The following is a 285,203-nucleotide window of genomic DNA, read 5'->3' as shown; positions in this document are numbered from 1 at the left end:
GGTGCAAGTCCATGTTGACCAGTAATACCTAGATGAAATAGGGCTAGTTTTCATCCCTACTGTGTTAGCTAATATTTCAGTTTATGGGAAATGAACCATGTTTGCTTAACAACAGCCACAGCCAAAATACTTCTAGCAAAGACTTCCTCCCCTCACTTTCCTAATATTTAAATGCTCAACTGTACTTCTTAATAAGGCAGAGAATCCTAGAAATTTTAACTTGGGGACATGCAAATTCATCATTATCATGAATATGTTCCAGAGCTTTTAGCAATCTAGTTTTAAATACGTACTGCCAGAAAATTGTCACACCACCACATTAGACATTTACCTATTCAAGCTTATTTATTTCTGAAAGAGAAAGCTTATTATCCTTTTATTAATAATTACATGATACCCTAATGATGTATGTCACACATTATATGTCTCTATTTAAAAGTTCTGAATGGCCAACAAACCAAAGCTGTTGCCTTCAAGATTAGACATCACCACCTGTTCATTTCAGGTGTCTGTGTGTTTTTTGACCACATCTAAATCAGCCACGAAGCCTCTAATAGGAATGAATTTGGGGTATACTAAGTTAAATAGAGTTTGGGGCATTTTGACTGCAGTTTGCTGTCCTCGTTACCTTGGAGACTGCTCACTCCCTGGCAGAAAACTCTGTGTGTCTCACTTGATGCCGGTGGGAAGTACTGAAAGAATGCAGACAATCTCTTCTAAGCGAAACAACCAACCAGCCACAGCTCCTCAGCATTTTCTTTGCATTTGATGTGACGCCTTACTGGATGGCTCACCATGTACAGCCATTTCTGGAGTACAAATGACTGCTGCTCAGCTGAAAATGTTAACCTGTTCCAGCACTTAACGGTACAAGGTCTCAAGAAAAACACACATATTTTCCATCAAGTTTTCCGCTTCATGACATGACATGAATAAAAGGGAAAATCAAAATAATAGAGAGTTTAATGTCTACATTGTTATCTCTTATTAAACATCAAAGTCAGACATAGGAACCAAAGACTCCTTTGGTTTTCTCGCTGACCCTTGCCTCTCTTAAAGAAATTAATGATCCTTTTTTCTTTTTCCCTTTGTTGCCTGTGTGCTAATCAGGTCTCCAAGTTCTCACTGCCACCTTGCCCACAGATGCTAGCTGGTTTTTTCTCTCTGACGGTCAAATTGTTCAGTATATTTAGGTTTTACTAAGAGCAACAATTTCTAGCCTGTATTTGTCTTGGATTTTGCTGTGACTTGTGGTAAAGTCTCAGCTGATTTTTTTTTTTCTAATAAGACAAGATTTACAGGGGAATGCAATATTTTTATTAAATCAAGCAGTATATCTGATAACTTCAGGTCTTCGAAGAAGGGTTTGCACACCTGAAAGTTTCTCATGGCTAAATCAGGGCTATTCATTCACCTCAGCCCTCTCGGAAACATTGCTTTTCTTGTATTACAACAAGCAGAATCTTCACCAAGCAAATCCTTCAGTCAATCTCCCATTTTACAAGGTTAGGTTTAGTTACTTTTAAACAACACAACATCTCATATTTTAATTCACTTATTTATAATTAAGATTTACTTAAGGATGGGAAGAAGACCAGGGCCAGAACGATGTTTAGAATTAATCAGCATATTTAGGTTTTACTACTTTATTGAATCAGTTCCTTAGTACTTAACTGTTTTTAGAATTATTTTACTTATTTTAGGATTATTTTACAAGAGTTACAGTATAATTTGCAAAAAGCATTTGGCACAAATTCTGGTTAGAAAATTACTTTAAATTGCAAGTAATGTGCTGTTTGCCCTAAAGCTTTATACAGTTCCTCTTAACACTGAGTTAGTTTCCTCACGAATGTCTTTTTGAAACTGCCACAAATCTGATGGATGAGGAATGAGGGCAGTCCTTCCAGGATTATGACATTGATTCCTTTGGCTGAATTTGAAAACATGAAAGAGGTTTTTTTCTTACACATTTTATTTTATAGCACTGCACCAGGCAGTTGCTTTTCTTTTCCTCTTAAGTTATTTTAGGTAGCTGTAAGACAGAAGTCCTTGATTTTTTTTAACTTCTGTTTCACTGGAATGCTAGCAAGCCCCAGCATATATATTCCTGGAGCGAGCTATTACTGCAGTTGTAATATGCTTTAATAAAAGCATAAGCTTTTTTTTTTTTTTTTTTTGGTCAGTGTAAATTTTACTATGGCCTGGAGCAGGAAAAGAGGGTATGTAGTATTTTTGCACTCTGACAGGTTTGATATGTAGGTAGTGGAAATACGTTAAAAGGAAGCAGACGTCCTTTGAAGTTTAGACAAAGGTCTCTGTAAGAAAACCTAGACATAATATGATTGCAAATGTAATTGTAGTAAGCTGTCTAGAAAGACTTCATTTCAGTCAATCAGTCCATTTTATTTGGGGTTTCAGTTTATCAAGTAGCTGCAATGCCTGTTTCAGTAGGATTCTCCTAACAAGGCATCCTGATGCCCAAAGGGTCTTTTCTTGTAAAAGGTGCTGTTTGCTCTTGTTCAGCTTTCTGCCTTAAAAGAGTTGGAATCATTTTTTAATTATAAGATTACACAATCTGATTTTTTGAAATAAGCATTTTGGGGAAGAAAATATTAATGGTAGGGAAAACATCATACAGAATTGCTGAATTGCTTTCTTTTTTTATTTTTTTTGTAAACCACTTTGAGGCACATGGCACTTGCTTTTAACATGCAGATGTGCAATGAATATGAAAAAATAGATCCTGAAGCATGTTCTGTCTTCACTTAGATGAGTATGAATATCAACAATTTCATTGATGTAAACTGAATTAATATCGCTGAGTGCAGAGTGATGTAAAATGTACATAACAAAGTGTATAAAATCTCTCTGCTTGTTTTTTCCCTCGTGACCTCCAGAACTGTTGTTTTTTGCTCCCTCAGTATCTCACTCTTAAAAACCTGGGCCCTGTGCGACAAAGCCATACCTTTAATCACTGAGCAAAACCGGCTGTTTTCTGGCAATACAGCTAACCCCCCGAGGGAAGGAGCAGATGGGAAATGCTGAAAAAAGTAACGCCACGAAGGGTTGGTAGAAGAAGTGGTGAAGGTCAGGGAATAGGCGGGAAGAAAGGATGGGAAGGTGGGAAGATGGAGAATCTTGTCCTGAGTACTGCGGTCTTTTGGTGCTCCACTGGTACAGAATGCTTTCCCCATCTGCTTTTTAGGCAGACGCTTCAAATGAGTGCTGAAACGGCAGTATACGCTTCGCACGTTTGTACAGTGGCAATTAGAGAGTTTTGGTGGGTTTAGTGCTTCTGAAAGTGGCTACTGCCCCAACAACCTTGCAACCAAAGTTTTCTTTCCGCAAGAATGTGAAGCGCAAAGATCTATGGAGTTGGTTTCCTTTCATCACACGGCTGGTGTCTCAGTGCTCACGGGAGGGCTCGGAAAGATCGGAGACAGTCCCTTCTCAGTCACTGCTCATTTTTTTATTTTTCTGCAAATATTGTCAGAAAATACCTGAATTTGTGGTAGCTTCTGTGAAAGCCTTAGAACCTATTTCTGCATTGGAACCAAACAGGCATCAGGCATCAAACTGTAAAGACTCTGGTCGTGCCTGACCTGACCCAGACATTAACTAGAAGTTTACCAGGGAGGCTAAAGTTTTTTATATCACAATACCCATTGATTATTTCATAATTCTGGAAATAAATCACATTGAGTGCAACAGTGGAGAACAAGATTTAATTTTTACTTTTCCTAGATTTAAATATTTTAAACACCTTAATTGTAGTTTGAAAAGTTGAGAGAGTCCACTTTCTTTGGGCTGTTCCTACTTGGCTTTGAATTACAGCTTATTCTGAGAATCTAAAAGGCATCGATTTATCAAGGCCACATCCTCTTAATTTATAATCCAGCTGCTGTGAGCTGCTAACTAGCTTTTAAGTCAGGAAACTCAGGACTGTCAGTGCCAATTACAGTTAAACAACTTATGATGCTTCTGTGTAATTTTCTTTGTATTTTTCCTGAGGCTTTAAGGCTATAGTGCTGTGCTTGGAGACACAATAAAGTCTGAAGCCATGTAACCTGTGTTTTTGTGTGTTTCTTTCATTTAGATATATACATATTTTTATATATAATTGTATATTATACACACATAGAATCCCATTACTTATCTTTGGAGTTTCTTACAGTATTAATTAAGTACAGCTAACAAGATTATTTTAAAATGCTTGTCTGTATCTCGCTACTGTTTATCCTACAAAGCTTAGTGACACAACCAAAACTGCCATGAAAAACTAAAACAAGAACCACTACATTGTGGGCAACTATAAACAAAATCGGGGTTAGGCAGTTTAACTGTTCCATCCTGATTTCTTGTTAGATGCTACGACAGTGAAACAGGAGTTCAAAAATCAACGTTTCTAAACCTACTGAGCAGTTATGTGAACTTAGAAAACATCTGATTTACTCATTTCTTAAATGCGAGTTTCATAGTTAACTGTTCCCAGTTTGCTGGAGATCTGCACAATGCAGTTTCCTGCATGTACCAGAGCCACTAGGTGGGAGTATGTTATCTTGAAAGGAGGTTTGTCAGCCCTGGCTGTTTTTATTGTGGAGAAATACTCCCTTTTCCCAGCGTCCAGGAGATGCTGCAACACTATCCACACCATGTCGAGTTGGTGATCAAATTGGGATATTTTCCATGCTCGTGTCCACAATGGATGCTGGGGAGACACTGCCCTGCCTGCCTCGTTGCTCCTTCAGCACAGGAGGACTCAAGCAGGAGCAGAGACAAAGGCTTACTGGGAGTTACACCCCCAAAAAGCAGGTCTGGTATCCAGACAAGGACCACAAGCACTCTACATAAGCTAGTTATGTAGAAATTCCCAAGGCTAGAAAAGATTCAGAAGATCACCGTACTAAGATACAAGCTAATAATTAAAAAAAAAAAAAGCCTTATTAAAATATGTCCAAAGTGAGGCATTTGCCAGAGAGAGAACTTACAGATGATAGATATAGAAAGGGCCTTTTGAGGAAGATTAGACCACAGCAAAAACATTTGGTTTTTTTCAGCAATATTCAATACAAAAGTGATATAGAAGTTTTCAATATAAACCCATTATTTTCTGCAGAAAATACATCCTCACACTAGTCGTAAACTGAGGGGTCAGTAAAAGGAATTTTAGGATTGATGAGTAAACTTAAGTAACAAACTGATAAGGCTGGCTGTAGTCAAGTCTAAAGAAACTCCAGGATGGTATTGCTGGACTTGAGAGGTGTAATGTGTAATAAATTTCTGAGGGCACCCATGGTACTAGAAGGATGGTGCCAAATGAGCAACTTTCGGAAGAACTGCAGCACAAACTTGTGGAAGCTGCAAAAAATCTGACTTTCACACCAGGAATATCTGAAAGTCATAAGACTGTAAGTGGAAAAAAATGAATACAAAATGATTATTCATTGTTCCCTGTAGTACAAGAAGGGGAGGGACAGCTAATATAAACATCAGGCAGACAATTAAAAAAAAAAGCTCTTTTTCATATGCCATAATTTATTTTGCCATAGAACCTTCTGGAGGTCAGATAGATAAGCTAAAAAGGGCGTAAGACAAGTTCACATAGGGTAAGAGTATTAAACATAATGAAATTAATGCAAGCTTTAAAGCTGGAAGCTTGTGAATTGTTGCTTATGGAAATTTTTGATAATATATCAAGACTCTGTCTGTACCTGCACCCTGTCCTCAAGTGCTCACTGTTGCTCCTTGGGGGAGAATGATACGGGGCTAAACTGACCTTCGGATATTGCCAAGTTCATTCCTGTGTTCCTATGATGCTGAAAAATTTGGCCTTCGTCTATAAGCTAAAGGGACTCAAAGGTGGTTAAGTTGTGAACAGTGTCTGGTTGTCTTGCTCCAGCTCTGAATTGAGAGTCCAATTTTCCTTAAGATTAATGAGAATAGCTGTGTTCACAGAGAAAGATCTCAGAAGCCAGCTGAAGAGTGCCTTGCCTGGTCCAGCAAAAAAACAAGGTAGAAACGCTGATCGCAGCACAGAATCTGTAGGCAGCTGTCTGAACAGATTTAAAGAACTACAAAAAATTTTAAAAGCTGCACAGTTTATGACCTGTAAGATTCTTCAAATCATAATTCGCTGTAAAGTTAATAGTGATTGAGATTCATTTCTGAACATTGTTATTAAATTTCCATAGGTACAAGATTTTGGGGACCTCAGGGAACCGGTGGGAATACTTCATGCTTAATCTTGGTCTCTGTGAAGACAGTGACAAAGCTCCCATTGATTTTAGCTGGAAGAAACGTTAACCTAGCAATGCTGTTGCAATAAAGAAGATTGCAGTACTACATACTTAATTATTGAGAACCTGTCCTGACGGGATAATTTTTAAATATGCAGTGCTACTAAAATGATTTTTTTTAAAGTAACTTCTCTTACTACTTTCTTTTATTAGCATCAAATGGTTTCTGTATAAACAGATGTCTTGCTCACATCCTATGTTCCCTTCCTGCTCAAATTATACAGTGAGCTCACAATTTATGTCACAAATCGAGTCTATTTCCCATAGGGACAGACTGTTGTTGCAAGCACAAATTCGTGTTTAATTGCAGGATTGAGCACTGTCTGTAAGAGAGCTTTTAACACAAGCATTCCCTGGACTGAAAAATGCAAACTAGAAAGTTACCGAGGGAAAGTAATTTCTATAACTGGTTTGGGTGGATATTTTAAGTTTGCTTATTAAAAAAATTAAGAAAAAACCCCCCATCTTTGCAAGTCATAAAAAAGCTCATTATCATTTTGAAACACATTTCATGTCTATGCATCAGGTCTACTACCTACGTAATTCTCAGTGCTTTAACAGTATTAGAGTTACTGGAATTGCTCAAAGACATCAGAAATAGAAACGCTCCATTCTTCACTGGAATTTCAGTTCATTAGCCAAGCAGAATTACTGCTTTCTCCAGGCAAGTTTTTGAAAAGCCATTATTCCCAGTCTACACCTTGTCTGTCACTACATGATCAAATTGTCATTCTAAAATAGTACTTGTACAACAGAGTTCTTCTTTCTTATATAGAGTGTGACCAAACCTACTTGCTGTCGGAAATTTGGAGTAATAACTAAAGGAAAATAAAAAGCTGACTTTATCATGCGATTGCAGTGCTAAATGGCTGATGGACTGGATGAAGAGATGTTACTTTTACCTCTATTTGTCAAGGCCACGGCCCAGTTTATTACACATTTGGATTTCCAGAGGAGCTGAGTTTTGTGCACATCCTGAGACTCATGAAAGACTGAGGAATGGGACATGGCAATGTGACGGTGGATATCACGGTCTACATCTTCACGTATGCTTTAGGCATTGCAGCCTTACACACTCGCCAGTCTGAGGTGGTTCTCAGCCCTGAGTGACGCCTTCGGGCTCCTCTTCCAAAGCTTGGGAAGAGTTAGATACTTTGGGAAGGACTCCTCAGGAACCAGCAAAGCTAGAACCTCTGTAAAGTAACCCGTGAATAAAAGGAGGCTTGGGATGGAATTTAAACAGTCTGGGGCATATCTGCATGATTCAAAGCTTCAAGTGAGTTGGTATGACTACAGAATGAGACAGGATCATGAGGTTCTATCTGCTCAGGTTCCAAACGCAACAGAGCTGTGATAGCGTGATGCAGAACCAAACAGCCTCCTCGCCTGAGGGCCACACGCAGTTCTGTTTTTCACAGCTATGCTGTTTCTGGTTCTGGAGGGAAACAAGTCATCACTGGCTCCAGGCTCCTTACACTGTGCACTACCACAGAAGCTAAATAGATGTGGTTGAAACCAGGTGCCTCCCTCCTCCCGAGTGTTCACATGGGGCTACATACAATCTCGTCTGCAAACAGGAACAGCAGAAGTTACGCTGTTCAATATCTACCTCTGATCTTTCCAGGGGGGCTGCAGAACACCTCTCATTATTTTCACACCCATATTTCTTCACTTTTGATTAGAATTAATTACTAGCTTTTTACCTACTGTGTGGCAGTAGCAGATCCACCCCTCCCTGTGTTTCTGTGCAGTACTAAATGGAAATGTGCAGGTACTTTCTGCAAAATTGCAAGGAACACAGGTGCAAATCTCAGGCCTGAGAATATGCAGAAGCAGAAGATAAGGTGGCTTGGCAAGTTCAGCAGAGTATAACCCTTCATTTGTGTGTATTCTTAATTATACAAAATAGTATACCTCCCTAGCCTCACAGAAAGCTCTGGTTTCCCAGGTAGGGAAGTTGCCTTCTGGTAAGGAACCATGCATTTTATTTATTTGGTATGTCCAATGAAAGGCACCCACAACCTTATGCAAATATTAACTGAGTCTTGCAGCTGGCCAGAAAACACAGGGAGTATTATTTTGCCAGTTAAGGAACAGAAAATAATTTTAAAAGAGGAACTGTAGGCAATAGTTAGAGAGCTACAGCAGGTACCTGCTTTAACTAAAAGTGTTTGCTTTAACTAAAACAACACTACAGCAAAGAAGCAAACCTTTGATCTAACCTGATGGTCTCTCCCTTATTTTTACCTGAAAGTTTTCTGAACGGCTGTGGTTTGTGTTGTATCACAGTCAGAAATGTCCTTATCTTAGCATTTCTAGTTCCTGGCTGCACGTAGGGATCTGATTCCACTCAGAATCTCACTGGGGCCCATAGACTATGAGAAGCGATACCCCCTTTCAAGGGGGCAAATACACAGAGCCCAGACAGGGCCTGTTCCAACACAGAGTGGCTGGAGAGCCATTTTCTCCTTGCCACGGGTGTTTCCCAACTTGATATATATGTAAAAAAACAAAACAAAAAACAAAACATAAAACAAACAACAAAACAAAACCAACAAAAAAACCCCACACCACTGTCCTAACTATGAGATAAAATTAGAAAAGGTGAAGGGTAGCCACCTCATAGCCTTATCCAAAGTCTGGTGAGTCTCCTGCAGGATGGACTGGGAAGGTCCAAGGAACAGGTGTCCCAAATCCCCAGCAATGCTGTAACCATCACATTTTTGCACTCTTTATGAAATGGTATTGCTATTTCCATTCAAAGTGCCACTCAATCAGGAAGGGACTCAAGGTTTTGGGTGACAATGAGGATGTCTACCTTAAAATTCTGGCCAGGTTAGTCAGCTAAACAAGGTCACAGAATAGGTTTGTGCATTTGTACATGGTTATGCATGTTTGCATGATGCCAGTTGCAGCACCTGGTAACTAATGCTCTCTTGAGTGTGCCTTGGGATGAGGCAGCCCAAGGAGTTCTATCAAGAGCTACTAGAGGTGAAGCTCAGCTGTAGTGGTGAGGGAGTTCAGCTATACAGACATGAGTCACAGTGTACCAACACCTAGGAAGAAGATGGACCCCAGCCCATTTACTAGGTGAGATTACAGCCTGTGGCATTAATGGCATGCCTCTCAATTTAGGGGAAGGCAAGTTAATTGACTTAATCTCAGCCCTACCATACAACCCCATCTCAAGCCCCCTGAACTCCAGCTGGGGACTGGAGAGCAGACACATCACCGTGCCCGGTGTGCTCAACTAAGCAGCATCTGAGTCTTCATGGGCACACACTTCTCTCTTCAGAGCTCTGACAAGTCCTTCAGCCTGTTAATTTGGCCTGGGCTTGCAAGTAAAAGAAACCTACCTTACCTACCTCCCACACTTCCACTGCCTCCTGCAGACCAAGCACCTCTTGGCAGGTGTTGAGATGTCGTTGTAGGGGACTAGGCAGCTGATTTGCTCCAAATAGCACTATAGCAGAGCAGTTGCTGTTTCCTAGTTCATAGATATGCTGTAGAGAAGAGGCACCTACTAAAACAAGGTCACAGGGCTAAATAACGTTCCCTAATAAACAGGGAAAACATTAAAAAGCTACAGAACATCTCACAGAAAGTTTACTACGCTATGAACCACAGAACTGGTAAACATAAATCACCAGTTTTGTCCCAGATGAAACTGTGTTACTGCAATCAAAGTAATTCTGATTCAAGTCTCCTAAAGAACATCCCACTTTCCCCCCTTCTCCCAGTCTCCGAGCATTCAGGATCATATCCTAAACGTTCCCTTGACTTCAGAAGCAAAGCTAAGTCACAAAACACAGCACAGAATCAATTTTTAAGGAATTATGCCAAAAATAGCCCTCAAATTCTTTTTGTGATCTATTCCTACAGCAGAGGAGGCAGTTTATTTAACCAGCACAATGTTCTGAAAGATTCCTGTAAGGCTTACAGGAGAGTGAAATGCAGTACATCAAAGAGCTTCAAAACTAAGTTTCTGTGTCTTCATTTCCCATCAGTAAACCCATTCATGACAGTAAAGTGTTCAGAGGAAACAGGTCCTAAGCTATTACAAAGCATAAAGAGCAAATGCCTCCTAGAGTCACTGGAGAACTTTTTTTTTTTTTAATTCAGTGGATAAAGGAGATGCTATCTAAAGACTGTCCTAACACAGCTCTGTATCCTTCAGTGGTGTGTGACACTTTATTTAATGTGAGAACATGCAATAAATATTACACCACCATACCATTTCTAGAGATCACAGTTCTAATGTTTCTTATTGCTGCAGCTTGCTTTCTAAAACCTGTCTGGTTGATGTCAAGTCACACACAAGTTTAATTCCCTCTTCCCCACCCCCTCAGACTTTAACAAGTATTGCTATGATTTTGTTTTCATTAAAAGACTCAATGGTATTTATATGTAGCATTCTCCTTCAGCACAGGAGGACCCAAAGGTGAAATCAAGCAGCAGATGACTGTTCACTACAAAATGAGTAATCATTTATGTTCCAAGCTAAAATAAATACAAACAGAAAGGTCAGTGTTCTAATGTCTTCATTTAGCAACTTATCTTTTTTTTTTTTCTTTTAAATACAGGTTTTGTAAAAACATTTCGAGCCTCGTGAATGCTCATTTTATTTTTGTTTTCTTTGGAAAGCCTGAAGTGAAACATCTATCCTTTTAACTTGATGTCTTCGCAACTTGCCTTTCCCAGTGGCACAGGAGTGATGGTTATACTCTCCATTACATATTCTGGTTTAAACCACACAACTTTTCAAAACAGCTCTGCCACTAAAGTGAACTCCAGCTCTAGATTTACACTCCCCCTCACCATCACTTACAGTTACCGATGAACAATTTCACTTCTAAGCACACACATTTGTGAACGGCTGAACTGCTCCACAGTTTTCTGTGTTATTATAACTAGCTCCTTCATTTCAATGGCACCGCAGTTGAGCTCAGGTCTGAAATGCAATGCTCCACCTAGGGAAAGTGCTTATTTTTACTCAAGTAATTACAGGAAAAAAAAAGTTGACGCTGACATTTACCAAAATATTTCAGAGCACAAACACAACCTGAGCTAAACATGAGAATTCATGCCTGCTAGTCTTGTTTCTCCCCTCAGAGTATGACTGATTTGACATACCTTACTTTAACAAAATTTCCAGATCTCTGCTAGAATTATAGTTGGTAGGAAAAACTCCTAAATGAGCAGCTGAATTTCTCTACCTATGCCCATGTTATTACCTGTCTCTGATGAAAGGATACAGCAGGGCATTCTAGACCATTTCATAGTATTTTGTAAGTGTAAAATTTTACACTTTGCAGGAAAATTCTGTACTAATACAGGGGGAAGTCTGCAAGGAACAGATTTCATTTCTGTCATAGGCAACCCTATGGAAATCCCACTTTAGTCCCCCAGTTTAATCTGGATTCTTCTTGCTCAACTGCATTAGCAAAGCAGGAGCATTGGTCCTTTGCTATTGAAGCTAGAGCAGGAAGATTTCTCTGCCTTCCAAAAATCCCACTTATGATTTGGTTACTGGTCACGACCTCATTGTTTATTGTATAAGTGAATTATAAGAATTACTGGAATTCTTATAAATCTCAAGTAAATAAAGGGGAAAAGAAAAGCCCACCTGTAATCAGACACCATGTAACTGGATGTTAATGGACTGTTCAGTGCCCTACTGGGATATGTTAGAGAAACGTTATAGCATAATAGGCAATTTCAAGAGGCCGTCAGATGTTTTTAAATGAATAAATTCTATTTATATAATTACAGTAATGAGTACAGTTCATACTTTATGCACAGCAAGTAAAAAAAACACACTGGAATTTACGTAAATATTACTGTGTACACTATGAAAAAGCAATTCATGTTAATTAAAAAACACCTTAATTTTAAAAGTTTACCAGAAACAGTTACACAGAGCATTGCAGTCTTTGAAAAGAGAACAGAAGTTGTTTACGAGCGTCCAAGAGTCATTGACATCCAGCTGCTTTGGAGCCGGGCTGCAGACTGAACACGTACTGAAAGCGGGGCTGAAATCCCCTCTCGGTTGACAGCAGCAGCAGCCATGCTGCTGTTTCCTATGGGCCTGGAATTTCACCCCAGTCTTTACATTCTTTGTCGGTTACAGTGGAGCAGCCAGAAGAAGAAAGATGATTAGAGAGCAGCCAAGTAGACTCAGTTTGCGAGCCCAGTCTTCAAGCAGCTGTAAGGTCTAGGAGAAGGTGAAGGGGGTTTATAGCACAGTTAAAATTAGTCTCTCTAAAAATGGGGAAAAAAGCGGCCACTTCTGTATCAGAGCTGATGATACTGAACACCACTCATAGAAAGAAGCAAATCTAAGGTTTAGTCCTTGGTGAAGACACCATGGTATTCGCCTTTGACTAGAAAGAAAAGTAAGCATAGGGCATGAACATGTAAGTGCATGTATCACATGCAAGGCATTCTAGGAATTGAACAATGTCTCTACATACATCAAGACATAATAGCAAAGCAAATAATAGCCAAGCTTTTTAGCGCTCAAACAATGGGCTAGATGAACTAGATTTCAAATCCAACTTTACATAGTCTTGATAAACAGAAAGGCCTCAGTGTTGAAGATGAATCATTTTTAGCACCAACTGTTGGCTTGCAAGTGAATTCACAAGAGATGAGCATAGAAAGACAGGTCGTCTTTCACCGAGAGACATCTCGTTTTAAGGCAATATCCTAAATGACAATACAGCCACCACATAAACTGCTCCGATGATCTCTGAAGCTTTATGGCACCCACACCGGGTCCCATTGCAGAGACGTTGGTACCTGCTCTCCTCCCTGCCATGTGCACTGGAATGCTGGAAATTTCTGACATTTCTGTGTGACGAGTTGTCATAAAACAAGCTAGTTTCTCCTGTATCCCCTAAATCCCTCTGTAGCCATTTATATTAGCCATACTGACCTCTATCGGTAGCAAGGAGAGTGCTGAGGAATCGCAGTCTTTCCTTACCACTAACCAAATTTAAAAGTTGTTCAATACAGTAGCAAGTGTTTATGCAATTAATACAAACAAGAGATTTGTGCTGTTTTCCCAGAAAGGAAATGACTGAAGCCAATCCAGACAGATGTGGTCCTGCAGCACACAGCACCCGGCCTAGGGTTGTTTTTTCTTCTTCGCTATCAAGAAGAGTAAGTTTACTTCTATCTCCAGTGAAGAGTACTCCAGGAATGGAGATAGTAACTTCTGAGTATACACTATATCTATCAAAGGAAGATTTAAGTAGTTTGTTCTCAACACCCATCACTTTGTGGAACTCTATCATCCATTTTTATTAATAGTTATGGCATCTGGGTATGCAGCTAAGAAATTGAAGAACGTGGTATTACCAGAATCACTTACAGCTAAAGGCAGGGAGCAGAACTGTATCACAACCCTATTTTTTCATTATTTAAAGGTGTGTTAAAATGTACCAGCTGAGATTTTCAGGAAATCTATTATTTGGCTTACACAGTAAGCTATGCCTTGTGCACTGTGTTCTAGACAAAGTTGTATTTAAAAATGGCACACAAGGTTAAGAAACTTTATGTGACACTGATGAGTAATCTGTGCTTTCATAAATACGGTAGTATACATCCTATATACAGACGCTGGCTGCGAGCCTCCGGGAAGGCTGTTAGCCAGCCATCCACAGAAAGAAGGGAATAAAGATAGTTGGGAGCGTAGTGGAGGGTGCCAAACCCAGGCAGACTATTGATGCTAATCCCACAAGCACCGAAGCAAGAACACTCCTCTGGTCCCGAATAATCATCTTCACAGTCTCACAGAACTGGAGAGAGAGAGAAAAAAAAAAAAAAAAAAAAAAAAAAAGGAGAGATCGAGGTTAAAGAGGAAAGCTTTAACCGGACAGCTGGAGATACCCGCTCTCTGCATTACAGACCAGCAGCTACTCGCCCAGCTCTCACACGGGGTCTCTGGAGCGCAGAGCGCGTCTGGCACCGCCTCACCACCTGAGCGGCAGCCCCAGCACTGCCTGCGGCTCCGGCTTAACCAGGAGCTTCCAAGCACCTTAAGAGCGTGTTAATTGTTTTAGGAATTCAGCCCCGCTTCCCCCAACACCTGAAGCCAACAGAGGCCCGGCTACCCGCCGTTCCGAGCAGCTCCGCGCCCGCGGCAGTGCCCGCTGCGGGGAGAACGCCCGCCAGCTCCAGCCGGGGGCGGCGGGCGGTACCGGGCAGCAGCTCCCGTGGCCCGTGGCAGCGGCTGACCCGGTTCGGCGGAGCGGAGTTCCAGCGGGGCCGGCGCCGGCGGGAAGGGCGGCACCGCGCCCGCCGCCGCCTCTCCCGGCAGCTGCGCGCAGCGCCGGCGGAGCGGGTCCCCGCAGGGCTGCCCAGCGCTGCCCGCCGGGCCGTACCTTGTCGGTCTGGAAGCTGACCGGGGCTCCGTATCGGCAGTAGGTGACGAAGTGCTCGCAGTTGTTCCAGAGCAAGCTGTAGGCGGTGGCGCCCACCAGCTTCTCCGCCCGGTGGGCCGCCTCCTCGCTGCTCAGCACCTGGTCCTCGAAGAGCCGGTCCATGTGGTTGACCAGGATGCTGCCGCCGTAGGCGAAGTCCTCCACCGTGTCCACGCGGATGCTGGCCGTTTTGGTGATGACGCCCAGGATGAGCCGCTTGTTGGTCACCACCTGCTGTATCTGCCGGCGGTCCCCGGTGAAGGCGGGCAGGATGTCGGGCATCAGGTGGGCGACGCGATTCTCACCCAGGTAGATACCGAAGTGGATGAAGAGGGTGCGGGGCACCTCCAGCAGGTCGCCCCGCTTGAAGCAGCTGGTGTCGTAGTAGCCGGGGGCCGCCGGCGGCGGTTCCCCGCCGGAGCCCGCGGGCAGGGGCCGGACGTTGACGAGGAGCATCAGCTTCTCCAGCAGCAGCGAGGCCGCCTGCGGAACCGGGTTCTTCATGGTCGGCGGGGGGAGCCCTCGCTGTCGCCGAGCAACCCCCACCGCCCGGCCCCGCTTTTCAAGGCTACCGGGCGGGGCGGGGCGGGCACCCGGGCCAGCCCACCGGGCGAGCGGCGAACGCCCGCCCCGAGGAGCGGCCGGGCTTTATTGGGGAGCGCGGCGGGCGCACCGAGCCGACCCCGGCGGTCCCCGGTCCCCAGCATGGTGCTGTGCCCAAAACGCGGACCCTGGAGCCGAGCGCCACCCGCAGCTCTCCCCCGCCACCCCCCAGGTAGCACAGCGGAGGGCACCCGGGGCTGCAGCAGCTCCGTTCACCTGCCCCCGCCGATGGGACCTCAGGGGGTCTGGGCGCACGCCCCCGGTGCCCCGCCAATGGGGCCGGCGGCGTCCGGCTCGGCGGCGGGAGAGGGGAGCGCAGCGGTGGCCCCGGAGCGCGCCTTTCTTCCTCGGAAGAAAACAGTTCCCCGAGGGAGAGAGGGAAGTCACATTTTTAAATTAACTCGCCCGGAAGGTCCGCCAGCTAAGAAGGAGTGGGAAAAGGCGGAGAGGCATTCCCGTGCGTTTTGGTCCATGCTAATCCATTATGTAAATGGCCAAATCTTGGCGACAGAGCCCACAAAAGAGCAGCCGTCAGGCCAACAAAGCAGCCCCGTCTGAGGCTAATAAGTTTCAGTAGCCGAGCAAATTCCTGCCCCCTCGGGACTGCGGGATGATGGATGGGACAGGCATTCATCTTACCTGGAAGATGACAGGGCCCGGAGAGTGGCAGGGGAGGGGGACGCCTGCCCGCCCCCCTCACTCCCCGCCGCCGTGGCTGGAGCCTTTCACCGAGTCGCCGCCGCCGCCGCCTCGCCCCGACCCGCTGCCATTGACTTTTGTTCGTGCTCCAGCCCTGCCGCTCCGGCTGCAGGGGGAAGCTTTCGCCTCTCTGAGAAACTCGGCGCGGGCGGCGGGGGGGGAAAGCAAGAGAAATGCAGGAGAAGTAGTTTGTTAGAGCATCTTCCCCCAAACCCAGGCACTACAGCTGCCAACGTGACTGATCTTCTTGCAGGTTAGGGACACTCGGGCAAACACCGCAAGGTGTACGCGATGCCAAGTACAAAGAAGGGAAGGCAAAAAGAGGAGTGCTAGTGTGTAACAGCTTGGCGCCTCTCCACAGGCAAACCGTGCTGAAACACCAAGTTATTTTTCCCTCTTCAGTCACTTTAAGCCTGAGAGCCTGTGGATCAAGAATGAGATCACTAGACCACCCTCAAGCTGTAGAACCCCTTTAGTCACACCAACAAAAATGAGAAAAGGTTCACCATCCCTTTTCTTTCCATCAAGGAACAGCTCTGTTATTAATAGAAAGGCAAAGACCCCACAGGTGAGAGCCTGCTACCAGCACAGACACTGAACCAAGGTTCAGGCAGGATCTTGTGCACAGGAAAGATGAGGTTTATCAATGACCCAAAGTAAGTTTTCCACACCTCAATGAAGACAGTATTTCAGGGGAGCCGGTTACCTTACTGCTTACCAACAAGAATCTATGGCTAGTGTTGCCCTCCTGTTTCTTCCTGCTTGGAGCAGAGAGAGCAGCTTCCTGGAGAACTGAATATTATCGTCACCTTGCTTCATCTGCAATGAGAGATGTCCACAGTAACCTCTTGTTTGGTCACTGATTATAGGCCAGAGTCCCAGGACTCTTACCAGAGTGATCAGGCACTTGGCATTTTCTCTGGAGAGCCTTAGACAAATTTTTACGCAACAGAGGCTTGGCCCTCTTGAGCCCCCCGCTTCAAATGGCATCACTTACAAAAGAGAAAATACCCTGTAGATGTGGATCATGATGCTGGTAGGAGCCCTGTGGATTAGCCACCAGCCATTAATTATGTAATTAAACCAGCATATTTTCAAATCCACATGTTCAAATATATTTGCAAAGTTTGAAGCTTTTGCTTATGCTTACTAGTAAATAAAAACAGGGCAAGGGGGGAGATTTTCCTCATTTTTAACTAGTGAATTATTTTTAAAAGGACAGGTGGAAAGATTAAAACCCCTCACTGTGGTAAATGGTCTCACTCATTTGGCGACGGTCACAGCAGCTGGTCCAGAGCGGGAGCACTGTGCCACAGCCAGAAGAGTAAAGACTCTACAGAAAGTCCTAGCACAGAAAGGTTCCCGTCACCCTCCTGTGAGGATAAGCAGGAGGGCGACATCTGAAGGCCCCCTTTCCCCCCTTCCCCAAAGCTGCCAAGGAAACATCTGGATGATCTTTGTTGAAATAGGTTAGAGATGTTTTCATCCCAGCGTTGATTTCTCTCCCCTGCCCAATGGAAGGTAGAGGAGTTCCCTGGCAGAAACAGACATTTCCCAATGGGATCTTTTACTTTAAGGCATCCTTTGTTTGCTTTCTTAATGCCAGTTAGCTTTAATCCCAAAATCACCAAAATCCACTTCAAGTGAATCCGGAAAGGAAACCAAGATGAAACCAAAGAAGAACCACCGTGACAAGGAGGAGACTCAAAGTCTTACGGCATGGGAAGGTTTCAAAGAAGTAAGGTGAGAGGTGTAGCATTTCGGCAGCTTAATTTCCACATACCTGAGGCACTAAGGAGCCTCCTCTCTCCCCCCTCTCACAACCACTTGCTCACTCTCAGGTCTGGAAACCCCAATGGAACAAGCACAAAAGGCATCACAGAGCAGACAGGCCTGTGAGACAGCATCACTCCTCCAGCCAATGCACAGACCCAGCAGCAGCAACTGAAACCTGCCCAGGTAATTGCTTTGCCGCTACCTCACAACTGTCCTGAGCGTTAGTGTGTGCAAAGTGCTTAATACGACGTATCAAAGTCATTTTGGAATGAAACTATCCAGATCCTTGAAGGGCAATTGGCAACCCAACATCTTTTGCTTTTGGACCTTAAGGGCTGCACTCCTATTACTTTCAACCTGCCAAGATACAACATGAAATTTAAAAGGTATACTTACAATTATTTGTCCTCTGCTCTGAAGGGGAAAACCCCCCATATTTTAGTGGGAAAATGGCTTCACTGGAGATGGCTAAACTGAAAATATACTTTGTGCCTCAGTCTGGCACATCCTTTATTTTGAGTCACTTCTGTATAATAACTTTTGTACCTTTAATACATAAGATGCAGTGGGAAAATCACTTTGAAATATTAAATATAAACCAGTAAACATCGAGAAAGTATTTGTTTAGACTGTTAGCTGCTATAGAATAATTTAATTAGAAAACCCAGGATTTTTGAGAGTTAGGTGAGATGCAGTCAGAAAGCTGCAAGAGAATGCAGCCTTTGTTTTGTAGTGCAGATGAGCCACAGCACAAAAACTTCCCAGGTAAAAGGCATGAGCCAGTTTCCATTACACTGAAACTCTCATATTAGATGGAACCTTATTTTATACACTAGGCATTACTATTTCCATCCTGACCTCACAGCTAACACAGTAGGGAAAAAGCAGGAAAGAAAGGCCATTGGAATGGTAAGTTCTTGCCTATATGAGGAACAGCTCTGCTGTAACAAGCAGGCAAAATGCATTTTTCAACTGACTGAAGTTAAGCCATGGCTGATTGCATACATGCTCACCTTCGAGTACAATTTACATTTTACCAAACCTTCCTCAGTTACTCAATCTCTACCACAGATGAAGAAATAAATGCAGCTTTAACAAGCTTTCAGGTCAGCTGGGGTTGCTGGAACAAGTACAGGTTCATGAATTCAAAACATGTTAAGGAGGTTAAACAGAATAAAATCTTCGGATAGGGATTTTTGGAGGCTACGCTTTGTGAGAAAAATATCTGAAAAGTAATGCCACTTGGTTTAAGCTGGTGCACTGAAAGAAATAATGGATAGAAAGCATGTTTGTGAAGGATGGTTTCACAGCATCCAAAAGGGCAATTCCAGAGATAAAAAAATAACGCCTTTGTATTCCCATATCCAATCCGTTTGAACACTGTACTGTTGTTTTCAACAGATTACAGGTTCCATTGTAGAGCTGTAAATGACCAGCCCTCTAGAAAATAGTATCACTTACTTTTTCAGTTTTTGTATTTAACAAAGAGTAGGGGCAGAAGAGACAAAATCTGAAGGAAGAAGGGAACAAGCCCGACAAAGCACAAAATTGCAGGCAAGTGAAACAACCCCAAAACAAAGAACCTTTGAACTAAGTATCACTCTCTTCCAGTAGAAGAAAACATAAATGACTAAAACAAATTGATATTTTATAAATGTTCACTTTTATTCAAAAATTATTGCATACGCATTTACAGAGTCACTTAAGCAGTGTATTGAGTGAACTACAAGTATTTACTGTAGCCTTTTTATCCTTGTAGGTTTGCTACTGAGGTCTACGACTTTTTCATTTCCTCTCAATACCTTTGTCTGTTTTGCTAAACAGGCTTTCAAATTATTAACGAGAGTTTTATAATGAAGAATGACTTAAACATAATAGAACCAGCATGCCATTTTCCCTTTGAGGTTAATAAGTTGGATATTTTTTCTGCGATGAATAATAACTCATTTTTTACAACTAGATTGAATCAAGCAGTATACACAGACAGTACTTACACCTCGCCAAGACAATAATACGCTTAGATAGATAAAGTGTTCACTTATGATACCTTCAAGTCAAATGAACAAAACCACAGAAAAGGTGGGAACAATTCATTGTATTATCCTCATTAGTAAGCAAGAGGCTAGGAAATTAATAATAGTGGTAGCACAGATTGAGACTTAGGAACAACTAACAGTTTTGGTGACAATTACAAAATACTTACTTTCGGCATCTTATCTCATATTAGTAATGTCTCATTTTGTCAGCATTAAACAATTAATACAATCTCCCCAAGATAAAGGAAAAGATTCATTTCTGAATATGAAATGCCTGAACATGCAGAATGGTATTTATATGGCTTTTGCACGGGAAATACAGACAATTACTAGGCCAGAATTTCCACTCTCTCCTGTCCTCATCTTCAAATTTATTCCCATGCCAAAATCTATGACTTACTAGTCAGTGCTTTCAACTGACGGGTTAATTAGTAAGACATGTTGGAAACTGTAATAATGAAGTCTGTCATTAACTGGACAAAGTACTGGAAGTTGGCACCAAAGGTCAGCATTTACTACCAGTGACTCTGTAACATTAACAATTACTACTTTTCTTTATTGGCCAATAGGGAAAGCTGTTCCCCAGTACCAGGCAGTGCTGACTTCATAGCGATGCACAGCAGGTTACCCAGCATCGCTCTATGCACAGGACGGACAGAGCTGACAGCAGCTCAACTACATCAGTGCATTTATTTTTCAAGTAAAGATTAAGAGAAGAAAAGGGAGATGGACTGAACAGGAGGTAATTTCCATCTTGGAACAAAGATTATCTTGTCTTACAATTAAATGTTATGTTGGAATTTGATTAATTCTGTTTTACGGGAAATAAATCAATTCTTCATCCAATGTATTAACTAGACAGGAAGTGTTATCAGTCACAGACAAAGCTATTAGTCTGGTATTACTCAAAATATTTGCTAATCTGCGCCATATAGTTAAGCCTCTGATAACTGTCACTAATTTCTACTCTTTTAAAAAAATAATCTCACCCAAGAAGCCAGTTCTTGTTTATAACATGTTTTTATATACCACTCAGTGTTAAAAGCATGTGTATTAAACACCTGTTACTCTATCAGTGATTTTAAATCAGGAACATTTTTAATCTGGAAATCCAACAGCATCTGTCCCAGTGCTTTGCCCTGTAAGAAAAAAAAATCCAAACCAACATTTCATTTTACTATCTAAATATACTACCTTTGTAAATTAGGTTTTTAAAAATAGTTTAATAAGGTATTTTCTCCTATAATTACTGTAGGAATTCAGTATGTTTTGTAAGTTTTATGATTATTTATCTCTACATATACTCAAGGCTTGGACTGTAGGTTATCCATTACCTTTTCCATTTATTTGGCTTTCTCACTTGTGAATCAGTGTAATTAAATAAGGAAAACCATACAGTTGAGTTTTCAAGCATCTAACCCTGATCAGATTGAATAGTTTCTTCAATTTATTTGGAATCTAGTGCTAGAATCAATTTATTTTGGGTTCAATTCTGCTACCTGATTCATACACAGCATCATCTTATTTTGTGAACAGTCTTCTTCAGTAAGCTGAGGTTATTTGTACATTTAAGCATTTCTCAGCCTGTGCGGCAGAACTGTGCTTTGCTGTAGCCGTAGAATTGCCACATTAAGGGACCTTGTCTTCAGGTTTAGGAGTTTCAAATATTTAATACTCAAATCGTACACTCGCAAAAAACATTAGTTTCAGATTCACATAATGTGGTCAACACGCAAGATTGCCTATCCCTGTTTTTCTTCTTTCAGATTTCTATTAATTTTCAGTATTTTAACTATAGGAGTCATAGGTTAAACTAAAGGAGTTGCTGTACAGTTAATGGTTCCTAAATGTACTAGGAAAGACTCGATCAGAATTGTCTAGTAAATCTGCATTCTCCAAAACATGACAGCCTTTCTGAGAAGCTAATTTTGCTAGTGCATCTAAAAACCCAGGTAGCACATCATAAAGAGCATAACCAATTTGATGATTCTCTTAACAGCTTCTTGTACACATCTTTTTCACCAAATATTCTAAATTAACTTTCTACTTCCCGTGTTGTTTTCAAACCTTAAACCATTAAGCAGATAATGTATCTTTTAACAGGAAATTAAAAGGAACTGAAGAGTCAAAACCAAAAGCTTACAGTTCCAGCTCAAAAGTTGGTTATAAAAGGAGTGTGTAATACACAGTTATAGAAGATAACTACATTAAAATCAATGCTTTGATACATGCCTGTGGGTCACTTCTTAGGGATGCTATGCCACCACCACCAAGTGAATTCTTCAGAACAAAATTTAATCCATGGATTCCTGGCAACTCATACCTGTAAAATAAAATCTAGATGTTGCTTCTCACGAGATTTTGAAAGAAACACTTGTACAGAACACCAAACAAAACACACCAAACAAAACAAAGTGATAGCATCACTTACTGCTGAGTCAAGCCTAAAAGCTAACTGAACATTAACCAATGTCCTTCCCTCCCTTCTTGTTCCTTCCCCATACTCCAAATCAACAGTCCTTAGTAGTTTCAAAGTAGTACCATAAAGTAATCATGTTCCTCTTATTCGACTTCAAAACTCATTAATTTCTAATGAGGTTGTTTTCTACATGCTTTTTTTCTTAAGAGTTAAAGCACCACAGGCAACAGGTTCAAGATCCAACATGAACTCATTAGAGAGCACAGTGGGCAGAGGGAAATATTTTTAATATTTCCTAGTTCTGATACTGAAAAATACTATTGCTTAATTCCTGGAACTCACTTTCGCTAACAAAGTCCACCAGATAATTGGTAAGGTATACTCTTTATTACTGAGAGATAACTATGAGTCACTAGATCAAACTCTTATAAAATTATCTGCAGTTGGTCATAACAAATGAAAAGTTGCAATTGCTACATTGCAATGCTTTCTTGGAGCCATGTACATCGTTCAGATAAAATTTTATTTTAGTGTGGCAGACATATTTTTCTGCTCCATTACCACTGTAAGCATTTTTCCATCCTTCCTTTTGACTGGTACAGTTCCAATTTGGAAACTTTTGTAGAAGTTTGGCAAATGGCTCTGTATTTTCCCTAACGAAGTTGTTTCAAATTCCATAAATAGATCTATAGCATATTTCCATTTGCCTCTCCTTGCACAGTTGTTCATTGTTTTGTCATCTTCCTTGTATTCTTCTTGTTTTTCTTTGGTTTTGCTTGCCTCCAATATTTTCTTTGTCTAATGACATGATAGCTTTCCTTTTTTCTGTAAGAAAGGATTTAATCAGAACACCAGCAAGACACGAGGAGTAACAGAAAGACGGTATCCAACTCTTGCTCCATCTCCAGATGTTTCATGGCTGCAGTTTAAGTCATGCTTAAGTCATGCTCCACCACCTCCTATTTTTCTTTAGTCATCTATGTGATTTTCATCTGTTTGGGATGGATCCTTCAAATCTGTCCTCCTAAATAGCTGTAATTTCTTTCAGCGCTCTTGTACTGCCGATTTTGTCACTTTGCGGTTTAACTTTTTTACCTCCTTTTTAGCATTGTAAAAATTATAGCTGTTGCTGATGTTTACAGCTCTGTATGCCCTTGTATCTTGGGCATATGACCTTTCATGGAAGGAGATGTGGTCAGCCCACGATTCTGCCGAGCAGCCTGGCAAACGTTTTAGTTCTCATTATGCTCTTGCAAGCAGAGGTCATGGAGTATCTGCACTTGTCTCCCAGGAAAAGGAGTTTTCACCATTCCTTCTACTCTTTCATTACCACACTCTACTATTAACATTATTAGTTATTATTAAGAAGAAAACTGGTGTTAGCATTCTGTTGACCTTCCTTGAAAACTAGTTGCTAGGCAACATTATCACACTTAAAGGCAAATCCATTGGGAAGGCAGGAAGGTTTGATTCATTCAACAGTGCTCTAATAGACAATAGCAATATGAATAATAAAGCAATTTCCACAACAAGTCATGTACCTAATTTACTACATTTAATAGCATAATCAACCACATAGCAGATCAGAGGACTCCACAAAATTTTCAACTACAAAACTCAGTATAAATTGCCAATAACTATATACCATGAGAGCTAGAAGTCTACCAAAGCACTACACTCTAAATTTTACTCTGAAAAACTGGCAAAGACTTCCAGGCAGCAAGTGGTTTCACAACTGGCAGATATCTCCACAAGAACTAGACTAATGGAACACATATTCCAAAAGCTATTATTAACACCTCAGCTCTCAAACGAAGTTTCATGAAAAAAAAAAAAAAAAAAATCAATCATTTAAACAAATCAGAAGTTGAAAAGCAGACAAAAGCTGAAGTAAATGAAAAAAAAGTGGAAGAATTTTGTTTCACTTTCTGCAGTGATTCTGCAGGGAGAGTATGTAATACAAGCAACAGATTTTAATTTGGAACGTCACAGAATGGCACTTGCACTTCAAGTACTTTGAGGAAATATTTACAGTGAGATACTCTAGCTAAAACTAGATTACAAAATAATATACAGAGGTCAGCATTTTCAATATTTTAAGGCCTGTTTGAAGCATCTGAGCATCCAAAATATTTCTGCATAAAAAATACACTCCCACAGTAAAAACAAAACAAAACACTATAACCACCATAATAGTCTTAAAGCAGCAGCAGTATGTCAACCAAAATGTTGGCATGCATTTACCCAGCATAATTAAACAATTTAAGTTTAATTAACTGAGATCTAAAGGAAGAAAATACTACCTAATTGTACAATTCAATCAAAACTTTTAAGAGCTGCTTTTAAAAAGCACAGAAAACAAATAAACCCTTCAAAGAATACTAAGTCTGTGACAGAAACCAATAAAACAAGGAAAATACACCGTTCTAGCCGAACTCCTATGCTTATGCACAATGGGGTGCCAGCTTAACTACTTCTTTTGAAGTGCTTGCCGTACATATTCAAAGAAGTCAGGTTTTTCCGGTGGATTTCCTGCTAAAATGCATGGAAATGATAATGGTACAAATATTGTTTAGTGCATTTAAATAAAGAAAAAGATAAGATTCCTCCCATCAGTGAACTCAGTTCATAGGCTAAAAGAGGTGTCTGCATATGAGATACACTGTAGAGAAGTATTTTTTCCCCTCATAATAAATACACATACCAAAAAAAAAATCTAGAAGCACCAGTATCCACATTTCTTGTTCTTCAGCTCTTAGTAAAAATATCCCATAAGAAGAAATCAACTGTCATATTTTTATGTCTGAGCACTGGAATGCTCTCAAAGTATAAAGAAGATAACTGTATTTCAGAAGATGAAACCAACAAGTTGTCACAGGATGATTTTACTATCCTTCTTAAATGACTGACCCACTAAATGACATGTCCTTATTCCATATTGTAAGATTATCAGAAGTCAATTTATAGTCTTGTATACAAAACACCACACAGATAACCTAGTATAAATACCATAGAGGGCAAAATGGCTAAAGGAAAAAAGAGAAATAAATCTTCCACATGCAGTATGGTCCAGCTACTCATCTTACTACATCATTGACGCTATTTTTAATGGTGGTACCAGTCAAAATTCAAGAGACTGACATCTCTTTCTAAACTTTGAGCAATTTCTGTCTGAATGCTGCTAACTCTTCCTCACCCTCACTTAATTGCTCTGACCTTTCATGGTGAGCTTGTGCATCCCTCCTATGCCTAAGAAAAACTGCGATTAACTGTTAAGAATGTGCTCTACATGGGGGGGAAGATACCACATGGGTTTGGAGTTTTGGGGTATGAGGGGGAGGTTTGAAAGACCGTGTTTTATTACTATGTTACCTGAAAATCTGAAAGTTTAAGTTCTCAGTGTTCTCTATCAGAAATAATCCCACCTTTTCTCTGTTTAGTACACTTTAATGAAAAAGAATGAAAGGCAACTAGGCCAACAGTCTTTGCTCTGTAGTGAGGCAGAGCCATGGTAGGTGTTAGTAGCAACACTAATACATAATTTTTAACCACTCGCATTTTAAAGAAAGATAATTAAGCAAAATGAAAGAGTAAGATAGCTCCTTTTATGGCAGCTAAAACTAAAAATAAACAAGTAATTTTAAAAGAAACTATAGAATCTGAAGCACATGAGCCTAATCCTTATAATCCTAAATATTTCCACAAAAGGATTTACTCTTTTTCCCCAGTAGTTTTTCAATTCACTCACAGAGCTCCATTATCACATCATTAAAGGAAGCCAAACCCAGGAACAGATAATCTAATTAATCAAAATAAATTGGCTTCATCCAGACACAGCAAATTTCAACCCTTATTTATGAATATAAACAGCATTAAAGAACCCAATAAATCAATTTCTAGAAGTATCATTAGGAGGCGTGACATTTTTTATTTCTTCCCTTCTCCGCTCTGTTTCAGAGGAAATTCAATTATATTTCTTAATATCAGAATTTATTAGATACACAGATTTGTTAGCACTTATGAAACAGTGTGTGAGATCTGCACTGAGCCGCTTATGAAGACAAAGAACAGCACTTACAACTCAAAAAGCAGGAGTTAAAATAATTCCAAGTTTGCCCTGAGCTTTGAGCCGCACCTTTCTGAATCAAGCTCTTAGAACAAAAAGACAACAGTTCATCCATATTTTTAAAATGGTGGGGTTTTTTTCCTTCAAATTCTGTCTTGATGCATGTGCCGAAAAACTGGGTGAGAGCAGGGTACTCAAAGGAATACTTTCTCTAAAGTGACTGAACTTCACAAAAAGTAAAATGTTTTGCTGAGACAGTGGATGAGGCATGTCTTTGATGGGAGATGAGGCAAGTTTGGGGTCCAGTCCATACTGGCTGTGTGCCTGTCTTTCAGGTTGTGTTTTAGGGATTTCAGACTCCCAGTTCTGAAGCTCTGAGGCTTGGGAAGCTTCAGTTACTAAGCCTTCTGCAGTCCAAATGCTTCAAAAACACTGGAAAGATACATTTCTCAAAGGACAGTAGAGGTTATTTCTATTTTGTAGAGACTTTGTTCTGTACTGAGCAAACCAAACAAATAGCCCCAACACTAATATGCTAATTCTGAAAATTTAAATGTCTTCACTGAACAGATTCACTACCTTTGCCCAGCTTCAGGAGAGGTACAAGTTCATGTTCATTTCAATGACTGTTGCTCAAGTTGTTATTTAAAAAGGCAGGAAAAGATACATAAAAATACTGAAGACAATACACATGGGTTTGCAATATTTATGTTATCATACTTTCAATACCATCAGGTATCTACCACATAACTATGGACTGAGCAGCAAGCTACTCACCTTGTGACTAGTTCTTCGTGTTTTTCTCGCTCCAGAAGGTGTTGGAAGTAATTCTCCAAGGCTTGAGCAGTTAAAGTCTTCTTTAGATATGGATAGTAGAGGGGATGCCGTGCTATCACACCTGTTAGGTATAACTGTTCTTAGTTGAAATAGAAGCTATAAAAACCAATTTGTACTTATCCTTTCAAAACTGATTTGAGATCCTCCTCTTAACAAACTGTACAAATGGATCCACTTTAATGAGCTCCTAAATAAAAAACTATAGTATGACAGCTTTCCCTGTGTCAGCAGAGAGGCAGTGTGGAGCATGACATGAAATAATGCTCCCAGACTAAGTGATTATTGGACTTTTTCTGGCTGCCACTGAAAGATACCTAAAGAACAACAACATCATCGCAACGAACAACCCAAATGCAGTTCTCTTCCTTTAAATAGCTTGCGTGACTTAAGACACGTAATCGCAATTAACCCTAACAAGGCATGATCAGCAACTGAAGGGTTGGTCCTTGTCCCACTCCTTGCATGAGATCCTGATGTGTGAGAAATCACATTTTTATTGCTGAATATATCCTTTCATAAGCTTCAGGTAACTTCAGGCCAAAGCTGACGTTCCACAACAGGATCAGGAAAGCAGTTTTGTGTCAGAGGGATCTTTTTATCTGCGGACTTCAAACCTAATTTAGTTTTAGAGGTCAAGTTTGTTGTTATTATTGTTGTTCCTTAATAAAGCAATAGCAACTTTATATCTGAGGGCATTCATTAGCTCTGCGTCATTGATGCTTTGGCAATGCTACATTGCAACAGTGGTCAACCATAGGGAAAAAAAAATTTAAAAAATTAAAAAAAAAAAATTTTAAAAGAAAAAAATCAACATTCCTTCATTCTTCAATCCAAAAACCAGTTCCACAAACAAGAACAACATAACTATATTCCTAAATGTATATGAATAAAATTCATCATTTTTGCATGACAGCTAATAGCAAATCAAATCCCAAACGCACCTTTAATTCATACTGAGCTTTGAACACCAGACTCTCTCATCTTCCAACAAGTAAGAGAGCAAATTGTTGCATGCAGAAGTAAGGAATAGAAGGAATTATTAAACAATGCAGGAAGCAGCACAATCAATGTAAAGAAACTGCACACCGAAATACACCACTTGGATTAACAATATAATAAAAACATTCTCTCACATGCAAGTATAACTTTGGTATTTCCTAACACTGCCAATGTTTCAGCCATGTATATGTTATAAAATTAACGTATGGAAATAATTTATATGATCAGACAACCAAGAGATTATGTTACATAACACACACGAAGGACTAGCAACTAATGTGTAAAGGAAACCTTAAAAAGGCGTTTCTTAACTTTGAGGAGCTTGACTTTGCAACCCCAAACGAAGATCTTTCTTTGTAGTATGACGTGCAATTATTTTTTCTTAGTACCTCAGATTTCAACAGCTGCTAAACAGAAAACTACAGGTATTTCATTAGTAAAATCCTTGTTTTATATGGATTATTTCGTTTTGGCACAGAAACAATTAAAAAAAATAATCAAATTATGTGAGAGATTTTAAAAAAATAAAAAGAGCTCTAGATATATAACTCTTATTTGAAAATCTTACATCACTTCAGAAAGCAAGAAAAAAACAAATACCTATGTTTGCAGAGTTGCCTTTGTCTCCACTTCTAGTATAGGCAAGATCTTCTAAGCGATAAGTATGTGGACCACTTGGCAAATCTACAGAATAAAAAAATGAATACATTTTAATGATAGCTATAGGTAACAGTACATTTTGAAAAAGTAACTGTCATTTTATGTATACTTTCTGCATTGTTTCTAGTACTCCTGAAAACATTTCCAAAGCTTTCTTCCCATAGGAATACCTAGAGAACAAGAGGTGAGGCTCAGGGCCAAAATTATGAAATTGATCTCTCCTGTTTTGTTTCCTAAATTCCTTTTACCTTTTTACAGCTGAATGCTGTGCCAGGCATCCCCTCTTCCACTGCCCTTGAATATGAAAATTCATCTTGGTCTTAGAAATGTGGTATCTTTGAAGACGACATAGCAGCTATTTGCCATTTCTTTAGCAGCTGAAAACTTTTGATCCCTTAACACACAGATCCCTCTGCTTCCAATGCAGGTGGAAAATACATGTAGTTGCTACTGTTTTGATCATTCTGTAATGTTTGTTTATTCTGATAATGTCCACAGAAAACAGTCACAATTTAAAATTCCTTTTTTAAGACAACATCTGTCTCTCAATTTTATATGCACTGTTAGAAATTAGTTATCCAGCTGCACAAAAGAAACCCAAGGTTTGCTTTTCAAATTACTCATTTTGTAAATATCTTAGTATTACAGAAGAATAGGTAATAAATGGTTATAAATGCATGCTCTATAGGAGGCCAATCCTAAGTTTTAACTTGTCTGTATCTAAGTATTGGACTTTCAAGTCTTTAGGAACAAAAAGATAGTTGCACTTCACTGAGTAATGTTCTTAATAAGTATTATTTTTATTCACTGACATATCAAAAAAAGCAAACCCACTTCTGCCCAAATCCAGAAATTCAATCTTGTGAGATCCATGCAGTTTATACATGAGGTTTGATGGTTAAGTTATGCAGCACAGACCTCTTGCAATCGTTGATAACTGAAGGCAGTAGTAGGCTGTCACCATCTACTACAGTTTCTGTTCCCCAAACTGAGAGATGAAGTGCTCACTTTGCCACTGAGTTTTAGTTATTCGCTGATAGCAGCACAATACTCAAACTTGAAGAACAGATTATATCCCAGCTTTTAGGCAGTGAGAATCAAGTAATTTCCAGCCGGTTTTGCTTCTGATCCAACTTCCCTAAGGCCGTATCAGCTCTCCTGGCATCCCTGGCTGTTCAGTCCCCGCAGCTATAACAGACTCATCTACGCTCTGGAGCCACACGTAGACTCCTTACCCCACAGCTGCCCCCTCCTCTGTCCCCTTCCCGTCTCTCTCACCCTCTGCAGACAAGTGGCAGCTCTCCCCCCACCTCTGCTCCCCGGACACCAGCAGGGGGAACATTCGGAGCAGGGAATATATATATGTGTGTGTGTGTGTGTGTATGTATATATGTGTATGTACATATATATATACACACACATACACACGCACTTCTGTAAAACAGTTCAGCCGTGGGCACGTGCTTGTCACAGAAAATTACAGCCTAACGTGTTAACAACTGTTGAATTTAAAAGAATTGAAGAGAAAAATCAATTATGTTGGACAAACTTCATATTGCAAGACACAATGAAATTTGAAAACGCATCTTTTCTGTATTGTTATTGCATCTGCTGAGAATAACAAACTATTGTGGTGGTTTTGTTTTTAATTTTAGGGAGTAAGAGACCCAATGCTAAAGATGTTATGCTCTAAATGCTGGCTAAAGGCAGACTGTATTAAGCTTAACTATACCAATTTAAACTCACCCTCAAGAAACGAATTAATGTTTAAATTATACCTGAAACCAAAATTAACACTGTGGTAAGTCCAAGTACAATTTAAACTAAAGTGCACCCACTATTAAGATATACACTCCATGAAATGTGTCAGGTGATCAGGTAAACCCAGCCACAGCCAAATCATTACCTTGAACTCCTTCCTGCCCACAGAGAATTGCTGTTTCCTCAGACATGAGCCAGACTCACCTAAAGAGCTTTAGCAAAGCTGGGTAAGAAAGAAACTATGTCTAAGTCCCGCTGGCTGCAGTTTTCGCTGTCCCTATCAGAAAGGAAGGCTGCCAGTCTATGGTAGTGGCAGCTGGACAGATCCCAAAAGTTCATTTGAGTACAGGGTGGGAGATACTGCGGATGATGAAAATGCCTCACTACAACATGACACATAATTTGTATAGTGTATCTTAGTTCATGGTACTTACTTGGTTGAAACACATCAAGCAACACAAGAGTAGCTTTGCTGGCACGTGAGTGGCAATAAAGGGGAAAACAATAATGAACAACCTGGGGGCTCACTGCAGCAACCTCTTCTACTAGCACAGCCGGATCAGGAGAACATCTACCCACAGCCCAAACAACATCCCAGTGTTAAACTGCTTTGACTAAGACCCAAACTTCTAGAACATATATCAGTCTGCTCAAAGATGAGCTGAAAGTGATTACAGTTTAGTCTAGCACAATGGTTCTTCGTTGATACTAAGTCATGGTACCATGAAATTTGAAATGGTGAAAGCGTACAATTGAAGAGTTGACACAGGAGGTTTGTTCTGAGCTTGATGTTCACAGTCTTTTCCATGTTCACTTCCACGAAAAAATAAAATCAGAAATGTGCCATGAAACTTGGCAGAAAATATCAAAGGGTGTATTTATTTAATTGGGGAATATTATTTTTGATTAAACATCTCCATTGAGAGAGGATCTGAAAAGTCCAGCTAAAGCTCATTGCTCATTTTGGACAAGACCACCACACTTTATAAAACACAGAAATCACATTATTTTTAATAATTCCATTCAATACACAATTCAAGAAGAAAATGTAGTGCTTCTTCAAAGGCTGAAGTATGACAATGTTTAAATTGTATAAGCTGTAGAAGTCTTTTCTCCACCAGAAATTTTACAGACAGTCTTTGACAGTCTCCCTTTAAATAAAATCAGCTCAAGACAGTGTTCTGGTGTTCTCATTTATTATTACTCTAATTGATTTATCTTTCATGATCTGTTTATCAGGAAATTGTTTTCATTTAATAAACATCTTAAACAAATCTACGAAAGAATTCCGTTCAAAGCAAGGGCAAATGGTAAATTCAAATTCCGCCCTCCCAGAACCACATTTAGCAGCATTTTTGAAAGCCATTTTCGCATATTTCTCTTATCTATTCAAAGACAACTAACAGTCCCTCACACTTGAGATAACCACGAAACTAAGAGAAATACTTCCCTCCTTGCTAAATGCTGACAGAAAATGTTTTAGCAGAAGTTACTCCCTTTAAAGTCTAACTCATTTGTCTATTTCTCATCCATGCTGCCCATGCATTAAGCCACATTAGTAGGTAAGTCTTCAGTCACATAGAGAAAACATTTCTATTTAGAACTAAGGGCAAAAGTTGAGAGATCCTTCTCAGGGAAAACAATCAGAAGAGCTCTGCTGTCCCTCAAATGTGGGGTTTTGCCTTAATAAGGCCTGAAGAATTCAGTACTTAAATGCTGATGTCAGTCACCTCAGAAAGTTTTCTCAAAGGATAAGAAGGCAACAGGGAGTCTAATAGCTTTTTGTTTCTCCAGTATTTAGCATTGTTGTCACCTTGGAAAAAAAAATACCGGGACCTTTGCTAACCCCTTTATTAAACAGAACAATGACTTCCTATTCCTTAACTCACCCCAGTTTGATGGTGCCAATCTCCCATTGCCCTCCTGGGAACTGCCAGGCAGCAGAGAGATTCTGGCGTGACGTTAGATTTGCAACAGACATAAGAGCTGAAAATATACTTAAGAGTTTAACTTGTTTTTGCGTGACATGTAAATCACCACATTGAAGAGATGTTTGAATAAATGGAGAAAACAAACTCATGCATGGCAATGAGACATCCAGTGTCAGTGACTTTCAAATGGCAACACACACAGTCATATATGTATTTCAGTTTCCCTACAAGATACAGAACACTCCCTATTAACTTGTAGTTAGTTGTTACACTATTCTGTGGCCAGGTTTGAGAAATACTATTCACTCGTATCTGGAATCCAGAATAAATCTTAACATATTGGTGCCTTCACAGCACTATTTTTTTTTTTTTTTGAGTATTCATAAACTTAAATACCCAAATGACACTTTCAGCATTAGTATTATTTTAGAAATGTTTCTAACAAGTAACCTTCAGGTACAGTCACCTGATTAAGATTTGAAAATATCTATCTGCAGGTTTAAATTAATTCTCTCATTTCTCTAGTGAGCAGGAATAAGGTAATAAAGACTCTCTTTGGACCAAAAGGGAATGATGAAGTGTGCTGTATGTTAACAAATATTGTATATAGTTTGGCCATAAGAAACAACACAAAAATTTTCAGATGTCTAGCACTTTGAATAATCTGTAACCTAGTACCTAGCTTCTATGAACAACTCTGATTGAACACTTCCCTTTCATTGCAGGCATCCTGACCTGCTCCACTCAGTTCACTGGTTTGCCCTTCTCAAGTTTCTTTTTTTCTTTCTTCAGAGAATTTGGTTAGACAAGTCTAACACAGGAATTACTCATGCCAGATCATTAGGCTAGTGTGTTTTCTCTAATTGACTCCAGTTCCAGGTTGATCCCATTCTTCTTTATTTTGTGAAGGCTGCCATATGAAATAGGGCCAAATTTCAATTATTTAAATGCTAAGCATTCTCTAAGTGTGTCCACCATTCTGAACACAACTATTTGATGTAAGGTAAAACCAACTATTTCCAAGATTAAGAAAGTAAGACTGCAGTATACTTTGAAACATGTTTCATGCCAGCATTCAACTGTTTTCAGCTGTGTCTAAGACTTTGTGGTTTTTTCTAAGAACAGTTTACTTAGTACTTGTTATAGTCTCAAATACATTTTATACTGTGTGATGCTAACCTTCTCCCTTCCAAGAAAAGTAGCTTAAGTGTTTTGCAATGGATTTAAAAATATCTAGTATAAAGAGGTAAAATATATTTCACAATCTAGCACATGATTTTCCAGGTCAGAAACAGCAAATGATACATTCACGAATAAAAATATGAGCATACCTTTCAATTCACTGCTAATCTTAGGTGGATCAACTGAAACGACCTCATCCGATGTAAATGTGAGATCCTCCTCAAATGTCTCAACGTGCTGTCCATTTAAAAACAGGTTGATCTGGAAAAAAATAGCAATTTTCAAACTATCAAATTAGAAATCCAGTGCGACGTGTGAACAAATAAAGCATTTTTCTAATTATTGATCTGGCACATAACAGCTTTATGAGTAAGGTTCTGGCCCTCCCTTTTAAAAAAAAAAAAATCACAATAACAATAATGATCCATTATACACCTAAAAGAAATCTTTGTGTAGGGAAAAAAAGTGTAAAAAACCCCCCCAAAAATTACCTATCTGGTTAGGTATGTTTTAAAGGAATACAAATCTCTCTCTTTCCAGCTGCCTCTATATACAGCAACACTACATGGAATTTTGTGTCCCAACTCTTGACAGTTTGATCCCAAAACCTGAAAGCTTCCAGCTCTTCCACAATATAAACCCTTTTTCTTCTTAATGTCACTGTCCATATTAATGATAAACTTTTCTTTGGATTCCAAATTCATTTTCAAATGAATTTTCTGAAAGTAACTTATAAAAAAATAAATTAATACCAGATATTTTGGGTTTGTGTTGAGATGAAAATATGAAAAAAAAAAAATGCCTTGCTGTTCATCTTGTATGATGAATTCTCTCTACCTCCACCACTAAAGAAATCTGAAAAAGTACATAGTCAAGTCTGTTACTCCATTAGCTGAATGAGCTGTTCACTTAAGGTGTAACCAATGGTTTATCTGGTTAAATCATATAGCAAAATCATGGAGAAAAATTAACTGCATCCATTTTATCTGCATTGGAGGACTCTCAGTATTGAAGACCCAGACATATAACCAGGTTATACCGCCACAACAAAACAATACACACCAACTTAACTGCAGTAGTTATCAGTGCTCAGTTGTCAGCAGATTCAAGACAATTCTATTCATCTTACCCTCTTTCTTAAGATTGTTCTTGAAGAATAGCTAATAGTGACAAATGCCTCCAAAGCTTATGCAAGAGGAAGATTTTAAAGAGTAAAAATATTTCAGAAAAGCTGTTCTTGCCTTCAGTAGGTTTGCTAGAATTTTTCTCCCTAGGGAAAGGTTTAGGTTACTTTTTAAGCCTGAAAAAAGCATATACAGAAAATAACTACTGTTAGCACCATAAAACTACTGGTGATCAATGATAAAATCAGGACAATTGCATAAGAGCAGTAGAAACAAAAATACAATATTGAATCCAAACTGACACCCAGAAAGGTGTTATTAAACACAAAACAAAGAACCCACTGTGGCAACGTTAACATATCTGAAAATCTCCTTACAGAGGTTTTTTTTGTTTTAGGTCAAATGCTGAACTAGAGCAACTAGACTCTTTGTAACGGAACTTCTAATCCAGAACAGCAGTCAATTCATACCTTCCTTCCTCTGTAATCTCTAGCTAGACCACTGTTGTTAATACATGGCTAAAACTTCAAATCAAGGACTTGAATCACTTACAGCACACTTTTACGTAACCTTTAATATTACTGCAGTACAGCAGCGATAGGTCACACGGCATGGCGGTGTATCAGTACATTCATCAGATTAGCTACCTAGAGCAAGGACTTCGATTTTCTGTATTGAAAAGAGTACATAAGACACTGGTTTCTTTCCCTGCTAAATTAAGTTGCTATTGAATTTCAACAGCATTTTACCAAGTCTGGAACACAGTGCTAATTAATAAGTTTACATTTAATTTAACGAACAAAACAGTGGTAGGCTAAACTTCCATAAAGATAATAATTTCATATAAAACTCGGCAAAGACAAGCCATTTGTATAAAGCAAAATGCAAGTGACAATAAAAATAAGTACTTCTTTAAATGACAAGAAGCAGGGGGGCTTTTACACTTTGCACAGTTTATAAACTTAGTTTTAATAACAACTAAGCAGCATCCTCTCTGTAAAATTAATCTTGAATTATTTCCCACTGATGCAGAGTACTACTCAAAGAAAAACGCAACATCTGGGCTTATTTGTGCTAAACACTGTATGTAAGTTGAAAATGACACAGACCTTTTCTGAAATGCTTAGAACACTTACACTGATTACTGATAATCATTTTACAGAGTCGTTTCTTTAAGCAAGTGGGTTTTGTCTGGTTGTTTTTGTGGGGGTTGTGTGTTTTTGTTTGTTTGTTTGCTTTCCTCTCCTCCTTACCTCCCCCATTCACTTGCTGCCTGTGCTCCTAATGCTTCCCTTCACCACCCTGAGCAGAAGCCCGTCACAGTACCTGTGGTCTAACACAGACCAATGGTCCTGGCCTTTGGCCACTTTCTTGATGGTGAATGAGTGAGTAAGCTCTTACTGACAGAGAAACATCATTATTAGGATGCCCTGGCATGACATACAGGTAATAGCTAAAAGTCAATTAAAGGCCTCAGAAAAAGAAGGGCATATATGCAGTTTTGCCTTCAGCCTACAAAGGATAAATTAAGTATCTGATGGCATTCAAAAAGCAGAGATCAACATTTATCAATCTGAACATTCCATGTTTTCAGTAAAACCAGTTTCTTCGAGTTTATCATGAAGGCTTCAATCAACACAGAGGTAGATGTGTAGGGCTCTAGCTCAACGTTTCATCTTACTCTCTAATTTCTCACCTAGGACTGCCCAGTCATCTGAACCAGAACTTCTCAGACTGAAAGAAATTATTGTTATGAACTGAATAAGGCCACAGCGATAGATCTCATTCACAGGCTCATCCATGATACTCATCACAATAGTCTCACAGACTTTCATAATCCTACAGTTTTTGCAGTATAGGCAAGAGCAGAAATTACTACTCCTCTTTTTATAGACAGGGTATTTGGAAGGAAAGGGCCCAACTCTCTCTTAATGTAAAACCTGTGTGAATCAGAGGAAATTCACTGATTTTAATGTTTATTTCCAGTAGTATATATAAAATGTAGGCCCTCCCGAAAGTCAGATGTGTCCAAGTTCACGAGATTAATGTTCAACTTTCTGAACACCCAATTGCCTTCTCTTAAAAGACGGACCATTAACTTTCAAAAATTATATCATTTTCATAAGCACTCTTTGCAAATGCAGTAAAAATAATCCAAATCTGTAATTCTAGGAGCCTGAAAAGAGAAGTTCGGTTTTGATGCAAAATATTTCAAAATTCACAGCAATTAAAATGCAAGGTTGGCAAGTTCAATTGTTATAAAACATTTTGTGTGAATAACATTAGTCTCTGGGTAAATATTTTTTAATCAAAGTTACCAGAATACTTTGCAGTTTTAGGACTCAAAGTCACTGAAAAATGCCAGCAGAATTTTCCAAATGACTTCAACAAGAACAGAGCAGGATATAAGCAGTAAATCTTACCTGAACGTTGCTTTTGGGATAATAGAAGAAAAATGGCTTCAGAACTGGAGATCTAGACACACAAAACAACATGCATAAATGCATTTAACCAGAAGTTAATGAAAACGGTAGATCATACATCTTTAGACTATTCATACAGCAGAAAAACACTTGAGAAATTAAAAGCTATTTAGCCATGATTAGCAATGGTTTTCCAAACAATTTTGGGAAGCCTGAGAAATGTAGAAATTCCTTACATTTCATTATCAAGAAAATAAGATTTTGTTAAAAAGTTTTGTGGGGGCGAGAGTAGCCAAAATACTGGAAAATATTTTGACAAAGGATGTGCTTCATGACATTGAAGTCTATTGCACTGTCATTAGCTCCACATTGATACCTAGGCTAGTTACGCAGAGCTACTGGAAATATATCTACAGATTCTTCTCCCATTTCCATCTGCAAGACAGACATACCAAAATATTTGTATAGGGACAGGAAAGTTTAAGATGCTCTCACGAATAAATATGGCAAGGTGAGCATATAAGTCACCAGCAGATTTTAGCCAGATCTAGAAAATACTGAATCAAACCAGGATATTTTTTTTTAATACGCTCAACATTATTCTGTTCAGCTTGTTCATGTAATGGGTTCATGGCAGCATTTTGTGGGATGTTCTGAGGCATTCAACCTTACGTTTCCGTGCCCATATTCAAAACTAACAGGCACAAGAGAAATCTGTTCCAGAAATGTGCATGTATTGGCATATGCTTGAGCTACTCCCTTGCCATAAAGTCATATTAAAAGTTCTCCCTACAGCTCATTAAGCAAAGACATGGTTATGAGCTGATCAGAGACTTATGTAACTCTTTAATAATTCAATAAAGAATTTTACTATTTACAAACATATCTTGTAGCACCTACTATTATCTTGTTATCAGTTATTAAGCATAGTGTGCAATAGAAAGACTTGAGTTGCTTCTGTGGTTGCTGTGTCAAGGTAGGGAAGCTAGTGATGGTGAGTGGTAGGAACGCTACCATCACACTGTACAAGAGCACGAGTTAACTTACACTCTGGGGCGCCCTCCAACAACTCCAGTGAGGCCGGGTGCTGGAAATGGAAATTAAATTCACAAAAACCAGTTAAATCCATCTTCAAAACACTAGAGCTCACAACTTACTGTAGCTTCAATCATTCCTATCACGCACATTTAAAAAATACTGGGAAGTATCCAGCAAATTACATATGTTTTCATAAATTAATAAAACTGAACATTGTATATAATAGCTGAAAAAGAAAACATGGAAAAGGCACTGTGACTTCTAACAAAAAAAAACTGTTTCAAAATGTGCAAAGTATAAACTAAATCTTTAGGTTCTTCTGAATATTTTGTATACCAATGCTAGTCAGGCGATACATTTGATAGAAAAAGAACTTAGCTTTGGGGTTTTTGTCACTGTTATTTTATTTACTTTTAAAGAGAGCAGAGAAACAATTCTGACCTGAACCATGGTTTGTTTTAATACTTGTTTAATATGACTTTGCTTATTAGTTTAACTGTTTCAGAATAACTTGCATCTTTCTCTTCAGCATTTTCACTGGCTAACTTCGCTTTTTTAAGGTGCTGGGTACTGCAGATCCCTTTCTATCTCTTTGATCCACAGGTAATTTAGAGGCTTAGGTCACTGGCATGATCCCAGACTTGCAGTAAGCCAGCACTGTGATTAGATTCTTGTTTATTCTCAATATCAGGTTGCCACGCTTTACTATCATTAAACCAACCTGCCCCAGCTCAATATTTCCAAAAGAAACAGTTCTGCCCTCAGTGCGAGCACAGCTTCTCACCCTTCTTTCTGGCTCCACACAGTATTGCAGGGGAAAGAAACAGTAAGGTGCATACATTAAATCAGTCTAGGAATTAAGAAGTGTGTTAAGCAGTCCCTTAAAAACAAATGCTGTGGAAAGCTGCCCCCATGGTATATTTACCCAAACTAATCCTGGCTAAGATGGGCTTCATGCCTCGTCCAGGTGTGAAGTATCTCTGTGCTGCAAACAGACTAAAAGCCAGGTAATCATGCTGTTGTGGTGCCAGGCTCACACTGACAACCTCTACTTCTCAGCAGCCTCTTTCAGCTTGGATTCAGTGCCTTGGTAATGCGGACACAACCAGTGGCACCACAGATGGTACAACACAGCCTAGATTACAGAGTATTGTTATATTTATGTCCATTGGAAGTGATTTCCTTGAAACAGTGGCTAACAAGGTCTTTTAATTAAGTTTTTGAAGAGGGATGCTCTTATGTTGTCCTTATCTTGATCACACTGCTCTATAATCAGAGACACATTTGGAATCAACAAAATTAGAATTCAGTGCACATCTGAATGACTGATTTAAAGATGGTAATGACAGTAAATAAACCTAAAGTTATGGAAGAGGTCTTTTGCCTAAGGCTAGTCCATAATCAATTTGCCAGTTTGGCCAGCGTGCTAGTACAGTACTTGCACATTCTAACTAGTTCACAAGCTAAACAGACTTCACTGACTATATTTTTAGCCAGAGGCTGGGAAAAAACAAACACACACAAACCCACAAACCAATCACCCAACCAACCTTAAAACAAACAAGGTTTAGAAGGTGCCACAGTTGAGACAATTGCAAGGGATTAGGGGTGTTAGTATTAACTCCTCCTCTTTCCCAAAAAAAGCCAACGATGTTTTTCAGTACAGGAAAAAAGGAATGTCTTTAACAAAAAATAAGCCATGAATAACCACCTCCTTACCCAGTAAGTTCCACCTCAAAAAATGTGGTAGTGGATAGAATGTGAAAGAATCCCTCCCATTAGTGTTAGACAATTTTAAACGATCCAGTCAAGGTTCAGTCCTATATATATTACCCGAGCACTCGTTCAAGCAGAAAACTGCCACTCAGCAAGAAAACCAACTGCAGTTATTTTACTGAGTTATGCCACTAGTTTGTTTAGGTTGTTGGGGGAGGAGGCTGGATACGGTAAGCTCATGTTGAAAATACAGGTTCATAAAGTTAGTTGATTTAAATTATCTGTGGATTGCCACATGGCTCACTTCCAGCTAGGCAGCTGAACTGCTCATTAAGGACACCAGATTTTGCTCTGACATCAATTCCAACTTCCTGAAAGCTCTCAAAGAAAGCTCTCCACTTGGTGGATCTGGCACGATGGAACTTGGCTCCTACAACAAGGCCACTGCCTAAACACTGACAAGAAAACAATCCATTTAAGAGCAACTGCTGCTCACACCTCGAGGTTACGATAACCTGCTACTGTCGTTTGCTATTGCTCATTTTGCAAAGTTCTCCAGCACGAGCTACTGTAACAGCAGATCTGCCTCTGGAGATACCACAGCTACCCCTGCACATAAATGCAATTGCAGAGCAAAGCTACATCAATATCCCAGTTACAACATTATTAATTTCTATCTTACGATTATCCAATCCATTGTTTATGTTAATGTAAGCCAAATGGGGGCTCTTGTAAGTACAATTTAATTTTATCTAGATGTAATTCCTATTTAGACTTCAGGCAGAGAAGATGAAGCAAATCTTACATTGATTATGGCTTATAATTAGTGATTTGTTATTTGCGTGAAGAGCACTACAGCACAGCACCTCACCTCAATCCAGGGCTCAGCTCCCCATTACATTTCTCCAGTAAAACTGAAAGAAGCATAAGTAGGTAACAGTGGGCTTGTCACTTTGGCCAGACTTACTTCTGCTAAGTTAATTGTCATCTCCTTAATCAACTGTGTCCCAAGACACTTTCTTTAAAACTTGTAGTTCTTGACCCTAAATGATTTGTCCCTTATATTTCTAGTGGCTGGATTAGCTCAACGAAAAGGTTATTAATCTATCTACTGCATATTCTAAGGAATGATATACATAATTATATATAAAAAACAGACGTCAAAGAAGTCTACTTCTCAAGGATTATTTAAAGTGATTTAACTATACAAATCTGAAAACCAATGTTTTATACTTGATAGTTCTTACAACATAGTTGAGTAGAGGTACGAAATACATGCAATCTTTGTTTACAGGAGTCAATTATACATTCTTAATTATTCTATGTCCTCTGAATACAGCAGATAGTTTATCTTCTGCAATATTATTCTCAAAAAATGGGGACTGCAGTAAACTGTTGGAACGAGGACATTTCTGGAAGTATCTTCCAACAGGCTTAGGAGATCAGTCATAATATTTACATATACTCAAGCACTTTCAAATCTCAAGTTGTATTAACCAGCTGTCATCTTGGTGTCAAACTCCGGTCATTTTAATGTGAAATAAGGGTCAGCACATGATTTCAGCTATTAGTAAAACATTTCTTAGCTACTGAACTCCTATTAAACTATAAATGCCAGTTTCCCACAGCAAGGCTCTTCTTGAGCCTCTTCTACACTGCATTTTATTCAGAATAAAATATCTGAATTAAAGAAGACTAAATAAACACACTGCATCAACACATTATTTAAATGGTAACCATATGGCTGACCAGACTGTACATAATGAAGACATTTTCACTGAGTAGTACAAACCTGGCCTTCATGAAGTCAGGGTGAATTTCTACAGACTGGGCAATGCAGAACTGCTGAAGAACTGCGCTGAGCTCCCACAGGCTACTACAGATCGAAAAATCTGAATCTGTGTGTCTAGGATTCTTTACTGCCAAGTATGGAAATGTTCACATTACAGAATGGGCAAATAGCTCCAAAGACCCCCTGCTACTAAGGCTGAATGTTACAGACACATTTAAAGTTTTTATTTTTTTTCAGGAAACCATACATGCATAAAACCAAACGTTGCTAGTTGCTGTTAAACAAAACCCAGGCTATTATCAAAGTGTTGAGAAATAAACAAAAAGTATACTTTTACCAACTGAAAGTTTAAACAAACAGGTGTTAACTGTAACAAAAAATAAAAGGCTGAATTAGGTGTGTTTGGCTTTTTTTTTAATAGCTTGTATCACTTTAAGCCCATCAGAAGAGCATAATCCAAATGAAAACTGATTAGGTGTTCAAACTGACAAACTAAATACCATGCTCAATAAAAGTTACAGGAAAAGCCTTCTGTTCCAAACAGAAAACAAACAACAAATCACTGTATAATATATGGCATGTCTATATACATTAACTTCAAATTCTTCTCTGGGCTTAAGAATATCATCTGCAATTCTAATAATACTTCAGAAAATCTCTGTGCAAGTACACCTATGTGCCCCACTGGTCTTCAACAAAAACAATGGAAATTTTAATAGCATTAGGAAAAAAAGTTAGGGAATTGCTAGGAAAGGCTCAGTCTTTCACTCTTGATTATGGAAGCTTTTTAAAAGATGCCACCCTCCCAAACTTCTCTCTTGCAGGTCCAACTTGTCTATATTGCAGAGCACAAACACACATATGCTTCAGCCCATTCCAACATATAAGTGGCATTCCTTTATTTTTTCTTTTTGACACAGAGGACAAGATGTCACAAGAAACAGGGAATTTCAAATCAGCACAATGCCTTGAGATGGTTGTCTTTCTGCTGATTTTCAGAACTAAAAATCTACCATAAGGGGGGCAAAGGGGATCAGCACTCTCAGGTCCATCAGAAATTGTACAGTGCTCTGCTTTTATGAGGCCTAAGTTTTATTATCCTTTACATATACAAATACACAAAGTATGTATCATATTAAAAACGTTTTCAAATAATCAAAGCTCCAAAATCAGTTAAAAGTTAAGAAATACTGACATTAAGACTTTAAAGTCACTAGAAGAGCTAAAAAGCACATCTCTGCCACTGACATAGGATCTGAAGTCTCTGCGGTGAAGCACTGGGAAGATCACTCCTCAACAAAATTGTTGTAATATGCTTTTTAATCCCAGTAAGACAAAAATAAACTTTTTCTTCCTATTGTTCCCTGTAAAGTGTGAAAAACTGTAACTGAAAACTCCCTCAAAAATTTATCAGGCAAAGAGCTCAAAAAATTTTTACTCAAGTGATTTAAATTTAGCCTAAGTGAAAGCCACCAAAACTAGGCTTTTACTACTGGCTATTAAATAAATTAACATCTCTTTAACCTACAATTAATAATTCTTATATTACGATACTTTTACCAAAATAAAACTGCCTGCCAAATCTAGCCCAAGGCTCCACAAGTAGCAACTAGAAGGCTGAAACAACCTGGTGAAACAATAGTGAGTGTGCTCCTGGATTTCATCTCTAAAGATGCAGCTGATAAACACCAGTAAATCTAAAAGCCTAAGCTTGGTGCTGCCACCTGCTCAGATACAGGAGTATTGGAAAATCCCATGGAGCAAGAGCTCTTAGGACTCCCCATCCTTATTCTGAACCATCAAATCTCCTTTCTCTATCCCTCTTCTCTACTCACCATTCCTAAATTTTAGCCAGCTTGGCCACTTTAAATATTGGAAAGTCCCTCTCTAGCATTTCTTACAGGGAAAGCAGAACCAAGTGCTCTGGTTCAAGTTCTTTTGTGGTTATGCTTCCTTCCACAATCTCAGGAAACCATCTGCAAAGCAGACAGAATACTTTCCAATGTTACTAGACATTAGAAAGCTTAGTAAATGCTGTTTACACAGCTTGCTAAAAATTCTTGGATGACATGTGCCATATATGAAAATTATTATCTGTACAATTGTCCACACATCACATAGAGTAACAAACACAAAACTGCTACCAAGGTGAAAGAAGAATATAGTTTAAAACAATACTTCACAATCACTAGATACAGTACAAGCAGAAGAGCAAAACTCTCTTTCTTTTTTTTTCTGTTTTTGTCTGATACAAATCAAGCAAAAGTTCTTTGTTAAAGGTCACTCTCAAAATGGCCAAAAACCCATGAAATAAAGTGTTTCAGTTCAGGTAATACCACCCTAGAACACAACTACTCCTCCTTTCTCCTGCTGCTGGTTATGAAAGATTTATAATTTGTTCCTTCTTTTTGTCAGTTTTTCATTAAAAGAATATACAAATAAGAAAGAAGGGTTATTTGAAGTCACTCTTATAGTTACTACCTCTCCTCCTGGAAGAAAACTAACACTGGAGAGCTTGGGAGGACATAACCAAGCTGGCAACCCTTGAAACGCAGGACTTTGCTGCTTAAAGGGTGCCTCTGTTTTCATCAGGAAAAGCCACACATGCTTAAAACCTCACTCAGTGTGGATCCCCAGAACTGCCACCTCTTTGACAGAACAAAGCCACACAAGGTTACATCGCACAGAGATCCACGGGGGATGTGCAAAAACACATCTAATAGGCATGTGCCTGTCACATGAGAGACAGCAGCCACAGCTATTTTTGCTCGATGCTCAGCAACAAAAAGTGGTGCAAAACTGTAGAGAAAGGGACTTCAGCTGCTCATTGCCCAGAGCATTTACTCAACCTTTCTGTAAGGGTGACCAAACGCTCACAGGGCATGCTCGCTGAAGCTGTTAACATCTTGGAGAAGAGTAATCATTTGCAAAAAGTGAAACAGAGGGGGAGAAAAGAGCCAAGGGAGAAGGGGGCAAGAAATGAACATGAGGTGCTGTGATTAGGAATTCACCTAGGACAACCACCACCATCTTAGTTCTGGCTTCTGTTCCCAAGATCACATATGCATCTATCTGACCAGAGTTTTAATTTAAGTCTTGCCTACGGAGCTCTCTGTAGTACAACAATTAAGCAGCAGGCATTCCTTGTTCTGCTCTTCACAGCAAGTTCTGGTGCCCTACACCACTGTCAGACATTAAGCATCAATCAGCTGGTTCAGTTATTAGTACATCATTAATTATCATTTGACACTATTGCACAATTTTTAAAAATTGTTTTGTACCAAGTCTCACTGAAGAAAATAAGCAAAGAAAGATGACTCCTCTTAACCATTGCCCTAAAAGTATTCCACATCAACAAGCAGCCTACTAAGCATTTATTTCCCAAATCTGACCATTCTCTGCATACAGAGTTTATCTGTGCAAGTAATATAGAAATCTACTACAGAACAGCAACTGAAAGAAGTGACAATATGAAGCGATCTTAATTTACCTTCAACAAATTAAAAAAAAAATAAATAAAAGACTATTTGTGGGGTTGTTCAAGCACTCAGAAGCATGTCAGTAAACAGCTCTGATACCCTCTGACACTAGCAATTTACACCACAGAGGCCAAAAACCTTGTTGCAGTCCTGTACCTGGCAAGCAGAAGTGCTATTTATCACCGGATGCCTCAGATGATTCCAGAAATATGTTCTTTCCCATTGCTGCTCACTAGCAGTGGTTCTATGAATTGAAACAGATATAATTTTCTAATTTATTTTTTTAGGGACTAACTGCTACAGGATGTTATAAAAATTTTAAGTTGTTCCTTTAGGAAACAAAACCAGCACACCCACAATCGTTCACACAGGCTGCCTAACCCGATTCTACACAGGAACGCATCGGTCTCATCATGAAGAGCCCTGGTAACACGAACTGAAAGCTTGCCAGCCACCTTAAGACAGATGTCCACATATTCTAGTAACTCGATTTCAATACTGTACATACTCCACTCAGCCCAGGCAGTGCAGATTTTTGACTTTTTTCATTCTGTGAAGAATGGTAGTGAAATGAAAAAACTGATGCTAGCCTAGCACTTTCAGACTTCAAACAAGGTTTATATACACAGCAGTTGCTTCATACAGAAGAGACACAGATTAAGAATTTGGAGAGACAAGTACATGTCCATTAGTAATTATTTAAAAAATCTACCCAGGTTTCATTTGTTTAAAAATATATTTGCTAGGAGATTGTCTATGCATATATAAAATAAAAAATAAGTATAGATACTTACTTTCAGGTATGTTAAATAGTCTACTTGAATAATGAAAAAGTAGAAACTAATTATGAATCCTTAACTAATTATAAAAATGGTAGTTTGGTCCAACTGTGAAAATACAATCTTTATTTCATTAGAAAAAAACAGCTGTTAGAAGCAACTTGCATCTATGCTAAATGCTGACCTAACGAGCCTTCAGAATTGCGAAATCTTTAAAAATTATCTCAATGAATATTCCCAATTAGTTCTACAAGACCATATCCTATCTTGTAGACAGAAAAAAAGAGGATGACCATGCACTGACCTTGCCTCTATAAACACAACCACTGACCTTGCCTCTATAAACACAACTTAAAAATAAAAAAAGAACAAACGCAACCCACCCTACATTAACTAGATCTCTGCTACCACTGGAAAGACTACAACACAGAATATGCACAGTTCTATACAATTTTGAATTCACTGAAAATAAAATGTTCACTAGTTCTTTCACTGCAAGGCAACACCTACCTACCCCTCCATTAATCAGGATTCTAGATTTGCTATGGAAATTGAGAGATTCAGGTTAAACTCATGTAATTTAAAGATCTCAATATATTCTTCCATAAGATACATAGACGCCATTGCAAAATATCTGAGGTCTAGTACTCAAAATAAGCTGTCCAAATTTTAAGTGGATAAGAGAAGTGGTATGAGTATCCATAATGTAAGCAGCACATCGCAACATATGAATGTGCTCCTTACAACTGAGATAGACACAGTGGTGACACTTCAGTGACTTGGAAGCAGAACAGAAGAGAAAAAAAAAAAAACAACCACACCAAAAATGAAAAACACCCCAAAGAGTTTGCTCAAAATAATCAAACAGCAAGTCCTCCTAGAAAGAATCAAATGACACTTAAAAAGAACAAATGTAAAGGCGTTTTGGAACAAACATTTGCTAAACAACACAAGTATAGATCATTTCACGCTAGGTGACCCTAATACAAATACTTAAAATATACAGTCAGAACTAAGACAGACATAATTAAATACTAGTATTTTGACTCGACCTCACAAGTCAATTAAAAATAAATCTTGCAATAATTGCAGTACACCACAAATTAATACAAAATCAAATGATAAAGACAGATTAAGAATTAGACACAGGTTGTTAGCATTCCCACTGCAATTTCGTATTAAAAAGTTTTGAATTATGTCTGAAAGTTATAATTACCTACACAAGCAGCTACACATTAAATGGCAGTAGTATCTATAAAAATCCTTTGGAGAAACATCAGATAACTAAGTGCTGAAGAGAACCTTCTAACCCCTCAAACTGTACAGCTCTTCATAAACTGTAATGTTATAGGCAGACGCTATCATAAATGTTTGACAGCTGAATAATATTCGTAATGTTTATTGCCAGTGACGTCTAATAGCATTACTGAGTTTTAATAACACAGTAGAACAGAATATGACATTGTTGCACACCACTAAAACCATGGGTAGGAAAACAAAGACAAAGGAAAAAAGGCAGGAATGGACAGTAGCAGCAACAGAAAGATAAAGAGTTTCAAAGGAACAAAAAGGTGGACTTCCAGAACTTTCATCTTATTATTTTGCTAATGTCTGCAGTTCCCATTTCTACACCAAACATAAATACCTTTAAAAAATTACAATTTCAGTATACACAATGCAATGAAACTGAACAGAACTAAGTCTTTGGGTGCTAGTCATGCTCAGGGAAAAAAAAAATGTAACTTTAAAATTCTTAGGAGATGATGTGAATATTTACCCATGCCAGTTCCAGCTGATGCAATCTCTCTAGAGAAGATTTCTACAGCTTCTTTTTGCTTATGGTGTACAGCAAGCCAAATAACAGCTTCCCGAGGACCCTGCTTCAAAGAAGAAGGAATTAAATTAGCTTAGATGCAGACCATCAGCTAAATATGCCAAAGTGAAAAATAACTGTAGTTCAGCATTCAAGTTAATTCTAATGGAAATGTTTAGTGCTCACTGCTACAAACTACAATTTCCATTCGGTGAGTTTTCATCCAGCATCTATAACTTTCTGTTAATGTTTCAATATATATATATATTTTTTTTGCTACCATGAACTCAACTATTGGATATTTCAGACTGCTAGGACACTGCTTCTTCTCCAGCATACTCAATGAATCAAGTACTGTAAGTAATAGTACTTCATACAAAAATAAATATTTGGCTTCATTCTCAGTGGAACTGGCAAACAAACTTTCCTCTTATTTTAAGTGCACTGAGAATACTTCGGGGTCAATTTAGAGATCCAGGTGTACTTCTCTTGTCAAGAAGTAAGCAGATCTGCTCACAGACAATAATTCAAACCTAAACCCTGGGAGTTAAATGGGAGAAGGGAACTTGTAAAAGCCACCACGTTTCCAGAAAAGAGAGCAGAAACCCCTCTAAAGCTTCACCCAAGAAGGAACAGATGCTGCTCTTGGCTTACTTAAATCAATGTGAAATTTAAAAAAAAAAAAAGGAGTTTGAGTATAAGATAATACTAGGGGATTTCTTCTAGTGTTGATGTCCTTTTTTATGTGAACAGGAAAGGATATATTTCATGATAGCAGGAAAACATACCAAAGCTTGAAGTGGTGGTTTTTTTGTTTGGTTTGTTGGTTTTTTGTTTGTTTGGTTGGGTTTTTTTGTGGTTTTTGTTTGTTTCGGTTTGGGGTTTTGTTTGTTTTGTTGTTGTTCTTTTTATTTGTTTGTTTGGGTTTTGTCACTCTACAGAGCTCAGAAGACTTCACAATTCTCTAAATGCCCCATCTAAAGAATTCTTGTAGATTTGGTAGCTTTACTAAAAATGTAAAAAAGGAAAACTGAATATACAGCTACTTAGGATAGCGAATAGGGCATTGTCCTGGAAAAAAGGAACAACTGGATTTTGGAAGATCCACATCCTTCTGAATCTATGCCGGACATTTGCTTTACCAGGAAGTGAATATACATGACTAAATAACCCATTTTTAATTTATTCCAACTTTTTTCCTTACATATTATTATTTCTGAAGCATTTAATAGCTTCCCAATTGTTCACAAAATGATGAAGAAATTTATTTAAAATGTTTTTCCTCCTATTCTAGCACTCTTAACAGATTTTAGCAAAAAGCCTATTTCTTCACACACACAGAAAACAGTGGTATTTCTGAAAGCATCAGAGATTAAATACTCAGCAGATGGGAAGGTTACAGATGCTGCTAGAATTCAACATCCCCAACTTCAAAATGCAGAGGTTGAAGTATGGAGCAGAGGGGACATGTTGTTGTCCTCAAATTAATAGAGCCACGACTCCTTTAAGTCCTCCCTCCTAAGGAGCTAAGGAACAGCATCATCCTACACAGCACCAAATGTTTCATGACTTAACAATGAAAAAGACAGGGGAATGTTTCTTCACGCAAACATCATCTTTCCTCTAAGAGGTAGGAATAGAAGAGTTGTTATTACATGCAGGCAGTTGTTAGATGAAAAAAAAAAGTTGTGACCAAACAAAATCACATCTCATCCTTCTTGCTGTATGTTTTGATGTTCATTTACTACCCAAAGTTGAATGGGTGTCCTTGATTTCAAGAACTAGAAGTCATGTAAAAAACAATTCTAAAATTACTTGAAGCAACTACCAACCTACACAGCTGGCAGTGAAAAATACTTGACTATTATACCTAACAAAATTTCAATTTACTCATAATAATTCTAGTAAATGTAACAGTATCATAACAAAACACACTGTCATCCCCCCCAACTGTAAGACTTGACTAAACAGTTAAAACTTTAAAAAATATTCTGCCCCCCCCCCCAATAACCTGAGAAAGTACATGCTGGATTTGAACTCCTAAATTGCCCATCTTTTAATGCATCTCCTAACTCTAGTGCTACTTACTTGAATTGCTCACATTTCTATAAAGCTGCATTCTTTAAAAACATTACATAAACCAGCAAACTGAATATTAGCTTCTGAAATACTGATGTCTTGTGTATTAGTATCACTTTCATGTGTGTATACAGTACATTTTTTCCAAAAGCAACACTAGTGAACATGTCAACATTTGAAAATCTCAAGTCAATTTCAGGAATTTAAGTAACTTCAGCAATGTAGGAACATGGTTGTATTTCCTAGTGGCAGCTGCTGAAATAGTGTTTATAATAAAGTTGTAATACACTGCACTAAGCATCCTGGATACTAAAGGAATATCCCAAAGAGACCATTATGTTAATGGACTACTAAATCCTCTATTCCAACCCAAAACCACACCAAAACCCCAACACAAACAAGCTCGCTTATGCCAGCTTTTACCAAGGGAGGAAAACATCTTGACTTTACAGCTGGTGATCAGCTAAAATCCAATGATACAGGACTTTCTTAGTTTAGTATGCTTAAACCTAAGTCCTAAATATTCATGAAGTTGAAAGATTATTTTTCTCTACTTCCTATTCTAGAGGCATATCCACACAGAGGTACTCTGAGATACTCTAATGGTAAATATAATTGCTTTCATCTTTCTCAACTACATGTTGACATGTATGTAGACATACTCCCTGGGAGAAACACACAGTTCATTCCTCAGTCTCCATGCTTCCAGCCTGGAAAACACCTGTCACAACACTATCATGTAGGAAACCCTGCAAACTTGATTCACATTTTTATTAATTTCTCTCAATACCCACGTAGGCAAACCCTAAAATAAAAGTTTAGCAGAGCCAAGGTAGGAGAGGTTATAGTTCTCCATCGGATCATGTACCACTGAAATGATAGAAATTTCCTCCTATGAATACAGAAACAGATGTCCTGATCCAGACAATATAAATAAGAAACCAATCAATTTTCCAATTTAAAAAAAGTTTCACTAGATTGTTATAGAAATTGTTGCTATACAGAAAATACGCAACCATGATTAATAGGATATATCCTTGCAGAAAACATACTTATGCACTGACACGTGTTTCCTGCTTCTGAACTGTACCGTGCCTTCAACACTCCATTCAAGTTCTAGGTTTACCTCCTTGCCCACAAATGCGAGATACAATGGTCTATGAAAATAAGCTGAATTCTGTTCTAAGTGGGTGAATCCAGTGTTAAAAGGGGTATATAGACTACTTGAAAGGAATTTATCTTACAGTATCACAATTAAAACAAAAAATAACAAAGATCTACTTCATCAAGTCTTAATAATGTGTTCTAAATTGGTTAACAAAGGGTTAGCAGAAAACTAACAGAGACAGCACATACAGTTTTTACATGGCAAACTCTAATCTGATGTACTATTAATAGATACCTTCCACATGAAACACATCCAGTTATTTCTATGCCATGAACTCATTGGCGCTGTGATACTGTCAAAACCTCTTCTTTCCCCCTCAACAGAAAATCACATAGCACGAGTTATCAAAAACTGAACACCACTAAGGCTCCTCAGTGCTGATTCAGGTCTCTTTCTTGCTCGTGCTGGGCTGCTGCTGACAAAGCAAGCGACCAGAGGGGCAAGCAACCACCACGTAAACAGGTGGGGAAGACTGAGAAAGGAAAGGAGGCAAGCATTTCTTGATTTCGCAAGGATACCTTGTGTTGTCAGAACAATCAATAGTCCACACAGCAGCTCAGACTGGGATATGCAGTAATCTCACCATTGTTACAGCAAATACTTGCACAGAGTCTGACAGACCTGTGTGAGAATTAGTCCAGCCACGCCAAACATCTACACTGAGCTCCAAATATTGTTCAACTTGTCTCGGTACTCATATACCTATTTGCTTCTCATTTTTAAATTTAGATGGTAGGATCTTCAGAACAGGAACTGTTTTCCTTGCCTGTTAATATACTGCCATAACATGGCTCTGGTTTTGAACACTTATTTGCAACCCAACCAACCTTGCCTATTATAATTTTGTATGGAATGACACAGCATGAAAGAGCATTTAAGAGACTACATTATTCCTACCTGAAGCCCCAATGGGCAGATGTTTTCCTTAAGATTCTATGACTTTGTATTTTAAAAGGAAAAGCAAACTCCACTCCCCACTCCTTTTTCTCAAGCTACTATAGCTGTTATCCAGGTGAACACTCCTTTGTTAGTGTCTTCAGAACTGCTGGAGGAACCAGGTGAAGGGGAAAGGCAACAGAGCGATTTCCTGTATTTCAGCCACAGCTCTCACATCCTATTTCAGGCATGTATGGGAAGCACGTACAATGGAGATAACACTTTATTTACTTTTAATATAAGGAGTTGAGGCTGGAAATATGGAAAATATTACAAACACTCAATTTCATTTGGAAAATGTTATGTACCATAAGCGAGGCAAACCGAACAATAAGGAAGGAGGAACTTTCTTTTTCAAACCATTATTCACTCTATACAGTAAGAAAGAAAACTTTCTATGTAACAATTCAATTAAAGAATGTATTACAATACATAATCATAAGGAGCTGGTATGAAGAGAACACAGACAAGCTCAGCATCTGGAACATCTGTTCCTATGTTTCAAAATTTTGATTCTGCAACCTCAATAACACAATTAACATTGCAGGGTTCGTGGTCCTAAAAGGAAAAAGACCAAATTATAAAGCTGGTTCCTCAAGAAGCAACTCTTGCTGCTGTGCAGAAAGAAACTGAAGCTCAAGCACTAAAATGAACAGCTGCAGATATAACTTGCCCAATTTTTAAGAACACTTAACTTCTATAGTAATAAGCTAGCTGTCTTCCTCCACATCACGTTCTTGTTTCTTATATATAATAATTGTGGGCTTTTTTAAGTGTTGACACTCCTAAGATTCAACTCAGAGCTGAGTTTTGCCATGTGTACCTTAAGACTTTTTCAAGACTGCCACTGACAAAGAAGAACTAGATGCTACTGTTTTGGAACAAACTAAACTGTCTAAATATTTAAAGTGCATGTAATTGAGGACAAGATTTACAGTCTTTTTCCTTTAAAAATAGACTTTCATATTCTAGACTAGGAAAACAGACCATGGTTATCACAGCTGCAGTGGCTATGGTCATCATTCATATTCTTACATACAAATATATTAAGTCACAAAATACAATGCATAATTATATATAGTTCAAGATTGTTTGACAAACAGTATTCAGACAGTTTTAACCTTGCACAGGCAACAATAATTCTGCTGTCTCACGACTCTGCAATCTTCATAATGGGGCCTTTTAGAGTTACATCTAATGCAATTTAAGTCTACATCGTAAGAACTTTTCTAAGAACATATTTATTTAGATGAGCAACATCAGAACACACTACAACAACATTTTTTTAAGATTTCCTATCAGTGCTTCTAGAAGACCCAACACTGCAAAGACCTTGTCAGTATTAATTTTGTACAGTAAGTAGTGACACTGAATTCTTTGCAAGATGATAGGGTGAAATTCCCAAGATGATAGCGACTTCCTTTAAAGTTTTGGAAAAGATAACAATATGGAGAGATTAAAAGAGGTCAGTAAAAGTTTAAGAACACTCCACTGAATACTTACACCATCTATACTCCTTCTAGCATGAGGTCCATATGTATCTTCAGACCCTAAAACCTGTATGTTAACTGCACTGTAATCTTCATACCCAAGCTGACTGAAAATAAGACGAGTCCTGCAACAAATGATTTTTTTTTTAATTAGTAAACTGCCTCAAAATGATTATCTGAAATAGCCTTGTGTGGCCCACAAGAGTTAGCTCTTTCATGTAAACTGGACTATGAATACTTTACACTAAACAAATATATCTGAATACTACAAATCAAGTAATCACTGAAAACGAAGTTATGCCTCTGAATTTACCCTAAGTTTCAAACTGAGCCTTTTGTTTACTCCAATTATTTGAAAGATGACAGGCAAAGACAAATAAATGGATTCTAGCTCTTACTTTTATCTTTAAAGCAAAAACAGCTTGAAACGTAATTACAGGATATGCAGTCTTCCTGGTTTTCATACTTTTAATTCAGCTCTTAATTCTGTGTCTGCTGTAAGGCATTATGAACTACCAACAAGTACATGAAACTACCTCAATTACATCACAGGAACCAATGAAGAAAAATCGAAACGAAGAAGGAACTTTTATTCAACCCCGAAAGGTATTTATTTGGAATTAGTGAACATATGACTCAAATGCCAAAAAATAGATAAAGTTTTTAAAGAGAACATTTCTTCATTTCTTGTGCCTTTCCAGTCTGGCACTGAAATCCCTCAAACTTTTTCTTTAAGGATATTTCCACAAAAACCACATTGTGTCAAGAGTGTTGAGTTTGTCCAATCATGATTAATAATAGGGATGAACATTAACTTCTTGTTAAACACCACAAAAACACATACTGTTTTAAGAGATCCAGGAATTGATACTTTTTTTGACAAATATTAAATTGGGATTAAATGGACTGTTTGCAACAACTCTTAGAAAATAGCCCAACTCTCAAGCACTAAAACTGAAAATGACCACTATAGTTTTTCTAAAAATAATATGAAATCCAAAATTTAAAAAAAAAAAAAAAAAAATCACAATAAAAAAGTTAGAAAAATGTTTTAAAAGAACCTGATCGTTAACCATATTCCAACTTATTAATACGTTGCGGATTGGAAAAGTTAAATTCTGAAGCACCTAAACTGGTTTCCCAATAATCTTCATCTGGCAGCCTTCTAGCTGTATAACAGATTTTATCATTTGAAACATTGGAACTATGTTAGGATGAGAAGAATATTTTGCATTGATGCAACATTTTGAAGACACTAGTAATACATTATCATCATAAATATTAGCATGGTACCTGAAAAATGAGGCTGTGTACACGACTTAAATACAAAATGTAGTTTTCTAATTTTTAAGAGACGAAGGTGGTCCACATAACAAACGAGGCCATCTTTATTTTGATGACCACAGAAAGACAGATACATGATAGATAAAATAACTTATTACAGACACGGTACCTTCTATCTACAAACATTACAGTTAGATAGACTAGAGTTCAAAATACATTCTGTGGTTAATTTTTAGCCCTTTCATGCACCTTGGTAACACAGAGAACCACCAAAAATAAAAGGACACCAAACACTATTCAAGACTTCTTCCCACACATACTGCTAGATCTCTCTTGCTTTCAAAAATGACTAAACAAATGATAGAGAAGCATGCAAGATAGAAGTGAAAAAAGTCGTATTACAAGCTGCCAAAGCTGCTTAATGTCTTAGGCTGCCAACTAATCTGACCTGTACAATTGAAGCACCTTAAATTTGTGCACCTTATTCTGTACTCGTTGCCATTAGACTACTGGGCAGTATTTAATCTAGAACGGACTAGAAGCTGGCAACCTGAAAGACATTCTCTTGCAACAGGAATTGGTGGGAAGACTGAAGTCAGAGCTTCCTAAAGAGCTGTGGTTGCTGGTAGAGCACTCTCTGACAGTGACCAGAATACCTTAGCTCTTATTCTACAGCTGGGTTGACATACACGAAGCTTTTGAACGTGCAGAATAAACAATTCCACATACTAAGCTGTTTAAGACTGCGTTTGAGATGGAGAATATATTGATGGGCAATACTGCATATCGTGATTTTTAATGCACATAACCAGCCACAGCTGCTCCAGGTGTGCTTCATGGGCTAGAGCCCACTTATCAAGCCAGTTAACCAGCTTCTGGCTGTCTCCCATCAGCCCTCCTCCTCTGAGGATTACTCAGGACAGCACAGTAAGCAGGCTGAATTAATTTTCTAGTGGTCACAGAGGCAGCAGCACCACAAGCTGTTTCAATCAGACACAAGATACACGTAGTCCAGTCTGAAATAATGTCCAAAAGCAAACATGAACAGGAAAGTATACTATTCTATTTTTTCTACAAAATAATCACCGAGCTTCCAAGAAGACTGCTTTTTGGGAACTTTTGAGTCTTTGTATTTAACAGCTTTTGAAGGATTTTATTCTTCATTGATTTTCTCACTAGCTCTTAGACACACACGCTTTTAGCATTTGCACCACTCTGAAGAAAGGGATTCCATAGCTAAATTACACATCCTGTATCAGCCTGCTCTCATCTGCTCTGTCTCTTGAGGGAAGTCACACAGTTCCTCCTTCACCACCGTGCTGTACTTGGGCACAGGAGCAATAAGTCACTAAGTCCACAGCAAACCTTGCATTTCTGACAGGTGTCCATCCCAGTGTACTTGCTGCATGGGTCTATAACAGGATAGAGGGTGGTGGGAAGTTATATCTAACATGTGGCGCAAAGAGAGAGATATCACAACTAGAAAGACTGGGGCTACTAGAGGAAATTCTCAGACTTCTGTGAAGATACAGAATTACATTTAAGAGGAATCTCGCCTTGCCCAAATATACTAGCATGGCAATACGACTAAAGGTTTATCAGTCTGTCTTACAATTGTAAAATTGTTTTAGCAAATAAAATCATTAGTCACATTTTATAAGGTGCTAAGATAATTTTGTTCAAAATACAAACCTGGTAAACTGCCTACATTCCATAGCATCAAGATTTTTGACAAAAAGAAGTTCTTTGAAAAAAATCAGTGAAAAGTAGTTTCACATGGGTTTCCCTCTGGCACCTAATAAATTTTAATCTGAATCACAGCATTTCCCTCATCAATTTGGGTTTCTCTTCGCTATCCAGCCACCTATTTTCAACAATATTTGAGACCTTTCTTGCTCTGTAAAATGTATCTGAAGTGTAGTTGTATGTTGAAAACAGGTCCTAAATAGACTATTCAAGTCTTGAAATGTCCTCCCAGTTGGAACATTGAAATCTTCAAGAGTTCTTACAAGGTTAAAGTGGTTGCCATCGTATGTCAGAGTTCTATTTTCATCATCTCTGAAAACAAAAAGCCAAAACCCCTTCTCTGACTCAAATACTAACCTTTGCAGAATACTTTCCGCAGTGCGTTTTCCTTTCTGTACTGCCTTTGGACCTCCCACTGGACAGACAGCAGTAGCTCTGAAGCCATCAAGGTAAGTGGCATTTACCTAACAATAAAGGGATTATGAAATTACATGGGATTCAGTACTGATATGCTATAAATGCTCTCTGACGATCATTATCCATATATTAAGCAGAATAGCAAGAAACCATCATCATCAAAATTTACTCCCTTATTTAAAATTCAAAATTCTATTGGAGGAATATTCAAATCTGCAAAACTGTGAAACTCCCAATCACTTCTTATTGTCATCCTTAAATTCTCCTGTAGTTTTTGATTTTGGTACATAGGACACATTTGGATGCCACATGATCTGTCACAGCAAAATAGATCAGACATAACTTTCCCACAAGTACTAAAGTGAATGTGAAAATGTGTCACATACACACACGCACATACACAAAAGAACATGCTATACGTTGCAAACATTTAGTAAGGATTTTACTAGACTTCCAGTGCTACAGCTACTTAACAGTGCTCTAATATAGTAAAAGTAATTACAATTATGCGTGGCTATAAGTGGCAGAAAAGCTCTACTAGATATATCTAAACTACATAAGATATATTTTTAAAAGTGGCCTAAATGCATGCACTCCAAATGTCCTACTTAAGACATAATAATAAATAAATAAGAAATAAATTAAAACTTATTTTTATTGTACTGCTATGTAAAAGACAAGCTCTCATTCTGCTTTGTTAATTCCATTTCATGGTTTGTCAACTGAAAATCTCAAATCTCAGTTATTTACTTTAGATTTACAGACGTATGGAAAGAGAAAAAACTGCAGGAGGACAAGGCTACTGAACCGAACAGTTACAGAAAGTTGCTGAGAAGCAGCAAAACTTATTCTGCTTCAAATCATACACTAGGACCAAAGAAGAAAAAGTATTTCCTGCTTTGTACACTCACTGCCTTCTGTATTTGCCCGTATCAAATTCCACTGTTTACTATAGCAATAAGAAGAGCAGTAGCATAGCAATCACTTGATTGATGGAATTTGATGTCTTGTACAGAAGTACACTCATTTTATGTCATTTTTAGGATTTAATTCTCAATTGACTTCTCTGTCAGTTATACAATGACACTGTAAACCTGATTTTTAAAACTAAACTTAGATATGTGCTTATAATTTATGTTTTAAGACTCTTGTTTTTGTTCCAAACACAACAAAAATGTATTTTCAGATTAAAAAGATGGAGTTATTCCCAGATGCAGATAATGCAGACACATCACTTAAAGGAAATTTGTTGTTCCAGCATTATGTAACGTGAACTCTTGAACTAATAATTAAAATTATGCAGAAAAGCAAAAGCTGATAAGACAATATTACACTGAAATTGCAGGCTACCTATCAAAAAAGAAAAAAACCCCAAAGCTTCATTATATTAGATGAAAGTTCAGAAACCATTATGTTCAGATTACACTCCCACAATACTTTTAAAATATCAAACCCCTTTTTCATGAAGCTGATATGAACCCAATTTCTAGAAAGCTGACAGAAGTGAAAAACTTACTAAGTGTATGAGAAAAGTGACCTGTGGTATACTACTCAATTCTAAAAATGCTTTGTCAGTATGCTTCAATAACGGAGCCTTTAGAGAGCTCTTCTAGTCTGACTTTACAACTCACCAAAACCAAGCCTGCTTTGATGATCTTATTATTTCTTTGAAATACTGTGTCTTTTAAAAACTGAAGGTCTATCTTACATAAAACTGGTTTTAAAAATGTCAGAAATACTTTTAAATGCAGTGAAAAGTTTCAAGGAAAAATTATGCTCAGGCATACATTATTCTATTTGAACAGAAATATTAGCACAATTCCCTGCTTAGGTTAACTCACTTTTGATATGGTTGTGCTAAGCGGTTAATTTCTGATCTTGACCTTGCTTCTGTAAAAGTCAGTTTTGCCACTAATTTAAACAAGAAAAGGATCCAGCACTACTGGTACTTTACCAGAACTGTATTACCTTGGCACCCACTCAGGCAATGAAGATCACTAGAAGACCATAGTAACAAACATAAAACTTCATGATTTAACTAGAAGTGTGGGTTTCCTTCAACAGAATATTTCGGGAGACTATCTGTCTCATTCTTAGTGGCTCTCTTGACAGATGCAGTTACTGATTAGCTCCCTTTTGAAAACTAGTTGGCAGATAAATTTCACAATGAAATTGAAGAAAATTAACAGGTCAGTATAAAAATCAATGAGTATAAAGCTGTTAGTGAGCTAAGATGTCTTGAAAATTATTATTATTATTATTATTACTATACTATAAAAGAACCATCCCAGCTTTCTCTGGAGGTTTGTGGATAAGCCTGTTACACAAATTAACATGTTTTTATGTATCAAATAAGGTTTGTCTTTTTTTCTTTTTCCCATCTTTCTTTTACTCTTGGTGCAGTGAGGATGAGGATTCTAAAGTGGTAACAGTTTTGACAGAAAATAATTAGTATTTTCTCCAAAATATAAAGTTTTGTAAATCAAAAATACCGTACACTCCACAGAAAGAAATAATACCTTATAAAACATTGATGGAGGTGATCCTTTTGCTCCATGAACTTTCACCGCCCCACCATCAAAACCTATAGTGGTTAAAAATCAATACTTAAGCTTCTTCAGTATAACTTCAAAGACATTCTTTTGTGATACATATTAATCAAATGCACTTAATTAAAAAGCAAATCATTGATAGCTGGACTGTCACATAAAGGAGAACCTTTCATGAAACAGTCCTCCCTGCCTCAGCAACACACACAGCAAATTGGTGACCAAATTTATGACTTCAATGAGCCTTTTAATAGAAGGCTTGAAATGTTTATTCATGTACTTAAAAACACTTAACACAGAAAGCAGCCTTAGGACTCGAGACTCAAGAGTTATTTTCGACTTAACAGCCGCTTATTGCACATACACAGAGTGCACAATTTAGTGCAGCGGGCTGGAGCGGGCTGCAGGCCTTCACTTGCCAAAGAAACACAACCAGAAGGGTGAGAACCAGTGAGAGCTTATTTGCCGATTGCTTAGTAAGTGAAGGGCTAACTTAATTTTAGCCTTCTTGTCAATAAGGGAAACAGAACAGTCTGAATGTATGTTCCAGTGCAACTACCATGTTGTGTTAGGAATACTAATGCCAAAAAGAAACTGGAGAAAACTGCTGCCATGCCATCAGGTTCAAGCTTAAACTGGAGAAAAATCAAGAGATGCAACTCCTTGAAAACTGGCAGTGCAGGATCAACACCTCATGACAGACAAGCAGGACTACACTATAGCTTGCCTGTACCTAACCTGTGCTTGCAAATATTTAGGAAGCAGTTCAAAGCTTTACACAAATACTGTGAAGAGATTAAATCAGAACATATCTGAAAAAGTGAATGTGACTAGCAGAAACTTCACACATCACTCAAATATCATCACTCCCTTTCCGCAAGATTGAGAAAAGGTTACTTTAACTCTCTCAATACAGAACAATATCCCTACAGTCAGGGTGAAGATGTGGAAGAGTTTCATGTTCCAGGTGAAGGAGTAATAGAAAGAAAAAGCCCTGCAAAACAAAATGCATAGCATCCGTTGACAAAAAGAAAACAGAAGCACCTCTCAGTTCACACACTGCCAGTAATCCAGCAGGACAATAAAATCTGCAATGTAAACAGCAAAAACAGATAGCTTGCCTGTTTTTACTGGTGTACGTGTCAAAGCACTTCAAACCAAAAATATTTAAGAAATCTGCCCATTTTCCATCTGTTATATTTCTAAAAGGGCTAACTGAAAGTTCATGTGAAAGTTCATTTTAAGTTCAAACATGTCATATCAGGTCATTTGCAAGCTAAAAGTTCATAGGAAGGTTAGGGCTTCCTTTTTTTCTTTTTTTTTTTTTAAAAAAAAAAAAGAAGCAAACCAAAACTACTAGTGGCTAAGAGCAGCAAGCTGGCCTTATCAGACTGCCATTTGGTTATGCTGCATGAGCGGAAGGTTCACTGTACAATTTTACGGTACTTTTATTATTGAAGCAACATATTTTTGATGCTATAGTGTTTTGAGTTTTAACACAGTAAGTTTTTATTTTGAGCTTTCAATTGTTCTAAGTTTTATAAAAACATAGCATACTGTCACAGATAAGTTCCATTAGAATGAAAAAGGATATCTAACACAGATGCAGTAAAAAACAAATTTCAAATGACTGCAGCTAAACATTTTTTTCAAGTGGTCTTATCCAACCTACAAATCTTCAAATCTGTTAAACCTGGGATTTCTTGTTTTGCTTTTAAAGCTAAATCCAGAACATACATTATACTCATCTTTAGTCTACTGGCTGTTGAGAGTTTTGAGGATAGCAAATGGACTTTTTCAGAGATTCTCTGGTGGAAATCCTGAACCTAAGCACACTTCTACCACTTAGGATGATCCACCTAAATGTCTATGAAAAACACCATTAGCAAGCAGTGCTTTGAAAGACACAGCTTTCCATTGTTACTAACTTTTCAGATGCCATATGAGAAAACACGTAAACAAGTTGGATTTTTTTTGAGCAAAGAAACTGAGCTGCAGTTTAAAAAAAATACTGAAATCATAGTGGAGCTGTCTCTATGTTACTCACACAGAATATGGTTTAAAGACCTGGTAGGTGCAAAGCGTGCATTAGAAAGAAAAAGGAGTAGTGATCAAAGATTTGAATTAGTCAGTCATCATCATAAATAAGAGTATGATTAAAATTTCTAAAGGATTTTCTAACAATAGTCCTTGAAAAAAATGTTTACTATAGTATTACACAATAAGGAAGTGATTTAACAAGAAATATGCAAAGAAAACATGGAAATTAAAGTAGCTGTGTAAGTCGGATAACTCTGTTCATTAACACAGATCTCTTAACAAGAACTAACCTGGAATTTCAGTGATGGAAACTTCGGAAAAGTCACATGTGACATCTGGTAAAAGATAGCGCTGAGGATTGCCCAATTCATACACCAACTGTTCAGCTACAGTGCCAAAAGAGATTAGTCCCCCTGTGTCTGGTGGCTTGGAAAGAATAAAGTCTCCTTCAGAGGAACATTCTACAATGGGAAAGCCTATGTTGTGCCTAGAAGATGAAAGACATTGAAAAAACCCTATAAATACAACGAGTGACAACACAGCAGAATTTTATGGTTATGACTAATTAAACAGATCAAGAGTTATAATATATCTGGTTGTTTCTGCAGAAAGATACGCAAGGAAAAGCACTGAACAAACTGCTTAGCCAATAAGAGGATGCATTTTATTGCCTGGTAAAGGAGCACAGATGTAACAACAAATACTAACAGCAAACAGAAGTGAGGAAGGGAATGGAAAAGGACAGTAAGAGAAATGGTTAAAGTAAAAAAGAAGCTGAAAGCATTAGAGGACTATGATTAAACAGGTAAATTCAGAAAAAAACCCCATGATTGCTAATTTTAGCCTAGTTTGGCTAAAGCAGCACACACAGCATGGACAAAGACATGTAAATGTATCCTGCACTCTGGATTTGTAAGAAGGCTCTCAAAGCAGGAAGAAAAGACTGTGCCAAAAGCCTCAAGAGATGAAGAGCAGTAGGAAACAGAAGTAATCACACCTACAAAGGGGAATTTCACATATTGATAGTAAATTATACACAGAAAAGTTACAGTCAGAAAGAGATATGAAAGTCAAGATCTTCAGCACAGAACAATAATAAAAGAGAATGAAGAGAAAATTATGAGGCACAGCAAAAAGAAAAGCAGTAAAACAGAAAACTGCAGACATGTTTGTAAATTAAAATATTCCTCCTCACATTCTCGCAAGAGTAACACACAGAAAGTGATCAAATAACTCATACTAAGAGGCAGATGCTGGTCAGGCAGGGCAGAATTTTTAGGATTATATCTACTTTCCTGACTAAAAGGCTTTTATTTTATTTACAAAGAATTTGAGCAAAAGCAATGACTTTTTAAAAGTTTAGAAAAATCTAAAGGTACCTGAAAATTAAAAGAGAGCCTTAAAATTATCCTAAAAAGGCTACCTGCCTCAGTCCCCTCTCACAAGAAGCCGGAACTTTGTGCAAATAAAGCCTCCCAGAGACACAAAAAGAACACAAAAAGGAGGAGTTAAGGAGATACAGCCCCTTGCAAAAGCAACTTTGTTCTAAAAATGTCCTAAAAATAAAAGGTGGTGAACATCACCATTCTCATTAAAGTCAATGACGTTCAGGTCATTTGTATACTTAAAATCAGTCCATCTCTGAAATTAATTATTTTTGGGTGCTAGTGGGAACAATGTGCTGAACATACAACCAAATTGGTTATCAGCAAAGGTTAGATTAACATAGTTTGTGTAACATAAATCCACAAATTTTTGAAGGAAGTAAGCAAAGAAACCAGTGAACTCTTAAATGACATTTGTAAAAGTTCATGGGAGTTTGAACAGATTCCTTATCATTGGGAAGCTTCAAACATAACCCCATTATTTAAAAAAAATGGATTAAGAGACAAGCTGTGTTACCAGAGATCAGCAACTTTAATACTGACAGTGTACAAAACTTGGAAAGTATGGTAGCTGGAGGACACCTAGAAAAGCCCATGACAAATCAGTAAAGATTATACTTCATTAGACTGGTCTTTGAAACTGTTTAAATCACAAAACAGATAATGGAAAGCAAAAAAAAAAACAACCCACCCTGGTGAATACAGAGAATTTAATGGAATCAACAATTTTTTATACAAGTTATTCTAGATTTCTTTTGAAGGGAAGAGGAGACGGAAACGGTGGTGGCAAGAAGTATGTAACTAACATTCAACATTTTGAGGTGTGACATAGAAAAAAAAAAGCGACACCCAAAAAACCTCTCAGTTCTTGGTCTTGAACATTACTGTAGGATAAGAGACTAGCATATGTAATTATCCCAAGGAAACAGATACAGGAAGCATCATAATCTGCCCCGTGTTACCCAGCAGTATTTGTGACTGAACAAGGCTAGAACTGAGGAGCTTTTACCCTCTTGGGACCACGCTTGTGTACTTTGACCCTACCATCTATCTGTTGTGTCTTAAGGCAACAACAGCACTGGGTGCCTTGCTAACAAGCTCCATGCAGCTTATTTGAACCACCTATCCAAAACTGAAATCACTTCCATCGAGGCAGATGACCCAGTGCAGCCCATCCCACTGCAGTGACAACCGGTGTCCTTGCTGCAGCCCACTCTGATCCAAGTCATCAGCAGGCAACTCTTATGACACAATCCTGCACCTACTCCTCAGTGATCTTTGTTTTGAAGGAAGAAGAGGTAAACCGTAGACACACAGCTTTCTACTCTGAACCACTGAGTCTACTAGCATCAAACTTCAGCTTACCCAAGCTCCACTCTCAAAAGACCCGATCCATTAAAAAACAAAAACCAACAATACAGCAAGGCAAAGAGAGACATTTCACCCCTTAAAACGGTTAAAATCTGGCAAACACTTAAGTCATTAAAAGCAGACTAATCATGGATGACAGCAGATGAACAGCATCGGTATAAACAATACTTATTCAGGTCCCTTAGTATGAAAAAGGAAGGACAGACTCCGATTTTCCTGTTATTTTAAAGCCAAAGGTAGAGGATCTTTATGGTGGAATTTTTTATCCTGCCAGAGTAGCTGGAAGGACATCATACAGGTATAACCGTTGTTTTGGAACAGCTTCTAAATAGTGTCTAAGGTGACTTACTCTTTAGTCATCTCTTTGATTTTTACTCCACTTCAACAGTTAGTGAAGGTATCAAGGAAGGCTTTTTGCCTTCCTCTAAGATAAGTGTGAGGGATGTTTCCTCCTCAAGGTCCAACAACATTCAATGAACTTTCCTGAATGCTCAGTCAGTTGCAATGTGTCTTCTCCCAGGTCACATCAGCTCTGAAAGCTTCCCTCACTTCTTAACAACTCAATACAGAGAGATGCAATAAACTGACCAAGAAGGCCCTGGATTCCATCTGTATTGTAAGTGGATGACTGGGGAAACACATACATCCTATACTACCCCACAGCAGATACCAATAATAACCTACATTAACATATGCATGCTTAAGAAAAAAATATATTTTGTATGTGGCAAAAGCCCATTACTTGAAATTAACTTTCAGCTTGGAAACAAACCTAGCTAAGTCACCCCTATGGCACGATTCAGTCAAGTGACAGCTACTCAAGCCTGGCAGTAGAGCTCACTAGCAGCAACAGCTCCCTGGAGGGGGGATTCTAGCACATACCACAGGTACTATCATCACACCATCACCTTCATCAGCACTTTCACTGAAGGAAGTAACTCTGCCCAATTAACTAGCAGGTTTTGCTGAATGACTACAGACCATCTGACATCTGCACTGTAACAGGACAACTTAATGCTGGCTGTAACCCACAGCCAGCTGCTGTCCTACTCTAACGGGAATCAGAGCTCTGAAACTGAGCCTCCTGCCTGCCAGTGACTTACTCTTGGATTAATTTTTCCATGTAAAACTCTGGTTTTTCTTCAGTTTTGGCTCTCGGAAATGCTACTGTTTACAGGCATGTCACAGGTGACAACGTGAACTGCCTAAGCAGAGGTGTTCTCTCTGTCTACTCTGCGACAACGCGCTATTCAACCTCTGTGCAGCCATGAAGATTGCCTTCCTTCTTGTTTTGCTGCATATCTTACACCATTTGCATGACAAAAAAGTAAAATCCATGATCAGTACAGGGTCCCGTTGGTCTCAGGGAGAAGGACGTTGCCTGAGATGAAACAAGTATTTCTTCCCTAAAATAAGGTGGCAAACCCCTCAAGTACCTCATTCTGGTGGCTACTGGAAGACTTGAGATTACTGGCAACAAAAGATGGGGCAGTTAGTGTAGTGCATTTACTTGCAGGGGAAGATGCTGCAAAAAAGAAAACAAAACCCAAAAAAGCCACAGCAAAGCACGTGACATGGAAGTGAACCAGGGTCCAAGCAGGCTGCGGTATGACCTTTTAGCTTTACAGCTAATGCAGTTTCCTGAGATGTGACTCAATGAATGTCACGCTGAGGAGAGCTCTAAGCCAAGGGGCTAAACTCCCTGGATATGTATTTTAACCACAATGCTTTCAGGCAAAAAGTAGAAACTGTTACTACTTCTGCCAGTGGTTTTTATAACCAATTCAAAACTGCTAACGTGTCAGGCAAGATCAGCACAAACTTACGAGTAAGCTATATGCATCTCTTTACACGTAGGTACCAACATGTCTCCTAACTTCAGCCGCAATCCCAACTTAGGCAAAATTTATTGATTGCGTCACTTATGTCATCTGACTAGGGCATTTCAGAGTATGCATTGTACATAAACTCTTAATGCCTAGACAATTTCAGGCCAATCAGACAGGTTGCGTGGTGTTTTAAGCTGCCTGGAACAGCTGGCGCTACACAGAAAAAGGCATTGCACGTTGCTGATTGGGACTCATGTGCTGGATTCTGTTCAAGTCCCAAATTAAGCAATCTGGAGCCAGTCCTTAAGAGACTACAACTATTGACTTACCCTTTTTTTTCATCCCAGGCCAGAGGATTATGCAGCGACAACTACTGTACGCTCTTGGCTTAGGGCAAAATGTCAGTGTTTATCATCTCCTCAAAACGATTACTCTACTGATCAGCATCAGTTTATTCTCTACTGCATTTCAAAACAATATACTAATCATCCACTGGCACTAAATAATAGTAAGAGACAGCAATGTCTGAGGTTAAAATACAGAGCTGTGCGTTACCAATATAGTTTTGGCATCACGGTTCATTTTGACGCATTGTGTGAATTCCCTGTTGAGTGCTGCACTCTAAACAGAGAGCAGTGATGTATTATCACTTCTGACCATCTGCTGACATATATTACTACACAAATAACAGAAAAGGAATAAGTGCCTTTTAAAATAAAATTTACTTAAAATCAGTTACTTAAGAATGCTTATTAGTCTTCTATAAACTGTGAACTAATGGTTTCTTGCATTCCCTTTGCTAAACATCAGAGAATTCAGACAAGCAGTGAGTCAAGCAGCCTTCCTCTCACTGGAAAAGTAAAGAGCATCTATTCCCTCTACCTGTCTGCCTGTTTTCAGGAAAACTAGACAAAACTTTACAGCTTCAAGATTCCTAAGTTTAAGTCAAATGTATTATGGAGATACACCCAGAACAATTAAAAAATCCTAGAGCCTTACTTTACCATGACAATAAAGAAAAAGAAAGTATAGCTTAGGTTTTAATAACTAACCATTCAATCACCACAATATACTCATATGAACATTCCTGAGACTTAAAGCACCCTTTTGCAGTGGAATTGAGTTCTCAGAAGCACTCCACATCAAACTGTTCAAGGCAATAATAAAAGAAAAAGTTTGAAATCAACCCTAAAAAACTATGTTGGATGAATGAAGTGGGTTCAATCCAGTCTCTCAATACTTATAGATGTGTTACCATATGCATGGAATGCAAGGTCTGACTCTTACTGGGCTTAATTTAATTTAAGGTGCTCTTGTTCGTATAGTTAATTATCTTTGCTTATGCATAAAGTGTAGGCAGATAAGGTTTATAAGCCTAAAATTTGATAAATTTTGTTTGTTTACAAGTTACAAAACACTCATATTCATCAGTCCCTCTTGGCAGTACACTGACACCTTCATCAGCAGTCAAAGACAGAAGAGCAATATGGACTACTGTTCTCAGGGAGGAAAAAGAAAAAAAGTAAAAAAAAATTACCTGAGTCTAATCATAACCAAACCTACCTTCTGCAATAAGATGTGAGGAAAAGAGAGATTGCCCTCTAGTGTTTAGTTCCAAACAGCATAAATGCTGTGAAAGGTTGTCTTACTAGCATAAAGGCCCAGTAAATGTCTGCAGAGCTGAATGATTAAGTGGTCTTGGCTGCATGAACACACTCATGGCAGTGAGAAATTAGTACATGAAAGGCACTTTAATGACAAACACAGAGCACTGACTTGGCTTCTTCCCCCCACATTTACTGACTTTGTTGGACTGGTTTGGATTTAACATTACGTATCACAAAACTGATTTACTGAGATCTAAATTACACATGCTTACTTTCAGGAGACTGCTGAAAACATAGCTTTTCCTAAATGAAGGAGAAATCATTAATAGTAACTTCTGCAACATCTGTCAGAGCTCTGTTGACCCATTGTTGATATGAACAATGTTGGTGGCAGCAGGTGTTACATGTTTTGGTCATTATTGAAACTATGAATTATCGGATTATTATTGTGCACTATTATGCAATGCATTATCCACATGCTTTGAAAACAGATACAGACTGCCTAAATAATAGAAACCTCACCCTGTCAGGTTTTTTTAACTTAAAGATTCAACAGGTGATTACTAAGCTATCAGACAGAAAATGCATTTTTCTGCAGCCCAAAACCTTTCATGGCATTTCCCCTTCATGCATTTGGACCTAAATATAGTAAAGAACTAATTATCAAAGAAAAAAAAAAAAAAGCAGCAAAGCTCTCCAACAAATTTCCTCACCTCCATCTATCCCAAACAGATGTGCTGGACCACAAGCCCACTTTAGTTAGTCTTCTACTTTTCCTCTCCAAATATAAAATTAAAGCCCACACATTATTTTGGTTTTGACTGGTTTTAGGAGCTTATCATACAGGCTGACATGTAACGTGATTTTATTTTAAAAAATTCATTAATTAAATGCCTAAGACTTTTTGAATTTGCAAACAAACCCCCTAGTTTTACGGCACCATGATTAATTCTTTAGTAGACCTGAAGGTCAATAAATTACTGTTATATTAGCACAAAGACAATCACAAATGGTTCAGAAGTATGTATGCGGATCGATGGGGACAAGGTAACAGCAGTATTGGGTGTCGACCTTCTATATATTTTAGTAGCAATTCAAGTCAGCCTCAGTCAGCTCTAAGCCACAAGACTACTGTGATTTTAGACAGTTATATGATTTTTACTTATACAAACACACACGCACACATGAGTATGAGCTATGCGTTTACAATGTACATATACTTGTCTGTAAAATTAGCTACTCCTGCTCTACTACGTCAGAGCTTAACCTACTCAAGCTTCCTTTTTCTTTTTTTAAACCAGACTGCAATTTCTCACAGAAAAATCCTTAAAGAACCACTCAGCATTTTAATTGAAAAAAAAAAAAAAAGTAGTATTCTGGTTTTTTTCTTTCATTCTTTTATGAAACAAGGTCTTCTGGATTCTCTTACAGGAGATTTTAAGTTTCATAATACAGCATAACAAAATCATCAGGAGATATATCAGAATAGGAATCTGATTAGCAGTTTTAAGTTTTCAAATGGAACAGAGTGTCTCGTTACTATAAACCCTCTCATTTGATTTCCCATTGAACACAACAGTGAAGAGCAAGTGCAGTTTGTTCAGGGCTAGTAGCCTTCTAATAGGTGAAAAGAACTGTCTGACCCTGTTTCTTTCAATCCCCTATGTGCCTACACCTCTAAGTCAGCAGTGTTCAGGAACTCAGAAAAGCAGAACACATCTTTCAGGATCACGGTCTGAATCAGCAACAGCCACTACAAGTAAGAGAAAAAAAGCTCTGCAGCCCTAGGGAACTAACTCAGGACAGCAGCTCTTCAGATTGCAGGGCACAGTGTTGTGCTAGTTCACGCACCTGGACTAGAGGTTGTCCCCAGGGGGCTCCTTCCCAGGATCAACCTGGGAGCAGGAACATGCTCCACGAAAGCCATTCTTCCCTCCTGCACCTCTTCCACTGCCCTTCAGCCCTTTCCTCCATTACATAAAGGAATCTCAGCCCTTCTCATCACATTGCAGAATCACACAATGTTAGGGGTTGGAAGGGACCTCAAAAGATCATCTAGTCCGATCCCAATGGAGCAGGAAAATGGCACAGGACAAGATTCCTCCCTCTCATCCCAAGGAAAAGACTAATAAGCCATAGCCAAAAATCACTCATCCTATGCAAAACATGTTCCCTGACTCTTTTTGAAAACAAGTCAGTCAAAAGCAGGCTACATTACTCTTCCCCTCTGGTACTTCTCAGCAAGCAGAAGGACCTCTCTACATGAAAGTCTAATTCAGTAGGTCTGAACACAAGATAACACACGTAACTTTTTGAAAGGACTGACAGCTCAACACACTTGTGGAGATCAGGTCACACAGCAGGAGAGGACTGTGGCATACCTTCATCCCTACCAAAGCAAATTACATAAAATTTGTGACCGAACAGTACGCAACCCTGATCTAACTGAAGATTTATGAAACAGCATCCACAATATGCATATAGTCTTTTCCATTACAATCATACACAAAAGCCAATAAAATCTTTCCAAAAAAATCAGACTATATAAAAGGAAACAGAAAAAATAATCTAAAAGAAAAAAATCAAAGGGCTAAAATTTTTTCACCTCATCTGCTTAACAAAGAAAACCCTCGGTTGACAAGAAAAACTGCAATACAGAGAATAGACTTTGTAGAAGAGTAACATCAAGGTGGAAAAATATCAAGAGGTGCATATTGCCCCCCCTCAAAAGAATAAAGTAGAAGCAGTTTTTGCAACACATATATAGTAGGAAACCTCATCTTTGGCCCACTACAAACATACATGCTGATGTCACGGTTACCTACCAGTCTGGTACTGCATGCCAGTCAGTGAATATTCCACCTGTACATTGAGCACCACATTCAATGAGATGACCTGCAAGGCTGGGAAAATGGCATTCAAATAACTAAATATTCTGTAAAATCAAGTTTCACAAATCCAGCTTTAAAATGTAATAGTACAGTGGAAATAAAGCTAAATAACAGAACATGCTAATTTTTTCCCCCATAGACATCTAATACATTTATAAATTTTGCATTAAACATAACAAGGGATTCTGAAAGATGAATATAAGAAGAGTTGATAGGAATAACTTATACATGAAGAATGAAATTAATTTCCTGGAAAAAAAGGAGCACCTAAAAGATTATCTGACACCAAACCCAAAGTTTCATTGGTCATTTCAAGAATTCTTGACCTAAATTCAGTACCTTAACAGTCTGCACTATGTATATCTCTATACGCAAAGCCCATTTTTAACTCAAGAGACACAAGATCTCACTTCCAATGTGAAAGAAAGAATATATTATGATTATGTATTATGATTTTCCAATCTTTGATTGTGATAGTCCATAAACACTCAACAGAGTTGCAGGGAAAATCCTCATCTATCATCCTCAGTTCAGTGGAGCCAGAGTTTCTCTCTGCATTTATTCTCAAGCAACAGAAGGTCCAGGCACACTACTACTAGGTATACTTGGATTACCTAAGCAGTCACTCATTTTTATAAACTTCAACGCAGTCGGATCTTGCAGAAAGTTGAATTAGGTGACCGAATTTTACCCAATGCTTTCTGCATCAGATTCCTAACCGCAGGACTTACAACTAGGGTTTGCAAACGGGAGTACTGACACGGAGCTTCTGTAAAACCACACAAGGATGCTGATCTCTGACTGAATCTCCTTCTGCACATCTTTGAGGATTAAGACCTGCCACCATCTCAACCATGAAAACACTGATGGCCAAACAGAAAAAGCTGGGAATCACTGGTCTGTACTGTAATATTTCATCTCTTGACATAAAATGGATAGGAAGATAAAATTAAGCTGGTAAATAAAATCACTCACTCCTTTCCTCATTTTGTTATTTTACATTGGGTCTAGAATTAAGTTTCTATAATTTCAATTCCAAATGAGAGAATATTAAGTGAGCCTTAAAAAAGAACTCAAAACCTAAAAAAAATTCAAATAAATGAATTCAATAATAATATGCAAAATCACCGCTTAAAAAGTTCTGTTATCCTGACACTGTATGATATGAAATATAAATTCACCCATTTCTTCTTATATCATTTACCTTCCTGCAGCTAGCAAGTCAAATTCATCCCTATTCCAGCCAAACTAGAAGGAAAATACAAATATGTTACATATATGAAAGTTTCATACAGTACAGAAAACTGCATATGCTATGTTCATTATTTTGAGTAACAATGCATTGGATATGTTTTTACTTAACTGCAGAAGTCTAAAGAACAATAACTGGCAGAAGCTGTATGTTGATTTGAGTTGCTATACAGTAAATTAGTGTAAGAGATCTGATGTATTTCAGTTTTCCTCTTATTAATACACCCAAACATAAATTCTCAGTCATACCCTCTTCAAAAAAATTGGAAGTGCAATATTCCCATTATTCAAAATTTGCATACCTCAGAGGTTTAAAAGTCTAGCACCTGTTTTGTGTCACATAAACAAACCACTACACTTTTTCAACTTTTGAAAATTATTAGTTCCTGGAGTACTACCAGTCATCCTTAAAAAAGGTAAGTATGTTTTCTGTTTAACTAGCAATTATATTTCCCAAGTTCAACACAGTACAAGCAATATACATATTGTTCTTTATTTAGAACCTCGCAGAAATCTCCCTAAAACTTTTCAATATATGCCTCTCTGGAGTAAATAATACACACTGAGAACTACTTTGAGAAAGTAAACAGCTAGGAATAAAATAACAAGTCATAATGGCAGTTATAAATGGGAAAGTTTAATTCTAGATTAGGTAATGTTTGACATGCATGAATTCAGATGAGCATGATGTTTGTAACTAGCCACTAACACATACCCTCATAGATTTCCTTTTAAATATGCACCAAAAGAAAGCTTCCATGTTTCACAGTGTGTGGTCATTCCCAAAAATGTATAACATATTCAAAATACTTCAGAAAACCACATATCCTGCTTGTATAACTTGTTGAAATTCAAGGAATTTGAGAAATGTTGTATTGAAACTCACCTACTTAAAATAAAACTGCTTACCCATTCAAAAGGACCAGTGTTTTAGACCACCTCATGTGCCTTGCCTCTTCCCCCCAAAAAACAAAATGAGTTCTACTATCACCACCTTGTGGTAAAGAAAGATAGACCTGTTCCTTAACCTTACATACCAGAGGGGAGGGGAAAAAAAAAAAACCCTAAGACTGAAATACTGGTGAAACACAGTAAGACTTCCTTAACTTCACCAAAACACTTTCCAGCTTCATGATACACGAGTTCATAAACAACCCTGCTGTAAGTGTAGGAAAAGTGGAAGCTGGCAAATTTTCACGCATCTAAGGAAAAAAAAACCACACCATCTTAAGGTGCTCATTATTTTTAAATTAGTAACTACATTTTCATAAGGAAAAAAAATTGACTGACAATGGTTACTGAATATTCCCATACGTTCATTATCATATAGAAATTAACTTGTACTTACAGAATGAATGAGTGGTCCTAATACAATCCCACTGTCAACGCATCTACCTGTCACAACAATATCAGCCCCGAGGTCAAGAGCTCTGCTTATTGGTCTTGCACTAAAGATGACAAAACAAAACAGAAAACCTTTTACCTTTTTAAGTATCATTAAAAAAAATAAAAATCAGTTCCCTAACACGCACAGGATAAAAATAACTTTAAAATCCTGTATGAAATCAATTATATCAACTTTAACAACCAATTTGTCATTCTGTATATACAACAGTAGTATTTTAAAAAGTAAACATCAGAACACCCTATCAAATTCATGTACCTAAATGACATAATTGAAACACTTGTCTTGATGGTCATAGAAACTGTCTTGAACATAGTGCACAGAGGGTCACTTCTATTGTCAGTAACAGAAAGTAGTGTTTTTCAGAGATTCATTATTCTTATTTATTTGTAGAGGAGTCTATATATAAAGACCAATATTCTCCACAGCGAAAACTTGGTACTTCCAATTTTTAATCTTTCTGGTCAATTTCTGTAAGTGTTTTTAGAACTTGCAATATCAACCAACTTCAAGAGCAGCACCATGCAGTCATTATTTTCAAAGAGACTCAGGCAACAGATTTTCCAGGTTTGTTAGGTAAAAGTCAGCCCAGTCAAAATGAGTTGAACCACCTGAGTTCCCATGCATCTGCTGGATTCTTTTCCATGAAAAAGACAGCTTGAAAACACAAACCGTGTAAACCATGTGCCTTGAAGAACAAAACTAAGAGCAGTATTTTACTACAGTTTCTGTGGTCTTCGCCCTGTTTTTGTCAAGAGGTAAATTAGAAGACACAGAAGTTCTCTTAGTGATTTAAACACAAAAAAGTAAGTATGTATTTTTTTTTCCCACTGCTACATGAACCAAAGGATACTATCTAGAACAACAAGCAGATAAACAGCATACGGAAAGAACTCACGCCTCTTGGCATAGTGTTAACAGTCAGGGGTAAAAAGCACAAATGGGGCTTCTGCATACATACATACAGGATACTGACAGAAAAACTGAGTAACTACCTTTAAAAAGCAGTAAATAAAGCCATTTGGCTTTTGTTGTTAAAAATGCACATGGACTCAATCTACAGAACTCCTAATAGCCCAAATCAGAAACAGAAGAAACAATACCCCAATGCAAATTTCTAAGATGTTTACACACTTGAATCAAACTGTAAACATCAGATTTATGGAATTAAAAGTGAGTTATCAACAGAACCTACAGATTTTACCCAATACACTCTGATGTTGACTTCTTTTATATATACAGATTTATTGTTTAATTTATGAATAAGCATCCACTGCTGATGCTGATGCTGTCAAAGAAAAATGTAACTTATGAAAATGACTAGTTTAAGAGGCTGGTAAGAGTTTCACATTTCAATGCAACTGAGTTTAAGGAGGCATAAATAAATACCGCTTTTATTAGAAAACCAAGAGCAACAGTTCACCGTTCTAGCATCTGTTAATGAAACAGAGACAGAGGTAACAGATTTTTAAAATGTTTCATCCTCATACCAGCCTGGTTTTGTGCTCACTGCTTTGATTTGCATTGCTTTTAAAATTCATTAATAAATCATGAATCACCAGAATTGGAACGAACACTTTCTCACCCAAGTCAAACGTTATTTCTTAGATTTCATTTACAGTTACTCATGATGTGCAAATGTTGCAAGTCGAAGTTTAACAAACAGAAAATCCAGCAACAACAGAAAACACTAAAGACAAATTTTAAAAGACTCATCTATTAAAAGGTCCTTATTTTACAAAGAAAAATACATGCTGTGTTAGGTACAGCCAGACCCTTTATCTGCCAGAGATGCATTTTTGGAAAGTGCAATAATAACGATAAAAGAGAGAACACAGCAGTTTTTTCCATGAAGGTAAGAAAGGGAAGACTGCATGCATAAACTTTAGACATACACTGAACAGAAATACAGGAGGGATGATATATATGATATGGAGGATGGAAAAGCAAAACCAGGATCACACGACCATCAACTGGAAGATATACTGGCTTTTGGGAACAGCTGACCATTGTCCAATTTCTCAGTCCTTCCCCTTCAATAGACTTGATGGATATTGATCTACCTGAAGAAGTTGATGACGACAATGAAAATGCAATGGTTCACATACACGTAGCTAGAACACCTGCATTTCCAGATTTATGGGAGGCCTTTAGTATCATAAAGGAGGCAAGGGAGATCTTTCAAAACAGTGATCCATGCCGGAAAGCCAGCTTCCAAAATCCAAGCACTACAAAGCCTGACACACAATCCAGTGCAGCCTCATGGAACCTCCTACCGCACTCAGTGCACGTCCCAGCACTTTAATTCCTTGGTTGCATCTCTCTAGGGGCAACATCCTAAAAAACTGCACCATGCAGCAACAGGATACTCTGCATATGAAAACAGATTTTTGCAATTGTTATAACTGAACTAAAACTATTTTGGCTTGAACTAAAACCTAAGGATTCGCAGGAGTTATAATGCTAAGGAGTCACAACTGGCAAGGCCCTAAATTAAAAGCTTATTTACGAGTTACAAACATTTTTCTCCTGGTTGCCTGAATGACGCGAAAGTGAACCTCACATACTACGTGGTTCTACTTGCAAAATGAAACAATTTCAGGAAGGCAACATCTTAAAATTATTTTTCCATAATTAAAACAACTTGTTAAAATAACTCACCCAAGATACACATTCATGCTATGAATGTTCTCTGGAAGTTGTTTGCCACTCTCTAAGTCAGTGATGCCAGCTCCTTTCAGGTTCTCTTTCTGTTAGAAAACAAAGAATCCACCAAATCTGTGAGTATTTTGTAGTATCTACTGTAAGCCTTTTATTAGTATCAGACAATAGATCCCCTTCACAGCAACTCTAATCAAAGTATAATCATTAAAATTAGTAACAATACAAATCAGTTGAATGGCTAAAAGCCCTAGACACACTTCTAGCCATAGTTTTCCAGCACACAGAAAAATAAGTCAGTCTTTAAAGAATGCTCGCCTATTCACAGATGGCCAATGACAATGAAGTGGTATATTCTCTAGGCTTTTAAACTGTCCGTAATTGCTGTAGGACTGAATAAACCAAACCCTGCAAACAGAAACGTGTCTGTGGCCAGAAAGCAAGGCTAATTCTGCAGTTCCAGGTGACACTTAGAAAACGTTGCATACGTATGAGAGGTAGGTGGGGGTGGATGGTTTCGACCATGCATCAGGCAGCTTGGGAAACCAGTGGATCCAGGGGCCTGTGACTGCACAGAACCAATGTCTAATGCTAGTTACAGGAGGAATCTATTATATAGTGTGGAAAAAAAATCCTTCCACTTTGAATTAATTTGGTGTTCTGTGGTAAGGACTGAAATCCTCTAAACCACAAATAACATCTCCTAGTGTAATTTATGATGTGTGGTACAACAGTGTAAGTTGTCTGTAGACAGTAAAAGCTGTCTCTTTTTTGTTCCTATAAGTTATACACTGACAATAGCACAGAAAATAATCTATTTCAGATCAGAAATGTCCATGCCAAGCTTAAATAATGACCATTTCACTGTTGTACCAGTAATGAAATTCTGGACTACTGGTGCTAAAGCAATTTCAGTAGGGCAGAAGTTTCTTGAAATGAAGTCCAAGCACTGCACACAATTTGCAAATAAAGAATCTTACTTGATCATCTTCCACATTCAATAGCATGCAAGAAGTAACCGAGCCTACATAGATACATAATTTTGTAAGTTACAGGCAGAGATTTAACCATAGTTCAAACCTACCCCTCTCTTAACCACCACCAATGTATAAGTTGTTTTCACAGTATATTTTCAGGTAAGGCCAACACTTTTTGTGGAACCAGACTTCATACACAAAGCGTTATCCTTTAAGTCAAAAAAAGCCATGTATTTCATCTCTAGATTTCAAGGATTTTTTTAAATATTAAAACTTAAATGCTCCCACTTAACATTACCGTACTGGCCATAAACTAATTACTTAAAAAGAGAAAAACAGCTACCTGTAAACAAAATAACAACAGGAAATGCCTGTAAACTACTAAAACCAGCGATGAACATTTGAACACATGGTAACTACATCACATTCAAATTTAAGAGTTTTAACACTCGGGATTATTTCATTTAGACAGAAACAATAAGTAACAGCACATCCTGGCTTCTCCTGAAGAGCAAACGAACCGTAGGTCAGATTCACAGTTTGCTTCAGAAAGTTAAAAAGCAGATCCATAGCCTCAAAAAATTCACCCCCATTACACATCAAACATAGGATGTGCCCAGAATCGTTTTCATGCATTAAAGAAAAATAAAGAAAATGAAGCAACAATTTTTAGACGCTTTTAACGGTAGAAGGCTACTGCATGAAGATACACGAAGTAAGTTTCTACAGGACAGTAAATGTCATCTTCGTGCCATATAGATTAACATAATTTCCACAATGCTACTTAAGACAAAGTAAAATACCTCACTCATTAGGTCATCCCCAGCAACAACAGCTATTTTCAAATCAACATCTGCCTTCTTTGCCACCTCCTGAAGGGCAGCTGCACAAGCAAGTGGATTAATTCCACCAGCGTTACTGATGACACGAACACCTAAACAAAAAAAGCAAATTAAGTTCAGCAGAATCAGCAATCGCTTGTGTTTTAAAAACTTAAACGGTGCTGAAACACAAGCAAGCTGTCATCTTTGCAAGGTGTCAGATATCTAATCAAGTAAGTACTAAAACCACATTAAAATATGAACACTATTTATCTGTTAAAGGATCAGAGTGAATCAATGCAAAACTGTTTACAGATATATAATTGTTATATATTATTTCTCATCTTTCTTTTATGCGCAGTAGGAAAAAGCGACCAAAAAGATTCATGATCAGGCAAACAAATGGTATCAAAACAACTACAGGAACAGTATTTGACAGAAGTCATTCAAGGATCTGTGCTCTCCCAACAACAGTGTTAGCAAGGTATTGGGTACTTTGAAATAATTCCTCTTCTTCTCTCAAGCTCAGAAAGCTGTGAAGCAATACTAATGTAAACAGAAAGTGATCAGAAAATAAGTGATACTCTAAAACTATATGTGAATATCGAAAAACTTTTAAATTGCATTGAAAACATTTAGATCTCATGTTTTAAGAGATCTGTAAAGCGATTTTCCATTCACAGATTAAAGCTACAGCAAGAAATACATGTATATATTCATAATTAAAGCAAACATTTCAAATTTACACAATGTCACCATCAGACCTGCACTTCACATCTATCAGGATGGGATTTCTGCTGATGTTTAAAACCCTATTCCTAAAGGACAGCAAAATGCTGGGGTAAAAAACAGCTGTTTATAGTAATAGCAGGCAAACAAAGCTCATCTAAGCAAGTGAACTTGATTAACATATAAAATCATGCAAAGAGTAGCATACCTTTCCTGTGAATATCATTTATATAAGGAGCCATTGCAGCAGAGACAAAATCTGGAGTGTAACCTAAAACCTGAAAGAATTAAAAGCTGTAACCGTTTGTCATGGTTAAGTTAACTCAATCCCTTTTCTTGGTTAACAGAAACGAGAAAACAGTGAACAACTAGCTCTTAAAATGTTTGGATAACGCTGTAAGAAAGGACACGAATGCTCTCACTAGATGAAACGGACTATATGAAAACAAATACGTAAAAGTGGGAAGTATACAGAGCACAGGTGCCCCCAGAACTTGACGTGTTTCAACCAGGCTCCGAGCGCGATCGGGCCGGGCGGGAGGCGGGGAGGCAGCGGAGCCGCCCGCCCCCCGCCGGGGCCGCACCCACCCGGCCCGGCCCTCCCGCCGGAGCCAGCCCGGGCACGCTGGGGCTGCGCACCGGCGGCCAGCGGCTACTTACGGGACACTGGGCTTTGGCGGCCGTCAGCAACGACATGGTGACCTCGGAGAGATAATCGAAGACGAGGAAATCCAGCTTCCCGCCGTACAGCAGCTGCGGCACTGGCGGGGCAGGGGAGAACCCGCCGTTAGCACCGCGGAACCCCCGCCCCGCCCGGCCCGGGGAGCTGCCGTGCGCCGCGGGCAGCGCCCGGCGGTCCCGGCCCGCGGCTGGGCAGGGCTGCGGCCAGCCAGGCCGTCCCGCCCCTGCCCTCGGTGACGGCCTTGCGGGCGGCCCGGCCCGGCCGCTTGCGCAACGGGGCTGTTCGCGGCGCTCCCGGCCGCCGCTCGCCTGCACGCTAGGCCCCGGCGCCCCAACGACCGCCCCCGCCGCCCGGCCGGGTCTCCCCGCCTCCCCCGCGGGCAGCCACCGCCCCCGCCGGCCTCACCGCCTACCTGCGGCCGCCGTGTCCCCCCAGAAGCCCGAGGCGCAGCCGATGCGCACCGCGGCGCCCGCCGGGGGCTCGCACCCGCCGCTGCGCCGCCTGCTCCAGCGGGGCGGGCGGGCGGCAGCCCCCAGGAGCCGCGGCCCCCGGAGCGCTAGCAGCGCGGCGCAGCTCATGGTGGCGGCGGGCGGGTTCGCGGGCACCGCCCCTGGCTGAGACCCGGGCCCGCCCCGCGGCCCGGCCCGGCCCAACCCGCGGCAGCGGCCTGGCGGAGTGTCGGGGATGCGCTGGGGGTGTGTGGGGGTGCTTGCGAGAAACGACGGGAGAGCGTTTCTGAAACCCGAGTGTGCCGGGGAACGTGACAGGAGCTCGGGAGTCCCTTCTGGGCCACGGCTATGATGGCTCCAGTCCGGGACGTGCCGAAACGGGGCGGCCGGTTTTGTCGTGGTTTTATTCAGGCCCACGCAGGACGTGGATCAGTGGCAGGCGGGTCTGTGGCCGCCGTGTCCCTGAGGTGCTGCAGGGTGGGCGAGGGCACGCGTGTCACTACAGAAACACCACGCGTGGGGTGAGGGTTCACCTGAAAAGTGGAAACCCCGTTCAGGCCTGTGGTAACATCAAAGCATGTCAGATACTCTGGTCATGACATTTTTATGAAATGTTTCCCTCCTCCCGTAAATAAAAAATGCATATATTTAAAAATAAGGCTTTCTGTGGAAGCACGTCTCAGCGTTGACAGGAAGGGCTTCTCAGATCCCAGACTGAATTTCTAGACAGCAAACGAGGTAAGTGTCACCAAACCAGCAAATTCGCCAGGAGGAACGATTTCCCAGACCTGAAGTCTGAGTCGGAGGACTGTCTTTGAACATCTACGCAGAGGATGGAACATGTAGAGCAGGGGTAACTACTCCTACATTTATACAGTCCTAAAACTACGTTCAGCCCTTTGAAGGCAACCACATGGGTGATGTAGCCCCTGGTGAAAATGAGTTTGACACCTCTGAGTTGTAGAGGTACTTCAGGGTGACTCTCTGTCTACAGAAAATCCACATCATTCGTATGATATGGCAAGGACTGTGACTGAGTTTCACATGTTAATCTGGTGCAACAACTGCCAGGCCTCCCTCAACACGTACGCTTTGATCCTAAGTGGTTTTGAATTCTCTCTTGCAGATGAAACAATAATAAAATGTGGTGTCTTTGCAGGAGCACTGAGAAATACAATGTTCAGTACGACATTGACAATGCTAACTATATCATGACGAGAGGTGGTTTTACTGATGTAAAAAGTCATTATGATGAAAATATGTAAATAACTACTTTTGAAAATTGTTGATAAAGTATCCAGTAAGACTAATTTCTGATTGCAATTAGAAATTATGCAGTTGAGAGAAGACAGAAAATAATCATGCTGTGATCTTAGAATCTGGTTCTTTATTTAGGGAGGTGTGATGTTTTCCTATCGCAGAAAGACCATAAAGCACCATCTTCTAACCCCACTGCCTAAAAAGTTATAAACAGTTACTGTCCTGAGTGATTAAACAGGCAGAACCAAAGAGGTCTCAAAGAAAAGTTGGTTCCCTACACATAGAAAGGAACTAACTTTTGATTATTAAATTATTAAAGTATTTAATTATTATGCTGAAAGCTCACAGGTTTTGAGTTCCTATAAACAAATAAACATCCAAACAATCAGACTGAGGAAAAAACAAACAAACAAACAAACAAACAAATATGTTGTGTATACATAGCTGACTCCAGATAGCTTTATCCTAAATATACCAATGTATATTTATTGTAGCTCCTTAAGGTAAACTTTGAAGCAAGAACAAGAAATAGCACTGTCTGGTATAAAATACACGGCTGTCAGTATAGCCATAAAGACAAATGCTTTCTGTAGTTAAATTTTAAAGTGTCTTCTATGTGCGTTTCAATATGGAATACATTGCAGTAAGATTCCAACATACTGTAACGTAGCAGGAAACTGGGCTAATCCTCAGCAAGTCTTGCAATGGGCTCAAATCCTGTGGTGAAATCCAAGTGCAGTTTGCTGAGACTCCATAATCAACATGCTGCAGTCCTCACTGACTTATGTGCTTAAACATACGCAAAATAAATGCCAATCACTAACAAATATAATCATTTGTAACCCATGAATGTAAGTAAAACTTCTGCTGAAATGGTCGGGCCAAGACTTCGTGCTGCAAAACTGAATTTCTAGACATGAGAAGGCAGGGCTGCTGAAACAAAGCGAACCAGAGGTCGGTAGGTGGCTGTATTTCACCACCATCAGCACCCGCCTCACATACCAAACCATTCCCGGCCCCAAAAGTTGTCATCTACTCCTGCCAGCATCCCCTGTGCTGCGTTCACTATGCAGAGAGGCAGATCTGCACATTTCACTCTGGATGAACAAATGCATTTTATCTATATAAATACACACACATTGCTAGGACAGTCTTGGAATCTAGAAGGTGCTTTATCATTTTAACTTCTTTCAAATATTTTCATGGCATGGATTTTGAGAGCAAGTGCTCATGGTTCTGCGATGGGCTGGTCTTGCTTTGTCTGAAACCATTTTAAGGCTCTTATGGAGCCTTACATACAATTTTAGCAAATTTGCATATGGATGTTTATATGTGTGTGAGAAAATTAATATCCAATGTGTATAAAATACTAAGACACACCTATTAGTTGATCCGCCAAAAACATGAGGAACGGATTTAGGACTGGTTTTATTATTTGCAATGCTGCACTGAAGAGACGAAGGGATCAAAGCCCATGTTCTGTTGATTCCCCCAGAAAATGTGTTTCTTACTCAATTTAGACTTGTCCATAAGTAAGTAGGCTATTTAACAACCTTGTTGAGGCTCCAACAAAATAATCCATTTTAGTGGCAAGAGTAATTTATATGGTCCATTGTTCCCTCCATTTGATTAGACAAATTATTTTCTTAAAGACTGTGAGTTTTCATCATCATTATCACTGTATCATGAGCAGTAATAATTAGCTCAGAACCTGTCATTTCATGTGCAAGGTTAGGATTATTTTGATGAAAACAGAAGGAAATTTAGAGATTCTTTTTCCAGGTAGGCTTGTGAAGCAGTGTTCTGTGATGGTCAAGTTGTAATTTTGAGATTTGGGGTTTTATGTGACTTAACAGATTTTAGGAAGAGTTTATTGCTCTTTGAGGACATCAGATGGCACTGTGCAGTTGTCAGTGAAGCCCAGAAGAACCTGCAATCAGTACCAAGCCTGTGCGAAATTCATACACAGAGATGCTGGTCAAAAACTTGACTGTGTTTGTGGCCTCTGTTGGGGATATGGGTCAACAATAACAGACTCCATAACTCTGTCCCATGGTAGGAATTCACATCCATTGGCTCCATTGCTTAATGTACAACTTTTAAGAATAAGCCAGATTTTGAATCATAAATTGTGAGAAGACAAAAAAAAATCATCTGGCTTTAATTTTTATGCTAGAGAAAGGAAAAGGTTACAGAGTTAAAAAAAAAAATGCTGTTCATGGTTCAAATGTAGGTCAGTCTGAGATTCAATTTCTTTCAGTGACCCTAAACTCTTGGATTTGCTTTTATTACACCAGTGGCATTAGTGTTTCAAACACAGGCCTGTGCTTCCCTCCCTGTACACAGATTTGTGCACCAGTATGGAGCACAGATGATGTGTAAAGGAAATGTGAAATTCATTCTTTTACTACCATCATCCTGAATTAATAGTGTTCAGAGCTAGTCCTGGAAGTCAAGGCAGACAATACGGAGTATGATTCTCCAAAGCAAATATACTTTCCTTGATTTTTCTAAGATTTTTCTGACAGTTAAGCTTCCTCTTGGTTGCTTAAAAAAGTATTCCACAAGCCAGGGTTTTATGTGAAATATATTACTTTTTTGCTGTGTTTCCTTTAATGTCACTGGAAATAAATTCCTGTCCAAACCAACAGCATCAGCAGATACCGACGAATATTTTAGTTTATTGAGTAGGCTCTGTTTTGTTTATTGAGGTTCTGCCCTCTCAACTAATTACAAAATATTCAGCAAATATTTGAATGTATTACTTATCTCATTCCCACAAATTAGTGCATCTCTTTGTTTAACAGAGTTCACTGCTCTTGCCTTCAAGGTAAAGCATACATTGCAATCTCTCTTTTGCCGATAGTCTGAAAACCAACATTTTCTAAGTGAATCAACAGTTGAAAATGATCTCTGTAAATCAGTAAAGGGAGAGAATTTGCCATGTTGCATCTAATACCCTTATTTAAGGCACAAACAACTCAAAGCTCAATAATGATGTTTAACTGATCCCAGTGCATGGTTTGTGGGCTTGTAGTGAGTTTAGTAGTTTTTTAGCATGTGGAAGTATAACATCCTGTGCTCTGGGACTCAGAAAAACCTAAGTTGTTACAAAGCAATGATATATGTAATCTTCTGAACCATATTGGTTTTGTTCCTTTATATCACATTTCTGTTGCTTTTAGGAGATATGTTCTCTCTTAATTCCTTAAGATCTGAATGACGTTTAAATGAAGTCTGAAATGTATCAAATTAAGCACTAAAAAGAAAAATGACAGGATTTTTAAGTAATACAGTTATAGCTTATTCAAACTATTAAACACTTGGCTCATGGACATGAGGTATTTTCAGAAGTACTTTAATGATGAGATACCTTGATTTTTTGCTTTTTCGATTGTTAAATACTTTTGAAAATTTATTAGTAATAATATCTGTAATCAAAATAAGACACATTAGCTATATAAAATAATTTGGTTATTCTTTGCAGAAATCAAAGGCTCTTTTACATTGCTGTATTCTGTAGAAAAAGTGCTGGGAAAAATGGCCACCAGAACGTGAGTCACAAATGAAATGGTTTTTAGCAGTCGTACATCAGTGGAGTATCCCTGCTTAGATTTAAAAAAAATATAATATCCTATCATTATTTAAGAATACATTCTAAAGTATCTTTTCTGCATCTATGTTGTGCATGCTGCAAAATATCCTGTGAATTCTTTCCAAAATGGAAAGCCAAAGCTGACATGAAATACATAAATTTAATACTTTTTCTGAGAACCAGAACCATTTCCAGCCTATATTTGAACTGAAGCACAGTGAATATCTGTACTGGTGTCATGAGTGAAAATAAATTAAAGCTTCTTCCATGCAGAGCAACTGAGAGCTGATTTTTGCTGACTCAGGAATCCTCCAGGCAATTCATTTCAGGAAGGGTGAGGAAGAAGTCTGTTGCAGAGTGGACTATGCAATTGGCAAAAACGTTGCCATTTAACTTTTGCCCAAGTTTTGAATATTGAAACAGAAAGAGAAAGATGAGTTTAAAAACTTTTTTTTTTTCATTTAAACTTTTTTGTTTCTGTTTGTAAAGCAATTGGTTTTATAGAACACCAGCAGTGTAACTTCAATACTAGACAGCTTTTGAGTCATCTCTATTTTTCATCCTAATTATCACTCACTCATTGATTGACCTAGTGAAGGAGATTTTGCCCACTAATCTGTATAGCTTCCTAGTAGTACAAGCAAGATAATGCATATTGATAATGGATTGCAAAGCAGAGCAGGCAATTTTTTTCAATATTTACTTTTGGGGGGTTTTTCAACATTTATTTTTTGTATTTATTTTTACATAAGAAAATAATCTTCTGGAGTATCTGAAAAAAAATGCAAGTTCAAGTCAAGTCCACTGAACACTTTCAGTTAATAACAAAACCCCATCGGAAAAAAATGGATCACTGAACATTTCTGAAATGGTATAGACTGATTTTTTCAAGTTAGATTCTCAAGGCATGTAGGTATGAGTCATAAGATTAAAAAACAGTTGTTTTTCCAAGGCAGCCATAAGAATACTCTGATATTGTAGAACTAATTCACAAACACAAGCATTTTTCCTTGGATTTGTATTTCTGAGGGAAGATTTACTATAAAGGATGAGAAGGTGTTGAATAGTCTCTCAGTGGCTGTTTGACAAAAATACTAATAAAATTGAGTTGAAGAGGCTCTTTTAAACAAATAATGATTCACCTTTACTATCTACTCAAAAATAAATTGCAAGAGAAAAGTAAACTGACTTTGAGAACTCTTCCTTCTGTCTGCACTATACAAATCATTCTTCATTTGTTACCAAATCAGCAAACAGACTTCCTGGAAATAAAAAACTGGCCAGAAAATCAACACAGTCAAATTATGTTGGACACATCTCAGGGTACAACCAGGTCTCTAGCACATTTGTTTGGTAAATGGGTCAGCTATTTTGCAGTCAGGACCAACCAAGACAAAAGAGTACATAAGGCAGGAAAAATACTATGTAGCCATTCCACTAAGAATGCACATTGTTTTCAACTCAATGAAAAGCAGGATTAAGTTATTTCTAAGGTGAAACCATAGAAGGAAGCAAAGATATAAAAAGATTAATTATTCAAGGCTAAATCATGACCATGTAATCAGTAAAACAAACAAAAATTTCCTGAGATTTAAATACTTACATCATTTGTTAAAAAGTACAAGAGACTGCAACCAGAAATACAACTAGGTAACACTTACAAGTGCAGTGTACAGGTATTTCTAATCATTAAAGCAATGTTTAATATCAATTGCTTCATGAATGTAAATCTATACAGTGATATTTTTGTCTAACATATGCACCTCACTGAAAAGTCAGTTTTCCTATTCCTAACCCATTTGTAGGCATAATGGTCCATTTGTTTTACCCACCCAATTAGCCAGTTGTCTAGAACAAAGAGATTCTATGTATGCATTGGAATTATTTCATTACAGCCATTCTCATGTTTTATTTCTAAAATGTTAGGCATTTTCTGTCAAGATTAACTAAGCTATTTTTGCCAGTGTTGACTGTCATCATCTTTTGTGACATTCTGAAATTCTTGCCTAGGAACACAAGCCAAATTTTTCCATATTCGGTTACCAAATATTCTTCTGAAGGAGTTTCAAGCCTACATGTACTACTGTTAGTGACAAAAGGGAAGGGTGTGTTCTTTATCCTGTTGAAGGATGAGGGATACTTAGATTGTGTTGTGTCGTTCACCTATTGTGCCATGAGCATCACGTGCTCATCTGTGCTCTTGAGCGTACATCTGTAGTTGAAGCTGGGCCAGTTATTTTACAAAGTTCATACCAGCAACATACTCATGCTATATAGTCATATCTAAGGGAATCCTGATGGTGCACGGCCACTGAAATTATACCTCCAGGATCCTCTGGACTCTGTGTCATGATCTGCAGCCAGCGAAGCAGCAAAGCAATCTCAAGCAATGTGTGAGCAGCTTGGCAAGGAGATTCAGTAGTAGTTTCCTGAGTCCATGTTGATGGCATTAATGAAGCAACAGTAGAAAACACAAGAGCCGGTAGACTTTTACCCAATTTTATTTACTTTATTTTCACTCTTTAGGAAACAGAGTTAACCATGTAAAAGGTGGAGCCATGTGCTATTGGTATCAGTAAGGACAACAGAAGCACATTCTGCACATGACTCTTGAAGGTAATTAATGCCAGATTTGGAAGGGTAAACTTCTAGCATCGGTCATCCTTTGGAAAGGACTTTTGGCAGCCTGGCAGCTGGCTCACTGGTCATCAGTACAGTTACTGGAAAGCTGACTGTCACATGAACAGTACTTCAGCTTCACATAAGTGTCCCACAAATTTGATTTTTAGCATCATAAATGCTCAGATTTGCTTCTGGCCATACATGTCTTGGTAAGAAACCTTCTGGTTGACCTGATGTGACCGGATGAAAAGAGGATATTCTTATTTATTGTTAGGCTATTGGTAATTGTTACATGTAATTCAGATAGTTACTGTGGCTTTTCCATGTGCTATTTGAGTGAAACTTCTGCCAGCCCCATCCTGAAGCCATGTGTGAGTTTTCTTACACTCGTGTTCCTAGAAGTAACATCTCCATGCCTTGACTCACCTTCCCGCTTTCCCTAAGACCTTCTGGCTGGAGCAGAGATGAAGCGGATAAGTGGGAAGCAGGTTCTGAAAATGGGAGGAGTAAGAGATGAGTGCAAATTCTGGGAATCCACCTCAAGCCCCTACTCCACCTCTTCCCGCCACCTCCCACTGCCCGCCCCCAGCTCCAGCCTGCTCCCTTAAACTTCGGCCGCTCTGTGCTGGGCTGAACATTTTCGGCTGCTGACTGCAGGACTCGCACTCGGCAGTCGGCAGCGCCTGGTGGGACAGACATGATGGGGCTGAGGTTACAGAGCTGGGCTCCTCTGGGGTCTCTCCTCTCTCTCCTCTTTTCCACCAGCATGGCGGTAAGTGACAGTGCTAGAAAATGCATCGGCACAGAAAATGCTGTCACAGAAAGTTAACTGAAAACGGTCTTCTTTCTTCTCTTCAGTACATTGCTACCAGAGAAAACTGCTGCATATTAGATGAACGATTTGTAAGTACCTGAACAACTTTCTTTTATCTTAAGAGCCTGATTAAAGCTTTCCTATGCTGATTATTAACTACCATTATCACTTGTAGCTTTATTTGATCTTCATTGTTATTTTCTATACTTACTAAATGCACTGTGCTTAAACGCGTTATCTATTAATAGAGGTGTACGCTTGGTAAAAATGTAGGGAAGGCTGCACTGTCGACAAAAGCATATATCCAGAAGACACTAGAAGTAACAGCATGCACACTTTTCATGCTGTGTGTGTGTATGTACACACAGTGTGAAACTAAGCTGACTGTACATTCAAATACAGCAGACAAAGTGGCAAACAACCTCCCCTTTTTATCCACAGTTGTTTGTATAAGCAGTGTCTGAAAGTTCCCCTGCCCATATATTCTGCTGTCCTTTTTTTTTTCTCCCGAGACATTGCCAATTTTTATTCTTTCCTCTTTAGGGTAGCTACTGCCCAACGACCTGTGGCATTGCAGATTTCTTTAATAAATACCATCTCACTATGGATAACGAACTGCAGGAAATGGAGAGAATTTTATGGCAAATTACTAACTCCACAGGAACAGTAGAACATGTGATTCAACACATCCAAAGCCTCTATCCTCCAGAGAAGCAGACATTACCAAGTGAGAATATGATAACTACACAACTGAAAAATGTAGTTTATGTAGTTTTATTGGTTTTTAATTTGCCTAATTGCAATAATTTTATACCTTTGTCTGTTTTACAGATTCAATTGATGGCTTGACTCAAAAGTCCAAGAAAATAATTGAAGAAATTATCAGATATGAAAACACTATTTTGTCTCATGAAAGTACTATACAGTAGGTATCTTCCACCTTTTATACCTCTTGGCAATCCAAATAATTTTCTTTCTGTTCTTTTATCAAGTGCAGCTAAGGTTCCCTCAGACAGATTTTTTGTGCTCATGTGAACCATTGTGCCCACATTGTCCTTAGCAGCTGCCTAGCAAGGCACAGAAGGATCATGAGGATCCGATATTGCATTCTCTGCTCATCTGAATAAGCCATTAATTATTCAAGAAGTGCAAGATAAGAATGTCAGGAAGCATGACAATATTTTTATTTATGTTTCTTTTGCTGTGCCAGCTACTTCTAAAATTTTTTTCTTGACCTTTGGAGATTTTATTGATATGAGTTCGTGCTGTAATGCAGAGTGTGTGCAATATTTGTACAATCATTCACTCTGTCTAATTTTGCCGCATATATCCATGAAAATCAGCTCAGTAACATTGATATAAATCATAAGTAACTATAAACTCAGTGGTAGTCTTTTGTAAATTGACATTGAAAATACAACTGAAAACATCATTAACTTTTCTAAATCTTAAGGATATGTTTTATGACCTGAATGTACAAAAATCTCCACTTGTATAACATTATATTGAAGATGATTTATGCGTTCTGACACTTGCAGCAGTTTATTTACAGCATTTATGTTTCACAAATGCATCCATAATTAAAAAGGAATAATTTATCATTTGCTTCAGGAGAACAAAGGAAAAGTTTCCATGGAGTTATATTCATACTTCAATTACTGGTTTGAGTTTTGCTGACTAGTGTCAAGTTTCGCAGAAGGTTACGTTTTGCATAAGGTTAAGTGTGTGCTTTCCTACTTTGTATAGTTTCCTCAACTTTAAATATTGGTACTAACAGAGGCACTCCCTGTTAGAGGGGTGTATGTAGCAGCATGCTACATTGGTGGGGCGTGTATGCAGGGAAATGTATATTATGTATTCAGAAACAGCTGAAACAACAAGCCATTTTTATGTCTCTCTGTCCAGACAGTTGACAGATACGCATATATTGAACAGCAACAGGATCACACAGCTGAAAGAGAAGATTGCCCAGCTTGAGTCACACTGTCAGGAGCCATGCAGAGACACGGCCGAAATACAGGAGACAACAGGAAGAGGTGTGCAAAATGCTTCTTGTGTGGTGGAAGGTTAACCCTGTTACAAGTATCGCCATCTGGCATCACAGCAATGAGTTATTTATAATCTTATGGGCCATAGATTTCTGCAGAGGTATATAAGATAGCACGTTATGAAAACAGGGCTTGGATCAGTATAGGTGTTAGGCAGATGCTCTGCAAACAGGGTATTCAGGTGGAACAGAGGTATCATTTGCTCCATTGGCTTTTTTGTCCAAAATATGATTATCCCAAAATGTATGCTAAACGTGAGGGACGTGAGTAGAGTTTCCATGGATTTAGGACAAACAGAAGATAACTCATTATCGCATTTCTACTGAGCCATCTGAAAAAAATGTAATTATTCCACTAGCTTCAAAAGTGCCTTTTTTGTTGATGTAGAAATTAATGCAACTACTATAGTTTACACTTCAGTTGCTAAAACTCTACGTGAGAGTAAATTCCTCCTCATCTTACACAAGTCCTTTGACCTTCAGTAGGATTTTTATAGCAATTACATTAAAGTATATGGAGTAAATAGCTAGCTGTGCAACAATGATGTTCAGATGAATTGTATTTCTTACACTAAAAAAGTTACAATATCAAATAAATGTGAGGGTAGAACTGTACCTAGATTAATAAGAATCCTTCAAATATCTTTACTTCAGATTGTCAAGACATTGCAAATAAAGGAGCCAGAAAAAGTGGTCTTTACTTTATCAAGCCTCAAAAAGCCAAGCAGTCATTCCTAGTCTACTGTGAGATTGACTCATATGGCAACGGCTGGACTGTATTACAGAGGGTATGACACTTACATGTTATTACCATGAGCAAGCTTACTGCATCAGTACAGTTTTTATTTACCTACATAAGATACATATCTTTTTTTGATTGAGGTTTTTGTTTTTTTTGTTTTCCCCAGAGACTGGATGGGAGTGAGGACTTCAAGAGAAATTGGATTCAGTACAAGGAAGGATTTGGACATCTGTCTCCTGATGACACCACTGAGTTCTGGCTGGGCAATGAAAAGATTCATTTAATAACTACACAGTCCACTCTGCCATACACCTTACGAATAGACCTGGAGGACTGGAGTGGCAAAAAAAGGTATTTGCTTGTGATGCTCCTGAAAATGATAGCTTAAAACCTACTGCTTCTACTGCTGCATCAGTTTGTACAGCTCTCTGAAAAAATGATGAGCCCTTAGACCTGCTAACATGCATAGGACACTGTTTCGGCTCCTGACCTCACAGCTGTGACAGCAGTCACTCTGTGTGACTTGTTGCCAGGCACACGTGTGTGTCTGAAGGCCACGTGCTGGCAGCACTAGTTTACTTGGCAGAAGGAATTTGTTTCTCCTCTTCAAGATTCTTCACATCTTATGCATCTTATTGACTACATGATTGTTTTAGGTCCCTTCCAACTGAACTATTCTATTCTACTCCTATTCTATTCTATTCTATTCTATTCTATTCTATTCTATTCTACGCTATGCTATGCTATGCTATGCTATGCTATATTCCATTCTCCAGGAAGGCTTACTACCTTTGCTATTTCTTGAGACATCCACTTCTTCCTTCCACCAAGAATTTCCTCATGATCTAAGTAAGTCCAAATATTATGAATGCGGGAGATACACACATGTGCATGTTTACATAATGTAGATCTTTCATACATCACTGAAGAGTTGTAGTCAGAAAATGTCTGACACTGGAGCACAAATGCTGGTCGATGTGTGTCATTGAACTGAGGCACACAATCATGCAAAACCAATTCCTTTTCAAATGCTAGGATGCCATAAATGCCTTTTTCTGCAGTTGTAACACCTATGTGTTTCTCATTCACGCATGTACTGGGAATGCAGCATGCTCATATTCACCATTCTCCTTTGTTAACAGCACTGCTGACTATGCTGTATTCAAAGTGGGAAGTGAAGAAGACAAGTATCGGCTGACTTATGCCTACTTTATTGGTGGTGAAGCCGGGGATGCCTTTGATGGCTTTGATTTTGGAGATGATCCAAGCGACAAATCCTTTACCTATCATAATGGCATGCGGTTCAGTACCTATGATAATGACAATGATAACTTTGCTGGCAACTGTGCTGAGCAAGATGGATCTGGATGGTGGATGAATAGATGCCATGCTGGCCACCTCAATGGAAAATATTATATAGGTAAAGTACCTTCTAAATACCTATAACCCAGGACACCACATTTCAGTGACAAAGAAAAATAGGTCACTTCCATTGAGTATGTTTTGCTATCTGGTTTTCCCAAAGCTGGCATAGCACATTCTTTGCAATAGCTGTTAACACCAGCAGTAGGAACTTACAGCTGCTCTCCAGCCCCAAGTGGGAGAACCAGTCCTGAGAGAAGCAAACTGGGGGGAGAAAGGCAGTAGCAAGGCCTGTTAGCATGCTCAGGGATGCTATGGAGGTGTTAGTACCAGAAAAATGTATGGACACATCAACTGTTTTTGAAAGCAACTGTTTTGCTCTAACTGATATTTTTTAGATGGTGTGTACACATCGAAAGATGCTGGTCCATCTGGATATGACAATGGCATTATCTGGGCAACCTGGCGTGACCGGTGGTACTCCATGAAGAAAACTGCAATGAAAATCATCCCATTCAACAGACTGTCAGTAGATGGACAGCAGCACAACTTAGGCAACACCAAACAGGTTCGACCACAGGACCGGGGAGATATTTAAAATTACAACAGAACATAGTTATCATTTCAAACACTGAGCATGGACAACTGAAGTGTTAAGCCCACCGTATCTTAGAGAAGTTGGCTTTGTTTACCATTTTGTCACAGAAATATTTGCACTTTGATTTTAATACACCTTCCACGTTACTATTTCTTTTAACAGATAGATTAATGGATAGTCTTGTGATCAGAAATAATCCCTTACCTTCATGTACTTTTAAGTGGTACAATTTTAATTTCCAACTAGTATAACTGTGTTTGAACACCATCAACATGTCATCATAGCCTTACGTACTTCTTTCTTTAGAATAATATTAAAATGCTCTCTTTTTATTTTCTGTTTTAGGTTGGAGATTCGTAAAGGGGCAATTTCACAAAGACTGGTCTGACCAGGGAAACAAACATTTTATGTCTTAGACACTGAACTTACCTGACATTACACAGTTCAGTTTGACTGTAAAACACCGTTGACTGGAAAATGCCCAAGACTCTTCCCTGAGCAGTGCTTACCTCTGTACATGGTTATTATTTTCTGTACAAATTCTCAATAAATTTTTGATTACTACAAAAAATCTGAACTTGTTGTCTGTGCTCAACTGTTGGCCAAACAAAACGAACTTTATGATGCTTGGAAGGTTACTCTGATCAAACGTGTTTGATTCAGTCATTCCTGTGTTGCAGGCCAGTAGTTTCTGCTCTTTGTTTAGAGGCGAGTATTAGAACTATTTCTCCATAAAATATGGCTTGCTACCAAAAGTTTTCATTCTGTTTTCTGATGAAATTGATATGTGACATGGATCAAAGTACAAACCAACTTGAAAGAGGCCCAGATTACTGCTGAAGGCTACTTAACTGAGCTTACCATGAAATAATGAATACATTTGCAATCAGGATGTGTTAGGAAGTATCCTATCAATGACCAAAACCAAATATTTTACTCCAAAGCATACATATTAACAAGTTTCTCAAATATTACTCAGAATAAAAGTTTCATTTGCTATATAGCACATAGTATTAAACCATTATTCCTGAATAACCCCTCTTTGTTCCTAAGTATTTAAAATTAATCTAATGTATCTAGTGTCATTATGAGGCCAAAAAATGTTAACATTTGCAGCAGAAATTCATTGTATTTTACTTGAATTTTCTTTTTCTAGATCTGGTAGTAATTTTCCATGTGATCCACATGAGCAGACTCACAGCACAGACCAAGAAGAGCAAAGAGTTTGCGATGCTGTCTGAATGTACTCAGAATATTTGATGAGTGCATTTGCGGGGTGCATTAGCAAAACAAATTAGGTTTGTGGTTAAATTTCTCAACAAATAATACACTCAGAGCTAGAATCTATATCTATCTCAAATTGGTATATTAAGAAGTGAAATACAAAGTGTACCATGGTTCTTATTTTTAGCTACTAGTGAGAGGCCAGAAGTTCACCTGATATTTCTGAATAGCACATTCAAATGCTTTATTTTAAAGACAGGGAGACATTACACTAGTAAGACAGATCTTAAAGGCGGTTCATGCTGCCTCAACACTTTTCCAGTTTTGGTGCCCAGGTTTCTAGCGAGACTGCTGCTGGGCCTCTTTCCTTGGGTCTGAGCCTCCACAGCATAAGCTGCTGTCCCCTGTCATTGTTACTCAGGCTGTTTTGACTTAGTTCAAGTTTTACCCTTGGGCCAAAATCTAAGAGGAAGACAGGTTTCTCAGAAGCAGGTGAGAAGAAGCCATCGTAAGCATAGGGCCAGCATGGGGTTAACAACTGTTTGGGATGAAGGACAACCCCTCCACACCACTGAACCAGTATATTTGCACAGCTCTGTTGCAACCATGCAACCAGCCACGTTGAACAGCTCACCACCAGCTTTGACACCCAATTCATCACCAGGCAAAGCATTTTATGGGTTGCTCACCAGAACTAAGATTGGCTTATTCTTCCAGTTGATTTGTTGATTGGTGCCCTAAGTTTTCACAGATAATTTTAACCTCTTTGGAGGGAACCATCTGCTCCAGTGGTCAGGAGGGTCAGAGCTATTGAATCCAAGAATCTTGATTTTTCAGAGGAGTCCTATGCCAGAGTTCATCAAGGAGTCTACAGGATCTCAGCCTACAGTTATATTCTCTGGGCTCTGAAAGAACACTGGCAAAACTCTTGCCTTTTGGAACTCCTTTCTACTGTTTCCAACCCTCTATCAAAGGGGCCTGAGAAGATCTCCTGTTTCTTCTGACTCTTAGCAAGTTAATAATACTCTTGGTATTATTTTTTGCAAGCAAGTATGTTGCAATTTGACTTAATGCCCCAATTTTGTACACTGAAAAGTCATATTTCTCTTTTCTGAATCAGACTTTATTGTACGTGACAGTCAGATCATAGCTATAGCGAAAGTCATCTGTATTTAGGCGAGCCTGTCCCCCTATGAGTTTATAAACATTTGTTAGAGGATTTGGTGGATATAATGAGTTTGCCTTTCTTTCATACATGTGCTTGCAGTCACTCTTCCAAAGACCACTGTAGCACAAAGCAGAGGAATTGGGAACAGAAATACTTTCTTTTCTGTGTGCTCACTCCAAGGCAAAACCAACCAACCAAACACAAACAAACAAACAAATCCAAGCAAACAAACAAACCAGAAAAAGTGGATGAGGAAGGGGATAAAGGTAGAATGAGGTGAATAAGGTGGACAGACTGGAGGACTTACTGGGTCCCTCAGTTCCTAGGACATTGCATGGGGAAAATGTGGGATCAGATGCTGGGACTGGCTAGTAATGAATTCAAGAGTTAAGCAGTCTGAGGAGCATCTGAAGAGAAAGTGGAGCTGAGAGCTGGGGCTGAAGAAGAATGGAGTCTAAGACAAGGTGTCCAGAAGAGGGACAGGAATGAGCAGGTAAAAGGAGGAGAAGGTACTGCTTGGAACCTGGTGGTGGAGGCTGGTGGTCGGACAGGAGACAGGGACAGTGCTGGGCAAACCAGGGCTGGGTCACATCTAGGGCACACAAACCAGACTTAATCCCAGACTCCCCAGATATTGCTCTGGCAACCTGCCCAGAGCAGGGCAGCTGAAGTAGTGAACTGCATTTCTGTCCTTTGATCATGAATTAAAGTTAAATCCAAAGTTTATCTAGCTCTTGGCCTTTAGCCTTTCAAACAAACACAGGGAGAAGTGACTGGATGATAGCAACATGAAAACAAAGGTACAGGCTGAAGGTCAGGTCCTGATTCAGCCCTCAACTGGAAGTCCCGAGGAGCTCCTCCTTCACCCCAGCTTCACCCAGCAATCCCCTTCGCATGAAGCAGGAAACCCCTCTTAGCTTACCTAACCTAATGTTTGTGAGCAGTTTTCAGCGTTTTCCAGTTCCTCTGGCCTTGCTGGGAAGACCAGAGCTTAAGTGTTCTGCATTTGAAGGTCACCAGAGAGCTGTGCCCTCCGTCAGTGTCAGAGGAGGCCTGGCACATGCTGCTGCCATGTCCAGTCTTACACTGGTAGCCTCTACCTGGAACGTCACCTAGCAAATTGTCACATCCTCTCTTGGCAGGACTGGAAAGACAGAAATTCTTCTGCTTGATGTACTCTTACTGGTCTTGATTTTTAAGGCCTATTAAATTACAAAAATAATGTTTGGAGAGATAGAAGACCACAAAATCAAGCTCTTACAATTTGGGAAAAGCCAGAACTGAGGCGATGTCACATCTGAATTATGAAGGATGCTTTAGTTGTTGTGTAGGTTGTAATTTATGCAGTAAGACCAGGTGGGGCACGGTTGCCTCTTTCTTACAGCTGATACTCTGCAGAATTAGGTGCTATTCCTGCCCTCATCACCTGGCTTCTGTGGGACCAGAGGCAAGATGCTCAGGCACCTCAGAGCTGGCTGCTGGATGTTCCTCCTGAGCCCCAGTGCAGGCACAGAGCTATGGCCACTGTCAGTGGGATCTGCACATACCGTGTGCCCTGAAGACTTGGACTATCAAAACAGTTCCCAGAAATTAATAACTACTTTTTGACTTAATGTTCTCACCTGGCTTCTGCAGCTGTGAAAAGAAGAGAGTTGTGCCCAGGGAATTAATGTTCGTAAGCCACTGAGGTAGCTGAATGATGAGCACCATAGGAATATCCTTGAAGCTTTAAGCAGTCTGCAGAGCATCATCATACAATGAAAAGACAGTACAACTCTGGGCAGCTGCTTGCCTGCAGAACACCATCCATGGTCAATGTGAGAAAGAGGGGGTTTGGTTGAAGGAACACCACATGTGAACCTGTGGTAAAGCAGAGTACACGAGTGTATGCACGAGGAGAGCCCATGAAGTTTGTATGTGCAATTCTTGTGTTCCTGAGCACGGAGGGCCTAAGGTTGTGATCTTTGAGCAGAGTTTTTTATCTATCGTGGAGGCTAAATTAGGGCTTGTTGGCTTGAGTGGGAGACTCTTCATGGAACCCAGTAGATTTGGGGGTCATATTGCTCTGTTCTGTAAAATAATTAATCCTAATCCTGCAAGACTTCCTCTCTTCTTTCCCTCATTTAAGCACTTCATTGTTCTCTAAGCTTTTTATAATTATTTCACAGAACTGCTGCAACATAGCAAACAAAACTGTGTAAGATTTGGATTAGGGAAGCATCACCAGTCTTGCCCCTGCTGAACTTAGCAGCTGAGGATTTTGCTATGTGGGGATATTTATTATCTGCTTTGAGTTCAGAAGCTGCCTTACAGATATTTATCAACCAAACAACACAGCCATGGCTGGCAGATCTTCAAACTGAGCAAAGGTAACATGTGGTCTGTTTGGACATTTGTCAGTGAAGTTAGTTGGGCTGTCTTGTTACTGAAATCGGAAGAGGTTTGTTGCACCATAGTATTACTGGCACTGCACGGGGTTCGAAAGAAGACTTTACAAAGCATGCTGCAGAGAATCAACATAGACAAAACATTTTGTTTCAGACTGTGTACAGATAAGATCAGGCCATAAATATAATACGTACCCTTTGTCATGCAAAACCAGATCCTGATGGTGTAAGTGTTAATCAATGGCACAAATCAATGTAGCACCATCTTATTAAGCTGTTCTGTTTTCTGCTACCTGAGGATATGACTCACTGTTAGTGAGATGGGTCTGAGTTCTGTTAAGTTTTAGAGGGTTTTCCTAGGTAAGAGAGGCATGAAGTGCAAGGCCAGAAATGGGGTACACGGAGAGTGTTCAAGCCTCCTGAAGGCAGAAGACAAGAGGAGAAGCACAGGACAGGAGGATAAGAGAGAACCCGAGAGGCTGCTGGAATGGATCCGAAGCTACGATCAGCTATTTTGAATTAACTACGTTGCACAATGCTAGAGTCAGGCTTAAACAAGCCCCTCTAAAACAGAATTTAAGATATTGTAACCTATAGATGATAGAGAGTTTTGTGAATGTCATGCAGTTTTAAAAAGCCAAGAGAAATCTTTAATTCTTTCAACTGATCAGGCCCACATTTGCTCAAGTAAAGGTATTCTTGCTCATTCCTGCTCACTGTGGTGGCAACTTTTGAGATGAGCAGCATCTCTCAAGTGTGTCTGACAGCCAGGTACAGCACTTCCCAGTAAGATTTGTTATAGAGCTTACAGCAGCAGCACATTATCATCAACTGCCACATACAAACTATACCACTTATATAAACATGTAGGGAAACATGACTCCTTAGGAAGATTTAATTGTGCTTAACATATTTTCTGGAACATTTTCAAGTACCACTATGGTGTGATCTTCATAATTATGCATTAATTTCAAACAAATCTTGCTTGATAAAAAAATGATACCATTTGTGTAAAAGACATCATAGTGTATAACACATCACACATTATACAAACATCAGTAAGGTCCAGCTGTAAAAATGGATGTAAACTGAGCTTGGCAGTCCTCAGGAATGAATTCTGGCTGACGACCACATGGTCACAGATAATCTGTATCAGCCTTTCTCAGACGAGAACTTGCTTTGGAAAGGCCGGTGGATTTCACAGCAGTGGAACACAGTCACACAGAAAGGGCAAACCATTGACTTCCTTTTCCAAATATCAACTCTTTGATTATGTGAGATAAATGCCCATCACACAGAGTGTGTGTCTTCCAGCAGGTCAGTATTGCTGGATCACACTAGGTCCTGCATACATCTTTGTTGAACAACCAGTTACAAGAAACTAAGCTTTAGATGGATTTTTTTTTTCCTGGAATACATGATGTTGCCTGCATGTTAGTGTTGTACAAACTTATCTGGAGCAAATAACATTGGGAACTTGTGCAAGAGGCCTTGGGTAATCACCTAAGGGAAGGGGACATTTGGCATGTTTTGTCTCCAAACAGAAGGTAGCATAATGATTAATCTCAACTTTGCATCAAGGTTTAAATTGCACCAAAAGACTGGTGAAGAACATCCTTCCAGTCAGAGTTCTGTTCACACTTCTCCTGAGGATGATATCAATGAAGATCCTCTGTGTGTTGCTGTGCCTCAACTTAGCCTGGGTATGAGTTTGCTTATTTAATTCTTTTCATATCTTTCTGTTTTGGAGAGTGAGCTTTTATTTAATGTTTGTTCAGTACGTTTATACAGTTTGGCTGTCACATAGCTCGTGAAATTCAATGCACACAGGCATGCACCAGCTTACTGCAGCCTCTTCACTGCTGAACTTTCATCAGTAGTTCTTGAGTATCCAGCTCTCTAGTTCTGCTTAATTTAGTTTTGCTGAATCTGCCTGGCTTCAGAAGCAGCAAAGCAGATACATTAACAGGAATGCATAGATTCATAGATGATGCTATAATTGTTAAATCAAACTGACTGAAAGCTCATGGCTCCAGTCAGTCAGTCAGGAATTTTCATATTTATTAAGGTGAATTCTACTCTCCTTTGGATGGTACTTTGGCAGGGTTTTCCACCTACAAATACAATACAATTATTATAAAATACGTATTAAAAAAGCAAGAATCAATTTTTAGGTAATGAAGGAGATAGACTCAATTTTCAACTATACTAATATAGCCTTCCTATTTTCTCATTGAGGTCTCAGGTCATAATCTTATGTTAGATTCTGTATGTTTCTCTTTGTGACTGGTTTTTTTTGAAGAATGTGAATGTTTTAACAAATGACAGAAAGTTTAGAAAGCAGATGTGACAAAACAGAGGCAGTCGTATTGGTTCCGTCAATGCTGAAAGGGCACAGATCACCTAAAAGTAAAGTTTCTTTTTGTTACTTTTAAGAGGCACTTGGGCCAGACCCTCAGGATGAATCAAACCAACTGATTTTGGTAATGACATTCCAGTTCCCCAGGGCTGAGGTTCTGGCCCTGGAGACTAGAATTAGGAAAATTCAGAATTAATCTGCCTCAGGATTAATCATCATAATAATTAATCATGAATCTTTTGAAACATTAATTATGCTGCTTTAAAAGAACATAAGGTGTGCAAAGGAGTCCAGTCAGACCTAATTACATCTCAAGCCCTAAAACAGGGCTTTCTTTCATGAAAAAGAAAGCATGAAGGGAAAAAAAGAGAAATTTTCCAGTCCTTTACTGAGCAATAACACAGTAGGAAACCTTACAGTGGCTTAGAATTAGCTTGCATATATGCACTTTTGCTTCTCTAGTTTGAAGGAAATCTCAGTATATCTATTTCTTTCCATTAGCACAGTGGAATCCATCCATCACTGACATGATTAATTTTATTACAATATTATTAGCTGGCTTGCTTTTTATGCCAGGCAAAACAGTGCTGCAAGCTTACAGTTAGCAACTGTGATTAAAATCAGAAACACTAATGGGAACACTTTCTTCGTATGTATCTTTAAACCAGTTTTGTGTAGACTGAAGGTGGTAGAATGAAAATAGAAATTTAGTGGTATTGCAGCAAATGGAAATAGAACATGGAGGTTTTTTAGGTATTGTTTTCACTTATCCTTTTGCAATCTAATTTCAAGTTAATTTTATATTTACACACAGAACACAAGATTTCTGTGGAATTATATTATCATCCTATATCCTGAGTGTCACCAGCTCCCCACATAACACCATTAAGAGATGAGAAGCTTTATTCCAACAAAACAAACAAAATCTTATCTTAAAATAAATGTCAGGAAAGAAATCCTTGCACTGTTCAGTGCGATGCTTTCCAGATGGCTGTAATTTCCACACATCAGCTATGCCATGAAGTGAGGACTTCACACTTATGTTTCTGTTCTCTTGGCAGCTATTTAGTTAATCTCTGTTTTGCTTTCCTCCCCTTTTCTCCCGGCAGGCACAAGATGGAGAGACCACCTTTGAAAAGGAGGGTGCAGGAGTGCGTGGTCCCAGGATTGTGGAGCACATGTCCCAGTCCACCTGCCAGTACGAGAAGAACTGGCCCATCTGTGCGGACGATGACTGGGTGAGCAGTGAGATCTGGGGGGGAAAGCAGTGCCCGTCAGGAGGGTGCTCATGGACCTCAGGTGGACCATCACGATGGGTGCTGTGCAGCCAGCACGGGGTTGGGCTTTAGGTCTGAGGGAGGACAGGTAACGCTTCATGTCAAGGCAGCCTGGTGGCATCTCCTGTGGGAAAAAAGGAAAGAAAAAAATGATGAGAAAGAAAGAGGGAGAGGTTTGCAGGGGTGCAGAATCAGAAGAGAAAGTAAGTCTGGAAAACAACAACAAAAAAGATTAAATAAAAGAATGCTATTCCTCGAAAAAAATTAGAAGGATTTATTTTCAGAATCTTGAAATTACCACTTTTGGAGTTGATAAAAGAAAAGCACTGAAAGAAAAATGTGTGACAAAGAAAAATAGCTAGAAATAACTTACACTTCACTAGTTACTGTTTAGGAAGTCTGACAAAATATTCAGTAAAAGATTGATTATGATTGACTGAATGTGTTTGTGTATAAACTTAATTTGTCTCTTTTGCCTCTTGCATCTCAGCCCACCTGTATGCAACATTTATTTGATGAAATATTGGCAGAGAGCTTTAGTCTGTAAGAATATTAAGCTTTTCCGGGGAAAATTTTGCTTAAATAAATTGGCCTCTGACATCCTTGCTCAAACTGGACAACAAACTTCTCCTTACAGCAGCCCTTTGGGAAATATATATATGCTTACACACACACATATAGATGTGTATATATATAATTTCAACCCTGTGGAACAGAGGAGAGGGAAAATTAAGGGTTTGCTTGATCCTCCCTTTAAGGCAGTTTTCTGAGGGATGCACTTGACTGATTCCATCACACCAGTACCAGAGGCATAGGAGGTAAGGGATCAGCTCCCAGGCAGCTTGTTCTAAATCACACAAGTCCTTGATGAAATTGTTGGATGAACAGGACAGGACATCTGAAGACAAGGAGCAGAATCTTGCCTTAATTTTTTAAATGTGTTTTCAGTGTTGGCCAAAAGTCTGCAAACATAATGTTTAATAAAGGCTTACTCATTAAGATTTTAACACAATTATTTCCCTCTTCCAATCTTAGGGTACAAAATGTCCCTCGGGCTGCAGAATGCAAGGGCTGATTGATGAAACAGACCAAGATTATAGTCACAGAATAGACAAAATCAAGAAGTTGCTTGCAGAAAATCAAAACAACTATAAAAAATCCAATCGGGTAATTGTGGAAACCATAAATGTACTAAAACCAAACCTGGACAGTGCTCAGAGTGAGTATCTTGCACCCAGTTTTCTTATCCACTGCTGAATGTTGGTTGGTTTTTTTTTTTTGTGCATAAGCAATATGTAGTGAAAACATATGCTGCACTGGATCCTATTATCCAGAGCCAGAATAAACATGGTAACACAAGACTTTTGACTGCTAACTAGTGGAAACTAATGTAATTTTTACCTGGTCAGTACTATGAGAAATATGTTCTTAATTATGTTTTAATTACGTATTTTAAAACACGCTACTCTTTTAGGAAAGAAAATCACGCATGCATAGGTGACTCTGATGCATTTCTGTTTCAGAGATTGATGAGAACTATGGTCACGTGTCAGGAGAACTGCGGCGGAGAATTGTGACATTAAAGCAGAGAGTTGTCACTCAAGTAAACAGAATTAGAGCTCTGCAGAACAGCATCCAGGAACAGGTGGCGGAGATGAAGCGCTTGGAAGTAGGTTATCTACGTAATTTCAATTCTTTCAGAGCTTAGCTACAGAAAGAGGGTCTGTCCATTATATCGTACCTGGCAAACAGTGCTCCCTCTGGAAGAAAACATGATGGAACTCCGACAGGATCTGAGCTGTGGAGGCAAATCCCCAAATGAGTTGATTTCTGTGCAGCCCACAGCCAGTGCTGGAGTTAGAGCCCATGTTCCTACGTTGCAGCCAGTTCTTCTGACGGTAATGCAAGCAGAAGTCCTGCCACAAGCAGCAGGTTTGCTCAAAAGCCGTTTTGATCCCTGCATTAGAGATCTGGCTTTTGGATCATTTGGGAAAGCAGTGGTACCCCCAGGATGGCAGACCTCACAGCAGGGCCACGACAGGCTCTGGGCCAAGTCCATTATCTTCCCCTCTCTTTGGAGGACCTATTTCTGTCCCAGTCCCCAGGGAACGTGCCCAGCTCTGCAGCACTTCCTCCAAACCCAGGAAGACACTCCTATGACCCAAGAATAAATGGAGCAGAGATTGGGAACATGCTACAACGTAGTTCTCCATGTAGCTCATGCACAGTGCTACTGCACGTGTCATATTTACAGCGGAAATAAAACCAGGGATGATTTCAAAACTGAGCTTTGGAAAAGCTCAGCTGTAGGTGGGAAGTACCAGGGCAGCACCCACCTTTCCCCAGTTCAGTTAAAGGATGCACTTGCTTGAGAGGGTCAGGAAAGCTCCCTAACTAAATTATTTCTCTCTGTTTATGTAGGTGGACATTGATATTAAGCTCCGAGCTTGCAAAGGAAGCTGTGCCAGAAGTTTTGATTACCAGGTGGACAAAGAAAGTTACGACAACATTCAGAAGCAGCTTACCCAAGCCAACTCGATCAACTTGCACCCAGAGCTTCAAACAACCACCTTGAGCACACTGAAAATGAGGCCACTTAAGGACTTAAATGTTCCTGAGCATTTTAAGCATAAGCCTCTGCCAGAAATGCAAGCTCTGAACATAATTAATAACATCAGGCAGATGCAAGCGGTATTAGAAAGATCAGAAACAGACATAAACCCGTCCCGAGGCGACAGCTTGTATCACGTGGCAGAATCAAGGGGGGATGGACCTTCACACACCAGCAAATTAGTTACTCCTGCTCATGAGAGAGAAACCCTTAGTCTGGGAGGCAAAACCTCCTCCCTTGTTCGTAGATGCACCAAAACTACCACCAAAAAAATTGTCACTGGCCCTGATGGCCCTAGAGAAGAAGTAGTTGAAAAAATGGTTTCTTCTGATGGCTCAGACTGCTCCTTTTTACAAGGAGCAGGGAATGTTGGAGGAGAAGGGAGCATGTACCATGTTAGTGGGACAGGTGACTTGCACAAGCTAGAGAAGTTATTCCCTGAGCTAGACTCATTTTTTACCCCTGACTCTCCATCCACTGCTGGTAGACCCTTCAGTGGATCTAGCAGCATTTCAACTAGCAGCCACGTAGCTGGCACAGGCAGTAGCCACTTAGGTACTCGAGTATCCACTCATTCAGGGACTTACGAGGGTAAAGGCAAATTTACAGACTTAGGAGAGGACGAAGAAGATGACTTTGGAGGACTTCACCTTCAGCCTTCTGGATTCCCATCTGGCAGTGCAAGTCACTCCAGGACTGTAGTGACCAGCGCCTCTTCTAGTTTCAACAAGGGAGGCTCCACTTTCGAAACCAAATCACTAAAGACCCGTGAAATAACTGAGCAGCTAGGTGGGGTGCAACACGATGAGAGTGCAGAGGATATCCCAGACTTTCAGGCACGCAGCTTCAGACCGTCAGGAGTGAAGCAAAGGACACCCAACACTGGGAAAGGTACACAGGCATCACAGAAGTAGTTATTGAGGTAGTGGAGCCAAACTCCATCCATAATCAAACTGACACATTGGTTTTAGATACTGCAGTACAACAGTGTGATGATAAGCTGCAAGCACTGTGTCTGTTTGTTGCCACCTCAAAAACAAAAAAAGAAAATAGTTCATTAATACTTGGTATTACATAGACAATTCACAAATTAAGAAGTTTGTAAATTTTCCTTTTCTGAATTCTTTTTAATGTTGCCTGTCATTTTACCTAGTGTAGCCCAAGACATGTTTAACAATTTTCATCAGAGCTATGGGTACTTGGATTCCTCTGAACTTTTTATTAAATTTTGCTGATAACTCCTGTCAAACCAGCTCAACTTTTTTTTTTAGACTGTGATGATATCCGCCAGAAACACACTTCTGGTGCCAAAAGTGGCATTTTCAAAATCAAGCCAGCGGGATCCAATAAGGTTTTGTCAGTTTATTGCGACCAAGAGACCACTCTGGGAGGATGGCTATTGATCCAACAGAGAATGGATGGATCAGTGAATTTTAACCGGACCTGGCAAGACTACAAGAGAGGTTTCGGCAGCGTGGACGGCAGAGGGCGAGGAGAGTTCTGGCTGGGCAATGAAAACATACACTTGCTGACTCAGAACGACACTCTCCTCCGGGTAGAGTTAGAGGACTGGGATGGAAATGCTGTGTATGCAGAGTATATCGTACAGGTAGGGTCTGAAGAAGAAGGGTACGCCCTTGCCGTGTCGTCCTATGAAGGGACCGCCGGGGACGCGCTGATCGCCGGCTGGCTGGAGGAGGGCTCCGAATACACGTCCCATGCCCAGATGAGGTTCAGCACCTTTGACCGGGACCAGGACCGCTGGGAGGAGAGCTGTGCGGAGGTGTACGGAGGTGGCTGGTGGTACAACAGCTGCCAGGCGGCCAACCTCAATGGAATTTACTACCTGGGGGGCCACTATGACCCCAGGTACAACGTTCCTTATGAGATCGAAAATGGCGTGGTCTGGCTGCCATTTAGAGCCTCTGACTATTCCCTCAAAATTGTAAGAATGAAAATCAGGCCCATAGAAATGCTGTAGAAAGACAAGCTTTAAATATATATGTTACGACTACCAGTTGAAATATTTTTTTTCATATATATGCATGATGTACCATTACCCTGTGAATCTGAAGGCAACTGGACACACCTGTGGCTTAAAAATAAACACTGAATAATTATTAAATAACCAGTTATTTCATCTTATTTATAACTGACAAACCTTTTCAAAGAAATATTGATTTTAAACCCCTTTTTATATAAACTTTGTGTACCTCTTTGACTATGTCTCTGTCTATGTTTTTGGCAGCTCACACCTTGACTGGAGACCAAAATATTTACAATTTGAATTATTTACTTTGTTTAAGAGTATTTAAGAAGAGTTTAGAAGCAAGTTCACCATGAGCTCCTGCCTCCACTAATATGAAACATGAAAGTCTGTCTGATTTTGATAGTCACACTGCTGGGCCATGTTCTCTCATTTCTGTTTTGAGGGGAGCAAAACAGTGGCAGGAGTCGGTTCTCAGCCAGAGCTGCGAGTGGTTTGGTTTCTCACTGTTGCCACAAATATAACATGGAGTACACTTTGATAAAAGACACGTGCATTTTAGGACTGATTTTTAAGGACCTCCTAAGCTTTGATTTTACAAATATAGAAGTAGACTTTCTATCCCATTGATGAATTCTAGGTAGTTTGTCATGCATATTTTGGCTTCAAAATAAGACAGTTCATGGTAACTTATTAAAATACAACTCCCAAAACAGGGTATGATTTCCTAGTGGCCACTAAAAGGTAATGACTGTAACCAGTTCAAGCCAGATGAGGAGCACCTGGATGGCTATAGTATGTTTCCTTGCTTCAGAATGTTTCTCGGCATGCGTCAAGCAAAGATTCTTCTACGGATAAGGGCTTTAAATCAGCAACTTGCTGACAGTGTGTGGTGAGGATTTTTTAGCAGAATGCTGGCTGCATGGAAAAACAATTATATTGGTTGTACAATTACACAAGAGCAGGGTGTATTTACCTTTATACCTTATGACATAAAATTTCACAAGTATTTACTCTGTTCAATATTTCTGCTCTTCTATTGAGAAACAAGTATGAGCAAACTTTGTTGCCTCTAATCTCACTGGCCAGTATGTTTCATACCATTTAACAATATCAACAAACAAAGCAGCTTACTTTTAGCCTTTTTTCCATACTTCTCAAACACAGTCATTGTCTAACATTTTTGGAAAGTTTGTTCAAGAGCACAGATATCTCTACAGGCATGTGTGGAGCAGTGTCCATGTTTTTGGAAAAGGCACTTCTGCTTTATACCTTGTGTTTTTGTTCCTGGGTCTCAGTGGAAGCCTGCCTGTGGGCATACTGAACATTTGTGCTTATGTAGTGAGATACCACCACGATGTCTCTTTGTTTTCCTGGGCTCCACAGGTTAAATCAACATGAGAGGTTTTAGATGGGAATCCATCTACCACTTGTGATCTGGGTCCCCTCCTTCGCAGAGGAAGGCAGGGCAGTCTCCTCTGAGAGATGGTTGATCCTGCCTACCAGGGTTGGGAAGTCCTGTCTTTGGGACAACTTCTGCTCCTGGCTACAGAGGGAGCCTAGACCATTAGCTTCGATGAAATACCCAACCTCCACCTACCATATGATTGGAGTCACTAATTGCTCTAGTCCCACAACCGTGACTGTGTGAAAGATATACCAGCCAGGCCTTCTAATACTGTATTTTATTATATGATAAAAGGATGTGGGATGGTGGAAGGGATATTATGAGGCACAGTAGGTGAGCCAAGTCCCAGGAAAGGGCACATTTTACACAGCATACAGGATTTGAACTCACTGATGTTCTACCCATTTGTTAGATACTATATTTTCACTTTATTCCTTCTCAACTGTTAAACAGGTAGTTACTGTACCTGCTTAACACAAAAGACCATCCCTTATGTGGTGGAATGTGTTTGCTTCTCCCTGGGTAATGCATAAATATTTAGGAATCACATGAAGAAAACTTTAGTTTTAAGGCTTTATTTAATTTTTAGAAAACATTTTAAAATAATCCTCTCCCTCTTCAAATGTGGTATAGAAATCCTTTGTGAAAGAGTGAAACAAGCTGGGGTTTTCTTTGTTTGGTTGGTTTTTATCAGTGTTACTCTATACATGTGACTTCTGTCTTGTGAACAAAAGAAAAATCAAACAAAATACACTTGTGGGTTATTTTCATCAGCCAGATTTTGATTTACAGTTGACATAGCTTTTCACTTCAGGTCATAATATGCTTGTAAATGCATATTTGGTTCTCATATGCAAACACAAGCCTGAATACCGTGCCTAAAAAGATAACCATGTACAAATATTAAAAGAAAATCCCTGATTCTGTACATTTTGATAATAGTTAATGTGGGAAGTATGGCCTGATTTTCATGCTCATCTTCTTCATTGAATACCATGATCCTTTCCAATTCATCCATACAACACCATCATCTGTACCATGTTTGGCCATATCCCAGCTGTAGGTCCCTCCCCAGTAGTATCTGCCATTGGGGTTGGCTGAGTGGCAGCGGTTGTACCACCATCCACCACCATCTTCTTTGGAGCACTGTTTTCTTGGATCTGAAGTTACCCTGATGAGGGAAAATGAAATGTTAAGAGTGACAGATGAACGGTAAGTAGATCAACAGAGTACCTAGACCTGCCCCAGTACTGGAATTTTCAAACCATAATAAACATTTAAAATCCTCTCTGAACTTTCTGTAAAAGATTGACCATCACAAGTGTGTGCTACACAGGGCACTTGGAAGGTGAAGCAGCTAAGAAAAACAAGTAAAATTTTAGCTGCATCTCTTTAGGAACGTCATTTTAGTTTATCGATTCATAATTACAATTACTTGCAGTTCGTAATGATGGCTGCAATATCAATGAAATTTAAAGATATAAAACAATGAGAAATGTATGTCTTCCCCAATCTACATGATTCCTTTATTCATGAATGTGTGATCGAGTATTAAGTAAAGGCACAGCACACAGTTTAGAGATAAATTATGTACTTTAGAATTGAGCTGATGTCTTCTAAGTAGAAGTTTATTTTTTTAAATAGGACATGCAGCCTGTCTCTTTCCTTAGGACCCATTATGTGTTACTGGAGTGAGTACCAATATTCCTACTTAAGCAAGACAGTGTCCTCAGTACTGCCACCCTCAGTCTCTGATGAGGAATATATTGCATCCAAATCTGCTGATGTGTCAATAGTAACATAATTCATGGAATCAATAAAACTTAGTCTGCTTGCTTCTTACTTGGCTGTGGAGCAGCACTAGCCTTGCATATTGTTTTATTTGCCCTTGGCTATGCCAATTCTGCCTTCGGCTACACCAAGGAAATGATGTGGATATTTGGCTGGTAACTTGCAGGGAGAAAATGTATTTTAAGATACTACGAACTGCTGTGAAAGCTAACAGAAAAACAGAGAAATATTGTATATTTGGCTCTGTTTTAAGCAGAGACATGCAGCCTGATAATTAATTTTTTAAAAATCATAGAATCATAGAATCATTTCGGTTGCAAGAGACCCTCAGGATCATCAAGTCCAACCATAACCTAACCTAACTCTACTAGCACTAAATGTCTAATGCAAGTACGTACCATCCATCATTGTCTCTGTCATAAGTACTGAAGAACATGCCATTGTGAATTGTCATTGTCCTGTTTTCTCCATGCAGCTGTGAAGCTCCTTCCATTAGCGCATTGCCTGCAGTGCCTTTATAGTTACTAACTGAAAGCTGATACTTGTTTCCTTCGTTCTGTATGGTGAAACCTCCGTAATGAGCTGACACTTTATCACCATTCCAGTCCTCCATTTCAATTAAAACTTCAGTGGGCCCTATTTTAGTAAGCTGGCTGATCTTGTCATTTCCAAGCCAATATTCACCTGAGAAGCAACAAGTGGGAGCTCTGTGAAATATACTTCACAATATACTTCAAGGTAACTTTATGATTTGCCTACAGGTCTGCCAAAGTGGATCAGTTAATTTTAAAAAATCAAAGAGCTTCAAGAAATAGAAGAAAACATTTTCAGTAAGAAGAGCTCTTCATGTTTCATGCTCAGTGTTTTACCTGGTGTATCACAGTAGTTCTTCCCTCCACTCTTCGCAACATTTCCAAATCCTTTTTTGTATTGATCCCATACTCTTCCAAAATTGACACTGCCATCCTGGCGGTTCTGAATCAAAGTCCAGCCTGCAGGAGCGACAGTATTTAGATTAAATTGCAATTAAGGAAGGATCATTAAATGTTAAGATACGGTCCTTTTATCTTCATGTCAAGACAAATCAAGCATATAGCTTCCTTGCAGCAGGTCTATGTTTTCACTGCTTACGAGCTCAGCCTTGTCATTTTTGCTCACCCTCAAGTAGCGCCTTGCTTCATAAGGAAAGGTGGAAAAAGCAGAACTTGAAGGACTGCTCTGGTCTTTGTCAAGTGCATAGTAGTGGGGTAAGAAATGAGGGAGGCCTTCCTTGCCTGCCCACCCATACACTGTCCATTCTAGTCATAGTAAGATATGTTTTTATTTACCAGCCCCATCCCAGTAATTTATTTCCATTTTCATTGTAGAAGTATCCTACTGTGCATCTGAAGATGACAAACGAGACTTTTATGAATAAGTCAGACTTAATTCTCAAGTAATTACAAAAGTTATAACTCCATATTAATTTGTACAAAATAAAAATTACTTTTCGTTGTAGCATCTAAATTAATATATTAACAACATAGTTATTTCACACTAACCTCCATTATCTGTTTCCATGTCACAGTATACTCTGTATGGTCTGCTGAAAGGATCCGGCTGGATGAGGTACATTTCAGATACCTCGCCTCCCTTTCTGATAATATCCTCACATTCTGCAAAGATAAACCAAAGACACTGTTACTGAAAGAGCTCTGAACTTCTTCAATAATCTTATCCTTCAGTTTGCTGATTATAAGGGAACAATTTTTTATATATATATATATATATATAAATATATAACATTCTACTTTCATTTTGATTCCTGTGATACATCATGTGAAAGAACCAGGGAAGAAAGAACAGTGCACTTGCATTATTCTACTTTTCCGTATAGGAATTTCTAGAAGTTCAACCTGAGTGATGGAAGACTATATATTTTCCAATTACTTTTTGAACAAGACAAGTCTGTGAAAGAAGAACCTTTCTTGATTGAAAAAATCAAGGGTACAACTATGCTAGTCAAAAATGTACCACCTCCACCTTACAAATACCTTGAAGCACATATTTCTTCAAAATGCTACTGACTACTAATGAAGACTGATATTGGGTAAGAGGATCTTTGGTCTGACCAGTACAGGCATTCATAAAACACTTTTTTGCTTTTAGGATCACCTTCCATCTTTTCTGCTACCCTAATCAAAGACACAGGCTTCAGAGGAATGTTGACACCAATTGAATGAAGCATCTAACAATTTGCACAATGATATAAATGGGAGAAGAGATATCTTTATAGTTAAATGAATACCTTTGCCTGAAACCACTGGAATATTACAGGAAACAACACATGGTGAACGGCAGTAGTCCACCTGGGTTGAAATGGCATTTTCCAGTTTTTGTATCTTTTTGTGTAAAGAATCCACAACTGCACGGAGGACCCTAAGACTGGATGGGATGTTATTATCCAGATTATCCTTTATATAATTATAATGCAATTCCACTTCTGTGTTGTACTGAGAAAGTATATCATCATTGTCTAGAAAAGAAAAGAGATAAAAAGCAGATTAGTTTTCAACATGTTTTCCAGCTGTGAAATAATGAAGAGCAATGTGTAAGCACAATTTGGGAAGTCACCTCTTTCCTTAGTGGGGAGGAACAATTTTGCCTATCTTTCCACAATGTGCAAAACCTATGCAGAGATTCTCAGGAAAGTGGTACATGTGCATAGTTATTTCTTTGCTACCTAGTAGATATGTCAGTGGTGCTGTACTCCACAACTACCTTCCTTCCAGGGAGCCATGGTGCCAAGCTAGGAGCTGGGTATAAAGGGACTGGATGGACACAAGAAAGCAGGTAAGGGGCTATATATATAGAGGCTTCATATGAATCTTGCCTTAGTATGAGACCAATTCCTTTGCCTCTTTGAAAAGATTTTTATTTAAAGATTTAAGATGACATGGTCATGGAAGCCCACTTTACTAGGTATTCCACTGTATTTCTAATTTTTTTTTAAGAAGTCCCACTAACAAATGACAGTAGTAATGCCAATAGAACTGTACTACTGTTTACACCAATAATTCATAGAAATAGCATACCTTTTCTTTGTTTTTGCCTCTTTACCAACTTATCATCTAGAACAGTGATGTATTCATAGAAAGTTGTAGAGGTTTCAGACAATTTGCTCACTTTGTCCTTCAGATCACGGACAACAGCTTTCACATTTTTTTCCTGTTTTACCAGTGTCGTTTGCAGCTCACATCCAGTTGGACACAGCACTCCCTTAAAAAAGAGATTAAAAGGGCTGTGAATAAAAGTCCAGATAAAAAATTCCTAATCCCACCAGTGAATGACCATACCTTTGAACATCCTCAATAGTCAGTAATGTGAGACCACATATTTAGGCATCCAGATAAGGACTCAACTTCTATGAAGAAGCTGCAGTCTGAAGGGCAGGAAGGAGCTCTTTTGTTGAAGCTCTTGGGAAATGCTCTCCCTCTTCACACTTTCTTGGCCCTCTGCTTTTCACTTTTCTGCACTGTTAAATGTCCCATGGTGTTAAGCCACCTGAACCACGATTAAAGCCTGTCAGGAACTACCTGGTGCCTATGCATGTTTATATCTACCCCTTTCCTCCTTCACCAGCCCCAGAGAATCAACCACGTTCTCTACGCCTTGTTGTACATATCTCTCATATGAAATGACCAACTGCTTTTCAATTAAAAAATGATGATCTCAAGAAGCTGAGCAGCAGTGTTTCTGCAACAAGCACTGTCCCATAAAGGACAACCGCATTTTAAACAGTTGGGAAATTCTGAAGTCCTGTGAGACCCAAGATACTCAGGCAGTAGTGGGTCTCTACCACAATAATGCATTCATTAAGCTTTAGCAGACTTCATTTGTCGGAAACCTCCACACTCAAATTTGCTCTCAGACACCGAGATGCCTCTACACACCATCGCAGCTTGCATTTTCTGGCAGAGAACACAGCAGGGACAGTGTGATGGACCACTGCAAGCAGTGAGGAGCATGCTAGATCTCAGCGTACATTCGCACTCTTCCACAAGAGCTGAGGCAGTGACTGATGGTAGACTATAATTATGGTTTGAAACGAGTTTTAAGACAGACACAGGAGATTTTTTTTTTTTTTTTGATGCCTAGGGCTCCTTGAGATTATCTGAAATTCAAGCCAGTGCTTTTGCAGAGGTTTTTTCTGTCCTTCTTTGTAGTTGCCTATGCAAAGCGGCAGGGAAAGCTCAGGCTAACCCACAGATACTTCCTTTCCTCATTTACGGTTCAAATCTCATCTCCCCATCTTCACCGTATGCTGACTGTGACTAATCCCACAGACTGTGTGGCATTACTCTTCTGAATGCAGTCCTACTAAACTCAAGTAAAAAGAAGCACAGTCGCACTGCTTTAAATGAATGACCATCCCTTATTTGGCAAAGAAAACTCCATTTTGGGTACACTAGAAGAAAAGGACAGTGTGTTACCAGCTGCATCAGACACCCACCAGCTCCTCCAGAGGATGCTTGCAGCCACCAGCGTCGGGGTAGATGATATGTTCTTTCTTGTCACCCGGCTTCACCTGCTTTGGGGGACGGGGCTGGTACCCGCTTCCGCTGATGGGAGGTGCCACGGGTCGGAGTGTGGGGGCCACCTCCTGCCTTTTGTCTATGGGTCGGTGGCCTCGAGCCCCGGGTTGAGGTCTCTCGTTCTGCAAAGCCAGGGGGAGAGGAAACTCTCTGAATCTGGGATTGCTATTGAAAAATGTGATGCACAGGGTGGAGGCATCTGTTCAGTACTCTTTAGTATTTTACACAGTGCGGAAAGCCATGGAATGGAATGAAGAAAGCAATAATGGAAATACTACGCTATATAAAAGTCACTGCTCTGCCCTCCCTTGCAAGACTAGTCACATTCCCTCTACCTAGATATAGACAAACTAAAAAGCCCTCAAATGAAAGCAAAACAATATTTCAATAGTTCATTCTGACAAAGGAATAAAGTTTATACAGTTCAGCACCACTAAACACCAGGAATCTTGAAGCAGTAGGATACAAAAAAAAAAAAAGTCATTAGACATTCTTGGGGCTAAGAAGAATATTCAGCATCATGTTATCAGCATCCCAATACTTCACTGGGCTACAGGAAAATTTGTAATGTCTTCAGAATATCAGACCACAGTCAAATGCATCATCATGTCTCAGGCCATATGCCTGCTATTAACTGACAGAATTCAGAAAAGCATTCAATAACATCTCTCAGGGTAGGTTTTTAGAGCTCCCTCTGGTGCATACGTTCCCCATTACTGCCAGAAACAGGAAAGTCTGAAGCTGGGCAAGGAAAACAGGCCTGGTTTCTAAGCACTCATTGAAATGAAACTATCTGAATTAATAATTTTTTGAACTACTGAATAAAAATCTTCTATCATCTCCTATCCCACTCAGACTTAGCTACGAATAACAAACATTTGTAAGGATCCAGGACAAGAGGCTTCAAGCAGTTTCAAAAGTAGGCAGCATATAAATCACAAAATTACTGAAAATTATTTAGCATCATAGTCTTATCAGTAGTCAATGTACAGACACAAATGCTCAGATTGTATAACAGAAAATAATCTCATTTCTGGTCACCCTGACCCATTTCATTTTTGCAGGGATTTTCAAAATATGAAAAACTGAGATTCTAAATCGTATTTTCTGTTAAAACATTTTACTTAGACAAAACTAAATATAGGTTAAATTGTCGTTTTAGATTGATCCTCACTGCTTGCCTTTTTGTTTAACAATTGTTACCTCTCCATTTTGAATGTAAAGCTATATGAACTGGCAGTTAATTTTTTCAGTGACTGCTGAATCTGTAGAAAAAATTGTACTGCCTTTGAGACAGGACACAATCAACTGCACACTTTTACTCCTTTGCACCTGACAAATTAATTGTCTGTAACATCATATGTCAACATAGCTAAATTAATATCCTTAAATAAATTCAGCTAAATAACTAATCTTACCATCATACATTCATCATTGCCTACAGAGAAAGAAAAGAAATAGGAAGAAAATATATCCAAACCCAGCAAATAACTATTGACCACTTACACATAATGAAGAAATAATACAAAGGTTATTTCTCTGAACACCTCAAGTAGAAAAAGAACATGCACTGGCTCATAGCTTCTACCTTAGCTAAGTCACAAGTAAGTCATGCATATAATTAAATAAAATTAACAGTTTTTACTACTATTATTATTATCATTATTATAATTATTATTGACATTATTAATTATGATTAGTATTACAACCTCATCATCATGGTCAGTAACGCCTTGGGATTTAACGTAGGAAATGCAGAGCAGGAGCAGCAGGAGCAGTTTCATGGTGCTGGCTTGCTGGAGCAGCTCAGTGACCTTCTCCCACCAGCAGCTCTCACAGGGAGAAGTCCTCTCTGTTCTGATATATATAGGCGGCAATCCTCATTTCCCAGCTTGACAGTGATAGGACCAACCCTTCTGAGCAATCACTCTATCTCTGTTAATAGTCAACCTTTCTCTTTGCTGCATGCCTGAATACATTTGTTGTTGAGCAATTTCTCTGGACAACTCTTATCTACATGTCCCAGAGACCTCTGTTGATGCTGGCATCAAATAGAAGTTTAGTCCTTAGAAATACCTCCTGCTCAGATTACACAAGCTTACTATTTTCTCAAAAATGACAAGTCTTCTAAAACAGCTGAAAAGGTGAACATCCAAAGAAAAGAAACATCACCAGATGTCACAGTCTGTGACATCTCTTTTTTTTTTTCTCCATGCTGAAAATTTCAGTGTTTCAGAAATATATTAAATTTGATTTAAACTCACATAATACAGATTGCTCTATTCTTCTAAATAGTCCTGATGCTGCCTGGATAGGTATGCGAGCCTTTGGGTCTCTTTAAGTACAAGATAAAAAAATAACATATTATGCTCATTACATTAATAATTTTGAGTGAAAACATTGTTTAGCTCTAATTAAAGATCAGATTAATATTGTAAGCACAAAACGACACTATTCCCTTACTTTAGAAATACGACAATGTCATTGGATCAAAATAATTAAATTTTACATATTATTTTTCTGATTTCCTTTTTAAAATACAAATTGTATATGTCATGAACATTATTTAAATATTTTAAAAGAATACAGCATGAAGTTATTTCTAACCACAGCAGAGTACTCAAACATGCTTTCTGATGCTTTAGAAGAATATGGCTCTCATATTAAAAGAGTTTTAACATTTCAGTGTCTGCATGACCTTTGATTTTCTTGTGCATTATAAATTATCATAATACCCTGAATTAAATAAAATGTGCCTAGTGAGGACCAGCACACTATTCTGAAATCAGTCATGTCAATGTCTGAAGACATGAAGAGATGCAAACCATGAGCTGAGGTTCCATTTCAAAGACCAACTGGATGGAGTGGAAGATTTTGTGATAAACAGAGATGGGAACAGCTAAAATTGCTTGTTTTAGGCCTTTTTTCCTGTATTCGTGCTGTTGTCAGAGTTCTTGTAAACTAAATGGAGATTCCCGAAATATGAAAACTGTTTAACCTGACCGATTTAATTATTAAACAGCTTGGACCAAAATCAGCATGGCTCATGGAGCTCTTCACTGGATTTGATTCCTTACATGAGGACATCACTGACACTGTTAGATTTGGAAGAACACAAACTTCTCACTACAGGCATTAAAGAAATCTGCCTATGGCCAAAACTGACATTGTTAACATGTTATTTCCACTTAAAGATGCTAGTCAAGATGTGTTCACTGATTCTGGGCATCTCCCTACCTTAAATGCCATTTTCCCCCCCGTACCTACAATGGAAGTTCGGTCACCCTCATCTTACGTATAATGAAGGGACATAGTGATGCTGAACCCTTATCCAGGGCTTACGGGTAGCTCATGGTACAGTGGAACTAAAACAAGGTCTCAGTAGTCCTGAGATAGAAACTTACCCTTAAATTATCCTGGCTCAGTCCAAGTAAATCTTAATTAAGCGTACATTATTTGTCCTAAATCCATTCTGAAGCCATCACTACGTTCTTCAGTAACTTATGGTGTCCTTCTTCAGGCATTAAGTACTCTTCACCCCCTATGAAGAAGCAGTGACTGTGTTTGTGCAGAGGGTGTCAAGGACTGGATGATGGGGGTTGGCGTGCGGGCCCTCAAATCTGCTGCAGAGTCCCAGCATGGGAAACCCCCAGGCTTCATTTGCCTGCAGATGGGATTTCCCCTTTGAAACTCAGCCTTTGACCCTCCTAGCTCCAATACTCTTCATTGGCTTCCCCAGGAGAGTTGGGTGGTCGGTGGTCATGTCTCCCTGGGGACTTACCACAAACAACACATGTATGTCATATCACAGCAGGTTTGTGGCTTCGTGTCAGATGAGCAGCTGCCCCAGGACAGGGATCGTGCAATCACTCATCTGGAAAGCAAGGCCTTTTCTACACTGCAAAGGTTTTGTCTGGGGAGTTTTATCAGAAAACAGACAAACAAGCAAACAAACAAACAGTCCAAATCTGGAACTGCAAATGTATATGTATATAGAAAAACATTTTGGCAGCAGAACTTAATCTACATTAGTTAGCATGCTGGTTATGAGATGTGATTTTTCTCTCATGCCTGCAACTGTTACAGTTAGGCTGACAGTTTCTAAGGACTGAATGAAGCCTTATGAACAACGAAAACCATGGCTTAAATTTCTTTAAAAAATGCTACCAAAGAAGCTTTCTCTTCAAAACAGAGCACCTAATCTTTTTTCCTTCATAGTCCGTCCTCCAACTCATACGGTTAATGAGAAGCTATTCCCGGACTTGACGTGGTGGTGATACCACAGTACACCTGCTATTGGGAACTGTAATAATACAACATGGACCAGATTGTGTTCCAGGACATCCCTTTGTACAGTATTTTTGTATTGAAAGGCACTTACTGGCAGAGGTGGATAAGTGTGTTTTTAAGAATGACTATTTGCTCGCTGGCCCCTGTGTTTGTTGTGCCGGCCTGTCTGCCAGTGGTGCAACCTCTTTACACAAACCTCTGTCGGACAAGTCACGGTCACTGGATCACAGATCTTCAGAGCTGAATGTGCCCCCCAAGGCAGTCTTGGGGTGGGGGAACAGAACCTTCTTGGGCCATGATGACCTACAGTGTTTACTAAATTAAATTTTAAAATAGCAGTTGATTTTGAAATGTCCTTTTAAACAACTAGTGGTGTAGTAGTGTCCTACTATGAAAAGAATACTGTAAACTTAAATGTTGATCTCTGGTGAGATGAACATTCTAATTTCTTCCTTTTACTGGTAACAAATATTACTGCAAAGGTTTCTCATAAATGAGAATTAATGCTATCTTCTTGTTCTGGGAGCAAGTAAGTTCTTAAATGTCAATGAGTGGAGCTGTTCGCTTTGGCCTTAAAACAGCACTAAAAGCACATGCAACCTACCAGTCACCTTCTTCATAATGATTAATAGAAAATTACATAGTTTGTTATTTCCAAAATTGTAGACGTAGCTAGCATGCAAGAAGGTATCGAGCACCTGCATATGACAAAAAAAGTTAATAAAGCGCATATTCTAACTGATACTGCTGAAACGATTTATTGAAGTGCTGGGACTAAATTTCACCTTAGATAAAATATTTTTAAAATAATGACACCATTACAGAGGTTAATTTGTCCTCTGATTTTCTAAAGCATTAGAAGGACACCAGGAAATAAACTGAGATAATAAATTTCTGAGAGGAATGTTTACTTGTAAAAAAGTGAGAACTACAGGGCCAGGGTGAACACTAGTAATAGTAGTATTAAACAGCACGTAACAGTGAAGTTTTCTTACACAATATAAATGGAGAATTTTTTTCCTAGACTGCTACGAGTATCCGTATTTCAAATTTGCATTCCTTTAAAAAGGCAGTAAAAAAGTCTGATTTCTTTCAACAGACAACAGAATCAACTGCAACACGATACTTTATATGTTGCCAGAGATTAGCCCTTAAACCATTTTCACACATCAAATACACCAATCACTCAACCAACCAGTCACTGGGCACACATTATGCTGTGTGTAAACTTAAAAAAAAAAAAAGAAGTTTGAAATCCCTTGCCTCCAATATCACTTTTAAAATCTTGTGTATCTAACCTCACTAGCCTGGGAGGATGCAACAGATTTGCCCCATTTTGACACACTGCCCTGTGGAGTTTGCACTCTAACTTGCAAGTTAAGCAAGGACAGATGATGCTCCTGCTCCTCAAGGTGTTGTGCTGACCTTTACTGGAGGCTCTGAAACCGAACAGGGGTCCCCAGCATCACCAGTGGGACTACTGAAATAGGTCCTCATGTTAAATGTGAAAACCGGCTGGCTTGGCTTGAAACCAAGCTGGCAATGCGCCTCTGCCATTACTGGCATGAAGTAATGGGCATCTCAGCCCCACCTTAACCCAGATCAGGGACTGGGAGTGGAAGCCACTTAGAGCATATTTGTAGCTATCACTGTATCTCAAATAACTAAATATAAACCACCAGTACAGCTGCCAGAAATGATCCATCCGCTCCAGAAAAGAGGAGAGATTGTCATTATGTCAAGCAGGCAATTTGTCTGCCAGAAATAATCCCAGGCTAATGCCATCCTGTGGCTAATGAAAAGGACAGGTTTGAACCAAGAGATGTTGCACTGGATTACTTTTAGCCCAAATCAGTTTGCAAACTGCTCACAGCTCAGGCACACAGACAAACGTAGTAAGTGGCTGGCGTAGTGATAAAGAAGAACAATGTGATGGTGGGGCTGCAAAAGATGTGCTCATCAAATCCCAGCTTTAGGCTCAGGAGGACAGGACATCCTGAACTTAAGAGCAGATGAGCATGTGTGAAGAAAGTAGGTGTCTGTTTGCAATTGTCACATATACTTTTGGTTATTCTGCTTATGAAGGCGAGTGAAAAATCTGCTGGAGTATCAGGATAATTTTGAAAATAACTACGACTCCTGCCCTTTTGCAATGTGTGCCTTGCCATGAGGTGCAGGGGTTGCCAGCTTGTTCATGCACAACTTCAGTCTTCATCGAAATAACACCCTGCGGACCTAAACTAAAGGCACTTTTTTTACCAAATGGCAGTTAGTTACCACGCAGAACAGTCAACATCTCACATCACACAGTTTTCTCTTGCTTAGAGGCTGAACTTCAGCCCCGGGAATATTTTTCCACATCCTCCTCATTTCGCGTGGTTCCCTGAACAGGTTTTATCCTTGAGAACTCACGAAGAAAACAACACTTAGAAGCTGTAGCTGTTCTTCCCAGAACAATCGCAAAGGCCGGGGATTTCTGCCGGAGCCGGCTGGGCAGCGCGCCCTCCTCTCCTCAGCGCGGGAGCCGTTGCCCAGGCGCCATCTCCGCCCTCACCCGCCTCGCGGCAGATTCAGTAAAGCACCGGGTGCCTTTCAGAAAGCTGAAGATTGCGCTCTTCTGGTCGCTACCCGTCAGTGCAGCCCTCTCGTCTCCGGGGACGCTATATGGGGTGACCGCCCCCAAGTGTCCCGCGCGGGTACCGCCCCCAAGTCCGACCGCACGCTCCGATAGCGCCCGCGGGGATCGAACCCGCGACCCCCGGACCGCCGCTGGGATGCGGGTTAAGCCCTGTCCGCTCTCCTTTACCTAACCCGCCCCTCGCGCGCGCGCGGCGCATCACTTCCGGTGCGGCGCGGGGCAGGCGCCGGAAGAGCCTCCATAGGGGTTGGTGGAGGGCTGTGGCGGAGGGAGTTCGCCGGCGCCATGGTGGAGGTGAGCGGCCGGGGGTGCGGGGTCGGGCCGCCGGGGCGCCTCTCGCGTCCTCCCTATCTCAGCGTTGAGGTGCCCTGGGCAAGACGGATCGGGCCTGTGAGGGGGCTGGGCTGGGCGGGGCGCCCCGGCCCTCACTTCCCCCCTGGTAGGAAAGGGCCGCTGCGGGGGTAGAGCACGGCGGTCCTTCCGCTTTCCCATCCATGTCGAGTCCGCCCCGGGATAGCCCCTCAGTTCAGGAAGGACAGGGAACTGCTGGAGAGAGTGCAGCGCAGGGCAACGAAGATGATGGAGTGGAGCATCTCCCTTATGAGGAAAGGCTGAGGGAGCTGGGTCTGTTTGGCTTGGAGAAGAGGAGACTAAGGGGTGACCTCATTAATGTTTATAAACACGTAAAGGGTGAGCGTCACGAGGATGGAGCCAGGCTCGTCTCGGTGACAGCCAATGGTAGGACAAAGGGCAATGAGTACAAACTGGAACACAGGAAGTTCCACTTAAATATGAGAAGAAACTTCTTCTCAGTGAGGGTGACAGAACACTGGAACAGGCTGCCCAGGGGGGTTGTGGAGTCTGCTTCTCTGGAGACATTCAAAACTCGCCTGGACACCTTCCTGTGTAATCTCATCTAGGTGTTCCTACTCCGGCAGGGGGATTGGACTACATGATTTTCTGAGGTCCCTTCCAATCCCTAACATTCTGTGATTCCGGCTGGTCTGAGCGCTGTGGCCTCCGCCTGGCCGGGGCTGTGGTGCGGGTCCGTGTGCTCAGCCTGGGTCTGGGGCATGAGTCAACTGCATGCGGCAGCTTTGCTCTGCCAGACTTATGCTGGTTACGGAATTGGTGCTGTGGGCCGGTGGGGTGATGCTGTGGTGCCCAACCTCCGGTGACTTATCGGCTTTGTCAGCTAGTCAAGAAAACGGTAGTTTTCTTATGAGGGCTTTGAAGTAAAGGTGGGGAGAGGCTGCTGGTTTGGTAGGCCGGGGAATAGTTACTGTGGGGTGAATACTGTGCACTTCTGAAAGCAAGTGTTGTTGTCAGAAATGTAGAAAAAGGCGCAAAGACTGCTGCCCAATGTAACAACTACTAGCCATTTTTCACATAGCAGCATCTGTCAAAAAATATTTGTAGATGTTTCTTCTCTGTTGGGTAGGCATTGTGTTATCTGCTACTAATGTGGTGATTTGAACAGCTACTGTTGTTGGATAGTAATTGCCTACTGTAATTCTTATTTTTCCAGTTGGATGAAATTTCTAACCCAGTTCCAAATGCTGGTGGGTGTGGGGTTGTTGTTGGGTTTTGTTTGTTTGTTGTTGTTGTTTTTCCGCACTTAATACCTGGAGCTTGCAGGAGCTCACTGAGAGCAAATAACTTTGTGTGAGGGCTGCCGAGTTGGGAGCGTAACAGCCACTGCAAAATGGGTTGGTGAGTGGACAGCTCCCAGGGCAGGAAAACAGAACCTATGAAGAGCTTAACAGGGAGAGCATCTGTGTAATGAACCTTTGAGACTGGACAGATGAGTAATATCCAGTGCCAAAAGTTATAAATGTAGCTTCCGGCTTGTTGTCGTTGTAGACAGACAGACAGAACAAATACAGTCATGCAGAGAGTTTGGTTTTGTACCTGAGTAAGTAGGCTGAGATTTCTAATGATTTTTTTTTGTCCAGTGGAAGGAGAATATTAATAAAAACCTGAATTGTGCTGTTGATAAGTTTTATATAAGTTAACAGCTTTTTAATGCTGCTTGTTAGTTCTTGAATGAGATTTTAAATATGTTTTAATTTTAGTAACAAATAAAAATTATAAAATGAAAACAAGTTTGGTCAGGTTTGATCCCAAGTTTTATCTCAGTAAACTGTGCTGTGCTTATGTAAAGTGACACTGTGCACAGAAGCCTGCACACTCACGGATTTGTCATGTAGATGCCAGTGCAGAAAGTTTGATCAAAGTTTTTTGGCTTGCTTTTCAGAGTCTTGTCAGTTTCCAAGAGAGGGAGTGTTATTTTGAGTAAACACTGAATTAAAACAATTAACAGATGAACTTAATTTTTTAGTTTCCAAGAAGAGCGGGGTTTTCTGTGAACTAAATAGTGCTGTATCACCTAACAGTACTGAAGTCTTAATTGCTGCTCAGTTCAATTTATGTTTCCATTTTCAGTGTTTCAGTTAGTTATGTATTTAAATATTCTTTATTTTAGGAAGTCCAAAAGCATTCTGTGCACACACTTGTGTTCAGATCTTTGAAGAGAACCCATGATATGTTTGTAGCTGATAATGCCAAGCCAATCCTGTTAGATGAAGAAAGGTAAGTACTGCAATCAGTACTGGTATGCCTCAAAGTTTTAAATTATGTTAGTGATAGCTCCATCCAAGTCAGAAGTTCATATGTTTTTGTACAGTTAACAGTGTTGTTTTGAAAGAGAAAAAATACTAGAATTGTCAAGTAAGTCGTATAAAACCTTCTCTAAAATATTTCAAAACTTGAAAACAATTCAGAAATTGGGGTTTAATCAGTGGTATGCTTTACTCTTTCAACAGTCACAAAGTAAAGATGGCAGTCAAGCTGCGTACAGAGTATGGCTCGGTGTTGCATATGCCTACTCTTAAAGAAAACTTGAGGGAGAAAGGAGGTCCAAACACCGGGGATCCTTATGGACACAAACAGTATCCTGGAAATCAAGGTTAGTTTACTCGTAGTGCTGTATTTTTCCTTTCTTTTGTGACAGTCTTACTGATGAAAAATCTGAAGAGTGCAGTCCAATGTTGATCCATTGGAGACAGATGGAAATCAAAATACCATTTTTCATTGTTTGGTATTTTTCTTGCTAGGGTGCACAGGATGTAAGTGATTCAGAACAAGGAAAAGGTTTGTTTTAACAAAGGAGTAATAGGATGCTGGTTGGTTGTTTTTTGTTTGTTTGTTGGGTTTGTTTTGTTTTGTTGGTTTTTTTGTGTTTGTTTTTTTACAGTAACTCATTAGTAACACAAGCAATTTTTATAGTAATGGTAGTGTGTGCTGTACTTAGGTGTTAGAAGGAGAACGTAATGTAATTCTCCTTTTTACAAGTTCATGATGGTCAAGGACATGTTCTTTTTTTTATTTCATATAATTTTCAGACTTCCTTTAGCTATGCAACTATTAAACCAGAAAACTCTTTAAAAAGAAAATCTGGGGTTTTATTCAGCCTATGTTTGGTTATATATAAACTGTGTATGTATTAGGTAGATCAAATATAGAAGCTTCTAAAGAATGTCAAATGCCACCTTATTTCAGTTGAGATTTTTTTTTTCCATTGTACTTTATTTGGAAGTATTCTGAGAGTAGATGTTGAGACATAATTTTTTTTTAAGAAGAAAATAACCTTTTTCTCTTCTGATACCACACACGATCAATTGTCTTGAGTAGTTTAGGTTCCAGACACCATTGCTATTTGTGTACTTGAATTCTTTTCCATGATAAAGGCATCAAAAGGCATCTTTGGCAGTCTGAAGATTTTTCTCTTGAGGGAGAGTTCCTCTTGATAACAAGTGGCATCACCATTTTAGAAGTGTTATTTTACTCTTGAGTTTAAGAAAACTGAGGTAACCAGAACAAATGAAATTAGTGAAAATAAGAAATGTCCAAGTATAGAACATTAGCAGGAGAAACCAGTGATCACTTCTATGTATGACCTGCTCTGTTTTCCTGTATTTCCTGTTTGAAGTGCATTGTTTGCAGTTGTTGTGGTTTGATTGCAGGGTGACAATAAAACCGTGGCAGATGTATTGTTAACCCTCTCTCGCCTGCCTCTTCCCCCTTTAGCCCCTCCCTCTCCCCCCTTCCCACTAAGGACAGGCGATTGGGAGGGAAAGAAGGACAGAGAGAAGAGAGTTGGAAAAATTAAAAATGTTTTACTAATGCTACTAATAGAAATAGAGAAAATAATACCGGCAACTGCTCCAGCAGATGTAGGGCCAGCACCCGAAGTCCTGGACTGGACTCTGCAGCCAACCGGAGCTGGATTCAGTCTGTCACGAGGCCTCAGTTCGCAGGGACAACTCACAAGGTCCTCTCCCAATGTCGGCCATAAGGAAAAAAGGGACGAGATCCTCGTGATCTCCCACTTTTATATGAAGTATGACATGAATGGGATGGAATACTTTAGTTGGTCAGTTTTTCAGTTCACCTCCTACCTGCACATCTCGCGGGATGCATCATTATCAATGACCTTGCATTCCATTGCTATGTCTACCAAAACATGTACCTAACTTTCAGGAAAACTGCAGTTAGTAAGAGGACTTTAGCTGACAGGGAAAAATTCACTAAAAGAGAAACTTGTTTTTAACAAAACCAGGACAGCAGTGCAATATAAAATGTGTAATCATTAATATCTCACTTTCTTGCTCTTTAGGAGAAGAACTTGAGTATATGATAACTGGTACACATCCATACCCACCTGGTCCCGGTAAGTAAAATTCTCTGAGCGCTTGCATGGGATTTTTGCCTTCTTGTAAGAACTAGACATCATACTTGCTGGAGCAGGCTTCCCATCGCTGTAAATCCATAGCTGACAGTAGTGAGAAATGCCATTGAAATCTTTAATAGCATTGATGCATACAGTTTTGTGGCTGATAAGTGTTCTGGGATAAACTGCACTAAAGGGTCTAAGTTAGCAAATACTTCTCAAGATCGTGTTTATTTTTGTGGTGTTTGGATTTCCCTAGTAGTTGAAGCTGAATAAAAAAAAAGAGGACTGCTGCTCCCAGTTAAGTCTTTTTTTTGTTTCCAATGACAGAATCCTACCATTTTCTGCTCTAGAAATTGTGTACCTATGTATATAGTAGAATCAAAATGGAAAGGATTTGGGCCAAAATAAAAATTTCAGGAGATTTGACTTGCACATAAACAATAATGTCATTGAATAATGGCATTTAATATTACAGGGTTGTGACGAGTCCTTGTTCGCAGGTGTATGTGTATATATGTGTTTGGATAATATACTTTTCTGGATTTTCTTTCTAACAGAATTGTCTTTGCTGTGGTTTTTGGTGGGGTTGTTTGTTTGTTTGTTTTAATTTAATGTAATTTTTTTTTTTTTTTTTTTTTACTCCAAGGTGTGGCTCTGACAGCAGATACTAAGGTCCAGAGGATGCCAAGTGAATCTGCAGCACAATCCTTAGCAGTAGCACTTCCTGCTTCTCAGTCCAGGTACTGCTGTGTTACCTCATTAACACTTTGAGTATTTTTAATATTCTAAATTATAAAATGTTTAAAGAAACTATGTGCATTGTGGTCAGGCATAATTTTTCTGCACATGTGGGTTTTGTCCTTTTTTTTTTTTTTTTTTCTTGGCTGTCATGAGACATAGTGGGCAGAAGATGGAACAAGGGAAATTCTGTTTAGTGGGGCTTGCTTTGTGGGTGTCTTTTACCTTGAGGTGGTCAGGCACTGGAACAGGTTGCCCAGAGAGGTTGAGGAGTCTCCATCCTTAGAGATACAGAGCACTGGACTGGATGCCACCTTGTGATACCTTATCACTTACTTAGTGAAAGACAAAGCTAATGACAACCCATCAACCATTCTTGTTCAACCTAGGCTGGATGCAAATCGGACAGCTGCTGGTGTGGGTGATATTTACAGGCACGCTGGAATACCTGAGCGTTCACAGCCTCCTGGGGTGAGTTTGTTGCATGTCTGCTGTGGCCAGTACATAGTGTTCACCAGATTGCTTCTGGATTCATTTGTGTGTTGTGTGGAGATCTCCTGACTGACTACATTTAATCCTTGTTCAGATGTCGGACCAAGAAAGCTTTAGGTTTTAGGCAAAGAAGTGAGTTATAAAGCGTAAGAATAACCTTCCTTTTAAACTTACAGGCTATGGTGGAAGCTGGTGGAAACAAAAATTCTGCACTAATGGCAAAGAAGGCTCCAACCATGCCCAAACCTCAGTGGCATCCACCTTGGAAACTGTACAGAGTAAGTTACAGACTGTGACATAAGCACGTGTATGAAAGTAAATGAATATATTATGTTCTATAAAGACCTCACAGCATAGTCAAATTAAAAGTGATCACAAATAAGTTGTATATGCATATATAGCAAAAGATATATAGCAAAGATTGGATTACAAACATTTTTCATTCTATTTAGCAAAACATTTTGTGAATATTATTCATTTTACTCTTCTGTTTATGTAGGTTTAGCTGTATTATGATAAATAAATTAGAGTTTGTTTTTTGTTTTCTAGTCAGATTCTTTGGTAGAGGAACTCAAAGGCAAGGTGCAGAATTTGATACTAATAATATGTTAAAGAAATACTCTAGCGATGTTAACGTAAGGAAATTGCCTCCAAAAGGTAGTCAGTGTCTGAGTCAGCCACACTTTTTTCACTTGCTGTAAAAGTGGGGGGAAAAAAGCTGAAAACTTTGATCACAAGTTATCTCTGCAGTTTAGATTCCTTGACTTCTAGTCCTGTTTTTGAGTTAGTCTAATTTGCCTTTTAATTTTCTTAAGCAGTAATAATAGCCATTCTCCCAAAATCTCATATCATCTTTAAACATTTTCGTGATGAGGACGGCAGGGTAGCTGAGTTGAACGGAAAATCTCTAAGCATATGTATTAGTTCAGATGTCTTTATGTGCATCTGTTTGCATGTGTATATATATGTTTTTCTAAGGGCTGATTCTTACTATGAAATTTAAGCAATTTCATATTTTGTCTGAGAAGGGGTGAATATTATCTTAGTAATGTCAAGCTTTCCTGATATTTAAAAAATCTCATGCTCTGGTAGCAGAATTGTGTTGTTTTAGTGCTGTTCATTTAAATATAGCACCGTATGTAGTCATTTAGATTTTCAGAAGAGTCCTGTGTGCTGCATTAATCATAAATCTTAAGGCTAATCTTAAAGTAGTTTTTTTAAAAACACTTGAGCTCGAAAGAATATATAGGTTTTCTAAATACAGCACTATTAGAATGTGTTCTTCATAAAAATTAAAGCAAATGTAATCTGGGAAAAAAAAAAGTCACCAAAATAAACCAATGAGAGATTTAAGGTAAACAAATGAAAAATAACTACTTGTTAGGAACACTTCCTTTTCAGAGAGAGAATGTAAATACAATTCAAGTCACTGTACTAATTCTACGTGTCAGCAGTTTTAGTGAGATTTGCTGTCAAAATCCTTGCACAACAGGACAAAAGCTTGTTCAGGCAACTCAGAAATAGAAGCACAGCTGGAACACCAAATGTGGATTTCATCTTACCTGTTGCTTAAGATCTACATTTCAGCTGGTCTTCCGAAGCTTGGTTTAAAGCCATTTGTGAAAAATGGGGACTTAAATTAGGTCAGATGATTTATCTCTTAGATTTCTGCCCTGGAAATGCCAGTTTCTAGGCCTAGACTATGAAGTAACCAAGTAGCCATCTCAAATGTATGCGGCTGTGGTCTCATCTAGTCAGAAGAATCCACCTTGGCTTTCCGAAGTATTTTTGCCTTTTTTCTGCCTAAGAACTTTTTGTGTGTTCTAGGTTTTTTTGAAATGAGCTGTATGACAGTACATGAAGTATGACATCCAGTGAAAACAACTGTGGGGTTTGATTTTAGCTGTCTGACTTTGGAGAAATTGGAGAAATGGAAAAGCTGCTGTATGCAAGCTTTTCTTGTGAGATCCATCTCAAGTATTTTGTTGCCAGAAAGTTTCCAATGTACTTATACTACCCCTTATTTGGGGAAAAGGAGGTGGTGGCATGCTGTTACAGGTAGCTATTATACGGCAATGTGATTTAATAACCATGATTTTATATAATTGTTCTTTAACTATGATTATATAAGCACTATACAGCAGCATAAGGAACTCGTGCTTTAAATACACTTTCTCTGCAAAGCCTCAACTATTGAACCACAGAGTTATGGACTCTCAAAGGATTTGAAAAAGTGCTTATAGGAGCAGGGTGTTTTTGTACTGCAAGGTCCCCAAGTCTAGTGTGTGACATGAGTTTCTAGTAGTCTCTTCATTTAACTAAAGTAGAATTCAAGCTTTCTTCGGATCTAATTTCACGTTTGACCTTTTTGAGGAGCATGTGTTTCTTGGTGAATGCTAACAAATTCCAGTGATGGAGAATGAAAATTATGTTGAGATATGTATGTGTATTTTTTCTGATTTAGAAAAACTTCTGTTTTTTTCTAAAGGTTATCAGTGGTCACCTGGGGTGGGTGAGATGTATTGCAGTAGAACCAGGGAATCAGTGGTTTGTCACTGGCTCTGCTGACAGAACTATAAAGGTAAGATGTTGGAAGAAATCACTGACAAAGTTTGCGGGTGTGGTTTTTTTGTTCTCTTATTTTATAAGTCTTCAGTGCTTGGAAACCATTTCTTAGTTACTACTTGCAGAATAATGAACTGCAGAACATTTTTTCTTTTATTAGCTAGTCATAAAGGATTTGTGGAGTGTTACTTCTTGATGTTTCATTTATTACATAGTAGTAACTGGAGAGCAAACATTGGTGTTACTATAATTTTTAACTTAAAATACAGCAGTATCAATTACATCTGGGCTGTCTACCCAGACTATCACTGTGTAGCTTTTACCTGTCTACCTCAAAATACCTATTTTGATGCAGATTTGGGACCTTGCTAGTGGCAAATTGAAGTTGTCTTTGACGGGACACATCAGTACTGTACGAGGAGTGATAGTAAGTGCAAGAAGTCCGTACCTCTTCTCTTGTGGAGAAGACAAACAAGTGAAATGCTGGGATCTTGAATACAATAAGGTGAGCTGTAGTTTGTTTAATTGGAATTAGTTGGTGGTGGCAAATATGAAAATCAAAGCATTTAGAATATTGTTTCAAATATCCAGTTAAAGTGTGTGTACATTTTTTATTCATCTAGGTTATTAGACATTACCATGGTCATCTAAGTGCTGTCTATGGTTTAGATTTGCATCCAACAATTGATGTACTGGTAACGTGTAGCAGAGATTCAACAGCACGAGTAAGTATAACATTGTTACATTTTAACGTCTTGATATGTCAGTGTGTTTCAGCATCTTCCATTTGTAAAAGTGAATACTTACCAAAAGTTAACAGGAATCAAGATGAAAATAACAAGATGATTTATGTTTGCTTTGTCTTCCATTGCGGATAAAACTGAAGCCTCAATACACAAAAAAGCAGTATCATGTCAGGAGAATGTTTTATTTCTTGATTTAGTAGATAGACTACATAGTATATGTAGGATCACTTAGTATTTAGAAGATGGTATGGTTTTACAGTGACTTTGTTATCTGTTTGTTTAGAAATTCAGTGGCAGGATCCCTGCTCCCCTTTACATTGGCCAGCCGAGGCAGTTGTGTGATGAATTGTTGGATGAAAAATAAAACCTAAATGCCATTGTTTAATCTGAGGAACCATGGTTAAGAATTCATATAATCAATGACAATGCCTAAAATACACTGAATATGCACCTGTTATTGACCTCTGTGACTTATTTACTCTGAATTCATAGATTTGGGATGTGAGGACAAAAGCCAGTGTGCACACACTATCAGGACACACAAATGCAGTAGCAACAGTGAAATGCCAAGCTGCAGAACCACAGATTATTACAGGTATAATGGGCGTGATTTCCCAAGTAACATGATTGAAAAACCTAATCCTGAATGTATTTATTCAGTAATTATGTGAGGTTCGTGATGTTATCTTTCTTAATTTAATCAATGTCTCTTATTAGTTTTCTGTTGAAAATAGGCAATTCAATGATTATTTCATGCTATTAATGGTATGTTTAAGCAAATATACCTATGCATTGTTTGAACATTTTCCTGCACTTCTTTAGTTTCTGGTGTTTACATTTTTTGTTGTAATATGTATTGAGACTTGAATTTTCTGTGATATTTCACAGTTTCCCCCAATTCAGTTAAGAAGCGTCTACTACTATAGTTAAATATAAACTTCATCTTCTTTCCCATTATGCCAAAATCTAGCTTTGCTACTTAGTCCTTAAATTTTGAACTGTGTAAAAAGACAGATATAACTCAGCACTTTTCTCTTCTGCAGTGGCATTAGTATAACATTTTTGTAACAAGCAGAATATTTTTCTGTTTCACATATAAAGTCTTGGCTGCCCTATCAAAATAATAACAATGATAGCATGAATATGATGATTTCTACTATTTTTTAATTTTCATTGTAGGCAGTCATGATACTACCATACGGCTGTGGGATTTAGTGGCAGGAAAAACTCGTGTTACTTTAACAAATCACAAGAAATCCGTAAGAGCAGTAGTGTTACATCCAAGACAGTAAGTTTTCCTCAATCTTTTGTACTTTCACAGTTCATGACTTTGAGTGGTAACATAAAGCCAATATGAGTGATGCTTTAGAATGGTAGGACATAATTATGTGAAAAACTAATGAGCTTAAAATGCTGTAAAATGTACATATCAGTTTTCAAATACTTTCACTACTCTGTGCTACCACTGGCGTGCATTAGCAATCCTGAGAATGTCTTAGACGCCATGGAATTATGTATGTGCGGTTGATGCAGTCCTTGAGAAATCAGTGACACTGGGCTTTGTAAGGCTAATAATAAATATGTAACTGAATGATTGTTAGCAGAAAGTGATGTAGTTTTGTAAAAGGGTATGTGTGTGAATAAATGCTAAAGGATTACTACAAAGGATTTTTTTAAATATTGGTTTCACTGCACAAGACACTTCAGTCTAACTGGTTTTGAAAAGAAACTTATTGTGAGTATTTCATCTTTGAAGGTGGATGTTGTTGGAAGTGCTCTGAATTTAGATACTATATCTTGATGCATCAACAGTTGCCCATTTGGATAACTCTCCATTAAAACAATGGAGAAAGGGATTTCATATAGAACTGTGGTACTTCTACACCTTCAATATTTTAAAACGAAATTTTGTCAGTGCACAAATTCAGAGTGTTTGACATGAATTAATTCTCATCCAGTCTGTATGTCTGAAAAATTACAAAAATTTCATGCTATGCCTGTTAGCTGTAGCAAAACCCCTATTTTTACTTATATTCTGAAAAAAAAATCCTCAAGTTTCAGATTCATTGATAATATCTCTTTGAAAAAAAGACTTGAAGTGTTTTTATCCAGCAGTATCAGCCTAGTATTTTTATATTTCAGTATTTCTATTTTTTTAAGATTACAGATTTTTTTTCCTAATTTGTTATTGAAGATTCTATTAAACAGACAGCAGATTGCTTAGATGTTGTGGCTTTTGTATGTGCTATCCCAGTAACTTTGTAACTGTTTGCACATGGTAAAATGAGGGAATTGCTTATTTTAAGGTAAGTCAGTAAAACAAATTATCTTTTGTAGTTCACTTTTTTGCAGTGCTTTATTCTTGATTGTGTTGTTTTGGAGGACTATCCAATACTGCATTTATTGTTCTGTGTCTTCTCCCCCCTGCCCCGATACCTTTGCTGATGATGCCCTTATGCCTAAAAATTTGCCAGAATAGCAACTGACAGGAACTTAATGTGTGTTTTCCATCTTTGTTTGCATATTAGCATTCTATACAGCATAGGATTTATAAAGTTCAGGTAGTTTATGGGAAAGAAAGGAAACAATAGAGAAAGGTAATTCATTACTTCATCAAATTGCTTCATTTTATGTGAAGTTAAAATGCCAGAAAAGCAGTTTTAGTGTTAAGTAACTTTGCAACTAGCATATAACAGTAGTTTCAATGAAGGATGTTTGCTATGTCTATGGCTATTTTGAACTTTAATATACTGTGCTTATTTTTTTTCAGTTACACATTTGCATCTGGTTCTCCAGATAATATTAAACAGTGGAAATTCCCAGATGGAAACTTCATTCAGAACCTCTCTGGTCACAATGCTATTATCAACACACTGGCTGTAAATTCTGATGGTGTTCTGGTCTCCGGAGGTAAAAACGAGAAATACATGTTCATATTTCCAATCTCCACTCCCCCACATATATTTGGCTGGAGGTCCTTAAACAAAGATGCTCGCTGAGCTCTCTTTTAGCTGGGGCTATAAGCCTGCTACAGCATACAGCTTAATTTTATAGGGAATAGGGTTGGTTCTGTTTTCTTGGATATTGTTGAGCTCCATGCACAAAAATGTATTTGAAACGGCTTTTAATCTGCAGCAGGGAAGAGGTTTCCTCTTCTCAGGAGGCTGCTGCCACAAGGCTCCAGAGTCCATGCTCTGTGATCTCCTGAGTCTGAATCAAAAGTTTCAAGAATTTAATATTCATCTGATACATTAGAGTATTGTTAGTGATGCATGAGCCCCCAAAGTCTTTAAACTACTAGTTTGTATTCATCTGTGTTGTGGGGGTGGGAAGAGAAACCTGAATGCTGTATCTGATCATGAATAATTTCAGGTAAGAAAATGTATTTTGTAATGCAGGTAGGATTTTTCTATATATTAGTTACCCAAGCACTGTAATAAAAATATTTTGGTGGAAGTATGTGTTACTAAAACCATAATCTCTGTTTCTGAGAGTTCTGTGTTTGTACAAGACGAAGTACATAAGTAGACCATTTTAGTGACAAGCTTTTTTGAAAGTAGCTTCTGGAAATCGCAGCTGAAATCAGATTTTTTCGTTAAGGCATTATGTCTATGTAGTGGGGAGATGATGTGTGTTTTTAATGTAGATGCTGTTGTAAACAGGAAATCAGTACATAGTGTGGAAAAAGGAAGTGCTAATTTTACAGCTTGAGAGCTGAGCTCTAGAGAAACAGTCCAAGATTGCATGGGAAAAGAGAGTTAAAGCAGTAGGTTAAACCCAAATCTCTGAGGTCCTAGACCAAATGCTTTATCATGAGGTGGTCCTGAGAGAGCTCTAGCAGTCAGAGGAAAGTGAATTAATAGGCTAGACTGTATTGTTCCACATAACTTGCAGAGCCTGAGTTTTCACCTCTTGGTTTTCCTCGTCTAATCTTTTGAGTAGTTGCGAACAAGGATGGGACTCAATTCACAATATCACATATGATAAGGCAGTTTAAGATGGGTTCCATGAATTTGCATAAGCAGATACTTATGAAAAACATATCTGTGTTTGTAACCAGAGCATAACAAAAAAGTAACGGTTAAGTTACACTTTAGAACCCTGAAATGTGTTTGGTCCCAAGTGTTCTTGGTCCCATTGATACAGTATGTCCTGTAGGCCTGGGATGTGGAGTGAGATGGAAATGTGCTAAGGAGGAGTTGGAAGATAGCTAATTATATTGTCAGCTTACCCTGGTTATGTTTTCAAGTACATATAGAGGAGGCCCTTGGTTTTAAAATTTGGATAATCTCTATTTGACACCGGGCACATTCATAGTGAGAGCAAGAACTTGACAAAATCCTGGACTGGGCTAATATTTCATCCTTTATTATTTTGAAGACACTTCTAGACGGTCTTTGTAGAACCATTTTGTGTTAGTAGTAGTTGAGGCTTTAGAAGAACTTGTTCCTTCTCCACCAAAAAACCCCTGTTGTTTCATTAATATTATTTGTGGCTTTTTAAAAAATAAAATTTGAATATTTATTCCCCCACTTTACATCCTCACGCTATCTACAGCAACTTCAAAGTAGTTGATGCTGAATTAAAATAAGTTGAGGTTACCTTGGAGTATTTTCCTGTAGAAACATCCTTCCTGAAGCATCTGGATTTCTTGTCTAGCTGGCAGCCGTGGATAAATTTTTAATAGATCTGTTTTGGCTACGTAATGCTTTGGGGGTGGTTGTTTTTTGCAACTGAAAAATTGCTTTGAGAGCATTCTTCTGAATAGGGAGTTCAGATTGCTGTGAATACCCTGTGGCTGATGCCGGTAGCAGTAATACTGGCAGTGGTTTAAACTGTATTTGAAATAAAACTTCTGCAAACATTAAGCCCATGTCCCATTACAGACTCCTCGATGTCTGTAATCTGTTTGACAGGGTGATGCCTCTTTATTCAGCTTTAGTGGAGCTACTGAACAGGGAGCTTGGTATTCAGAATGCCAGTCCTGACTATGCTTCCAAAGCAACTTGCTGCAGTTGCCTTGTGATGTGGTGTATCATCTCCCTGGGTTATCTGATGCAAAGCTGGATGAGATTCTGAGGAAGCATCCATCAGCCTTCTTAAACAATATCAGCCTTTCTTAACTAAGAAGGAAACCAGTAGAAAATGAGAAACCTTGCAGGGTGTCTTGAGTTATTCTACATGACGATTACAGCTGATGTATGCCTGATGTTGTTCATGATACTGTTTTTAGAAAACTCGTAGAAATTAACTGGTTAAAATAGTAACTATGTATGTTTGTTTGTTTGTTTTAGCTGATAATGGTACTATGCATCTTTGGGACTGGAGAACCGGATACAATTTCCAGAGAGTACATGCAGCTGTGCAGCCAGGCTCTTTGGACAGTGAATCAGGAATATTTGCTTGTGTTTTTGACCAGTCAGAAAGCAGATTGCTAACAGCTGAAGCTGATAAAACCATAAAAGTATACAAAGAAGATGATACTGCGGTATGTCAAAGTGTTTTTTTAATGTCTTCTAATGAAATAAAATTTCAAGCAAATGTTACACATACCAGTAAGGGACATGCACAGACTTGTGTAATCCATTTTATTGAAGTTTGAAAGCAATGTTTATGTATAATAAGAGGACAGCAGCGAGTTTCTGCACTCCTGATTTCTTATTAACTGCTATAGTACAAATAAGTGTCAGGTTTATCAAGTCTTCTGCAAAAGTTCTTTGTGGTAAAGTTTGGAGAAATCTTAATAGAGTAATGTACATTGTGTTTTGAAGACAGTAGAAAACTGTGTGTGGTAGTATTGATTAAAACATGGGAATTAGCAGAAAGATTAAATTTTAAATATTTATTGTACTTCTGAATATGATCTAGATTAATCATTTTGCTTGGCAGTTTTTAGAAGTCAGAGTAAATAACGTATTTTCAAACTCTTTTTCTCAAATCTGAATCCGCTTACTAATGGAGAAGACATTAAATAAATTATTGTCTAGTTCATTTGAGTATGTCTTCAATACAAAGAATATAAGGGTTTTTATTAAACCTTGGGATTTTTGTGTTAATTAGACTTGGAGCAACTCCTTAGTTGGTTATCCATTTTGCAATTGGACAAACTGTAGACCCTGTGTCATCTGCCAGTACTCATGTAGATATTGCTGGAAGGACTGTCTCTGGAATTCCTGTTCCTGGGCTTTGATCACTGCAATGTTGTTTCTGAAATGCTGTTGGCAACCTGATGTTTGTCCTTGTTGGGAGAAAACAAACAAACAAACAAACCCCAACACAGCAAGACTTACTGAGTACTTCAGACAGTGGGGTGATATAGAAGTTAATTTGGGTAAATTAATTACACAGTAGATTAGGTAATTATAATGTTACATATGAAGTAGAATATATATACTATGTGAGTAATATTTGAAACTAGATCCTAATTACAGTTGAATTTAAAGTTAAAATAATGCTTATGAGATTTTTCTTTTTTCCCTTTAGACTGAAGAAACTCATCCTGTCAGCTGGAAACCAGAAATTATCAAGAGAAAGCGATTCTAAGGCAGCAACATACTTACTCTGTAATTTTGTTTTGGCTTTCCAGAGAGCATTCAGTCACATTTTGTTCTGCCTAGAACAGCAGAGCAGGAAGTCCACCAAGTCATTGCTGTTTCAACATGTTTTATAATAAATTTTATTTCTCTTTCCTTTTGTCTTTTTTGGTGTGATCCCAGCAAACCAGTTGCAGCTGTTAACTTTCTCTTTGTGGAGCATGTATAGTTCATGAAAAGGATAGATGTGTGTGTGGGTGGTTAATTTTTTATATGAATCTGTTGAGTGTAAGTCTAAAAATACTTTGAGCCAGGTTTTCTGAAAGACCCTTGCTTGAGTCCAAAACTTAATTGCAAATTTATGCATAGAAGCTATCTACTGCAAATTTTAAGTCATTCCAGCCTTAATTTTACATGTTGCTCTCTCCCCGTGATCTTATGAAGGAAGTTAAAATAAATAAAAAGGTATTTCTGAATGATAATTTGTATTCCTGAAGGGACAGATCTTTCAATGTGTTTACGAACAGTCATGTAACAAGCAGTAAACATATAATCCTCCTTGCTACAGCTTACCTCTGCTGAGCTGCTCTGAAGGACTTTCTATTCACAGGGGAAGAAATTAGTGAAGTAATCAAGCCGTTCAGCTGTTGGCAACTTTGCCACCCCTGCTGGTAGCTGCAGTGGCAAGTGCCATGCTGGCTAGATGCTGAGAATTGTTCTGTGGCCACAGCATTGATAGTAAGCAGTTCACAATAACTATTCTCTGTCAGTCTAACTTCTTCCAAATCTGGGATTTATGTTGGAGAAATGACAGTTACTTGCAATGTAACTTACAAAAAGCTAGTAAAACTACGTGTTGTTTATATTATGAGAATTTGTCTTGTCTTTTATGATGCACAGGAGGTCTTGTATTTATAATTTGAATGTTTGGCAATGTTGTTTTAAGGGAGTCTGTGCTGCATAAATAGCTGAATTTTGGTTTACAGCAATTGTCTGAAGAGTCCTCACAAAAAAAGGGAGGGGATTACTTGGTATTTGCAAGTTAGGTTAAACAACTTTTATTTGGATGGTAATTTGAATTTTTCTAGATCTTTATTGCAGGTGGTTCATTTTAACTAACATAACAGGAAAAACACAGGTTGTGGCTTATGCATGTTTTATACTGCTGCTAATGCTTCATTCCAGAAATTGCTGAAGTATTGGTGTTACATAGAATGTTGTTGCTCACAGGGAAATCCCCTGTAGGAAACCAGAGTGGAGATGAATAATGTACTTGAAAAAAGGGGTGGGATTTTTTTTTCTTGGTTGTGTGGTTTGTTTGGTTTTTACTGTCTATTTCTTTTGATAATTTGGAATCAGGAAGGGGAAATTAGAAGTTTTTGGCTCACAGTTTTAGCACATTTTCTCTGTATTGGCACTTTCCTTTAAAAACTGCATTTATTCCGTTGTTTATCACTTTGAAGAGAGATCAGAAAGTCTCCTGCAGAGCCTGTGTTTCTTCCCTGGACTTCTGCAGGAATCAGTTAGCATGAGGTAGTTGTTGCCAGGGCATTCTTTTTGTGCCCTGAGTAAAGATTTGGTTTGCAAATTAAAGGCTACACACTATTATTTGGAATAATACTTCTTTTTTGGCTCTATAGTATGCTGTCCCAGTTCTAAGTGTGATTTTTTTTAAGTTTCAATTGTATTCTTTAACATTTGATTTGCACGTTCAGTTCCTTCCTAGCAGTTTTTTCCACTAGACAGTAATGTATCATTACACATATTTCTATAAGTAGTATTTGTGACACATGAAGACTATCAGATTTCATTTAAGCGCTTCTCTAGTGGAAAGTAAGCCTAGATAGTGAGTTGTGATACACGTAGATCTGATTGTGTGGGATAGACAGTGACGTTAGATTTGTCCATGGAAGTCATAAGGTGAAGCAAAAGAGGAGCATCTGGTCCATTGGATGTATTTTCCATGCCTTTGGAAAGTGTCACACTGCAATGTCAGTTAAAGTAATCTTGAACGGGACTCTAATCTCAGAAAATAATTATTGTCACATATTTAATAAAGTTTGATGTCTCCTGTGTATGATCAAATCATACACATTTCTAGCACAAGCCTTGGGTTTTGTTTTATACTGTACATAATTTCAGAGAAGTAAGAAAATGTTTTTTGATTGCAACATAATTCAAAAAAATCGTAATTGGTAAAAGTGATAAATTTTAAGATCACTGCTGTACAGTAAAGCATACAATGTAAGCTGTGCAGCTAGAATGCTGTCATTTGCTGGCAGCATGGAAGTTGTGCAGAACAGTATGTCTTTGGCAACTTAAGGGCTTACAGAAGTAAATCTTTAATAGCCAGTTTCTTTTTAGTCCTGTTAGATAAGAATTAAAGTGCTACGCCCAATTTAAGTGACAGCAATTTAGCCATCAATAAAACCTTCAATGCAATATGACTTCATGTCTTTTTTTATTCCATTTTGGGTTTTGTGGTAAGAAGGACACAAAAGAACTATATATTGAAAGTTAAAAGTAATTTAGGATTAAAATTTATGACTGTATCCCATAGTAGCAAATATTTATGCAGATCAGCTGTAATGGAGAAAATTGTGACAGCTGTTTTATGAAAAACTTCCTATCTGTGTGAAGGGATTAGCTAAACAAGTGCAAAACTGTCCACGAATTTAATGTGTTTAAACAAACAAACAACCCCTCCAAAAATGAAAAACACATTGAAACCTCTATGGAGTTAAGTATGAAGTCTAGGACAGGTTCTGGATGGGAGCTATGTGGGTGGAAAAAAGCTGAGAGTTAAACTAATTTTGATATGTCTTACTGGGAGCAAATTAAAGGGATATTTCTGTCCATGGCACATAACTGAAAAACTGGTCACAATGAAGTCCATGAGAGTTTCATCACTGATTTTTGAAGTCAAGATTTCATTCAGTGGGGTGTTTTGGTGTTTGGGTTTGGTTTTGTGTGTTTGTTTGTTTGTTTTTTCTCAAGCGAATTGGAAAAACTTCTCAGTCTTGCACATCATTTAGGTAGGTGCATTTTTTTTTGTGCACAAGATGCATCATTCTTTTTCAGATGAGGCTTCTGAATTTTTATACATACACCTAAGAAAATGGGGAGGATTTGGTAATCAATGGGTGCCAGTAATCCTGATCAGCTGTGGGGGAAAAAAAAAAAGTCAGCCTGCAATTTTGTTCTGTAAAATTTAACACAAGATTAGCAGGACTTGAAACTAGCATAAATATGACTTCATGGGAGCTGTTCCATAAGCAGAATGTGTGGTTGGTGAGTCACCTCATTCCTTTGAAAGCAAACGGGTCTTCAGCTGAAATGATCTTGAAGGCTGCATGAAGAAGCAGCAGCTTTTTTACTTGGCTTTCATCTGTAGTTTGAAAACTTGGCAGGCAGGGAACTACAGATTTCGCTGGTGGCCATTCAGGTAGAGCTTGTCACTTAGGGAGACTGCACCTGATGCTTCTTTAATGGCAGCAGCTGAGAGTCAGTTTTCTGGCCTTTACATCTTGAAGCCTTGCAAATTTAGTTCTGTGCTTAGTAGGTCTGAAGTTGGCTGAAAACTGGCAAAAAAGTTTCATGAAAAATGAATGGACATACCTGTCTAAAGGTGATCCTTCCAAGAATTTCGGTGCACAGAGGGGAATCTGCATTTCTCTATTTTGATTTTCTGTGAGGAAGCTCAGATTGCAGGGCTAGCAAAATGTAATTGTTTCTGAGAACACTTTTTCACATGCATTTTTCCAGTGCTTACTTATCTTACAAAAAAAAAAAGTTCATCAGAAGTCATTCAGTATTGTAATTTCATCTAGGATGTGTCAGAAACTTGAAAAATATTAGCGTAACCATTCACAAATTTTGATGATGGAAATGACGTGAGAGGTTTTCCAGTAAAATGACCAAATTTAACAAAGAGAATTTTCTCTCTACTTGGTATGTATTCTACCAATTGCTGCAAAGCAGCAGTCAGATATTTGTAAAGATGTTTGAAAAACTCTATAGGGTTTGCTTTAGGTGGGAACTGTGGAGTTTCTAGATGTGGACTTGTTTCTTTCAAAATGTTCTCTTGAAAATATTTTTTTGAAGATTTTTGGCTTGAGGAGATTTGTAGGATCAAACCTTAGATCTTACTGTTTTCCCATTGCCACTTGTATTGAAACTATGTAGTATCAGCTTTGTAATGTTTAGTTGTGAACCTCTAAGTCAATAACATGTAAACTTCCTTCAGGTGCATGTTATCACCAGGCCTTTGTTAATCTTTATTGTGGTGTGGGGTGGTTTGTTTGGTTGGTTTTGTTTGTTTGTTTTAATACAATGAGTACATAAGTGCCAAATGTGTATCTGAAGCATGGATTAACTGGGGCACTTGCCTGCAAATTAGACCCCAACAGTGCAAACAATAATTGAGTTAAATGCTTGTCTCCAGGTGAGGCAGACTGAAAGAACTGATTAGAAATCTACAGTTGAAAGGAAAAAAGTTTGCAGACTTGAGAAAACTGTGTTTTGCTGTTTTGTGGGGTTTTGTTAGTTGGTTGGTTTTTGTTGCTGTTCGTGGGGTTTTTTGTTGTTTTTTTTTTCTTCAGAAAACCCCAGACCTTACACTTGTGTTTGAGAAGTGCGGATAATGTGTGTGTGAAACACCTGTTTCTGCCAACTTTTTTTTTTTTCCCAAACCTTTCTGCTTTATTTTTCAGGGCGAGCATGTGTCCTTGCAAGACAGCTCACCTTTACTCTTTCTGTGGCAGTAAAAACTCTTGGACTTTTGGATGCTGTGAAAGTGGGGTTTGGGTTTGTTTGTTTGTTTGTTTGTTTTTTCTTTTAATTTTTTTCCTTTTAATTGTTTTTTCTCTTTTCCTAGCTGATGCATTGCTGAGAGGAGGGCTGAAGGGTTAAGCCCTCCAGAGCAAGGGAGAGTCAATGCAGCATCAGTATGGATTATGAATACCAAGACCTAGAGAAGAGAGAGAAGACTTCCTAGAGACCAGATAACAAAGAGCTGTAATTAACTGCAGTCTCTCAGGGGGGTGAAAAAGGCAGTAGAAAAACTAAGACTAGAAGAGACCAGAGCTATGACATCTGAAAGGAAATATTTGAAAACATGATACGTTTACCTGGCAGGCTGGAGGAGAGCAGAGAGATTTCTGGATTAGATGAATGCTGCATGGATTAAAAGGAAGGAATGGGGGAGAGTAGTGTGCTAATGTGGGGTGCAGTCAATGGTGACAATAAAAACGTGAGCAAATTCTTCTGACAGCCACCGAATAAATGCATTCCTGAGAAGTGCTGGTATCGTATGTATCTGCATGTTCTGGTACCCTCATATTCTGAAGTATAACTCAAGTTACTTTAGAAAATTCTTTGGCACATGAAGAATTGCAGAGTAACGCGGCATGAGGAGTCTGGAGGGTTTTGCTGCTGAAGAGGGATTTTTACAGAGGAAGCACTTGCAAGTACAATTCTAAACAAGGCTTAAGAGTAAAGTGTGAAGAGTGAAGCCAAAGTTTGCATTGTGATTAGCTGAAAAAGGTAGTGAGGCTGATTTTACAATTGATTGAATGCAAGGATTACCTTACAAGACTGAGTTTGCCCCTTCTTGACAGGCAAATGGTGAGCTGTAGAATGAGACACGTTTAGCCGTAGAGTTGCATGCTGATGGGATGCATTGCTGTTGGGAGACTTATGTGATAAATAGGGGCGCAGCTTGTGCAATCAGAAAAACTTTTGTGCCACATGCAACAGCATTCTTTTTTCACGAGGAAGAGACACCATGGATCTTAACAGGACTTAACTATTTCCAAGTAAATCCCCTTGACAAGCAAGCTTCCTGCATTGATAGCTAGAGATCTGCTCTCAATAAAGCAGCAATAGAGAGTATGAATAGAAAAATTCCATACAAAAACTTGAACATGGCTTCAGCTGCCAGATGAGTCAAATTTCATGTCCTGTAAGTATATATAAATTCTTTCCTGCTCATTAGATTTCTTTTCTTCCCATGCAACATGGTAATGAACATGCTGCTTTCAAAGAAAGCTTGGCAATGCAAACCTACAGGAATCTATCAATTCTGTTAATGACTTTGTTCTATTTTAGTTCTGAAAGCCCCAGCAAATGAGTTTTATTATTCCATGTTGCTCTGAATCAATGTTTAACAGGAAATTCAAAAGTAACTAGTGAGTCAAACTCATCATGGTAGCTAAATGAAATTATAGATAAAAATGCTTGCTGCTAATTAAAATGAATGTAGTGAAATCCAGCTCATATCTCTTCCTGAGCAAACCCATTTTTTCAGTTTGTAAGTGAGACTGTAAATGTCCTTTAATCACCTAAGGGGAAAGAAAACTACTCCTGGTGTTATCCAGTTTCTTAGTGGTGTTGGTACATGCTGCAGCCAGGTCAATGGTGCAGTTTTTCTCCAGCCATTAAACCAGGATGACCCGGTGTGTTTCGAATTTTCAAACCCTGAAGAAAATGTACACGTGCTTTCCAGTAACATAGCCCTGTGGTCTATGGCAGTGCATTTTTAAAGTAGTATTTTCTCACACAGGTTTCAATTTCTCCTTGATTTTTTTTTTTTTGACAACTGTAGCCTTTAATGGGAAAAACACTACAAAGAAATTGGAAGCTATCTCTAGGCTGTATCTCCAGCCTAATTAATTATGACCTGGTAATTCCTTACTTTTTTTCCTTTCCCTCAGACTTCTCCCAGCCTTCTTCCATCAGCAGCATTCCCATGGAGCCTGTGAGATCCTCAGCAGTTCTGTAGAGCTCCATGTTGTCCAGGTGCAGTGTGCAGTGCTATGGATTGCTCTTCCAGGTCCCCTGGTGGCTCTGCCTTGCTGCATCAAACACGGTGGCTGAACTATGTGGTGGGGACATTTTGTAGTGGGAAGTTGTTCTTGGAGATGGGAAAATAATGACTGGATAAAATCTTATTTTCTCTCCTGATAGGCAACCTGATGTTGACAGATGACTGTTCTCCCTCCATCCTCCCAGTTCTTCTCATCTCACTTGATTTTTCTCGAGTGATCCTTCTAGTGATACAACACACTGTGTATAAAATTCTCTGGTGGTTGCTATCGACACCCCACAGTGGTTTTAATAACAAAATCTGACAACAATTTTCACATTCTTAGCAGAATAAAGGCAAGTGGTAAAGCCTAAGACTGAATGAGATACACACCAAGGAAACCTAAACCAAAGTCAGAAAGATGTTCAAGTAAATGTCTGTGGGCTCTTCCCCTTTAGCCTCCTGTTCGGCTCTCAGCATCATGCTCAGTAACAGTTTATTAAACTCAGCTTACTCCAGGGTAAGTTGAGACTGACCTAGTTGAGACTGTCCTGGCAAATTCTTTGTATTGGTGAAGCTTAGCAGGGGAAGATGTAGAGGAATGCCAAAATCTATTTGCTAGTGAAAGGCTGTCCTCCTTGTGATGGGAAATGTGTAGCTTCTCTCCAAGTGTTTCACATAGTGCTCTTTACTGTTCTTAATTTCTTAAACCCCATAAATAGTTGCTATGAATAGTGTAGTAAAGACATCTAGCATTGCAGGTGATACAGGTCTTAAAATTGTGGACAGAACTTCTAAGCCGTCTTAAAGGTTTGCGATAACATGGTACCTCTTAATTTTTAAAAAATTCCAGACAAAAAGCCACTATCCATAATGGTCACAATGAGGAAATGGGAGAACTTTCTGCTCCTCAGGATATTGCACCTCCACCCATGTCTTTAAAATCCTGAACGTTGTTGTTCTCTTCAAAGAGAAATCAGAGGGGGTGGTGGGGTAGGTGGGTGTGTAAGAAAATGAATAGTCAGAGCATAAATGTCCTCATGCTGTTGTGAAAATATATGCCTTACAGCTTGTTTGTACTGAGGCAGTTCATTTGAAATGACTATGATGATAACTGATACCTACGGTGAGAGGCACATTGAATGTGAAAAACAAAACTGATGATTATCTGTGGGAGACACCTTACAATTAACCACACCGAGCCAGCACATTTTTAAAAAAACACAGCTGTTGTCATTCGTACTTCAGGGCAATACTGTGTTTTCTCACTGTCCTAGTTTTAAGACATGTCAGTTCACACATTTTTTTTAACATGGTGCATTTCTCTGGTGTAGACAGGGCCAAAGTAATAAGTGATGGAATTTAGAAATCTTCTCGTATGGACAACATGCTTTGCCAAGAACAGGAAACCTCATACTCTTTCATCTTTTCTCTCCCATGGTTTTGTTGAAAGGTTTTCCTGTACGTTCTCACACGCAGTTCATGTAAAGGAACTTCTCTCCCTCAGTGGAAGGGGAACAAAATGAGTATTAAGCAGGAAAGGGTAAAAGTAATGTTCCCTGGGACTTTACCTGGGAAAGATTAAAAAGTTATTAGTTTCATTTTTTTGTTGGTAAGCATAAATAATTTAGGCATACTCAGATAAGCCCATTTCAAAAATGCATTTGATGTCTCAGCCTTTTAAATTATTTTTCAGTGCTTCCAGATTTCCTTGGGCTGCTGTGATTTCCCCCTGTGCCAAGGATGATTAGGACACTGGTGCAACACAGTGAAATTCTGCTCTCCTTCATCCTGGGCACACCATGACCTCTCCCATCCTCAGGCTCAGGTGGTGGGCAGAAGCCCAGCCATGACCATCTATCTCCTCCCAGCGCAGAGCTCTGGCCCTTCCTCCAGTCATGCCCAAAGCCTGTTTGTCTCCTGTTTGCTCATGAACAGAATGTCTTGGCAGTGCAGTGTCAACTATTTGGAAATGTGCCTGGCTGTTTGCTGCCTGATCATCTGTTACCTCTGCCCTCTGGGAAAGGGGTAGTAGGCCAAATGAAACACGTGCCACATCCAGCCAGGCCACGGCTTTGCCAAACTTGCTTGGGGAGCAGAGCTCCACCGGGCACCTGAGAGTGACAGTCTGTGGCCACCAAATTCCTGAAGCACTGCTGATGGGCACCATGTTGGACTTGCAGCACTTCTTCTGGAGCAACATATCTTCCGGACTCCACGAGTGAAATCCTGGAACCTTAAAATTCTCACAAGGTCAGTTCTGGCTCCAGTGAACCCCTGAGACACAACTGGCTGTGGCTGATGTCTGTAATAGCACAGCTTCCATACAAAAAGCTCAGTCCGATCTCCCCTTCCATTAAAAATGTGAGATCTTTACGGCGAACCTAGCATGCTCCACAACTTAAACAACTACTTTGCTTGATGGACTTTGAGCTAGAAAAATAAAGCATGCACACATTCCCAAGGAAATAAATTTCGGGAATCTAAGCTTGCAGCTCCTATTTCACGTTTTTTAAATCTTTTTTCTCATTTTAAATTAAGTATCAGGACAGCAATGCTGTAAGTTGCAGTTTGTGTGTGGTGATCCTTCCGACTGCATCCCATAACGAGAGGAGGCAGAGAAGTGTTGCTTGTATATACTCTGCTCTGAAGTCTTCATTGCCTTGCCAAAATCTCTTCATTGGCATTTTCTCCATATCTGGCTCCGTTGAGCCATGCATTTGTTTTTCATTAGTTGCCTCCGTTCGTATGATGACTTTCTTTCTTATTATTCTTAAATATTGCATTTTAAATTAAAAAATAACACACTCCTTCAATGGTCTGTTAAATTGTTGGGAGATGATTTGATCTCTTTGCCTCATGCTCTTCTTTTCACTCATTTTCCTTTTTTTTTTTTTTCTTTATTTCATTCCTTTTCTTCGAGCTAGCCTTGCTCCCCTGCACACTGAGTTTAATGTGTTTTCATATACATTGTGCTGCACACAAACTATGAGAAGGAGGTTTGCTGTTTTCTCCCCCTGTAAGCCCAAGTCTGCCATGTACTATCTCAGGGAGAGCCCAGCTGACCTGTGTGCTGGGAACAGCACACTGGAGATACCAGGGACAAGAGGATTATAGGTAAAAATAGGAAGGAGTGGTTAAGAAGCAGCATTATCATCTTTCAAATATTTGTCTCGGCTGGCTGCCAGACTCACTTCCCATCTAGCTCTACATTTTCTTCATCTGTTCTGGGGTTTTGCTCCTTTAGCAGAAAGAAGTTAAAACAAACAAACACACACACACACAAACAAAAACAACCCCAAAACCAAAACAGAGTGCACAAGAGAATGAGAATTGAGAAATAACACTGAAGTGACCTTTTTTCATGTGCTCTTTGTGTTCTATAAACCCACCACAGAAGTAGGACCATAGGATAAAGCCTTCCAAATTTCATACTATAAAGCTTCTTCTATCAAGCCCTTCATTTTTCCTCTTTTCCCCTTCGTGAAGATTTAAGCCAACAGATAAGTCTTGCCTCATAGCCCAAAGGTCAATAAATCCACCCAACACACACCTGTTGGGAAATTAAAAAGTTACCTCGTCCTCATGGCTGCATTTTCTAAAATGACTTTTCTCTGCCAGTACTTTTAGTCATAAGCCCTTTGCAGCAAATTCTGCAGACATATTTATGCCTTGAAGCCGTACTAGTAATAACAGGGGAGTTGATTTCTACCATACAGAGTGGTTTCATTTTTCAAAGTATTTTCAGTTACAATCAGTTAATATTAATTGAGGTGAGGCAGACAGAGAGGGTAAGCTAGGTGTGCTGGGATGGGATGTTTTCATTCCTTTTAAAATGTTCTAACACCATTAATGTACTGTTTCTTTCTTACATGTTCTTCCCCAGCTCAGAAAGTGATGAACCAAGGGATTGATATTTGTTCTGTCTAAACACCTGTTTAAAACTCCAGTTTGAACCATTTTCTCATTTTTGTTCCCTTGCCTTTTCTCTGTGTTTCTTCAAAGAGGGGAAGATCCCCAGACTGAGGTATTAGCCCAAGTGTTTTGTCTTTTTAGCAGAGATCAAGTAATGTGAAGTGGCTTCTGAACTTCAGCATACAAAAACTCCCTGCACCGAATGATTGCTTTCAATCTAGCTTTTGAAGAGGGAATTGCATCTCCCAGTGCTCTGGTGAGGCTTTTTAATACCCGAATTGATGAGCAGGGCAAAAGCCAGGCACGAGTTCACAGAGGAGCAATTTAGTAGGAAATCAAAGTCTCCCGAGAGAGAATCTCTTTCTCCTTCCTCAAGAGATACTCATTTTCGCAATGATCTCCGCCTCTTGGGGAGCTGCTCACCTGTTGTCTGCAACAGTTTGATGTCCTCGGATATCCTACGTTGCTGCCCATGACTTGGGTGCATGGGAGAACGGGCTGCAGTCCCTGGGCTGTCACCCCAGTACCTGCCTGGCGGTGGTGCCCCAGCTGCAGGCAGCTGTTGGCAGGAGCCTGCCTGTGTCCCAGCGTGTTGCGGTTCACCTCCTGGTTTATTACCACCAATTCAGGCAGCTAAGGTTACCTCACGGGAACGTGCACAGGAGCAGATGAAATGCAGGCCAGGGTCTTGTCCCACTGCCACGGGGCAGTGACCCACGCGGAGGAGCAGAGGCGAGTGGGGAGAGGTGAGCTGCATGCTGCTGCCGTGTTGCTGGGCATCCTCTATGAACGTTTTTCTCTGCCTCAACTTACTCTCCCTGGTGCCCTGGTAGTTGTCCTTGTACTCCTTGAGGGGAATTTCAATACGTCTCCCTGTCCTTAAATTTTCCACTTTACAGTTTATTTCTTGTTTTGTGGTTGACTGTGTTTGAAATTGGACACGGAGACATGTACCATTGGAAAACTAAAGGACAGGACCCACACTGTGCTGCTACACACTATTAATGGCAGGGCTAGCAGCCAGTGAGTGCACTTGATTTTGCCAAATCAGATTAGATGGTACAAACCGTGATAATTTGGTATTATTTTCTGAAGAAACTAAGTCTATTTTCTGAAGAAACTAAGTCTATTTTCTACTGGGGAGAGAAGACAGTGTTTTGGGAGGAAGGAATAACTTTCTTTAGCTATTGAGCAAATACAGAGCATCTGCCTAATATGTGCTATGTATATCCAAGGAAACATAGGCAAAAAAAGGGTTTTTTTGGAACTTAGTGGATGAAATCCTGTCTCATTAGAGTAAATGGGAGATTTGCCATCGACTTCAGTCAGGCCAGTGTTTCACCCAGTACTTTTTAGATGTTCTTATATGTTACGATAATTCATGAATGTCCCTGTAGAGAATACGTAAGGATTGCTCTTCTCAGCCTTGTGGGGAGCAGTCTTTACTTGTTGCTTACTACATTGGGGTTCTTGGAAAGAGATATGGATGGGAGAGTCTTTATTACATTAGTGATACGTACTTTATCTTATTTCTCTCTTTGGTATAATCCATCGGCAGCAGCATTACAGAGAGGTTAGCTAAGAAAGGAGCACAGATGCAAAGAAAATGTCTGCAACCGGATCTGAAGGGGGCTGAGGTGATGTTGTCTGGATGGGGGTTGTAACCCATGGAGAAAGCAAAGAGAGTATCCTGCCCTTTGAGTGTGCCTATCTTAGGTTGTTCCAAGACTCCGATCCAAAAATCTGGTTGGATTTCCAGTCTCATTCTGGCTGGATTTCTAAATGCTCAGGACAGCATTACTATCCAGGACAACCTTTTTTTTTTTTTTTTTTTTCTTGTCGTTGTTATCTCTGTTTTTTTGCCTGGCCAGGAGATTCTGATAAATTCTTCTGGAAATGGACCTTGTAATTTCATCACCTCCCTACAGCAGGTTCGTTCAACATGTCCTTTACAAAGATGATCAGAAACTGATACCCATGGAGATTATGAGCTGTTTTTATCCCCCTGTGAGGGTATAGATCCTGTGCTCCACAGTCTGCTTTGGTTACCTCTTGTCTTGGTTTGAACATGTTAGTTTTGGCCTGGGAAGTTCCAGTAATCCGAGGTAGCTTGTCCTTTCCTGGCCCAGCCACCAGCTAGTGCTGGCCCTCGGCCTGGAAGGCTGCTAATGCGAGAGAAAAAAGGGGTAGCTGGAAAGCCATTTTCTGTTTGAGATCTTTGACTTGGAAACTTGCTTTTTCCTCTTGGTCAGAACGTCTTGGGTGGAGTGAATAAGTGGCTTGGAGCTTAGACAAGGAGAGAAAAAGGGTGAAGCTAATGTCAAGCCATTTTCTCTTGCAAGACTGCTGTTAGCAGGCAACTGGGGGAATCCTTCATTACCGTAACTGTGGTCAGTTTAAAGATTCAGTGAAGTGGAATAAGTGGCCACTCAGAGAAAATGAAACATAGCTAATACAAAGTCTGTGTAAATTAGAGTGTGAGAAGATAAATACAACTGGTAGGAGAAAAATGTCAGTGACACTGTTGGTTGCAGAGCACAAGGGTCCCAAGGCTTTGCTGACAAATCTTCTTTGCCCAGCTCAGGTGCAGGAGCAGTAGAGCTGTTTGTTGGGTGGTATTGTTTGCAAGTAAATAAGCTTGTTTTTTCAGAGCAACTTGGGTATCTTCCATACCTGTGGTATGACTAAATCCCAGCCAGGATAACTTACTCCCATATAGTTGAGAGCTGTCTATATTTCCAAATGGATCCTACAGTTATGAATACACCACTGTTATTTATGCAATTAAAGAGGTATATTTTAAATTAATAAGAAGATTTAATTGCTCATTGCAAAAGACTTGCATCTGTTTAGCAGCCTAACAGTGTGCAATTCTGAGTGCTCCAGCTTTTTAATTTCCCCAGGACACTATTGAGTACTGACTTCTAGTTGGTACTTCTGCTATAGCTTTGTCAGGCAATTAATCTAGACAAAAATGGCATGAAATTGTTGCAGTAAATAAAGCATTTCAGATAAGTGCTTTAGTGCTCAAGCAAAGAAGCCCATGGGAATATTTCAACTTATTCTGATTTCCTTTAAAGATTATCTTGGCCACAAAGTACTATTATTTGTCCTTGCAATATGATTTTTTTTGCTGGAAAGCTTTAACGCAAGTTCTCTTGTATCATATTGTCTTATAATAAATTATCGTGGTTTGGCTGATGTTCTGGTTTAAGTCTGCTCTAAAACAGAAGGAAGGAAAGTAGCCTAATAGCAATTAGAAGAGTTTTGAGGGTCATGAATTATTTTCTCTTTCTGTCACTAGTTTAGGTCTCGGGTTGGAATGCCTTGAAGTGATAAGAAAACCTTTTACTGATTTCAGTAGATTTTGGATCAGATGCATTCAGTCTGACCTCAGGCAAGTCAGGTGCCTTCTGTGCTTGGAAATGAAATGTGCGCACTCTGCTTACCTCTCTGACAGGATTGCTGTAAAGCTTCATTCATTCATTCACATCTGTAGAGAGCTTTAGAACTCACAAACAAATGCCACTTTTAAAAGTATAAACAGTTATTTCAGTGTAGTTTAATTTGTTTTACCCTCCCACTGGCTGCCAACAATCTGTTTAGCACAATGAAATCCTGACAGTCTGTGTCAACAACTAAGCACAGCTCTTTCATGACAGAAGGAGAAAAGAAAAATAGAAAATGCAAACCTGAAGTCTTATAGAGAATTTCTTTGTGTATGAAAGTAAAAATTGTGGCTGTCATTTAAAAACGCCATCTCATAAAAGAAATGCACATTAAATTAGAACTGCTGTTATTTTTTTCATTCCATTGCAATATGGACCCCTCCTGGTTCTTGATGAAGAGCGAGGTGAAATATTGCACGACTGAGCTACAGAGAAAATATCAGGCGGTTCCAAGCGCATAAGCCAAAATGAGCGTTCAGAGAGAGATCACTGTGTCATGAGCTCATGCTGGCAATATTTTTTTTTTCTGTGGGTGTAAACTGAGATTTGAACCTTGAGAGAGACCCTATATTGAGCCTCGCAGGAGCACTTTCATGTGTGTTGTTTTCTTTAGCATCAGCAAGGAAGTTACGAACTGCTCCCAGACCTAGAAAAATGCCTATAGCCCCCAGCGAGTCCTGCTGGGCAATGGTCTCCTCCCCTTCCATCCCCACCACACAACAATAAACTGAAGATGGAGCCACAGGTAAAACGGACAGATTTTACTGAAGAGACAATGTCGTTTCACCCTGCATAACTATTTGGGTTTGTGTGGTGGTCTGTGAGTCATTCCCGTTTTCAGTCGAGAGGCAGTGGGCAGACATAGGGACGTGGTGGGCAGCACTGGGAGGTTAAAAGGCAGAGTGAGGTCCTGTGCAAGGTGGGCACAGTGTGGAGCCCAGTGTCCCTGCCCCTGTGTAGCAGTGAGGAGCACATGTGTGTTGTCCTGGCAGCAGCTATTCCCATGGAGAGTGGGGGCCCCGGGGTGGCTGTGGCATCCCTGAGGAAGGTTCCCTCCTGGGGACCAGCCCTGAGGCCAGCTGCACAAATGGTCTTTCTCTGGTTCGTGTGAAGGGAAAAGGATGACCTGGGCACCACCCGAAGTCATCAGAGCACCCTATTTCTCTGTATTCTGGATTTTCAGTCGCTGAAGTACTTTGCAGCACAGGAAGAGATGGCATTTCAATTCACTAGGGTATTTCTCAGTACTTGTTTGTTTCTGGTAGACATGAGCAACACCAGGATTGCTGGTATAAACACATTCCTCCTCTTCCAGGCAGTTACACCTGCTCCCAGCAGAGTGCAGTCTCTTGCTCATTCATTTCCACAGTGAAACACTTTACAATTCCTTTTAAGAGTGTTGTAGCTTTCTTATTGGCAAAGTCTGAAAAGCATAGTAGCAATTCTTTTCCTTGGTGTACTAAAAAAGGCTAGTAACTCTTTTTAGGAAAAATGTATTTAAAACCAGATGCGCTCTTCTAATCCCCAAAGTGCTGGCACCCAGTTTTAGTGTGTGACAGAGGCTGGGGAGATCCCAGCGTTGGGAGGGACCATCCCCAGCTGTGCTGGCCCCAAGATGACTACTCTGATGAGTGGGTTTAGGAATCTGGTTTCATTTTCCCAACGGCATCATTCAGCACAGTTCAGCACAGGGGTGCATTTCATGTTATTTTGAAAGAAGCAGCTGTAAAGCCTTTGATGTGGGAATTCAGGAGCAATGTGGTCAAGTCAGGCAGAAACACAGGGCAAATGCAATTGAAATAGTGAGCTAGGCCTACAGACAGCTCTTGCCTAAAATTAGCTGTATGAATTTAGTCTTCCTATGATATTTTCTTGTTGCTGTAGCCACGTTCTAGGGTAGGTATGTATGTATAGAAGTAGAGATTTCCTTTTACAGATGCCTAGCAGTCTTCCTTTTTCCTCTGTATTCAGAGGAAGGATTACAGAAGTTTATCTTGAAGTCTTACTTAAAAGCTTGAGAAGCTTCTCCTTCCTATCCTTTTTGGCTGAGTTCATTCTGAAACACAAACACTGATTTCTGTATCTATTGCTGAGTGACACATGAAAGCATTACAACCCATAAACAGTTGAAGATAACATAGTCAAAGAGGCAAATATTCAGGAATATGGCTAGGAGCAATGAAAAGTTATTTTAAAAGATATTTCATTGACAATTCTATGTTGGGAAACAATCTGCTTTGGGTAATAGTGTGATCTCCATGCTTGAAACTTTAAAACCACTGCTGTGCCACTGTGATCTCAAACATCTGGTGGCCATGTAATTTAATATGTGTGTGTTCCTCCATGGAGTGGTAAAAATGAACCTTCTCAGCCATACAAGGATTCTGTAAAGATAAACTCTGTAGAAGAGGATGAGGACCTTGGATAATTCAGTGAGAGCAACATAAAAATAAAGATTTCCCCCTACAGATGTGGAGTGGCTGGAGGAAGCTGGCAGAACTGCTTTTAGATGCAGCTTCTATGTCCTAAATTAAAATAGGCAATCAGCTTCTGTCTCCAACACCCATTCTTGGCATACTTTCAAGCAAACAATGATCCATTAATTAGGATTTGCACAACTGTGTTTTCACACATAGTAAAAATGGGTGCCTAACCAAAAGCTGCTAGGTGCTCTACTACCACTTATTGAAAGGAAATAGGCAGAATAAGCCAGCAGCAGCTTATCGCCAGCTGCCAACAAAACCAAACCTGCTACAGGAGGTAACACAAACATTCACTCCCCTACAGCTTCTGGGGGGTTTCACCGCTTCCAGCTGCACCTCCAGCTGTCACCTCCCCAAAGGAACAATTTGCACTGCACAATGCCCTGAAAATCAGCAGGTCAGGGCACTTGCGTACTGGGATAAGGAGGATTGCTTTATTCTTGTGTATTTACAGGCTTGCCTTAATAGGCTCTTCAAGAAAACAAGCGAACCTTTTAGGACTGTAATTGTGGCAGTGTCAGTAGGAGCAGAGCAGCCAAGACCCAGGAATCCAAACTCCTCGTGAAATTATCATCTGGAAAAGGAGTGGAAAGGCTCAAAAACTGCTGGTGAATTAGTTGCTTTTGGTGTGTGTGAGAAAGAGAAAATAGCCAGGAGCCTTAATTCACACGTGGATTACAGTATATTTTACTTTTAAAAGCAAAGCCCTTTTCCAATTTATAGCTATTTTAAATAATTACTTAGCTCAAACCAGCAAGGGAATCAGCTGGCATAGTGGATTACCATATTAAGATACAGCTTTATGTGTCGACCCTGTCTCCTCTCAGTGCCACAAGCCTGAGTCCTCAGCAGGGACTTCAACTGATGAAGTGATAGCAGCAGGTTTCCAGATCTCCAGCACGCTGTGTGGGCTGCTCTTCTGCAATGAGGGCAGCTGCCCTGGGAAACTGGATTTTCATAGATGTAAAAGCCAGAAAGGAACACTTTAATCATTTAGCCTGACTTGGTTTTACTTGGTAATTCCTGCCTCAAGCCCTGTCACTTGTGGCTGAAACAGAACATGTCTGTTTGCTGACTAACCCTGATTTAAAGACCACAAGCAACAGAAAATGCATCCCGTCCTGTGGCATGCTGTTGCAATCATTCTTCCTATTTGCATCTTGTTTGCAGTTTGAACTGTGGTGATTTTTAACTTCCAGCTACTGTATTTTGCCTTGCTGGCACCAGTGGTGCTGTGTACAGTGTCAGCCAACCTTAACGTCGGTTCCCTGACATCCCTGAAGGGAAATCTGGGAAGAGCTAATTCACAGCAATCCTCTACTTGGTGACTTCTTATGTCTTCAGATGTGGTTGTAATGGTTTCATTTTGCTTGCTCTCAGCCAACTCTTGCTTTTCAAGGCTTCAGAGTTTACAGAGAGGGATTTTGGAAGGGTAGGAAATGCTAGGATACTGTCTTGCATAGGTGTCGAATAACTTCTCTAATGATGCACTCATGTCCATGAGTTAAGAGGCTCCATCCAGATGAAGATTACCTGTGGATTTAGAGCTCCTGCAACTACATTTGGTCACTGAATACTTCTGGTACTATGTGTAGTTCAGATAAAAACATCACATGACAAGATTTAGCCCTTTTTTGTGACTTGCCTCTGTGTCTTTTTTTCTTCTTCTCTTACATAGAATTTGACTACTGGATCTGATTGCAGGTTGTGTGTCTTATCATGTGACAAAAATTGATAATCTGAATAATCTCACACATTTTTTGGGAAAATTCAATACAGTAGTCAAGGGAGGTATTACATCAAGGGAGTATGAAACCTGACCTGGGATTATATTGTATCAAGATTTCTGGAGCTCACTTCCAAGTTTTAGAGAGACCACTGAACTCTGGATTTGGCAGTGGCAAGCAGATGGCAAAAGACAGCTTTATGTGAAATGAAACCCATGCAGTGGAACGCTCTTCCATGTTTATTCCCGGCCATCTTAAAGGGATTGCTTCAGGTCTGCAGTAGCTTGTCAGAATAACGGGCAGAAAAAGAAAGAAGCCTTCTTTCTGCTTTAAAACTAACTTTATAATATGTTAATTGTGATATATACTGAAAACGACATGAGGAAGTGAACAAGCAGTCAAAAATAGTGTCTTTTACTTCTGGATAAATCCTATTGCTATGCTAGAGTAACAAAATCTGTGGCTAATCTTCTATGTAAAATGGATAGGATGTAAAAATCTGAAGGAACACCTGCCTAGCAGAATCTCATTTAATTCCACTAACATTTATTTTCTTTTTTTTTTTTTTTCAATTTTACAGAAATTTTATTCATTAAAAAGGATTGGTTATGTATCATGCAGAAACAAGAAGTGTCTTCACCCTGCAGGGGATAGTGGGGTTAATATAATGTGGAGAAAAGAACACATTCAAATTTTCCAGGCAGATCCAAACATATTTGAGCTGGATGGAGGTTCTGCATGATCCTGGGGTGGAGAATGTGCACAACACCACTACTTTCCATCTGGTTAGTCAGGAGGAGGGTTTTGGTGAACGTAACTGCTCTCTGTGAGGCATGACAAGTGATGTGATGCTTGGGTTTCCAGCTGTGAAGGTGTCAACTGGAAACAGAACGGATTGACAGCAGAGATTAATGAAGACCTGAAAGATGGAAACACAACATCAAGATTAGGCCTGGATGACAGCATCTGAGATAAGTGAACTAGAAATAAAGTTAAGGTGAGAATATTGATCTGGGTAATCCTACTTAGCTGGTTACATCTGAGTGACAAATTCTGAAATAATTGGCCACAGAATGCAGTGGCAACACTCACTCCATGGACAGAGTGAAGGCATTGCAGTACATCTGGAGTGAAAGCAAAGAAGGAATAGCATAACCTCATAGCTCTCAAACCAGCGTGAAAGTCTTTCCCACCTTGGAAGGCAGACTCAGGTACGTTACTTGCAGGTAGATTCTGGCAACAAAATTATTCTTCGTCAGTGAAGGCTAAGCATCTATCTCACAGCAAAATAAGTTCTGCAGATCAGTTTGTGATCAAAAGTGAAGGAATGGCTACCAGTAAAAAAAAATAAAAAATAATAAAAAAATTCATTCTTCACTACATTTATAAGGAAACCAGTCCTATACATATCTTTCCATTATAGTAACTGTGACCAGCCTTTATTTGGTCACCAGCAAATCTTTTGTGCAGCTGACACTCCTTCAAAGAGGTGTGGCTGAAATCAATATACGTGTGTCAGGGGAACTATAAATAATGAAACACCTGATGCTCTGCAAAGTTAACGCTTTCTCCATATACCACATATTCCAGGCTGAATATCCATGGTGACCCCAGCCAATAAGGCTGTAGACAGACATCCTTTTAGATCCAGCTGCAATAGTTGAAGATATTAGTGCTTCCTCACCCCACAATTTTGCCAGAAAGCTGATTTGTATGGGATCTCTGTAATCCAGTGTAGGAAAAAAAAAAATCACTGGGGTTAATAGAAATCATTGTTTCAACGTTACTTAAACTAAACTTTGTCCTTAAAAGTAAACCCCAGAGGATCAAGGAACACCACCTGGTAGGCAGAAATGGAAGCATGGTGCCTGCTGGCTGAAAGGCAGTAACAAGCAGCTGAGACCATACTGCCTTCAAACAGCACAGGAAATAACTTCATTGAAAGACTTTTCTTTTTTTCTTTCTTTTTTTTTTTTTAATTTTATTTGCTTCGGCTCTGTCTGGAGCAGTTCAGGCACTCTCTGCCCTCAGCTGGCAGCTACTGCCCATCAAATGAGGGTTGGAATGGATCCTGTAGTGCTCCCATCCTGCGTCAGTCCCGAGTCAGCTGGTTTGGCTTAAGCTGCTGCTGCTGCAGATGGTTTGCAGTAAGCCAGCAAGCTGCAGTAAAGGAAGTAGTCATGCTGCTTTACCACCTCAGCCATCTATGTCTTTAGCATGGGAGGGTCACATCTTAAGCTGCCACAGCTGTTGTGTGGGCAAGGCAATGTTTGTAGATAGAATTAACTCTAATAATGATGGATCTTCATGGTTGTAGTAACACCATCTCTGTTTCAGTGATCTTTTGTGTTCCGGTATCACACCACAGCTTTAGTTTGCTACAGTTTAATTCTCCTTGAAGGAAGAAGAATTTCCAATTAAACCAAAGAGGATTAAGCTACAGCAAATACTGATTTACAAATATCATCTTTGGGTTTCCTTCCTTGCTCAGTTCCTGGGGGTTGCTTCCCTGTCACAAGAATTACTGAATTGGCATTTGTAGCTGCTCTGGGAGCACCGGAGTTCACTGCTGTGTATAGTGGAGTAGAGCCATGGCCGGGTAGCGCTGCCTGAAGAGGCACGGCTGGAAACTTCAGTGGTTTAAAGCGAATTCGCATGCTTTTCACCTGGCAGAGTCAGAGGTGGCCACCCCCAGGAAAGAGATGGGAAGACAGCTGCAGAAGTAACCGTCACTGCTATCTGACTGAGCGTGCTGTCTCACGAATGGATGACCACTTCTAAACTGCAACACAGAGGTATCTAGCATGCTCTAAACAGCATCTCTTGCCTTCAAACGAGGTTATGCTCCTGTCCACTTTTTACAGTAGAAATCCTGGTAGATCTGAGGAGATGGCAAGTGTCTTCACTATGAGAGTGACCTGTTGAGGACATAGGAGGTAACTAGGGCACTAAAGTTTTCACCCTTTCTTCCTTCAGGATGTCATTGTGGCAGCTTCCCTCCATGTCTTATGTGATGCCACTTCTCTTTTTCCTGTAGGTCAGCATGCCACTGAGAAGACAGGGAACAGCAGGGTAGCTAAATACATCCAGGAGACAGCAAACATCTCCTCAAGATTTAGAAACTTCTGTTTGTGATTTGTGGAAGAAAAGGAACGAGGTCATGAACATGGCACAAGAGAGGGAAAGAAAAAGCTTAAGAATGGAATGGAGAAGAGACGAAAAGGCTCAGAGAAGGCAGACGAAGAAGGTGGAGGAATACTTTCAAGGGAAGGCTCATGCTCACAGTAGACAGAACATCTATAATGTCCCAAAGATGTGGTGTTTCTGGAAATATGCTGTAGTTGGGCAGTGCTTTTATATGACTTCACTTGTTATAGAACTGCTCAAGTGCCCTGGTCTTACAAAATACATGAATACTGCCAGAAACACAGATAACTATGCCCATCTTTTTTCCCCTGCTATCTTCATGCATGCTGTATCTGAATACAGAACTTTGCTCTTTAGGTACTGGCTGACCTCGGTGACAGCAGGTTTTGTTTAGTGAATATTTAGTTTTTGTTTTTCAGTGAATATGCCTGATTGAACATGATTCACATGTTTTCTTAGTGACTGCATAGCCTGCATTGGACATGGCTGTTTTTCCAAACTTGTTGTGATTCAGTGGAATTCAGGCATTTCCATATTGAACATCTGTGACTTGGGGAGGATCCATGTGTTTTCTCAATGTATATGAATGGAACTGGCAAGGGCCTCACTGTTTCCTTCTTGCTTCTATGCTTGTAATTATCACAGTATATAAATATACAGAGACTTTCTCAGAATGTGTCTAAGAAGATCTGACAAAATCTAGCTTTTGCTCAGTCTTGTCTGTCTACATAAGAAGGCAAGTCAGATCTAGCTGAGATGATCTTGTGTGTCTCCTCTCCCATGCATGCAGACACACATGTGCACTAAGACCCCTAGACTTACTTTAGAACCTAATTCTCCCTCTTACCTGCATGTGTGGAACCATTAGGTTCTAAACGGTGTTAGAAAAAACACTTGTCTTCCCCTTCTCCTCTCCTGTGTGGATACATCAAGGGCTGTTGTAGCAGCTTTTCCCCGCTCCTCAGGGAATGAGTGCTCTGGCACTTGGGTACTTCTTTCCCGACTTCCAAGTGGCAAAGAGCAAAACAGCTGCCCTCCCAAGTGCCCCTTCAGAGGAGAGGACCAAGCTACAGTAACTCCTCCTACTACTTTATTGTCTTTGCCCTGATTTTACTTGTCTGTCCTAGCATGAATTTACTTTTCTCTGACCGAGTGCCAGATTCTTGCCAGAAAGGTGAAATTAAGTGTGGTAAAGGACCAGTGGGAATAGTAAGAGACTGGTAACTGTTGAAGTATTGTACTTAGCTTCCATGGAAAGATGGATGGTTAGTACTTAGCATTTATATGATGCTGTATATTCTCAGTGTCACTGAAGAAACACTAATTCATCCTTAGACCAGTCCCAGTTAAAAATGGGAGTCAGGAAAGTGAAAAAGGAAGAAAATTTGAGTCTTGCTGAGGCTGATGGAAGTTTCTACTTAAAGCTTATTTCTGGTAAACGCCTCCCTGCCATGCTGAGGACTATTTACTGACCTAATGCTAGGATAAGCAGCAAGCTTTTTCATGGAAAACGAGGACCAGAATATTAAGGCGAGAAAAATCCTTGCTGAATTGAGCAAACCCGTTTATCCTCACAGATTTCTGTCTCATTTAAATTCTTCTTCATGAGGCATGCCTCTGCATCCACAGGCAGCCCGTGTGCTGCTCACCGCTTTCCTCCATCAGCAGCTAAGCCACCTTATTCCCCGAGGAATCAATTTCGACAAAGACCTCTCCGACTTCAGCGCGGCCCTAGAGCAGCACCGCGCTCTCCAAACCCTGCGCGACATGTCCGCGCGTGGGGGACGCCAGCCCCCGGGCGCAGGGAGGGCGGGCGGCGGCGCTGCGGAGGGCGGTGGGGCCCGGCGGGGCGGGGGCTGCGCGGGGCGGTGGCGGCGGGGGGGAGCCGCCCTCCCCGCCCCCTCGCACAGCCTTGTCCTTCCCAGCACCGGCGGCGGACGCGATTTCCTCCCGTGGCGGCGGGGCGAAGCCACCTGCCCAGCGGCGGCGGGGAGCGGCGCGGTGCAGGCTGCCCGCGATGCCGGTTTAGCGGCGGAGCATGGCGCGGCGGCTGCGGGGCGGCAGGTGCCGGGGCGGGCGAGGCGGCGGTGGTCCCCCGACGGGGCGGGCGCTGGCGCTGCTGGTGCCGCTGTGGTTGTGGGCGGCGGGCGGCGGCGCGGCGGCGGTGTATAACCTCAGTCTGGCGGTGGACGAGGGGCTGCCGGCCGAGACACTGGTGGGGGACATCCGTGCGGGGCTGCCGGCGGGCGCGGAGCCACCGGGAGGCTTCCTGCTATCGGAGGGGAGCGGCGAGTCGGCGGTGCTGGCGGACTTCCACGTCCAGCCGGAGACGGGCATCATCCGCACGGCGCGGCGGCTGGACCGGGAGCGGCGGGCACGCTACAGCTTCGCGGCGGCCACGCTGCGCGGCGAGGTGGTGCAGGTGGACATCGCGGTCACCGACGTGAACGACCACCCGCCGCGCTTCCCACGGGACTGTCTGCAGCTCAACATCTCCGAGCTTAGCCCGCCCGGCAGCGCCTTCCGCCTCCCGGCCGCCCGCGACCCCGACGCCGGCCGGTTCGGCACGCAGGGCTACGCGCTGCTAGAGGAGGGCGGCGCGGCGGGGGAGCCGCCACTCTTCCAGCTGCGCTACGGGCGGCCGGAGCCGCTGGAGCTAGTGCTGCTGCGGCGGCTGGACCGCGAACGGGCAGAGGCGCACCGGCTGGTGGTGGAGGCGTGGGACGGCGGCAGCCCGCGGCGTCGCGGCCGCCTGCGGGTGTCGGTGCGGGTGCTGGACGAGAACGACAACGCGCCCGCCTTCAGCCGCGACGAGTACCAGGCGCGGCTGCGGGAGGACGCGCCGCCGGGCACCGCCGTCTGCCGCGTGCGGGCCACCGACCCCGACCTGGGCGTCAACGGCGAGGTGCGCTACGCCATCAACCGCCGGCAGAGCGACCCCGACGGCTACTTCGCGGTGGAGGAACGCAGCGGCGTCTTGCGCCTCCGCCGCCCGCTGGACCGCGAGGCGCGGGCCCTGCACCGCCTGGTCGTGGAGGCGCGGGACGGCGGCGCCCAGCCCGAGGTCTCCAGCGCCCTCGTCTCCGTGGCCGTGCTGGACGTGAACGACAACCGCCCCGCCATCCGCCTGCTCTACCTCACCGAGACCGGCGGCCCGCAGATCTCCGAGGGGGCGCGGACCGGCGACTACGTGGCGCGCGTCTCCGTCTCGGACGCCGACGAGGAGACGGAGGGTGCGGAGGGCGGCGGTGGCATCACGCTGGCCCTGCTGGGCGGCGACGGCGACTTCGCCCTGCGGCGTGCCGGTGCCGGCGTCTTCTTCCTCTGCGTGGTGGGGCCGCTGGACCGTGAGAGCCGCGACCTCTACGAGCTGCGGCTGGTGGCCACGGACGGCGGCGCGCCGCCGCTCTCCGCCGAGGAGCCGCTGCTGCTGCGCGTCGCCGACCTCAACGACGAGGCGCCCGCCTTCCCGCAGCCCCACTACCGCGCCGCCGTCTCCGAGGCCGCCTCCCCCGGCACCGCCGTGCTCCGCCTCAGCGCCTCCGACGCCGACGAGCCGGGCTCGCCCAACGCCGAGGTGCGGTACGCGCTGGAGGGCGAACCGGCCGCCCTGGCCCTGCTGCGCATCGACGCGCGGAGCGGCGCCGTCAGCACGCGCGCCCGCCTGGACCGGGAGCGGCAGGCGGCGCTGGAGCTGCGCGTGGTGGCGCGGGACGGCGGCCGCCCGCCGCGCGCCGCCGCCTGCCGCCTGAGCGTCCGCGTGGAGGACGCCAACGACAACGAGCCCCGCTTCGAGCGGCCGGTGTACCGCGGGCGCGCGCCCGAGCACGCGCCGCCCGGCCGCTGCCCCCTGCAGGTGAGGAGCGGCCCGGCCCCGGGCGCCCCGGGCGGCGCGTTCGTTGTGCCGCGGCGGGCGGGTGGGGGGCGGCCCGGCCGGGGCCTTGGGCGGGGAGCGGAGGCGGCGCTGAACAGGCCCCTGTGTCGGTTCCCTGCCCTTTGGGCTGCTCCCCCGCAGTACGGCGGCTCATGGCGTTGCCGCTGCTGTTTCACAGAATCTCAGGATGTCAGGGATTGGAAGGGACCTCGAAAGATCATCCAGTCCAATCCCCCCGCCGGAGCAGGAACACCCAGATGAGGTTACACAGGAAGGCGTCCAGGCGGGTTTGAATGTCTCCAGAGAAGGAGACTCCACAACCTCCCTGGGCAGCCTGTTCCAGTGCTCTGTCACCCTCTCTGTGAAGAAGTTTCTTCTCATATTTAAGTGGAACCTCCTGTGTTCCAGTTTGTACCCATTGCCCTTTGTCCTATCATTGGTTGTCACCAAGAAGAGCCTGGCTCCATCCTCGTGACACTCACCCTTCACATATTTATAAACATTAATGAGGTCACCCCTCAGTCTCCTCCGAGCTAAAGAGACCCAGTTCCCCCAGCCTTTCCCCATAAAGGAGATGCTCCACACCCTTAATCATGTTTGTGGTCCTGTGCTGGACTCTCTCCAGCAGTTCCCTGTCCTTCTGGAACTGAGGAGCCCAGAACTGGACGCAATTTACCCTTTTGATTGAATGCTGGAGTGCAGTCAGTGGGGCTCAGTTAATCACCACATTCGTAAATACTGTAATCTTCACAAGTGCCCTTAAAAATATATTCCTTATCCCGCAAAACTTGTAGCATGGATAATGAGCACAGAAGCTCTGAGAGCGCCATGTTATCAGCCCGTGTGACGTCCCAGAGGGAATGAAACTGCATGTGATATTTTTGAGGAACTGAGATGGTCCTTAGGGTTAAATCAGTAAGACCTGTCTGTGGGGGTAAGTGTAACCCACGCTAAAGCAGAGAGAAGATCAGACGATGTAACACAGAGGGACATGAAACTGAAAAGCGCTTTGGGGGTTTTGTAATATTTCCAGAGCTTTCTGCTTATGAAGAGAATCAATTCACTCTGCCTTCACAGAAACTGATTAATGCTAATAGAAAAAATGTTCAGCTTCTCCATCAAAAAAACCTTTCATCTTTGCAAGTGAGGTTGAATGGAGGCTTTGCAAGGCCAGGAGTTACCAGACAGCCTTTTTGCTTTTAGCGTGGAAGGACATATCAGAATTTATACATTTGAACTGAGCAAAGTCTTTTCCACCAGTAGAATATTCACAGCAGTTGATCCTAGGTGGAGGTACAAATGTTTCAGATTTTATGCAGAAACTTGTATGAATTTGGGGGAAAACTGTGCTTAAAGAAGAGACCTAGGAAGAGCTGCAGTGTATTTTCTCAGTCCTTTTATTATTTTGTTTTATTTTGTTTTATTTTGTTTTATACTATCTTATACTATTTTATTTTACCAGGAGCCATTGATGGTGTTTTGGGTCTAAGAGTCATTTATTTCAACAAGAAGCATTTTCCTCTCTCTTTTTTTTTTTTTTTTTACTTGCACTCTGAGCCTAAAAAGCACACAACTTGCATAGGTCTAATAAAAATCAATTTATAAAAAGTTTGGGAAAGTTGAGCCCATAGAGATTTTTATTTCGTATCTCAAACTGAAAAGAAAATCCAATTGCTGCCCTTTCTGTTTCCTCCACCCCCAGGGTAAAATTTAAAAAAAACCACAAAAACTTCCTACACCGGTGGCTCCAGGAAAGCCCAGAAGAAAGTTAAGAAGGTGATTTTGAAAGTTCACTTTCTCCCGGGAGGAGCGAGGGGCCTCAGGGCGGCCCCGGTCACCACCGGCGTCCGTGGTGCTGAAACGCACAGCGGGACAGACAGACAGAAGCCGTCGGGGTGCGCTGGCACTGCCTGTTGGCGCAGCTGGAGTCGGTGAATAGCTGGTTTTTTTTGATTTAATCAGACAGAAGCATCCTGAAGGATTCAAGAAGTGTTTTAAAGAAAATAAGGGGTGGTTGTGGTTTTATTATCTTTTTTTATTGTGGGTTTCGACATACTAAATAGCACAGATTTTCTAGCCTGTTAAAGGTGTTACGTACTGTTGATACCATCTGCAGTGTACTGAATTTTGAAAGCATCACTGTGCTGCCATAATCCCTTCCTTTTAGAGAGAAGAAAAAATTAGGTCCTTGTGGCTGAATGATCAAACCTGGGATATTAAAGCCAAAGGTGAATGAGAATGAGGCACAAGAGGCGTGTGTAGGAGGAACAGCAGATGAGCACCCCTTGGTGTTTCCACTTGCAGGTCAATCCGGGATCATCACAGTGATGTCCATGTTTAGTGCTGCATTGTATAGTAGGCTTAGTAGAATAGTTTGGGTTGGAAGGGAGCTTTAAAGGTCTTCTAGTCCAACCCCCATATAGGTTTAAACTTTAAACATACCTGCCTTTTAAAATTACACTATTTCAATTTTTTTACCACCTGTTTTTCTTTTCTGAACCTATTATGAGCAGAAAAAGCAGGTGGCTTCATTTTTGTTGCTCCAGGAGTTGCAGCCAGTGATAAGAATGAAGAAAATAGTTCTTGGTCTGGCCAAGCCACTTTTCAGGGTCTGTAGTGTGAGTCTTGTCTCTAACTGGGCTCCGGAGCTTAAGAGCTAGCATGGAAAGGAGGTAACCACAGACTGTGTTATTGCTGCTCCTGGAGAACTGGAAATGAGCCAAGACACTGAAGAGCTCATGTCACTGAACTTCCTCTGCTTTGCAACCTGGGGGGCAGCAGGAGAGGACTGTGGTTGTTTATCACACTGAGACTGGCGTTTGTGCTCTGTTTTATGTTTGTATCACAGTCATAGTGGCTGCAAGTCTGCTAAACCTGCAAGCAGAGCGGCTCTTGCAGCAGTGCCTCGCCGAAGTCTGTTCACTTTTGCTTGGGGACTGACTGGTGATGAACCATTGCTTTACAGATTGTGTGTCTAGAGCTTCCTGCCCTAGTGCTTTGCTCGTAGCTCTGCCCAGCCACCCAGTACAGGGCAATTTATTCCCTTGTCTTCTTGACTGTGTGTTGATAGTAGGAGATTTCTTTCCTTCTGCGAAACCTTTTACTCCAGGTGTGATTATTATTGAGGTTATCTTCATTCGCCCTCTACTCCCCACAAATCTAGCCCATATTGTGGGCTAGATTTATGAAGTGGATCACCTTGCACATAAGTCTGTGTTTCACTGTTTTCTCCTACTCTATAGAATTCACTGGTTAGAAGAATTAACTGTGCGCTTAGGAGACACAGAGTTTTCAGCAGCTTCTGGAGACACTTCCTTATTCCAGGCATATGTATGGGCTTTCCTGTGTGGACAAAAGTGTATTCCTTCCCGTGAAGATTGTCCAGTAAGGGAGAATCTGTATCCTGAAAAATAACTGGAATTTGTTTGCATCAGCTAAGATAGGAAAGAAATGTGGCTATGCAATAATTACATCACTATGGAAAATAACACAGGTGGAGATCAGAAATCTGAGCAGACAAATGAAAGAAAGTCTAAATGAAGAAAAGGGAAAATCAATGGGAAAGTAATCGGTTATTGGACATTACAAAGTACAGCAAAGGTATGCAGTGAAACACATAAGCAGCTCTTTAAAGACATTGACAGCATTGATCACATTTTTGTCTCTTTTTGGATACTAAACTTCTGGTTTATTGCAGGTTGTTATAGACTGAGATTTATGGTTCACTGGTGGGATGATTAAAAAGAAGTAAAACAAAAAAAGATAAAGGCACAGGGAGGTAAGGGTCAACAGAGTTGTAGAGAAATTAGTAGACCAATGCCATTCACAGTAACAGAAATGGAAGAAGCAGAAGCGCTCTGTGTGATATGATGTCAGCAGATGTTTTAGTAATGCTTTGATTTTTGCAGATGTATGAACATAGCTGTTTCTTCAGGTAGAAGTACTTTATGTCATTTTTGAGTGGTCACTGCCCTTATAGGTGACCTTTCTTACTCAGTATTAATATGAACTTTCAGCATAATATGAATTGGTTTCTGGAAGATCTTCAGCATGACCTAGAAAGGGGATAAAATGGAGGAAAGAGTGAGAGCACCTCAGGCTTTCTCCTGCTTTTCTTACTATACTTTTAATCCCATCCTCAAAGACTAATGTGATTCCAAATGCCGGTGGCCTATTGAGTGATGGTGATGATTATGTCCCAGTTGTGCACTCCTTGGTGTCAGCTTGGCAATTTTAGGTGGTAAATCCACATTATGATGGTTACACCTCTGTGGCCTAGGAGTGAGGAGTATGACAAAGCATCTCTCTTCTGAGCCATTCTCTTGATCCTATGGATGAATTAAGCACTTTGCCACAGACCTGCCTTGCTACCATATGTTTAATTCTGATTACAAATTTTATTTTCAAGCTTTTTTAGGTGATTACAGTGCTTCTCAATATTTATTGTTGCAGTTCTCTTTAGTACAATATGTCTCCAAATCGGTATAGTACGGAGTTGCCAGACGTTTGTCAGGATTTTCAGTCTTATAGCTGAAGCAGCAATATATTGTATTTGTGTCTCTGTCATTCAGCAGGCTAAAACTTGATCTAAAGAAAAATAATTCGGCACATCAGGTTGGCACCAGTTTTCCTTGTGTTGAACCTTTTACTGTGATGGGGTGGAAATGCCCCAGTTCTGTTTCATATCCTCCAGGGAGTCCTGCATGAAAGAACACTTCTCCCTTATTGGGCTGTGCAGAGCTTATAGTCAGAAAGAGATGTGATGACCATGGCAGCTCACAGCTAGACTCATATTTGAACTTAATGAAGGTGTTTATTTTGTGTTAAACAGTATAGTACATTCTGTATATGTTTGGGGCTTGTGCGGGAAACTTGCTTCCACTGCCGGGGTATGCTGTAGCTTGTAAGGTAGTCTGTGGCACAAATGTCATTCATTTTATACTGCACGTGCATGCTTATGAAAAGTATAACGAGTTACCTACCTGTAATTGCATCCTGAAGAGAACATAAATTTTCATGAATTAGTGACAGTCATGTCAATAGTTTTTTTTCTAAATTAATTTTCTTTTATGGTTTGTTAGAAAATATGTGTTTATTAGCTTTAGAGTCATCTCTGACAGAACAGAGGAAGAGAAAAAAACATATGTTGTCTGTCAAATGATAAAGACTCATATACATTCCACTGTTATGACAACTTGCACTTTTCTGGTCCATTAAGGAGGCTGGTTTAACTCACTGGCTAGAGCTCCTCATTTCCTTTTATTTAAAAATAACAGACTTTCTGATGCTGCGATTGTGGGGGGTTTGTAAATGCAATGACAGCAAAGAAAGATTCTGTTTACAGCTCTTAAAGCTAACCTAGGTATACCAGACATTATGGAATAATAAACCTGTGTGGTTTTAAAAAATAAAATTTATCTGTATAATATATGTAAGCAGGATGCATGAGTTTTGAGGATTTTTAAAAGTGCTTAGAATATCTGACAGAAGTTGTTCATTCTTACTTGATATACACATTTCTAAGAGGTACTTGCAGAAAAAGAGAGTACTAAAAAAGACATTTTAACATGCATCTTTTCCTATTTTTTCTCTGCTTTTTTGCAAAAGAAAAAATAAAACTGAGAGGAGAAAAAGGCATGGAGGATGCATCCCTGCTGTGAAGGGTGGCAGCTTAGAGACTCTAATCTGTCATAGAGCTGCTGAGCAGGTAGCAGCATTGGCTGCAGACTGCATTTTTCTTCCTTGCTTTCCCTGAATGTTGAAGGAGCTAAAAGGATAGTCCTTCCTCTGGTGGTTTTGGTTCTGGATCATTTAGTCCACACTGCAGTTAGTGAAGCCAGAAATGAAGCCAGCAAACTAGGTTCACATAAGTTATAAAAAGCTATGAAGTCCAACTCTTCCTAGTTAGAGGTAAGACAACAAGAAGCTGGAAGAGATTGGGCCGTTCCTTTGTCAGCTTCTTGAGCTTTCCAGGTCTACTCTTCACTACAGCCAATTTCAATAAGTCAGCTGCAGAAAATACTTACTTTGTTGACTTAGAATGCTACTATGTTTTAAAACTAATAGAACTGACAACAGGAAGACCAAACCCTAGACTAAACCACAATTAACTTTATCATCTAACGTATAATTACAATGCAATACTATTTATTTGTTCATCCAATTCATATTATTATTATTTTACTGAGTCTGAAACCATTTAACATGTCATCATTTGTGTTAGGTATATGATTTTGTAGCAACTTTTTTTTTCTAAATTCATAACAAATATCCCTTTGTACTCCAGAAGCCATTTAGTAGATTCTCAATAAATTATAATAGCTTTGTGGCTATAAAAATCACTTTTCATGGCTATGCACAACTTTTTGTAATCTATTAATATGTAACTTTAGAAGTTGGTGGTCTGGGCTCAGAGGTTAACAAAAGTCTCTTTGAATCTCTGTAGTAGTCTGCTGGTTGCAGTGCTGAGCTGATTGCATGAAAGAAGAAAACCAAAAAAGATCAGAAACCAAAATATGTTATTTTCATCATTATTTTTAAGTAACTTTAAATGAATAGGATTTCTACATATTCTTTTGCTTAAGGATTCTAGTTATGGTGCCCTTCTAGCTTTTTAGCAACAGGAAACCCATCCAGTTTAATAATTGAAATGTTTATAAGAATGAGTGTGTGTTCCTTAATGCAGTCCTTTCAGTGCCAGCATCCAACACCAAATAGATGCTTTGTAGAGGTAAGAAGCTCTGATCCTGAAAATGCAAGGATTTAAGAAATGGGAGGTGGAAGCCTTTGACTTTTGCTGCTCTTAGTTTGTAGTTGCTCTTAAATGTTCAGTATCCAACACCTACAAAAAACAGATCTCTGGAGGTAATTCACCTCCCGCCCACGTACTGAATCTCCAGCTGTTTGCTAACTAAACCCACCACTTAGGAAACATATGAAACATTGAAACATCAAAAACATTATTGACATGGAAACATTTGGCTTTTATTTGAGATTTAAAATTATGTGAAAGTTTGAGAACAAAAACATTTTTTAAATTACTGCAGAAAATGGCCTTTTTTCACAGTTCTCAGGGGTCTTTTTAATTGACGTCAGCAAGCTGGGTCTGGTAACAGGGGAAGTTTGAAGGCTTCTGCATGGCTAAGTCCGAAATTGTCTGCGCACTTTGGTCTATAGCCATGATGAGAAAAGAGACATGCATAATAAAGGTATTGTTTTTAAAGAAATAAGATGTATCCCTAGCTTTGGGGTAGTGGAAGAGAAGTAATGATATTGGATAGTCTTAATCATGTGCTTTATATTGCAGACATCTCTGTATTAAAGTATTAGCTAAAAGACTACTTGGAGCACCAGTGGCAAACATAGAGTTCTTGAAAACATCTTTGTCTGCTAAGTTTGTAGAGTTTGTAAGTTTGTATGCAGCGTAACGAAAAAACATTCAGTTAAGTGTCCAGCAAGTGTTCATTCATAGCGATTGACCTTCTGGAGTAATGATCGTGAACTACTTTTTTAGATGGAAGGCATTCTAATTCAGGAATGTAGTGGTTTTCCTGGTGTTCACCTCTATACAAAGAGCTGACTTCAGCAGTTGTGTTATAATACACTTGAGCGAATTATTAGTAATCTGCAAATGGCTCGGTATGGCCTGTTTGTTCTTTTATCAAATATTAATGTCAGTTTATTGTCATAAATTCCTAGTTAAGCAGAAGCCTTAGTCTTTCCTGGAAAGTTTTAAAGCATTAAGAAATAGATGAGTTAGGAATCTCCCTAAGTTCCAGCTTGCTATGCAAACAGATTGACAGACTGAAGAATTTTACTTTGCTGCTCAATTCTTTCTTGAAAACAAACTTCTAATTGCATGCTGAAAAAAAAATCAATGAGTCTACATTTATCTTTTAAAATGCATGAGTTTGATTTAGAACCTAGTCAGAAGCTTTATGGGCTTCAGTCAGCATGTAGACAGCTTGGAGAAACTTCTGCAGTGCGTTAATGATAGTCTGAGCAATCGCTACTCCACATGCAGTGTAAAACAGTAATATGAACAACTGCTGAAGTGAGGAGTGGGGCTCTCTGTGCCACCGATTTATCCAAATCCTGCTGCAGGTGTCAACAGTACAGAGGCACAGCTATCAGCTGACAAAAAACTTGGGGAAAGTGTCACACAGCTTATTTGGCACAGGAGTTCCACCAAAGAGCCCGTGTATGTATTGTGTTGGACCAATAACCCATCCAGCCCCAGCTCCCGTTTCTCAGAGACACTAAAAGCACGCACCTGGGATGAGTCTAAGAACAGCACAAATATATGTGAACCATTCCCTAATGGATTCTTGGTCTCCAACCGTTTTCAGCTCAGGGACATCCCAAGCAAGATAGGGTTTCTACGTATTTGTAACCCTGAGTGGAATTTTTTCTGTGAAGCCTACCTAACCCTCAGCTTTTCCCAGATATTGCAAGCTACAATGTACTGTGGCAAGGGGTATTGCCATCAGCTACCCACTCCGTGAGGAATCACCACTTTGCTTTGAACCTGGACACAGGGAATGATTGGTCCCTACTACTGATGATTCAGCACATCTGTTATATCACCTCTGCATCGCATTTCCTGTTAGCTGGAAAAAGAAAAAAACCTTAGCATGAGGGCAGTAACTGGTCCTGAATGCTGAAATGTGCCACTGGTGGAAGTATAAAATTAAGCCTTGTTTACAAAGGTGATATAGTAGAAGAAAGTTCACATTTTACAGGATCTGATAGAAAATACTACCCTTGCTGTCAGTCTACATAGAAAGTTTACTAATCTGTTTGAAAGGGTGTTTCTTTAAGAAGAAGTAATAATTTTTTAAAACACTACTTATAAATCACAGTTCATTCAATCAATTCTAAACTCCTTGAGACTCCTCTATAAGAAGCTGTACGGAATCAGGAGCTTTTAAGTTTCACTGGCACTTAGATGAAATAATTCTTCTCTAATGAATGTAGAATTGCAAGGGATTTACGTCATGCCTGCAGAACATGTCCGGTGTTGGTATATATAGCACTGCAACAGAAGATGTGTAGATATTTCTTACCTTTTTCTACTGAACTGCTCTCCTATATAAATTTGTATATATAATTTTATTTATATATGTATATATAAATCTTCAGCAGATTAACCAGTTGTATCCTATCTAACACATACATGACCAAATGTAGTAACTATCAGCATTTACAGTAACTGCTAATGCACTCTAATGCAGAGGGGCTGTTTGTAAGCACCTGTGTGTGGGCTGGCTATGCTTGGATGTAAAATCTCTGCCAGTTCCTCCTGATAATTACTTGGTTAGGGTTTTCAGGGTAGATGCAGGAACTGTGTACTAAAGTAGGTGGATTGCTGATGAAATTGTGCCCTGTACAAAGTCAACTCGTGTTCCTCACTTGGTACAATTTAAACTGAGTAGTGCGAAGTTTTAACTAGGCTTTCTTTACATGGGTAAACTTGACAGTACAACCCAAAGTTTCATTCTTCATAGAATCATAGCATCATTTAGGTTGTAAAAGACCTTTAAGATCATCAAGCCCAACCATAAACCTAACACTGCCAAGTCCACCACTAAACCATGTCCTTAAGCACCACATCTACACATCTTTTAAATACCTCCAGGGATGGTGACTCCACCACTTCCCTGGGCAGCCTGTTCCAATGCCTGACAGCACTTTCTGGGAATAAAATTTTCCTAATATCCAATCTAAACCTTGCCTTGCGCAACTTGAGGCTGTTTCCTCTTGTCCTATCACTTGTTACTTACGAAAAGAGACCAACACCCTCCATGCTACAATCTCCTTTCAGGTAGTTGTAGACAGTGATAAGGTCTCCCCTCAGCCTCCTTTTCTCAAGGCTAAGCAGCCCCAGTTCCCTCAGCTGCTCCTCATCAGACTTGTGCTCCAGGCCCCTCACCAGCTTCATTGCCCTTCTCTGCACTCTCTCCAGCACCTCAATGTCTTTCTTGTAGTGAGGGGCCCAAACCGGTATTCGAGGTGGGGCGTCACCAGTGCCAAGTACAAGGGGACGATCACTTCTCTAGTCCTGCTGGTAAGCATCATGGAGGCATCTGAGAGGGAGAGTTTGCAGAATATGTTTTAAGGAACAATGCTTATGTTGCAACATTTTTTGTGCCTATTTCCTCACTTCCACAAGCTTCCCATTGATACATATGTTACTCTAGATGGATCAAATCTATGGATTTTTGTTCTGTAACTTCAGTTACAGCATTAGAGATGCAGCTCTGGGTTCCGTCTCTTCCTATCCTTTGCACTAAACAAAAACCAGCATTACATTTATGCCAGACTTTACTAGCTCTGTTTCCTGCTGGATATTACTTAAAAACAAAAATCAGGATACTGCCATGCCTATTTACTTGGACTCACAGGCTGCAGTGTTCTAAGCTTGAAACTGTTGCCTTGCTCACAATGTTTGCTATTATAAAAGCAGATGTATTAACTTCCAGCCTTGACAGATGTCTCAGTCTCCTACAATGACCTTGTGGGACTCTTGTGTAAAGTGTTTTTGTCTCCCTTTCCCCTCCCCATCCCCAGCTACTACCCTAATGCAGCGAATTAGGTTGTCATGCTTATGTCTGCTCCACTTCCACTGGCGTGTGCCTACATCTGGCACTGGGAAAGGGGTAACAGGAAGGGCAATTTTTAAACTAATGTCTGACTAAACATATGTGAGACAAACAACTTGTACATGCCCTGTTGTTTGTTTGTTGTTGTTGTTGTTGTTTTGTTGGGGTTTTTTTGTTGTTTGCTTTTGTGTGTGTGTGTTTTTGTTTTGTTTTTAACAGTTACAAACAAAAACATGATTTAATGCAGTGTCCAAGGAACTGGATGTATCTTACTAGTCAGAGAAACTGCTGGAGATGACTGCACTCAACCTCTGGTGCATTACCATCTACATGACCTTTTGTTTTCAAATGTGTAAAAGCCCAATAAATACAGTTTTAAATTACAGATTCAGTTTTTCCTGCTATGTTTTGTAGTTGCTTTGAATTCTGACCTCATGTCCAGCCATAGCGGAGTAATGATTTACTAAAGCCTTTTCTCCCTAGTGTCCTTCTGTGGTGTGACTGTGTTGATAATAGACCTGTTGTTTGTATGAAACTGTTTTCTCAGAGATAATTTTCAAAGTCACAGATATACTGATACCTTTATCTCTGCTTCCGTAAACAAATGGGATTACATGTTAAACATTCTCCATAGATATATAGGCACCTAATTATTTTTACTTAGGGATACATTATTAATCTTCTGACAGGTAATTGCCTTGGACATTTATCCAGTTTGATTCTGTAAGAAATTCCCTACATTTTTATTAATTAGCTAATTTTATAGATACATTTCAGTTTGAAACACCACTATGATGCATAATAACATCTCTGTAGAGTTGGTGCGGTGCCCGTACATGGGCATGGACTCAATAAGCATATCTGTAGTTCTCAAAATATTTTCAGTTGTCTTAAGATGCTTACAAATGGAGGAGAATAAGCTCTTTAAGACAAGGATTATCCCTTTGTTAATGCTAACACTGTACATTGTACCATAAGTGCATGCCATATAGATAGGTTTTTTGGTGTACTATTAGAAAGTGTGTTAATCTTAAGAATTTATTGACACAGAATTTAAATTTTAAAATTTTCAGTTACACTTGGGGGAAGGAGGGTGGTAATCTGAATGTACCAACTCATCACTTGTTCAATTTTCAACAGGTTGGTACCCATTTTGACTGTTTTGTCTGCTGTACTGTTACCCCTGCTCAGGAAGACTTCAAATAAAATCTAATTTTACAGCATTTTGAGAGATGAATTCAGCAGAAGCATTTCAGATTTCTTGGGGCATAGTGTGCTTACAGCTGTAGTTACTCTAGTGTAGCTTTATAGTGCCATTAGTACCAAGGGTCAGTCGGTATTTGGAGCCCCATCAGGATCCAGGTCTCCAGCTCATGGTACAAAAATAGGATAGGGCAAAAATTTCTCAAATTGAAAATTGTCTGTTTAACTTGTAGCATAAGATTCACTAACGCTCGTTTTTAAAAATGACCCAACCTGGTAATTCCCGCCTGCCTTCTGCTTTGTGTTGGTCTATAAACCTGTGCAAAGTAAGTGTAAAATGCTACCATATGGTAATACTATACAACGACATCATGCCAGTTGATGGTTGCACAAGTTGTGAGGCAGTGGGGAACTGGAAGGCTCTTTTCAAAAAAGCTTTTGTTGCACAAGCATACAGGGAGTTTAGGAACATAAGCTGCGATGAAATCAGCCACGACTTGTTCTTTGGGGCTTTTCAGGTTCTCTGGATTTTGAAAATCCCAACTAATTTAATGTGAGTCTTTGGGTTTCTGGGGGGAAGAGAGAGCACTGTATTCATGATGCTGTAGGAGCAACGGGATGAAATAAAATCCAGTACAAATGTAACCTGCTTTCCCAGAGCACAGAACTACTTCTGTATGCAACATATTTTAAAGCAATATGTGCTGCCATCACCAGTGATAGTAGAATAATTATTTTCCCCCAAAGTTTAATTTGAAAACAAAGTCACAACTTAAAAAAAAATATTCTGTTAGATTTATGTTTGTATAATTTTTAAAGGATGTAAGAGAGAGTGTTTCATTCTTGTTTTAAAAAGAAGGAAAGCAAACCCCTATATATTTGGCCTCGTTTGTTTGTTTGTTTGCTCCCTTTTGTTACTATTGAACTCCATATCCTGGAATTTGTTTCTTCTTTTCTTTTTTTAGCTGTCTTTGAAGTTGATGTCTTTAGCAATAACTTTGGCAGTGCTGCAGTCTTAAAATGATTTTGCTCTGATACCAGGCTGCTTTTGTTGTTCTCTTTCCATTGAAAAAATCAAACCACAAATCTCTTAGGTTTGTAATTTGCAATTAAAGAAATAAGGTTTAAATTTTCATGGAACTAATCTATTTATTTATTTATTTTTTTAATCTCCATTTGTGCCTGTATCTGAGGAAGGAGAAAAGACCTAACATTGAAACACACTTTTTGAAAGGCTGACTGCTTTTAATTTTCAGAGATGTTTGTCTGAAGTTGTTTGCAGGAAGGACCCACGCCAATACCTGGGAATTAGACCAGAACACGTGTTACATTTCCAGAACCCTGTGGCTGCGGGACACAAGTTATGCTGCAGTTTCTAAAACTCCGTTGTTGAAACGCCATGTTGAAAATCATTTATGTTCCTTGGGAGAATTTTGATGTCTGTTGTATCTTATTGGCGACCACTGGAAGTGTACTTTTTGAGACTTTGATTTTATGTTATGGTAGTATTCTTACTAATTGCTTATAACACAGAATCACAGAATGTTAGGGATTAGAAGGGACCTCGGAAGATCATCTAGTCCAATCCCCCTGCCGGAGCAGGAATACCTGGATGAGGTTACACAGGAAGGCGTCCAGGCGGGTTTGAATGTCTCCAGAGAAGGAGACGCCACAACCTCCCTGGGCAGCCTGTTCCAGTGCTCTGTCACCCTCACTGAGAAGAAGTTTCTTCTTATCTTTAAGTGGAACCTCCTGTGTTCCAGTTTGTATCCATTGCCTCTTGTCCTATCATTGGTTGTCACTGACCTATGAGCAAGCACTAAGACGTGGTTACTTTTCCTAGGAAGTATGGATGAAAATAAGAAACATTGCTGGGGTTATCAGGTGCAAATCTCAGTACCTGCCATCCCCAAGGGCTCCTAGTGACTACACCTCCCCTTGTCCACCCCACGTTTCTGGGAAGCAGAGCAGAACTGCTCTGCCTTCTGAAATCAAGTCTCTACCTCTAGCTGGACCACTAGAGATGTCTAAGCCATTTGCAGGCTCATACACACAGTCATATCTTAGTGTTAATCCTGCTCGGCAGCTCATGAAACTCTTTTCTAACACCAGAGTGGTCTGGGTTTTGCCCCATTGCTCTGGCTGGGAGGCTGTCCCACAAGCAGGTACTTTGGTTAGAAACCATCTTAGTTTCAGCTACCATGTCCAGTTCAACCATTTGTTCTTGTGAAAGTGCCACTGGGAAGGGCTGGGAAAAAATATTTGCTCTCTATAAATACATCAGGAAGAAAATTGTGTCCTGGTCAGCCTCTTTCTAAATTAACACATCAAACTCTTCAGTTCTTGTCTACAAGGTAGGCTTATTGCACTTTTCCGTATTCTCTCTCTGCCCCATCATCTGTACTCAGTATTTCCCAAATGAGATCTGAAAAGTTATTGGCACAGGAATGTTAATACTTAACTAGTAATATCTCACCAAAATCAGTTTGCATGTGTCAATTTTCAGGCTGGATTAGTTTGACTTATAGTCATACATGTGGGTTTTTTTTTCTCCTCTTCAGTTTCCAATAAATAAATACCCAGCTTACAGCAAAAAATATTAGTTTGTTGATATGTAATTTCATATTTTGTCATTTCCTTTTTATTGCTTCAGTCCTTTATTTCTTCCTTATAAAGATCCTCTTGATCATCTACATTGACAGGGCTTTCTAGTTATTGAAGTGCTTATGTGGTGGTATTTTTTTTTTTCCCCTGATTAATGAATAGGTTATCAATACAAGCTGGCTATCAATACAACCAACCCATTTGTTACTTCCCTTTTTCAGGACACCTTGTTTTCATTTTTTCTTTGCCTAGTTCTTTACCATATGATTCTTTGACTAATAGGTCTGTTGTCTGTACCAAATAAAAATGTAAAGAAATATTTCCATTGGGTGCTTTAATAAATCCATATCAACTAGATCTCTTATGCTTTGCATGTCTAGAAAAATCTGTTACTGAAAGGATACAGATAATGCTTGTAAAAAATGTTTTATCTTATTTTCTGTCTTCTCCTTATTCTTTGAAACTTCTTCTGAAATCTGTACATGTTTAGGTCAGGCTGATAAGATTATGGTGCCAACATTCAGTTGTTCTGCTTTTCTAAATGTAATCCCTCCATTTGAGATACCAAGAGAGATGGTTTTGTTAAGACCCAGAATGGTTATGGCTGCAAGCTTGTAGTTTTATTTGTCAGTTCTTTAATATTAAGTTTTAGGTCAGATGCCCCCACTTAGCTGTTTGAATTTTAACTTTAAGATGCATAACTTCCATTCCTGTATTCTCATTCTAGTTACGATGGCCACCATCATCGCCAATGGCAGAGACAAGGAAGGTGGTCCTTCAGCTCTCATACAATGACTAATTTTAACAGTATGCTATCTTCTCACCTTAGCACACACATTTCTGCTTAGTCTCTTCTGTTCAGGAGTACCTATATATTTTTATCATGACTGACTGAAGTCCTAGACTTCTGTCATCTTCAAAAACATTTCTTTATTTGTGTTTGTTAATGGTTCCTTTAATTTTTAATGTTATGTATTTATAATTAAAAAATATTCAGATACAGGCTAACTTTTATTTATTCTTCTGTTTAATTTACACTTAAGTTATAATTACATGGTCTGAAGTATTCATGTCCAATGGATTTATTATTTAAATTGATTTGTGAGTCTCTGAGATGTTAAAGCTCCTCATAAAGAAATGATGCCTAGTGATACTGTTTCTCCAAGAGCATTATAATTCTCTCTGTATATATTCAGATGTAACCCCGGGGCCAAGAAGGCCTATACCAGGTACTCAGCTTTATTACATGTGATGCTGGGGAAAAAATTCAAGAAACAACGTATCCTCTGAGCATTAGCTCAACGCTTCAACACTTCACAGCTGTTAAAATCTCACCTTCTTGCTCTGAGGACTAACTTTCTGTGTTTCTCTTGGCTCATAGACTCACACATGAATTCATCCTGGTGTTTGTTTGGTTTTTTTTTAATAACATCCAGGTTAATGGGGGTCGCTAGTAGAGTTCCTCCTCTGGTGGGACATTCCATTGGCTGATGTGTTAGAGATTTATTTCATTAGGCCATACATTCTTTAAGCCTCTGGAATCTGAACCTCCATGTGGTCTCTAAGCACCTTCTGGAGATACCAAAAAGCTTTCAAGCAACTGTTGGGATTCAGCCCAGCTCCTCTTGGCTTCTGCACCTTCCAGCTTTTCTTCATAACAAAGCTTTTCTCATATTTGTTCTCATGTGAATCTTATGTGTCTCCAATTAAATAAGACCCCGTCTTTGTCCTCTCTGAAAATTCCTGAGATTGCTCCCTGTGTAGGCTCTTCTTTGCAGTCTTTTTAAGCTTATGTTTTAACTACAGTTAGTGAATTTTTCTTGCTTGGGTATTCTCTGCTCTCTCCACTTCCTCCTTGTGGACAAGCAGAGGAAAACCCATTTCTGACTGCAATCAGTCTCACCCAATGAAGTGATTGTTACTCTTAATGGCTTGTCATTCTGTCTGGTTGGGCTGGTATGGTTGGAAATGGTGTGTATGAGATTTACTTGATGAAAAAACAGTATTTATAAAACAAATTCTGAATGTCACACAAAGTTTATGAGTCATTTACAGGGAAGATTCCTGGACTGTCACTGTGGGTGTGGATGTTCTCACTGCGCAGTACTAAAACCACTTTTCTTGGGTAGAATTGTTAATGAAGCCTTCAGAAAGACAGAAGAGGCAGTCATCTGTCATATTCCTCATCCTAATTTTAAAAATTCTTTAGAAAATTCTGAGCTTCTGATTATTTTGAATATATGCAATCCCTTTTAGAATTAGTATTTATTGAATTAAATAAGATGCGTCCCTAAAAAGCAAGAAATAGGAACTGTGACTGGGGAGAATTAACATCTCAGTCCTATTCCTCTTGCATCTGTGAAGTTCTTAAGTTTGAGTAGGAGATCTTTGGTGGCTCTAATTCAGCTTGATTTTGTTTACAGCTTTGCTGTTGCATGTACCAAATGGGAGAAGACCCAAGTAATTAAAAGTAGTGGTGGAAGATAAAAGCAGTCATAAGATATAAGGACAGACTTAACAGAGAACAGAGGTGAGACTGGACTACCAAGCTGCCATCAGTAGTAGCCAGGAAAAAAAAAGCATTTTGTCATTCATTATCATGACTTCTTGGTCAGAAGGGAAAGCTGTCCAGAGCCAAGAGGAATGTGATTAATTGTTTCTGAAAGAAGTCCTGCAGAGAGTTTAGGTTTGTGTGAGTTGTGCTGCAAATGCATGTGATTGCTGTGCTTGAAATACTTGAAAAAATAAATAATTTTAGTTTGGGGATGAATGCTGTTGTCAGAGTTTCACATGGAGTTCCACAGACTGCCAGGAATTCAATTAAGCTTTCAGAGCAAAAGGATGTATCAGTTTTCCTTGTGTGTGTAATTGGACATTGTCAATGTGAGAGACACTCACCTAGGAAAGTTGTGTTAGGAGGTTAGGGATTTGCACATGTGCTTTTGTAATGATGTGAAGCTACAAATAATTAGCATTAAATATACTGGTCTCCAGACTGATCTATAGGAACACTATTCTAGCTCTGAGACTAGAACTGACCATCAGTTGCAGCAGCATCTTCTGGAGACAGCCACGGTTGTAGGCACTTCATATGCTCAATATATCCTGGTCATTTAAAACACAATAATCTAAGCGTGTAGGTATATGAGGCTTTTGTTTGATACAAATTTACAAATTTCCTTTGTGTAAAAAATAAATTCTGCCGGGGTGGGGGTTGTGGGGAGCTAAGAGCAACATGTTTCAAGGAAGAGATTTCTTCTGAAGTAGTAAATATTTTAGTTGCAAACCATATAAGGGGACTTGCTGATAAAGTGAAAGGCCGTGTGACTTATTTTTGTTTCTTGCTTTAAAAAGGTCCCTTTCCACAGCTAGATGTTAGGCTGATACCCCTATTTAATTCCATATACCTCTGGAACACTTTATTCTCTTTAGATTTCTGTGTGCTTTTTACCAGCTATGCAGTAATCTGTCAATTCAATATTCCTGTCCAATTACTTTGCAAAAATAAGGTGTTAGTATTACTTCTTTTAAAAGATAATGAAAATGGGATTCAATCAGATATAGAAGTGTAAGTTTAGCTCTAGTTATTTGGATAATCTTGTTTAAAATGGGAACTTCATTAACACTTTTTTGCATATAACTCATCTAGAATTATTCAGCTTGGTGGAATAGTACACGTCCTCCTCATACATGCAGTCATTGTAGACCTTCTTGCAAACCGTAATGTAGTATGTGTGCATGTTTGTGACAATCGCAGGAGGATTTTACAACTTCAGAGAGTTAGTAGGCTTTAAGCACATGAATTTATTCTAGGTTCAGCATCGACAATGTGGATAATCTTTATGTGATAAATTATTAATAAACTTAAAATACAAACAATTTGCTCATTTAATCTAGGTGGTTTTGGGTAATTGTTCAATTTTCAGTACCTCTAGCACCATCAGTCAGAAGTTCTTTTAGGTGAAATGTTTGGATCACTAATACAGTTTTGACATTTAGGCCAGCAGCACAGAATAAGTAGTAAAAGGATTAGGCTGTCACAGATACCTTCTCTGGTTCACGGCCCCAGAGCCATAGCTTCTGTTAGCTCTTCTATTACACTTATTCTGGTTCAGTGCTTCAGATATTACCCTGTGTTGTCTGAGCGGAAAGACTAATACAGGCTTTCAGTTAGAATGAAACTAAAATTTATTTTATTGCTTTTTCCATTTCAAATTAAATATGAAATTAACAAGGCGTTACAGGTTGAATGAAACATTGACATTCTCTGGAAATAAAACACATTTTTTGATCCTTCAAGAAAAGTGAAGAAAGCAATGAAGTAAATGTTCTCTCTTTTTTTTTTTTTTCCCTTGGAAAACATTTCTAGTCTTGAAGGTGTTCTTAATCATTGTGGTATTATTCTGAGAGACACTGTAGCATGCCCCAGGATGTTTCACAGAGAACTGATGGTAAGAAAACCAAAACATGGAATTTATCTTGCAGAAATAAGACCTAAGAAAGGAAAGTTGAAAGAGAAGTAAAAGTCCTGGACAGCAAAGGAAGGTTCTGTTTCATAAAGGAAAAATAACTGTGAAATTTCAGTTTTCTTTGTTTGTACTCCTGTCACTTCTGTTGGTTTATTTCCTCCAGAAGTCTCTTTAATACTGAAAGGCTGACTTAATTATCTTGAATAAATTAGTTCAATATAAAACAGAGGACACTGAATATTAGTGGATGACTCAGGAGGGACCCACAACAAAGTTGTAGAAATGGCATGAAAATGTGAAAGTCTCCAGGAATGCTTCTGCAGGAGCACTTGCTGAGAATGTCAACGAGTGACTTTGGGCCCTGACTGCTTTGTCCAGGTGTTAACAATCTGAAAGGGGGCGGCCTCAGCTGCATACACTGTAGTGGGATGTAACACTTTAGGAAGTTAATTGCCTAATAGATCTAATTTCTGCAGGAGAGATTATTAATGTGTTCATTTCCATTCCCTAGACATTTAACCTGTTCAGCATTTAATGTACCTTTTGCCTTTGCTTGCCACTTTGTGGACTGTTATATCACTGACCTCTGTGTTATGTGTTGTCTTTCTTTGATTAGTATGTGTTGTAAGCAGGAAAAATGAATTACTGGAAGTTTAAACCTGTGTATTGCAATAAAGCCTCAGTAGGTTTAGATAGCGTCCTGAATGTCTACTGATCACAAAACTTTGTGTTTTGGTAGTTGTGTGTGGGAAAAGCCTTTAGTAATTTCAGGTATTTGTAAGTCTCTCAGACTGTATTTCCTTTTGTCAAGGATGGTATTTCAGTGAACTCTGCTTAATGAGGGTTCGTGCTGTTGTTCCCTGGGATTATAAATGGATGGGTTTAAGAAGGTAGCAGTAGATGTCTTTCTAATCTTTTTGTCTTTCTTTAGCCATTTTGATACTATCTGAAAGGTATTACGATACTGAGGTGTGATAAATGCATGCCCAGTGTAAAGTCCCCAGATTAGGCTACAGAGATCATTAGAACCATGCATTACAATGAGCCTGCTACCACATGGATGTAGTCAAATATTCTGCCATTCGCAAGCTTTGTTATTTGATTGGAAAGTCCCCTTTATATATAAATGTCACGTTGTGGTGAGCCTGCACAGCAACAACTAGGAGTTTTTTACATCTTAGTAGAGATGGTACTTAAAAAAAAAAAAGAAAAAAAAAAAAGGACGTCCAGAAGATATTTGAAACACATCTTTTGGTGACTTTTAGACTTCAATCTTTTCCATAGGAATTGTTAAAAAAAATACTGATTTTTCTCTGTGACACTAATGTTTGTAATAAAGGGAATTAAACAATATTTAATATTTAGTTACCTTTCCCATTCCTACCTATGCCAGGGTCTAGCTCTGATGCATATCTAGATTAGAGTAAAGCTTTTGGCTTCTAAACTCAGCAAACCAGAACATGGAGTGTGCCCAAGTTACTGAGGCTTTTCTGCAGTCATGTTTTCAGGTAAAGTAGTGTTATTGAGCAGTGAGTGGGATGATTGATAGTGCTTAAATCGGAGTGGGATTTCCTTCCAGTCCTCTACACAAACTACAAAAACTAATTTTGTTTATTCTTCTGCATTTTTAGTATTTTATCAAGGTTTGTGGTATTTCTACCCTTGACCGTGCGACTTTTTTTTTTTATTTGCAACTGAAGTTGTTTCGGTTTATTACATCTGTCTTGTACATTCTGTCTGCACAGATACTTTCCTCCCAAAGTCACTCATTCAAAATGCACATATTGCTGCACTGTGCTTTATCCCATGAAACTGTTCATGTTGTTAGCAATAGCATAGTAAACTGACGGATATATGAACTGTGAAGACTGATTTTGATAGAATAATGTTTCTAAGTGTATGAAGAGACTTCAGTTACGTGGGGTTTCATTCTAATTGTTCATGTTAAACTTCAGCATTATAATATTCAGCAGCTCAATAGAACTATGCTAGAATTTTTCATAGCATGAGCCAGGATGGTGACTTGTTCTGTGTGCTGCTAAAAAAACTTGCTCATATGAAAAACGTGCTTTTAATAATACAGATGGCAGTAGATTATTGAAGAAGCTTTTATGTTTGGCAGCAACATTTGCGTTTTCATGCTTTAACAGTCAGGAACACTTAGTAACGTCAACATGACAAATGCAGAACATTTAGTCCTGTCATGATGCACTTTTGGTGTGTGGCGGGGTTTCTCTTTTTCTAATTAAGTCAACCAAAGACTCAGTTTTGTTTTTTCTTGTCTTTTTGCAGTGTGGTTGGTAACTCTGAAATAGTCTTACCCAAGATAGTGGTCAGTCTGTTTCATTCCTGCAGAGAACTGCTGACATGTATTGACAAAATTTTCCAAACGTCAAAGCTTAGTCTATTAGCCATTGTACTTCTCAGGTTCTGTCAGTGTTGTTATATTTTATATCAAAATATACTTTTTATTTCTCCTGTATTCCTGGCCATGATGATTCTTTACTCCTAGTTCAGTAATTGTAGAGTTCAGTCCTTTATCTGAATTCCTTGTCCACTCAAGTTGAAAGCTTTAATTAGCAAAAATGGGATTAAAATAAGCATTGAGGGATGGTTTCTCAGCCACTTGTTCTTCTTCCTGTTGTCATTCTTAATTTTTCCTTTTAGTACTGTCTGACCTGAAAAGAGAGCAAGTGTCTTCTCTGGAAGCTATTGATTACTCTTGTTGGGCAATGCTATCCAAAGTTTTGGAGTAAAAGAAAAATCTCTCTTCCAGTCTAGTCCTGTCTTAAGCCCTTGTAAACGGCTGGTAACCAGGGCTTTATGGAGACATTTAAGTACCTCTTTATTACACAGCCATCTAGCCTGTAAGTTACTTTGAACACACTTCCTGATTCATTGTAGCCTGTCCTTACATGCATCTATATATTAAAGAGCAGCTTGATTTCACTGTCTTAGTCCAAGGGTGTTTAACAGAAGAATGAAAGCTTGAATTCCTTGATAGCAGTATTTCAGCAGGAATTGAAAAACTTTGCAAGATTATTTTAGATGACAGTAATTGTCAAATTTCCAGGAGTCTTTATTGCAGAAAAATTCCACCCCAGCTGTGTAGATTGCCTACGTATTTTATAGATACAGTTCGTCAACAACTGTCCTAAAACGAACTTAAAGCCATGCATTTTATGTCTTCAGAATGACCACGGGCAGTATTTTATTACAGAATGAAATTTCCTTTCTTCCGGAGCCGAGCAGCTGTAGTGTGTCCAACTGCCCTCATCTGAGGAGCTCCAGAAGCAACAGGTCAGTTCCTATTGTGAAAAAGAAACCAACCGCCCACTTTTCTTTGTAGAACAGGATACTGACTCCTCACTGTGAAATCAGGACTCAAAGGAGAATGAGAAATTTAACAGCTGCTATTAGTTTCTCTTGAGAAGGCTCATATGCTTCCAGGAGGCTTGTGTTCATTATCCTTAGGCAGCAATAAACCTGACTGCTTGAAAATACCCTAATTCCTTCCACTTGCTTGGATATTATTCTCTGTGCCCAGGTGAATGACTACTTCCATGGCTGCTTGTCCTCAGCTCTGACTGTAGAGGTTGGGTAGATGTGTAGATGAGTAGGTGACAGTAGAGTTGTTTTCACAAGCGAATTTTCTCCTGAGGCTACATGACAAAAGCAAATGCGAAATTCTTGGAGGGAAGAAAACTCTGCAGGGCAGAATTTGAAATAATGCATAAAGGGTGTTTTTTCCATGCTGGCACTAGAAGTGTGGCAAATGCAGTAAGGAAGGAATTATGCATGCATTATCTTCTAGGGCAAAAGCATCCAGTGTAGCTGACCTGCTGCTTCTCCAGAGTAGAAAGTCTTTATGGAGCAAGATACAGCTGTGGCCCCAGCTCTTTATTCAGACCCTTGGACTGGAAGTTGGCACTGCCAGATGGCATACACAAAGAAGTTATTAAACTGTAAAATGAGACACTACTGTGTGACACTGATGACTGGAGAAGGAGCTCATTAAGTCTAATTTATAAAACTTGTCAATGTACTGGGTTTTTGTTAGTGTAAGAAAAAAAATCTATTTTTCTTAAGCATGTTTAGTAATAACACTATAGAAATACTGTTTTCATGATACATCCTTGTGAGATTTTAATTTAGTAGTCACAAATGCTTAGCTTGTTGGAATGGCTAGATCGAAAAGATGTGCTGCTGACCTGCTGTGTAGTGAAGTAATAATATGAAGACACTTTTTATGTCTGTTAGTAAAAACACGTGATGGAGTAGGATAAAGAGTGCTGAAAATGTGAGAGTTCTACTTCTCCTCAACATTGCATCAGATCTCCTCGTTCCTATAATGTATGTCAGCAACACATTTTTTTTAAGCCCCTAATAACAGTAATTCTTTCTTTAGCTGTAATTCTCCTTCAGTGATTCTATTATTTCCTTTCCCTCTCCTTGTTTACATACCTGTGTTATACCTGAGTGTCCCCCAGACTCTCCAGAATAGGTCACTGCTTCTGGGAGGCTCCATCCTTGCAATGTGGGACCTGACTGAACCACAACTGTAGATTCTTCCCACTGAATGGCTACTTCAGGGTGGATTGCTTTGTTAAGAAGATGGGAAGTTCTGTCATCATCTGGAAGGAAATTCATTTTGTTCTAGGGCAGGACTTGCAGACATTTGTCTCTTTCATAAAACAGCGGTGCCTTTGGCCATGATGCTTGTTTGCCTAAGGGAACACGGATATGTTTCTTTCTCCTTCCTTTCGATGATGCTGACCAAGTACTGCTTACTTGGTGGGGGCTGGTGTGGGTGTCTGGATTTTGTTCTAGCCTCCTAGCTGTTACTGTCAGAAGAGTACATGGTGTTTCAAAAAGATGGACCCAATTTGAAATAATACTGCTTTGAAATTGGGTCCATCCTTTTGAAACACCCTGTAGTTTAAGGAAATGGGTTTTGACTTCTGTTTTGATAAAGCTAAGATTTGTTGTTCTCCTCATCTCCTCTGGAAATTATCTCCAAATTTTTTGTGTCCATCCTGGAAAAAAGCATTTGAACATGTAACTTGAAACTTTAGAAAAGCAGTTTCTCCTGTGGTGAGCCAATTCCAGTGAAGAGGTCTAAAGAAAAGGGTGGGAACCTTGAATTTGACTTGTTATTTCGTGGAGAGTTAGGGAAAGGAGAACAAACTGAGAGGAGGTGTGCTGAGTGACTGTGCCTGCTGAGCGACTGCCCTGCTGTCTTTCAGTCTGGTTGGATCCTTTCTGAGATTTGAAGCTGTGGTATGTTCAGTTATCTGCTCCATTGCAGTTGAAGTTTTGAGGCCTAAAGGTAGAAAAACTTGTGATCATTGCAGTTAAGTCCAACTGTGGCAGGAATGGGACTCTCTGAACTGCTCTGGCCTTCTGAGTGTTTGGGAAGAATGATAAATTCAGATGAATACCAAAACAGGTAGCCTAATGTTCTGTAGGGAGATTACTTTGATAGGGGTGATACTTTAAATGTGGTAGGATTTTTTTAACAACTCTTTTTCACCAGCACCACCTTAGGATTGCTAAGGTTCAGCGAGCTGTCTAGTATCCACATGCAAATCTTACATCTTGGATACCTAGGAAATAGTGCTCTTATATTTTATAGCAGAGAGGGATGTTAGCAGTACATAAGCCATTATATTTAATTTTTCCCCAGTGGTTTTGTGGAGAGGAAGAGTAGGGACGTTTTACGATTTTCCAAAAAGAGGTCTGAAACCAGCTCAGCGCAAGCCCCATAACCCCTGTGAGGTGTTTATGGCAGTAACATCCCCAGCCGGGAGGAATCCCACTTCTTGGCAGTTTCTGCATAGAATTGGAGGCAATTCTTGTCAAGTTTCATATTGGGCTTTCTCAGGGCTTGGGAGGTAATATTACAAATGGTAAGTAAATAGAGGACCTGAATAAATGGAGAGCCAAATACTGTGTGTTTCAAAGGACAACCTTCTCGAAAGAGTTTTAAAAGGGAATATGACATAACTGAAAAACAAGGAAGAATTTATGTTTTTCTGTATCCTACAAACCCAGATGGTTAGGAACAGCTTTGTAGCATGTTACTAATGAATATTCTTGCTCTTTACTCCTTCTTAGCCTTCAAGAATGGGACCAAATGTCTTAGGCTGGTTACTGCTGCTTCATTTGTCCTTGTCACAGAAACAACTGTGAAAGAAGCTGGTCCTTTTAGCAGCCAAGCAAAAAAAGTCCAAAAGTGTACAAGTAGTGAAACCTCTGTGCTAAAAGTGTATTCTTTTGTGGTTGGTGCTGATGCACATCAACAGGAACTTCTACTGTCAGAGGAGATAAGGGTTTTCATTTTGCCAGTGCTGTTAGTTTGGGGCTTTTATGGGAACCAAATGTATCTTAAGGAAATATCTGAGACTTTCCCACACCATTCATAAAGTTTCATTACACTTGTTTACATTAAAAGGTCCAAATGCAGTTGTTCACATGACATTATCTGGTTGCACACAAAATGACTTCTGTGTGACCTTTCAAATTTGATAAAAGTAGTATGTAATTGTGGACAGGTTAACCTAATAGACAAAATAATAATAGTTACTTTACTGAGTGATTAAAGCCTGAAAAAGAGGGAAAATAGATCTGTTTAGATATTATCCAGCCAAAGAAAATAAGGACTGAGACCTCAACAGTAGCTGAGATTTATGGGATTCTGATGCTTAGTAAAAAAAAGGACTTCTATCAACTATATACTAGCTTAAAATTAATTCAACATTTGTAACTTTACATCTACATAGTAACTATTTATGTGTTTAAGCATATTAATGTGAGACAGCTGCAACAGCTTCAAATGGAGATGAAGTCCACACGATGAGCCGTTTTTGCATGCAGTAGAATGGATCTAGTACTATTCATACTTTACAGTGGTGTAGAAATACACTGTTTCACCGCAGAACTTTGTCATGACACTGAGCAAACAGTAATCTGTATCTCGCTGTAGGTTTTTCTGATTTTTCACTGGTTCAAAGTACAAAACTGTAGATGCTTGTTATCTGCAAACCAGCAGAAATGGCTTACTTTCCTAACTGCTATTGGTAACATGTGAAGATGAGAAGCTTTTAAAGATTACCAAGGTGTCTATCAATGACCAATTTGCCCATGGATGAAGTCAGATGATGTTTGAAGCTAACATCAGTAGTGCTAATTCTTCAAAGAATGAAGAGGAGCTGCATGTAAAGCGGACAGACATACTGCGAACACACTCACCACAGGATTTATTAACTAAAAACTGTGCTTTTCTACACTTGATATTTTGAGTTGTGTCATTTGCTGTCTTTAGTTCTTGCTTTTTGAATTAATGAGTTTGTTTTCAAGGTGAGATCACTCTGACAGACACACTGATATGTTGAGTGGGTATTCATTAAGGATTTAATTCTTCTGTTGAGTTCTGTGCTAATTTTACTTGCTTGAAAAGGCTTCGAACCACTGCATTTTGCAGCAAGAGACATTTCTCACTTCAGTTATGAAATTATCCCATCCACTACTGACATACCCTCTTATTGCTGGAATTCCAGAGATAAATAGCTATAGAATTGAGTTTCAGAAGGGGAGTTTTTACACTTAACGAGTGAATCCTACAGCTTGTTTAATTCCTGCAATGCATTTTTTCCCCTGTTGCTTTCGCTATTTGGGCATTGGTAGCCTGAGCTGTGGGCAGGGCTCTTTGTCTGTGATGTTATCATCCATAGCAGCAGTCACGCCTGCCAGCAGCTGGGAGTGCTCTCATGAAGTTCTAGTCCAAAACACCTGATCATTCCAGGCTTCCCATAATTTGTCCTTATGCCTTTATTGCAAAACATTGTCAATACTTAGTAGTAATGTATTTTCATTGTCTTTGGGAAAGTGTTTTCTTTCCTTCAATTGTTTCGGTTATTTACACACTAGCAAAATTTGAATGGAATTTGCCCTGTTGAGTTGTTCAGTTTATTCTATTTTTTTGCTTTAAAGTTGTCTTTCTAGTGTAATTAATTTAGGTTACTAAACTTTCTTTTTCCCTTGAACTGAAGGGGCCTCTTTTTTATTTTTCTTTTTCTTCCTGCTAGTAGGCTGAGATAGAGGAACCATAATGGCTTCAGAAAGAGTATTTTTTGGCTCTGAAATTATCATGGAAATTGATGTTATTTTTTATGACAGGGGAATTACTCTAATTTGGTGGAAATGGATCTTTGTATTGTGAGCTGTGAAAAGCCTGACGCTGTAGGCAGCATGGTGTTAAGTGTTGAGGGCAGCTTTAGTACAAAGCCCTGTACCACTTGGTACCCACAATGTGCATCTGTTGCGTTTTTCTGAAGGCTGAAAACCTGGATTTCTCTGATCATCTCATTTTCCCAGAGTTTTGTGCTGAGTTTCCCCTTTGCTCCTTTTCTGCTTTTGTAAATGAAATCGCACGCCATTGTGTTTCATAGTGCTTAGTCTGTGGGTTGATATAACTTCTGTTCATTATCACCAACTATAATAATTCAAGCCTTGGTTTGTCCTGCAAAGTATGACTGAGCAGCTCCTGATTCTGATATATTCCCTAGCTGCTTAAGCAGTGCCTGTAAAAGATGCCTATCAAACTGAATGGAAAGAAGTACTCTTTTACAAAAAATAAGGTAAAATAGCACAGATTTAGTAGAGGATCAGTTTGCAGTTCCAGCTTTTTGAACTGCCATATAGAATAGCTTTTTATAATTGTATAGGAAATTATATAAGAGGTTAGAAAATAACTCAGAGGGGAAAAAACCTTATTTTAAAAAAAAAACCCACAACTTTTTTTAATTCTCGTGCTAGATTTTATCCTGAAATAAAAGGAAACATTATCTTAGCTACTCTTTAGCTGCGTCTTTCCAGGCCAAGTATAGTATGACATGTGCTGTGATCCTGCTACGACACAGGAGGGGCGGGAACTGTTGGTGACCCAAAAATCCCACTGTTACTCTTAGGATGAGACAACTGAGCCCTCTCACCATTATTTCTAATTATAAGAAAAGTAAATTCGGTTCATGACAGAACAGATGAGCTGGCTCTCAGTACTTGCCTGTATCGTTGTCCATTCTAACTGCACAAACACACGACACATGGTGCTCCAGCAGATTTAAACTTCACAGCCGGTTCATGAACAACTGTGTGTGTACAGAGCACTGGTGTTATCGCTGGGAGTTGCGCAGCCAGTGTTACGAACCTTTAGTCTTTAACTAGTGTGGCTAATCGTGGAGAAGTAAACAGAATCCTCTAGAGGAGGAGTGGGGAAAAGGAGAAGGCTGCAGAAAATGGGACTGTGATGTTGACATCGGACAAGTGACAGAAGAATCAGGAGGTAATGTGAAGGGTCTTTTAAAGAATTAGTTATGTTTAACTAATGAATCTGTCACCTTTGTCTTTACTGGAGACTGCTTACGTAGTTTGCAGGAGTTAGTTGATAGAGTCAACTTCCATTAGCTGTAATTGTGCATTCCTAGCGCAACAACTAGGCAAAAACTTTAGGAACTTCTTTGCCTTAATTTGTCAGCCTGGATTTTATATTACAAAGTATAGTAGTAGTAGTGCATGTAGGAAGCAGTGCATTTATTTGCCTGATATTTTCTCCTGATAATGGCAATCTTTTGTGAGTAACGAATAGCATAGTTTCTATGGACAGTTTTCAGACACAGACAAACCATTTTAAATTGTCACTAGTGAGAGAAAATAAATGTATATCTTACTGTTCCGTCTTACAGTGCCTTTGGAGACTGCTTCTCTGGCAGATGGAGAATGCATTGCAATTTCAAAGAATGTTTTGCCCCTCAGTGAGAACACAAAGTATCATTTTTGTTGTTTATTTTTTCTATAAATCTCTACCGTGCTTACAAATCTTTTTAAGCATATTGCACAGTCTAGCAGATAATTATTATAATCAAGTACTTGACAAGCATCCTCTGCTGTGTGGCAATCCTGTTTAGCTCAGCTGCTGTCAAGAAGGAGCAGTTTCTGTTTTTCCATGTAGGCTATTTATGAGTGTGTGTTAATGATAAAGTAGCTCTACCAAGGACTATTAAAGACAGCTCACTGTTCATGAGCTGTGGCTGCTACTTACATGGTCACTGTGTTCGATTAATTCTAGAGGTACTTCCAATCCATTCTGCATTTGCTTCAAAACACACTCCCACCTGCGCTCCTGGTGCATGCAACATGCATGACGCTGCCAGATGTATGTTCCGGCCAGGCTGCTGGAGCATTAGGTTACAGATGTGAAAGCAGCTCAGATGACAGAGCCATGAATCTGAGCGGAGCACAGAGCATGGTGGCTATGTGGAGATCATGTTTCTGTATCCTGTCACAGAAAAACTGTGTATGCAAAACATAGCGTTTGACTGCTGAAGTGTACAGGCTTCTCTAAGTGTGCATGTGTGGGGCTGGTGGGCCAGATGGACTACACTTACTTTTGTGATAGAGCAGGTGCTTTCCCACCAACCCCCTTCACTCTCAGCATAATTGATTATTTCATAAATTTCTGAAGTGTCTTTTTTTACACCTTATAAGAAGAATCACATTTAAAAATGCCATTTTCCTGCTTTATTTCCTGTTAAGATTGCTCTCCTCTCTTTTTATTCTTACTTTTCACCTCTTTCTGAAAAGTCTGATTCTTTGATTGTAGCACATGTGTATTCATGGTGCATGTTTTTTTCCCTTGGAACTGACTTTTTTAAAATGTCATTTTTTAATTTTAACTTTTGCACTTAAGACATTGGCTTTCTTCCAACTGCACACCTCCCCTCACCACATCACTTCTCTGCTGAAGTTAATTTGAGCTGCACAGGTTCCGTATTTGCTTTAGGCCACGTGTGTTCTTCCATTATTCCCTAATGTCAATTTATGTTCTTTAACTTTTCTATCACTTGATTTCTGTCCTGCTCTGTGCACCATTATTGCATCTGCCAATTAAGTGAGTTCCATACTTTATGGTGAAGTGAATCTAAATGCCAAAAGTTGGTGTGGAGGTGTGCCACAGTGGTGTCTGTTGATGTCAGCTCCCATGATGATAAAGATCTCAAGAAGACAGAGCAATCAGCTCTGTCTTCCTTCTTGGTGGAGGACTCTGGCACATTGATTGGAGTCTCTTCTTTGAAAGATCACTTAATGCCTTTTCACCTTCCATGAGTAAGTGATCATTAGCAATGATTAGTTATTAGTTATTACCAGTGTTCCCACAGGTTCAAGAGACCTTACTGCAGTCCCCCTGGACAGAAGCATGTATGGACATCAAGGATTACTAGATCATCATCAGTGGAGAAAGATCTTTACTGGCACTGCTCCACCATTTTCTAGGACACTGTCAGAGGCTGAGGTTTCCCTTTTCTAGAGTGCTGACCAATGCCAGCTTCATACTCAGTCAAGGGAATGGGTTTTTTTAGTGCTGAATGATGGGAGTCTGCAGATCCATTAGCCCAGCTTCTCAGCTCAAGCTGTGACTACTGTCAAATGTTTCCCATTTGAGAAGTGGGAAATAAAAAAGAAAGATTGGTATTGTTTATCTTGGCCAGCAAATGAACAAAGGGATACAGTAGAGGAATCATGAAATAATGAATAGTTCAGAGTAGATATTAGGAGCTTTTCACTCCTTGTCTAACAACATAAAGTACTCTATTAAAAAGAAAAAGGTATAAATTAAAAAAATGATGAGATAAAATTCTTCCTGACTAGAAAATCTGTAGCCATGGCTTGTCTTGGTGAATTGTTTAACACCTTGGGAGAAAGCTTGGACATTTATGCACATAACACAAGACAGTCCATTCAGAAAAGTTTGGGAAAGAATGAAACCCTAAGCTTTGGTTATTATCCTGTTTAACTGTTAAATTTCTGTTGAATCCTTCATGGGGGAGGAGAAGAAAGGAGAGGGGAAGAGAGGAGTTTTATTGACTGTGGGATTCTTGCATCTTCAGGCTCTGGCATTGGTCATTGTTTAGGAACAAGGTTCTGGACTAAAAACTCAGTTGTTCTGCCCAGTCTGGAAGTTTTATATATTTATAGTGTTCCTGCAAAAGCTTCAGTTTCACTTAGGGAAGAAGCAAGGGAAAAAAACCAAAGAGGTTATAATGTGGCAGGACAAACTAGGAAACATGCTTTGTTTCTGTCCATTGGAACAACATATTGAGAATAAAATATGCTGGTGTATTTACAAGCAAAGTGGAAACCAGTGGTGCAAAGTGGAAAGAGCACACACTGTAGCCCAGATATCCCCATCTCTCTACTCTATGGTCTCCAGTGTCTCTTGTGTGGCTGAAATATTATAGCTCTGTTGCGAAATTTTAGTTGCTGTCATTCCCATTTGTGTAGTTTAACAGGAGCCAGGTCTCTGTAAGAAACTGTTTGTTTAAATTGTTAAATGAAAAGACTGTTGCTATGTGTCTGCTGTATAGCTGCTGGTGAGGGGGAGTTGTCACTCTCTGTGGGGGTGTGGGAAAGGATAGGACCAGGGCTAGGGATGAAATGACATGGTAGAGGTTGGGAAAAACAAGCTATTTTTTTGGCCAGGTGGTGAAAGGCTCAATAAAGGCACCTGAGATTAACTAGCATAATGGACAGGTACCAATAGTATGTATGAGAGAATGAAGCAACTGAGCAAAATCTCATTATTCAGCAGTTTCCTATCCTAATGTGTCTTTTTAGTTTCTCCAGAAAATGGAGGAACATTACACAACAATGAAAATTAAAGAGCTACAAATTTAGGACATAGATGTGACAAAACTGCAGGGATCCCTTTGGCTTAATAAGAATATCTGGTCTGTTTATAGTTTAAATACCATGCTACAAATGGTCTTATCCATTAGTTTGAGGAAAAAAAAGTAATGAGGAAATAGGGAATGAATCCTCTAAAAGTAGCACATGTGATAAAGTGATTTAGCGTTAGAGACATACTGTCTGAATATTCAGGGAGGCCTCAATCTTCTCTAAACATATGGATGTGCAAATTCTGCATACACCAAGTTGGACATAAACTTCTTTTTGGAGTTGCTATGTTTTTAATTTTTGTTTCTGCAGAGCAGATACTGAAGAATGCTTCTACTTGCCAGCAGCATCTTGCTCTTCTGATCACTGAAGCTGAAATTTATTCCAGTTAGCTGTTTTGATCACTGAAGGGGCTACATCCAAAATGTTCAGAACCAGTCCCCAGAACAGAGTATTTCCTCTTCCTAAGAGAAAGCAAAATACTTCAGAGAATTCTGGAGCTGAGCAAATGGACCTAACCATCTGGTTTTCATCATCTCCCACTTCAAAACAGCTCTGACTTCTGCTGTGCAAGAAGTATAGGAACAATGTAGGACTCCAGTGTCCTGTTTGTGGAAGAATTCCTTATCAGAAAAAGAAAAAAAAAAAGAGATGCTTCTGTCTGTATCACTGATTTGGCCAATTTATACCCTGTCAGCCCTTCTCATTTCCTTCCTGGAACTTAATCCATCTGTTGCTTTTACTAATTAAAATGTGTTCACTCAGACATTCAGCCTTGTCTGCAAAGGGGATAGAGGTACTTCTGGCCTTGTAATTCTGAGATGGTGTAGTTAATGACCCAGATGTTACTGTGTTCATTTGAAGAACTGTAGCTTGTGAAAAGTGTGTGTACACAATTGTTTTCAGTATTGATATTAGGCTTACTTGGCATGATAATGTGTATCAGCTAAATTTACTAGCCCTTTACTGGACAGAGTTTTCATTGTATGCATGGTAAGCATAATTCTTATAATACTAATTACAAACTGTAATTTGGGAGCAGGAAGTAATTTATGGTAAGGTCTGTGTTAGATATTGAGGATGTTTAAAAGCTCTGTCCTTAGAACAGCTTATATTGACTTTAGAGGAGTGGTGACTTCGTGGTGCTTCTGTATATTGTTGCTTAAACATCATGAATCATAGGTGATGTCCTTTAACTTTTTGAGAATGGCTCTGCCATCTCCACGTATTCAAAGCTGGGCCATCTGCGTCGTATTTGTAAAATATATAGCTAACTTAAATTGAAGAAATTGCTAGTCTAGTTACACACGTTTATTGTGCACTCGATGGGTTTTGTATTTCAGACTCAATAAAGAAGTAAAGGCTTCTTTTTTGTTAAACAGTATCCCAGATTTTGCTTTGTGTCATGCTGTTGAGGTTAAGATTTTGCACGTTCTGTGCCTTTTGATCTTTCTGATGATTGCTTATTGTTGCACATTGTAGTCTGCTGGCCTCTAAATTGTGTGAATGTGAGACTTGTATAGAGCAAAAATAGCTAGAAATGTAGACATGCAGTGTTGGAGAGTCAGGAAACAAAATTGGGATGTATATGAAAAATCGATTTAGAAGGAAGGAGAGGAGAAATGTCTCTATACTTTGTGTCAGGCTGCCTTTCTGCACCAATCATTAGGAAATATATAGATCCCTTGCTAATTTTTTGTCTACAATGAACAAAATGCAAAAATATTTTTTTAACATGCTATGAATACATTATTCAAGCTGTGAGTTTGGCCATGTTTTAAATTTTCCATAAAAGCAGAAATGAGCTAAAAGGGCCCTCATCTGCTTACTTCCAAATATAAATTTGCTCTGATTTATAAGACTCCAGTTACACAAAATATATGCTTTCCTTAGGAGGGAGTTTATTCTTCTTTTTAATGCTTAGGGACACAACTTTACAGGGAATAACTGAGAGTAGGGCAGGCCATATTTTTGAGAGCCAAGCTAAGGTGCTGATTGAAGACTAGAAGATGTTATTAACAGTGTGATTTTGCATGTAAGCACATCAACATATATTCACAAGAGGACATGGCAGTAGGGGCCAGCTTTCTGAAGAGATTCAGGTGCCACAACCTGCAGATCATTCCCTGTGGAATTTGCAAAGTTCTGTGACTTCTGTTGGCACAAAAACACCTTAAGAGGAGAAAAGAAAAACCTAAACAATCCTCCCCTCAACAAACAAACCAACCTTTGATTCTAAATGTTGTCCGACTCCTTCAACAAAAGGGTGAAGTCACCATCTTGCAGAGTAAGGAGCTGGAACAGAAGCTCATCTTTTCTCTTGTCCTAGCTGCAGAAGGACATGGGAGGATAGTCAGGCTCCAGCAGTGGTCTGAACAGTGAAAGGCATTTGATATTTCTTAATATTTGGCAGACTACTTGAACAAGCACTCAAAATCAGTGTGTTAGATGTGCAAAGTCAAAGCAACCTTTGCCTATCTATGCTGATGTGTCCTGTAAAACCCATTTTGAAGTGGTGCTGTTGGACATCACTATACTGATCCAAACAAAAAACAAAAAATGGTAGGGTGATGATAATGATATTGCTGTTATCTGACCTACATTAGTATTAATACCATCTGCTATAGTCACTACAAAACCTGATTCTTAATGGATGTAAACAAAATATTTTTCAATGTTTTTCAATGCTGTGTGGATGAGAGTAGGTAAATCAAACAAATTTATTGGCACTTAACTCATTGACTCAGGAAGCAGGATAAAGGATTGTAAAAGAAGTATGGGTAGAAGGAAACCCACCACTAATTGAAGAAATGAACAAACTGGAACAGCAGGTCAAAAGCTGATTTGTGTGGTTTTCTGTTTGTTTGGTTTTTTTGTGGGCTTGTTTGTTTGTTTGTTTTCTTTTGTTTTGTTTTTTTGCAGAGGACTCCTTCCTGATTTACGGGAAGGTGGTGACCAGTCAACTCACTGCTTCAGAAAACATCCGCATGCAAAGCATAGAACAGCCACAGCTGTAATACAAGCATGGGAGGGAGTGGGCTCTGGGTGGACCCTCTCCGAGACCTTCTCTGGGCTCAAGCAAAGCTGTGCATTTTCTGAGGCAGCCTTCTGCTAGGGCTCTGGGCCAGTAATGATATCTCAAAGGTTACTCCTCCAGTGACAGCAGCCCTTCCAACTGGCCTGCCATGCTATTCTTTCAGCTATGTTAAACCACCACATTTTTCCAATGAGTGCAGCAGTTTACAAGTGTACTTGTAAGTTGAAATTTAGGCAGCCCACTCATGGTCTTCGTTTACTGTAAAGACGCAATAACAAATCCTTTTTCTCTAGCAGGAAAATCAATTTAAGAGATTTCTACCTTGGCTGCTTATTTATCCTTGCTAGTGTGACTGAAGTGAACTAGGGAAAGAATTTTTGAAATAACCTGGCTAAATACAAATAAAGGTTCTTGGGTTTTATTCTGTTTTCTGTTTCTTTAAGTGGAGGATTTAAGCTCTGCTCTTAGTGATCTTGTTCACAACGTGGTTCCATAAATAGTTGTATCAGTCTAACCAGGAGTATTGGTTGCAGCATTGTGGTTTGTGGGCAGGCGTTAGCAGCTGAGACTGGTTTTGGGGCTTGGAAAATGTTTGCACAAACATGTGTAAGTGTGCAGTTTCGGCCTGTCTTAAGTCCATACCGCTGCTGAAAGAGCTTTTAGGCCATATCTGGACTGCACTTTCCTGCCACTACCATTTGCCCTGGGGTCAGCTGTCTCAGGAACGGACTTGGCTAAAATCTAATGTTGCACCAATAATGTAGTTTTTATGATGAGCTTTGGCTGGATCATCTCCCTGATCTGACTTGAAGTCCAGTTGCACAAACCTGCATGCCACAAAGGAAGGGGCATCCAGGTGCAAGGTTGCTTATTCACTTCTGCACTTCTTTCTCTCCCTTGCAGCATCATCCTGTAATCTGTCTATTAAAGACATGAGTATATATACGATACATATGTATCTTTTTGTCATTAGTGTTCAGTTTTAAGGTCACACACCTACTCTGCATTCAGGATATGTATTGATCATTTAGGCTCAGCTAGCTAGTGTATCACATTACAGCTTTATAAATATAGTAATTATGTTGATTGATCTAAGCAAAAAATTGAATTATTTTAATTAATGTGATAATACATGCTGCCAATAAATCATATTATCGATTTGTTGTTCATAGTAAGGTATTCTAATGGGAAAAATGTCCTAAGGAACAAGACAGCCATTACCTTGAGTCATTGCTTTCTAAACCATCTTGTTAAATATAATTTTAAAATGAATCCTACCACTGAAAGTTAAAACATGCTCCAGTGCAAGATGATTAAAATAACATGTTCTTTACAAAATATTTCTTTATTTGTGTGATAGATATTCTAGATTATTAAACCCATGACTCCTTGCTTTATGCAATTAGCACAGAATAGGGAAATTTTTGTGCTCTGCTGTTGCTTGGCAGAGATACTCAGACTTGGAGCTCTGTAGCTTACGAAAATTAATGAATAAAATTAGATTTGTACTTAAACTCTTAAGAGTGCATAGCAAGGCTTTAGCATGTTATAAAATCTAAAATTATTGCAGAGTATGTGAGCAGCATTAATGAATGGATGAATCTGCTTTTACTGAAAAGTAGGAGTCTTGCCTTTGATGATTAAATTAGACTTCAGTCCTGCAAATATTTGCTGGTTGCTATGAAAATCGGTTTTCCTTCCTCAGAAATATGTTCTCTTTACATTTCTGTTCTTCCAGTTTACATGTGCTATAAAAATAAATTATGTTCTATTTGGTTATACTTGCATGATAAGAAGGAAGCCAATTAGACCAAATAGACTGACAGAGTTGGTGGTCCTTATAGCAGACATTTTTGGTGCTGGAACCTGAGCTTCCTGCTCCCAAAGAACATTTTATAACCACTACTCTACCATATAATAAGTAGGCGTTAGCAACACTGCTTCTTGCTATTGATTCCGACATCAACAACTGTATTTTGTGTGGGTCCAGATCCTGTTGATGTGATGAAGGCATGCCTTCCAGGTTGGGCCTGCCTCCCACACTTCTGGGTCCTGGCTAGCATCAATGGGATTTAGCTGCTTGTGCCATTTTGCAGGAGGGGTAGCAACAAAACTGAAGACATTCAGGAACTTTTGGGTTAAATTGAAGTGAATTAAGGCTCTGGCTAAAACCAGAGCAGGAATTGCAGATTACTATATGGACTGAAATGCCCTGTTCTTCTTGCATCTGGACTTGGCTTGCTGGATGATGTCTGTTTTTCAGAATGAAAGCATGATGCTGTAATGTACTGACGCTGTTTTCTCCTCCAGTGATTTTAATCCTCCTTACTTTCTATAGACTAACTGAAAACAGTGAATCAAAGATTTGTCAATATTTTTATTGGGGGTTTGTTCATTGTCATCAATTATGTACATAGAAGAGCAGAGGAGGCAAAAAGCAAAGATCTCAGAATCGTTCATTAAGGAAAATCTGTTCCTTTCAATTACTTGTCTCAGGGAAGATACAGAATGTTACAAAAAGAATCAATGTGTTATTAAAAATATAAAAATCAGTGTGATCTTTTATTAGAGATTCATATGTGAAATAGGGTTAGTCTTATCTGATTTGAAAACCTTGGAGTTTATTAGGGCACCAAGAAGAAAAAAAAAATGCAGACAAGCACAAAACACATTTGCTGAACCATTTCATAACTGTTTGAAATGCCAAAATCAAAAGCCTTATCATCATTGAGAAATGTAACGCTTACTTGAAGTTGCAGTGTATAGCGCATTCCATATGCTGTCAATGAGCACATTGTATGAAAATTGAGCACATCTTATGATATTTTGCACCCTCTAGCTAAAGAAGAGGAGTTGAATTCTCACTTTTTCCGTTCTTACTCTAGTGATTTGTAGGGAACTCAGCTGAGAAAAAGTGAATCATCTTCTGGGCCTTTATGTTAGAGGGGTGGGAGGTTTTGTTTTGTTTTCTTCTGGTCATCTCCAAGGTGGTGAGCACAGAAGGAACCAAGGAGGGTGGGAGCAGTGATTAGCATCTCTTCCTCTCCAAATGGAGTGGCATGGCTACAATATTCCTCTTGTTTTCTAGGTGGTGTTGTTCTGAGACTAACCTACCCATGTATTTTCTGAGGAGCGTGAATGCCATCCCTGGTTATGGTCGACATCTCCAGTGTGGGAATTGTGACATAGGTGTCATGATTTGACACCTATGTACGTTTATGTCCAGCCCTCTCTCCCGGCTTGTGTTTAGTTTTCTGTATTTTTAATTAGAAGGCTGTTGAGATTTAATTTATGAATACTTCTGATGGGACTTGAATGAAGCAGTTATGAGCATCTTTGGAAAACTGATGACAGTTCTGGGAGTGACACGGAGGAACCAGCATCTGCTGCAGAAGTGGTTTGCAAGGTCGTGTCTGTGTAGCGCTTACTGTCAGTTGTTTAGCTGTAGTAGTTTCTGTGCTACAGGAGGTGAAAAGAATGCAGAAAGATTGACGTCAGGTCCATTGACCTGCTTAGCACAGTGAAGACATTTTGCATCAGAGCAAGGACAAGGACTAAGGATTTTGCAGACCTTTGGTTTTTTTGGAGTATGTGGTACCTCTGGTGGTTAGCAAAGTGAGTAGCAATGCCAGTTGAATGTTCAGCTTAAATTCCACATATGATTTTGGTTTGCAGCTTTTAAGATATGGTCTAGTTTGAGGATGAGGAGCGGGACTTTCTCTGTTGTCACTGCAAATTGTTGTTCAAGGACAGGCTGGTAAGTCCTCAGGCAAATAGTTCTTGAAATAAAGGCTCATGCCTTTAGGATGTAAGTAAGTAGGTCTGAAGTTTTATTCCTGTTCCAGTGCATTAAACCTGTGGCACCAGGGAGATGGGCAGTCATCAAGCATGTTGAGACAGACAGATAAAAACCCTGAGAAGTAATGTATTTATTAAAACTCTTTTCAGATTTGGAATGAGCATTATTGTTCACACCACCTCAGGCAGCTGTGAGGGTGACGATCACTGGTTTGTATTTTGTGTACTATTTTCTTGCCAAACAGGATTCTAAGTGAGGGCACTGAATTAGACATCTGATGATGTGTGTTTCTGGCAGCTCATGTGCTAATCTGAATCTCACAGGCACAGTTACACCCAAATGACCCTCTCTTGAGAATATCAGTATTCTGTACCAGTAATTCCGGTACCAGTACTTCTACAGCCTCATTTCACTGACAGCATGCCATCAGCCAGGCTGCTCCCCTCCTTCCCTGCAGCCAGGCACAAAGGTCTGGTGTGGCGGATTTTTTGCAAAATGCTGGCAGTCAGCCCTTCTGGTGGCATTTGGGTTGCCTGCATGTGGAATTGCAGCAGTCCTCTGGTAAGGGTCTGCCACTGGGCATTGCCATACCGCTGTGAACAGGCCTGGTGTCCTTCAATGCTTTAATTGGAAGGATGTTGGATTTTGGGTTGGGGGTGTCTGAAGGACAGGACCATGCTTATACTGTTCATCAGCAGCATAACTCTATCGTGGAACCGTTTCAGTTTCCTGCTGCTTTCCCTATGTCTCTATCTGTTGTGTCCTGTCTTACAGGTTGATGCTCAGTATCTTGAAGTAGTGGAGTGTATTTTTATTTAACCTACATTCTCATTTTCTTTAAAACTGATTGCTGGCAGTTAACTTGCTTTTCACAGCATCAGTAAAACTGAAAGAATTAAACACCCTTTTTACACACAAAGTAAAACTCTGTTTTACGCTCTGACATTAAGGGTCCCCTGAACAGATTTTACGAGCTATGAAAGCTATATCTTGCTAGTTGAAATCGAATGGAGTAAATGTGACAAAATATGTGGGATGGGAGCAATTCTTAAGCCATGAAAAATTGATTTAATATTTTTAGTCTCATTTAATTGCTATCAAAGAGGATCACTGTCATGACTTATTTGGCCAAACTGCCTGCTCTTTCCCATTGTAGTCTACTTTTAGTCTGTTGATCTGAAAGCCATAAAATTAATTCAGCTCACCCGCATGTGAAACTCAGCACTGCAAAGCAGTGAACTTTAAGGTCACATCCTCTAAATCCTAGAAGTGGTCGTCATATAGGATGCAAAGTGCATGGTCCTAAATTTTTAAACCTGCACAGTTAGTAAGATTACATTTTCTGATGTGGTTTTTTGTGCACAGGTCATTTCTCCTGTTTTGCATACAGTTTAAAATATTTGCTCTGCTCTTCAAAATATGTTCTGTTGTTATAAAGAAACCTAAATCAATAGACAGGAACTTTATTTTAGTCTGTTGAAAGAGTAGGGTGGCAGTTAAATATATGCTTGAGGATTTTGAGGCAGTGGAAACAAACAAATCAAAATGGGGACTTTTCTCTGAAAATGAATCAGTGTTTAAAACAGTCTGGGCTTTAGGAGCTGATATAATTCTTTATAATAATATTTTTTATTTCTTGATAATATTGTTTCATGTCTGTAAAATATGGGGAGAGGTTGCCCATTGCTGTGAGTTGTCATAGTTCCACTGAAGAGAATTGAACCAGCTTAGGATCTGCCAAATGTTTGCTTTCTGTTAGCTGTAAAGTCTGTCCATACTTAAAGCATAACACTAAACAAGATGTTTCTGTTCCATCCTCTTTAAGTGCCAGCATTTTTTTTCTTCATTCAAACCTGCACGTGTTGTAGGATTGAAGTGTACATGTAGGTGACATTAATGATCCTTAATTACATACTCATTCCCTTTATTTTCTTTTCTCTGAGATTAGTCCCCCTTTCCAAATGCAAATAAAGGTAATTCCTGCACTTCCAACACTGTTTTAATGTCTCTTTAAATGTCTGTCTTTCTGTCCTTATACTGCTTGGAGTCTACCAGTTTCCAGCATTTATTCTTCTCATGCATCAATATCTGTTTGTTTAAGCATCACATTGATGGATCAGCTTCAGCTTTGCCTTTTTTTTTCCCCTCCCTGTTTTTCTCCATAACATTTCTCTAGGTTCCCCTTTTTCCTTCTCCTGAGATGATGTCTTTATTATGACCACTTATTACAGGACAGAAGAAACTTTGACGTGTTTGCACTCTAAGCAGTGTACAAACAGACTAAAGGATGTAGGCTACAGAAAGCATGACTGACAGGAGAAATCCAGCCAGTAGCTGTCCATACCATGGCTTTGGCTGGCTTTTAAACATGTTTCTTGTCCTGTCTTTCCTTATTCTCAAGTTTACACTCCTCAATAACATGTATCTTTAAATTAGTATATTGAAAACATGTTCAGTGAAAGAATGAGAAAGGCTTTGTGAGCATAACCCTTCTTTTTTACTCTCTTTCTCCTAGACCCCGACCTCATATTCAGCCTCTCAGAACAGAGGCGTTACAGCTCAGTACTCTCTTGCCTTCTGCATCTCCAAGGCATATAAATCCTTTCAGCTCTATCACCTCCATGATATTGCTGACATACAACACTCTTGATCAATCTGCTGTGAAAATTCCTGCTGCTGCCTTCATTTCCTTCTGTTTGGACTGCCGTAATTCAGAGCTCTCAGGCACTTAACTGCTCTAATACTCTGTAGGATTGGTACTAGCGCAGTATGTTATCATAACCTGATGTGTTTTGCACCATGACTACCATGTGCTTGAATTTCTAATATCTATAGTAACTTGTTCCCTTCATCTGTATCTGAAAACGTAGATCTGTTAGCATGTTTTCACTGGGGTCCCCCTTTTAAATCAGCTTGCATTGATAATAGTTAATTGCTGGTACAGTAAATTTTTCATTCACTTTTAATTCCAGATTCTTCCCTCTTCAGATCGAAGATTCCATGGGCAAAATTGCTGAGTGATGAAAAAAAATGGCCTATTAAGTGGATAGAAATTGCGTGGATGTGAAGGACTTGAACAGGGAGAAATATAGCATTTTTATAAATGCAGAAGTTGATGCCACTTAGTTCTCCTACCTGAGAGGTTATTAAAGTAATTTAAGTTGATCACAATTAGACCTTCAAATTTGTGTTGCTTTGAACTGAAGAATTTTTATTTAAATTCATCATTCCTTATTCCTTTGCATGTACTATTCAAAGTCTGAGGACTGCTTAATTTACGAGAAAGAAAACAAGTTGCTAAACATAGTGGGCTAAAATTCTAACAATACCCTCAAATTTCACACTCACAATTAATCACCCACATTCCACTGCAGACATAAATTTTTAGCAATTACACATGCAACTGCGGGTAGGCACAGGGAGGCAAAACCTTTCAGTATTATCACCTGCATTAGATTTCAGGCAGAAGAAATAAATTGAAATAATTTTCTTATAAGAGCCAAGTGAATTACTGTTCCATAGCATCACGGTGGCAGAGTACTGAGAGCACAGTAAGCGTATATTTTATTATTTTTTATGATAGAAATAACAAAGTACAAGGCTGGTGAAATACATGTGTTGTAGACTTGATTTATATACAGCTGTAAAGCATTTTTAGGGCCAGATCTTTGTTCTGCTGAAGCTGAGTGTGAGTTTTGCCTTTAACTTTGAATGAGTGGTTGGACTGGGGTCAGGAGTGGCTGCACATTGCAGCCTGTGCTGCAGCTGCAAGATACAAACTGCAAGGGTGTGAAAGGAGTGTGAAGGGCTCTGTCACCACAGGGCTCCCGTGGAGGAGCTTTCTATTTGCAGCACCAGAAACTCTGGTATAATGGCCTTCAGTGCTGTGAGAAACCATTTTGGAGGGGGAAAGATGCATTGGAAGATGTGGCGCAATTACAGTCACAGTGATACCTCTTCAGAAATAAAGCAAATCAAAAGCATCCATGCAGAAATGGAGTCCACAGGGCACTTAAAAACAAGCAATAAAACTGCAACAAGCAAAAAACCCAAAACAACAACAACAGAAAAAAGAACCAAACAAAACAAAAAACACCCCACCAACCCAGAAATAACACGTGTATCTTTCTGGCTGTCATTGTCATTTTAAAATTCTGATGGAAGTAACTGGTCTACAGTAAGTTTTAGCTTTATAATTTGCCTTGGCACTTTTTACATAATTTCCCTTTCCCCACTCTATGCTTTTCAGCCTTCTCAAGCTGTTTTCCTTCATTTAGTTTTAATTCAGTCCCAGTTCAGTACCTTAATGCCAAAACAATTCCTATGTGGGCAAAGAAGTCAGCCCAGTGATGACGGCACTGACTGGTCCTCAGGGCCACATTTGTACTAGTAGGAGAAGCAGACAGGGGTTGTTCTAGGGTGCTAAGGCCAAGTGACCTGGCACAGCTTGTGTCCACGCAGCTAAATTCGTTTACAACCCCCAAACAGGATGATCTCATCCAAACTTATTGCTAGGAAATGTCCCTGGCCTGTCCTGCTTGGTCTTGCTTGAAACTGTGCCTAAAACCATGCCAGACATTTATCAGTACTGGCTGTTGTGTGCAGACTTCTGCCTTTGCCCTGTCTGAGGTTGATGGCTGTGGGTTTCACCTTTCCAACCTGGGCCAGGTGCAGGCGATGGCTGGCACAGGTCTTCTCTGTGAACTCCTGCCAGTTGTGACTCTCAGGCTTTACAATAATAAGCTTTCCAAAGCTCCATTAAGGTCTTCAGGCATTGTACTTGCACAGGTAGGCTGGTGGAAAACACAGGATTTATCATCTTCAAAGAATAAGTAGAAAATTAAACCAAATGAAGAGGAGAAATCCTTTAAGTATCTCCAATAATGACAAATTAGAGAACTAAAAAACTGGCTCTCTTTATATATACATATTTTTAAAAATTATTTTCTTCCGAGATGTTTGTAAATTTAAATGAAAACCTCCACAATGGAACATTCCAGAGAAGAGCCAAACCCAGCACAAAATGTTTTGTTATCAGAGATCTTAGGGCAATAAAATTGAAGATGCAATGTAGAAAACTGTTCTATTTATCAAATACTTATTTAACCAATCCACCCCTTGTCCAAAGAGCAAGAATTTTGTTCTGCACCTGAGGAGAGAGCTTGGCGCTGTCTTTTCAGTAACCTCCTCTTTGCACTGGGGCATGGCTGTTAAATCCTCTGAAACTTTCTCTTTTCCAGGCTAAACAAGCCCAGTTCCCTCAGCCTCTTCTCACAAGGCACATGTATACAGTAATGGCAAAACCTATAGTAAACTTTCCTTAAAATATTTTAAAGGGTATGTTGATTTCTGCCCCCCACCCCCCATGCATCAAAAGAAAGGTGTTTAGTGTTAGAAAAAAACTTTCAAGTGTGTTCTGTGTTAAACTTAACGTCACCTGATGGTTTTAAATTATTGGGTTTTTTTAATGCTTTATAGACTAGTCACTGCCTGAATCACACCTTCAGCTGAAGAGCATTGACGCCCTACTTTTTGTGTTATGCCTTGTGAGTCCTTTAAAACCCAGCTGAGGGAAGCTGATGCAGCGTGTTGAAAGTCACAGGCTTCTGAAAGCATCTTGCATGCCTCTAGCACGTGGTCTAGTCTGATCCATTGGTAACACAAGAAGACTAAGCATAGCTGGAAAGATAGGAGGAGTGCATGGGTTTCTGTTTGGAAATAGGCATTTTGTGCCCAGGATCAGGACCCCCTGCCACATGGCTACTATTGCCCTGCTCCAGCCTCTAGCCATCACCCATTTAGGTTTTCTCCTGCTGCTGATTTTCCTTGTCAGCAGGACTTGGTATTTATGTGTATATATATATTTTTATATATATATATTTCTCAGTTGATGCCATGTGGTTGCAGAGGAATCTCTCTCTGAAGGAAGTCTTTCTTTAAAGTACTTATTTACAACATTTGTTTGGGATTTGCAGCAGGATTCATGCTGCTTTTTAGATGTACTTAATATAGCTGAAAAGAAAAGATGTTAGGCTTGTTTGTCATTCAGCAGTTATAGCTACGTGCAAGACTACACTGACAAAGTAATTAAATCTCCCACAAGAACTTATTGCAGTCTGTGCATCTCTTGCTTTGTGGTGTGCATGCATGTGACAGTCATGTTTAGTTGTGTTGGTACAGCTCTGGCTTCTTGGAGAGATGACTGGAGATTAAAACCCCCTCCAGTCCTTGACTTTTATGGATCACTGTGGCACCAAGCCTTCTTTCAAATGAAGTATGAAGTTCAGCTCTGGGGAATCTTTTAGAAAATATATTAGGAATGTACTGCAGCACTTTTCTGATCTGCATGCGATGCGGTTTTCATAAGACCTACTTCCACTGGTAAAAATAACAAAAAGGGAAAGTAGCTTAAAGTATGGCCTACTAATGTGGCTTAATATGTGCGGCTCATCCAGCCATGGGGAGTCTACTTGATTGGGATAATTATTGACAGATAAAGAGGTAATTTTACAGATAAGGTGTAATCGATCTTATATGCTTGTTGCAGTAATTACACTATCAGTAGCTGAGTCATTATTTTACAAACTGCAGACAGACAGCTTAGGCAGCGAAGTGTGGTTGTATTTACTGTGTGTATGCACATTTGCTTTTAAAACGCAAATGGGTAACTTTAAAACAAAGTGTCTGTGATTTTTTTTGAATGAATGAGTAATGGTTTTGCTGGTTTCTTTTTTTACCTCCATTGTTTCCCTGCAGGTTAAAGCAACAGATGCAGATGCCGACCAGTTTGGTGAAGTTGAGTATTCTCTTTATGATGGATTCCATTATTATGAAAAATCTAAAGCCTTTCAGATTGACCCACGTACTGGTCAGATCTGTGTGTCTCAAGACATTGACAGAGAAGGAGATCCAACCACTTACGATCTCTTAGTAAAAGCTACAGATGGGGTAAGTTCCGTCCTTCCATACTGCCAGATTTGCAAATGTGTTTGCAAACTTGAATGTGCTGTATACTTCCAAAGGTTAATGGAGTATGTGAAAATTGCATGATTTTGAATAAAATTTCTTACACCTAGAGAGCAGAATGTGATACTTCACAAAGCGTAAACTTCGACCATAATTGATGAAATTGGCTGTGAAATCCAAAATCACTCCTAAACAAGTTGTTGAAAACCATTTTTAGGATGTGTTAGTCCCTGCTGATTTTCCTCCCCCTCTTGGAACTTGTGGACTCCAGGTTTACCTTTGCTCCTTGCTTTTGAGATGTTTGCAGCAGTAATAAACCACCAACTTGTGCTAGAACTGTCTGGCTGCTGGGATGCCAGTGGTTTCCCTGGATAAGTTTCCTCATCCTTTTCAGGTACCTGATGCAATTGCTGCTGTGGCTGGGTACAGCCTCCCTGCTGCAGCATGTCAGAAATTTTCCCACTTTACTGGAGGAGCTGGTGCTCAGAAGTAGATATTCACAGTACAGCAATGTCAGGGTAGTTTCATGGGCCTGAAATAATCCATTTCAGATCTCTGTTTGGCAAGGATGGTGAGGAGATGTTCATTGTGGTGGGAAAATAAGATGTCTGGGTGCGGATGCTTGGTCTACTGGGTGCCATGTAACACAAAATTTTGGTAGCCAGACTCCTGAACAGGACTGGAAGAAAATAATTCCTGGTTTCATTTTGTTATGAAAGTATCCAAAGGGTATTTGCAATGAGAGGCTCAGAAGGAGACCAGCTGGTACTTCTCTTAACTTTCTTCAGCTTTAGTAGTGAACTGTGAAGAGGCTGACAAAAAAGGTTACTGGCTGGTTGCAAATGTTTAAAATTAACATAAGGACACTTTTAAAAATGTACGGATTCATGTTCTTCAGGTCACATTTTACAGGACAATTTGAGCTGAAATTGAATTATTTCAGGCTATGCAGTCTTCATTTTGTACTTTGGATATTAAGCTCGCATTTAGGATATTGTCCTCAGCACATCTAATATAAATCAGAAAGAAATGCAATTGTGCTAGAAATACTGTATTTTTCATAAAAATGTGCTTTTTTTACAATACACTGAAGAAACTTGGTGAACTATGACTTCCATATTCATATGTAGATGAACTTACATAGCTGCTGTTTATGTTTGGTATTAATTGTTGCATTTTGAAGATGTAGTTGTTGAGGATAAATTGGTATGCCTTTGAATTTGGATATTTGTGTAACAGTTAAGCAATTCTGCTTTTTTCTTTAGATGTCACTATTCAGTGTTTAAGAAGCTATAGTGCCTTTAGCAGTGTGCCTTCCCCATATTTTTCTTTTGAGAAGAAACAATTATATAAGATTTTTTTTGTTTGTATATTTGTTTCCTGGCTCTATCTTATTTGAACATCTCATAATTTAAGAATGGAAGTCTTTTTGTTAGGTTAGCGTATGTAACCTTTCCAGCAGAAGTAAGTGTATGTGCCCAGTTGGGAACTTCTCTGATTTGTGATTTCTGTCTTCAAAATTCCTTTCTAGGCAAAATCTTGTAACATACACCTGAGTACACATTTCCAAGTCTTGAAGAATAAACCAGTCAGTATTACAATGTATAACAGCAGAAAATTATGTATTCTGCTACAGTTCATCACTTCTTTTTTTTTCTCTTATATACATGGTTTGAAGCTGTATAAATGTAAAGAACACGTACATGTATCTGGAATATCAAGGTTAGTCTTATTAATAAAGGCTAAGTGAGAGCTGGACAATAGCAGTGAAATTCTGACAAGTTTCTCAGGTATCCGGTCTGGCTGAGAAGATTATTTTGAAAATGTGAAATAAAATAGGTTTACATGAAAAAAGCTTGATGCATTTTTTGGTTAAATTATCGCTCTAGTGATAAATCTTATGTCAAAAGTTAAAGGAAAATGCCAATGCATTGAAACGATAGAGTATTTAATTTTTAAATTGGTCTGTGACTTATCTTCTTTTAGAGACCTTGTGTTTTCAGAAGTTCAGTAATAGTGAGGGGGATTCAATTTTTGATTGCCTTGTCTGTGACAGGCAGGACTTGATCTTTTTACTGGAACTCAGCACTTTGTAGATACCATTGATTTATCTTCTAAAAATTAGCTTATATAATACCTAAAGATTAAAGCACTTAAATTTCATGTTCATTACAATTTTCAGTATACGTGAACTTATGTTTAGCCACTTTCCACTTTTACAGCAGAATTGTAGTGGGATATTTTATCTCCTGGCATTCTGCTTATGATTTTGATGGATTAAATATGTTAGGTGTGGATTTCAAAGTAGAAGCTGTGACCGGGGAGAAATGTGTACAAAAAAGGCAGAGGAAGAGCAAAGGGTCACTGTTGACAAAGGGGAGGGAGAGAGGTGGAAAGGAAAGAAGATAACAAAGTTAATCAGAAATGAGGAGGAAAAGAAGGTATTTTCCAGGTGGTGCTCATTTTATCTTACAGCAAAACTATCAGTTTCCTCCACCTGTTCGTTGCTTCTCCATTACATGGGTTTGGAGCTCGTTGGTCTTTTATGCACTATGTAGAAAGAGTAATGAGAGAACTGCAATTGCACACAAGAACCTGTGGAGAGGCAAGTGGAAAACAGATTCTGTTAAAGTGACATTAAATAAACATCCTGTGAGAGCTTGTGGGAGCACTCTTCACTGATTAAGTGCAGACGAGACTGATCATAATGTATTAGCCTTTTCAACTGGCAGGGATCACTGATTGCAGTCCCAAAGTCACTTCACATACATATTTGGAACTGCTCCTTGAAATGCTTTTATGTGAAAAGAAATTGTGTAGCTAGGTTGATAAAAAAAGTGTGTGGACTGAATCCCACAGTATCTGCATCTAGCCTTCTCCTTGGGTCTTGTGTCTGGACTGTGGCAGGCTGAGAGCTCTTCCAGTAGTGAGGGTGACCCTCCTGTGATTGAAATGCCAGCTATGCCTGGGACACCCCCCGTTCAGACCTTGTCACAGCAGCTGTAATTCTGCACTTTTGACAGATCAGACAGTTTCAGTAGGCATTTGGAGAGGTCTTTGAATTTACAGTCAGGTGAAAATTTCTTATAATGATGTTAAAATGGTCAATTTTTTTTCTCTCAAAAAAAATCAGTTGAAGGTATGTTGCTTGGGGAACATTCACAAACACTTGAGAGAGATTTAGATGAGGCGTACTGTGAAATCAAGTCTTGCAAAAAGGACAATATGGAAAACCAGGAATTCTAGTAAAAGTATCTGCATGTTTTCAAAAGCAGTACAGGGGACAAAATTGCTACTATTTGGTTTTGAATATGTGCAATTTGGTCTCATAGGTTTTAATTCTTCTGTTTGGCTTTTTTTATTTGTTTGCTTTCACCATGTGACTGAAATGGACACTCCATTATGTGTGTTTTCCGTGTTCTCTTGGGGGTCTGCAAAACACTACATATGTAAATTTATGCTTCTTTTATTCTTGTTTTGTGTATTTCTGCCTTAAAAAGTCTTAATGTGAATTAATTTTCATATAGGAAACCTATTCTTTTGGTAACAGCTCACATTTTTTCTGCTGTACAGTGGCAAATTTTATTGCTATGTATCATGCATAATTCAATCTTTTTTGTTTATTCATTTGCATTTTTTATGATGCCCATCACCTCTCTTTGTCTTTCAACCAAATGAACAGTAATGCCTGCAGCTGTTAGAGAAAACTTGTCACAATCCAGGGAAATTTAATTGGAATAATGCTGATTTAAATTCTGTTTAGCAGCATGTGTACTACGTGCTTACAGAAAACAGTTATCTGATGTTCAAAGCCAAAATCTCAAAGTTGCACAATCTTGGGATTGGTGCACAATGAGGGGCATTCAGGAGTGTCTAGCCTTGTGTGTACACATACGCAGGCACATTGCAAGAAGAGCCAGAGGCCACGAATGCATTGCAAAGAGCAAGTTTTATTTTAGTTACCTCTCTACTGGGGGATCTCCGAAGTTGCACCTGAGCTCCCAGGCAGAGGTGACACAAGTGGGGACGCAGGCGCTGGTGAGTTCAGCCCTGCTGGAAGATCGCTGGGCCTGCTGAGCTCGCCTGGATTTCAGGGCTTCAGGCAGGCACAGCCTCCCGCTCTTTATCACAACAAAGCAAGAATCTCAGACATAGTGTCAAGGTGCCTAGAGTTTCTCACAGGCCTATGTTATCTAACACAGAGGTTCTACTCATCAAGCACACAAGGTCAGTAAAACAATTAGTGTGACGTATGTGCTTTTTCTGCAGACAGGTGCAAGTCACTTTGAGCGTATTTACATTTAACTAACCTCCTCACCAAATCTTCTGCTGCCTGCCCATACACCTTGACTCTGGGAAGAGCTGGCCCACAGAGTTTTCTTGAAAAGGTGGGGAAGACAGAATGACCTATGCTTGTGAGTGCTGCAGCCAGATGTGGACCAATTCCAGCAACAAAGATCTGTCTAGGTAACGCAGTGCACATATCAGTGTACTGACTTTCTTCATCAGTGTGGCAAGAAGTTTTGAAAACTGCAGAGCATGGGCAGAGCTCACTTCCACTTTTTGTCCCCCACACTGTAAGGAGTGACACACACCACGTCTCTATACCCTACTGAGAGCCCAGGGGTTTGGGGTTTGGTTTGTGTGGTTTTTCTTGCCTTTTCCCTTTGCAGAGTAGACTGGCTTGGTTTTGTTTTCTCCAAGTGAGGCTCTCGAGTGCTGTGATAAGACTGTCCTTAATGATGGTTTGAATGGTGGTGGGCTTGTTTGAAAATCTCTGCCCACAGTGCCTTTTCGTTTTACCTGGTTTTCCCCCATCTGGCTCTGGTTTCAGCATATTCCAGGATTCACTAGGGTATAGTGGTCAGGTACATTCTAAATGTGTTCGTGGCCCACAGCTTTTTTTTTTTTTTTTTCTTTTTTGTTGGACACATTGTGAGAGAGAAGATGAGGGTTGGGGATGTTTGTTTGTTTGAGTTTTCTTTTTATTCTGAACTACAGTGACAGCTTTTAGATGTTGTCAGGGTTGAAGATGCTTCAGGGTGTCTTGAAGATGTCTTGCATCCTAACTGGTTGGCCCAAGGAAGCTTCTACCTGCCCACTGTAATGGTGCTTCTCTCTTCCCCTGCCCATCTGTTAGCCTTTGCCTGGAGTAAGATCTGCTGATTGTGGGCCGTATTTTCTCCAAGGGAAAAGGTGTACATGTCACAGGACAAAACCATGGAAATAATTTCCGTCAGGGCATGATGGAGATGAATAGAAGGGCATGCAGGCTGCCTTGGCTCTGCAGCCCTTTGGCAGACCTGACTGTCTGACCTGGGGGTGCAGGGTGGAGGGAAACCATGCCATATGTTCATCTGCTAATCTGGGCTGTGTCTTCCCTGTCCTCTGGTTACAACCTGCTGGCGGACAGTGACACAGTGGCACAGAGCTACAGGGCATGTCTAGTACTTGGCTTCAGACAGGGCTCTAGAGATCTCGTGAGTGCTGCAAGGGCTTACGGGGTGTCTGCTGCGACCAAGGTTGGTTGTGTAGGTGTATTGAACCTTTTGTAATTATTATGTAGCAGCTGAACACCTGAAGACCTAAAATTCCATGTAAAAGATAAGACTAATAAGACTTTTAATTGCCATCTTCTCTAGCTTTCTATCTTTGTGAATCTTGGGTCTTTTTATATTTTCCTGGAAAAATTGTGCTTTTCCTTTTTTAAATCAGTTTTTTTTAATACACTGAATACTTCAAAATCAGATGCACTTGTAGAAACTAAAATAAAAATCTAAGAATTTTAAATATAGTACTTTAAAGTAGATCACAAGTCACATCTACTTGCATATACAAGCTCATCTGCTAAATATGAAGGTACAGCTATATAGTGGGTTGTCATAACATCTGTACTGTATGCTCAAGATTATCACTTACGGAGTTTACTCAGGATTATGTGCTTCCTTACACAGATAGGTGTTACTACTTCTTGTTATGAAGCAGTCATTCAAAATTCAATTTAAATGCTTTGAGAATTGCTCACATAGGCAATTAAAGTGCACATATGCCAAAAAAATTAAAAAGAGACAAAAGGTTGAGCTTTAGCTTTATGTATTGTGAATAAACTGACATCACTGTCACAGAACACTTGGCTAAAGCTGGCTTATGGTATCGAGTCCAATACAATGCCTGAGTTTCTTCAAAACTATGTATTTTGTATGTAATTCCATGTAATGACTTTAAAGGTCTGCTCAGAATAGGAGCTTTGACATACTGAGGGACAAGTAGCTAAACAGTTCAGCTGAATAGTATTTTTTCTTTCAAGAAGGTGTGTTTCCTTTTTGTTTAGGAAAAAAACACAAAACAAAACAAAAAACCCCCACCAAAACCAACCAACCAAAACCAAAACAAAACAACAAAACCAACAAACAAAACTCCCCGAACAAACAACAAAACCCCCCCCGAACAAACAAACAACAACCCCCCCCGAACAAACAAACAACAAAAAAACCCCCGAACAAACAAACAACAAACAAAAAACCCCCACAAAACCACAAAAAACCCCACTGCATAATTCCCAGTTTGACCTGATGAGATTCTAAGTGGAAGTTTTCTCAGGGAAAGAAGAGACCAGGCTCGAGCTTCAAGGCTGAAGTGCAACGATACATTTCTGGTGGAATTTTTAGTGTATTCTGAACTCCTTCTACTTACATCATTTGCAGCAGATTATGGAATTGCCTGTTAATGCAGAGTATGGCATTACCACCTTTTATGTTACTAGTCATCTTTAAACAGGTACCGGAACAATCATTCATTAAACATGTAAACTCTTCCAGTTGCATAGGTTGGTATTTATTTAGAATCTCAAGAACTGATAATACTGAAACCTTAGTGACTCTCTTAGTCCCTTTCTGCATAGAAAAACACTTTGTTCTTCATCTCTTGCTTTTTGGTAAACCACACTTCTTGTCCAATTTTCTTTGTCTTTTATGCTGATGCCATTGAAACTTGACACTTGACACTCACAGGCAAAACTTCTGAAGAAGTTAAGGCTTTTGAAATAATTGGTAATGTCTCTCCATTTTGACAGTATTGTGACTTCAAGGAGGCATATCTTTTAGGTTTAACAAAAAAAAAAAAAAGAAAAGAAAAGAAGTCTTAATGTCATGAATCTTGTATATCACCATTCAGTTCAGCACAAAAATTTGACAGCACAGTTCACTGACAAAAATGTTGGAGGCTGGAGTGGGAATCTTGATGGATTCTTAAGCATTTTACAGCATCAAGATGAAGAAATACAGCTATTCAAAGTAGCACCATTTCTACTTATTGAGCTGAAGAGTCTCTTCTGCCAAAGAATGGATTTTTTTTTTTTTTTTTTTTTGAGACATGATAAGGAGGTGTACTAGTAGCTTTAAATTTTCAGACAAAGTTGGTCCTGCCAAAGTACGGAAAATATTATTTGTGGTTATTTTGACTTGGCGGTAGTTTCTTATGTCCTCTTTTTGTTCCATGGGACGCACAACTCTTAGGATTCTGACAAAGAAACCATTGTAATTGTGACGTTTTGTTACCTCAAGCAGCACAACAATAATTAAAAATATTTGAACATTTGAGAAAAGGGATTTCAAAATTAACAACTGTGGCTTCCTGTTGCTTTTAAGATGTTTTGACAAATGTAATTTTCTGTCAGTAACAGACTTGTTTAAACCAGCCTTCATATTTCAGAAGATCTGCTATGTTGTGCTTCTTTCTGAGTAGGCAAAATATATCCATGTGGTTAGAAATAGAAGCAGTTTACTCCTTCTCACTTGGTATGATACTTAAAATTTTTCATAGGCAGAACTGGGCTATAACCAGTTGATATAATAAGTTAATAATGTATTTGACTTGTGTGTGAGGGGATAAACTGCTTCTTCAGGAAAAGAAGGATCTGTGTCCATCATAAAATTTGGTCTGCCTTCTGAGAGATTAGATAGTTAGCAGGTCTCCAACTTGCTTTCCCTATATGCTAAGAATTAATCCATTTCCAAAGACGTTGCAGTCTTTACTTAACTCCATAGGATAAATACAAATTGGCTGGACAGCGGCGTGTGTGGTGTGTCTTTTTTTTTTTAATGTTTAGCAATAATGAAACTTGGAAGAAGTAATTTAACACAAGTTCTCATGAGTTTTTGCAGCTTCTTTTCATGCTCTTCCAAACTTTGCCTGTTTTTTAGATGCTTTTTATTCTTGACCTCACTTCTTCCTTGGCCCTCTTCTCTTAAAAATGTTATTTCTGATTCCTATCCTGAAGTACCTGGGCGCTGTGGAGTCACAGAGCATCCTCTGACAGTGGACATGAACAGAGCACATAGGGCTCTCTTAGCTCATGCGCAAGGATTTTCTTCCTGTGGAAACAAAGGCATTGGGGAAAGGGCTCACCCTGAGGCGGGGTTGGGTTGTTGGCAGTGACAGTGTATCAGCACAGTTTCGTGACTGCCTCAGTAGTATGAGACTGATGACAGCACAGTGCCCTTCGCAGTCCTGGTCCCCAGGCACGTGTCCTGCTGCTGGCTGCCTCTGCGGCAGGGTGAGCCCTGGAGACGTGCCGTGCCTTGTTTTCTTCGGAAGAAAACCCAAGCACAGCAGGAGGATGTGGGCCAGATGTCTTGGTCTGCAGGTGAAACATAGATACACAATGCCTGAGCTTTTGTGGGAATTTCACTGCCGCCAAACAGAGGTAACATTACTACAAGGAAGAAAAGAACAAAACAGAACAAAGCAAAAATCCCTATGGAAATGTGGAAGCGAATGCTGATAGTATTTTTTGCCCAGACATAAGTCTGACCCTGTGGATATAATAAGCAAATCATCAAAAATAGTTTTGGGAAAAGAGCCAGGCTGCACAGCAAGTCTAAAAGAGTAGTATCCAGTCTGAATCACTGGATAGTTTCATAAAGGTCAGGTTTAAAAATAACTGACAGGAACAGTTAGGTTGCAGAAATATGCAACCTAGTTATTTTTTATATCATAGATACAGTGACTGCAAAATTAAGTTTGGACTTGCTCAGCATAGCTTGTCACATGTACGTACCAACATCTCCTCTGTGTCAGCGGTTTCTGTAAGTGACTAATTGGTACAAGCATGGTGCTCCCTGTGGGACTTTGAAGAGCGCGGGATTCTTCCTCTGTCTATATCTTAATGTACTGCATACAGCGTGTGCAGGCTATACATACATGTGCTGCTTTCTGCCTGTACTGTACACCTAAGTGCCCCAGCATTCACCATAAGCTGCTTTATTTTAAAAATGTCTGTGATCATTACAGCTATAAAATAACCCTGGAAATATGAACCCCTCCAAACTGATGGAGTCCAGCAGCAGTACAAGGCAGAGCCTCTGAGAAGTAAATTGCCATTTGTTTCACTCAGGGCCCTGTGGGGTCTACACTTCCGCACCCACAGAATTGTCTTTTTTTCCAGATTATAGCAAAATTGAAAATTCAATTCATGGCAAATGGTGATTTAGCGTAGTTTGTAAGTCAGCTTGCAGTTGCTCCTCTCTTCTCCAGTTTCACTGCAGAGCAAGGCTAAAGGTGGTCCCGTGGCTGCCCACCTGGTGTTTCAGTGGGCTCTTGATGGGTATCTGTAGCAGGAGCTTCAACCGTAAGGAGAGCAGCGCAGGGGCTGGCTGGGGTTGCAAGGAGGTACGGTGCTGAAACCGCCACCAACACCTGGCTCTCTTCCCAGCTTTTTGCGTAGGGAAAACAAACAAGAGCAGAAAGGTTGAGCCAAGCCCTCTGGAAGGCATGGTGAGACCTCTTTCCCTGCAAAATGACAAATGTGCTGGAAATAAAATCATGTAATCAGTCATAAGCTTTACATGAACAAATTGCTTCAGCTGTGTGCTTCAGTCATATTTGGTGTTGTTCTGTCTCTGTGTGCACAGAGTGAAGATGTGGGTATGCAGACACATGCACACGCGCATACATATATATACACACATACATTTTATATGTACACATATACCTGTTGACACATGCCTGACAGGTCAGGTTTTGGCTGTCCTGCACTGCTTTGCTCTCAGCCTGTGCCCTTGATCAGTAGTTCAAAAAGCCTCATATTTGCTGTTACAATGGTCACACTTCACATCAATCTGAAAGATTCATAGATAGCAAGAAGTTATTCCTGCTTTACTGGAACACCACAGTCACCTGAGGGGCATGTGTTTCTGGGGCAGAAAGCCTTGACTTTTATCCGTGAAGGAGTAAGTGGTGTTTGGGTGATTACAGTAAAAGTTAGATTAGCATGGATTTTACATGTGTAGTGGCCATTACTATTAGCAAAAATAACTTTGTGTTCAGGCTTCACTGTCATAAGAAGTTGAACTTCTTTGTGTATGAAGTCAGCCCACTGGAGTTGTTCTGAGCATGTAGATTGCCTAAATGCAGTATTTTGGGGTATTACAGATACTCTAAGTTGTTTTTAACAGACGTTTTCATTGTTCGGTATTGTTGCAGCATGTTCCATTTCCTAATGATGGGCTGAAGCCAGATAGGTATCATTCTATTGTGTACACTTTAAAACTGACGTTGTGTGGTTGTTTTTTTTTTTCCCCTGATTTTTCCCACAGGGTGGGCTGAGTGCCCAAGCTTTTGTTCGCATCGAGATAGAAGATATTAATGATAATCAACCTGTTTTTGAACAAGCCATCTATGTGACAAGCATCAGCAGTCACACGCAGCCAGGAACAGAGATCATCAATGTTGTTGCCACAGATAGAGATTCAGGAATATATGGTGTCGTCACATATGAACTGATCCCAGGAGAATTTTCTTCTTTTTTCACAGTGGATACATCTACAGGTAATGTATGAGTCTATGATGCAGAAAGGCTATAATTATACAACATATATATTTTCCTTTACAATGATTTTTTTATTTGGAGTCATGTCATACAGTTGAAACTTAGATTCTGCTGGAAAATAATTCTAGAGGAACATGGAGGATTTAGGTTTAACGTGAAGCCTTTGCTTTTCTTGGATTAACCAGAATGGGCAACCTAGTCCCTGCCAGTACAATACAGGACAAGCAGTATGCTCCTTATCCACTATTTTCAGCCATAAATCTATTCATCATTACAAGAAATAATCAAGACATTATTTTTTTATAATAATATCTGAATTCCTGAAATGTTTAGGTCTTACTCTTGAAGAACAATGAAAGACCCTTCAAGATGCTTGTCCTTTCATTTCATCTGTTTCTGTCCTAATCTTGCTCCCCACACTGTGCTAGAATAAGTCCCCGTTCTGCCCATAGTCTTAAAATATCCAGCTGCCTCCCTGTTTGACTCAGTGATTAGCTTTGTAAGTGTTTTTTTCTGCCTTGTACTTCCTGATATGACTTTTCGTCCATCTGTTCTCTGGAGAGAGGTTCAATGAGGGAGTGACAATGGGAGCAAGAAAGCAATTTTGGCAAAAACAAGTCTGGGTGAATTTTTCTGAAGACAGGTTGAATCTCACAAATTGAATTACTTTTCCCATGACCACAAAGCAGTCCCTGTAGTCCATTTTCTAACCTTAAAATAGTTATCAATGCTAGTTGGAAAGAACATGAGCAATGCCTCTACAAATGTCCTTGGTGTCTTTCAGAGAGTGGTTAAGTGAACTGCAGCTACCATTTTACTTGAGAGCCAGTCCTTGCATATAAATGTATCCCGATCAATGGCTGTGCTTCCTGATGGTCGTGGCATATATGTTTTCAGATTTTTTTTTTGCTGTTATACATGTGTATATATTAGCTGTTTGGCATGTGAACCGTTGCAAGGCTTTGTTCTTTCAAATGGTGCCTATTTTCACTTTCTTACACAGTCCCCAAAATATTCTGATGAACAGAAGAAACTAATCTTCTTAGGAAGTCGGTCTGCTTGTCTTGGCTATTTCAGAATTTATTTAACTGTGGACTTTTAACTGCCTGTCAAATCAGATTCTCTGGGGCATAACTGATGCCAAAAATATATAGGTCAATCAATAATTAGGGAGCTGGATCTCCACACTCATTTAACTGGTCATTTTGAAACTGGCCCAGCAGGCTTGTCAGGAGAGCCCCTGCGGATCACACCAGCAGCACTGGCTTTGCACTGGTCTGAAATGCTTCTTTCTCAGACTGTGACCTTTTGGCCTTTTTTTCCAGTTTTGGCACTTCTATAGGAAAAATGTCATGCTTAATCATGAAGGCCATATAAGTTTATAAGTTCCCATTATCTTGCAGATCTGTCATGGTATTTTATCAAAGGCAGACCAAATGCAGGGTGAAGGTGCTTTAGATTGTTATTGCTGACATTTCGTGATGAGAAGAGCATTTAGGTCAGAGACACTATTCTCAACATTATAGTGCTTGGAATCTGATTGCACTTAATCAGATCTCCTGGGTAGTTCACAAGGTCACACTGTGTCTAATTTTAGCTTATTAATATTAATGTTGTGTGGGTTTTTTTTCTGAAGAATACACTTTTTCCTTTTATATTCCCCCACATCTACCTACAATAGTTCTTATGCTCAGTCACTGGCAAGCAGAATGATTTTTAGACTCTTGGCAAAAATAGACATTACAAACAAAATAAACATTAAAATTGCAAAATTTCTGTGTGACAAATTGGCAATCTCTGTGGTTTAAATAGCTGTGAAAGCTTTTCAGTGTTCACAGGAATATAAAACAAGCGTCTCAGTGTTAAGGCACAGAGATTTGAGCTCTTCCCCTTCTTGTTAGGAGAGGGACATTTTCCAGTTTTTGTTGTGCTAAGGGTGTCTTCATATGCTTTGATATATGGCCTAATCTAAATGTGTCTCGCCGAAGGTTATGTGAGGGACTTCATCTAGTTACGTGGGCTGCATTTTGTGAACGGAGGGCAATGGACCAACGTGAGAAGAAATAGGAATTCTTCAGGAGGTGGATCCCCAAACCCATAAACCAAACAAGATTATATTACAGTTTTGGTCTTTAGTTTTATGATCTTGTGGATGTACAGTCTGCTACTGATGTGTTCTGCAGTTTTTCAATTTGCAGTATAATTTATTCTGTTTTATCTGCTCTTTTCACTATTAGAGGACCTAAAAGAAGGCACTGCAGTGGTGTTGGAATCTTCCATGAATTTGCCTCCCTGAAAAGCTTTATTCTTTCAATTGTTATTTTTTGTCACTGATAGAGCATTTAGAAATGATAAATGGAAATCTTTGACTTACTATGTTTATTATAGCTCTTAGCATTATATGTAGAAGTGGATAGAGATATTTTCAGTGTAATGAGATTTAAATTAATTAGCAGCTAACAGTTTGTCACATTGCACTACAATACATCAAAATTATATGCACTGTGGTGCTGTTCTCCACAGAATATGTAATTTATATTTTATGCCATCTAGATTGCATATTTGAAAATTTATCTCACTGTAGTGTTCTTTGGGGATGTTTTTGGAGTGTGGCACTTAGAATACTCACTAAAGATTCGCTTTTTTTCTCCCATTCCCTATTTCATTTTTAAAAGAGAAAAGTATAAAATAGTACAATAAAAACTGTAACCTGAGTTCTTCACTGCTGTGGCTTGCTTCTGGCTGTTGCTTTGTTAAAGCAATTGTATGGATTTATCAAGAAAGCTTTTAGCTTTGCAAAATGAGCTGTGTTCACAAGGCAAGATGGTCAGCCACTAACTGTACAGAATATATCAATGGTGGTTTTGATGCATAGATATGAGATTGAGCCACATCCAAGCTCCTTGGAGAGGCTCCATTCTTTGTTTCAAGCACTGTGCCATGTGGATGTCTTGTATAGATAAATTCAGTGGGAGTGGGAAGGAAGAGCCTTTCATTGAGCAGATGGATATTCCATTAAAAGTCTTTTGAATTCTAAACAAGTCTTTATTAGTGGTATTTGTTTGCTATTTTAGGTTTTAGACACTACATATCGTTTGTGATATGCTCTTACACTCGTAAATAAAAATTTATTGCATTTCCTTTTGAGAAAAAATGGAAACGAAGTATTTTTCGTTTGATTGATGATAGACTGTCCACAAGAAAAACCACTGTAAGAACTGTGTAACTAGAAAAATGTATGGGTAGGGAACTGTAAACCAGTTCCTCTGCTAGTTCGTGACTCTTGCTATCATTTGTTTCTAGTGTTGGTGTAAACAACATCTTGGCTTCATTATGTTTCCTTTTGTAGATATCTGATCCACGCATGATCTATGAACAACACTCATGAATTGATTAGAGTAGAGTACGTTGAAGAGCTATTTGGGCTAAGAAACTGTTTAAGCTGTGTTTGTTTATTTGCCCATTGTTACCTAACAAGCTATCTGAAAGACAGTATATTTAGAGTCATGGCTGAGCAGGTAATTAAAAATGCAAGTCACAGGATACAGTCACAAGTGGGGTAGAAAACCTGTGCAGTGCTTAACTTTAAGACTTTGGAATTAACAATTGAATTTCTAAACTTTCATTATGGTACAAGCATTGATATTTTCTTTCACTCAAGGGCATATGATTCATTTTTCCATTGATCTTAGTGACACTCTTCTTGAGAGCTAGATAAAAAGATGGTTATCATCTCACTGTAACCCTGGTTCAAGGAAGCTGTTTCAAATCAACAAAATTAATAATAGTCTTTGAAAATTATTTTGGGTCAGTGTGACTTCATCGGGTAAATGGTCTGTTCATGTTCTTAGAACGACTCCCCTAGCTAGTCACTGTGTACAGAGAAAACTCTGATGAAGGGTAATTGAAAGGCATCAGCCATTGATTTATGTTTATTTGAACATATTACTGATTTAAACCTAGTATGAAAAAGATGTAGCGAGAGTAGCATTCACACAGTGTACATTACAGCAATATAAGCATTTAACAGAGCCTCTCTGATTCTTTCAACTGTACAAGATATTTAGGCTTGTGTTTCTGTGAATCTAAATTAGATGCCTAAACCAGAGGCTATGGCCTTCCTCCTTTGTATTATATTTTACTGAGAATGTTTCTGTGAATGTGCTACGCAAGGTGCCCACCAAGCTGCTCTGTCACTTCCCCCCTCAGCTGGACGTGGGGAGAAAATATAACAAAAGCCTCATGGGTTGAGATAAGGACAAGGAAATCACCCACCAATTGCCGTGACCTGCAAAACAGACTCAACTCAGGGAAATTAATTTAATTTAATTTAATGCCAATCAAATCAGAGTAAGGTATTGAGAAATAAACCCAAATCTTAAACCACTTTCCCCCCACCCTTCCCTTTTTCCCAGGCTTAATTTCACTCCCCATTTCTATACCTCCTTCCCCAGGGAGGGACAGAGAATGCGAGTTGTGGTCAGTTCATCGCGCATTGTCTCTACAGCTCCTTTCTCCTCACTCTGTTCCCCTGTTCCAGCGTGGAGTCCCACCCATGGGAACTTCTCCAATGTGGGTCCTTCTAACGGGCTGCACTTCTTCGTGAGCTGCTCCAGCATGGGTCCCTTCCACAGGGTGCAGTCCTTCAGGCACAGACTGCCCCAGCCTGGGTCCCCCATGGGGTCACAGGTCCTGCCAGCAAACCTGCTCCAGAATGGGTTCCTCTCTCCATAGGTCCACAAATCCTGCCAGAAGCCTGCTCTAGTGTGGGCTTCACACAGGGTCACAGCATCCTTCACCTGCTCCAGTGTGGTGTCTTCCATGGGCTGCAGGTGGACATCTGCTCTACCATGGACATCCATGGGCTGCAGGGGGACAGCCGGCCTCACCATGGTCTGCACCACGGGCTGCAGGGAATCTCTGTTCCAGCCCCTGGAGCAGCTCCTGCCCGTCCTTCTGCACTGACCTCAGTGTCTGCAGAATTGTTTCTCTCACATATTCTTACCCCTGTCTCTGGCTGCTCTTGTGCAGCAGTTTTTTTCCCTTCTTAACTGTGTTGTCACAGAGGTGCTACCACCATTGCTGATGGGCTTGGCCTTGGCCAGAGGCAGGTCCGTCTTGGAGCCGGCTGGCATTTGCTCTATTGGACATGGGAGGAAACTTCTAGCAGCTTCTCACAGAAGCCACCTCTGTAGTTGCCCCGCTACCAAAACCTTGCCACACAAACCCAAGACAGTGAGGAATTTTGAGATCTTTCCATTTACTTGAAGATACTTGCATCAAGCTTTTGTCATAATATCATACATATTGAGTACAACAGACGAGCATTGTTACAAGAGCTGGTCAGTAGTTTAGCATTGAAAATTTGTTTTCAGCACAAAAGTACGGCTTCTGTAAAATGGCTGTTCTTTGGAGAAAATTTTGACTTGCTAAAAAACGAAATAATTTCCTTTAAGATGCTTTCTGATTTATTTTTAATCCAATAGCATAAGGTATTATGTGACTAAAATGTCCTGTATGAGATGTAGGGTGGTCTAGGAGCTTACTCCATTGGAGAAGAATAGGAGGAGGACACACAAATTTAAGAATATAAGAATTATTAACTCAATCAGCCAAAAGGCAGATTTAAGTCCATCATCTTGTCTCTTTAGTAGTGCCTGGTAATGGATGCAAAAAGAGGGGTTAAGTGTAGAGCTTATGCAGAACAGTCCCTCCACTGATATATGTTTTTTGTTTTGGCAGTGTGCGATTTAGTGCTGTACAACTTCCATTACTGTACTATGGCACCATATGTAAATGCAATTTAATGTCAAACTGACTTAAAATGAATTTTTTTATTTGGTTCAGAGCACCAGAATAGATTCATTCCAGTTAAGGATGTTGACAAGTTTTGTTTTATTGAAGAAAATGGAAATGTTATTGTTTAACAGTCACATCTTAGGAGATTTTCATTGCACGAAAAAGTTTTGCTTTATTTTTATTACAATACAGGTTGAAAACAAATGTTGAAATACCAAAATTTCTTTTTTGGGAAAAAGAAATTACAAACTCTGCTTAACTCCATGTATTATACAGTGTTTAATACATAGCAGATTGTAACATGCATCAAAGTAAAGTGGGGATGCATCCTTTTTAAAGAAAACAAGTCCATTTTTTATGATGATTAATGATGTTTTCATATAGTATTGTAGGAAAAAATAGTTTATTTTTAAACTACTTTTGGCATTTTCATACAGCATGTAGTACATTTGCTAAACATATGAAGAGGTTCACATAAATAACATTTAAAATTAGGAGTGTTTTATTTTGGAACCTTTTGAGGCCACTTTTTTTTTTTTGAAACTGCAGTTTCTTCAGTTACTCTTTTTCTGATTTTCTTATGAAATTGATAGCATATTCAGAATGTTGCAAATCAGAGGAATATGTCTGAGACATTGGTTTAACTCACTAAGTTTTCACTAAGTAATTTGTGGACATTTACCTTCACTGAGATCTCATCTAATGAGAAATCTAACATAAAGAACACAAAATTTGCCATACTAAGTGTGAGTGTGCAGATTTTGGCCCTGAAAGAAAGTTGTGTAGCAGAACAGCATCAAAAATATCCACTGTGCCACCTCTTAATGTATGTGTCTCTTTTTCCTTTTGTGAATAAAATCCAATAGAATCAACCATCTACAAAGACAAGAATTCCTACAAACTATGTGCCAAAAACTCAACCATGCAGTAGTGGGGTGACATGTGTACTTAAGATTCATTGTGCATGATAAGATGCAAAGTATTTACAAAAATATTCCAGCCCACCACCCTTTCTTATAGCTAGGTCAATGTCAGATCTCAGAAACAGAGCAACCCACCAGATGAGACAAAGATCAAACTCCCATGGCATTGCACAAATTATGTGGGCTGATAACAAGAAAAATGGAGAAAAGGAAAAAATTATGCCCAGACCTCCCATTTTGGAGGACAATCAACACTTTTCGTTTATAGAGACTGTATGGCTCTGAAGTACAGATGTACTTAAAGTACAAAGTGTTCTTAGTTAACCTAAGGAAAAGAAGAAAGCAGCAGGTCACACAAACAGAGCAGATAGCCTTGGCAAAATGCCTTCATGTGGTTGGTCTGTTAAAATGAACATAATAGGGGAGTGTATGTAATAGAAAATTGGTTCGTGAGGATTAAGATGAGCATCTGGAATATTTCATTATGCTCTTAATATATGAACTGCAAATATCTCTTATTTGGCTTCTGTTAGGCTCCATTCCACATCTGCGCTGGTAATGTGCATCTTTTGGTACAGTGCCTTCAAGGAAATATCATCTCTGGTTACCCATGGCAGTCAAGTTTTGTTACCAGGTTGCGCATTGAACTATTTTTGGATCTGCAGGCTGGCAGCTTGGTTGAAAAGGTCCTTGATTAAAAAAGATGTTTTTGGAAAACTGCAATAAGCTAAGCAAGCAAAGGTGACCTGGTGGGATGGTGCAGCTGTGCAGGAGCTGTGTGGGTTGCGTGGGGAAGGCTCTGCCTTTGTCTGTGAAAACACAGCAGTTCTCCAGGCCAGAGTCCTGCCCACTTCTTGGTGTATGCTTTGATTTTTGGTGTGGGTTTTTTTAAAGCTCATGTTTTATACATACTCTGAGTTACTATTATGTCAGATTAAAGGAAATAAAACAAACCAGAACCAGAGAAAAATGTCCCTATCTCCCTGCAACAGCAAATCGTCTCTCCTGTTATGTGCTGCTTTACTGACAAATTAGCTTTTTTTTTTTCCCTGTTAGGGAAGAATTATTTAAACATGTAGTAGTACAATATAGAGAAAGCTACATCAAAGTAATACTTGTTTATTCTATATTGAGTTTAGTTTCAATATCCTATGGTGATTCATAAAACCTTTGTTATACTAACGTTAATGTTGTACTAAACAAAAAAAAACCCCAAACCCTAGTCCTGTCCTATGAGGTCTATAGAAGATTGAAATAGTGAGACAGCAATGGATTAACATGACAATCAGTTGGTTCAGTTTGTCCAGTTTTCTTTTAATATATAGTGTAGAAAATGAGAGTTTTTGAGGAGCTGAATGTTAGATTTGACAGTATTCTGAAGAATATGTAGCAAATAGAAATCTGTTGACAATTTGAGGGGTTTCTATGTTGAAACTTAAAACGGGAGGAAAAGGATCAAGCAAAATGTTTCATTTGACTTGACCATTAAAAATAAAGAAAATGAAGCAACAGATTCACAAAGTGAGGAACTGAAATCCCTGACAGTTTAGCAATTGCTGTGGTCACTGGAAAGACTCAGTTGAGTTCTTCCTTTGAGCAACTTTGGATCTATTTGCCTTCTGGTGGGTGTTATAATTGCCTGATTAAAGTTGGAGTTGTAGAACTTTTTTTTTTTTCCCCCCCAATTAATATTTCTTCAAGCATTTTGGGCAAAGTGGAGCAGCTGCCCTGCTCAGAATAGCTGCATGTACTGGGGACTCAATAGCTAAAGCATTGCTGCTTCTTGCTAAATGGGGAGCGTGAGGCCGTTGTGCTGCCGGCAGCTTATTCTGAGTGCTACTGCCTGGCTTGTAGCTGGCGGGGGCACGTTCAGCTTGCTTTGCTCACCCTTCCTTGAGAGGTTGTTCAATTAAACACTCCTTTTAGAAGCAATGTGGAGGTTTGGAAAGCTCTGAATGGGTCTGTGACCTTTCCTTGGTGGGCTCTTACTGTTGCATACCTTTTCCTTAGGGATTCATCATCCCTCGTGAAATCAATAAGCAACCAAACTTTTAAAATACAATTGTATTAGTTGGTAGAACTGTTGCTATAAAAATGTTCCCTTCTTTAAACTCTCAGCTTCTGAAAACCTTTGGAAAAAAGCATTACAAATTTTGTTTATTTGTGTGCAATTTTTCGTGGGATTCATGAGCATTGTTTTAGGGTTGTCCAGCACCTGAGGACATTTACAGAGGATGCTTTATAAATAAGTTTTTCGTTACAAAATAAACAACTGTCATGCTAACTTGTTTTGTAGTAAACTTTGAACCGTGCATGAAAAGCACTAGGAAAATATTAATATTGCCTGTAATTAAAATAATTTTAAAAATTAGATAGAGAATTTAAATTTTTGGTGGTGTTCAGATAGCAAATAGGCTAAAGCTGCCTCTAAGCACAGGGGACTAGCCTGAACTAGTGGACTGTACTCTCCAGAAACAAAAAAAAATGCATCTCAAATAGTACATTGCAAGACTTCATCTCAAAAGCACTTGTGTAACAGAAAACTGAGCCTAGAGTATACAAAAATGCTAGACTCATTCTCTCTCTTGTCCAACATTAGAGGCTGATACTCAGGTGGATATTCTGCTTGTAAATAATGGAACCACCCTAATTAGAAATTCGTATTTTGTATGCTGACGAATACTTCTTAGCTCAACAAAATTTTCTGTAACCTGTAGTATTTAAAATAGTAACGTTGTGCTTCTGGCAGAGCTGCAGTGTTAAAACTGTGTATATTACCTTAAAGATCCAGGTGTTGGTTCCTTATGTTACAGATTACCAGCCTGATTTAGCTGAAGTGCTCTGGAATAAACTTTCATATACTAAGCAAAGTCCTGTGATTAAACACAGCATGTTTAAATAGGAGTTGTTGTAGATGCTAAGCTATTTTATTTGTATTTCCTTTTTAAGAGGCAAACTGTGAGTTTAGCACAAGAATCTGCTAGAGAGGGGGCACTATTGAAAGCATTCAACAGTGAAGGGGTACGAGGCTTCTGTAAAGTACAAATGTAGATAGGAGATTGATACAAGTTGAATCAGTTATTTACTACAAAACCATTAAAATGCTGAATACTGTAAAACTTGCAACAGTCCTCTTATTCACTGGAACTCCAAACAGTGTTTGTGCCATCAAGATTAAGCTTTTTTAAGCCTTTTTCTATAAACTGAAACTGTGCGTAGTACAGCAGATAGACTGTAAATAACAATACAATTCCTCATTAATTCTTTCCTTTCCCTTGACAGCTATTAAACCAGCTCTTCAAGCAGTGTATTTTGCAGAGTGGTGTTATGGTTACTGTCAAGAATGCAGTTTCGCTTAAAAAATGTGCATTTTAAATACAGGTAAATTGCTAAAGCTGGAACCTAACTGTACTGCTAATATTAGAGGAAGGGCAATTAGTCAGATAAGTTAAATAGAAATGTCAAGCAGAAACTCTATCATTCCTCCCTAGAACAATGCTGGTTTTAATGTTAATGTATAATTGCATTCACCTCATGGCACATCACCCTGTCTGTGCTCATTCTGAATGTTTTTCTGACACATCAAAAGCACATAAAAAGCAAAGCTGTCTGTGTGGCTGTGCAGTGAGAAGCCGAGGTGCTCAGCTGGGCGAGACACACTCTGAGCAGGTCGGTGGGTCAGCGCTGACCTACGCAGTATTAAACAGCAGGCCCAATGGGCAGCTTTGAGGGTGAATTGGGGTAATGGACTTATCTGTACCCTTTTGCCATCTGCTCACTGTCTGAGCTGTGTGTCGGGTCATGCCAGCTGACCCACCCAGGGATGTTTGCTGAAGAAATACTGCCATCATTTAAAGTTGCTAGGGTGTTTAGTTTCATGGTCTTAGAGAATACTGTTGATAGTTGCTGGTTTTCTTCCTCTTGTTGTGTTCTAAAGTTGGTTTTTTATTTCATGAACAATGAAAAAATATTGGAAGCCACTTAAATGAGTACACATTTCTAGGCAATCCAGACTTTGTTACTGAAGTTAGTGTGTCCTGATTTATATCTTTGCCTCTGCAGTGCTTGACTAGTTCAAAACGTTTTGTTTATCTATGGATGTCTATAAATATAGGGCTGGGTTTTGTTTTGCTTACATGAGGACCCTGTGGAAAAAACATGCATTTTCAAAGTGGTCAGCACAGAGGTACGTGAGGAAATCCAGCTGGGATAACCAGTGTTATTTCTGCCATACAAAATGTGGGTTTGGTGAGTGAACCTAGTTTGGTGATCTATGCTGTTGTAATGTTAGGACTGAACACAGGATCATGGAGAAGATCAGAAACGTTTTAAAAGAATCATTATATGCGGGCTGATCTCCCATTTTTAACTCCTGAGAAAAAGCAGTTAGCAGCTAACCTACCTGTGGAGTCCATCTTCACAAAAGTAGGAGCAGCAAAATCAAGCCCATGAGAAATTTTGTCATTGCCAGAAAATGGTGGGTGCCACACAGTCCTGTCTTTCACTAATGCATTTGCACCTTCTGTGCGAACACTGGCATCATTTTACCTTTTGTTGTTGATAGGCACAAAATAGAGAACAAGAAGTTCTTGGAAGTTAGTGCCCTACCACATGCAGTAAGTGAGAAAGGGTGAAGCAGGACAGAGTTGTCGGTCATGATTTTGTCCTTCATCAGTACTAGCTTTCATTGTCCATTGAATCTCGGAAACCATTGGAACAATTTCCACTAGCCAGTAAGCACAGATTGTTGTGCAGCAAAAGATCTGTAACTCCCAATGTGGCTGTGCTGAATGACCTGTGCTGGTGCAGAGCTCTTCCCCAACTCGAGCCTGTGGTGGCAGTTGCTGTTGTGCAACCAGCATTGCGGGTTCTGTCAAAAATGTGGATATGAACCATGATAGGCAGCCTTTGGATCATGGTTTTGATTTATAAAGGTTGGATCTGCAGTCAGTTACAACAATGCAGGTCTAGCCAAGAAAATGAGATTGCCAAGGTGTAAATAAGGCTGGATGTTAATGCTTCATCTGGTATGTAATTATGTGATTCTTCACCTGTGAAACAATTGATTCTAGCTCGCTCTCTTGCAGAATGAGAAATAACCAGAAGTAAAATCTTCAAGGCACTGCAGTACTATATACAATTAATTTTTTAAAATGGAAGTTATATGTTATTAAATGCAGCAGACGAGACTGTCCATATATATGGGGAGCAAGGAAGAAGGTGACATTTTTATTGCAGTGACTTCTTAAAGCAGAATCACACTTATATCTCTGTAGTCACCTGCCGGGAGCTTAGGTCTTGATAAAATGTTCCTCACAGAGGAGCCATCTCATTATTCCCTTTCCATCATTAGTGTTTCTAGAAACTGTTTTTCATAATGGAAGAATAGATTCTGTTCTACAACAACCTAATTGTCTTTTAAATTCTCTGAAGCCACAAATTGCAGGCTACAAATGACTATGGTAATAACAATAATAAACCAGTGTAATTTTTTAATTATAGAACAGGAAAGAAAGGAAAACTGTGCCTCATCTTCAGCCTGTTGCTTAGCAAGGCACGCCTCTCTTGGGTTTTGCATACTATATGTGTGGCTTGCACAGCTAGTTCCTGCCCTGTGCTTCTTGCAGTTAGCCACATGTTTCTGCCTGTGCGATGTAGCACTGGGATATCTCCTGCATCACATTTCAGCAGACCGAATACAGCTAGCCAGCCTGCTCTGAGGTGTGATGGCAGCTACTTTTGACCCAAGTGGTCATGACTGTCCATTTTAGTCACAGTCTGGTGTTTTTACCTAACGTATAGAAAGTAGGATCCCAGAGGCTGCTTGTTTCTACAGCTTCTTTACTGTCGTATGGTGGCATAATAGAGCCTAATGTGGCATGTTCCCCAGCATATGGTAGAGCTGTCTAAAATGTCTGTATAGATTATATATCACCATATGCAAAGCCAGTGCCCGGTTGTACAAATGCCGAAAGAACAGAATGTGTATAATTAAAAGTCAAACTGGGTTATAAAATTTCCTGTGTACTACAGTTTTGAGGCTGGAAAGAACCATATGGAACACATACACTTTTTACTTGGAATCTGCCACTGTTCTTAGGATGTCCTTGGTCCTGCAAGGACTGAGTTGGCAAAGATGTACTTGCCTATTCCCTTCCCTCCCTAGGACACAGCAAAAGAATGAAGAGAGAAAGCAAAATATTTTATCCATTTTCTTTTCTGTCTTCTTTCTGTAGCTGAACTGGCATGGACTGTGCTGTAATCTGTCTAGGTCAGCAGAGAAGGAATTTTGGTTCTGAAATACTTCTGTTCCGCCAGGTCTTTAGCATTCCTGGAGTGGAGCACTATTTGCTCCACCCTTTGCTGAGGGATGTTCTGAGAGATGTATTGCTTTAAGAGTAAGAATTTCAACGTGGTGCTTTTCTGTAGAAGTTTTCCCACTCTTCACATGCATCTTGAAATATCCAAAATAAGAATGAGATATTTTTGGCCTTGCCGATAGAAAAATACCTAATTGGTCAGGTTGGTAAAATCCCGTCCATTGACTGGCTTCATTTAATTTGACAGCCACAGTGTTTAAAATCCACGTTTATATGTTTAACCTCTGGGGGGGAAACAAAAGATTAAAACCCTTTTTCCTTCAATCTACGGTTACTCACATTACCTCAGGAAATGCCAAAAGTTTATGTCCTTGGAAGCCTACTTTGTTGAGCTGTCTAACTAATCATAAAACCCAGTCATCAGAAGATGAGAAAAAAATGGCCAAAATAAGGTTGATTCTTGGAAGCGCATCAGTTATTGACATAGGAACTGGATCAGCAATGCATTCTGAATCCATCTGTATCTCTAGTGAGTTCTTACTGTGGTTTGTCACACTAGAATAAGAGTCCTTTGTTAGTGAAACACATTCTTCCTTGATCGTGAAGATGCTTTGAATGCATTTTAAGCATATCAAGACATAGTTTGTTATTATAATGTCCTGGCAGTATACTGCTTGCACATTTGATTTTATGTATTTTCCTTAAAAATGCATTGTAGCAAATTAGAGTTGTGGCTTCACACTAAATTTTGAGAATATATATTGTAGTTGAATCATGCGCTGATTCTCTTATGCACTTAAGTTAAATGTAATTTTTACCCTAACAAATAGGACCACTAGATGTGTGATTCGAATGCCAAACATTGCTGCTAAACCTGTCTTGAGAGCCAGAAAATTACAAAAGTAGCTCAAAGTTTAAAGGTTTGATTTTACTGAGCTACTAGAAGTTTTGTGTGTTTACCAGCTTCTACAAAAAATTGTAGGTGCTTTCTTAAAAATATTTGTTGGTATGTAGAGAGTTATCCCTCTTAGTTGAATCACTTGAGTTTACTACAACCTTACTACTTAGCTCACTGTAATTTTAGCATTTAGTGTATCTTCAGTTAAACTCAGTCGTTGCTAAGAGGAATTTTCTTGCATTTTGTTACCTTTTGTCTTCATTTTTGTTTTGAAAATCTTACTTTAAAAATAGCTCTCTGTGTGTTGCAAAATCTGTGACCACCAAAGGGTCTTAAAATATTGAGGGATTTTTGTCACCTCAGAATAAGCGAAAGTGTTGTTGAGAAGATGCTGAAAAGGATAAGACAAAACAGTATTAATGCTCTCTAGCATGTAATTATGTTTCCTTATTCTACCTTTTACCTGGCTGAAAGCGCCTGATCTTCGACTGTGTGCCTCAGATTATAATTTAGTATGCAATTTATGAAGTAACGAACATACTATGATCTGCTATATTGCTCTATAATTTAGTGTGCTCCCCCAATTTTTCAAGTATTCGTGTTCACTTCATCTAGACGAGACACTTCAGAGTGTTCTAAAGGCTAATGATTTATTTGTGAGTTTATATCTTAATTTATAAATCCTTAATTTGCTTGTAAAGGACAATGAATGGCTAACTGTCTCTAACGGAACAATTAACAAGTATCAGATTTGGATAATTTTTGTGGACCATTATGAATATCCCATAGAGAGCTATGGTTTGGATGGAATTCTCATGGCTGAGGCTGAAGTCTTCACTCAAACAAAGCTTTCGTTGAAGTTCATACAACTTTTTACTGCAGAACAAGATGGGACAGGATTCCTGACATGTTCATTCTTTCTATCCATACTACCATCTTAGGTAATAATTGTTAGATGTGGTTTTCTGTAATAATATACAGAGTATTTTAAAATTGGATGTAATTATCTGATACTACTAAAGACTTATTTTAGCAGTCAGAAGAGAATGTATTTGGAGACAGCTAGTCTCATTCATCAGCGTTAAAGGATCAAAATGTATTTATCTTGAGGAAGGCACATCCAAAGTGCTGTATTTCTGGACAGATCATTGCATTTTCTTTTCAAATAATTACTTATTTTGTATAGTTTATATAGACTGTAATTGTTAGCAGCTTGCAAAATCAACAGACCTTAGAATTTATTATTAATGGGTATTTTATCAGAAACTTGTTATCAGACAATAGGCGATTGTTTCCCAGGTACTTTCCTCAGAGCCCATTGCTCTTAAGATTTGTATTTTGGGAATTCAACCCTGTTTGTGTGGATGTTTTATTTGGGGACTTTTCTATATACTTTCAGGAATTATTTACCTGATCTCAGCTCTAGGCCACCTGGCATGTTCTGCGCTCTTCCTGACTGTTTCTGCACGGGATGGAGGTGGCCTTCCCTCTGCCACCAATGCAGCCGTCACAGTAAACATCCTTCAGACAACTTCGGCCCCTGCCATATTTGAGAGATCCCGGTATACTTTTTCTATTCCTGAAAATGCACCTGAAGACAGTCTGATCGGCACTATAAAGGCCAGAGAGCCTCCAAGTAAGTTGCATACTCAGTCAGAGATTACATTACATTTTTATTGTGACCATTAACTGGAAATATCTGCAGATAATTTTTGTATTTTTTAAAAAACTTTCATATTATTTATTCAGTCTGTCAAGCATTAAATAGTATTTACTGTTGATATTTACAGCAACTGGTGTAATTACTGCTGTATCAGGATGCTCTTTAGAACAGATGGAGATTCGTGGTAATCTCTCCTTGGTGGTCTATGGGGATTAGCAACTGCCTCAATTTTTTTCCAGGGAGATTTCTTTAATTGTAAATGAGGAGGTGAGAAGCATGTTATGGAAGTGTAAGGAAGGGTCTGTGTGATGGTGTGGCTTGTGTCAAAGCATTAGCCATGCGAGACAACTCTCAGAGCAGTACTCATGAGCAGAGTATTTAGAAGTTATAGAGAATCTATATGAAGTGCTACCACATACACACACACACAAAAAAGAAACAACAAAAAAAACCAATCAATCCCTCCCCTCCTCAAAAAAAAAAAAGCAAACAAACAGAGAAAAGCAAAACCCCCCACATTTTTCCAGATTAAGTGGTGAAGTCCAGATGAATGTTTATGGGACCTTTTGAAAATGTATTTGATCCATTCGTTTTCTTTATCATTTTTAGAGGGAAATGAGTTAGCTCCTGCCAGGCCTTAGTCATAAAAGACTCTGTCCTGAGAGCCATATACATTTGGTTCCTATGCAGAGCAGTGTGAGCCGTGAGTCCACATACCAGCTTGATGAGGGATCTATACAAGTAAGGTGATAGAGGAAGAGGTTTATATGTTTAATTAGTAAGGTCCTCCAATTTTCTTCTTGGAAGGACAGTATGTTGACCACTGTCCTCAGGGTGAGGCAGCACCTGTGAAGCAGCCTGCACCTTTAGATAGCTTTTGTGTCTGACGTATAAGGGTTATAGCAATGGTCATCCACGAACAGCAAGTTCAATAGAATGACTTTCTTTCAGAGAACTGCCACTTGATTAATTCCTTCTTATAGTGAATGCCCCTGTGTAGTGAAATTACTCCCATAAGACTAACTTACAGGAGTGTTCTTTCTATGTTTTAGATCAGGGAAAAACAAGAGGCTATTATACTATTTTCTCTATAGAGTTTGATCATACCAGTGAGATTAAAATCAAATGGTGCACAAGTGGACAAACTGTTTCCAGTCAGATCAAGCCTGTGCAGTATTTTTTTTTACTGAAGGGCTCCAGGGATGGGAAGAAGGAAGCATAAAAAGCCCAAGAAAGTCAAACATCTGTGTAGCTTACATTTATTCCACTGAATTTGACAGCATGCATCCTTCACAGATGTTCTTACCAACCTTCATGTTATCACTTTCATATGTTTTTATGTTTTTTGTTATTTCCATTTCTAGATTCTTTACAAGGGGTTTCTTACAGAATTTCCTCTGGTGATCCACATGGAATATTCTCTATTGACCCCCAGTTTGGTATCATCCGCACCAAAAAACAGCTTGACCATGAAACTCAGTCTGTTGTGGTGCTCACCGTGCAGTCACAGTTGGGTAACTCCTCTGTCTACAGCAGCACCCAGGTCAACATATCTGTGATTGATGTTAATGACAATCCTCCTGTATTTCTTACCAAATCTGATAAGGTAACTATTTCACACACCCAGCCTCCTGGCACTGCTGTCTACATTGCTCATGCAGAAGATAAAGACAGTGGCCTAAATGGGGCAATCAAATATAGTATTGCAAGCAAGCAGTCAAGTGCATTTAGCATTGATCCAAGCCTTGGCGTGGTAAACCTCAGTAGGACAATGTTTGCGGATAAGCAGCAGGAATATACTCTACACATAGAAGCTGAGGACTGTGGAAGTCCTCCTCTGACTTCTTTGCTGATATTGACAGTAATTATTGAAGAGCAGAAGATGGACCCTTCTTTGGTTTTTCAAAACTTGGTGTATCAAGTAGAAATCAGCGAAGCTACCTCTCCGGGTGCTGGAATCCTTCAGGTTCAAGCCCATTCACTTGATCCACACAGCATTACCTCCAAGCTGAAATATTCCTTAGAGTCTAGCACAGATTCTGTTGCATTTGGAATCAGTTCTGATACTGGCTGGATTTATCTTCGGAAACATTTGAACTATGAATGTGCACAGATACTAAGTTTTAGAGCCGTAGTCAGCACTTCTGAGGATGAAAACCTCAGACAAAATGCAAGTACATTGGTAATAGTTAATGTCCTGGATGAAAATGACAATTCTCCTATGTTTATGCGTGAAAGCTACTTCTTTGAAGTAGACGAAAATGCGATTCCCAGTGGTGTGGTTGGCACCATTACAGCTGTTGACAAAGACTCAGGAAGAAATGGACAACTTTCCTATTTCCTCTTGTCTGATGGAAAGTATTTCAAGATGAATTCCAACACAGGTAGCACTTAATGATTTGTAATATGCCTAATATTGCTTTTGGAAAGCAACTTTCCCTACGGGAATGGAAGTAAAGTGTAAAGCTTTCAGGAACTGCTGTGAATCTCTTGGGTTGATATGTGAATGTTCTAACTTAGAGGCTCACATTTTGGGGAATTAAATAAATCTAGTACATGTTCATGACGAATGAACTAATTCTTAGGATTTGATTTTTTTCATGACTTCATTCTGGTCGCTTGGTCGTAAGTTTCAGTGTTTGACTGTAACAAATTAAAATAAGGAGTCTTAAGTTATGGTTTCAATAGCTCATATGAGGAACTTAATTGCCTGTGATCAAGTACAGTTGAAAAGTACAAATCAGCAATAAATAACTTTAAAGGTATATTTGACATGTGACAGTTACAGTGATTTAAAACATTTGTGAAAACTTCTGTAAGTTACATCAAAACTGAGTTCATGTTCATGGCACCACAGAAATCAAATTGGCTGAGAGAATTTTTTTAAGGCACAGCAGTTACTCTGCAGTGAATCGCAAATGCCTTGAGTAATAGATACTCTGTCCAGACAGTACAACACCACAGCACACAGCATGGAGAGCCCAGGGAGGGGAATCCTGCAAGGAACACAGGCACTGTAAATAATCTGGTTTATCAAAATGATACATAGTGAGCAAAGGTCTGCTGTTTAAAATCCCTGTGTCCAGATGTCCCGTCCTCATGAGGAGTGAATAAGCTCTCTGAGAATTTCTCTATATGAGTCTCAAAATAAAACTGTCATTTCAAAGCAGGTTCCTGTTGAGTGCAAACAGAGTGCTAGGAGTTAACCAGGAAGATCTTAAAATAATATGTGGGTTTCTGTGTGAAGGACTTGGGTCAACCACAAATCTATAGTGATATTGAGTATGGTGGAGCAGATGGAGAGGAGGTTGGGTCAGATTTATTCACTGGGTTTACCAGAATGTATAGGAGACATAAGGCTTCCTGATTAATGTACAGACAATGCATTGAGAATTTCCTAATGCAGTGGCGTAATAGAGGCCATGTGTCAGCAGTTAAAACCCTGTGCTCATATATTGTTTGTCCTGAAGTGTGGTGGAGAAAAGGCCAGATGGATTTCTCTGAAAGGTCAGCATGTTGGTTCACGCTATTTTATACCTTTGCTCTGGGGCATCTGCTGTACAGTAAAAGATGTATTGTGCTGCTAAAGTACAAGTGCAAACTGTGATCGACAGAATGTTTCTATGGAATCGAGCTTGGAAAACTCAGGTTTTGATGTCAGCAGTAGGGTGTATCAGAAGATGTGTCATTATTGCATGTTAAATTAACTGTATAATTGCATGTAGTGAGTGCTAGCATATAGTAAATATCTAACTCCCTTTCTCACTCATTTTCTTTGTCCATCAGGTGAAATCATAAACTGGGTTGCACTAGACCATGAAAAACAAGCTCACCACCAGCTGACCGTGCTAGTGACCGACCATGGGTCACCGCGGCTTAACGCCACAGCAGCCGTGTACATCACGGTGAGGGACCTCAATGACAACAGACCCGTCTTCCCTGGGATGGTGCCCGGGCGGGAGCTGCAACTCAAGGTGGGTGCTGCCAGCAGGTGCTGTGCCCTGGGGCAGGAGCCCAAACCCCCACGTGGTGAAGCAGGGATAGTACGGCACTGAAACAGAAACATAACCCATTCTTAATTTAGACTTGGGTATACCAGGGACTTTCGCCACTTAGCAAATGATTACACTTCTCTGACTTGTATACTGTTAGACGTAAAGGATATACGTGTATAATTTTATGTATGCAGTAGAATCTCTTTTAATTTCTGATCTCTGAGTCTGCTGTGCTAAAGATTTTTGAATTAATTATGCAGACCATAACAGAGGATTTCTAGAACTATATTGTTTAACCATTTCCTGAAAAGCTCTTTGCACTGACTGTGAATATTATTGAAATGGAAAGTAGCGCAACAGCTAAACTCATGTTATGGGAAGGAATTTATTTTGTCTCGCTGTTATCCATGTATATTTGCAAATTATTTATAAACTGCTTGATGACAGGTTTTGGAAGGGCAGCCATCAGGGACACTCATTACCACTGTCTTTGCAAAAGACTTTGATTCTGGAAACAACGGTGTTGTATTATATTCAATAGAATCAGGTAAGAATTTAAAGTGTAATTCATAAGACACATTGAAATAACTAGAATTTTAGAGGTACCATGTATACTTATAATATTTTATGTCTGTTTTGTGTCTGTTAGAATCAGGATCGTTTATGTGTCTTTTGAAGTATCTGAGGAGGCACGAGCAGCTACCATCCTCTGTTCCCCCTCTGCTCCATCTTCCCGGGGGTTTGATTTCTTGTGTGGCCAGCCAGAGAGTGTTCAAACAGCACTCAGAAAATATTAGGACTGTGATCTTGTACTGTACAGTTTAGTGTTTCAGTCAGTTTAACATCCTAAAAGAAAGATGATCTCTCTTTTCCCATGACCAATTGAAAATTTTCCTGCTAAAAGAACAGTTCATGACAGTCTGAGACAGGGATCAGAAGGATCAGCAGATAATCTGGGCAAACAATGAGACTTCTGGTTTTTAGTTCATGTTTCACCCTTTCTTTAGCAGTGGGTTAGCCTGACACAGTAGCTGCTTAAAAACACTTCTCTTTAGTTTTCCCCATAATTCCTACACGTACTGGTTCGCTTCTAGGGTATGCTGTAGGATCCAGGTTTGTTTGCAACCAAATAATAGAGCAGTCCCAAATTAGAACATAAGTGGAATGGGACATTAATGCCGACAAGGAATATAGATGGGATCTCGTTTTGCCACACATTACTTGCTATACTTTCACACAAGAGAGAACCCTGTCTGTAACTGGTGAGGAAAATACATCTATTCCTCTTGCTTTAATTTATTATTGGTTCAAAATAGCAAGATGAGACGAGAACATAACTATTTGTTAATGTAATCAGTACATTTTAAGATTAGTATTCGTGGTCTATGGTAATTTGCACATAAAGCATACTGTTTCATCAGAGCAAGAAAATACTTCCAATATTTCCATCTGCTCGGCACGTTTCCTCAGGTGTTCTTTCCTGTGTAGGCAGAGATTAAATATGAACTCAGTTGATTTAAACTTATTACAATTATTTGTCACTGCAGAGTAAAGGACAAAGTACTGCAAAGCTGCATTATTCCTCCGTCTTAAAGAGCAAGGGAATCTGAAGCCTCCTCTTGCCGAGGCTGAAATTACCAAAAGATTCCCATGGATTATGTTATACAATGTCTTTATGTACCCTCTTGACTTCTGAGGGGTAATGGAAGGACTTTAAGATTCATATCCACAAGGGCAAGATAACTAATTCTGCTCCCTTCCACCAAGAGGTGCTTAAAAAAAAAGGAGACATTTAAGAACTTTATTGAAAATTTTGCACTTGAAATATGTGCAGATAATAGAAAACTGTAGGGTGAGTTTATGGCCATACTTTTATTGCCTTAATTTGGATACAAGTGACTGCCTCTTCAGAAGTAATTGGAGAGGATCGTAGACTTCTCATTGTGAATAATAAGATCTTGCACATAATGATACCCCTTAAGAAAAAGGGAATGCATAGAACCCACCCCTTTGTTTGAAGGGTGATCGCCAGGCAACCCGGGAAGTGTTGTTCAGAGGTCTCTGTCTGTCTGTCTGTCTCTATATTTGACTATATCCCCTTCCTTCAAAGAGCACATTGGATTCTCTTACTGGCTTCACTGTAGAGCCCCACAGGGAGTAAGTAAGAGTTCAAATTATAAAAATGGCTAGCAATACAAAATGTGACTGGTCTTGCTAATGCTGTCTCTAGAAAGAACAAAAATATTAAAAACAGCAGCAAAAAAACCACTAAAAAAGCCCTCCCAGACTTGGGACTAGATATTTTCCTGATAAACAAATCCAGAAACAGCTGAGCTTCTCTGATACTAATTCTTGTTGTTGTTGTTGTTAGTTGGCTCACAGCCTTTAAAATCTGGTCTTCTGTTTCATGGTGAAGTTCTTGCCTGGTTTATATTTAAAATAGTCTTTTCTAGTTCTGGGACATTGTTTGGTACTGAAATATGAAGAAGAAATATGATCTGATTTACAGCCCTATTTGTTCAACACGAAGACATCAGGTTAATTGGAGGACTTCATGCAGACCGGTGCTCTTTTCAGCAGTTGAGGGACTGCCATAAGAATAAGAGATATGAGTGTCAGTGTCAGCTGTTCACGTTGTGTCACTGGGTAATTTTCAATATTCTGGAGGCCTTAAAGAAATGCCAAGATAGCAGCAATATATCAAGGGATGTAGGAGGGCTAATGACAATAAAATATGTAAGGAAAAATCTGTGAAAGAACTATGAGATTTACAGAACAGATTAATTTTAGCCTCCAGAGGAAAAGTGTTTTCTTCAAAATGCCCTTCCTTCTTCCCAGAAGAACAAATCCCCCTTAAACATTCATGTGTATGGAAATGCATGATAATATAGCCATACCTCCACTTTTGCATTATCACTGAAAGAGTAACCAAATTCAGAGGGAGGTGAATCTCAGCTATGTTTACTGTCCCTCAGTGATGCTGGCAATTGCATGGTGATTTGCCTGCCCTTCTTTATGATTATTGGTAGGTTACAGTATAGCATTTATAACAAAAATTAGCCTGCATTTATAGTGCGTCATAAACTATTGCTTTACATGTTCAGACTAGCACTGGCAAAGCAGAGGCTTTTATAATTACATTTGGACCAATTCTACTGATACATTAACACTTGACTACCAGAGTGGTAGGAGAAGCCTATTTTATGCTGCTGACACACACGAATTGGCAAGTGTTGCATATGTGTCTGTGGGCGAGTACTTGTTCCCCAGGGTGATTTGCAAGCAGCATGCAGGGAGCATTCCTAGACATGCAGAGGGCTGTGTTTCTGCAGCAACCCCGCGGTGTTCAAGCTCTTCGGGAGCCATGGCGCTGCCTTCCTCTTTCCTGATACCTGAAACAACTTTTCTTTCATCTCAAAGGAGAATGGGATGTCCAAGGCACTAAGTATTGTAAAACTTAGGAAAGATCAGTTCTACAGGAAATTAGGTAAAAATATGTAGCTAACTATCACTGCATACTGAGGTCACGAATATCTGAGAAAACTCTGGTGTTAATTTTCTGTCTGCTTTCTGAGCTATTTGCCTGAATGGCAGTCCCTGCTAGGCCTGAATGTTCTGCTAAAGTTCACAGCCAGATATTGCTGTTCTCAGCTCATCCTTTTTGTCCAAACCTGCAGTTTCTGTGATTATTTTTGAGAGCACAGAGTTGAGAAAGTGCCTGGGCTTTGGAGAACTTAATGATAGCCTGGTCAACAGGTTGGACAATGCAGAAGTGGAAAATTTAAGTGAAAAGGGGTATCTGTTTATTAAAAGGTTAGGGTAGGGTTGCAAGCAAAAAAGAGACTGGGGCCATTAGAGTCTAGTTATCGAGATTTAAGTTTTTTTCTTTTCCATGCTTCATCTGTTCTTCTCAATTTCCTTCTTTCTTATCCATGTCTCTTATACTTTCTTCCTTTTCTCTTCCTACAAAAAGGGACATCTTTTGGGTGTATGATATAAGCAGCAGTTGCCTAATACAGGGGACTGTGATTTTGTGACTTAGGGTGATGAAAGCTGAGCAAAGGTTTCTAGAAGTGCAGGAGGCACAAGCTTTTAGAGCGATGACTGACATGCTCTTTAAGTGTAAAACTTAGAACAGCCTTTTCCCTTATTCCTCACTTTGAACTTCCAAAAGAATGAGGAGGAGGATTTGGAATGTATTTATTATAGAAAGTGAGCAAGCTACCACTCACATCCATGTGCCCTTGGTAACCTTGGGCAAAATATTCAAAAATGATCTGTCTCTTCTCTTGGTACATGTCACCTCCTAAATCAATTGAAAAGCAAAATCTGGCTTTAGGTAGGCTTTTGAAATTCACAAATGGAAGAAATTGCTTTAGCTACAAAATATAGTGTAAAAGTTTGATTAGTGTATCTGTAGATGAAAAGAAATCAATTTAATAAGTTTTTTTTCCTTGAAGTTTTTTTTCTGATTTGGAATCAAATTACTACACTTTGAAGTTGTCCATGAATAAATTAAAAAATAGGCTGATAAAAATACCAGAAAAATAGGAATTTCAATTTTTCTGTCTTCATAGTGCAGTACCAGATAAAAATATAAAAATGAGACACACTTTCAAAATGGAAGTCCCAAGAGGTTCTAGCTTTATACAGTATCTCTTTCCAACATTATCAGACTTTTCAGTGACTTTTATCACCACCAAGACACACAGAAAACTGACCATTTCATGCAATATTTGGATTTTAGTTGAATTGTAGTGTCTAGTGAATAATGTTATTGGTAATTTATTTTCTGATCAGCTCTCTTTATTTTTTTTTTTAAATGTAGATTTTGACCATTCCTTTCTCCTGTCAAATACACTTCAACCCTTCAGAAGCTCTGTGGAGTGACACCTTTTTCTGTTGAACTTAGCTATCTACATTCTGCTACTTGAAACAGAAAAACAAGTGTTGTTCTTTATGCTAAGAGGTACTGACTAAGGAAGCGAGGGTGAATCCTCATAGCCTCCTGCTCAGATTGCAATTATGTACTTGCAATGTTTTTGTTCTCTGATTTTTTTTTTAAACTGTTTTTAAATTTTTTGGTTCAGTTTGGTAACTGTAGCCCCATTTTGGTAGAAAAATTAAGGGAATAGTTTTTGTACACTTCTGTTTACCATTTTTCTTCTTAGCTCTCCCTATCAGTTAATTTAAAAGTCAGTTTTAGCAAAATATATGCATGCAATTCACATTATGTGTTCTGTTTTTCGTATCTCCTCTGCCTCTGGGATTTTGTGTCATGAAACATTATATGGAACAAAATAACATATCTGTGAATGTAGACATGCTGTTGGGACCTAAACCAGGAAAGTAACCAAAACCTGTCTAAGAAAGTAGTAATAGAGCAGCATTAATATTTCGAAACTGTAATGAAAAATGTAGAATGTAGGACTGTCTCATTCAACGTAATTGTCTTTACCTGTTGTTTCCTTTTGTTAGCAATTTCCTTGTTACATTCCAGACTGCAAGAGTCAACCCAGAAGGGATTCATGGAGCATTAGAAACCTATAGACACTCAAAAATAGCAGAACAATATTGGAAAAAACCTCCTATTTATTGATTGTGAAAACTCGTTTTTCTGACTAGCCTGCTCAGTGTTTGTTCAAATTCTAGAAGTGAAAATATTTTACAGTTATAGGTAAGGTAATTGGGTACAAAAATGAACATCTATATGTGCAGCTAACTAATTTACATGTGCAGGTTTAGAGAACATAAACAGCTTCATGCTCACTTAGGTGCCTATGGAAATATAGTTCTTTATGGGTGTTTTATGTACTACATCTGCACTGAATTTATTTTTACCACAGTTTACTATTAAAATAGCAGCCGTTATGCTGCATGACTTCGTTTAACCCACTAGCACACCTTATTAAAAATTCATGTAGAAAAAAAGTTGTTTACATACTGTTTTAAGAGACAAGTAGTTATGACAGATTTGATTTTCCATTTCTAGTAACGTATACCGCGTAGTATTGGAGAGTGGTTTGTATGGCATTCCTTGAAAATGGAGGAGAAATCACAAATAAGCTATTTAATCTTCTGTGGTAGAATTTTTCTTTGCAACTCTCGAATAAGTATAATATGATAACACCATATAATATTACTAGTAGTAATATTAACTAGAACTTGCTTGTTACCAGAATGCACCTAGTCCTTGTTGAAGGATGAAAACATAATTTCCAATATTCATATTTTACTCTGCTACAACTTACTGTAAGATTTTTAGCTATGCCCTGAGTTAGCTCCCAGTTCAGAGCACAGGTAGGACAGGCAGCATCACTAGTTATGCTGTTTTAGGGGTAGATCAGGCTCTGTGCTGACCCATAGTCTATGAGGGACATGAGCCAGCTGTGAGCCCAGCATCACTTATGTGACCCTTCATGCTAGTTCAGAGACTAAGACTTGTTTTTTTTTCTCTGGCTCTGCCTGCCCACTTGTGTTGGAGACAGGAGTAGCAATCCTGGGGTGGCTGCTGCTGCTCTCCTGATGCACACACCATTGATGTGAGCAACATCAGTACAGAAGTGAGCAGTTGATTTCATACTCCAAAACATTTCTCTCTGTAGCTTTCTAAATCCAGAGTAAGTGGTTTATAGTAACCATGTACTTGATGAAGGAAGAAAAGGTGAATCAAATGAGTCAGAGAGGTCCAAATGAGTGCAGCAGGTTCCCTTTCCTTTGGATCTTATTCTTTCTTACTGTTAACTACAATGTTCAGTACTATGGGGGCCAGCTGAAGAGATCTGCAATAACTTAGCCGTTTTTCCCCATGGAAGAGGATATAGGATGCTTCCAGATCGATGCTGTCAGTGGGGAGTTAAGAACAATCCGGTCTCTGTCACATGCTGAGAGATCAGACTACAGAATGATGGTCACAGCCAGGGACCAGGGGATGCCTTCACTTCAAGGACATGCTGCTGTTCACATCCAGGTACTTTTTTATGTTGTACAGATAGAAAAATTATGCTATAAACTTAGTTCATTTGAAAAAGCAATTTGGAGAGAAGCTAGGGAAATAAACTGAAGAATGGAAGAAGTTCAAAATTATAAACACTTTGTCTCATGATAATTTTCTTTAGCCATTTTTCTGTTGAGAGTGGAAGTCAGAAGGTGGACTCGTTTTGATTTGCCAAGAATACACAACAGCATTCTGGGTTATCTTGCAAATAGATGATGTTAGTGCTTTACTAAGAGGTCATTATGAACACTGGAAAAGAAAAGGAAAACATCCAGCTAGGCAGAATGAAAAGCAAGTATCAGGAGGGACTGAAAGTGAGGGAGAAAGAAGCTGGAATATCTTTTAAAGTACTTTTTTTTTTTTTTCTCCACTGTGTTATTCTTTTTTCTAAATTCTGTCTCTGTAACCCGCTGGAAAGATAGCTCATTCCTTTGTGCTGGTTCATGCAGGGCTGCTCTGCATGGGAGTGTGAAATCCAGCGTGTGCGCAGCCAGCCACCTGCTGTTCATCCAGCCGCAGCGGGGCTGCTTTGTCCAGGCCACCTGTGTGCTCCTTCATCACAGGCTGAATGTCACTGAGGCGGCTGTTTTCATCAGCACAAGCTACTTTTTTGTATTTGGCAAATTGCATAATGTATCGTGCTTGCTTTGTCACATCTGTCCCTGTGGTGCTGTCTTATGTAGAAAGACAGTTGAAGTGCTTCAGAGGAGGGGCATAGATAGCAGTGTTCAGGTCTTCTGTCTTTGGGCCCCTGTGATTCAGAGGGCGAGAGGCACTCTTCTGCCTATTTTTTAGTGTGGGAATGAAAGAGTTACGGAATGACTGGTCAAAGGACTATCTGAATTCTTACAGAGGTTTGTTTTCTGTATTTGAAGCAAACTTAGGATAAATATGGTCACGAATAATAAATGATTAAACTCTCAATTAAGGAAAACAATTTTCATCACACTATTCATAATAAAAATGGAGAAACATTGCAGTCTTTGTGTTTTTGTTGCAGGTAATCCCACTTCCCAACAGGACATCTGTCTTCTCTCACAATTTCAAGCACTTTGTCATACCTGAAAATCTGAAACCTGCACAAGTGTTGAATTCTCTGAAGTGGCCTGATAATCATCTCACAACTAAGAGGAAACTGCATTTCAGTATTGCTAAAGATGATGATGTTCATTTTGAAATAGATAGCTTGACAGGAGACCTTTTTCTTTCCAAAGAACTTGACTATGAAACAGCTTCACATTTCCTTTTGCAAGTTATTATAAAGGATTATAATAATAATCCTCCACAAAATAACACTGTCTTCCTAAGTATTGACGTAGAAGATCAGAATGACCATTCTCCATGTTTTCGAGATGACTTCATAGTGATTGGCATAGAGGAAAATGTACCTGTTGGCACTCTGGTTTACACATTCAATGCAAAAGATGGAGATGGCAGTTTTCTGAACAGCAAAATAGAATATTCCCTGGAAATGAGTAACACGGGTAAAAATCCCTTTCTTATTCACCCTTCATATGGCACCTTGACAACAGCATTGCCACTAGACAGGGAGATTACTCGCTCTGTGATCCTTACAGTGTCTGCCACAGACCAGGCAATAAATCTGACTGATCGCAGGCTTGACTCCCTGACTGTGAAAATTGTTATTTTGGATACCAATGACAACAGTCCCAGTTTTACATCTTCACCTCTTTCCTATGTCATGGAGGATGTGGAGGTGGGCTTCCTTGTGCACCGCATAATTGCAAAGGATCCTGATGAGGGAAGAAATGGTCAAGTTACATACCACATTCTTTCAGGCAATGAAAACAAAGCGTTTGTCTTGGATAAAATCACAGGTACTGTAACTTCTCTTCTCTGGAGTTTCTTGTAGTGTGCTTCTCATGTTAATATTTGGGAGGGCATACAACGCAATACTGAAGTACCACATTATGATGATATTCTGCCCAGGTGACTTACTGTCCTCAGGGTTGATTACCTCGGAGAAAGCACCACATGAGCGTGACAGTACTGTGTGCAGTAGGCAAGCTCAGTGAGACTCAGCTCAGAAAGTTCTGCATGACTCTACTGTGTTGTGCAGATGTACTCGATTACCTTCCAATAGCATGTTATGGAATGGGGGAAGAAAGTGTGTGCAGTGAAATACTTCATTCTGATTTTTGCATGGTGTATACTTAAAGCATATGCACACACATACATTGTTATGTGTATATACAAAGAAAGGTGAAGTCAAGATCAAGGCATGTGCATTACAGTGTGGCTGGAACATACTCAGTGGGGACTCAGAGTGCTGATGAATGTAATTCTTCAGCGCTCTGAAACTCTCTGGTTCCTGAATGAGTTCTGTAACTATTATACCATCTGCACACAAGTGCAAAGCTCGTCCTAATAATTGTGATGTTTTCTGGTTCTTATTCTGATTTTGAATCCATTACATGATACAGCTGAATTCCTAATTGCATAACTTATATGCAAAAAAAAGACAAATATTTAATTGAAATAAAGTTAAATAAAGTTTAAAAGTTAAGCTCAAAGTTAAAAAGGAATCTCTGGACTTCACTTGAATATTCCATGAATCACAATTTCCCTTGATGTCAAAATGAGTATTTCTGGGCCAGTTAGCACTCTAAAGGATATCACTAATGATGGTTGACTGAAGTCTGGAAGTCTTGCAGCAGTGGCACAGCATGCACGGTGATGCTACGTTGAAGCTGTGAATGCTGGAACAACTAGGATACTAACCTGGACTAGAATACTTTTTTAATACCTTCTTTCTTTATAATAGGACTCTTAACTACAACCCAGCTTCTGGACCGTGAGATTCAGGAGCGCTACATTTTGACAGTGATGGCTCTTGATGATGGCAGCCCAGCTCTCTCTGCCACGCAGGTTCTAACCATCCTTGTTCTTGATGTGAATGACGAGATCCCAGTATTTCTGAAGCAACTTTACAAGACCGCAGTTCATGAAAACCGAGATCCAGGGGAGTTTGTCGTAAAGGTGGAAGCTGTGGACAGAGATGCAGGTGATTTCTGGCCTTTCACTATTCATTTCTTTGTGGATCATTGTAGACCGATCAAATCTTGCCGCCTGCTGTGCTCGTGTGTACAGCCATTGTACTTTTCCCAAGGTAAGGTATGAGTTTTGAGTCCCAAAACATGGCCGTTAGATCAGACCTTCAACCTTTATTCGGGGCTTGGAGTTATTCTGATTTGTGTGCTGGCCTAGCTTCAACTCTGACTGGTATATTAAATGTAAAATGTGTGCTTGGATGATGCGGAGTAGCTCAGTGTACGCTAGTCTTCATGCGAAGATATACTCTAATTATAAATCAGCAAACAAAGCTCAACTCAGTTAACTTTAATATTTAAACGTTTTGTTGTTCTCAATTGGAGCGTTTAAAATAGTTTTAAAACAGTTCGCTAGGCAAGGGGCCTGGATTTGTAACAGAATCGGCAAATATGCACTAATCTGTTCTGACCAGTGAGCGGCACTGTCATCCCAGATTTTCCAGCTAGTTGAGCTGTGAAGGGATCATGGAAGCCGCTTGGGATTTCAAATATGATTTTACGTACATAAAAATGTTGATGCCTTGCTTTTCAAACATATGCAGAATGGGTGAATAAGGAGGGGTGGTTCACATGCTCTATGAATCACAGTCAAGGACTTATCTTTGTCTTTGCTAAGCAACAAAAAATTCCCTCCAGTTCTCCAGCTACCTTTTCTTTTGAAATATCTAAAATGCATATGATGTTACAGGTAGCCTGTGTGCTGGAGAGAATCTTACCTTCAGCTGTTGTAACATCAAGCAGTTACACAGAGGCTGTGGTCTGCAGTAAAGACAAAATCTGGAAAGAGAATTAAATATGAAGATACTGCTGCAATTGGCCCAAAGTTTCTGTCAGCTCTCTGAATGACTTTATCTTTACCATGGGTTCACTTCCTGCATATCTTTAGAATCGTTTAAGGTTGTGCTTTCAAAAAGTAGGTCTTGTTGGCAAAATCATGTTCTGTATACAGTAAAATTTGCCATTTTAATATAGAGCAAGTATTGGTTACAAAAGGCTTATGTGAGATATGCAGCTCAATAGAGGTGCTATATAGAAGAGCCATTTCTCCACAAATATGTAAAGTATTTAGAAATTAAGAACGTGTGGGTAGCCCTGTCTATGAAAATCTTCATGACATCTGAGCAACATTACAGTCCAGCTCTGTACCTACCTCACTATTCCAAGTATTTTCTTTCCTTTGTGGATCACACTATTAAAAAAAAAAGGCAGAATTTGAAGTAAAACTTTCCAAGATAATAGATAATTAAGTGGGTATTTGCCTGAATACCTCTCCCTCCTTCCCCCATCCCTTATATTTATTTGCTGCACATCTTGTGGGAAATACAGCAGAAGGGAAGTTTTGGGAGCCGTTTGGAGGGAGCGGAGGTGACTTGGCAGGGTGGTGAGGAAGAGCATTCCAAGTGCACTGGGTGGCATGGCGCGCACCTGCTTGCGCGGACACTTTGGGCTGGAGCAGTGGAGCAGTATTGTGGCTGATGGTTCTTTCCTGCTTTTTTTTTTTAGGTACATTTTCCAGTAACCACAGTCCTTCTGTTTGGTCTTTTTCTTACATTTTCATTATTTAGCCCCATATCATATGCATGTTACAGTATCGTTCCAAAAAAATACTGAAGTGATGCTTATAATGTAAAATAGGATTTATATAGGAGTCATATAAATATAATGAAACTCACTTTTGTTACATTTTTGGAACAGAATTTTTGAATAAGATGACTCTACTCGTGATGTTCTTTATTTTTTACATAACATTTTTTACATTGTTTTTATTTGCTCTTTAAACTGCAGTTCACATCCCAGTAATATTTGCATTGTCGCAGTGGAGGACTTTCCTACTTTTTTTTTTTCCACTTCATATGTTCCCCGACTGACCACAGGGAGGAATCATTTTTACTGACAATTGCAGCAATCATCAACTTTTTGTTTTATTTGTCTTTCTACTTCATTCTCTGCAAAGAGGGAAAGCAAGCAGCCATCCACCTTCTTTGTGTCTGAACCAAGCTTTAAACTTGCTTCCAGTTCAAAAAGTCTTTTTTTTTTTTTTTTTTTTTTTTTAAAAATCACTGCTAAAATTTTTGCTTGTAATGATTTTCCTTCCATGTGGATATCCATGAAGCTTCTTGTTTGGCAGACTCCCTCCAGCACATTACAAGAGCTGCACTTACTGCATCTCTCTGTTGCCTTGCTTTCTCAAAGTCCTCTTACATGGTGGGAGCTCTCCACCCGCCCCAAGGCCGACATCTGACAGTGCAGTGCAAGTAAATAAAAGTGTAAAGACACATGTAATATAAATAAATGGTGGGAACAAGTGCACAAGAAAGCAGATACCTGCGGCGTATTTAATATGGGTCAGGGGTCTGCCTTGAGATGTGTCTTGGCAGAAGCTCTGAATGAACTGAACTAGCAGTGGTCAAGGTCTGCTTTTAGGCTGATGTGCGTGTCTGTGGTTCAGCAGTTATGTCTGGAGCTGCAGGAGAAAACTCTCAGAAAGTTAATAGGGACCACTGACTCAGAGTTATGAGACAGGGCTTACTGCCATTCACTAGGCATTTTGTCTTGCTCATATTCTTGGGTTATCTTGGTCTTAGCAACACTAGTATTACAAAAATGAGACTTGAGCCTAGATTTGGGACAGGGGAGCATCTGTTCCCATTGCTTCTTTGCCAGTGTTGGCAGTAGACATGTTCATCATGTAATGCCATGCCTGCTGCCTCAGAGAAGCCGTGGCAGCACCTGGGAGGGCCGGGGCTGCCGGTCCTGCGGCAGAGACAGGAGAAAGGGGCGGAAGCTTTTCCCTGGCTGCAGCTCAGGTAGCAGACACCCATCCTGCTGTTTGGTCTGCAGGGGAAGGGTCCCTTCCACGTGCCTGTGGAAAGGAAGGGACTTAGCTCCTCTTCCAGCCCATAATGCACAGGAGAAAGAGTTTCTCATTTCAGTTTGTAATTTCAGCACCCTAAATGTGATTAGCACTACTGAATAATTAACCAACAGGATGGATCAAGTGAAAATGCGTCAGCTGCTGTACCTGATGAATGCATAGGTTCATCATGCTTCTCTTGGCCAGGGTGCGCAACTTTCTCCTGCTGCTAGGTGTGTGCTCCTAGCAGCTGAATATGAGCAAGGAGGCAGTAAGTACTTGGGAAATAAATGTAATTAAAGTGTGACATATCTATGTGCTTTAAGGGTTAAAAGTTTTAATTTCAATAATGTGTGAATAGTCAACTTGGCTGGCACCCATATGGCTTTTCAGCACTATTTGTGAATAATGTCCATTGTGAAATCTGCCAGTGAAGGTGCTGGGTTGAAGCAGTTCAGTTGCAGGAGACCAAAGGCTAATAGTTACTGTCAACCCTGTGGTGTCATGGGTCTTTTTTTATATCTGTAGCATACTGGTAATTAAGGATAGATAAACGCAGACAGAGCTGTGAATACTTTTTAAAATGTAGTTGAATGGTATCAAATATGGACAGATAAGATAGTGTATGTTGGTAGCCTTAATTTCAAGACATTCTCTTTGATTATCTTTACTGCTGTGATTTTTCTTCCTTCTTCTGGAAAGCTGTAAGGATTTCTGTAATTCATTTTCCTTGTGCATTGTACCAATATGTCTATCCTTTGACTCAGTTTAGGTGCAAATGCCTTTACAGTAATAATTATTTTAATCAAATATCAGGAGTTGTCAACTATTTAGTGAAGCTGTTCAAAGGCAAACAAAGGAAGTCACGGGCGGTAAAAACTGTAGACTCTGTTTCTTCTCTTGAACTGGTGTTTTCCCACCAACTCCACTGCAGATTGTCCGGTTTGCTACTGCAGCAGATGAGAACAGGCAGGCAGTGTTTAACTCTGAACAGCAGTTTTAGTATGACTAGGAGTACTGGAGCTTTCCAGGTGCACTGACTGTCCCTATGCTACTAAAAGACTGATTGTTGGTTGAAAAAACACAGAATGCTTAAATGAAACTTAAAAAAATAGGAAAAAAAAAAAAGCTTAATAGTACAAGCCCTTCAAGTATGATGTAGGATAAAACTCATTAAAGTTAGTAATATGAATGTGGTGGAGATGACATTTTACTTCCCTAAGGAGGTGCTGAAACCAGAAAAAATGTGAAAGAAATTATAACCATGATAGGTAAGAACGTGGACTAACATTTCTTGTTCAACTCAGACAAGCAACTTTGAAATAAAGGTTTTTAAAGGTCTGTACAGTTTTAGCCTACTATTTTCTACAGAAAGACAGGAAGACTAATATTCCTGTACTGTATAGAGGTGATAGGTCTAATTAGGTACAGGATGGAATTTGCATTCAGAAAAATTTTGAGGGAGGGAAAATCTTCGGCCTTCCTTCTTGGAAATCTTGCACGACTTTATAAAACCAAGCAGTATCTTTTCAGGGACTGGCTACAAGTGAGAGCTATCTAAAAGGCCTGAGATGTGCTCTGGGAATGTTCAGCAAATTGGCTTTTCTGTTGAAGACAACTAGGAGATACCTACCCTGTGTGTCTTGATGGGACTTAGGCAGCTGCCTGCTCAGCATTACAAATATTTAGAACTGGTGAGCATGCCAAGAAGTGGATATTTTCTCTGAATACTTATACTATTCAGTGTTGTACTGTACACAGATACTTGCATTGGCTCCCAGTACTCTGCCTGACAGCCTGTTGAGAAATAAACTGACTGCCTCAGGGAGAGCAGAAGACAAATGCATGGATTCCACAGTCTAAGTTAATGCTTTCTTGCACCATGTTGATGTGTCAGCTTGTTTGGAGACACGCCCTGAGTGTCAAGAAACGTCGCTGGAGTCACTTGGAGTGGCTGGAAAACTTAGGCACAAAGCAACAGCTGGGCAAGACTTTTGTGCTAATGATGAAGCAGTTACTCTCTGCATTAAAAAGAATTATTTCATCCATAACCCATTTCCTGGGGTGGTGGGGAGAAGACAAGAGACCTGAATGTGAGGAGAGTGGCTGTGTTTTACTAAGACTTCCATTTTGCTTTTAAGGACTGAATTCCTTGCTTCGGTATGAAATTTTACCAGGAACTGGGTATGAGAAATTCAGGATGAACTCAGACAGTGGAGAAGTTGTAACAACTGCATCGTTGGACAGGGAAACCCAGGACATTTTCAGTATTAAAGGTAACAGTATGAAATAGCTATGAGTGCCTGTAAAATGTGAAGTGAGAATGGGTGTGATGTTACTATCAGCCTTAGCTTTTTTAATGCCATCTGAATTAGATGGAAGTAGTAAGATTTTCAGGAACAGAAGAGCATGTGCTTTTTGCATAGCAGAAATAACTCTACTATTCTGATATAACTAAGAAGTATCCATCGTTGCACCTACAACTGTTGTATAAAATTTACTTTCTTTTTTTAATTGTAGTTTTGGTTCGAGATAGTGGAGCCCCATCACTGTCAAGCACGGTGACAGTTATCTGCAAAGTGCTGGATGAAAATGATCACTCTCCCATGTTTCTTCTTCCCACCTCTGAGATCCATATTCCAGAGAACCAACTGCCGTCTATTGTTTACATTACTCAAGCTGTGGATATGGATGCTGGTGATAACGGAGCCCTAAGATACAAAATAATTAGTACGTTACACTCCATTTTTATTAGTATAGATCAGGAAGTACATAAACAGCAGTATCCAGGTTTTAGACTAGCCTTGTTTTTACCAGGCCTCTCTAGTTGCTGTCTTGTTCACATGCTTCTTTCATGTCGAAAAAAAAAATCTTTCATCCCTTTGTCAGCATTAATAAGTACTTTCCAGGCATACTTTCAGTCTGCTTTCTGGATTCGAAGTAGTACAGAAAAGAAAAACAAAAAACTACCAGTACTGGAAGGAGGCATTCATTATAAAGGCATAATTTTGTTCCTTTTTGTTATATTTGTGGAAATTCTGAATGTGCATATACCCTTGCAAATAAGTACAAGAATTAATCTAATTTTATTTACTTAATTGTATTTATTCAATTTTATTTCATGAGAGCTTCTTTCACCCAGCAATTAGTAATGTCATATTTGGTTTTCATATTGCCAGACTCTCCCTGTGTCTACTATGCCAATGTAAGCTCCACAGCTGTTCAAAGCCTCCTGTAATATCTTTGCACAAATACAAGTATGCTGTGCTTACTTTGGTTTGTGGCTCTCAGCAATAGCTCAAATGTAGGCAGATAGCTACTGTGGTAACAGCCAACACATTTTTCTTTGAGCAGTTATGAATACCTTTATGTTTTCTTGGTGTTAATTTCATGATCTTTTATGATCTTTAATTTAAGTGCCTTTGGTCTTTCTACATGTTGTAAAGTATGTATGCCATTCATTGTTACTAAAAATGCTGACTCTTCTGTCAACTGCTTCATATTTACCTCCTCCCTCCCCACACCCACCAATGTAGACCTTGCACAACTATACACTTCCAAGAGACAAGATTGTAGAAGAGAACAAGGAACAAGTAATTACAGTTATCAGCAATGCTTTATAGATTTCTGGAATTTGTAACTAAGGTTGGGAAGAGGTCAGTTGTGCAGCAGCGTAGTTGCAGGAGATTTTATAAGGTGTGCTGCTTTGGGAAAAAAGACATGCATTTGGCAAAATAGCCACTCTGTAAATTGATATGACATTCTGTATTTACTGTCATTGCCACCCACTGATTTAAATGAAATGCAGATTTTAATTTGTATAAGATGAATAAAATATGCAAAAGGCACATAAGCGCACCAGCTGTACGAGCAATTGGATCATGTTATTGCAATTAACATATTGGTATTCGCAAGGGATTATTTTTTCAAAAGCAATTGTTTGTTATATTTTTTTTTATATGTTTGAAAGGTGGAAATGTTGGAGAGTACTTCACACTAAATAACACTTCAGGAAAACTGCTGGTCACTCGTAGCTTAGACAGAGAAGATGTCAGCAATTTCACTCTTGTAATTGAGTGCCGTGACCTAGGCAGCCCCTCGAGAAGCTCCACTGCACAGCTCTATCTAACAGTCTTGGATGAAAATGACCACAACCCGTTGTTTGCAAAGACCCAGTATCAAATCTCTGTAAGAGAAGACCTTGAGGAAGGCTCAGCCATCCTGGACCTCTTTGCTTCTGATGAAGATGATGGCCTGAATGGTGAAGTTACATACTCCCTAATTGATGACACCTTCGGAGCGTTTGCTATTGACAGCGTAACGGGATCTATAGTTACTACAAAGGCACTGGACCGGGAGACCAAGTCCCAGTACACATTTAGGGCTGTGGCTAGTGACTCTAGCACTCATTTGCCAAGGAGCACCACTGTCAGGGTTGTGGTGCATGTTGATGATGTCAATGACAATGATCCCATCTTTTTGCAGAATCCTATCAGGGCCTTTGTGCCCGCTGAAACCACTGTGAATGAGACAGTAGCCACTGTGAGAGCAGAGGATGTGGATCTGGGGCCAAATGGAGCTGTTGTTTTTAGTTTGATGTCAGCAGAAACTGTATTTCAGATGGACGTGAAGACAGGTGACATCATTCTTCAGGAGCCCTTGGCTTCCAAGGACTTCAGTACCCGGCTGCTAGTAATGGCTTCAGATCAAGGTATCCCACCTCGAACAGCCACAGCTATGGTTGTTATCTTTACCGAGGAGCAAGAGGAGGAGATTTCATTCAGCCAGAGCCTGTATGAAGCAAGCGTGCCTGAGAACAGCGCAGCAGGTGGGCATCAAATCCCAATTTGTGTTCTTGCAATTGCCAGTCATCTCCCTTCCTTTTGGAATGGTAATTGTAATGAGTAGTATAATGAATAGTATAGGGAAACCTTGTCCCTGTGCAGCAGAAGGGAAAAGTTAATTTGGATGAAGCAAATACCTACCCATCTGCCCTTTTCCAGTGCACCAGAGTGAAAAAGTAGCATGCTCTGTTAGTTGGAGACATCGGCTGGCTCTTGAGTTTGCTGCCCACATACAACAGTGTTGCTCACATTAAACAGACAAGTCCTTTGTCAAAGGTAGTGCGTTTCCATCACTCAGCCTGGGACACCCTGAGCACTTCTTGCAAAATTACTTCAAAGATGGGTGGAAAGTGTTTACTCATCATTTCATTTGTCAACACACACCAGCTCAGATTAGTGGTGCAACATGACATTTCTTGTTTTTGCAAAACCCTTCATGAACGGAAGTAGCTTTGAGAGATAGTCTAAAACCTTACTGAAGTTTTGGACTTTGCAGAAGAAGGAGAATAGAGGGTAGCGTGGGATGAAGGGGTGAGAAGTTTCAGAGGCTGTGGTATGTTGTCACTTGGATGGGCTTCTGCAGTGTATCTCTAGGCAGAGCGTGTGCTACTGAATGATACTTGTAGACAAACCAGCTTAATCACACGGTGCTTTCAGATTTATTTATTTTTGTTGTGTATAATGATGAGAATTACTGCTCTAATATTTATCATGCAGAGAATATTTGTAGTTATGCCTCCTGCCACTTCAATACAGTAAGTACCTTTTCCTGCTCCAGGGGATAGGTTCATTCATCCTAATGAGAGCAGAAGGGAGTGCCTTCCACATTTTTCTGCCCACAAATCTGCTGTACAATTGACCAGTCATATTTAGAGATCTGACCTGTACTGTATTCTTGATTCAAACACAGCCTTGTGAGGTTCACCTCGAACAAGTAATTTATCCTCTTTATAGTTCAAATTTCAGTAAAATGAAAGCAGTATTCCTTTGTATCCTAAGGGTATTGTGAGACTAGTGAATTCTTAGATCTTGAGTAGCAGCCCATGTATTTGATTAGGAATCAGTAAAACAGAAATGTGTTAATAATTTTGGAAAACAAATCAATATTCTTGGATAATTACAAACAGAATAGAGAACTAAGGGAGAAGATGGCTGTTGTGGTAATTACTGCTGTGATTGCTCAGCTGTTCCTTTCTCTCTGCCTAGTCAGGACTACACACCAAAGTTTTGGCTTAAGATAAAGATGGTGCTGTGAGTATTACTGATATTTCAGTTAACAGATTGAAAATATGCAATAAGGTGAAAAAAAATTTTTTTTTACTTTATTTTTTAACCATAGCTGAAATATTTTGGTTTCAGGCTATTTTAAAAATTTGTGATGAGTGATTAAACCACCAAGCTAGATGATCCTTTTAGCTCTCTCACTTTCTGTCAAAAAACATGTGGGATTTTGGAAAAAGTGGAAGGCTTCCAACAGGGAATAGTGGAGCATGGCGTAGCCTGGTGTTTAAAAACACTCTCCTGAAATATGAAAGGTGTAGATTCAGGTCTTCTCAGGCAAAGGTGCGTTTACTTCCCTTTTGCTCAATGCTGAGCACTCTGGGTATGGAAAACATGGGATAAGAAGTTCATTTGACCAGGATTTACAAGTAGTTTTGGACACCATAAAACTGATATTTTCTGTCAATGTGAGTCACAGATACCCCAGGGCTCCTAGTCCTATTTTACTAGAGTCAGCACTGTACAATAATTAATTGTGTGTCACTTTGCAAAGGAGAGTCTGCCCTGGGGGAATTGCTGCCTCCAGAAGATATGGTTCGGATGTCACAGCAATGTGTGCTAATTTCTCATTTTCTGTCTTTTCATTGATCTACCCATTGAGAGTCAATTGTGGAAATGTACGGGGCCCTCGATCCGGAAATTGGAGTGACCAGGGTGTTTCCAGAGGCGAGCTCGGGGCTCTCAGTTTTGTCTTTCCCTTGCTGCAACAGGCTTGTATTTTCAGAAAGCATCATGAGAACCTCTCTGTCAGGCTTCCCAGGGAAGTGAGGTCAAGACCCTGGAGTTTTGGTCTTCTCAGGAGAGATAGGATTAACCTGCATTAATATTTCTTTCTAGTTAAGAAAATAACAGGGAAGATAGGGGTTTTTTTTAGATTTAAAGAAAGAAAATAAAAATCAGGGCTTTACAGCAACAGATAAACTGCTCTGATCCTAAATTTTCCTAAGACTAGATATATTCCTGGGTCAGGCCAGACAATCCATCCTGAAATTACAGAAATGCCCTGATTCTTTGGTATCAGAATGCCATAGTCACATGTTCTCCCATTCAATCTGTAGAAAATCTAAATTAGACTAGATTTAAATTGTTTTGATTAAGGGAAATTTAGCAAAGCTTCAGTGTAAACAGGAGGGTTTAGTCCCAAAATGTTAGTTTGTGTATTTAATAAAAGTCTATTTGCTCAGAAGATCAAATTCTTTTAAGAGTATGAGAGATTTTACTAAATACTGATACCATTTTGGCTCTGTTTGTAGTATTTTCTTATTTATATAAGCATAAATAAATATCATATATCCACATTTCAGGGGGAAAAAAAGCATGATTATAATTAAAACTCTCATAGACGCTGGCTTACAGGATATATGTGATCCCGGGACCCCTGCAGATATGAATGGTACCAGTGTATTCAGTCCAGGGGAGATTTACATTACATTCTGATTATTTGTAGAACTGGTATTAATAAATGTGGCTTTTCCTCCTAATTTTATTTCTACCTTAACTAACAGAGTGGGAAAATTCTAAGTTTATTTTTTAAAGAATCAAAAATCTGGATAGTATAAATGACAAAAGACAAAGCCAAGGGTCCTTAGTTTTGATTTAGTCTAAACTCATCAATTGGGTGAGTGCCTCAGGAATTGGTCCTTGGTCCAGTATTTGAATCAGGTATACGTGAAATTACGAGCTCCAGCAGATGGGTATGGTCTTGCTATTTACCTATGAAGGGTCTGTTTGTGTCACAACAGACCTCAGAGTTCGGTCATATTTTTTTGACAACTAACTAAAAATTCACTATTTAAAGGAGGCATTTTCTGTGAAAGCTATCAAAACCAGATGAACTTTGTTCTCTGCCCAAAAGAAGGTGTAAACAATTTTAACTACATGAAAAATATGAAACATAAATGATTAGGATTTGAGGATCCAGAGCAAAAATTTATTAATTTAACCCCTGAAAAACAGGGATTCCAGTAGAAATGCTGCTGCTTCCTTTGTTTCCGGTAGTTTTTCTTCTTAAACATGCAAGCAAACAAACAAAAAGACTGCTAACAGCACTAGAAGATAATGAGTGGCATTCTTCGGACCTTGAATTCTTTTCTTATCTTTAACTCTACTCTGAGGACGCTATGAATGATTGCACTTGCAGCTTTTCGTAGTAAATCAAAGTTGCTCAGCAATGAAAATTCAGCCTACAACCCCCTATTTTAGTTCCTAAAAAAACACAAATGCAGCATTCGTATCAGTGTACTGGACAGTTGGATCTTACTTCTAGAACTTTTCTAGTAAATATAAATATATTAACTAGTACAGAAAATTGCATCTGTCAAAATTGGCATATTTTTGCTTTTGACAGTTAGATTTTAGGAGCAAATGACAAACCATATAAAACAAAATTTCCTATTTAAAAAAATTAATAAGTAACAATGCTAAAATAAAAAAGGTAGCAGATAGTTGTAAGAGTAATATTTCCTCACATTTTTACACTGAAGTCCTTTCCTCTGACATCCAGGACACTGAGTGTGAACAGCCTGCCCTTTGTAATGTAATAAAATAGCTAGTTGTTTGTAACGCTGTTTGGAAGAGTTCAGGCTGCACAGTGACCTCATTCCATCACAATTGCATAGAATCAATTGCAATTAAATTAAATAATTAAAATCCATTAAAATCAATTGCCATATATGCTGAACAATTTAATAACTCACTTGAAAAAAATAATTATTTGGAAATCTTGAAAATGCTTTTTAAACTTCCTATATTTTTGTTAAACATTATGATTCTGACCAGAATAATGTATTCAGTTCCACATTTTTCCTATAATCATATTTCTGAAAGGATTTTTATTTCATGTATCTTGTATTCTATATTAAATCATTACTCTTTTATTTGAATTTGGATTGTGCTTGAATTAACACATAACTCTGCATGCAGTTTCATATTTTCATTCTCTTTGTCAGAAGATGGCTAATTAAAACTTTTAAGAACATTTAAAATATTGTTCGAAAATTCTAATTGAATTAAGATAAATGAAGGAAAAATAAACTCTTTATGGTGATTCGAGGCTAACATCCAGTCCTATGACGCACAAAAAAGGACTATTTTCCTTAGAAGTATTCATGAAAAGGTGAGATATAAGTGACAAAAGATAACATAACCTGAGCAAAAGGAATACATATGATGTCAGTTAAGAGGTAGTTCCAGTGGTACATGAGAGTTTGCAATTAGGAGAAGTTCAAACTCGTCATTTTGTTTAGGCAGGTGATAAAGTTGTGATCAGACAAGTAATTTACTGGGCAAGGAGGGATACAGTGCCTTGCATATGAAGTAGCAATGCAGTGAAAGTCACGGGGGAGTTGGTTTTATTGTCTGCTATTTTAAATCATGAATAAGCACATAGGTGTTTGGCTAGGTATCTGCTGTTAATCACAGTAATATAAAATTAGAATAAAACATTCTAAAGTGGACATGATAAAAATGTCTTATTGCTTCCATAGGTACATCACTTCTAACTGTAGAAGCCTATGAACACAAATTTACAGGAGAAAACATAAAATACAGCATCCTCAGTGACAAGGAAAGTATATTCTCCATACACTCCATTACAGGTACATTTTTATGAATACTGTTTTTTCTTCAATTGTCTGTGTGTAGCTTAAAGAGTGTGTTCTCTAAAATACAGCAAGTTCCTACCACAACAACAAGAAGTAGATATCTTAGAGCATTACTCTCTTTTTAAAATGAATAAATCATTAGTAAAACCAGGGAGTGGAGAGACCTGCACTATTGTAAACTTGATGTGGAAAGAAATTGAACACCAGTATACTTGTTTAAAACGCTCAGTTCTGATTAACTATTGATCACGAGGTGTTGGGAGTTGATAAACTACTGCTTTGTGATCCAAGCTGTGACTCCATCTTGTTTCTCATCATAAAGTTGCCCAAAAATTCAGTAAACAGTCCTTCAAAACACTCCTTATGTAGGAAGCATTAGACCCTTTTTAAGTGTAATGCTCTTTGTTTCAGCAAACCTTGAACAGTCTGGAAGTCAAATTTTTTTTTTTGGTGATTGTGTTTGCATTCTGCAGCAGGTCTGTTTTCACCTGTTCTTCAGTCAGGAACTTCTGATGACAGGAGAACAGCACGTTCCCTGTGTGCATTTACGTGCTCTCACCTCAGACGTGTAAGAGAGCACAGCTACTCTGGTTGCCTCAATTTCTAAACATCTGCAACAGAAGAGTTTGCCCTCTGAACAGCTGTGGGCTTTCTGGGATGGCATAGACAGTGTAAGCAGTTTCCCTCAGAATTAGTGTAAATAGCTTGTACTCTTAACAAATGGCTTTCTCCCTGAGTTCCTGGAGGCTTTAGTCGCTGATTACTCTCATGTCTCTAGACATCAAGTGGTGTGCTCCTGTGAAGCTGTCATGTTTGATGCTGATGGACAGTTAAAATTATTTTGCTTTGTTTAGATGGGGATTGAAGTGCACAGACTTGATTTCCAAGTCCTCCTTATTTCACTGAAATGAAGCTAGAAAGATGAATCTTAAAGAACATCTTTGACACAGAGAACTTTATCCCAAAGAAAGTGAATCTTCTCCAATATCACCTCCTATTAAAAAAAAAATCAAATGGGATTTCCTGATTTTCCTTTTATTTTTTAATCAAGCCAGTCTGAAAAATAGTCACATTATGTTTTTAAGAGTCTCATAAGCACTCTCTTCACAAATGACAGTGGAACTGCTATAGCAGTGAATGTCACAAGTCTTTTGAAATATTTTGAGTCATTGTGGTTCCTTCTGTTTCCTTTCTTCTGAAACCTTTTTTCTGTTTCTTAGAAAACATTAATTGAAGTGCAACCTTTCAGGGTTTCTTAAGAGAAGTTCTTACCTCAGCATTAATTTTGGCACCAGTAACTCTCTACTCATGGTTTCTGCGGCAGAAGCATTTTGAGCTATATTGGTGCCCTTTCTATCTTAGTTATTCTAAACAGCAAAAGGTCTGCTCTACTTGTCTTTTCAAGCATGGATGTTAATTAACCCCCTTTTGGAGATTTTCTCCCATTCTAGGGGGATTTATTATATTGTAGAATCGTATAAAGTATAGTAGGAAGTGATCCGAAGACATGAACTGGTCTGTCCTTTGACACAGAAGGGGAATCAACTGTGCCTAAATCTTACAGAAGATTGTCTGTCATGTTCTTCAAAACCTCCAGTGATAGCGATTCTTTAAACCCTCTCAATAGGCTGTACAAGTCTTGGTAGCTGGAAAGTTTTAATTCATATTTAGCTGAATGTTTGTTGAAACAATTTAAACTTACTACTTCTTAATTTAGCAACAATGGACATCAGACAAAGGCAAAAAAACTATACATATTCGAAGACTGTTACCCTGTTTCATCTTTGTGTGCCCTCTTCTAGAATGAGCAACTCCGTTTCTTTCACTTGTTCCTTCAGGTGGCGTATCTTGACCTTGATTATTTGCTCCACTCTACACTATTAATAGAATTTTTCAGTTACTCTCTGTCATCTTGAAGCGTATTCCTTCTGCCACTGTCTATTTTGCTTTTTCTGTGTACAGAATATGATCATTTTTAAGTGTTGTGCTGAAGAGGGACCACCTGACAGCTTTGAAGTCTTTATGTTCAAGATGCAATTGTTCAATACTGAGCAGATCCATAAACAATAGCCAATCATTGCTGCTTATCTTAGAAAATATAAACTAAAAAGCATTAGCTTGGAGAGCCACAGTAGATGGGTTCTTATCCTATCACAGGTTTGGGATATAGATATTAATGACATCATTACTGAAAAATACGCGTGAAATTGAATTTGAATTCAGTATAAAATTAACATACGAATGTATACAAGCATACTATGTTTGTTGTTTAGATATAATGAAGGCTGAGGGGAGACCTTATCGCTCTCTACAACTACGTGAAAGGAGGTTGTAGCATGGAGGGTGTTGGTCTCTTTGCCCAAGTAGCAAGTGATAGGACCAGAGGAAATGGCCTCAAGTTGCACCAGGGGAGGTTTAGATTGGATATTAGGAAAAAATTCTTCACTGAAAGGGCTGCCAGGCATTGGAACAGGCTGCCCAAGGAAGTGGTTGAGTAGCCATTCTTGGAGGTATTTGAAAAATGTGTAGATATGGCACTAAAGGACATGGTTTAGTGATGGACTTGGCAGTGTTAGGTTAATGGTTGGACTCAATGATCTTAAAGGTCCTTTGCAACCGGAATGATTCTATGATAAGAATTTCGAGTATATTACCTAGAACACTGAAGCAATGACCACAGATTTCTAAGGACATTTCCCATTTCATGTGGAGATGTCTAGTTGTGCTGTAGTCTCAGTAATTTTCGCTGATTATTTTTGATAGAATAACAGCTGACGGGGGGCAGGGCTCACTGCGTCAGAAGGAGTCAGTGTTTTACCTGTATGCCAGTCAGATACAGAACTTGATACAGCTGTTGCCCTATTTGGATACAGATGGAGAGATGGATGTAGCCATTCTCAGATGAGGGCCAAGAGTCTCTTCAGACACAGCTGGCTTGTTGTCACATGTCAAGGAGCACATGTCATGCAGCTGCTTTCTTCCTCTCTATCCCTCTACAAATAAATCTACTTTATTGTAGGAAATTGCCAGCATGGTGGCTGATCGATGAAAACTAAGCTGAGATTTGTACAATAGCTAGCATGCAGGGGGTGATGTTGGGTAGAGGAAGGCCGTGATGAGAAGCTTCCTGCAATTCTGCTATGTGTTCAGTGAAGGAGACCACAGACATTAGGGATTTCATGACTGCATTTGTGGGTGTTTTTTCCTGACTACAGAAGTCCCATCTTGATTTAATTTATTATTTTGTTTAATAAACCAGGTGCAATCACAGTAAAAGAGCCAAAGTCTCTTGATTATGAAGTTAAGAATAAAATACATCTTTCAGTTTTGGCTGAAAATAGCTTGAATTCAGCGCTCTGTGAAGTGACAGTTTTGATTCAAGATGTGAATGACAATGTACCTAAATTTGAGCAAAGCTATTACAAAGTATCAGTATGGGAAGGCCAAAGTCCTAAAAGAGACATCATACAGGTGAGTGGAAATATATCTTCCAAAGCCCAGTGCTATAGCTAAAAAGAAGTTTAGTTGATCTGTTTGTGACTACAGTCTTGCTAGGTCTCTTCTGCACCACTGTCTCTTGAAGACTGAGAGTGTGGTTCTTGATGTTGCTACTACTTTGCTTGGCTATCTAAAATATTCAAAGATTTTATTTCAGGACTTCATTTTAGAGCTTTCATTCAGGTTTTTAAGTTGAAAGATAATTCTTCATTTTCTTAATAGTTGTGCAGCTGAACTTTTTTTTTTCTTTTCTGTTTCTCTCTTCATGCAGTTGAAAAATACCTTTCAAAGCTGTGATTCTGGTTATAGTATAGGCTGGGTCTTGAATTAATGCATCTACTGAAAGGGCTACAGCAATTAAAAAAAATACTTTAACTCATCAGACTAGTAGAATAAAACCCAAGTGTTCAATTTAAAGTCTGATGCCTGAAGAGCAGCTTTTCTCAATTTAAATGTGCAAACACTTCTTCCTCTGAATGGATCCATTCTCCGAAAGTGTTTCCAGCTGGGCATGTTAGAGCAAAAGAAGACATCAGTTGGACTAGAAGAATGCATAATTTCCTCAGTACATGTTCTTGCATTGCAAGTCAGGTCACAGTGAGGGTCATGTTAGGTACTAAAAATATTCCTCCTCTAGAGAATAAATAAATGGAAAGCTACAAATGCCTCCAGGGCAAAGTGATTAGAAACTGATGGACATTGTGTTTAGAGAAACATATGTCCAGGAATGGAGAAAAATCAAAAGGCAGTCAACCTAGATGTGTAGTCAAAATTTTATGACAGAATACATTCCGTTATGTTACCTTTATTCAGTCTGACTGGCCGCCTCTGCTATGGTTTGGATCCTGTACTCATTATAATGCTTGTTCGGCAACCAGAAAAATATGAAGAAAACTGTTGAAAGAGTCAGAGGAATCCTTGAGAAACCTGTTCACTGCTGTTGAATGTTATCTATTCTGTTGGTTTTATAGCTTTCCTCATCCTTTTTTACATTTTCTCATTCATAGTTTAAAAAGAAATTAGTGAACTATTCCATGAAAGGAAAGCTCTGAAAACTTAAAAAATAATTATTTTATACTTTTTCTGATGGAATATAGCAGTAATACTTGAAGGGCCAGTCCTGAACCACTGAGAAAGTGCATTCTTATGCACTAAACAGAGACAGCATTCTAACAGCAACCTTATAGCAATGCAAGCAGTATAAAATTATTATATTCAGCCCCTGTGCTTTATGTAGCTGAATTTCAAATTACTCAGGGAAAGAGTTCTTGTGCATCCTATTGTGATTCATGGGCAGATTTTGTGACCTCACATGACATCACGTTGGGGACCAATATGATTATTTGCTTAAATCTGTGCAGTTGAAAGAAAAGTAACCAGAAATAGATGATTATTGTATAAAGTTTTTCTTTATACAATCGCATTCTGCCATTTTGAATTAAGCTTCAGTTTTGCTCCCAAACAGGTATTGGCAACTGACCTTGACAGTGGGCTAAATGGAGAAACTGAATACTCAATTTTATCTGGTAATGAAAAAGCAACATTTCTAATTGATTCAGCTCGAGGGATTTTAGCAACTACTACAGTCCTAGATCATGAAGACACTTCATCTTACAGGTTTGTATGCAAGGTTCTTATAAAAATGTATTCTTTGTTCACTTTGAGATTCCTTGTGTTGTGTATTTTGTAGTTTTCTGTTGATACCTATCACCCAACAGAGTCTGGGTGCAAGCCAGACAGCACCGAGAACATCACTAAAGCTTCCCATTTGTACAATGGATTCTTGCATGCTTCTAAAATTTAGTGGAAGAAATATAGTCTTGTTTAGTCAATGGCAACACTTAGTGATATAAGTGAGCATGCTGATTCACTATAGGAATGGCGACGGTTCCTAGATTTTAGTTTGTGAAGAACTGCACAACCATTCCCTCTCTGGAACCATTTTTAATAAATACATAAAGACACAGAGAAAACACTCAAACCAAATCCAAGAAACAGGGACATGTTCTGTTCTTTAATTAGAATATAGTTCAAATTTTCTTCTCCATAATCTGATGTAGATGGAAACACCTTACAGAAGCAGCTTTAAGCTGTCTTGTACTAAGTATTAGTTTTTTCCTGTTTTCCAAGAAACTGTGAGTAAATATGACCAAATGGAGATGGCAATTTATCTTTACAGTCATGCCATAACTGGAATTAGAAAGCAAAAAATCATGCCTTGAAGAGAAAATAATTGTATGAGGATTCATTAATACACTCGTTTTATGTACTGCAATCTCTACAGAAAATAGATTTCTGTGTATGTGTCAGTAACAGTAGAAGTTACTTTTTTTTTTTTTATTCCCCATATGGTTGTGGCATCAGTTAAAGTATTGGCAAGTTTTACTGTCCTCCTGGGCCTCAAAGTTTTAAACATCCAATTAGAATTCTTATGACCCAGAATGACTTTTAGAAAGCCACATCATAATTATCAACTAAATATGATTTTTTAAAAAATTTGATAATAGTGACCTGAAGGAAATACTTTGGTTTAACTTAATATACAGAACACTTCATTTGGAGTTTATTTTTCAGTTTTTTACTGAATCAAAAACATCAGTTCTGATTTTTAGTCATTTAAATAGTGTAATACATTTTATTTGTAGCTATAACTTTAAAAGAATACCTGGAATAAATCCTTCAAAGAAAGGACGTTTACTCTTAATGAAGCATTGAACATGTAATCATAATAATTCTCATATTTGTCTTTTACTGGGAACCTGATTTATTTCAGTATTTATGTTGGAATTTAGCATTTTAAATTGACAGGTTTTTTTAGGAATCTGAAGCTTCATGTTCCTTCTCTTTATTAATATGTTAATATGTACATTGTTAGATAAAAAATGAATAGCAAAAGAACCTTTCAAAACTGTTTTCCTGTTTAATTTCAAAATGTTACCATTGGTTCTTTCAAATTCGCAAGTTGTTTATTTTACCTAAATTGGAAATATTCATGCCCAGAAGCTCTAAGTCCTTTATAATAGGAGTTATAATGAAAGTGTTGACAGAACCCTAGTTTTAATGCCTTGGCTGAGATGTTTTTATGATACTTTTTTCCTGAAACCTTAGAAAGTGATTATTTTTAGTAAAATATTTCCATATGTATACCTTACCAATATTCATTCTAGCAAAAATACACTTTCTATATGGAATTACACATGGTCACCAATTGAATACTAGTCTGCAATTCAAGTTATGTGTTCTGTCAGTGTGAGAAACCTCAAGGACACTCAGAGCAGAGCTGGTGTGGTTCAGGAACAGAAGTGCTGCAATATGGAGCTTGAGTTACAGCCTCGGTATTCCATATTGTCATGTGAACATATAGGAAATAATACCTGTTTGACACTTTAAACAGAAATTGTGACTTAGAAGAAGGAGGGAGAAATAAAGCATTCAGAAGATATGCAGGGAAACCCAAAAAATATGATGTGACATGCAAATGGTCTTTAGTATAGAAGACATTTAATTGAGATACCAGGTTCTGACTTGTACATCCTTTTGCATAGATTGATGTTTTCTTTTTTTTAGTCTGTTCCTTTTTTTAGAGCTGGTTCACATCATTTTGCGTTTATCAGATTGTTACTTACCGTTTTCTTTACAGGTGTAAAATGGAAGCATACAGGCAAACTCTCTTAATTTGACAGTACGATTCTAGGCCCACTATAATCAGTGGGAACTTTGCTATTGTCAAATGGTGCATGTATTCAGGTTTTTCACTTTATCACTTAAAATATAATAGCGGGGCTATTGTATATCTCTGCAGACGTTTTGGCTGAGTATTAGCTTGGATGTTTTCATACTACCCAATTTTCACATTCCTGTTGTCCCTTTATAAACAATGAGGAGAGTCAGGTTCCTCCAAAGGACAATTTAGTACTTAAGTTTTGATTCTTGCTCTGAATCACCAACTGGAGAAATGTGTGTCTTATTTGAAAGAGTCTTGCTAGCTTGTTTAACCACCTACATTTGGTATGAAATTAGGTGAAATGAATACAGATGAATACTTTGTGTGATTTTGTTGCCACCTAGAATCTTCTGGACACTTTTCCTGCAAGACACAAAAAATAAAACTCAAGTCAACTTTACAGAAAGTAAGATGGAATTTAAGAGTTGCAATGAGGAGCAAGAGGGCTGATCTTTTTGTTTGTATTTTTTCCCCTGCTTATAACATTGGTGGATAACTCTGTGATTTCTGACTAATAGTGACAATTACTGCTTCTTTAATTGCAGGTTGGTTGTACAAGCTGCTGATAAAGGAAACCCCAGACTTTCTGCTACAAGTATTGTGAAGATACAAGTGTTAGATGTTAATGACAATGCTCCAGTTGTCCAACCACTAGGTGAAGTGGAGGTCCCAGAAAGTAAGTACGGTTAAGTTTTGTTAAGACTGAGATTTGTCAAACAGCAATATTGCTTTTGGTGATTTGTGTAACCAAGAGACTCTAGTAAAAAGGATAATGGATTGAATTAATACTGAAATATCAAAGTGAATTGTTATGTGATTTTGTTCTCAGAGGTATTATTATTAATCTTCAGACATTGTATTTAAGAATAGTTTGGAGCAAAACCATAAGCAATTCAGAAAGAGGAAAACAAACTCTACAGAAATCCATCTGTAATCTGTTCGTTTTGGACTGCAGTGTCATATTCTCCAAATGTCTTCAATTTCTGCTCTTCTCCAATAAACATAGTTGGTGTTAAAACCAGCATTGCTAGAAATGAGACGTCTTTAACTTCATTGTGATGAAAGAATGAATTTCTGTAAATTTGAATGAAGCTTTCAAATGCTCTGTAGCTTGATCCAGTTGATGATCATGAAGAGGAGGACCCAGGACCTCCTGAGTTCTCAACCCAGCATACATCTAGTATATTGTGTGATATAAGGTCAAGATTTGAAGACCTTGAATCTTAAGCCCAGCATTTTCAAATACAGGCATCATATATGTGATGCGTTAAGATGTGCAGCTGAACATTTACAAAAATTTAGGTGCCGAAATTGCAGTACTCCTGCTAACAAAAGATATCAAGGCTGTGTTTCTAGTGATATTTTTTTTAGCCTTTCCTAAATTTAGCTTCCACTGGTAATGACAAGTGTGGGATTCATAGATGCACAGCAGCTGTAAACAACTGGCTACTTATTTAGGTTTTTGTATTCTGTTTAAGAATATTTGCTTTAGGACTTCACCCCATGTGTTTGAGGCTTCATGCCCCAGGCATGCAAATAGTTTAGTTTCTGTTAGCTCCAGGCTTTGTTAGATGGTCACTGATAGGTTCGTTTGCAATCCCTGGTACTGTCAATTTGGCACATGGCAAAAGCTGTCTGTATCCAGTTTCTCATTCTCATAGGACTATACCTTGAGCTCTTAAGATTTTTGTGCCATGTACGTCTGGTTGGTTGTCTCATCTCTCTCTAGTGGCCTTCTCCTCCTCTTGAAAAGCTTCAGAATTGCAGTCACTGGCTCCACAAAGACCAGGGGACTCTGATGCCTCAGTTAAATATTCGTGTGGAATTTTGACACTGTTCAATAAATTCATGTTACCTAAATGCTTGTGGAAAACTATGGAAGTTCCTGTTTCTGGTGAAGAAACAGTTATGGCTACACTGAATCTGGGAAAGTCTAAAGAAAACCTGAATTAAAATTATGATAAAGCAGATGCATTTGAAGAAATCCGCTACTCTTTCCAGAGCATTTCTTTATATTGCTCTTATTCTTAAATACAAAGTCAAAATACAGCAAAAGCTAATACTGAAAGATTACATATATTCAAGGTTCAATATTACAAAATTGGCAAAATCTTCAGAAATTGTAACATCATCTTTTAGCTATGACTTATTTTGACAATTATTGTTACAGATGCCGTACCTGGTTTTGTAGTGACTCAGGTGTCAGCAAGTGATGCGGACTCCAGGCCAGCACTACAGTTTGGTTTTATTTATGATAATAGCCCTGGAATGAAATTTGCCATTGATCGGCACACTGGTGTAGTCACAGTGGTGGAACCATTAGATTTTGAAGAAACTTCTGTGTATAAGCTGAGAATCATAGTTTCAGATTCTTTACATCAAGCAGAAGCTGAACTCACTATCCATGTTCTGGACATCAATGATAATCCACCAGTGTTTACTCAGGATTTGTATCAGGTAGGAGCATGGCAAATGGACAACAAACATGATATTTTTCCATGTATGCTGATAAGTAGTATGAGCGCTTGTTTATGTTTGTCTTAAAAATGCATTTGAGCACAGAGAAGGAAGATCTCTGCAAACTATTACTGAGCAGAAACACAGCAGGGCTCTTCTGGGAAACCCCAGCCCCTTCCCAGGAGTTCTGCTAAGAAGACTGAGGGAATGTTCAATTTTCATGTTTGTTGTTTCTGACTTCAGAAGGAAAGTGGTATGAATGATAGCTGCACTCTATACACCATGCATTCGTCAGTAGGAGTTACTGGATATAATCCAAACAAGGTTTGGAGAGCAGGGTCCAGTATTCAGAACTTCCTTCTTCTGAGACAATAGTAAACAAATTGGTACATTTATTCTGGATCCTTACTGTGACATGAATTTCTTCATTTTCAGTCACACAGCTCCACAGAGGTGTGTAGCAAATGCCCCTGTGGTAGGTTATACACATCTAGTTTGTAATGTGTCACTCTGCCTTATAGCAATGGCACTCATCTAGGGAGTGGGAGACACAAGTTTTGGCCTCCCCAACATCCTCTGCTAGACTGAGGAGGATACAGACTGTAGCTTTTAGACTTCTGGACAAGCATTTGAACTGCTAGACTGTCGAAGTCAAGTTGCCCAACAATGTTTTAAAACAAAGCTAGTTTTGCTACTGTAGATAACCACGGGCCACTAAGTCGATTAGAGGAACTGGAGCATATGTCGTACAAGGCTCTCAAGGGTAGGCAGCTAAAAGGGTTTTCCCTGGCTTCATCAGCCCTAAGGCTGTGGGGCTTGGGCTAAGGCTCAGCACATGAAATGGCTTGGAGTTAGGGTTAGGGGTCAGAGAGAGACAACCCCTGGAGCTCAAGGCGAAGTTAGGCTGCAATAAGGCTGCCACAGGAAAGGTGAGGCTGCCCGGAGGAGTTGTTTCCTTAGGACCTGGGCTGAGGCACAAGAGAGCCTGGAGCATGCGTAGTTCAGCCTGGAGAAGAGAAGGCTCAGGGAGGATCTTATGAATGTGTGTAAATACTGGTGGAGGGAGTAAGGAAGACAGAGCCAGACTCTCCTCTGTGTCCAATGACAGGGCAAGAGGCATTGGGCACAAACTGAAATGCAGGAAACTCTGTTTAAACATCAGGAAAAACTTTTCTAAAAAAACTCTAACAGTGACTGAGCACTGGGACAAGTTGCCCAGAGAGGTTGTGGAGTTTCCAGCCCTGGAGATGTTCAAAACTCACCCTGCTTTAGGTGACCCTGGTCTGAGCAAGGGTTGGACAAGACGATCTCCAGAGGTGCCTGCCAGCTTCAGCCGTTCTGCAATGCTGTGAACTGAGCTGTTTGCTTGACTCGATGCTTTTGTTTGTGTGGCAGATGTGCTCAGAGCCAAAAATCTGAGCCACCACAGAAGGCTTATATTTAATAATGCTTCATTTATAGATCTCAGACAGGTTTAGTCAAGAAATAAGTCTAAACACTTGGTTTAATAAAGGAATTTCAGCTTCTGAGGGTGTGCAGGTGCAGCAGTTTAGTCACTTGGAAAACTACAGGCCAGACTGTAGGCACCCATGAAACTTTCAGGTGCCTGAGTTGTAAGGATTTGTGTAAATTGCCCACTTAAACTCCTAAGTCTAAATACTGAAAAAGAAAAAAAAAAAGGCGCTATTAATGCTCAAATGATTTTTAGACCTTACCTTAAGATTTCCTCAACTCTCATATGTGTCTGATTTTGAATAATAGTTTAGGCCAGTATTTACTTGTGCAAGTGCTAGGAATTTTTCTGTAGATCAGAGCAGACATTACAGGCAGGGTTATTAACTGATGCAGAACAGTGTAGCTCTATTGACTGCTGATGTAAACAGTTGAGCTTCTCTCTCCACAATCCTGATGTTTCGATGTGTTCCCTGGACAGTAAGATACACTGCATCTTTTCAGCTGATGATATGTGTAATTCCCTATCCGTCATCCTGTAGTTTTTACCCTCTTATTGTCCTTTCATGTGTTTTCATGTTCATACTTTTCATATATATTTTCATATATATATGGCTATTAAATACATATAATCCTTCTGTTAAAATGATTTAAACTAACACTTGAAGTTATGACAAAGGTAGCTGCTGTATCATACTGTTCATTTGAAATTGGATTTATAAGGTGGAAGGAAACTTTGGTCACAGAAATACTGTATCTGGAGTTCAAATAATGGAAGCTCTTAAGAAGGGAAAGGACTTTCGTGGTTTCCTGGATTATATTAAGAAAACAGGGAGCATTTGAAAAACTAAATTCTAGGAATAATCCACTGATGATTAAGTGATCTGGTACTGGAATTTTCAACATACATGTGTTGGGATTTTTTAAATATTCAATCATATATTCCAGATGGGGACTGCAGACTGTATTCCGTGTATGAAAATCAAGGTGTTTCTGAAAGCAAGGAGAAAAGCCAATTTTAGTTGCAGTCCATTGTAGGTATTCCTTCCATTAGTATACCATTGAAAAAAGAGATTCAGTGATTCACTGAACTCATTGTCATAATGAACTACAACTAGATGTAGAACTAGGTGGGTTTTACTACAGTATAAAGTTTACTATGAATTTTGGCTGTATTGTATGCATCATTTTCAATAGCACAACTCTTTGCGGTTTTGTCCCAGAAAAACATGAGTAGGTGAAACTTTTTCCAAAGCTGGGAACTGTGTTTGGTGTGGGGTTTTTTGTTGTTGTTGTTGGTTTGTTTGTTGTTGTTTTGTTTTGTTTGTTGTTGTTTGTTTGGGTTGGGGTTTTGTTTTGTTTTGTTTTGTTTTTCCTAATTATAATAAATGAAGGTATGGTATTTTTTATGTTAAAAATCTCTTATTAAACTCTTTCAAACCTGTAATTTTGGTTTATATGTTAGGTGAGCTTGCCAGAGCTCATTTCTATGGATTCCACTGTTCTGACCGTTTCTGCTGTGGATGGGGATTCTGAGCATAATGGAATGGTTTCCTACAAAATCCTCTCTCCCTCTGAGGGATTTGCTGTTGATCACAAGAATGGTGAGTCTGTAAGCATGGTTGTTGATTTCAGCTTTTTCAGTGTAAACTGAAGTATCATATTGCACTTCCTCACCTGTTGACAGTGGTCACTTGAATTCTGAAAATCTTTGGCGACTAAAGTCCACTATATGTTTTGGCTAAATCTGCCATAATCACTGAAGAACTGAAAGCATCAAAAACTGGAGTTCCAGTTTGTCCTTGAACCACGCACAAAGCGGGTAGTCATAACATCCTATAGGTGCTATTCCTCTGGCATGATTTAATAGAAAAGTTGCTGTATGTTTTGCATTATTTCATAACATTTCAGCTCACGTATTAGGTTTCATTCAATTGAAGTTCATACTTATTATTTTTCAGTAGAAGTTGAACCTATCATTGTGGAGCTTCTCTACAGCGTGGGCAGTATGTTTGTAAGATTGCTTATTTAGGGAGCTTACATTATCCTATAATCCTAAATGGAATGTAAAAGTTTTCCAAATTGAGAACACTCTTTCCAAAGTTCATAATTTTCTTAGATGGTTAAGAGATTTATCATTTTAAACTTTCTTGCCTAATGATCCAACACTCTGTGAGGTTGAAAACTGTGTGTGTGTCACTCTGTATGCATGTGTACATACAATTTTTGCTGATATCAGCCTCAGAGATGACTAGATACTGCAAAAATCATATGCAACTATTATTCAGTGAGCAAGTTCCTATAATTTATTTGCTGTTCCCAGGTGTTTACATGAGGTGAATTTTTGAACGCAGTATTGTTTGGGTGATGGCAACTACAAACACTGAAAATACTAATGTCTCACCGAGTTAAAGCTGTTTTCTGTTTTACCCATTTGTTACTCTGTATTCACCAACTTGTCTTTGTCTTTGGTTAATGGTTGTTTTTAACTGTGGTCAGAAAATTGTCACACAGCGTTGTCTCTGTGGTACTTAGCTATACACTGTGAAGAGTGAAGTAGAAGTAGATGGCTTATGAAAATAAGAGTCAGAATGGTTTGGGCTGGAAGGGACCTTTAAAGATCATCTGGTCCAACCCCCATGTTTAGATAAGCAATTTGAATGAAATGTGTTTATATAACTTACTGGCAAACCTGTCCAAATAACAAACATGCTTATAATGCTGTTACTGGATTGCAAGCTGTTCTAGTTTAACCTCAGCTGGCAACTAGTACCACACAGCTGCTCACTCACACCCCACAAGTGGGACAGGGCAGAGAATCGAAAGGGGGGGAAGGAAAAAAACCCATGGGTTGAGATAAGAACAGATTAATAGAACATCAAAGGAAGATAACATAATAATATCAATAGTCTATACAGAGCAAGTAATGCACAATGCAGTTGCTCACTGCCCACGACACCAATAGCCAGTCAGTTCCCAAGCAGCAGTATTTGTCCCCTGACCAGCACCAGTTTATTTACTGAGCGTGACATCGTATGGTATAGAATACCTCTTTGACCAGCCTGGGTCAGCTGTCCTGACTGTGCTCCCTCCAGCTTCTTGTGTACCTACAGCCTTCTGGCTGAAAGATCCTTGACTTGATATAAACATTGCTTGGCAACAAACAAAACATCAGTGTATTATCAACCTTCTTCTCACACTAAATCCAAAACATAGCTACTAGGAAAAAGAACTAACTCTATCCCAGCCAAAATCAGGGCACAAGCAAAACATGAGAACTAACGACCTTCAGTAATGCACTTGCACAGCATAGCCACCTCTAATAAGGAGCCTAAATTCCCTTAGCTTTATTTTATTTTCTGCAGTTGGTATGTTCAGCCTGCTATGAGAAAGATAAGTTTTTGCTCATCTGAATGCAGTCTCTGTATTTGATACTGCATCATTGTGGGTAGACTTTGCAGCATTAGCTGTGGTTTCTTAGAGTTACTTTGGGGTATGCAGCCATTACATTTGAGTCACTTTCAAATATGACTGATTAGATTCAGCTTTTGAAATCACATTTACTTGTCTTAGTGAGTGTGGGGTTTTATTAGTTCTGTTTTATTTTCAGGTTCAGTGTTCACCGTGGGACCAGTGACACACCTGGAAAGGACTTCCATTATCCATCTCCTGATAGAAGCCACGGATGGTGGCAGTCCCACTCTGAGTGCAGTTGCCTCTGTAGAGGTGCACGTAGAAGATGCAAATAACTACGCCCCTCAGTTCACCAGGGAGCTGTACAATCTCAGCGTGAGCGAGGATGCCTCCGTTGGAGAGAGTATTCTCACATTTTCAGCCATCGATTATGACTGGACACATGAAAACACATATGTTGAATACTCTATTATTGATGGTAATGCTGAGAATTTATTCTCCGTGGAAGCAAGTGTTATAGAGTCAGAAAAATCCTACAAACTTGCTGGCAGTCTTGTTTTGAGCAGTGTTCTCGACAGGGAAGTGGCTCCTTCTCACTGTTTGGTCCTCCTTGCTTCTGATCGTGGAACACCCTCTTTAAATTCAACTGCTACTGTGCTCATAACTGTGCTGGATGTTGACGATAATCCTCCAGTATTTAGCAGCCCAGAGTATCATATTCATGTCAAAGAAAGCATCCCTGTAGGTAGTCACATCACTGAAGTTTCAGCAACTGATTGTGATGCAGGCACTAATGCAGAGATCACTTACGCTATCATTTCTGGAAATGACAGGGGACATTTTCGCTTGGATGGGAAAACAGGTTCAGTGGATTTGATGAAAACGCTGGATTATGAGGATACCATGAAATTCTCTTTGATTATCCAAGCCACAGATGGAGGAGCTGATGTAGAAAACGTGGCTTTTTCAGTTGTTCTTGTTACCATCTTAGATGACAATGATTATGCCCCACTGTTTTTGTTTCCCAGCCTGAGCTGCATTGTGAGTGAAAATCTACCTACCTTTTCTTTTGTGTGCGCTGTTAATGCACTGGATTTTGATAAAGGCTCCTATGGCCACCTAACCTACTCCATCCAGTCTTCATGTTTGGCTCATCGGGAAGCTCCTAGAGACCATGACGTGTTTTTCATTGATCCTTTGACAGGAGATATTCATACAAAGCAAATGTTTGACTATGAAAGTCAGAATAGCTACTGTCTCATAATACAAGCAAAAGACAAAGGTGACTCAGTGGCCACCCTTACAGTTCAGGTAGATATTGAAGGGAGAGATGAATTTGACCCAGTGTTTACACAAGATCAGTATTTCTTTAATCTCCCTGAGAAGAATGAAGCAGGCCAGTTGCTTGGCAGAGTGACAGCATCAGACAGTGATGGTGGACTGGATGGAGTTGTTCATTACTCCCTGCTAAAAACTTCTCCATTCTTTTATGTGAATCAAACCACTGGTAGTATTTATTTAACTCAGACTGTTCACGGAAAAAAAAAGGGCAGCAAAAGGAACGACGACACCTTGGAATTGTTGGTAAGAGCTCATAGCCCCAAAATTGAGTCAAAGTTCACAGTATGCAGCGTTTTGGTAAATGTTTCCAATTCTCCTGAGAGTTATCCCATGGTGTCAGCGTACAGCCTGACGGTTAGCAGTTCAGTCTCCTTGATGGTGTTCCTGCTGCTTGTGGTCAGCCTTCTTGCACTTATTCTGAGACACAAGCGGAAAGATCTGATGAACTCTTGTGTGAAAAGAGAAGCAGTATCCTCCTCAGGTACTGATGTGAATTCAGCCAGCAAAGATAAGGACTGCCAGAAAATCCAAAGTACTGAGAGCAGTATGCTTCCCATGGGTGTTATAGCAGAATGGCTGAGCTTAGCAGGAATCGGAGAAGGGAAGGATGCTGGTGTCCTCTGCAGGCATTCAGACTGCAGTAGCCATGGTTCTGCTGAAGGAGAAACTACAGAGGATGAGGAAATCAAAAGAATCAATGAGCATCCTTGCAGAAAGAGTGCCAGCTTGGCGCTGAGTGAGCATGGCTCACAGATGCCAGATTCGGGAATCCCGAGAGAGTCTGATCAGCTCTCCTGTCAGTCTGGAGAAACAGATGTCATGGCTACAATGCAAAGCAAAGAAAATGAGCAGGCCATTAAAGAAGAAGGTAGAGAAGAAGCTTGTGAGACAGCCTACGCACATAACAAAATGTTGTCTCAAACACTTAAGAAAATCAGAGAAAAAGAGAAAGACATAATGACAGACCTCACAAGAGAATATGTCTTGATGTCAGATAAGCAGGACTCTGGATATGATTCACTTACAACTCTTGGCACCTCTGATGAGGATATCAGAAGTCGTTATAACTGGGACTGTGTGCTCAGCTGGGAACCCAGATTTCAACCTCTTGCCTCAGTGTTTAATGATATTGCAAAACTGAGAGATGAAAATATACATATTGACAGCTTCCCTACAGAGAAGAAATCTCTTGTTTTCCCTCCTCCCTTGATAACATCAGTAGCTCAGCCTGGCGTAAGGACAGTGCCACCACGAAGGCCAAATATAATATCAGGGCAAGCATTTAAAAAATACCCTCATTCTCCCCTTATCCATAATCCTGGGTACCCCCCACCAACCATGACCCCCAGTTTTTCTCCCTCTCTCTCTTTACTTACCATCCAGACACCTACTGCTTCTCCAGTAATGTCTGATGGGAGAATGATAGAGGTGTGTCTTATTGATCCAAGCAATAAACTTGCAACAGAGGAAGAAATTCAGGTGTAGGTTGTTAACTGACAGTATTTTATGGAAAAAAGATGGCTTAAAATACAGTTTGTTATTGTTAACAAGCAAAATATGCCTGTCAGAGCTGTATCACCAGTATTCTTTCTCTTTCCATGAGCTGAAAAAGTTAAAATATAAACCAGCCACAAATGGGCTAACTATCCATTTTGTTCTTCCCAGAATACACTACAAGGCCATGAGGCTTCTACTCTTTCAGCTCCCAACAACTGTGGTTTCCTGTGTAAATCACACAGCCAGATGCCTGATAACCAACTTGAACGATTTTCCTGTTTTTTTTTTTTCCTCATAAATATGTCAATAACAAATTAATGGTAGTAATTCTTTACTGTGGAAAAACTTTATTAGCATGCTGGTGGGTTCTGACCACGTTTGTGGTTGTATTAGAAGAGGATACTAGAGGGATACTCAAGTACTGCAGAATTGAGCTGGACAAAGAATAAAGCAAGGATTCCTATCCAGCTCTTTCTCAAGTGTCTGCCCAGGCTTCCCACATCTTAGTCCATGGGTCCCAATGGCCATTTGGGCCTGGTATAGTTTCATCATCTGCAATGGCTCCTCGATGGCCTTTGTTAGCTATCTTCATGCTGTGGAATCCCAGTTAGCGGTTTTTGTGCGCCTTTCATTTATCTCGTGGTGTAAAGCCAGCGAGTCCTGATTATCTGAATAGTAACGGATGACTCATAGGGTCCCTTGGAAAACTGAATAACCAGTGGCAAGATAAAAGCAATGATCTTCTCTATTACTAGAACTAAAATAAACACTTGTTGTCTTTCTGTCCTGTTACAGAAGCTGGCTTCGTGCCCAGACAGCAGTAGGGATGGCCAGTGTTGCAGCTCTGAAGGGTTTGTGCGCCTCCACCCTGGTCTTTGGTCCTGTGCTGGGAATATCTCTTGCAAGACCAGATAATCTGGCCTTGTTTGTTGTATGTATCATACATATGGCATTTTGTGTATGTATGTATATCCAGATGCATACACATGCCTATACTGCTGTGTATGCTTGTATATTGTATCAGATCAATAAAATACACAGAAAAGACATGTAGAGTAACTCTGTTTTCTCTTCAGTGTATATTTACAAGTCTTTGGTTCTTTTGCATCATGTGTATTAGAACTGGGGTATAGGGAGGGGTCTAATTGGTGCCTGGGAATCTGTTACAAATGGATGTGTACAGAGTTGTTTATTGTACAGGTCATAAAAAGTGGAGGAAAAGCATACAGTGCTGTTACACAAGTGATCTTGTGGGATCAGCATCGTGTGTAGCAGCTTTTGTCGTTTTCTTGGTCACACATGTCAAGATCCTCTCTGGTTGCAACCTCTGGGCTCATAAACTGTCTTTGAATAAGATGCTGTTGCTAAGGCTACACCTGCATTGTACTAATATGCAACAATGTCCATGCTGCTATGCGAGAGTGATTCTTTTAGAGCTGGCATTTGTTCTTCGTACTGCCATGGAGTATGAAACGAGATGTAGCTTAGGAATTCATTGGAGCAGACAAATGTTACTGGAAAAGGAGACTGAAAGATAAGTTTTGTAGTCTGACAAAAACCTGTGCTAGGAAGAGGAAAGCAAAGGAGAGGAATCATTCCCAGCTCATATCTGAACATGGAGTATAAGTTTAAGGCCATAACTTCAGAATAAATTGGGCCATTAGATTTGCCATCTCAGGGCTGTGTGATAATCTTTTTGGCAGAGTCCCATTTTGCATTTTATGTTGATACAGACTGCATACATGGTTTTCAAAATTTCAAGATTAATTCATGACCTTTCAAAGTAACTTGCTCTGGCTTCTTGACTCTGCAGTTATTTTTGCAACTGAATGGCCAACGTCAATTTTTGAATGGCATTTCAGTGAGAAATTTTTGTACCTAAAAAGCAACTGAATGTGATGCTGTGGTATCAACATGTATAATTTCATTGCTCAAATAATGTATGTTTTAAAACTTACCTTTACATACTTTTTCTATTATAAAAGGCTAACATTTATCAAAAGGGGTTATTTTCCACCTGTTAACATTATGTTATCTACAGCCTGTTTCATTTTTTGACTTACATGTCTTCACTTGTAAAGTAATTTCTAATAGAATGTGAGGTATTCTTTGTAGTGTTCAGTTCTGTGCAGTTATAGATTCAGGGGGCACGCCTGGCATGCAGAACTACCTTTTTTGTATAGTCGACATTTTAGCTAATCTAATTTTGGTTTTGGGTGGTCATGGTCAAGTGGCAGCTATTGCTCTGAGGAGCCATGAGCACGTGCTATCCTGATAGGGGTTATCTTTGCAATAGGTGATCAGTGGAAGAATAAATTTTGACCTCACCATGCTAATGTGCACCGTCTTCCTATAGTTCTGCTTGAAAAGTGAGCAAACCCTGTATCCATTTCTGCCCTTTTTGTTCCTTCAAATGCAGCTTGTTTCCAATGCCTTTCTGAAAGGATTAGGTATGGCTTGCATCCTATTTATCAAGTGCATGAGATAACCAATGCATACTTTGCGTTCTTCTTAAGCGTTAAAGTAATCTTTTCCTTGTCTCTTTTGTATTTGTTCATTCTGTATCAAATGGGAAACAACAATTAGCTGACGTATTGTTGTTTTGTATATAGTCAAGCTTAAAAATGCAACTATTGAAACAAGCATCTGCAATAAATCATGTATAGTTCTTTTAACCTTGCTGTTTTTATCCCTAAGTAAACAGTATAGCTTCTATAATTTACCATGAGTTTAATATTAGCTTGCCTCAGAGAGGCTGTGTTACTTTGCAATTCTGCACACCAGTTTTAGCACTTTGGAGGAGGTACAGAACTTGTTAGTGGAAACTCATATTAAGCTCAAAAGGCATAAGCTATAAAATAAAAGACAGTTGTCTCTTCTGGAATTTTGGCTGCCTGCCTTCTGGATTTGCTCATTGGCAGCATTGAAAACAGTGGTGTAAATCACTACCAAATGGATATCAAAATTCCATCTACCAGTAGTTATCATTAAATTGATGTTCAAGCAGATTCCTGTGCAAAGAGGAAAAACCTTAATATTTTTAGGGAATCCATCATGTATGAATTATAAAAATATATATACCTATTTTCTAAAATGATACTAAAACCACTAGTTACCTACGGAAGTCCATATTTAGTTTGTGTTTTATCTTCAGCTGAAGACAACAATTGTTTCTAAAGCAGTTTTAGATATAAATAGTTCTAATAAAAATGAACCCTTGTTACTAAGTCCATTGCACTGCCAGTTCCTACTATCACTTACATTTGGTTGCTATCAATTCTCTGTGCTGTATGTCACTTGTTTTCTTAAACTAACATGTAGCTTCCGGACAAAGCTTTTCTCTCTTTCGGAGACCTATAAGCCAAAAATGCTGACCTGACAAAAAATGTAACTAGAATATTAGCTAGCACCAGACTGATGATTGTGCTCATATGGCTTTATACTTTTGCAGCTCATGGAGTCAAAGGCCAATTGGCAATCCAATCGGCCATCGTAAGTCTTGTGTAAGTAAGTGTGCAGGGCCATTGGGATTAGACCTCCTCCCGGTGCGTGCTGACTACATTGCTCCTTGAAAACCAGCCCACTGGGGGTGAGGGCACAGGGAGATCCTTGCAGGGAGGGAACTGACAGTGGTTGGCCGAGAATGGAGGGTGGTGTTCCCTAAAATCCTGTAAAAATGCTAATTGGAACAGGAGGCAGTCGTGACTTCGCAATTGAATATACTGTGGTGGGAGGTTTATATTTAGAATTTGGCTTCCTTTGCAAGTGAAATGGCTTTGCAGGTTCTTGCTCATAGTATCTGGCACAGCAGAACCAATCATAGGGCAATATGTGGCTTAGTTCCCTGTAGATGATCTGGTTGGAATAACTAAGGTGTTGCAGAATCAAATTGAGTATACTTTTGGGTGTTGCATAGCTGCTAGCTCTGCTAGCTGTTCTCTAGCACGTATACAAAGTCTAATGTATATTCAATATGTGTATGGATTTGGATGTTCAGATTTCATTAAAAAGAGCTGCAATCTGGCATCCAAATTCTCTTGGTGGCTTTGAAAATTCCACCATAAATACAGACAACATTTTAAAAACATTGGAAAAAATGTGGATGTCTAAGAAAAAGAAAAGGGGCCTTATAGAAAGGAAAACTGAAGATCTAAAACTTTCTGGTTTAGACTTGCACTTTACATTGCTGCTAGGGCTATTCCTCATAAAATGCAGATGCTTTTCTTCTAAAATGTATAAAACTTAATAGAAGAGCATCTGTAAGGAATACATAGGGGTGTAAGGGTAGGCTAGAAGTGTGAAATGGTTCTGTTTCTTGACACATATGAATTACTTGAGCTATGTAAAAAATACCAAATCCTTTAGCTGATGATAGTCACAAAAATCAAAGTTGCTGCCTCATTACTGTATAAATGTTTGACTGATCCAAACAAGTCCTGTGCCAGATGAAGCATTAGATGCCAAACCATATGCATGGAAATGCAGATGTCATGGTAAAGGACTGAAGTGATCCACCATGGGATTCAAAACATCAGTTGAAAATCTCATTACAGTTGGAGAACTTGAATCTCATCAATATTCTGTTCAAATCAAAGGAGTGCTGCCCTACAGACTACACTTAAAACTATCAGCCATGTCCATGTCGTCCTGTCCACTAAGTTTAACACTTTCTTTGAAGCTTAGAGTATTTAAAACAATGCTGGTCACCTTCCCTAAAACTGCATGTTAACTGACTATGAAAAGCTCTCAGAAAATGAGAGTTGAGCTGTTGATTGTGCCAGCTGCTCAGCCAACAGTAGCTGTTATATAAAGGTGACATTTGAAAATGGATGGGGTTAGATGATGCCCACTCACTAGTCCAACCTGGAGGAATACCTTGCTGTTATTTGTGCCTACAGCATTTCATTGAAAACTTTCAAATGGGAAATTCAGAAGAGTTTCTAAAATGGTGTAACTAGTGCCATAACCGAAAGAAATGAGTAGCAAGTCAAGCTTGCTTGTGTTGACCTCAGAAATTCCTGTCTCAAGCCCCATCTAGCTGGGTGTAGACTCACTTCCAGCATCTCCCTTTTAAGAAACGGTAGGGTTCATTTAATTTCAAAGGGTTTGAAAATACTGGGTTCTGATCCAACACCCCAAGACTTCTTCCACTGGTTTCAGTGGGACTTGAATAAAAAACGCACCTGGAAGAAATGGACAACATGTGTGCCTCCCTGGTACTGTAACAAGAGTTCCTGGCAGCAGAGCGCTGGTTCCCTGGTGTGCGGGGCTGTAAACCAGCAGGAAGGAGCATTAAAAGAAGGGAAATCAAGAGCTTGGAAGGGAGAGTAGAACCAGCATGGGGTGGGGTGGGGGAGGATTTGGAGGGGAGGTTCCTCTGTGCTTCATGGTGATTGATGCAAGCCTTGCTTTATGTGCTTATTTTGGAGTGACTTTTAGGGAAGCCTGAGAAGGTCTGTAAGGGAAAGGTCACTTAGTGTTTCCTCATTCTACTTTTATGTAAACTACAGCCTGCTGCCGGATTTGCTACTGCTTTTACTGAATGTACAGAATAATCGTGCCTTCAGATAGGGATTTCTTTACTTGTCTTTGTCTTGTAAGCACTTCACCTGTTTTCAAGTGCAGAGTAGAATTAGTCTTCAAAATGATCCAAATAACTCTTAGCATTAAGGTAGCCAGGAAGGTTTGGGGGTTTGTTGAGTGGGTTGTTGGGGTTTTTGGGGGTGATCGTCGGGGTTTTGTGGGTTTTGGGGGGTTTCTTTGAGAGGTACATGTGTTTTTTCAATTTTAAGCTGAGCTCTGCAGTCATATAGCTTTCGTACTTTGAATTTTGTCTTCTTTCACACTAATGGAGCATCTCGTGGCATTGGCTGGTCACACGTTCACTGGGTAGAGATGGATAAGTTTCAGCAGCCTGCTCTGTTCTTTGGCAGCAGAATTACAGAAAACCACATGTAACTTTGTTGCTGAATGTCATACACTGTGCTTGATCGATGCTATGTTTGAACTCACCCACTTTTCCTCCAGATTTTTCCATATCTAGATAAAATGTTCTAGTGTCCACCATTTCTATCCCTTGTATGTTTCTTGTAACTTAGTTTTAATAGCTAAAAATTGTGGATTCTGATCCCTAATCAGTTAAGGTGTGAAGCCAAGATGTGAGTGTTTCCTATTAAAATAATGTGGCATGTTCCATCATTATAATTAGATCTAAATTAGGGTTTGGTAACACAAGCCTCCGCTTACCAACAGTTTCTGGATGTAAACCAGTTTAATGACGTATTCTGTGACTTAAATTGAATAGTGATGTTTATACCATAGAAACAAAAAGCAACAAGGAAATTTGATTACTGCAAGTACTGTGAAGATGAAATGACGAAGCAAGGAGGACATCTTGATAACTGAATTTTAAAACATGAGACTGAGTAAAAGGTACATCCAGTTCCTCTGCCTGCTTGAGACATTAACTGCTTAGGAAGATCTTGTGCTAGTTAAGACTGCTAGCTAGTGTTTTGGGGAATGTAGAGCTGCTAGTCCTTTGTAGAGCTGCTAGTGCTTTGTTACAGCTCTTCTGGTTTTTAACAATGATAATGCTCGCATGTGTAAACAAATGTGCCTGGTATTGTATTCCATGGCAAAATCAGTGATGCCTTGTGGCAATAGTGGGTACTAGTAGAACACCATCAAAACCATCACCCACTGAGTTGCCTCATTTACCAAAAAAACTACCTCAAATAAATAATTAAAAAGACAGATTTGGGGGTGTTCTTTTTAAGAGAGAAAGTAATTATGAATAATCTGGAGGTGTTTAAAAGATGCGTAGATGAGGTTCTTAGGGACATGGATTACAGGTGGACTTGGCAGTGCTGGGTTAATGGTTGGACTTGATGATTTTAAAGGTCTTTTCCAAACAAAATGATTCTATGATCGTAACGTCTTTTCTGTGACTGCTGATTACATGCTTCTAAAATGTGTGTACATTTTTCTGCTGCATGTATTTCCTAAGCAGAGGTGTTGTTAGTCTCAGCGATGACCAAAGAGAGTGACATGTGAAAGTCTGACACAGAAGAGAAGATGGAATAAACTGCAGTTGAAAGGAAGAACAAAGATACATACAGACATGGAGCAGATCTCTGTTAATAAGAAATCCTTGTTAAGAAGAACTGAGTGCCTGCCAGCTCAGCTGGTCCAGGAGACAGTGTTGTGCTGCCTGCCAGGGACAGAATTACATGTTAAAAACCTGACAGTGAGAAATAACCTGTGAAGAACAAAAAAGCTTCCCTTGCTCACCTTCTGTCTTACAACAAAACAAACTGTCTGCTGGAGTCTGTCAAGGATAGTCATGAGAAGTTGAGGCTTCAAGACTTGAGCCTAGATGACCTTCAACAGAGTTCTGCTGGTCTGTCAAGAAAGAGAAAAGGATAGGGGATGACAGTGCAGAGAAGGTCAGGGAGGACACACATAATTTCTCAAGCCTGGTTCTATTACATGGAAGAGAAAAATCAGGTGAGTGGGGAGGGTATAAGGGAGAAAGAAGTGACAGAGACAAGGGGAATGGACAAGAGATTTGGAGGTCTGCAAAACTGAACGAGGCCCTGATCAAATTGAAATAAATTTGAAGCTCACACTGCTTTGAGCATGAGGTTGAATTCTAGACTTTGAGAGGTCCTTTCTGACCTAAATTATTCTGTTACTCTGTTATGGTAAGAAAAAAGTAAGTGTTATCACCAAGAATAGTGATCAGGCTGA

At 39.4% G+C, this 285,203-nt stretch overlaps 7 protein-coding genes across 10 annotated transcripts; 4 read left to right on the top strand and 3 right to left on the bottom strand.

Annotated features, from left to right (window-relative positions):
* Positions 1–13,945: 13,945 nt before the first annotated feature.
* LRAT (lecithin retinol acyltransferase) lies at positions 13,946–15,226 on the bottom strand. The gene is made up of 2 exons (XM_065634757.1): positions 14,684–15,226; positions 13,946–14,098 (listed from the first exon to the last, which is right to left on the bottom strand). Exons 1-2 carry the CDS (start codon positions 15,224–15,226, stop codon positions 13,946–13,948), a joined length of 696 nt encoding a protein of 231 aa, XP_065490829.1.
* Positions 15,227–19,462: 4,236 nt separating this feature from the next.
* On the bottom strand, positions 19,463–79,752 carry LOC135988318 (uncharacterized). Of its 4 annotated transcripts, none has more exons than XM_065634205.1 (20): positions 79,586–79,752; positions 79,152–79,252; positions 78,700–78,769; positions 77,745–77,875; positions 75,965–76,053; positions 73,247–73,346; positions 71,852–71,895; positions 70,582–70,659; positions 61,855–62,051; positions 59,495–59,559; positions 56,916–57,022; positions 53,542–53,653; positions 47,820–47,922; positions 38,286–38,325; positions 37,239–37,290; positions 33,841–33,952; positions 28,758–28,841; positions 27,099–27,219; positions 22,069–22,159; positions 19,463–20,975 (listed from the first exon to the last, which is right to left on the bottom strand). In XM_065634205.1, the coding sequence occupies exons 1-20, from the start codon at positions 79,749–79,751 to the stop codon at positions 20,901–20,903; spliced, it is 1,938 nt and encodes a 645-aa protein (XP_065490277.1). In that variant the 5' UTR covers position 79,752; the 3' UTR covers positions 19,463–20,900. The 4 variants fall into 4 exon arrangements, with proteins under 4 accessions (XP_065490277.1, XP_065490278.1, XP_065490279.1 ...); XM_065634206.1 differs by having other exon boundaries at positions 47,820–47,919; XM_065634207.1 differs by lacking the exon at positions 19,463–20,975 and having other exon boundaries at positions 22,084–22,159; positions 27,099–27,232.
* Positions 79,753–87,787: 8,035 nt separating this feature from the next.
* FGG (fibrinogen gamma chain) lies at positions 87,788–93,220 on the top strand. Its single transcript, XM_065634428.1, has 10 exons — positions 87,788–87,871; positions 87,958–88,002; positions 88,457–88,640; positions 88,745–88,838; positions 89,819–89,949; positions 90,615–90,748; positions 90,869–91,053; positions 91,845–92,122; positions 92,463–92,632; positions 93,008–93,220. Exons 1-10 carry the CDS (start codon positions 87,797–87,799, stop codon positions 93,020–93,022), a joined length of 1,311 nt encoding a protein of 436 aa, XP_065490500.1. The 5' UTR covers positions 87,788–87,796; the 3' UTR covers positions 93,023–93,220.
* Positions 93,221–99,074: 5,854 nt separating this feature from the next.
* Positions 99,075–105,798, top strand: FGA (fibrinogen alpha chain). The gene is made up of 6 exons (XM_065634090.1): positions 99,075–99,144; positions 100,910–101,038; positions 102,113–102,296; positions 102,601–102,746; positions 103,499–104,579; positions 104,960–105,798. The coding sequence occupies exons 1-6, from the start codon at positions 99,094–99,096 to the stop codon at positions 105,667–105,669; spliced, it is 2,301 nt and encodes a 766-aa protein (XP_065490162.1). The 5' UTR covers positions 99,075–99,093; the 3' UTR covers positions 105,670–105,798.
* Positions 105,799–107,413: 1,615 nt separating this feature from the next.
* Positions 107,414–115,257, bottom strand: FGB (fibrinogen beta chain). The gene is made up of 8 exons (XM_065634194.1): positions 115,158–115,257; positions 113,367–113,570; positions 111,949–112,132; positions 111,162–111,389; positions 110,416–110,529; positions 109,744–109,866; positions 109,273–109,558; positions 107,414–108,254 (listed from the first exon to the last, which is right to left on the bottom strand). Exons 1-8 carry the CDS (start codon positions 115,230–115,232, stop codon positions 108,026–108,028), a joined length of 1,443 nt encoding a protein of 480 aa, XP_065490266.1. The 5' UTR covers positions 115,233–115,257; the 3' UTR covers positions 107,414–108,025.
* Positions 115,258–120,593: 5,336 nt separating this feature from the next.
* On the top strand, positions 120,594–136,337 carry PLRG1 (pleiotropic regulator 1). Its single transcript, XM_065633518.1, has 15 exons — positions 120,594–120,670; positions 122,862–122,968; positions 123,202–123,344; positions 125,055–125,108; positions 125,758–125,851; positions 126,239–126,320; positions 126,518–126,619; positions 128,830–128,922; positions 129,262–129,411; positions 129,530–129,631; positions 130,145–130,247; positions 130,832–130,940; positions 132,423–132,562; positions 134,947–135,140; positions 136,136–136,337. Exons 1-15 carry the CDS (start codon positions 120,662–120,664, stop codon positions 136,193–136,195), a joined length of 1,542 nt encoding a protein of 513 aa, XP_065489590.1. The 5' UTR covers positions 120,594–120,661; the 3' UTR covers positions 136,196–136,337.
* Positions 136,338–159,749: 23,412 nt separating this feature from the next.
* DCHS2 (dachsous cadherin-related 2) lies at positions 159,750–277,442 on the top strand. Its single transcript, XM_065634627.1, has 20 exons — positions 159,750–161,567; positions 206,787–206,978; positions 217,592–217,823; positions 233,164–233,400; positions 234,792–235,811; positions 237,214–237,401; positions 237,870–237,969; positions 244,238–244,392; positions 245,420–246,257; positions 247,205–247,444; positions 252,486–252,620; positions 252,865–253,074; positions 254,315–255,172; positions 259,955–260,065; positions 263,331–263,542; positions 265,035–265,186; positions 267,839–267,969; positions 269,464–269,750; positions 272,668–272,806; positions 274,813–277,442. Exons 1-20 carry the CDS (start codon positions 159,750–159,752, stop codon positions 277,440–277,442), a joined length of 9,885 nt encoding a protein of 3,294 aa, XP_065490699.1.
* The last annotated feature ends 7,761 nt before the right edge of the window (positions 277,443–285,203 follow it).

This window comes from Caloenas nicobarica, chromosome 4 (genome assembly GCF_036013445.1).
Source record: "Caloenas nicobarica isolate bCalNic1 chromosome 4, bCalNic1.hap1, whole genome shotgun sequence".
Taxonomy (NCBI): domain Eukaryota; kingdom Metazoa; phylum Chordata; class Aves; order Columbiformes; family Columbidae; genus Caloenas; species Caloenas nicobarica.
Note: the sequence above shows the minus strand (reverse complement) of the source record. Positions and strands in the feature narration are given on the sequence as shown.

Excerpts from the sequence above, each read along its gene's own strand:
- LRAT (XM_065634757.1), bottom strand. The coding sequence starts at position 15,226 with ATGAAGAACCCGGTTCCGCAGGCGGCCTCGCTGCTGCTGGAGAAGCTG. Across the intron at positions 14,099-14,683 it reads TCAGCTTCCAGACCGACAAG|TTCTGTGAGACTGTGAAGAT; the intron begins GTACGGCCCGGC and ends CTCTCTCTCCAG.
- LOC135988318 (XM_065634205.1), bottom strand. The coding sequence starts at position 79,751 with ATGAGCTGCGCCGCGCTGCTAGCGCTCCGGGGGCCGCGGCTCCTGGGG. Across the intron at positions 79,253-79,585 it reads GGGGGACACGGCGGCCGCAG|TGCCGCAGCTGCTGTACGGC; the intron begins GTAGGCGGTGAG and ends CTGCCCCGCCAG. Across the intron at positions 70,660-71,851 it reads GACTTGCTAGCTGCAGGAAG|CCTTGCAGGTCATCTCATTG; the intron begins GTAAATGATATA and ends CCATTTTCCCAG.
- FGG (XM_065634428.1), top strand. The coding sequence starts at position 87,797 with ATGATGGGGCTGAGGTTACAGAGCTGGGCTCCTCTGGGGTCTCTCCTC. Across the intron at positions 87,872-87,957 it reads TCTTTTCCACCAGCATGGCG|TACATTGCTACCAGAGAAAA; the intron begins GTAAGTGACAGT and ends TCTTCTCTTCAG. Across the intron at positions 92,123-92,462 it reads CAATGGAAAATATTATATAG|ATGGTGTGTACACATCGAAA; the intron begins GTAAAGTACCTT and ends GATATTTTTTAG.
- FGA (XM_065634090.1), top strand. The coding sequence starts at position 99,094 with ATGATATCAATGAAGATCCTCTGTGTGTTGCTGTGCCTCAACTTAGCC. Across the intron at positions 102,747-103,498 it reads CGGAGATGAAGCGCTTGGAA|GTGGACATTGATATTAAGCT; the intron begins GTAGGTTATCTA and ends CTGTTTATGTAG. Across the intron at positions 104,580-104,959 it reads GACACCCAACACTGGGAAAG|ACTGTGATGATATCCGCCAG; the intron begins GTACACAGGCAT and ends TTTTTTTTTTAG.
- FGB (XM_065634194.1), bottom strand. The coding sequence starts at position 115,232 with ATGAAACTGCTCCTGCTGCTCCTGCTCTGCATTTCCTACGTTAAATCC. Across the intron at positions 113,571-115,157 it reads TTACTGACCATGATGATGAG|AACGAGAGACCTCAACCCGG; the intron begins GTTGTAATACTA and ends CTGGCTTTGCAG. Across the intron at positions 110,530-111,161 it reads TCCAGTGGTTTCAGGCAAAG|AATGTGAGGATATTATCAGA; the intron begins GTATTCATTTAA and ends TTATCTTTGCAG.
- PLRG1 (XM_065633518.1), top strand. Across the intron at positions 122,969-123,201 it reads ATCCTGTTAGATGAAGAAAG|TCACAAAGTAAAGATGGCAG; the intron begins GTAAGTACTGCA and ends CTCTTTCAACAG. Across the intron at positions 129,632-130,144 it reads GCAGAGATTCAACAGCACGA|ATTTGGGATGTGAGGACAAA; the intron begins GTAAGTATAACA and ends CTGAATTCATAG.
- DCHS2 (XM_065634627.1), top strand. The coding sequence starts at position 159,750 with ATGGCGCGGCGGCTGCGGGGCGGCAGGTGCCGGGGCGGGCGAGGCGGC. Across the intron at positions 237,970-244,237 it reads ATTATATTCAATAGAATCAG|AGGATATAGGATGCTTCCAG; the intron begins GTAAGAATTTAA and ends TCCCCATGGAAG. Across the intron at positions 263,543-265,034 it reads CTAAAAGAGACATCATACAG|GTATTGGCAACTGACCTTGA; the intron begins GTGAGTGGAAAT and ends GCTCCCAAACAG.